Source organism: Eptesicus fuscus, chromosome 14 (genome assembly GCF_027574615.1).
Source record: "Eptesicus fuscus isolate TK198812 chromosome 14, DD_ASM_mEF_20220401, whole genome shotgun sequence".
In the NCBI taxonomy this organism is placed as follows: Eukaryota; Metazoa; Chordata; class Mammalia; order Chiroptera; family Vespertilionidae; genus Eptesicus; species Eptesicus fuscus.
The window spans coordinates 80273316-80561673 of record NC_072486.1 but is presented as its reverse complement, the minus strand read 5'-3'; the positions used below and the strand labels follow the sequence as shown (position 1 = coordinate 80561673).

The window sequence follows — 288358 nt, the reverse complement described above, 5'->3', positions numbered from 1 at the left end:
CCCGGGGAACATGCTTCTATAGAGCAAGGCTCCCAATATTCAGTGGGGATGATGAGATCCCAGGTAACAGGAACAGGGTAACAGTGCTCCACCATCAGGCGCAAAGTAGGACAATTGTTTAATGAGTAGCAAAGTCAAAGTGGCAGCCAGCGTCTCTGACCTGTGGATGTGGTTCGTGAATACAGTATCCCTCAGGTCAAGGTAGATGGTCAGCAACAAAGGTGTCTGTCAACCCAGAAATCAAGGCTAAGTGGCCAGAAGACAGAGGGAAGCTACCCTAACCAAAACCATGATCCATGGCCCAGTTTCTAGACCTGAATCACTTTGCAGCTGAGTCCATGGATGGAGAGACCAGGGGTCCAGGTAAAGGGACCTTGAGCACCTCAGCAACTGTAGATACTGAGTCACTGACTCGGGATTACAGCCATTTACGTAGCCAACACATGGTGGGGCTGAGGGAATGCTCACACATTTGAAAACTGTTGGACAGAGAGTCCTGGGGGTGGGGTGTAAATATCACAATAACCCTCCCCATCTATATATGGTGGTATGTGTGTGTGTTGGGGGAGGAGGGGAGCAGGCAGTAAGTGGAGCTCTGAGGCCAGACTGGTCCTCAGTGCCAGCACTGGGTCCACGGATGCAGCCATGGCGTCTCTGGTCCCTGGATGCACATCGGGAATTAGCGCAGGTGTGGTTGGGTTGGGCAGAACCACCATATTATTGGGGCTTAAACCAGAGAACTTCAACCTATTTCAATGCTTGAATCTTTTAGTTCTAGTTTCAAAGTTCTATATTTTGAATAAAACTCTCTGAACGTGAGCTATTTTAATTCTTCCTCCTATTTTTAAAAATAGGGATGGCATGTGTCCAGTGGAATATAACCAGGCATTTAAGATGAGAACAAAGGATAAAAACACACCTTTGAATTCCTGAGCTGGAGATCAGTTTTAGGGGTTAAACAGCAGCACATTATTCAGATCCCATTAGGGCCCCATCGGGGGTGAGGTAGTGCTTTGATAGAGCCAGAAAATTCGGGTTCAGTTAACCTCATTCAGGAAGGAAAATAGAAATCTCTTTCTTTTTTTTTAATATATATTTTATTGATTTTATTACAGAGAGGAAGAGAGAGGGATAGAGAGTTAGAAACATCGATGAGAGAGAAACATCGACCAGCTGCCTCCTGCACACCCCCCACTGGGGATGTGCTCACAACCAAGGTACATGCCCTTGACCGGAATCGAACCTGGGACCTTTCAGTCCGCAGGCTGACGCTCTATCCACTGAGCCAAACCGGTTTCGGCAATAGTAATCTCTTGAACCATAACCTAGACCAAGGTGATGCCTAATCCAGCCCAAAGAAATAAGGGGGGAAATAGCAAACGAATTTAAAGCAACTATCACTGTAATTTGCAATGTAGAGATTCTCTCACAAACCTCTTGAGTTTTAATCAGTTTTTTCAAAGTGCCTTGTTCAACAAAAGAGCCACTCACCAGGTCTTACCTAGGAAATACACTGGTATCATTGCATTCAACATGAATATTTTTGCTGATATTTGAATTAGTCTGCAAATAATCAAAGATCTACCATTGGATCATTGTGAGAGTTCATGCATGTTTAAAGTGTTTCCACATTGAGTTCTATGTCTTTACATCCTGGACTGCAATGTGGAAATAAGCTTAAAGGGCAGGTGAGCATTCCTAGGAGGAAGGAATAAGGAACCACTAATATTTCTATTGAAATGCCCACCCACTGAACCTATTCTTACCCACCCCAAGTGCTGTCTCCTACAGTTACTATGGCCATCGTTTTCTTGTTTTATCTCATCAATAAGCTATTCATTCTCCAGGGTAGAGGCCAAGTTTAGTTCATCTGTAGAGTTCTCTAGAATCAAGGATTCTTGTCCTTGTGATTTATTGAAGGAGGCCTCTCAGGAAAAGGGAGGCGAGGGGACCACAGGGCAGTGTAAACCAGCTGAGCCAGCTTCCGCGACCTCCCTGGGAACGAGCGTGAGGCAGAAACTGAGCGGAGGGACACTCCCAGGATCTCCTTGCTCTGTAGGGCTTCTGAAGGACACCTGAGCCCCAGGGAAGCCCTGAGCTCGGGGCAGGGACGACAAATGGTCCAAACAGTTCTGTGAGCCATTTATTTGTACCCGATCCAAGGGTCCACTTCCCAGAAGGAGAAGTGAAACGATTGGGAACTGCAGGTAATTCAGAGTCATGGGCGGGTCACATGTGAGGCGAAGACTGAGAGTAGTGAGACCACGTGAGAGAAGACCCAGCAGCCAAAAGCAGCATGGTGTGTCCAGGAAGGGCCACTGGGTCAAGATTGTTAGAAATCCCTGAGCTGAGGACGGAGCTGGAGGCATGAGAGACCAAGACGTGAGGGGCCACGTGGGCCTGGCTAAGAAGCCTGGCTGTTAAGAACCCAGCTCTGCACTCAGCGGGGAGCCACTGAAGGGTTTTGCAAGGGGAGGACACCATGGGTCTCGTGCGTGAAAAATATTCTTCCAGCTGGACAGAGGGAAACTTTTCTAAAATGTGTTTTTATTGATTTTAGAAAGAAAGGAAGAGTGTGTGTGTGGGAGAGAGAGAGAGAGAGAGAGAGAGAGAAGAGAGAAACATTGATCAGCACCACAACCAGGATCGAGCCCACAACCTGGGCATGTGCTCTGACCGGGAATCGAACCAGTGACCTTTGGGTGCATGGGACAATGCCCAGCCAACTGCCACCCCAGCCAGGCCCAGAGGGAACATTTCCGGTAGAGCGTGCAGATGGCGACCAAATGGGAGGCTTTCGTCACAGCTGGGGTTGCGGTTGACGGCGCCTGAAGCAGACCCTTTGGGGGGCAGTGAATGCAATGGGCTCAAGAACTATGTAGCTAAGAGCTGCCGGGACATTTTTGTTTGTTTGTCTGGGATACTTTTATTTGTTTAGCTTTTAAAATTTTTATTTTTCAATTAAAGTTGACATTCAATATTATTTTATATTAGTTTCAGGTGTACAGCACAGTGGTTAGACAATTATATAGTTTACAAAGTGATCTTCCAATAATTCAAGTACCCACCTGGCACCATACGGAGATATTACAATATTATTGATTACATTCCCTATGCTGTACTTTACATCCAATGACTATTTTGTTACTATCAATTTGTACTTTCTAAAAAAATGTATCTTTATTGTTGAGGGTATTACAGGTGTCCTTTTCCCCCCACTGACCCCCTTCACCCTGATTCTGCCCCCTCCCAGGCCTTGACCTCACTATTGTCTGTGCCCACGGGCTATGCATATATGCATGTAAGTTCTTTGTTAATCTCTTCCTCCCCCCGTTTCCCAGCTGGTAGAGGTGGGGGGTGACTCCCGGGTTTGGAGCTGGAGTTGCTGGAGTGGGAGACAACGCTCAGTGAAGAGAACCCGTGGGGAAGGTGGGCTGGTGTGTGTGGGAGAGTCACGTGGCCCACGCCCAGGTTGAGTTGGAAGCCATAGTCTGCGACCCTTGGTCCAGCCGTGTTAGTGGAATGGGCGTGTCCAGGCCACAGGCCTTCCTAATTAAATGAGTGGGAGCCTCCATGGACCCCCAGTGAGACTCAGAGGGGCCCAGCCCACGGTGCTCAAGGAATGCGTGTCCACTCCAATGGGCGACATGGATTTTGTTTAAACTCCAAAGCCCAGTACAAACATGGGCGTGGCTAACACCCGGTTGTCTCAGACTCCCTCCTCTCCCGCCCTGGCTGGATCCATAGGCTGTTCGTTATCTCATTTCCTACCTACAATTCTATTTATTGTGTGGTCTATTCACTGGTACCTTTGGCTTAGACACCTGCAAGTCGCCAATACATGAAATGTGGCATTCGTTAAAATATTTTTTCTAAGTTTGAAACTGCCACAGCATTGCAGTTTATAATAAAAAGCCACCGGGAAAAAATACAGGATCTTGTGCTCCAGAGCCCCCAAATCCTAGGGCCACCTTGGTAGTCTGGGAACATAAGGGTCCAGGACCTGGACTAACCTTACAGACAAGCCTTGGAATATCCCATCCCTGCACCAGCCAGGGAGAAACGTGGTCATTGTCAGCCAAGCTGTTCTCTCCTGGACGCTCCTGGCTTCCTTTTCTTTAGCTGCAGCATGCACTTCGCTTGCGATTTTTTCTTTGACCTCAGCATCGTCAAAGCAAAATTGTCCCACAGTGAGTCGGGTAAGGAAGGTCTTATCCAGCCTATTGCAATAGCAGAGAAGGACCAGAAAGTCTGGACTCGGCTCTGCTGACGCCAAGTGGGACAGGTTTCCGGAGCGGAACAGGGTAGAAATCAGAACATCCGCGCTTGCTAATTGGCCTTCCCCAGAGGCGCAGAGGTGCAGCGAGCTTTCTTGTAACAGGAGGGCTTCCCCGGAGCAAGGTGTCCACCAGCCTGAGGCTCCCACCCCCAAAGAGACCAGAGAGACCATAACATCTTCGAGGATGGCTCAGGCCCTCGAGAAAGGCAGGCCTGGGACCTAAAATGGGCAGGAGACGTTTGAAAACATTTACCTCTCGGTGAGACAGGAAAATTTACAATCGCAAGTTTCCTAAAGAAAACGCTCTAAGGAAAGGGCGGCCAGCCCGGGTCAGGAAGAGGCGGTCCGGAGTCCAGTGCAGCCGAGGGGAACGTCGGGGCGCTTAGTCCCATAATTAATCACACTTATCAGGAGCGAGGCTACCATCGGGGACGCCAAGGAGGAGGAAAGACCCCGGGCAGAAAATCGAAAGGATTGTCTTTGAATTCTGGTACACAATCCGGAGCAAACAACTTTGGCTTTGATATTCAGATCCTACGTCTGTGAAATAGATAAACAGGTGATTAACTGGGGCCATTTATTTTCATCTTGAAGGTATATTAACCCCCAGTCCAGCTGAGAGTTGTGGCAATCGGGCGGGTTCGGGCGGAGATACGGGCCCCTGGAGCTGGCCGGCATCCGGCTTTGCACAGTGGCCCCAGCAGAGGGTCTGGGAAAACCTTCTCTCTCCCTTTGGAGTCGGGGTTCTGTCCCCAGAGAGGTGTAGGGTGTCTGGTCCCCTTCAACCCCATGCATATATGACTGCTCAAGGGCGCCCCCTGGCCTCGCCCTGGGTAACAACTTGCCACGCAGGCGTGGATGGCACAGCCTCACAGCACCTCATCTGAGTGTGGCGATCAGAGAACAAGAAAAAGGAAAGCTACAAGCAACCCACGCCCGCAAAGAGTGTGAGAGCTCACCCCTGCCTGGCTCGGAGGGTCTCCAGCCAGCCACCCCCCGGGGAGAGAAGGGGTCTCCTAGGATGAGCTCTTCTTCCTTGACGCTGTCCTCCCACGATTCCGCCGTCACCATCTACCGCAACCCTAAGCGCCTGGCCGGGCCGGTGAGGCGTCCTCCACCATCCCTAGGTCTTTGAGTCCTGGAGGAAGTGGACAGCGGGGGACCCACTGGGCACAGAGCCGCACCACAGAGGGCTCTCCCAGCCGGGAAGTCCCAAAGGCTCACTGGGCACAGCACTGAAATGTTGGGCCGTCTCTGCCCTGGGCCCTGGGAACATAAGCTCACCCCCTTCGCAGTGGGTGGGCTCCAACTCCCTCAGGGACCGCGCCGAGTCTTTCTGGCCAGCTTTGCTCTCTCCGCGGAGGATGGGGGTCCGCTCAGACACCTGAGGGAACCCTTCCATCTCACACGTGGCCTGTGGGAGGCCTTCAGGGAAGTGCTGTAGGGAGCCCCCAGCCCTGCTGTTATCAGCACCAGCCCCGCCTACCCCTCCCCTTTACACAGGAGTCTCCAAACCTCCTGTCCGTCCCTGAAGACGGAGACTGGTCCCCACCAGGGGGCCCATTGAAGTGTGCATACCTCCGGAGGGGCCCAGAGACCTTTTATCCATGACTCACTTAATGCACATTAAATGTCTACCCTGTGTGACATTGATCTGCATTAACCTCATTTACTACCTCGAGAGGGCTTGGGAAATGAGGGAAGATGGGGAGGACCTGGAAGTCCGCTCGCTGCCCCAGTGAAGGGAGAGCGGGAGCGTGCGGTGCTGGCGCCGTGGCCACAGCGGAAGGCCGGGCGGCCGCGGGGAGTGCCGGGCAGCAGTCCCCTGGTTCAGCTTTCAGGCCTAAGCAGCGGCCGATGGAGTGAAGGCCGTGTGTAAAGCAGCTATGGCACCTGGAGGCAGGGAGCACTAGGTGTTGTCAGTAGCAACTGAGTCGCCAAGACAACGGACATAAACATTAGAAAGTGTCAGAAGGAAGCAAAGCCAGTCTTCCTTTCTACGCAGGACTGGCCGTGGGGACGGGTCCGTCTGTCCCACCGAGGACGCGGCCCCATGCCATTCCCTGAACCCGTTCCTCGCTTCTCTACCCTTGGTCATAAATTCCGGCAACAGAGGGCTAACAGGAGGTCATCCTTTGCTGATTCTTGTGGCTGAAAGAATTTCCGCACCTGCCCCCCTTGCCCGCCCCCCCTTCGTTTAGCAGTCATGACGAGAGCCCTGACTGACAGCCTAAATCTCACTTCATCCCGAGAGGGCTCCTCAGGCCTCCAAACCGCCCTGGGACGTCAGTTCGCAGCGCTAACATGCGCTATGGGAGGGAGAGCCAAGACCCTGCGCCGCTTGCTTCCTGAGCCATCCTGTTTCCCCTCTCTCCTCCTCCCGCCGGCCAGGCCCCACGGCCCTCACTGCCCCAGCAGAGAGCCGGCCTTTCTCCCGGCCCGGGCTGGTCCGCACCATGCTCAGTTCTCTGGGTTCCCAAGGCGTCTTTGAGCCCGAGCCTCGTGCCCCCACTGGGATTTCTGTTTCGAGACAGAATGTGTGCAGTAACCATTGTAAACCCGAGGGGCTTGCAGCCTTCCCAGCTCCAAGCCGTGGCGAGGCATGCAGTAGGCGTGTAATAAACATGTCTGGGGTACACATGAGCTCACTGCCTGTGCTGGCCTTTCTTCTCTGCAAATATTCTGGCTCCACCTGGCCGGTCCACTCACAGAGCGGGCAGCGACCCTTCACTTCCCAGGGCCCCATCTCCTTCCCAGCTTCCACCTTCTCCCCCCACCTCAGGGGGCCCTGGGTCGGCCAACAGCAGCCTGTAAATCTCGGGCTGAAATTCAGCCAATAGGGCACCGAAGGAGCTTGGTGAGGGGCCTCCAGCAGGCGTGTGACAGCGTGCTGAGCCGGTGATTGACCTGAAGCCACCAGCACAGGGAGGGAGGGTGACAGGAAATTGAACCTTTGACAGCAAAAGCATGCGTGGCCCTGGAAACGGTATTCACGCGCATCAGCAGGTGGGAACCGCTGGGCTGCGCCAGAATCAAGTCCATGCGGAGGTGACAGGACCAGCAGAGTTCACTAAAAGCCTGCCACCCGCCCCAGGCGGGGGAGGCACGTCTGCCCAGCGCGTGGGAGAAAAACAGACCTGTGTCCCCGAGCCCAACGCAGAGTGGCGCCGTCAGGAACAGAACGGAGCTCGAGTGGAGAAACGTAGCCGGGAGGTGAGGAAGGTCAAGTTCAGAGAGATGCGCGGGAGGGCTTGGGTGAGATGAGCGGGTGGCGACCAGAACTGCTCTGGCCTGGCCTGGCGCAGAGGAGCAGAGAGCTGCCACCCGCAGAGGCACACAGCAGGCTCCGTGGGCGTGGCTGACGCACCCTGGTCACACTGAGCAGGCTCTTCAGCAGCCTCAGGAAGTTTTCTAAGAAAAGAATGCAGCTTTCCTGACAGCACTGCTAAATCCTGGTCCCAGCAACACATCTCCGTTATTGAAAATGAACAAAACACGTAAGGCGGGCTGAGGGGGCGTCTGCTGTCGCCACCCCGGCCTGAGAGACGCCGGAGGCTGCGAAGGGACTTGTTCAGTTTTGAGAGAAAAGGACGGCGTGGCTCTCCGGGCGCTGGAGCGTGTGGCAGCTGGGACAGCGGCTGCTGATGCACGCGGGAAGGGACAGCGACTAAACAAGGCGTTCCTGCAGAAGGGCCCCCAGAATTGACAGAAGATCTTCTTTCTTTTTAAAATTAAGAGTGTGGGGTGACACGGGTTAACAAGATTACAGGCTTTTAAGTGTGCGTTTCTGTGATGCACAATCCATGTGTTGCCCTGTGTGCCCACCAGACAAATTATTTCCTTAACACAGACTTAGGCAAAGGAGCTCCTAGAGCAAACACAGTCCTGATGCCAAGAGGTGGGAACCTCGGCATAAAATAAGTTCGAGTGAGCCGGAGGAATAGGAAACGGAATAATTTTTTTCTCAAATTCGTATGCAGGAAAGTACAATTATCTGCTTACCTGTCCCTGTAGATAAAGGCAAACCTTTGCAATAAATGGCATTCGATCTATTGTACAAACCTACCAGCCAGCTGCCAGCAATTTCAGAAAATTTCAGAAAAAGCACTGGACAAAACCCAGCACCATTTATGCTCCGCTTCTCTCCGGACCTGTGGCCTCACAGGAGAGTGTCATGATGGTCTCCTGGGCATAAGTATATCAGAAATTACCAACTGTTGCATTCTAAAAGTATCCAGCTCACTGCAGGTAAATTGTACTCCACAAAGCTGTTTTCAAAAGGGCACTTCAAAGACAGAAAAAAGAAAGGAAGAAAGTGCGAGTCAGTGTTAGAAGGTTCTGGAAGGGAGACTGAGCCCAAGGAAACGTCCTGGTGGGACCTGCCACCTTCTTGTGACTCTGGGTGTCTGATCTCAGCTCAACCCCGTCTGAAATGAGAAAAAGGAAGGCTCCGGGGGCTTGATTTGATGTTATGTTTGAATTCCTTGATCTTATAAACTCAAACTCATTTGCTTGAAAAGTTTAGACCGCAATGGAGAGAAAGATTCGATCTGCACAGCGGGAAAGTGAAACGGAAGCATGACCATCACCCGTGTGGTGACAGTGCATCTGGGAGAAACGTCACCGCCCCCCGCACCCCTCCCCCCCAGTGACAGAGACCTGGCCCGGTGGCCCCTGGGAGAGCTGCTGCTCCTACGGCAGATCCTGGGGGATGTTTCCAGAAGGCACGTCACGGTATGGCTTCCGATGAAGTCTGGGCCCTCATGGGTTGGGCATCCACAGTTCTTAGTTTGGGGAAAGGCTCGGTTTCTGAGGGGAAGGAAAGAGGAGATTGTAATCACCTCTCACACTCGAGTTCCTGTCATCTCCTTCGAGCTGGTTTTTGAATCCATGATCTCCTGCTGAGCTCATAACAGCTGTGTCCCCCCCTTGGGAGCGGAGGAGACAGACGGCCTCCCCGTTCCAGCAGGAGACCAGCTGGCTCCAGCTCCCGCCTCCAGCATCCTCTCCACCAGCTTTGGAAAGAAACTTGGTCACTGAAGATGAGGCAATTTCAGAAAAAGCACTGGACAAAACCCAGTGCCATTTATGGTAAAAACGCTCAGCAAAGTGGGAATAGACATACTAAAAGCCGTATATGACAAACCTACAGCCAACATCATACTCAAAGGGCAAAAACTAAAACCATTTCCCCTAAGAACAGGAACAAGACAGGAACGTCCGCTTTCACCACTCTTATTCAACAAAGTACTGGAAGTGCTAGCCACAGCAATCAGACAAGAAAAAGAAATAAGCGGCATCCAAATTGGAAAGGAGGAAGTAAAACTGTCCTTATTTGAAGATGACATGATATTATATATAGAAAACCCTAAAGACTCCAACAAAAACTTCTGCATCTAATAAATGTATTTGGCAAAGTTGCAGGATCCAGAAATCGATGGTTTTTTTATACACCAATAATAAACTCTTGGAAAGAGAAACTAAGAAAACAACCCCATTCACCATTGTGACAAAAAACAATAAGGAGCCTAGGAATAAATTTAACCACGGAGGGAAATGCCTGTATTCAGAGGACCAACTGGCACTGAAGAAAGAAATTAAGGAGGTGGTTTAAATTCAAGGCAGCAGAAGAGGTCACGAGACCGAACTTTCAACGCTTTCTACATTGCCTTTCCCTCCAACCCCCCCACCTGCCGCTCCATCATGCAGCCTGACCTGGGACTCAGCCCCAGCGAGCCTCAGGCCCGCCAGATACCAAGTGCGTGCCCACACCTGGCCCTTCACTTAGGCTGCTCAGAGCACCCCAACACATGCTGCCACTGTCTCCACACTCCTGACCCTCCCCTACTTCAAGAGCAACCTTAGGCCTCACTTCCTGCTGGAGGCTGCTGCCGCGCTGCCCCAAGCGAGCCCTATGCTTGGAATCCCAGAGGCGGCCCTGGTGAGCTCCATGCTGGCTGCTTCGGTGTCTGTGCAAGGATCTGGCACAGGTGTACACGCTGTAATGTGTCCTCGCGTCCTTAAAGCCCTGGGATTCCGCGAGGGGGCCGGGGACGTAGGACAGAACCCACACACAGACAACTTGACAGTTTGAAGAGCATGTGCTTCAGCGCTCCGTGGTGGGAGCCGGTCGTGCCTCTAGAAATCCCCGTGCAGAGGGTGAGCTGAGCCGTGTCCTCGGGTCCTGGACCTCAGGCGCCTGTGCTGGGGAGGCCCAGGCTGGCCCCGGTCCCTGCCTGGCAGCTGCGACGCCACCTCTCCACTGTCCTCTCCTGGGCACTTGGCTCTCAGACACTGCGCTGGGCACTCCCTGGGACTAACCTGGTGGCTGCAGTGCCGGATTCCTACAGCCATCGAGTGCTGGACCTGGAGGCACAGAGAGGCCAGCGATGCAGCTGGACCCAGAGCTGGTCTGCTCATGTGAAATGCTGGCTCGAAGGTCGTGACCCAGTTAGGACTTGGAACAAGAAAAGACTCCTACTTCGTATGCGCACAAGAGAGGACCACCCGCTCTCTCCCCCGAGGCACATCTCCCTCCAGCAGGCCCAGGCTCCCAGCCACGTGCACATGTGTCGCCTGAGTCACGGACACGGCTCCGGAATGATCCCGGCATGTGACCTTTTGCAGCTTGGGTTTCGGAGCGCCTGCTGCGGGCAGCAGGTGTGGTGGCTGCCTGTCTGTGTACAGAGCAACCTCTGTGAGGTTTCTTTCCTGTATCTGTCCTTGGGCCTGACGGGGAGGGGTCCCTCTCTGGAAGGCTGTCTCAGCTGAGCCACAGAGAAGGCGCTCCTGTCCAGTGGGCAGAGAATGCCCAGGACCATGGGTTCTGAACGTTGTGTCTCTGTAAGCTCGTCACAGGTTCTCCTGAAGACCTTTAAATAAATGATCTTTTAAAAATAGCTTTGGCTCTGTGGAAAACAGTATGGAGGTTCCTCAAAAAATTAAAAATGGGACTGCCTTCTGACCCAGCGATTCCACTCCTGGGCATGTATCTGAAGAAACCCAAAACACTAATTCAAAAGAATAGGTGCACCCTACGTTCCTTGCAGCATTATGTACAAAAGCCCAGATATGGAAGCAGCCCACGAGCCCATTTGTGGTACACTTACACAATGGAATGCTACGCGGCTGTTAAAAAAGAAGGAAGTCTTCTTATGGTAAGTGAAATAAGTCAGAGAGGGAAAGACAAATACCGTATAATCTCACTTATATGTGTATCAAAAGAACAGTATAAGTGAACAAACAAAACAGAAACAGACTCATAGATGCAGAGAACAGACTGATGGTTGCCAGAGGGGAGGGGAGTTAGGGCGGGTAAAAAGGTGAAGGGATTGAGAAGGACAGATTGGTAGTTACAGAATAGTCACAGGGATGTAAAGTACTGTAAAGGGAATCCTATGTAATAAAAGCCTAATATGCTAAGTGTCCAGTCGTCCATACAACCAATCAAAGCATAATATGCTAATGATATGCTAAGGCTGCTGAACTGCTCGCTATGCAGTGGACTGACCACTAGGGGGCAGATGCTCCGACCAGTTGGTTATCTTGCTGCTGGGGTCCAGCCAATTGGGACAGAGCAAGATGCACCAGACATACCCTGGAGCCCTCACACAGTCCCTCCCCCCGAGGTCCCTCCCCGGCTGGCCAACCTCTGGTATCCCTCCCTGGCCCCGGTGGTGCACCAGTGGGGGTCCCTTGGCCTGGCCTGCACCCTCTTGCAATCTGGGACCCCTCAGGGGATGTCAGAGAGTCAGTTTCGGCCTAATCCTGCAGGCCAGGCTGAGGGACCCCCGCTGGTGCACAGCACACACACACTGAAAACAGAAAGACTTCTTTTCAATTCATACACGTGACTCAAAGAATTGCCCTTTTTTTTTCAATTAACACGTTATCACATTACTCCTTGATCGCTGTGTCCTGTTCTACAGGGATGCACCGAGATGTGTTAATTCTCGTGCAATGACAGTCGCCCCGCCAGCCTCTCAGCTTTGCCGCCACTATAAGTGACACTTCGATAAACATCTCTGCTCATCTTTTCTCACAAAATGATGGTCTGATTTCAATAGGGTAGATCCCCCAAAGGTGCTTTCCAGTGTCAAAATGCAAATGTATTTTTACTCTAGTAGGTTCTGTCAAGTTCTTTTCTAAAACCATTGAAGCAATTCATACTCTGAACAGCAGCATAAACAGAGCGACCCCCACGTCCCAGCAGCACTGGATGCTATCACTCTCCTGACTCCTAGCTGTGAAGAGTTTAAAAGGAATCGTTACCTGTTTTTAGAAAGGACTGAGAGAAAGACTCATGGAGTGTGCTTTTCTGAGTCCTTGTCTCCAAGCCGATGCAGCCAGTCCCGGCAGGTGGGCCATCGTGACAGTGTGAGGCCAAACACCCAGGTCCCCGAGCCCTGGCCTTTCTGTCTAGCAGCATGGCTTCAAGGACAAGCAGAGTCCTCACGCCCCTCCCTGCTGGCCTTAGGCCACTGTGCCTCCATGGACCGTGGTCCTGTGTCCAGCACACTGACCGGGTCCTGCTTTCAGGAAGCCATTCACTGTCCCAAGGCCAGTGTGTGTCCAGCACAGGACAGGGAAGTGACCAGTTCACAGTAAGTCGGTTGCAACATGAAGTTACCTCACAGCAGGGAGGCCCTTGGAGAGAATAAAAGCAATGACATGCACGTAGGAATTCTCACAACAGCGAAGACGACAGAATGATGCCAGGCACACCACTTCCATCCCACAAGTACCTAATAAATAATTCCCATCAATCATTCAAAAACAGCCCAGCCGGCATGGCTCAGTAGTTGAACGTCGACCTATGAACCAGGTCATGATTTGATTCTCCATCAGGTCCCATGCCTTGGTTGTGGGCTTGATCCCCAGTGGGGGTGCGCAGGGGGCAGCCGATCAACTATTCTCTCTCATTATTGGTGTTTCTATCTCTCCCTCTCTCTTCCTCTCTGAAATAAATAAAAATATATTTTTAAAAATTCAACAGCAGCAAGCAGACAGGAAAGATGTCAATATTTATAACATATACCAGGTAGGAGTCCCTCGTAGGACAGAAAAATTGAGATCATAATGTGGCTGAGGGTAGCCTAGGCCTCGCTCTCATCCTTGCCCTGAGTACCAGCGAGTAAAAGTCAACAAAATCCTGAAAACCTCCCTAATCACTTGCAGTTTGGAGGAGTCCTTTAGCGAGTCCAAGGGGAAAGCTGAAGCCCCATTTTCCTGCTAAAGAGAAGAGGAGGGGCTCCAGAACACACCACTTCACAGACCCCACTGGGCCTCGGAAGACAAGGCTACTCCTCATTATTTTTTACTAGACGCCCAGAGCATGAAATTTGTTCACAGGTAGGGTCCCTAGGACTGGCCTGCAATCAGGGCCATCTTCCCCAGCTGCCCGCAGCCATCCCTGCCCCCCACTGCCACCCACACCCAGTTCCTCATTCACCATCAGGCAATTGGAGCCTGCCGGCCAGGGAAAGAAACCAAGAGGTGGTCAGTGCACCTCATAGTGATTGGTCAAGTGGTTGTTCTGGTTGTTCAGCCGTTAGGGTCAATTTGCATATTACCCTTTTATTATATAGGATATATTGAACATTTATTGACTACTAACACAAGCACCATCTAAAGGTATTGGTTTGGATTATCTCTTCATTTCTCAGTTCAGGAGTGCGCTACACTGCAGCTCAGTGAAATAAAGAAACGTAAGTTAGTATGTTCACTCATTCATACATTCATTCCATGCGTGTGCATTGAGGCAACAGGGAGAGAGACTGGGCTCAGCTCCCAACATTGCAAGGACAGGTGGGTCTTCACAGCCAAGGAGCAGGTGGACTTCTGTGGATGGGAAATTGCTAAGAGGCGACATCAAAGGTGTGTGGGGATTCTTGCCAAATCAACTTAACAGGATTCTTGGTAAAGACAGGCCAGGGATTTAGACACCAAAAGTGGGGATGAAGGAGATGAGGGCCTTGATCAGATGTCAAGGTCGGGGGGATTCTTACTGAACTGATTTAGCAGGATTCTTGCTATAATGTGACTAGGCAGGCCAAAGACAGGGCCCAAGGATGAGTCAAGTCACAAAGAGGGCTCACCCCAACCAGTGTGACTCAGCTGTTTGGACATCGTCCAGTGCACTGAAGGGTTGCCAGTTCGATTCCCTGTCAGGGCACATGCCCAGGTTGCAGGTTGGATCCCTAGTGGGGGCATGCAGGAGGCAACCAATCAATGTTTGGCTCTCACATCGATGTTTCTCTCCCTCTCTCTTCTCCTCTCTCTAAAAATCAGTAAAAAAATCTTTTAAAAAGAGAGTTCAGAGGAGCCTGTGTAAAGTTTGGTGTCAGTACCTGAGGGGGAATTCACCCTGTAGAGCCCATTACAGGGCATGTACTGTAGTTCCTGAAGAACAGCTCCCGGAGCTGGAGTCAGGGACGGTGCGGGAGCGAGGCGGCACCCATGTGTGTGCTCAGGCAAGCTCTTGAGTCATAAGAATGTGGCCCTGGAACTCCAGGACCCACCCCTGTCTCTGGAGAAAGGGGAACAACTTAAAACGGGCCCGACAGTCTTCCTGTGGGTGTTGGCTCCCCGCACTTACTTCTGAGTCCCAATGGGCTGAGGGGGTCCTAGGATGACATCCACTGGGAGGCCCCAGGCAAGGAGCTGAAATCCACAGCAAGACAAAAATAGAGAAGCATGGTCATATTCTAGCTCTTCTTTCTTTTTTTATTGACAGTCCTACAGGTGTCTCCCATTTTCTCCTTTTTGGTCCCTCCCACCCCAGGTCTTCCCCACGCCATTGTCTCTGGCCCTGGGCCATGCCTATAGCATATATGCTCTTTGGTTAATCTCTCCCCATCCCCCTCCCCACTGAGATCTGTTATTCTGTTCCTCCATTCATGCCTCTGGATCTATTTTGTTGATCGGTTTATCATATTCTCTTTATAAAATGATGTAAGGTGGCATCAGGGAGGGGCGAGGCTGGAAAGACCTGGATGGTATTTGATTCTCTCATCTTTTTTAGGTTTTGAATAAACTGAGAGAAACTAGCCTAAGGAGTAAATCAATATTTATCTGAATTCAAACTCCATCTTTTTTCTCTTGATGAAATCAAGGATTATAAATGTAATACTTTCAAAATTAAAAATATGTAGAATCTGAAACTATATGTAAAAATCTCATCTTCCTCCCCATCCTCCCATTTATATATCTGAGGGGGGAAATCTGAAATGATATTCACTAGTGTTTTTGAGGATTCAACGTGATTTATTGCTTTCTTTAAACTTATCTGAATTGCTTGAAGGTTTTATGGTGAGCGTGTGTCATTTTTATAAATGCAATAAAGTCCAGATTCAAATAATAACTCTGGCCCCAGGGTCTGAGATGTCACCATGGTAAGTGAATCTGCTCAATTCCTATCCAATAAGTAAATTCACCTAAATTCATGCAAAGCAGGAAACATTCCCCTGGCACCTGTAATAATATGCAGGGCGGCAGACCATGCTCCAAGCATTGCTCTGCATGCCTCCAATTCTGTGTTGTTTAGCTAATTGCTGTGTTAAAGAGCCAGATAAGGGATTTACAGGTCAAATATCCATTATTCCAATTGTTTAAATGTTCAAACGGTGGTTGGGAATTAGCTCATAGCTTATGAGAATAAAAATATCTCCAGTTTTCCATCTGACCAATATAGTTGAGACATATACTAAATCTGGACAAGATGCACATCGATGTTAGAAGCATGAAAATAAACCCTCTTTGAAACAAAAATGTATCCAAAATATTCACCAACAAATTTCAGAGGCGATCTTCATTTGTATTAGCGAGATATTGTTGCACAATCAACCTAAAACTTAGTGACTTGGGTACCTCATTTGTTATTTCTCAAGAGTCAGCCGTCCACCTGGGGGTTTCTCGCCTGGCCAGCCTCGCATGCAGCTGTGGTCAGCAGGTGAGTTGACTGCTGATTGCTTCAGGCGGTCTTGGCTGGGAGGATGGGGTGCTCCACGAGGTCTCTCACGCCCGGCAGGCTGGCCTGCATGAGGCTGGACAGGTTCCCATGAGCAAAAGCACAAGCGTGCGCATTCTCTTGAGGTCTAGGCTTGGACCTACGACACCCTTACTTTCTCCCATGCTGTTGGTCAAAGCAAGCCACAGGGCCAGCCCAGACGTACGGGTGGGGAAATAGACCCAACTTCTTGGGGAGAAGAGCTGTAAAGATACATTGTACAAGAAAGCGAAGCATTGAGGCCATGTTTGTGTATAATCTACTGCAAAATTAGAAAACTGGAGATTTCTCTAAAATATCGTAAGTGAGCAAACAAGCACTCAATACTTCCATGTGATGGAGCTGAGTTGTTGCAGATGCAGAACGGCGATTTACCCTATTTCGTTAATAACTCCAACAGAAGGTGGGATTTCTTTTTTTTTCCAAAACATAGATGAAGTGACCAGAACGTTCAAATCAAGCCGCCTCCATCATACTTTCTAAGGAGGCAAAGTCCTTGGCGGCTCTCCCTTTCGGTGGCCAGGACTCCTGGGCTTTTGTCTTGCTCCATAACAGGGCAGAATTGCTGCCTCTTCTCCACACTTGTGACCAACGCACTTGACCTTCATCAATTTGACCTTCCTCAATCAGGGTTTATCTCTCTGTTACTCCATTTCTTCAGGACGTGGCTTATGTGTCAAATAGCAATAATTTCATGGAATGATGGTATCACTCCTGTCAGCGCTACAGTAAGTGGTCTGCACTGGCCAAGGAGAGAAGCTGTTGGCCAACATAGGTGATGGGTGACTCTTGCTCCTGTTTGAGAGAAAGAATGTCTTCCCTTGAGGCAACACCACCACACAGAATCAACAGGAACATTCTGGAAGACAGAGTTGTCAAATGGGAGGGAGGAAGAAAGGGCAAAGGGACAGGAGTGTGGAAGGGGAGAGGAGAAGGGTCTGGTGGAATCCTCGAGAGACCCCAAGTACTATTCCCTGTAGTCATCCTACACCTTCTCATACTGGCATAAACAAAATTGGACAATTGCTAGTATTTACCCATTGGAAGAGTCGATTTAGGACTTGGTTTGTTCCTTATTCTTAATTTCATCCTCTTTAATGGCTGGTTTGATGAATGGCAATTTCCAGATATACTATAAAAAAGGATAATTGATTTTATAATGGATTTTTTAGAGCAGTACATTCAAATACAAATTAAGACATGTTGCCCTTGCAGTTCTCACAAAGGAAAAGAGGAAATTAATTTCTTGTTTTTCAAGTGGTTGGCCCAGGCTTCAGCGTCTTCTCAGAGCCCAGCTGCTGTCCCCTGGGCACCAGCATGGTGGAAGGCTCCCCACGCACATGCCTTGGGAGAGCTCCCCACTGAGGGGAACTATGGGAGGGAGGGAATGACCACGTTCTTCCTGCTCATTCCAGCCCCCAACCCCAGGCCACTTGCTATGATTTCAGCAAAAACAAGACAACAAATAAACAAAAGAGGGCATCTCTTTGCTTCATACATGAACAGCCCACAATCTGAATCTGAATGAAAGAATGAGAGCAACATATCAGAATGTCTAATCAACGTATTTTTGTGTAGGACAGAAATACAATTGAAAAAAATTCTTGCATCTCAATCTAGGTGTCAGTCACCTTTTTATGTTATTGTTAATTCTCACCAGAGAATATTTTTCAGATTGTTTTTTTTTTTAGAGAGAGTGGAAAGGAGGGTGAGAGACACAGAGAGAGAAACATCGATGTGAGAGAGACACATTGATTGGTTGCCTTCTGCACGCATTCCAGACTGGGAATCAAGCCTGCAACTGAGGTACGTGCCCTTGACAGGAAATGAATCCAGGACCCTTCAGTCCACGGGCCGATGCTCTGTCCACTGACCAAACTGGCTAGGGCTGGGTATCAGTCACTTTTGACTGACGTTTTAGAACTTGAGAGGACAGCTCTGAGGTGTCAGCAGGTGAGTCAGTGTCACCTAGGTTATGATCTGTTACAAAAGCAATTAAGGAAAAAATCTCTCTGTGGGTTGTGTTCATCCTGAGAGATTGTGCCCAACCAACATGAAAGGCCTGGGTCTGGGTCCGCTCCGTGCCCCTGAACTGAATGTCAGATGGGCCAGTTCAAAGGGGCTCCTTCCCAGCTCCCTCGCTGCTGCCTGTCTTAGTAGGTGTATCTCACTTAGTGTGACTACTTCTCTTAGCTCATAAGCCTCTGGAGGAGTGGGGAAAGGTCCAGTTAAATCTATCTTATTGACTTTAAAGTGTATACATGAACTTTAAAAAATATTAATTTAAGAGTAAATAGTACTAGTGTGCAATACTTTCTAATCTATACTAATAATAGAGCAATATGCAAATTGGTCAGGACGCCATCACATAACAACCAATCAGGACAGGGGCAGGGCCGTGACAGAGAGCTCTCAGCATGCCTGCACCAGGGGTCTGCAGGGCGCAGAGAGGAAGGGAGAGCAGATATGCAGTTAGGGGGATCAGGCCAGCAGGGGAGCACAGATAGGCAGTTAGGGGGATCAGGCCAGGAGGGGAGAGCAGATAGGCAGTTAGGGGGATTAGGCCAGGAGGGGAGCGCATATAGGCAGTTAGGGGGATCAGGCCAGGAGGGGAGCACATATAGGCAATTAGGGGGATCAGGCCAGCAGGGGAGAGCAGTTAGGCAGTTAGGGGGATCAGGCTGGCAGGGGAGAGCAGTTAGGCAGTTAGGGGGATCAGGCCAGCAGGGGAGAGTAGTTAGGGCCATCAGGCAGGCAGGCAGGTGAGCAGTTAGGAGCCAGTGGTTCTGGATTGCAAGAGGGATCCCGGATTGGAGAGGGTGCAGGCCAGGCTGAGGGACCCCCCTCCCCATGCACAAATTTTGTGCACCAGGTCTTTAGTTTAAATAATGTCAAACCTATAGATTGTAAAGGTAGAAGTGTCCCAAGGGGACGGTTTATCAGGCTGTATTTTTACTGCATCGCAAGATAGTCCTGATCAAGACCCATGCTGCGGGAGCTTTGGTTCCATTGAAAGGTTGATGAGTCTGATCTCATTTTAGTGATCACTAAAGTACAGCCACCCCCCCTTATCTGCAGGCCCCCCATGGGAGATGAACAACAATAACTGATAATATCAGAACAGTGATCACCACATCTAGATATATAAAACCCTAATATGCAAATAGACCGAACGGCAGAACAACCAAACAACCAGTCGCTATGACGTGTCTGACCACCAGGGGGCGCACACGGAACATGGTGGGTGTCGGCCACAGCAGGATGGTGGAGCAGGTGAGCAGAGGCGCCAGACCAAGGCGGGGCACTGTTCACTGTCATCGAGGCGAGCCTCTGGTAGTTACTGAAAATTCTTTGCTCCCGCACGCCATGGTCCCGCCCAGCACGCACACCTGCTGCCGGCACCAGAGCGGCTGCTCACAGCCACTGCTGGTGCCCAGCTCCATTCCCTATTGCTCGGCACCATCAGAGGGTGCGAGCAGCAGCTACCGGCCCCCATCACCCCTCAGGGCTTCTCCACCTCCCCTTGCTCCTGAGGGGTGATTGGGGCAGCAGCCGCCGCTTGCACCTGCTGACCGCACTGGTCCCGCTCACACTCACTGCTGGTGCTGCCCCAATCGCTCTGCACAGTCAGCGTGTAAGTGGGCCAGAGCGGAGCTGCCAGCAGACAGGGAACCAGGGGCCACGACAGGAGGGGCCAGGCGGGGGCGTGGAGAATGGGCCGAGACCTGCCCCTGTGCCCCCTGCAACCTCACGGCCCACAGTTCCTCGCTAGGTGCACGAATTTGTGCACTGGGCCCCTAGTACTGTAATAAAAGTTATGTGAACCTGCTCTCTCTCTCTCTCTGATAATTGATGTGGTAACCAGGACTGCTACTAAGTAACAGGCCAGCAGCAGCTACATGGAGACTCTGGACAAAGGGATGGTGGGAGGGATGGAGCTAGACGCTGAGACTATCATGCTCCTCAGAACTTAGGAATTATTTGGTTCTGGAATTTTCCACTTAATATTGGTGGACCTCAGTTGACCTCCTGTGTAACCAAAACTGTAAAGTGAAACTGTTACAGGCACCAGAAAAAACAGAAAAGGGTCATCGGCCAGCCCCCCAGTCAGAGGAAGAGGGCTGGCCCCTCCTCAGTACTTGTCAGTCGAGTTGGAAAGACTTCAAATGAGTGACAGACAGCAGAAGTGCAGTAAATGGAATTTATTAAAGAAGTAAAGCAAGTACTAGTAAAGGTACTAAAGAAGCAAGGCAAACAAAGCTATCCAAACACATCAGCATAAAGCGCAGGTGGGCTCTCTGCTAATCTGAGTCGCGAGCCTGGTAAGGGCTTTTATACTTTTCTGTCTCTAGGTTTTAAAATTCCTCTGCCTGTCCTGGCCAGTGTGCTCAGTGGTTATAGCGTTGGCCCTCAAACCAAAGGGTCGCAGGTTTGATTCCCAGTCAAGGGCACATACCTGGGTTGCAAGTTCAATCCCCAGCCCTGGTCAGGGTGCATGCGGGAGGCGACCAATCGATGTATCTCTCTCACATCAATGTCTCTCTTTCTCTCTCTCCCCTCCTTCCTCTCTTCCACTCTCTCTAAATATCCATGGGGAAAAAATATCCTCAGGTGAAGATTAACAAAAATATAAATAAGTAAAATAAAACTCCTCTGTCGGATATCTTGGCACAGACTAGATCTCAAGGCTCCCCGTTACTTTGTTTATGGCTTTTCCAGACTTAGGAGAAGCTTTTAGTGATTTTATCTTTCTTTCTTTTTTTAAAAAAATATATTTTATTGATTTTTTACAGAGAGGAAGGGAGAAGGAAAGAGAGTTAGAAACATCAATAAGAGAGAAACATCCATCAGCTGCCTCCTGCACACCGCATACTAGGGATGTGCCTACAACCAAGGTCCATGCCCTTGACTGGAATCAAACTTGGGACCCTTGAGTCCACAGGCGTACGCTCAAGCCACTGAGCCAAACCGGTTAGGGCTGGTGATTTTATCTTGACACACCCTGAGGCTGCTGGCTTCTCTGCTTAGGGAGTGAGATAAAGCTCCCCCTTCTCCCCAGCCCCCCACCTCCTGCATTTTCTGGTGAGGGAGGAGAGACATGGAGCAGCTGTGCTTGCTCAGGGAAGGCAAGGGCTTGCTACCAGCTGGCTGCAAGCTGCCGGAACTGCTTGGCCTTGCTTAGTGTTCCGTGTCAGTTTCCCTATTCCACTTGCCCTGGAATGTCCCTAGCCTTTTTCTCTCCTGTTACAAGACCAAGGATCAAGGGAGCTGCTGTATTAAACATCTACTCGCTAGACACAGCTCTAGCCCTTCCCAGGAGCTGCCTCACGTCGCCCTGTGAGCTCATTTTGTAATTTGTAAAACCCGCACAGAGGGGCGGTCCTCTGAACCAGGCCGCACAGAGAATACGTGGTAGAACCAGACATGAACTTGGGCGGCCTTGCAACGAGGATGTTCTGCTTCCCCAGCTGGACCAGTGGCTAAGTCATGCTCAGTGTGAGCGCCCAAAACGTCAGCAGCGCCACGGGGACGACGGCGGGTGTGGCCACAGGACGGCAAGGCTTCAGCAGCAGGACACAGAGAGCAGCCCCAAACACCCCTGTTTTCATAATAAAGTCCCACATAAGCTTTAATGTGAACAGTGCTTCTAGGACTAAAGAAAAGTTTGAAAAAAGTTTGAAAGCGCCAAAGAATTGCATTTTCTCTAACAATTCTCGCTTATGCTGTCTATAGGGATTCCATGTAATTTAAAGTTGTGTTAAATTTAGTCTGTTGATTCATTACCATTTATGTCCCTGAAAATAAACCACAATAATTATGTCAGCATAAATGCCATCTCCCTCATTGCACTGCCCTGTGAGACACGATAATTTCCAGTTAGCACTGAGGCGTCCCCGAGACGCTAGCTCCTATTGTTCCAGATCAAACGCATCTTGGGTGTATGAAACCAGGTGTGTGTGTGTGGCGGGGGGGGGGGGGGGGGGGGGGGGAAGGGGCTGAAGTAGGGGGCCTTCTGGTTAAGGGAATATTTTGGCTGATTCGGTCTCAGGAGGAAGATTTTTGTCTGTGCAGTTTGAATCCACTTGTCTGTCTTGCTACCTCAAAGCCAAAACCTAGTAACTGGAACGCTGGATTCCCGGCCACACACGCCCCTCGCTGCCAGAACCGCGTGGCCCCCGGAAGCTGGAGAGTGTGCGGAAGGAAGGCTAACCCCCGCACGTGGCCTGGAGTGGAATGATGCTAGTTTATGAATTTATAGAAGCGCCTGCTACTCGTTGCTGTATGCAATGCTTCTATTCCAAACACAGAATTTAATTTTGGGGAGAAAATGCCTCTGGCTAACTGACTAGGTCAGCCAAGCTTTCGTGCCTTGACTTCACTTCTGTATTGCTCGTCTGCTCACTGTTCCTGGCCTTGAGCTGACTCACACGTGAGGGTCAGGGAGGGAGAAGCGAAGCTCGAGAGCTGGGACCTAATCCCTGAGCAGCCTCACTGACAGGAGGTCACATGCCTGTTGTATTTCGCACATTAGAACGTAAATGAACCCAGGTGTAAACCTAGCTCCTCAGCAGAAGGCAACTTCAGGAAGCAGGGCTGAGGGAGGAAGCTAGGGCCTACTGGGAGCATCCTGGGCATGCAATAGAGCCAGCCTCCTAATAAGAGAGTGTGTGCATGCATGTGTACACGTATGTGTGCATTTGTGTATGTGTGTGTTTTTTGTGTATGCATGTAGGTGTGTGTATGCACATGTACATGTGTGTAAGAGTGTGCATATGTGTGTCTATGAGTGTATTGTGTGCATGTGTGCACATATATGAATGCACTATTTGCATGTATGCATATATGAGTGTGTTCACAACTGTTCATATGTGTGCACATGTATGTGCAATTTGCATATGTGTGTGCATGTGTATGTGTGTATGTTTGTGCATGTGTGTGTGTGCCTGTGTGTGTTTCAACCTAAGAAGAAAGTGTTTTCTGCCGTAACTGAAAATGGTGGTCTGGGTGGTAGAATTTCTGTAACAAACAGGAGAGGTGTTAGCTGTGGTGGCCCACACCCTCCCTGCCAGGCCCCGCTGTCTCACAGGACAGGCTGGCTCCCGGCAGCGCAAACGGTTCACATTTGGCTCAAAACACACAGGCAGGTCGTGTTAGCCACAAAAGCTCACCCGGGAAGCTTGCCCTGCCCTTCCTCCTGGGCCCGTCCGTGGGCACCGGCAGGCCGTCGGGACTCAGCTGATGATTTTGGTTTCAGGGGCCTGACCACACGGGTTTTCCTTGAATCATCGTCACCCAGTTCAAACATTTACTCCCAGGGAAAGCGCCGGAGAAACGCCCCGGTACTGCCTTTAACAGACTCCTCAGCGCGAGAGGTGCTGCTCATTCAGCGGAACAGGGCGGGTTACGAAGGAAGTCACTTCACTCGCTAGTTTTGCAGGAATATTATTCTTCGTGGTACAGTTTAAGGGAAACAAGAAAATAAAACTAGCGCCTCTTGGGGACACTGTGATGAGACTGTTTTTCAGAGAATTCCAGAAAAAGCTCACTATTTCTCGTGCAGCCGTAGTTATGGGGGAGGCCTGGGGGCTGGTCCCTGGTTCCCGTGTTTTATCACGAGTGGCGCCTCCCGGGGAGCCGTCCAAACGGGCCTGCCCTGCGGGAAGCTTCTCTGATGAGGCTCGGAAACCTGCCTCCTCTCCACGGTGCTATTTGCCCGCAAGCACGGCAAGTGGTCAGGAGACGCCCCGGTGCTGGTGCTGGCGGTCAGCGCACGGGCTCCATCTGAGCCGCGACTTGGCCTGATCGCCTCCAAGGGTGACCCACAGCCCGACGTGCGGTCACCTGTCCTTCCCTCCCGCCACAGCGGGCCGATGTCCGCGCTGGGGCCTGGTGGACTGTGGGCACCGGCTGCGACATGGTGAACAGTTTCCAGCTGGATTATTGGTAGCCCCGACTCTGCATCTCCTTCCTCAGTTTCCCGGTCAGTGTGAGAGTGTGACCTGCACAGACTCTCCCTCCTGGCACCGCAGGTGCAAATAGGATAAAAGATGTTAAGGGGCCGAAACCGGTTTGGCTCAGTGGATAGAGCGTCGGTCTGCGGACTGAAAGGTCCCAGGTTCGATTCCGGTCAAGGGCCTGTACATTGGTTGCGGGCACATCCCCGGTAGGGGGTGTGCAGGAGGCAGCTGGTCGATGTTTCTCTCTCATCGATGTTTCTAGCTCTCTATCCCTCTCCCTTCCTCTCTGTGAAGAATCAATAAAATATATTAAAAAAAAAAAAGATGTTAAGGGGCTTTGACTGCCACGTGCCTTGTGAACATGTATTGCTCTTATAAGTGGCTCTGCTGACCCAGGAGGGTGGCCGGGCTTCTGGGCCTCACTGTGAAGTGCTTCCATCACGTCCTTCCAGGTGGACCAGGGGGTTAGTGCGCCTGCGCGGGTCCGGCTGGGGAGCGCCAGGTGTGCAGGGAGCGGCAGGTGTGCGGGGAGCGACAGGTGTGCGGGGAGCGGCAGGTGTGCGGGGAGCGGCAGGTGTGCGGGGAGCAGCAGGTGTGCGGGGAGCGGCAGGTGTGCAGGGAGTGGCAGGTGTGCAGGGAGCGGCAGGCCAGAACTCAGGGGAGCTTGGCACTGACGTCCCTCTGGATGGTCAGGAAGACGGGGAGAGGGGGGCAAGAGAGTGAGGGCAGGAGGAGTGCGGGAGGGGGGGGACCCAAAATTGACAGAGCAAACTGCTTAGCAGGGGAGGCCATTCGGAGGGACTAGAGGGGGGAATGGAGAGAAAGGGTCCTGCAGAGCTGCGCCCTCCTCCCCCCGCGGCCTCGCCCCTCCATCCTCCTCTAGCTTCTAAATGCCCATTGTTTTCCACCTTTTCAACCCTGATCTGCCCGGAGCACAGCCTTGGGGGTAACAGACAGAGGCTGGTCCCCACTTGGTGGGAGGCCTGTGTCTGATGGCACGTGCCCTGCAGGTCCCTGAGCAGCTGGGACCACACCTGGCTGAGGAGTCCCTGCCAAAGCGGATGCTGCTGTGTGCACGATGCCTCCAGGTGCCGTGCCCACTCTGCTGCCTCTCAGTGCAGTGCCCACCCCGCTGCCTCCAGGCGCCATGCCCACCCCACTGCCTCCAGGCACTGTGCCCACCCCGCTGCCTCCCAGTGCAGTGCCCACCCCGCTGCCTCCAGGCGCTATGTCCACCCCTGGCAAACACTGGGAGGTCATCAGTGCTTTGCCTGGGGGCAGTGACAAGCCCATTTTTAGGTCTTATTTCCCCCAAAAGTCAAGATGTAATCCACCTGTCATAAGAAAGCGCCTTACACAGTACCTGCCGGGCATTTCCCATAATGTTGCTCAAGCTTCAGCTTCATGGACAGTGATGTCCGCCCCGAAGCCCCACCTCCGCACAGGTGAGACCCTCAGCCCCGAAGCCCCGCCCTCCGCACAGGTGAGACCTTCGGACCCCGGAGCCCCGCCCTCCGCACAGGTGAGACCCTCAGCCCCGGAGCCCCGCCCTTCGCACAGGTGAGACCTTCGGACCCCGGAGCCCCGCCCTCCGCACAGGTGAGACCCTCAGCCCCGGAGCCCCGCCCTCCGCACAGGTGAGACACAAGGTCAGCCTCTGGCTGTGGCAGCCGCCCGTGTGGCTGAGGGGCTGACGTGGGGCTGACTCTCCGCTCCTGTGGACTCCTGAGAGCAGGGACCCTGCCGTCACTCAGGTTCTGGACACAGTGGAGACCAATGACATCGTTTTTTACTTGAAATGAATCAAACGGGGTAATAGTTATTAAAAGAATATTTCAAAAACACTAGAAAGTGCATGCTAAAGAATCATACTCAAAATGTTATATAAAATATAAATTAACTATCTAAAATACCAAGCGCCGCAACAAGAGGCAATTACCCGACTTGTAAGGTGATCTCCTGGGGTCTGGAACTACTCTCCTTTGATATTTCACGAATGTGTGGGTTCTGGGTGCCCAGCCCCGAACTGCTAGGAAGCGCACGGACGGATCACAGGACTCACTTTGAAACGTGCAGAGTCGGCTCTGGCGCCTGTGAAACGCCCGGGCAGTGCGGCGGGCAAAGCTGGTTTCCACCCGCCTTGGTCAACGCAAGTGCCCGCTCACTGGCTCGGGAGGAGCGAGGTCAATGCACGAGGCTTGTCAGCTTCAGGCACGGATTTGCTAAAGTGCTCGCTGCCCATCGATCGCCAAGCACTCCACACTCATTAATTCCGTGGTTAATGTGGGTAAAGCAGAACCGGGGGCAGAAGGAGGTCACAGGCAGGCCAGGCTTGGTTTGCCGCAGGGTAGCTGGGGAGGTTGGATTATAAAGAGCCCATTCAACACACGGATAGTTGCCACAGCAAGTAACAGCGATAAATAATTCATCACAGCGCACTTCCACGCTCAGTTCTGTGGTGTACATCGGAGGCGCAGAGCCGAAGAGGGGAGCGTCCAGCAAGGGCTTCCCTGTCCATGTGGAGCTGGGGTGGATGGGGAAGGAGAAGTAGGACATCTATACTAATAAAAGGGTAATACGCTAATGAGATGGGGTCTTCCAGACATCCGACTTATCTTCCTGTGGAAGGTGCCAGTTATGAGCCAAGACCTCAGGAGTTGTATGTGCCTCACCACAAGGCACAGCTAGTTTCCAGCAGCACAACACTGACCACAGCAACAGAGCCGCCCAGGGAGACCGGAGGGGGCCCCGCTCAGCTCACCCTAGCGGCCAGCCCCCTGGACTGTGGGCGAAATAACTGATGGGGCTTCAGAGCACGTTTTGGAGTGGATTGTGAGGCCGCAAAGCTGACGGATACAGACTTCAAGCCAATCTTCGGGTACCTTCTGTTCCCCCAAAGGTGAACTTGTTGCTTTGGGATATTTGGACAAAGGCAAAAGGAAGCAAACCCCAAAATGAAGCCCTCCCTGAAGTAGCATTGAAATCCAAAGAGCCCACCCGGTGTGGCTCAGTGGTTGAGCGAGACCTATGACCCCAGAGGTCATGGTGAGATTCCCGGTCAGGGCACATGCCGGGATTGCAGAGTCCATCTCCAGTGTGGGCGTGTAGGAGGCAGCAGATCAGCGATTCTCTCTCATCATTGATGTTTCCATATCTCTTTGTCCTCCCTTCCTCTCTGAAATAAATACAAACATATTTTTAATCTAGTTATAGAGAAAAAAACTAACACACACCCAATACCTAATGACTCAATTAAGCCATTAGATAATTGTGTGATAAACTATATGCTGGTGAGCCCAGCAAGGCAGAGATAAGTAAATAAAATAAATCAGCTATTTTCTTACCTAGAAGTTATTCCATTTCTGCCAACATGGCTCACCCGGCAGTGAGCTTTCCTCTGGGGAAACGTGGCCGTAATGACATTATGAATACTGGCTAACCCGGCGACATCGTGGTCTGCGATGTGCATCCAGTCTCACTCACATGGGGCTGGCAAGAACAGATCCACTCAGAGCCGCTCGGTGAATAAATATGAATGCAGAGGAGCTTTAATCACTATTTATTTCTCACCATCTGTACAATGCCCTCCCGGGTAAAACTAATAAAAACTTCATAGGATTTGTAGTTCAACAAAATCTCCCAATGCAATACAGGAAAACAGGATAGAAACTACCCCGAGGGAGAGCAGTGGCTGTTTTGTTGGGAGATTTTTTATTATTATTAAAAACAAAACAAAATTAAAAAAAAAACCCTCAAAAGAACTTTCTGAAAATGTGATTAAGACGCACAAGTCTCTGAAGCCCACCCCCTTGCTGGTCCACAGACAGAAGTCCTCAGTCTTTTCCTGTGTGAAGTTTCTTCCTTCTTACTCCCCTCAAACTGATACCGTTGCAATTAGCTAGTCATTAATAACAGGAAAGGAGCAAAGGGAAGGACAGACATTATAGGCGTGTCCCCTGACAAACACTGGGAGAAACAGACTGGACAAAGACAGTAAAGTTGGGGGGACTAGCAAAGGTGCTTGCTGTCAATCACACGTGGGAACAAAGGTCATTGGCCAGAATGGGTGTGGCCACTGCAAGCCCTTGGAAATTTGGGACATGTAATCCCCTGGATGAAGGAACTTGCTCTCTAAGTGTCTCCTGTGCTTTGGGGACCCTTGGGGCTCTTGATGCTCGGGTGAGCTCTCCTGAGTTACCCTCATGGCCCACACCCTGGGGACCCCACACGCAAAGACTGATGGGCTGCAGCCACCTGATGCTGAGCTGGGCCCGGCTCCAACGTGGAAGGCAACTGTGGACACTGGCTTTGCGGCTAGCTCCTCTGAACCCAGCTGCACGGCTTCTAGGACTGGACCCAGGGAAGTGGGACTTGAGAAACACAGAGACTTAATTCCATGCAAATAAAAATCACTCGTTTTCCCATGTGAGTCTCAGAAAATGCTTTTTCTGGAGATATAATAAGGACTCCACCCCCAGCAGCACCCAGTGGGGAAGGGGACCCCCCTTCATCCAACACCACCATGGTGTGCTGAACCTGTAATGCCTGCCACTCCTTCCTAAAGCCCCAAATTCATGGACCATCCCAGGAACATTTCCACGTAATTAGGAAAGAATAGAAGTCCTTAGGAACCGTTAAACCAGGATGTAAGAGTTCATCCATTGGTCATGATGGACCCGTAGGTATTTCGATGTGGATAAACTTGCAGGGATGGTGTGGTCCACGGGCCAGGGCGAGTCTGTGTGGGGAGCATGGGTGGACGCTTGGCAAATGCTTCTGCAGTAACTGAACTCCCACAGCACCACGGTCTCTGCGCCCTGAGACAATATGACTCATTTCCCTCCCGGGCGGCTGGGTGGCATCTGGAATGCCTAAATAGGTGGAGCATTATTTTTAAAAATCATTACTGTCAAAATTATCACATAATTTCCTGTTCAAAATCACTAACCTGCTTCTATTTGGTCCTAGGATCCAAGAATATTTAAGTGTGTGGCAAAGACAGTTTTCTAAGTAATGGGCTAAAAAAGATGGATTATTAATAAATAGCCTTAAAATTGGTTAGCCTGGGTCAGAGAAAAATAAAGCTCAGGCTCCCCCTGTTTCTTGCATGAAAATAAAGCATTTAAAAATCAAATGCAAAATAAATGCACCCTTGGTACAAAAATTGATAATATACTTCTAATCTTGATTACATAACTGAGTCTGAATTATATAATTCAGCTCCCTCTTATTGGGAAAAGTCAGAACACACTAAAAGATTACTGAATTTGAGTATGAAAATGTTTTAAATGTCTGTGCATAAAAACTACAATAAACAAGGCTAAACTCAAATGCCAGCCACAATTAGCCACAATCAGTTCCAATCTCCGGCCAGGCCGAGGGACCCCCACCTGTGCACAAATTTGTGCACTGGACCTCTAGTTAAGAAATAAAAGATGAAGTTGCCAAGTGAAGAGTGAGCAAAAGGCACGATGGGAAATTCATTATAGAATTACAAGTGGTAGATAAACATACAATGATTTTGTAATTGCTGGTAAAGCTGAAAATTGCAATAATAATATTTTGCCTATTAGCATTGCAAATATTTTAAAGTGACAAAATCCAGCATTAAGAAAGATGTAGGAGATAAAGGCATACCTGCACTCATGTGGAAGCATAACCAAAGTCTTTCTAAGTTGTGCAATCGCTATTAACATTCCAAATGGTTATGCAGTGGTTCATACACACACACACACACACACACACACACACACACACACACTGTCTCAATCCTCCAAAGACAAACATTAATGATCAAAGATCCCAAAACAAGGAAAAGAAATACAGTTCTCAATGCCGCCTGACGAGCAGAGAGCTCCTCTCCCAGAGCAGCACAGCTGTCACATCCTGTGAACATGTTGGTGCTCACCTCCATCCCTGATTGTTAATAACTCATGCCCTTGGGTTTAGGTGGAATAAGCAAGTGACCTGTGGCCATCTAGCTCATGTGTTTCCTCTTTTCTTGGTGAGACAAACTACTAGCCCGTTTTGTTTTCATGTTTAACTTTTTATCTGAGTATTATCCTGATATATAAAAACCCTGGGTCCGTCACATCCGCAATGACCAGAGGCTTGACCGTTTGCCAAGCTGCGCACACAGCAGGTGAGTGGGCTAAACTGCTGACCTCTCAGAGAGAGAGAGAGAGAGAGAGAGAGGCAGGGCTGATCAGCAGTGGCAACGGCTGCTGGCGAGGCTGGGAGAAGTAGGGTGATCAGACCCTGATTCTCTATCCCTCGCTAGCAGCCAAGCTTTTCTCTCTCTCCCAGAGGTCAGCAGTTCAGCTGCTCACCTCTATGATCAGGCCCGGAGATAGGCCCAAAGATGCTGACTGGCATAGAAACTGACCAAGCAGAACCAAATCTGGGTGAATTGCGAGGAGCCAATGGCTGCCTAGAAGGTGGAGATTTTGATGCTGATTGGCATAGAAACCGACCAATCAGAACTAAATCTGGATGAACTGCGAAGGCAGAACCTAAGGTGGGGGCTGAGGAGGGGTTTTAAGGAAAACAGCTATTTGGTTAAGGTGTAAGAAAGTGATTCAATTTTTTAATGACCAGTTTGGCAGTATAGTGCATATGGCTGGCTATCAGTCCAGATATATGGATTATGTGTTTTTGTCTGCTGAAAAAGGCTTTTCCCCCACATTTAAGCAATCCTATCCTATATAATCTATATGTACTAATAAAGGGTAATATGCTAATTAGACTGGGTCGACCAGTCATCTTCCAGATGTCCGACTTCCTTCTGGACAAAGCCATGGTGGTGGGAGCCGAGGCAGAGGCAATCAGGCCTGCAGGGGAGGGGAGTTGGGGGCGAGATCAGACCAGCAGGAGAGGGGAGTTAGGGGCGGTCAGGCAGGCAGGCAGAGGCAGTTAGGGGCGATCAGGCAGGCAGGCAGAGAGGTTAGGGGTGATCAGGCAGGCAGGACGCAAGGTAGGGGCAATCAGGCAGGCAGGGGGCAAGGTAGGGGCAATCAGTCTGGCAAGGGGGCAAGATAGGGGCAATCAGGCCAGCAGGGGGGCAAGGTAGGGGCAATCAGGCTGGCAGGGGGGCAAGGTCAGAGCAATCAGGCTGGCAGGGGGTCAAGGTAGGGGCGATCAGGCCAGAAGGCAGATGGGTTAGGGGTGATCAGGCAGGCAGGCAGGCAGGCAGAGGGGTTAGGGGTGATCAGGCAGGCAGGCAGGCAGGCAAGTGGTTAGGAGCCAGTTGTCCCCGATTGGGAGAGGGATGTCTGACTGCCGACAGACATCCCCCAAGGGGTCCCAGATTGGAGAGGGTGTAGGTCAGGCTGAGGAACCCCCCTCCATGCATGAATTTCATGCACCGGGCCTCTAATATAAATATATATATATATATATATATATATATATATATATATATATATATATATATTTGCCTAACAACCAGACGACTAAATGATTGGATGACCAGCCAGTAGCTATGACATGCACTGACCACCAGGGGGCAGATGCTCTGGTGGTTGGTGCTCTCCCACAGACAACCTTCCTTGGTCGGCCAACCTCCCACAGTCCCTGCCCCCGGCTGGATGCCCTGATCAGCCCGATTGCTGGTCAGGCCCAGGGACCCCACCCATGCATGAATTCGTGCACCAGGCCTCTAGTATACATATAAGAAAGTGTAAATATATCGTAAGTGTATTGCTGGATACACTTTTGCAAAATTAGCATTCTTGTAACCAGCACCCAGTGAAGATGCAATGTCACCAACACTACAGAAGCAATGTCACCCCCTCTGCCCTCTCCCAGCCACACTGCCACCTGGGCAACTGCACCCTGCCTCCTCACAGGTGGGTTCATGTCTGTTTTCCTACCTTACACAAAGGCTGTGTCCACCAGCCAAACAGCTTTGTGAAGTGCCTGCTTATGGGTTTTACTATCAGTCTGTATGTTTTCTTATTGATTTGAATGAGTTCACTTTTCAATCAAAATGAGCCCTTGGACAATTCCTCCAAAGACATACAAACAGCTAACAGGTGCGTGAAAAAATGATCAATGTCACTAATCATCAGGGAAACGCAAATCAAAATCACAAAATATCCTTCACACCTGTTGCCATGGCTGGTCTACAGGTAAAGCCGACAGGTGCTGGTGAGGGTGTGTAGGAGAGGGAGCCCTCGTGCACTGTGGGCGGGAATGCAAAACGGTGCAGTCACTATGAGAAACCATGTGGAGGTTCCTCACAACATTGAACTAGAACTACCCTGTGGCCCAGGCCAGCTACTCAAAGGACCCTGTGTGAGCCAGTGAAATGAGGGGGATGAAGCTGGGTGGTTTTCACAATATTCCCTGGATTCCGCGTCTGGAAGACTTTCTCTGAAGGTCACTGGCCTTCAGCTCCAGTAGACACATCGCTTCCAAGGCCAGAACAAAGCTGCCTTCCTCGGATTTCTCAGTAACCTTCGAGTTAGTTTCTCTATTTCTGATGACCCACGCCTTCCTGCGTCTTCATTTTCACATGTCTTGCTGGATTACGAATTCCATAATCTCCCTCAGAAGGTTGTTTTCCCCTCTGTGGCTGAAAATGACTTTACTTGGTCTTAGACATGCTGAGAGCTGTGCTGGCACAGAATCTGGGTTCAGAATAACCTCCCCAGCAAGCTCTGCGAGGCTTCTCCGCGCACTCTGCCATCCTCAGCCATGGCCGCAGGATGCCCGCTGGGGCCACCCATCTCTGGAGGCTACATTTTACCTGTTCCTTCGAAGCTTTGTCGTCTTCCCCTTCACCTGACATCCTCTAACATCCTAAAGGCACAACCAGATGGGGGTTCCTTTCATTCATCACGCTGGATACCGGGCAGCTTCATTCAGTTGGAAGGCTGGGGTCTCCCCTGCCCGGATAACTTTTGGTCTTCCTTATTGGACCATTAGCCCATCTGTTCCCTTGCTGTCTTCTGTAAGGTCTGTGACTACTGGGCCTGCAGAGTAACACTCTGGCCCCTTGTCTGCCTTCATGTGAGCTCTCTGGTTTTGAGCTCCAAATTCCGGGTGATTTGCTCAGACTTTGGACTCCTGGGTGGGAGAATTCTCGGCCCTCCCATAACACGTGGTCCTGCTTTAACTTCCAAGAGCTCTTCCTTGTTCTGTAGTGGGCTCTTTGCATCCGCGTTTGTTGTGTTGTGTTTGTACCCGTTTGTTCCTGCCTTTCCTTACGGGGATGTCCTTTTTCTTTCCTTCCTTCATCGTCGCTGTTGCTGCTGGTGGTTTTCTTTCTTTCTCACGCTACAGCATCTCCCCACATGTCGTTATTCTTTGCTGCCCTTTCCTTTGTGGAATGGGCAGAGGGAGGTGCAAACCAAGGTGAGGCACAGAAGCTGGCAGGTGCAGAGCAGGACGGGGCCTGCGAGCAGAGCTGGTGGAGAGTGGGAAACCGGCCAGGGTCCTGGTGCTGTCACTTTCCTGTCGCTTCGAACGGCAGAGGGAGGAGGAAGGTGAGGTTCATGTTAACACTTGGTTAAGGGAGAATAAAAGGAAGAGGTTGGAGGCGGGAGGCAGGCACCGGTGCTGACGCCTACAGGCAGCAAAGCCCAGAGAACCACAAAGGTGTCCTGGTGACCAGCGGCCCCGGGCACGCAGCCCTGCAGCCAGCCTTGGGGCGTGGCCTCTGCCAGCAGTGGTTAGTAATTGCTGGGGGAGGAAGAACATCGTGTTCTAACGAGGCGTTTGATTCTGATGAACGTAATAAGAATGTGAACCGCAGGCTGTGCAGACGCTGGCAGGACGTCCGCAGGAGCCGCTGATAGAGAGAAGGCGACGAGGCCGTGTCAGGAGCTGGTCCAGCTGCAGCAACAAGCTATAGTGAGAGCAGTTTTTGAAACTTAATTGGTTGGGGTGACATGGGTTACAAACGTACAGGTTTCAAGTGTACAACTTCACAAACATCATCTGTACCCTGCATCGTGCGCCCAGCACCCCAGGCAAAGTCTCTTTCCCTCCCCATTTTCCCTTTGCCCATGGCCACCTACCCTCACCCCCTTTTCCTCTGACTATCACCACACTGTTGTGTGTGTGTGTGTGTGTGTGTGTGTGTGTGTGTGTGTGTGCTAAATCCCTTCAACTTCTTTCATGGAGTCTCTCCTTCGCCCTCCCCTCTGACAGCTGTCCGTCTGTTCCATGTTCCATGCCTCTGGTTCTATTTTGTTCATCAATTTATTTTGTTCATTAGATTCCACATATAAGTGAGATCAGAAGGTATTTACCTTTCTTTGAGTGGCTTACTTCACTCCGTGCTGTTTCAAAGGGTGTCTTACTGCTGCATATTAGTTCCTGGAGTAAATGTACTGAAAGGGGCAGCAATAGAATGTGGGGAACCAGCGAGTATTGTAAGAAACATGAATCCTGCTCTGGGAACCATGGCTGTTTTGTTCTGATTAAAGAAGGCACATTCCACCCTGGCTGGAGCTGACCTGGGGACGCAGCCCTTCCTCCCCACTTGGAGCTGCCCATCGTCATGGAAAGATTAATAACTTTGCTGCAGAAACCAGAGTCGCCAGCCCTTTTTCATACCTGCAGGCCTTGCAGACCTCCAGCCTGCTTACCTGTTAACTGCCCACCTAGCACTCCCTTTGGCTATTTCCCCATGGAACCCCAGCCCTTGCATATCACTCAGCCCTTTGAAGACCCCTAGTCCTTTTCATATCTATAACTGCCCTTTTGCTATATAAGCAGCTGGCTCATGGGAGGTGCAGAGCAGATTTTTGTGGATGACCTGCTGCTCTCCCATACTGCCAGCTGTATTGGAATAAATGCTCATATATGATTCAACCCTGCCTCTGCTCAATTGGCTCGAGTAGTGACAGGCAGCACGGACCCATTGTATGTCCTGTTACAGTACCACAGCTTTTTTACCTACTCATCTACTGATGGGCACTTGGGCTGCGTCCAGATCTTGGCTATCCTATATAATAAAGAGGTAATATGCAAATTGACCCATAAACCCTCGTGTCACAAGATGGCCGCCCCCATGTCATCACAAGATGGCTGCCCCCACGTCATCACAAGATGTCCATCCCCATGACATCAGAAGATGGCCACCCCCATGTTGTCACAAGATGGCTACCCCCATGTTGTCACAAGATGGCCACCCCCACGTCATCACAAGATGGCCAGCAGGGGAGGGCAGTTGGGGGCGACCAGGCCTGCAGGGGGGGCCAATTGGGGTGTGACCAGGTCTGCAGGGGAGGGCAGTTGGGGGTGTTTGGGCCAATAGGGGAACGGTTAGGTGTCAATCAGGCCGGCAAGGGAGTGGTTAGGGGCAATCTGGCAGCCAGGCAGGCAAGTGGTCAGGAGCCAGCAGTCCCGGATTGTGAGAGGGATATCCGACATCCCCCGAGGGGTTCCAGATTGGAGAGGTTGGGCTAAGGGACACCCCCAGTGCACGAATTTCATTGTAAATAACACTGCAAGCAACATAGAGGTGCATATATTCTTTCAAATCAGTATTTCAGGTTTTGTAGAATATATTCCTAGGTGTGGGATCACTGGGTCATAAGGCAGTTCCATTTTTAATTTCTTGAGTAAACGCCACACTGTTGTCCACAGTGGCTGCACCAGGCTTCACTCCACCAGCAGTGCCCTAGTGAGAAGGGAAACTTCTCTTCTAATCACCCTACCCTGACCACATCCTGGGTTCCTGTAATCTCACGTGCATTAGTCAACCGCCCAAACTGGAAAGTTCCCCGAATATCCAGGAGCTTAGTCTGTGTATGCCATATATGGGAGACAAAGGACCTAGGGGTATATAGGCCAGGCCCCACCACGTCCGGCTCTCAGTCTCTGGAGGGGACTCCGCTGAGCCAGCACCAGTGCAAATAAACAGTCCTTTTCTGAACCTCCGAGTGCGTTTGGTTTGTTGTTTTCTGTCAGCCTGGTTTCTGCCTTAACACTAGGGTTCTCTTTCCTCCACATCCTCGCCAGCACTTGTTGTTTGTTGATTTACTGATGGTAGCCATTCTGACAGGTGTGAGGTGATATCTTATTGGGTTTTAATTTGCACTAAAAGATGACTAGTGACACTGAGCATCTTTTCATATGTCTATTGGCATATGTATGTCCTCTTCAAAGAAGTGTCTATTCTGGTCTTTTCACACTTGCAATTTTACTAACTTTTGGAGGTGCAACTTAACCTTGCTGTAACCACTGCAAGTGCACAATCCAACAATATTTGGTAACTATGGAGAATTGAGCCATTACTGCGGCAATTCAGTTTGAGAATTGTTCCTTCACCCCACAAACCTTCCAGAAGCCCCTCTGTCAATCCACCCTCCATCCGCTAACACCACTCTGTGCTCTGGCTCTCTCAGTCTACATTTAACAAGGAGTCTTTGGGGAAATGAAAACACTAACTCAAAAAGATACACGCACCCCTATGTTCACTGCGGCGCTATTTACAACAGCCGGGATATGGAAGCAGCCCAAGTGCCCGCCAACAGGCGAATGAATAAAGAAGCCCCACCACACCTTCTACCAAGCAAACTTTTATTCATTACTGAGATCTCAACCCAAAGGTCATTTCCCTCCTATGTCTTCCCTGACACCCAAGCTAAGCTGAATTTCTTACTGTTCCATAAGTTAGCTCCACTAGAGGGTCCTTCTACTCATCGTTACATTCCCCACGCTCACTGCACTCCGTAGGAGACTGTAAATCGGTTTGGAACAAATGCATCCATAGTTCAGTGGGTCTTGGAACCCGACGATGGGTGTGAGGGAGAGGGCTGCTGGGCGAGGAGAGCGGACTCCGCGTGTGAGCTGAGTCGTCGCTTCTGGAAAGCTTGGGTGAAAGGTGCGCTGTCCCTGTCAAAGGACTATGATAGATCCTCCCTTCCCCCAAGTATGACGTAAACTCCACCTGCAGCCGGACATTCCTGAACACCTTATATGTGCTGAGTGTCCTAAGCCCCGTCCCCTCTTTTCCTCCCCTTAAAAGGCACTCTCTCCCCGGCAAGCTCGCTCTCTCTCTCTCTCTCTCTCTCTCTCTCTCTTTCCCCTCTGGAAGGCGGCTGGCAGGGTGATCTCCAATAAAGCCTGTGTCCTGGTATCCCATGGTCTCTGGCCCTCTGTTTCATCTTTCAGACTATAGTGGGAACAATAACTAATATTTTAAAATTCAAAACCAGTTCAGGTGAAGCTAATCTGCTCAGCCCCAAACATATGGAAATGGCACGGTTAGAGCTGGATTTGCCGTAACACCTGCGAGGACAGGGCAGTGACGATAGTCCCGGTCAACTCACTGCGCTGGCTGCTGAGGAATTTGTCACGTCTCTGTGTGACCCACCAAGATGCAGTTCTATTCCAAGTGAGTCAGGGAAACCAGTAGACACATCGACACGGGGCAGGTAACCCCCTGAGATCTCCTGGGGCACGGGTCTGGTGGTCCGGCTTCTGCGTCCCATCGCGTGGGAAAGACTGTTTTCATCTGAGAAGTGGAGAGCTGTTTCTTTCCCGTCTGCAGCTCCCCCTGCGGCCTGGAGCGCCCCAGAAGTTTAATTTTACAGATCAGAATGGCAGCCGTCCTCACGGTGCCTGGGGTCACGGATAGGAGTCTTCCAGTTCATCAGCCTCAGGGAATGTCTGGACCCTGGGTGTCTGCTGGACAGAGAATTCAATGTGAATGGACAGGGGCCCTGCCTGCTGAGGCCCCCGGGGGACGAAGGGGTGGCAGGGTGTGGGGGGGGAGGGGGGGAGGGGCACCCGGCCCTGGAGGGGCCGGCCAGTGCCCACAGTCTGACGGGTCTCCCTATGCTCTCTCGCTGGGTGAAGCGGGAACAGCAGATTGCAGAGCACGGACTGTCAGAACCCATGAGAAACAGTTTTCCAGCAGCTAAGAGAACCTAGCGTGTGCCTCTTCCACAGAATGCACATAGGCGTGTCTCAAAACCACTTAAATGCATTGTCTGTGATGTTCTCCAGGGTCCTCTCAATCCTGTTTGAATTCAGTCACAGGAAAAAGCTTGACAAACAGATTCCAAAGTTTGTTGCAGCAAGTAGCAGGAATATAAATCAGTACTTTTATCTTTTGCCTTGGTAACAAGGACTCGAAGAAGAAAATCAACTAACAGAACTCAAAAGGTTTTTACTAGGCAACAAGAGAATTACTGTAATTTTTAAATGTTTTGTATTCTCCTTTTTTACTTTTTAAGATATCTCTAAACTGTCATGATGTCCACAGGAGTCACCCGAGAGGTCAGGACTCACCATGTTGCTCCTCTTGGCCTCAGTTTCCCCATCTGCAAAAAGAAGAACATTGTCACCTGCTTACTTCTCTGTTGTTGTGTAACGAATGACCACTCGCTTAGCCGCTAAAGACACGCATTGATTAGCTCCCAGGTCCTCGGAGCAAAGCCAGGCCCGCCCATGGGCTGGGTCTTCCTCGGGGGCGGCCGCCAGTCCCCACGCTCAGAGGGAGCAGCCAGTGGCTGTGACAAAGTCCTGATCCTGGGGGCTTGGGGACTGAGGGCCCCGTTCCCTTGCAGGCTGTCATCCCCCAGAGCCCCTCCCTCTCCACACGGCCCTCCTTGACTTACTATTTCTCAGTGTAGGTTCTAGGAAACACCTTTCCGGGGTTGCTAATTGATAAAACGTAGCTACAGTCAAGAAGTGATTAATACAAAGGCTAAATAGGAATGGGACTAAACACAACAATGGTCTGATCATTCCTGCAGTCTTCAAAAGGGGGACAATGCCAAGAATGAGGAAGCATTCTGAAATCACCATTGTTGACATTTCAATGTTTCTGAAGCTGCCATGCTAAAGTTGATGCACGCAGCATAAGCTGCATCATATGAGTCGCATGTGCATGCTACAGGGCGACTCCATGTGCCCACAGGCTGCTGTTTGTTGACGAGGCGGCTGACAATCAGTGAAGTCACACCTGACGGCCGGAGGCAGCCCAGCAATGGCCAGCACAGGAGCGCGGCCGCCCAGGCTGGAAGCAACGCAGGAGCCGGTGAGGACGCGCCCCCCCTGCTCCCACCTTCCAGGTGTGTGCCTCTTAGGAGCTGGGATCTCCCTGGGAGGCTTGGGGCCTCCAAGCTGGGGCCCCGGAAGGAGGGGAGCCTCAGAGAGGATGGCCGTTGCCATAGATGCTGCCTGAACCGAGAAGGGGGATGTCCCCTCCCATGGCTGACTCAAGTCTGAAGCCAGTTGGTCAAAGAGCCCAGAACGTCTGATTTCCAGAGGACAGGGTCCTAGAGACAGAGCCTGCGCTGAGAGCAAACAGGAAATTCCGGGCAGCTGTGGGGCAAAGCGAGGGACTCTGGGCGCTCCAGGTAGGTTTTCCTCCTGGGAGAACCGGGGTGGGGGGGTGGGGGGGGTGGGGGTGGGGGGGAGAAGGGGGTAGAGCGAGGCGGGAGAGAAGGCTGCCTCTTCCTGGTCCCGTTAGCTCATAGGGGTGGGATGGAGGGGGCTCCCCTCCTGGAGCCATGGCATGGGGCCCAGCAGATGACCAGCACTGCCTCAAGGACAAAGGCGCAGGGAGTTAGAGATCAGGGCCAGGCTGACCCCATTGGGCAGGAGATGGAGCGCTAGGGGTGGGAGCTGGGGGGAGTCGGGACACACCGATGGAGACCCGAACAGCCACACTTGGGCGAGGATGGAGCCAGCAGCTCTTCCCTGCAGGCCTGGCTCACACACGAATCAGGAATCCACCTGGAAGCAGAGCCGGGAGGCTCAGGACAGGGACTGCAGCGGCCAGGCAGCAGGAGGGCCCGGTGGCCGCTGGGCAGTCACATGAGACCGTCCTGTTGGGATTGACCACTTGGTGTCCGGTTTCCAGGAATTAAACCTAAAACTGTAACTGTACAAAAACCTTATTTTCTTTAATCTGGTCTGTCCTTCCTTCCTTCCTTCCTTCCTTCCTTCCTTCCTTCCTTCCTTCCTTCCTTCCTTCCTCTTAAATCCTTACATGAGGACGTGTTTTTATTGATTTGAGAGAGAGAGAAACATCAATGTGAGAAAGGAGCGTGGATTTGTTGTCTCAAGTACACTCCCTGACTGGGAATCGAACCCATAGCCTCAGTATGTGTCCTGACCCGGACTCAAGCCCACATTCCAGCCAGCTGAGCCCCCGGCCAGGGCTGGCTTTTCTTTTGATTTTTTCCCTTTGACTGAAACCGGCCTCACCCAGCCCTGACCACCCCCCCCCCCCCCCCCCACACACACACACCACCACCCTCTCCCTCCCTTAATCATCAGGCCTCAGGACAGTGAGGCTCTGGTCAGCACCTGGTCATCCTAGGAACAAGGCAAGGCCCTGGTCTAAAGACTACAGAGCAGATTTCAATCAAACGAAAAACCGCATCTTGGCCTCGGTTGTGTTTTAGCCCCAGACCCAGGAAAGCGGAAAGATCCCACCAACAAACCCACCCACAGAACGGCTCCATGGCTGATGTTCGGACAGGTGCAATGACCCAGTCCTCCCTTGCGCCGACCAATCAGTGGCGACCAGGACCCTGACTCCTTAGTCACAAGCTTAGTGCTTTTCCCTGTATAACCCGTCTCCCAGCAGCCAGTCTCTGAGCACCAGCTCACCTGTGACTCGGGCATGGCGCCATCTCCTTAACCAATAAACCCTGACTTTCTTGGCTGCAAACTCCCGCTTCCTCTCCCTGGGCTGTGAGGTGCGCAGGCAGACACATCCTGTCAGTTCAGGAACAAAGCCAAGGACCAGAGCAGCAGCAGCAGGTGGGGGGGAGGTGGGGGAGGGGGCTGCTGAGGGGGTGGTATCAGGAAGAGCAGAGGCAGAGCCGAGCTGACTGACGGGGCTGGAGCAGAGCAGGTGAGCCGGCTGCATCCCTCATTGCTGGCTGCTGGCTCTGAGGAGGCCGGGGAGCAGGTGTCTGAGGCTGACGTCTGGGCCCTGGACAGAGCTGGGACACAGGTGAGACTCCTGGGGCAGGACCCGGAAGACACAGGTCCTCCGGCTCACTGAACAGCGGGGTGGGGACCCTTACTCCACCCGCCCCAGGCTGCAGAGGCCCAGTCCAGAGGGACCCGGGGTGGGAGTTAGTTAGATCCCACTGCCAGATGAGAGGGTGCGGACAGGAGCAGCAGGAACCTGGACAGGGCTCAGACCCTGAGCAAGCAATCGTGCAAAAGGAAGGTGCTGGAGACTGTGGACTGTCTGGGAGATTCTTTCTCAGAGAGGTTCAGCTAAGACACGCCTTGCTTTGGAGCAATGTGACCACCTGGAATTACGTGTGCTATTAGTGGCCCATGCCATCTATGAGGAAGCAGATGTCACGTCCCATCGTGCTTCGCAGACTCCCTCCCACGGTTCCAGTTCGGGCTTCAGAAGGTCCCCGGGGCGCGCGCTGCCTCTGGCCTCCTCCTCCCCAGACACGCCACAAATTGGACAGAGGAAATAAGCGACAGGCACTTTCTCTCCATAACTCATTTGCACAATAATTGAATTAAAATCCCATAACATTTAATATTAAAATTTCCTGTGGTGCAGTAAGTATGCATTTCTGATTTTTTTAAAATACATTTTCATAATTTAAATAGCATTTTGGGGGTGCTGGCTCAAAGCACTTGAAGGGATGTTTGATAAATAACAATCAAATTGTCTTTATGTTTTAAGTAAACTCAGTTATTTAATTGAAAGATTAATAAGAAGAAACCTCAGACTGGGAAGGGAATTTAACTTGCAGATGGTTCTTAATTCCACCACGCTGGGACAAAGTTATAGGGGGTTCATATCATCAAAAGATTACTTCTGCAGGGTGTAAGATTCGTGCATTTAATCTTTTTATGACAGTTTCTGGGGAGAGTCTCTGCTTTCAGAGGAAATGAAACCAGAAGCTGCTGTAGATGAACTTGCTATGGAAATACCTGGCTTCTCAGTGTAGAACATCTCACTTGGTTAATGTGAACCCCTATGAAGAAAATAGAACGTGTTGCAACTTGTCCCCCCTACCCAACAGAAGTGTGTGGTTTTCCCTCCTCTGTTCACTTTTAGGTATATCTTAAACAGTTTTATTGAAGTAAAATTAGCATATAATGAACTGCAAATGTTTAAAGTTTGTAATTTGATGGTTTTGACAAGTAACAGCCACAAAAGCATCATTGTGCCCCCTCTGTACCCCCTGCCCATCTACACATATCGGTGCCCTTAATTCTGCCAGCACACATTAATTTATATAACTTAGAATTCTACATGAAGTATATATTTATTTTATATATATAAAATAAATATATTTTATATAAATATATATTTATATACAGTATATATTTATATACAGTATATATTTATTTTATCTAACTTCCCTCAATATGATTATTTTTAAATAATAAATAAATAAGCATGATTATTTTAAGATTCATCCAGGTTGCTGTGTACCAATAGTTTTCTCTTTTAAATGGCTATTAGTTACAGACAGATGGTAGATAGATACCTGGACACATAGATAGATAGGTGTTACTGCAGATATAGGGATATACTACCTCCTCCCCAGGTGATGGACATTGGCTTGTTTCCAGTTTGGAGCTATCTAATCTAATAATAGACAAATATGCAAATTGACCGCACCTTTGCTACACATAAGCCACGCCCACCAGCCAAGCCACGCCCACCGACCAATCAGGACGAGTATGCAAATTACCCCAACAAAGATGGCAGCTAATTTGCATATCAAGACAGCGTCAAAAGAAGCCAAGAGCTTCAGAAGGGAGTAAAGCTTTGAAGAAGCAAGCAAGCCGGGAGGGGGGCGGGGAGGAGAAGGGAGGAGCGAAGTCAGGGCTGGGGCGAAGGGAAAAGCAGGCGGGCTGGCAGAGAAGGCGGGGCGGGCGACAAGGGTGGAGCGGAGGCGGGGTAGAGTGCAGCAGGAAATCCTACTGCAGGATTTTTCCTGCAACGGGAACGCTAGTTATAAATAATGCTGCTATCAACATTCACACCCAAACTTTTGCGTGGGTATATATTTTTCTCTCTCTCAGGTATCTGCATAGTTAGCAATTTAATTGCTGGGCTGTGTGGTAATTATGTCTTTATGAGATGTGTGATGCAAACATTCCGTCTCAGTCTGGGCTTGTCTTTGTGTGTTCTTAATAGTTCCTTTTGAAGGGCAGACGTTTTTAATTTTTATTGGGTCCAACTAGTCCAGTATTCTTAATCATCGCATGCTATATCTTTTTACATTCCTTTATTTAAATTCTTTTATCTTTTTAGTTTGAATTCTCTGTGCTTCCACAGTCTTGTGATGGGTACAGTGCTGCACATTCTGCTTTAATTCAGCAAGACCACCCTGCCTGCTGCCTTTCCCAACTGTGCGGAGAGCCCTGTGAGCTCCCGGGTAGAGCCCTGCCCAACTGCCCTGCCCAGCCCAGAGGAGCAATGACGTGAGCTGCGATTCACATGATGTGTACACGTATAACTGCGACAAGGTACTGAGTCCGTGACGGAAGCAGATGGGACTGGGAGAGACCCGGAACAGGGCTGAGAAGAGGATCATGGGAGGACACACTTGCACAAACAGGCACCACACCCTGACTGAAACTGGCAATGCTCACGGAAGAGATGGCCCAGGAAAGATCATCCCCAAACCACAGACTGGAGACTGAGGTCTCGCTGGTGAAGTACTAGGAGCCAGTTTGTGACTAAACCAAGTTAGCATTCACTTCCCAGCCTCCTAAGCGTGTGTCCCCCGACCAGATCACACACGTTCCATGTGGTTGGCCCCTCCTGACCTTCTCTCCCTCCCAGTGATTCCAGACTCCTGCTGTCCCTGGACCAGTTCCTTGGGGGGCATGAGAGACAGGAAATGCCCCTGCAGTTTGCTCATTCTGCCTGGCAACAGCCGTTAGAGGCGGGGCTCACTTCACAGAGCTTAGTGGGGAAGTCGCCAGGTGGACATGAGGGGTCCTTTGAAGGACAGGTGGCATCTGGGAGATACAGAGGTTTGTCTCTCCCATCATGCATTTGGGGTACCCAGTCTAAATGATGGGACCTAAAGAATTAGCTCGGTGAGTGGTGTCTGCCTGTGACTCAGGCTGTGAAAGCAAAGACGGATGACAGCAGAGAGCCGCAGGCGCCCAGACACCATCGGGAAAGATAGCCCCCAGTGCACGTCCTGGACCTCACCCAAACCAAGACGAGGCGGAAGTCAGAGCGGGCAGGAGCCCAGTGCTAATATTAGTGGGACTTCCGAATGCTCCCAGCTCTCAGCCTGTTGGCCACGGACTTTAGGGAGGCCCAGGGCAGCAGGCCACGTTAACACCTGTCAGCCACAGAAATTATTTTTACCAGATTGATGACTGCACAGAGCTTGGAATTCCACACAGAAGTGACAGGGATGGCCAGGTCAAATCAATGCCAAGAATTCTGCATGGAGCCTGGCCGGATGTTCCATTGGTTGGAGCATCATCCCACACATCAGAGGTTGTGGTTCAATCCCTGGTCAGGATCCTGGATGTGACGCAGCTTCTGTCTGGCTGTGTCTCCTTGGGACACTTGCCCTTGAGCCTCGCTGCTGTGGAACGGACTTCACCAGCAGAGCTGGGCGGTTCTGCTAATGGCTCCAAGCCGGCTCTGTCAGGCTCTCATTTAACCACAGCATCCAGACAAATCCAACGTCTCTGACTCCTGTACCAACCAGCACACTTTCTCTCCCTCATCCTTTCTCCTGTCACATTTCCTATAGTCTCCTTACCATGACTTTGCCGAAGTGCTCAGCCCTGTATGATCCCTGCCATTTACCTGGGTCTATGTCCCTTTAGTTGGCATCACTGACTGACCTTTGCAAAGGCAATACTAACATGCAGAAGAGCACATGCAAAGGAGGACCAAACGGGTGACCCATGCAGGAGACCCATGCAGGAGACCCATACAGGAGACCTGTGCAGGAGACCCATGCAGGATGACTCATGCAGGAGGCCCACGCAGGATGACTCATGCAGGAGGCCCATGCAGGATGACTCATGCAGGAGACCCATGTTGGATGACTCATGCAGGAGACCCATGCAGGAGACCCATGCAGGAGGCCCATGCAGGATGACTCATTCAGGAGACCCATGCAGGATGACTCATGCTGGATACCCATGCAGGATTACCCATGCAGGAGACCCATGCAGGATTACCCATGCAGGAGGACTCATGCTGGAGAGGCCTACAGGAGATTCACTCCACACCCATCAGACAGTGTTGTGAGTGAGAAATGGTATCTTTACCCATCGAAGGGCTGGGACTCCAGGTTATTTGCTGCTGCAGCGCAGCTTATTCTGTTCTAACTAGGGTGCATTGGCGAGCCTGAAGTGCGGTCCACATGGAGAGGTGAGTGAAGAGGGCACTGCACCTGGAGCAAGTTGCAGGTGCTTTGGGCTATGCATGAGTAGGAAACAGCAAGCCGTGGAACACATCTGAGTCTCTCCTATTCGCCCAGAATAGTCCTGCCAACATTCAGTCTTCAATTCCAAGCTGTAAAGCATTTTTGCAAAAACTTAGTCCTAATGACTTTTCAGTCCATTGTGACATATTTCTAGCATCTCCATCAAATGTCAGGCAATGAAATTTCAGATTCCGGGTCACTCTGCACACTTGATAACAATGAAAGGACATCCTCAGCGAAGCCTACCAGCCCGGAAGGAGCACTGAGTTGGGAGTCAGGCTTTTGATTCCAATCCAGGCTCTCGCCCAAGGTCACTAACGCATTGCCATTGGGCCATCACTGTGAACAATCAAGTTGGAAAGGTGACCTGAATGGTGTTCTCCAGTCTTGATATTGTGGATTACCAGGATTCTAACAAGGTTTCGTATCTTATCAGAATGTAAGCTGTGTAGCCTAGCTGGTGTGGCTCAGTGGTTGAGCATCAACCCATGAACCAAGAGGTCCCAGGTTCGATTCTTGGTCATGGCACATGCATGGGTTGTGAGTTCGATCCCCAGTCAGGGATGTGTAGGAGGCAGCTGATCAATGTTTCTCTCTCATCGTTGCTTCTATCTCTCTATTCCTCTCCATTCCTCTCTCTCTAAAATCAATAAAGACATTTAAAAAAAAAAAAGGAATGTAAGCTGTGTAGGTACAAATATTTGAACTTGATTCACTGACATATTCCCAGTGATTAGAACAGTATATGGCATAAAACTATTATAAATATATGTTAATGAATGAATGAGACCCTTTAGCCACAATGTTCAGGAACATAAAAACATAATTTCAACCCTCCCTCCCCCCCACACTGCCGCCCCCGCCCCCTCCGTGTCTGCTGTGTTCTATTCTTGAGGCTGTAGATAGTGAGAGTGCTGTTATCTACCCGGGGGAGAAAAACATAGTCACCTAGAGACTTCCCATCGCTTGAAAAAAACAATGCAAACCACACTGGCGCCTGCCACGTAGCACCTGCTTTGCCTGCACATCTGGCATTCAAGCCCTCCCTTCAGTAAGAACCCTAACAATTCGTAGCACTAAGAAATGTTATCCCCACAGGTTTGCCTGCACATCTGGCATTCAAGCCCTCCCTTCAGTAAGAACCCTAACAATTCGTAGCACTAAGAAATGTTATCCCCACAGGTTTGCCTGCACATCTGGCATTCAAGCCCTCCCTTCAGTAAGAACCCTAACAATTCATAGCACTAAAAAATGTTATCCCCACAGGTTTGCCTGCACATCTGGCATTCAAGCCCTCCCTTCAGTAAGAACCCTAACAATTCGTAGCACTAAGAAATGTTATCCCCACAGGTTTGCCTGCACATCTGGCATTCAAGCCCTCCCTTCAGTAAGAACCCTAACAATTCGTAGCACTAAGAAATGTTATCCCCACAGGTTTGTTCTGGTTTTGGTTTTTCTCCCCAAATCCCACCTGTTGGAAATACTGCCTCCTCTACCAACAACATAGAAGAGCCGGGTGCTCCCCACACGGCCGAAGCTGTCCGGTGCCCGGGACCTGCACACACTCTCTCTCCTGCTGGTGGCTTCTATTTTTAATCACCACCGGGCTGCGCTCAGAAAGAGCAGCGCTGGGAGGAGTGCTTCCAAGAGCAGCTGGCCGCACCCCTGGCTCCTCTGTGTGATGGAGCAGCAGACACCCCGAAGCTGGGATGGCAAGAAACAACTGCATTCAGGTCACCCAGCAGCAACGCAAAACCAAAGCGAATGACCCTCCTCACCCCGGGGCCCGGGAGAAACCTTCCCGGCAGGAGGAGGAGGAAGCAGTCTTACAGCATCGCTACCAAGTGACGGCAAGGCTTTGGTGGGCAAGCATTCAGCGAGCCGGTGACTCAGAGACCACCGCGTGGGTGCCCTGGCTCTCCCTCCGCAGCTGAGATGAGCCGTTGTCCTGCTGGGGCAGGAGAATCTAATTGCCACTTTGGTCCCCCAGCCCCTCCCCAATTGCTCACCCACAGGCTCTGCTTTAATTACACGGCACTTGGAGGGAGGAACACAACGAAGGCCCCAAGCTCGCCTTCAGCCTTGAGTAAAAGGGAAATTGGCCGAAGTTCGGTCACATGCCTAGGGGTCTGGGGACCCTGTGTCCTAGCACCTGGGAAACTTACTACAGCATATTCTCAGGGCTCACCCCACTCTCAATCACACTGAGTGGGCGCTCCGAGAGTCTGGTATTGGGATGAGCTCAGTGGTGCCGATGCATGCTGATGTCTGAACCCTGCCATCCGGAATCAGTCAGCGAGGTAGAATTGTGTGAAAGTGAACGTGAACCACAGGGGTGGGTGACTAAAAGGTCGTGTTCCTTCCCTGTCCACTGAAAAGGGCTCTCTCCTCTGGAACCAGGCATTTTCTGAGCCCCAGCCTGGCCCTGGTCGCCATCTGACAGATCTGTCAACATGGCCCCGGCGGGCAGCCAGCCTGAGACCCCCATTCCCAGACTCCCGATCCGACCAGCACTCTCACCCTTCCCTCAGCCCCTGGGACTGAGGCCATTGCGATTGGATAGAGCCCATCCAGGACAGTATGTGTCTCAGCATCTCAGACGAGAGCTGCACAGAGGCAAGAAGGTGGGGGATGGTAGGAAGAGAAAGGTGATGAGGCCGTGGAGGAGGGACGGAGACTTGCCACCATGCCACAGGCCCAGGAAGACCATGGAGGGAGCCGGTAGTGCTGGTGGTGTCTTCACACCCTGTCTCCCCTCTCACCAACTTCCATTCCTGACCTTCCCAGGTGGGACGCAGGGGAGGGCATCCAGAGAGAAGGTGCCCATGGCATTGGGTGGCAGGTGCAGTGGGGAGGGGGGCGTTGGTGCCCTGGTTGCATAAATGGGTGGGAGCTCCAGTTTCACCCTTTTTCTTCCTGATTTGGCCCCTCACCATCCCCACTGCCCCTGAGCCTGTCCAGACTGCCTCTCTCTCGGGATCCCTGTCTATTGCAGTGGGATTATAAGGGAACCTAGGAGCAAACAAAGGCAGAGTGTCTAAGCTTGTCTGGGACAACCTAGGCGTTCTCAGCAGGGGAGGATGTCTGAGCAGAGTTGGAGGGAGAGACCCGGTCTGGGTGGAGACGAGTGCTATTCTGGGTCTGATACAGCCAGACCCTCCCTTTCTGTGACAGCCCACATTCTTTAGAAGAATGCAAGGGTGGTTCGGGAGCCTGACACACATGGCTGTCAAATCATTTGTAGGGAAAGGCGAGAGAGTGGGGATGGTGGCTGGGTTTGAATAGATGAGTTGGAGAGCTCAGCCCCCAGCATGCAGACACCCTTCACCAACAAAGGAGAATGGAGGACTTTAAGGAAACTAGGGTCATAGGTCACCTTAGAAGAAAGAAGCTGTGGCTACAAAGCCCAGGAATTCCCATGTAATTGAAGCCAATGTCCTACAACTTTCTAAAGATGCCCCAGGGGAGAAAATATTAATGAACTTGAGAGAGAGAAACAGCACACATGGAACATCCTGTGGCCAATGCAAGCCGATCTGGGCCCTGAGAAGGTGGTCACCTCGCCGATCTGGACATTTCCTGGGAGGCCTCTTCCACATTTGCATTCAATACATAGTCCTTGAGCCCTGGCCAGTGTTGATCAACGATTAGAGTGTCCACCACACACCAAAGAGTCTATTGAGGGTTCCAGTCCAGACAAGGGCACATGCCTGGGTTGCAGGTTCCACCCCCCACCCCAGTTGGGGCTGGTGCAGGAGACAACCCATCAATATGTCTCTCACATCGATGTTTCTCTCTCTCTGCCTCTCTCTCTCTTTCTCCCTCTCTCTTCCTTGCTCCTGCCCTTCCTCTCCCTCTAAAAAAATCAATAGAAAAAATACCCTCTGGTGAGGATTAACAGAAAATAAAATAGTTCCTAAGCCCAGAAACACGCTGGGGAGGCAGAGATAGGGCAGTGACCTTGCCCTCTCAAGGCTCACAATCCAGAAGGGAGACCCTCTCCTTTGTTCAGAAAGCCCATATTTTATTCTCCTTTTCTCTCGGCCCAAACCAACATCCAAAATCAAATCCCCTCTGCCCACTCTCCAGCACATCTCAGTTGCAACTAGGAAGAACAATCACTGATTCAATCCATTCATTCTTGAAAGTCCCCATTAAACTCCCATTTTTTAAATATAACTAGAGGCCCAATGCACAAAATTCATGCGGGGGGAGAGAGAGGGAGGGGGGAGAGGAGAGAAGAGAGAGGGAGGGAGGGGGAAGGGGAGGAGGGAGGTCCCTCAGCCCAGCCTGCACCCTCTAGCAATCCAGGACCCCTCGGGGGATGTCCAACTGCCAGTTTAGGCCCGATGGCCTGCCTATCTGCCTGATCATCCCTAACCACCTCTGCCTGCCTTCCTAATCGCCCCTAACCACCTCTGCTTCAGCCCCGCTGCCATAGCTGCATCCAGAAGGATGTCTGGAATGATGCTTGAAAGGTCGTTCGGCTGTCCAGTCTAATTACACTTTTATAATTGTAGATAATGCTCTTGGCCACCATAAATAATGCTGCAATGAACGTAGTGGTGCACATATCTTTATGAATAAATGTTCTCAAATTTTTTCCGGTAGATACCCAGAATAGGGGTTGCTGGGTCATATGGTAGGTCTGTTTTTAATATTTTGAAGAACCTCCAGGGTGGAGAGCACACATACCGATGATGTATTATGATATTGTATACTTGAAACTTATATAATCTTATTAACCAATGTCACGCCAATAAATTTAATTAAACATATATGAAATAAATAATGGTTTTCAGTACTACATGAAATGTGGAAGGGTAGCTTTAGAAGAAGAAGGAGAAGAAGGAGGAGGAGGAGGAGGAGAAGAAGAAGAAGAAGAAGAAATAAAAATATGAACAATAAAATGGCAATAAATACATATCTATCAACAATTGAATCTAAAAAATCAAAATAAATGAATAAGAAATCTAATGAATAGAATAAACTGATGAATAAAGTAGAATCAGAGGCATGGAAACATGGAACAGGCTGAGGAATCTCAGAGGGAGGGGCGGAGAGGGGCTGGAAGAGCTTGACTGAAGATCTTACATGCATATGCGCATTACCCATGGACACAGACAATAGGGTGCTGAAGGCCTGGGGAGGGGTAGGAACCAGATTGAGGGGGGCCATGGGAGGGGGAGAGGAACATATGTAATACTCTCAACAATAAAGATTTAAAATAAAATAAAATAAAATAAAATAAAATAAAATAAAATAAAATAAAATAATGGTTTTATATTGAAGCAAGAATAGATCAGAGGGAGAAAGACATACTCTATGATTTCACTTATACATGGAATCAAGAGAAAATGAGTAAACATTAACAGACCCGTAGATATCTAGAAGAAGGTGGCGGCTGCCAAAGGACAGGGGGTGTGGGAATCCTACCTAATAATAGACAAATATGCAAATTGACCATACCTCCGACACACCCACAAGCGATGCCCACAAGCCACGCCCACCAGCCAATCAGAGCAAGTATGCAAATTAACACAACCAAGATGGCTACAGCCACAGAGAGCAAGGTTTCCCAGGTAACAGAGCAAGCCAAGCTTTCCGAGAGCCGTTGCAGGCCTAAGCCTCCACTCAAGCTACAAAGTTTCAATTATAGAAGGTAAACAAATTCAAACAGAAAGGGCGGCAGAACGGAGCTTGAGAGAGCAAGCCAGGGTTGCCGGCGGCAACAGGGGAAGCAAAGCTTTCCACACACTCTGTCCAGGCCCACCCGCTTAAGGCAACAAAGTTTCAATTATAACCCCAACAGAAATGGCTGCTGATGCAGAGGGAGCCCCAGGCTTGGCTCTGCTCCAGGCTACAAAGTTTCAATTGTAGAAGGAAAATAAATTCCAGATACCAGGGCCTCCGCTTGGGTTGCCAGGGGGCGTGGCTGGCCTGCAAACCACCACAGGCCCCTCGCTCAGGCCGCCCCACACCCCAAGGGAACCCCCACCCTGATCTGGGACACCCTTCAGGGAAAACCAGCTGGCCCCCACCCCTGCACCAGGCCTCTATCCTATCTAATAAAAGAGTAATATGCAGATTGACCATCACTCCAACACACAATATGGCTGCCCTCATGTGGTCAAAGATCCCGCCCCCGTGTGGACACAAGATGGCCACTACAAGATGGCCAGCAGGAGAGGGCAGTTGGGAGGCACCCGGCCTGCAAGGGAGGGCAGTTGAGAGGGACCAGGCTTGCAAGGGAGGGCAGTTGGAGGTGATCAACCCTGCAGGAGAGGACAGTTAGGGGTGACCAGGCCGGCAGAGGAGGGAAGTTGGGGGCAAACAGGCTGGCAGTGGAGTGGTTAGGGGGTGATCAGGCTGGCAGGCAGAAGCGGTTAGGGGCAATCAGGAAGGCAGGCAGGCGAGCAGTTGGGAGCCAGCAGTCCTGGATTGTGAGAGGGATGGCCGACTGCCCTCAAGGGGTCCCAGATTGGAGAGGGTACAGGCTGGGCTGAGGGGCAACCCCCCTCCGTGCACGAATTTCGTGCACCGGGCCTCTAGTGAATTAAATAAAACAACAAAAATATTTAAAAATTTAAAAAAGGAAACACAAATTAATATCATACAGTTTAATGAATTTACACATGCACAAATCCATACATTGAGAAAGGTATTAAAGCGAGTGATGGGCTCTTCCATCTTATAAAGCTATTTTCCTTCCATGAAGAAGTTCCTCCATGCGAGGGTCACGTGCTGGAAGCTGGAACACCTGCGAGGCCTCCTGCTCTCTCTCCTCGCATTTCTTGCCACATCAGTGCTCATCACGCTGTTCTGCACATTCTACCTGCCAAGTGTACGCGGTACAGGCGCGTGTTCTAACTGAGGAAGAGTCCTTTCTTCTTTCAGACTCAGGAACTGCTGTCAGGAGGAGCCACTGGTTCCCTCTGAGGCTGTATGACGCCGGAATTCTGCATTCCGAATTCCAGGATGCCGCAGGCTCGCATCTATGCCAGCAACATCTGTCAGAAACTCCCGGAGGGTGTTATTTGAGGAACACATCACAGCACTGAAGGAAATTCCCTCCGGGCTTTCCTGGAAATTAAAACTGCCTTTGAAAAAACAAACAGGGCCCAGAATTTTGTTTCCTAAGACCTTTGGGGTGTAAGAGCTTGCAGACGTTATCAGAGTTCTCCTTCTCAATAGCGCCCACATATTTCCGCCTTGGCCTAAAATGTTCACCTTTAAAATCACAATCCCCAGATGATTGCATCTCAGGCTTTGTGTATACTTAGTATATACAATTCCTTGAGCTTGAATTCACACCAGGTAAGGTGACACCTGTGCCTCTTGTCTCTGTCGTCTCATCCAAAGCCTAGGAGTCACCTTAGTCTCTCACCACCCCTCACCTTCACGCCCATGACCACCAGGGCTTGTCCTGTCCACACGCGTGGATCTGGATCTACCTGCTGATCTCCATCCTCACCGCCGGCTCCTGGGCAGGTCGCCATGCCCTCTCACCTGAAGAAAAACAGGAGGTCCTAACTGGCATTCCTTGGATTCCATTTGGCAGGTAGCCCCCCCCAGAGTGCTCCCTTAAAGTGTTACTTGCATGTCACTTCCTGTTCAGAACTTACCATGGCTCACGTCACAAGTAGGATCGTCTACAGAGCCCTCCTGGACGTCCAGGCACCGGCGTGATCCGGCCCCAGCTACCCCTTCCCCTGGCTCCTGGGCTCCTCTAGTCACACCAATGTGTGTGTGTGTGTGTGTGTGTGTGTGTGTGTGTGTGTGTGTGATTTACATATAGCCCTCTCCTTCTCGCTCTGAAATCAATTAAAAATACATTAATTTTAAAAAGGAAAGGCTCCAATCAGACACCGTTCAGGAATGACCCAATCCAGGGACCTGCCTCTTGCTGCCACTCCGGATCCAGCTCCAGCTTCTGGCAGGATCCGCTGACTTTCTCTGAAGGGTGGGAGACCTCACTTAAACATGCTGGTTGGTGAGACGTGTTTTGAGTGTCAGGGTCCTGTGCAAGCCTCTGGGTGTCCCTGCAGGACTCAGTGAGAAAAAGGGGGAGCGGGCCTCTCAGGCGGTAACTATGCATGGTCCCTTCTGAGACTTTCTACGTTTGAAACAAGAGGAACGTGCTCGCTCTGGGGCCATCACATGGAAAACGTTACCCCATCATGGACCCAAAGGGAGGCCTGGGTTGGAAGGAATGAGGTAGAGCAAGAACGCTGCAGGCTGCCCCTCGTCAAATAAAATGACGGCGCTGGGCTGAGGCCCCAGCGGTCGAAGTGCAGGCGGGGCCATCATCCGGCCCCCAGTTCCTGCAGGTGAAGCCCTGGGTCGGGTCGAGGCCTCTGTCGCACCAGGGACACCTGGAGGAAGCAGGATGGAGCCTTCCCTTTCCTGGAAGGCAGGAGGCAGAGACCTCAGTGGACAGGTTGACAAATGAGCCCGCACCTTGTGCAGGGCTGACTGGGCTTAGACCCGCAGTGCACACCTGTCCTTTCTTCCTGTCCGTGTGTCCGTATGTGTCTGTGTGTGTGTGTGTGTATGTGTGTGTGTGTGTGTGTGTGTGTTAATCCTCACCTGAGATAGTTTTTCCATTGGTTTTTAGAGAGTGGAAGGGAGGGAGAGAGAAACTTCCATGTGAAAGAGACACATTGACTGGTTGCCTCCCCCATGCTCCCCTGACAACCAGGGCTGGGGATCCAACGTGCAACCAGGTGCCTGCCTTTGACTGGGAATCGAGCCCAAAACCCTTAGGTACAAGGACCGACCCTCTAACCACTGAGCACACCAGCCAGGATATACCTTTCATTTATTAACTCCCTAAACAGACCCATTTCTCTATTTCAAAATGAGCTGCACAGCATGCTGACTGGATGCATTCATATGTTATGATACATTGTCTTTGCAACGCGAGCAAACAACTCCAACGTCACAGAGTTATCATTTCTTTGTGTGGTGAGCATAGTCCAGACCTGGTCTCTTAGCCAGTTTGATGATTATAACACAACTAGAGGCCCACCCAGTGCACGAATTCATGCATGGGTGGGGTCCAGCTGGCCCAGCACCAATAGGAGGATCAGGGCCGGGCCTGTCAGGAGGAGACGGCAGGAGGTTGCCCTACAGGCCTGGTCCGATTGGGGCCCAAGGGCGATTGGCCATCGGGCTTGGCCCCCGAATGGGGTTGGAGGCCAATCTGGGGTGGGACGGCCAGGGGGAGGGGCCATAGGCAGTTGGGCCTGATCTCAGGGTGGGGACGGGGAGGAGGAGGGGCTGCAGGAGGTTGGCTAGCTGGCCCCACCCCTTATTGGGGTAGGGGGGCGCTCAGGGGTGGGGCGCGCCAGGGGGAGGGACTGTAACTTTAAACAACATTTCTCCTCCTACCCCTGCCCCAACCCCTCAGCCCTGGGAAACCAGCATTTTACTCTCTGTTTATGAGTTCGGCTCTTTCTGATTCCATGGAGAAATGAGATTGTGCGGTCTCTCTGAGGGCCAGCACTCACCTCTGTTGGTTGCCTCCGCCTTTTCCCTCCACCTCGCTGCCTCTTTTTTATTTATCTTTGCCACTTGCACCCCTTTTCTCACTCCTTCGGTTCTTGATGGCTGCCGCTTTGGTGTCCCCTCCCACAGGGCCAGCCACGGGGCCACTGTGATCTCGGAGGAGCGGGTCCAGCTAATTTCCTTCTCATGCTGGGCACAAGTGCCATGCTTCCTCCCTCGTTCCCCTTCCGACGAATCCATGCAAAACTGTTCTTGAGCTTCCTGTGGGGCAGGGGATCGCATTCCCCCAGGTGCCAGGGAGCTGGCACCTCCTCCCAAGAACATGGACCCCCCCAGCAAAGGGTCCTGGCGGGCTGGAGGGGGTCTATTCCTTGGGTTGGTGTCGGTGTGGGTGAGCCTGGAAATATCACTCGCTGGCTCTGTGTCTCTATTCAACGTGCCTACCCTCCACAAGCCTAGGTTTCCTCATCCAGAAAGCGGGGGTCTGTGAGAGGACCAGCACTGGAAAGCGCTGAAGGAGGTAGTTTCCACAGAACATGACAGAGTGAGCTGCCGGACACGAACCACCGACATGAGCCGAGATCTTGTCACCTCCCGATGCTGAACCGCCCGGTGACAATGCTAACCACCTGCCCACTGTGGGCGAGGTTTCTGAACCTCCCTGCGTTTAAAGGCCGCCAATCCCCGGGGCTGCAACCACCCACTGCTCCAGCCTCCCTCCCGGCCGCCAGCAAGGTGGCCCAGGACCCAGCCCCTAGTAGGTCTGCCTATTAGAGCCACAGGCCGGGGTGCCCGTTCTCAGCACTGGTTTGGGACTCGAAGCCTGAACGCACTGGGCATCGTCGCCTCGCTGGCTGGCTGTGATTTTTCCTGGTGTTTACGTTCACGGTGGCGTGGACACGCCCTCCCCAGCAGGCGGATGGGGATGATGTTCATGGACACATGTGGTTAGGTCTGAATTACAATTTTCATGAAAATCGTGTGTTTTGGCAGCAAGTGCTTGGGGAGAGCTTGCTCTCTTTTTATTGTTTGCCTGGAAACGGGGGATTCCGCTCCTGGGGGATGCAAAGCAGCCTGCTCTTCCCGCAGAGGCCCCATCTGCTCGGGGCCCACACCACTCCCAGGCCTCTCTGGGCGCGACTTGCGAAATGGACGAGTCGCGGATTCCGGTTGTACCGAGCCAGGCTGATCATTTCAGCTAAGCTTCTAACTTCGCAAAACCTTTTCTTCCCGATTCTTATTTTGTTCCCAAATAAACTGGAGACGGGAGCCCTGGCCTCGGCGCTGTTTCCTCCTCTGTGGTAGCTGGTGGGCACAGATGCCGTCGGCTGGCCTGAGTCGGGGAAATGTTGAACTGGACCGGGACCCCGGTTTCCAGTCATGTGTGTCTGCCCTCCGCACCGCCTTCCCTCACAATGCTTCCCCCACAATGCTCTCTCCCTGTTCTGAGTTACAGGCGAGTCCAAGCCTCCACTGGGACAGTTCTCTCTTTTTTCTTTCCATTTCATTACTAGTCACCAGTTAAGTCTGGGATTTAGTCAGACAGCCAGGACTTTGCAGTGTGGACCCCAAATACCCACGGCACAGGCAGCTAAGAAGGTGCTGTTGTGAATGTAAATAATTTCGTCTCCAGGACACTGAGTTTCTGACAGGTGTAGGGAAAGGGCTGAGAAGCTGGAGGAGGGACACAGTCCCCGCCCCCCCCAGGGGCCCCTCCCGGGGACTCCTTTCAAAGGCACGCAGTGTGGCTTCCGATTTGTGCAGAGCTGTGCTTCAGAAGCAAGTCGGGAATCTCTGTCTAAAACCACTTTTAACGGAATGTTCTTTCCAGGACCTGGTTGCTCTCCCGGGCCGGGCTGTGCTGACACACCCGGGAGCTCCGTCAAAACCCAGCTGGGGGAGCCCTCGCGACGGGCCTGGGTTCCTGCCTTGGGAATGAAGGTGGCGTGTCCTCCTCAGGGCATCACACGGGGGTCACCGTGTGTCTATGCTTCACAGGTGCTCTTGACCTTGACCCCTTGGCTGGAGAGCCCCTCACCCTGGCCATCCTCTCCCGGTCGCGTTCTCCTCTCGCGCTGGACCCGGGCGCCCTGTGCACAGCCCCGGGGCGCCTGCTGCCACATCTGCCGTGGCCGTGTCTCCCCGGAGACGGTGGAGCAACGCTGATCTCCATCATCCCTGGCCCGCATTTCCCCAAGACCCAGGCTTGCGGAGTTTCCTGAGCAAGACCCCTGGTCGAGGCCCTGTCCGGCATCACCTCCCGGTCAGTGTGGTTCCCTGCACGTGCCCTGGCGCCTCTGACTGGCAACCTGAAGAGGAAGGCAGCTCAGTTCCACCTTCCACTAGACCCAACCGTCCTGGAGCCTTCCCGAGCCGAGGGTCCTGGCTGGCCGGAGGGCTCTGGAGTTACTCACTAAATCCTAAGCATTAAGAGCCAACATTTGCAGGCTCCTCCCTGATGCCCGGTGTTACATCAGCACCGTCTCGCCGAGCCCTGGCTGCAGCCTGCGAGTCAGTCATGATTCTCCTTTAGAGACGAAGACCCATGTCATCTCTCCTCCTCCCAGATGTGCTGGTCAGCGCCACACTCAGCACTGGGGGCCACCCACCCTCTCCAGAGGTTTCTGCCCCGCCCTAAAGACGATGTGGAAAGCACCGCCCACTGAGGGAGGGCCTGGAGCTTGGGGGGGGGGCGGGGGGGTGTTTTTTCTGTCCAGGATGCAGCAGGCCATGGGGTCCGAAGCCTGGCTCAGAGGTTAATCTTCAAGATCGTCTCAGGAGGCACTGAGGCTTGGACAGTCGCCAAGGGAGCCCTCATGGTTAGGACCGTTACGCCCTGAACGTCCAGCTTCTTCTAGCTCCGGACACAGCAGCATGGGGAATTCACAGTCACACCAGACATCACCCTGCTGCCCAGAAGCTTAGAACAGATCCAGAAGCAAAGCTCACAGATGACGGTTTCCAAATGCTTACTCGGAAGTGACCGCCAACCTCGATTCACGGGGTCCTCGGGGGAGGGTTCGCACTGGGGAGAGGACTTGAGAGACAGCAAGGATGGGGTTCAGATCAGAGGGGACAGGAGATGGTGAAGTCTCCCCCAGATGAAGAGCAGGAGGAGGTGCGTGAGGCATCGGTTATTGTCCTGGGCGGTTCCACGGGAGGGGCAAGAAGGGCCTCGCTCCTTTGGAGGTGACAAGAGGGAAGCCAGGAGGTGACATGTCCCACCCCAGCAGCCCACTGGCCACCAGGGGGCGCTGAACGTCCATTGCCTTGGAGCCTCCATTTACAAGAGGACTGGGTCCCTGCTTCTCCTGTGGTTATTCCGTGTGACTTACGCTCGGGTGAGATGGTCAGGTGACCAGTCCAGGTCACCCGTGATGCCACCGTGAGGCACAGCTTTAAAGGGAGCAGGGAGCCTCCTGGCTGTGTCCTCGACGTGGCCTCCGCGGCTCTCCTCCCCCATCCCTCCCATTTCATCTGGCTCCTCTCCTGAGTCCCTGCTCCTGAATGTTCCCTCTGTTGTGAGGATAGAGCCTCAGGCCCTCTCAGGTTCTATCCACACCCCCTCCCCCACCCCCAGCTCACCTGGCTCTGCCAGAGCACATGACACGCAGCCCCAGTCCCCACCCACACTGACCGCGGTTGGCTGAGGACACCCGTGACGGAGCGTGAGTGAGCCCCCTGCAGGGGCCGTCACCGTTGTCCAGGCTTCGTCACCCGGGCCTCGCTGAGACCTGGCCCACGCTGACTCCGGGCTCCATGGGGAGGACAACAAGAACTAATGAGGCCAGACCGTCCTCTGTGTCACTTCTCACAACAGCAGGCCTGTCCCTCCCTACCGCCCTCTCAGTACAGGGCAGCCCCCAACCTTCCCTTCCCTCCTCCCACCCCCACCCCCATCCCAGGAAGCACTGCGCAGCCGGGGGAGGGAGCAGCCACTGCCAGGGAGCCGCTTCTTCCCGGGTGTTTAGAAAGGGCCCTGCAGAGGAACTGAGCACAGCTAAGCAGGCCCTCAGGGGCTCTCCCAAGCCCCACGCACCCCAGAGTGCCCTCCTGGGTCCCTATGTCACGAGTCTCTTCCGCCTGGTGACCTGCTCTCTGTGGCCAGAACGTGAGACAGGGCACCAGCATCGGAGCTGAGGCTGTCAGAGTGGGGAGGGTCTGAGCCACTGCTGGCCTGGCGCACGTGAACTTAGAGCAGCTAACACAGGCCCCTGCCCTCAGTCAGCTGCGTGCTCTCAGGGCACTCAGGTCCCTGGGTTCTGGACAGGTGAGCCTGTGTGGTGACCCCCGGGCCACTGAGGGCCCTGAGATTTCTGGGGCTGACCTGTCCCTCGCTGCAGGGCCATCTCTCCCTTGGAGTCGCTGAGTGGCGTGTGTACCAGCAGAAAGCAGATGCTGTCCCTCGGAGGGAAGAGGACCTGAGCCACCACCCCAGAGAGCGCCAGTCCCAGCAGCTCAGCCCTCCCCACTGTAGAGGGAGGGTGGGCGTGTGGCGGACACTGGAGTGTCTCTGATTTGCCCGCCTCCTCTCAGCACTAACCCTGAGCGGCAGGACAGCTGGGGCGCGGGGGGGGGGGGGGGGGGGGGGGGGGGCAGGCATTAACATTCTCTAGCAGAGGCGTTTGCTCGTCAGTAAACACTGAGGATGCAAACACAGCTGGGAAAATCATCTCCCAGATCATCATTAGGCTGAACAGCACCTCCCAGAGACAGAGCGGCACCTCCGGGGACGTGACAAACTAGTCATGTTCATGGACGACGCAGCCTTAGGAGAGTGTGGCCCACGTGAGCGCTGAGACGTGGGAGCAGGGCCGTGCAGAGCGCCCCGGGGGCAGAGACCACAGTCCACGCGGATCTCCCACGGGCCGGCTCAGGCAGGTCCGGCCCAGAGTGGGGGGCCCTCGGGATTTTTCCATTTCAACTTTCAATTAAAAAATTGAGCGCAGCGCTGGCTTTTAGTGGTTATTTTCCAAATACTGACCAGTCCTGAATTCGGAGGTTCCTCGTGGATCCCTAGCGGTGTTTCTGTTCATCCTGCCTCATACGGGGGCTGCGTGCTACGTGCACGTCTGAGGAGCACATGGGTGTGCGTGTGCGTGCATTGACGCCTCAGAACAACACACACTATGACACTCAGGAAGGGTTTATCTCTGTAATTTTTCATTAATGTTTTCAGACTCCGTTGGCCATGGGTAACAAACGTGGAAGGCAAGCCTGCGGTCTGGTGAGACTTGTCCCCTCGTGGTGTCCTTAGTAACAAGCCGCGGTCTCTATCTGCTCATGTGAAGCATGAGAAAACCTCGGCTTAGGCGTGTTCTGTAAAACCCCGCGCCAGCATTCCTCAGAAGTGTCCTGGGCACGGGTCGGGAGACTGGCCTGTCCCAGGGGGAGGAGCCAGCCCGGCCGACTCGGATTCTGGCCCAGGAGGCCGGCGTGGGCCTCTGGGCGACAGAGCTGGGAGGTAACCATCTGTGTCGTAGGCCACAGGCCTCTGCTGACTGGTTGCAGCGATAACAGAAGACGATTACAGAATCTCTCCCCAAAAAGTTACTGAGAAGTGGCAGAGTGTGGAAGTCCCTTGGGGAGCAGGTTGGGAGACGCAGTTGATCACCCACAAGGTGATGTAAAATCGGGGCCCACTGGCCTTGACGTCCGGCCGTAAATCTCACCTGTGGTGCTTCCCCACCCCTTCTGACACTAAGGAGTCGTGGTTCTCCTCTAGCAAATACAGCAGCCATCCTTTATTGTGGGGTAACCCTCAAACATTTGTGTTCATTATTTACTGCTGTATGACCAACACCCCGAAACTCAGACAAAGTGTGTACTAGCTCACAGGTGACAGCGGCCTGCGCACAAGGACCATCGGCGTGGCTGTCCGAGGTCAGCTGGGCTGAATCCTGAAGGCGGGGCTGAGGTCAGCTGACAGATGACCCTCTCCAGGATGGTCCTCACACCGCTGGCCGGAGGGTGCTGGCCGCTGGTGGAGGCCTCAGCTCCTCCCCTGGTGGACCCTCCATGGGACTGTGTGTGTGCAATATCGTGGCTGGTTTCCCCAAAAGCAACGATCCGTGAGAAAGCAAAGGAGAAGCCATGATGCTTGGAAACCCCATGTCATCATTCCCACAATGTTCTCTGGGTTTCGCAGGCCACTCCTGCCAGATGGAGGATGGAAGCCAGGAGATGGGAACCACTGGGATCCCTGAGAAGCCAGGTGCCCCGACTTTAGAAAGAGAAAATCAGGAGAAAGCTAGACTTTAGTGGGTTATAAGATGCCCCACTTTCCCATCTTCATGTTGACTTGTCCGAAGGGTTTCATGATCAGCCCACAGTAAGCCAGTCCCACCAGGACTCCACTCTCCCACCTACACATCCACCAACCCCAACCCTCCTCTTTCACATGGGGCTCAGAGACTACAATCCATTGATTGACAGCTGAGCTTGATTGACAGGTGGGGAGAGGTGATGAATGACAGTGTTAGTGAAGAATCTGAGTCATGGCTAAGTAAAGTTTGCTGCCCTCCAAACTTCTTCAAATACTCAGAGTGATGGGACACCCATCAGACTTTCTGAGAGACAAAAGAATTGTATGGGATTCACACCAGGCCGACCTCAGTGAAAGGCCTCATGCAAATCTGATTTGGTAAATTACTTCATCTCTACTGCTGAGTGCACACCTCTGTTGAACAAGAGTGGACTAGCTCAGTGGTTCTGTTTTTTCTTCTTCTCAATTTTTAAAAATATTTTTTATTGATTTCAGAGAGGAAGGGAGAGGAAGAGAGAGATAGAAACATCAATGATGAGAGAAAATCAATTGGCTGCCTTCTGCACGCCCCTACCAAGAATCAAGCCTGAAACCTAGGCATGGGCCCAGACCAGGAATCGAACTGGGACCTCCTGGTTCATAAGTTGATGCTCAACCACTGAGCCATGCTGGCCGGACAATGGTTCTTGAATTTGAGTTACTATCTTGTTCTTCTGTGTTGAAATCAGACCCCCAAGCCCTCCCCATTCCCATTAGTGAGTATATGGTGAGGTCCCAGAATCTTTACGTATATACTTCATGGGATCACATGACTTAGGGATCATTTCTCGACTGGAGATGGTAGACCCCTGACTCCGGGGAGGAGAAAATAGTGATATTATCTTTTCCTTGAAAAGAGTCTCTGCATTATTGAGAATGGACTAAATGACCTCCAAGATGGACTTCCAACAATACATACCTAAAATGCTATGCTTCCAGGTAGGAAAAGGTTTGTCTACGGTGCTCAAAATCTTACAGTAGATCTGGCCTCGTAGTGACTTGCCTGAAGTTTATAGTTGCTATTACTTTCCTCTAGGGCAGTAGTTCTTGAACTCCAGTGTCTAAAAGAACCACCTAGAACACGTGTTTACAATGTGCGATCCCGGCTCCTTGTCCGGGTATCATGGTTCCTTAGGTGGGGAACATCAGCACTGTGCTCCCCAAGGTGACTGCTGAGAGGGACAACACCCCTTAAAGACAATACACCGCACCCTGGCTGTGGGGCTCAGTGCACCAAAAGATCACCTCAGTTCCATTGCCCTCAGGGCACAGGCCAGGTTTCGGGCTCACTTGCCAGTAGAGGGAGCCTGTCAATGTTTCTCTCTCACATGGATGTTTCTCTCTCTCTGCCCTTTCTCTCTTTCTAAAATCAATAAAAACATATTTTTATGAAAAATACACCTCAAACCGGAAGTCATGGTAACTCACCGTCCCACCTGGGAGCCCCATGGCCTGTTGTCACCTTTCTGAAGGTGACCCTGGAGTCCTCTCCTAACCAGGGCTTCCCGATCCCCCTGAGTGGGAGTCGCCTGAGGGCACCTGTGAACGGCGATGCCGAGAAGCTGGATCTCTTCGAGTTCCACTTTGTTCTGTAAACAGATACCCCAGCCACTTTGGGAAGACTCTGCTCTTAGAGCTGCAGGTGGAGGGAACCTAGAGGTGACCTCCCACCTGTCCTTGCGCACCTGGGCTGGCAGAGGCCACTCCTGGGGAGCTCCGCAGCTGGGTGCCTCCAGCCCACCGCAGTCTTTAACGTTGTTTGAATACTGGGTCTTTAGAAGCAGCGTGGGCTCTGGAGTCACTGGGGACAGATCAGCGCGACAAGAGAATGGGAGTCAGGAAGAGAAAACTAACTAGCAAATTCATCTTACGTCCTGTCAACATTTTTAAAAAAGGGTAAAGGAAAGCCAGCAAAGACTCTTAAACACTGTCACTTAACTGATGCACGCGAGGGCTCCTGAGGTCCAGGCACCACGTCCAGGCTGATTAGGGGAAGACAAATACTCTGCTCACATTGTAAACAGGATGCGGGCGGCTAGCGCCGGCCACTTTCTCCAGGCGATTTCAAGGATGACCAGTCCCAGCAGTAATGGCAGCTATCCCTCAGTGGAGGAGATCCCAATCAGATGGAAATGACGGTGTATTGTGACAATAGAAACAGACACTCACTACATGGCTCCTCCCGGACCAGAACTACAGAACGAGAGGACATTGAAGAGTGTTTGTGATGAGCCACTGAGAAGTTAATCCTTTGATTTCAGAACCTGGTGGGGACCCATCGCCGGGGTTCTGCATGGCTGCGGACACCCAACAGCCTTGTGTAAGGTTCCCAGCAGGTATTTCCAATCTGGAAGCTTCCTCCGCAGGCAAGGAGGGCCCCGCCCCGAAAGTCTGGACAACAGTCCACGCTGGGAGGAGAGCAGGCGAACAGGCTGCCTGTAGTCTCACCCTTGGTTTCGGCTGGAGACCAGGAACGCCGGTCTGCTGCCACGTGAGCCTCTCAGAAGGAGAGATCGGCTCCTCTCCCACGTTCCCACCTTCTCTCCATCCCCTTACTCTCACCTGCCCAGGGAGCAAGGAGCAGCTGCTGTGATTGGCCAGCACTTAAGGTAGGTCGGTGCCTGGGCCCAGAACACCGCCTCATGCCCATCCCCTCCTGTTCCGCTGTCTGCCTTCAGCACCAGGCACCCTCGGCTCTCTCCAGGGCCTCAGGAAGGAGGAATCTCTGCTTCCACAACCCCGGCCCTGTGCCCTGTTCTCTCTCTCTCTCTCTCTCTCTCTCTCTCTCTCTCTCTCTCTCTCTCTCCTCTCTCTTGTTAATCCTCACCGGAAGATATTTTTCCCATTGATTTTTAGGGAAAGTGGAAGGGAGGGAGGGAAGGGGGAAGAGAGAGAGAGATCAATTGGTTGCCTCCAGAATGAGCTCTAACTAGGGCCAGGTATCAAACCTGCAACCCAGGTGTGTGCCTTTGACTGGGAATGGAACCAGCGACGCTTAGCTGCCCGGCTGACGCTCTAACCACTGAGCAACCTTCCAGAGCCCGTTTTCTCTCTCCTCTGCCTATCTTCAAATGAGCCAGAGTCCAACAGCCTGTCCTTGGAGCTGGTTAGAAAATGGACTTGAAGTCTGCTAACCTCGGTTCTCCATGACCAACTATTGGGGCCTCGGTTTGGGTAATTACAAGGGTCTCAGCACTTCCATTCTTGTGTAATCCATAAAGTGTATGTCTGTCCTCCATCTCGAAGAGCCCAGAAGGGCAGAAAGAGCAAGACACATCTCAAGCCCTTAACAAACACCCCACGGGCTGTGGGCTCTGTAGGCAAACTCCCTCGGGTTGGACCTTGACATTGTCTTTACTGGTTGGTTGACCTTGAACACACATTTGCCTCAGTTTCCTCATCTGTATATTAGGGGACAGAATGGTAACTAACTCAAAAGGTGACTGTGAATATTAAATGAGTTCATGGGTATAAATAAGGCGTGATGTTTAATGTACCTGGAACACAGAATAATTGTTGGGTTTTTATACTATTATTACCATTAACATCAAGATAAGAAGTCAGCACTTCAAGAATCAGTGTTGTAGTTGACGACACACCACTGGGATTTTAAAGCATAAAGTGGACACGTGGGATTGGCTGGACGTTACGCTCAATGTTGAGCATCAAGGGCAAAAGCTAATCGGTCCGTAGCTGTATCAGCAGAGGTTCAGCATCCAGGCCCTCTCCTCAGGGAGCGGAGCAGCTAGCCGCTGCCTCTCTGCGACACCACAGATCAGGGAGAATTAGCAGGAGAGCCCACGGCCACAGGGCAGTGAGCAGGATGCTGACCATGGGAAACAAGGCCAATGCAATGGCTCTCGATCCCCCCAGTTTCACACTGGGATGCTGAAGGGGACACCGGATCCCAACCCTCCCAGGTGCCGGCCTCTCTTTCCTCCCTCAGGAGCGTTCCCGCTGCTGAAAGGTAAGCGTCCTCTACGGAGCCAAATGGGGAATGTGGTCAGTGCTCTGCTGGTGGCAACGGAGAACAGAGCTTGGCACAGACACGCAGCGGGCGTGCAGGGCGGTCTTTGCCCCGGAGTTGAAGCCGCGGTGACAGCTGGTATGACCACTGACCTGGTCGCAGGCTGACGACTCTGAACTGGGAGAGTCCACGTGTTGAACAAGGGCCCACAAGACAATGTGGGAGACTTTGTAACCACCACCCTCCCCCCACCCCCATGAACAGACCCTGCATTCTCACAGGACAGGAAACTCCCTTCTGCGAGCATGAGACTCTCGTTCCTCAGAGTCCTTTCGCTGGGAAAGTGGGATGACGTGACGGTATTCTGACTCATTTCTGAGACGCAGCACCGCACTTGCCACAGTCTCTGTCACGGCGTTATTAACGTCATGGGTGTTTCGCGCACACAGCGGCATCTGTGAGAGCAGAGCCAGTTCGCGAATGACTCCAGCGCCATGCAGGGGTGCGAAGTCGCTTGGAGAGCCATCAAGGAGTGGTGGCTAGCCTGCCCTCTTCCCCAGCGGGAAGAATCCAAGAACAGCCAGGTTATCCAGCCTTTCCATGGACTCTTTCCTCCTCCCCTTCTTTGCAGACCCCCAGCCCAGGCCCACGGTCACGGCGCAGTGAGCGAGCAGATGCCTGGATGTGACGTGGAGATTCGTCACTGCTCATGCTCAGTATTTCCACGCACGTTCTCTCTCACCCCTGCCAGCCTCGGTGCAAACAGAAGCTGCCACTTTTACAAACAAGAGCGCCACCGCCCTGCCGTGCCTGGCCGCGGCCAGCAAGTCAAACAGCTGCGTTTCAACAAGGGTCTCTGACTCTGACACGCACGGTCTCTTGCCCGTCGTTTGTTTTCCTGATGCCTCAGTATACATCTCACACTCGGCATAGACGTCCACGAAAAGCTGCAACTCAGGATGAAAGTACCTGCGAGGCACCCCATCATCTCCAGACACACGTAGATAAGACTGCTGTGAAAGCGCTCCTGGCCTGGCCGGTGTGGCTCAATTGGTTGGGCAACGGCCCAGGCACCAAGAGGTCAATTCCTGGTCAGGCCACCTGCCTGAGTTTCTGGCTCGATCCCCAGTAGGGGGCGTGCAGGAGGCAGCCAATCAATGCTTCTCACATTGATGTTTCTGTTTCTCTCTTCCCTTTTCTCTAAAAAGAAAAAGAAATCAATAATAAATTAAAAACAAACATAAAACCTCGCCTTCCCTCTGGGAGGCACGCCCCCAGGGCAGCCCAGTGGGAGGGAGAAAGCAGAAAGCATCTCGGCGTCCTGATGGCATGTCCGCCATCCTGCAGGGCATCTTAATGCTCCGGGCACCGGGCCTTCGCTCATCTGTCTCCGGTGCATTCTGTCCCTTGACTTGTGCCAAGCACACACTCTATTGCTTTGCAGCTACAGGGCTTAATGGACCCTGCCCAGCCCACACATCATCCTTCACCCCTCCCACCCGAGGCGCTGGAACACTGTCCAAATGTCCAAAGAACACCACACAGGCTAGTCTGTCCACTCCCAGTAATGAGGCGCGCGCGCACACACACACACACACACACACACACACACACACACACACACGTCCAAGAATCCTAAAGCCATCGCATCTGCAAGCTGCCCCCAGGGCAGAGTGTTTCCTTCGGAGAGCCCTTCTTTCCCCTGAACATGCTGGCGTTGCAGGTCTCAAACCCCCACCCAGGCAGCTCGCAGGATGCCTGGGTGGAAACTAGCAGAGGGCGTTTTTAAAACTACAGAATTGCAGCCTGGCCAGGCCTCTGCTTCTCTCTGTCATCCCCTTATCAGCTAGCAGAAGAGGCATCGATAGTCATTAATTTTATATCATAGCACGTGTGCTGCAGGATATCAAGGGAGAGGCGTGGACCTCACATCCTCTCAGGGGCGTTAGCGCCTTTGGGTTGCACATGGCACAGCTGTTGACTTTCTCGTCCTCAGTTCGAGGTACAAAGACGTGTGTTGGTGCCAAGCACAGGGGCGGACAGACAGTGATGGTCGCTGATGTCAACATAGCTACACTCCTCGGTTATTCAACCAGACACACGCCCGGGAGCTCCTGCCGGCATTCTGACTGCCTGGTGTTAGCTGGAATCACAACCACCTTCTGCCACTGTAAGAACTTCCTAAAAATATTGTCCAAATTACTTTCACATTCCCCATCACCATAATCCACAGCCTGGAGTTCTCCCCTCAAAGGAGAGGTGAGTGCCCAGGGAGGGGAAATGGGGCCCTCAGAAAGGGCCGAATCCAGACCTAACGCAACACACACACCACAACTGTTCTGTTCCGTCTGCCCACCGGCAACAGCAGCAACACGCCGCTCCTCCTCCCTGAGCCCCTCCTCCAGCTCGCGGTCTCGCCACAGTCACCCTGACATTCGTATGTATGTGTGTGTGTGTGTGTGTGTGTGTGTGTGTATTAGTGGCCCGGTGCACAAAATTCGTGCAGGGTGGGGGTGGGGTTGTCCCTCAGCCCAGCCTGCACCCTCTCCAATCTGGGACCCCTCGAAGGATGTCCTAAACTGGCAGTCGGCCATCCCTCTCACAATCTGGGACTGCTGGCTCCTAACCACTCACCTGTCTGCCTGCCTGATTGCCCCTAACACCCCCAACTGCCCTCCCGCCAGCCTGATCACCCCCAACAGCCCCCACACCAGCCTGATCACCCCCAACTGCCCTCCCCTCTTGGCCTCTAACCACCTCTACCTTGGCCCCGCCACCATGGCTTTGTCCAGAAGAATGTCCGGAAGGTCTCCTGGGAGGTCTCCCAGTCTAATTAGCATATTACCCTTTTATTAGTATAGATAGAGGCCTGGTGCACAGGTGGGGGCCGGCTGGTTTGCCCTCAAGGGTGTCCCGAATCAGGGTGGGGGTTCCCTTGGGGCATGGGGCGGCCTAGGCAAAGGGCCTGTGGTTTGCAGGCTGGCCACGCCCCCATGGGGTGAGGTTCCCCGCTGGGGGGACATGGCCAGCCTGGTTGAGAGGCTGAGGGCTGTTTTCAAGTTGGCCACACCCCCTTCAGGGTGGGGGTTCCCGCTGGGGTGCCTGGCCAGCCTGGGTAAGGGGCTGAGGGCCATTTTCAGGCTGGCCACGCCCCCTGGCGACCCAGGCTCCCAGCCCCTCCTTTTTATTTTTCCAGCCACTCCTTCAGTGGCGGCCAAGGCAGGCTGAAAGCCTGGGTTGTCCCCGGTGACCCAGGCTCCCAGACCCTCTGTGAGCGGATGCCAGGGCGGGCTGGAAGCTTGGCTTCCTCTGTTACCAGGGGCAACCCAAGCCTCCTGCTCGCTCCAGCTCCATGGCTGCTGCCATCTTTGTTGGGTTAATTTGCATATTTCCTCCTGATTGGCTGGTGGGCCTAGCAGAGGGACAGTCAATTTGCATGTTTCTCTTTTATTATGTAGATTAGAAGCCCGGTGCATGAATTCGTGCATGGGTGGGGTCCGGCCAGCCTGGCCAGGGGGAGGGGACATGGGCGGTTGGCCGGCCTGCCTGCTGGTCGAACTCCTGGTCAAGGGGACAATATGCATATTAGCCTTTTATTATATAAGATTTATACACTCAGTGGCCAGATTATTATGCGTTCAGAGATCATAATAATCTGACCACTCAGTTTATGTAAACACCTGGTGAGCTGGGGGATTGCGTGAGAATGCACAGCTGTGGAGCTGGAGTGTGTAGGAAGAGCCTACGGGTCAGAAAGTGGAGTTCAAAGGGAGCCAGCAGCCCTGAGGAGAATGGACTTGAAGACAGGAGAGAGCCCTCCAGGGCCGCCAGGCGGTTCTGCGTGAAGGGAAGATGGTGACCCGGAGATGGAGATCGGGAGGTGACCGCAGGCCACGTAGGAAGGTAATGTTCACATACATACGGGCTCCTGTGAGGGGAGGAAACTCAAAGTTTACGCCAGTGCTCTGCCCCTGAAGAGACAGAGCGGGGACCGCCGCCCCCTGTATGTGTGCCTGAGTTAGACCAGCGATGACCACTGTCCGCACGCACACCGACGCCCCACTGGGGAGGCGGCAGCCCGCGCCCAGCACACGTTGAAATGCACCTCACACTATGCTGTGCCGAGTCGGCCGTGGTGGGGGGCCGACGGGAGCGTCGCCAGCGTATCTTCAAAACCCAGACTTGGAAGTGCTCTTTCACTTAACGCATGTTGTTTTCACACCATCGTAAAGTCAAAAAATCCTCAGTTGAGTCATCCCAAGCCAGGACTGCCTGTCCTCGCACTTGCGGCCACGATGCGTGACGGCGCCTCATTCATCTCCCCACGAAATGAACGAGGGGACTGGGCAGGACATGGAAATAATGATTTTCAGACACTGGACGCCGACAGCCTGCGAGAGGGATTCCTGAAGGAGAAAAGCACACGCTGAGCCAGGGCTGTCCTGCAAGCCAGCCAGAGCGCCAGGCCACGCCTCGGGAGGGGCGACCAGAGCCCGTGACGGCGATGGGGCCACGCCGTCAATGTCACCACAGCGGGAGGGGACTGGTGCTGGCGGGCCCGGGAGGCACTGCGTGTGGGAGGTTGCGTAAGAGGACGGAGAATGTCTCAGATCTGTCCGACGGGGATCCCTCAGAAAAAGACAACACGATCCAGATGGAGGTCACCTAGGAAATGGGGGTTTGAACAAGAATGTTGCTTCAGAGGTTGAGTTAGATTTCCGGAATTTGTGATGGATTCAAGCAGCATTGAATGGAAGGCTGTGTCTCCGTGGGGTCCGGTCGGAGACGAAGGCGCGTGCCCGTCTTCCAGTGGCTCCAAACACATTACCTCCGCTCGGAGCCCAGAATCGCTCCCAGAAAAACTCTGAACAGAAAACCTCAAAGTGGGGGCGGGGGGTCAGCACCCCGCCCCACACCCGGCCCCCAGGTCCTCCTCCCACCGCCTCCTCCCACAGCTGCGGGGATGACTACGTTAACAGCGAGCTCCGGCCGGCTCACTGGAGCACAGACCCTTCAAGACGGAGTCAGGCCCCTGCGAGGCTGGCGGAGGCACCTCTGAGAACATGTACTCACCGGGCATCCGAGGACTGGCTACAGCGCCAGGTCTGAATTTGAAGTGATGGGGCCCCAAAAGCGGCTGTGGCCTGCCCCTCCTGCCCTCCTCGCCTCTCTCTCCCCTTCCTCCCCGCCCCCCTCTCCCGTTCAATGTTCTCCCTCAGGCTGGGCAGCTCTGGGGCCCGCCGGATGGGTGCCCGGAGTGGGAGAAAGTGAGGAGGAGTGAGGGCTCGCACGGGAAACAAGGACGACACTGGCCGCAGGGGACAGGCGGCCAGGAGATAAGACAGCGCGGCCAGGGGAGGGGACGAGCTCGCGGACATGGCTTTCTTGTGGCCTCATAAACTCCCTTCTGCCGCCTGAGCCCAGGCAGCCATCAGACTTCCCTCCGAGATTCAGGCAGAGTCCCGCGGGAGGCCTGCTCTGCGCTGGTGCGATAGGCATTCACATCCGAGGGGGCCGAACTCGACCTGGTGAAGGGCAAAGCACTGAGACAGGCAAGGGCCAGGCCTCCCTTTGTGCACTGTAGGTTTAGAAGGGTGGCCACCTATGGTGCCTGGACCCCGCCCCCGCCCCGGAGTCAGGAAAGTGACAGGAGCTCCCGCAGGTTCGTCTCAGTGCCGGCTGGGCAGTGGACACACCTCCTGGCCGGCCCAGAGCGGCGAGGAGCCCCTGACGCCCCGGGCAGTGGGCACCCCTCCTGGCCGGCCCAGAGCGGAGAGGAGCCCCTGACACTCCGGGCAGTGGACACCCCTCCTGGCCGGCCCAGAGCGGAGAGGAGCTCCTGACACTCCGGGCAGTGGGCACCCCTCCTGGCCGGCCCAGAGCGGAGAGGAGCTCCTGACACTCCGGGCAGTGGGCACCCCTCCCGGCCGGCCCAGAGCGGAGAGGAGCCCCTGACGCCCCGGGCAGTGGACACCCCTCCTGGCCGGCCCAGAGCGGAGAGGAGCTCGACACTCCGGGCAGTGGACACCCCTCCTGGCCGGCCCAGAGCGGAGAGGAGCTCCTGACACTCCGGGCAGTGGACACCCCTCCTGGCCGGCCCAGAGCGGAGAGGAGCCCCTGACACTCCGGGCAGTGGACACCCCTCCCGGCCGGCCCAGAGCGGAGAGGAGCCCCTGACACTCCGGGCAGTGGACACCCCTCCTGGCCGGCCCAGAGCGGAGAGGAGCCCCTGACACTCCGGGCAGTGGGCACCCCTCCTGGCCGGCCCAGAGCGGAGAGGAGCTCCGGGCAGTGGACACCCCTCCTGGCCGGCCCTGAGCGGAGAGGAGCTCCTGACACTCCGGGAGCAGCAGGACCTGGGGAAAGTGCGGGCTGAGTTCAGGTGACCTCTGGGTGACCTTGGCTTTCCTGGTGACCCCTCACCTCCACCCCTGCTCGGATTTCATCAAGCAGTGCTCCGCCAGCATGCGGGCTCTTCCCCAGTCCCAGAGGGTGCAGGCCATCCCAGCAGAAGGATGTTCAGATTCGCCCCCCAAGTCCCATCACACAGGCCAGCTTCTCCGTGAGGCCCCTCCCTCCCCGTCCCCCACCCCCACCCCCTGGCACTTCCTATTCCATCTCCTCAGCTCATGCGGGTTTGGTGACTGGGAGAGAGTGTTTTAGCTCTCTAGGCAGGAAGGGAAAGACTCTAAGGTTTGAGATTTCTCTGCAGCTGAGATGCTCCAATGTCAGATATATCCTGGGGTTGAGGGGGGCGGGTGGCGTTGATCTGAAATGGACAGACTGGGTGACTTTAAAGCGATGCCTTGAAGCTGGGGACACAGGGCAGTGATTTACGAGGCCTAAGGAACAACAGGGTCCTAACTAACACCTTCAGGCCCTTTCCCTTTAAATCAGATTTTCCCCCAAACAGTGACGTTGTACGGCCGACGCTCAGTTACTTAGATAGGTCCCTGCGTGGGAGAGGCCGGCCTGGAACCCGGCAGGTGCAGGGGTCCCAGGGAGAACTCAAAGTGGGGGGTCAGCACTCCACCCCCCACCCGGCACCCGCTGTGGGCGTGGCAGAGCAGGGGAGCAGGCCGCCTGGGGTCGGGCACCAGCACTCGCAGCTCTGCCTGGAGGTTTGCGGTCCCCGAGGCCGAGGCCCAGAGACAGTGCGGGCTGGGGAGAGCCAGGGCCGTGGCAGGGGCGCCCAGCAGAGCTGAACTGTACTGGACGAGCCACCCCTGAACCAGGAACTGAAGCAGGGGAGCAGGAGAAGAAATCACCCCCTCCCCCGCAGCCATGCTGTGTCTGAACCAATTGGTATAGACCCAGGCAGCAAGAAGAGAGATATACACACATGCATACATGCACACACGCATATACATGCAGGCACACACACACATGCATGCACACACAGAGAACACCAAAAAGGCAAAAAACTTGTGGATGAGGCTGGCAGGGATGAAGAATAATCAGCACAATATTCATTAGTTTTTAGGGAAGTATACTTGACGGGCAAGCTGAGTCTGCCTCCTGTTCTGTCTCCATCTGCCTCACTTATCAGAAACCTGAACCAGATTAAAAGCCAAGTCACCATGTTTATTGGAGGTAACACTTGTACCAAAGACAGCCAGCACCGAACGTGGGGGGGAGGGAGGGAGGGAGGGAGGGAGGGAGGGAGGGAGGGAAGGAGAGAAGGAGGGAGGGATGGGAAGGCAGGAAGGGAGCGGGAGGCAGGAAGGGAGGAAGGGGGGAGGGAGGGAGGGAGGGGAAGGGGAGAGGACAGGAAGGGAAAGTACATAACGGCCCAGTAGAGTCTGAGGAACAGAATTCTCACATCTCGTTCTCTTTTTTTCTTTACTGATTAAGGTATTACAGATGTGTCCTTATCCCCCCATTTCCCCCCCCCCCCCATCCTCTTGCTGTGTCTGCTTGGCAAACCCCTGACAGCACCGGGCTGTGGTGTCGCCCCCTCCTGTGAAGAAAAGCGAAGTTGCATTTGGTTAGAGCTCTTTAAATGAGGCAGAGGAACTTTTTCTAATCATCGCTTACTGTACATAAACGCAGCCGCTCTGCCGGCGCCCCTCCAGGATCGCAGTCCGGGAAGGCTGACGCTCCACCCTGCCCTGGAAAGGGAACGCACAGCCCGTTTCACACACGGCCGCGGTCAGCTCCCAGAACATCCTAGACCCGTGGTCGGCAAACCGCGGCTCGCGAGCCACATGCGGCTCTTTGGCCCCTTGAGTGTTCTAACGCCACTTCTTCAAAGTAGACTCACCCAGGCCGAAAAACGACTTCTGCGCATGGGCCACGAAGTTTCAATCGCACTGTAGGTGCGCACCCGCACGTGGTATTTTGTGGAAGAGCCACACTCAAGGGGCCAAAGAGCCGCACGTGGCTCGCGAGCCGCAGTTTGCCGACCACGGACCTAGACAGTCTCCGAGTTCTTGCCCCTCCTCCCCCACTAGACGGTAGCCCCACTGAGGCAGAAAGTCTTGTCTCTTTCCTTCCCACTGTTCTACCTAGAAGAGCGGGACTTCGAAACCGTTCCCTCCGTGAAGGAAGAAACGAACGCTAGGTCCGGGCGGGCTCCGGGTCTGAGTCAGACGTGTTTATGACGTGTGACAGCAGACGTGTCACATCCCGACCCTGCTGCTGACCTCCCAGTGTCCCGTGGTTTAGCGGCTGTCCCGGCAGCCACTGTCTGCACACAAGTCCCACCTTAGCTCTTCCTCAGCCCAGGAAGGCACCCGACGCACCAGCAGAGCCAGGCGGCACCCGTCCCTCTGGACAGACTTCCTGCGCCAGACCACGGACAGCGCGTGCCCCTCCCTAGGTGCCCCTAGCTCAGCTTTAAGGATGGCACTGCGGACGTTGTGGGGCAGGTAGCATTTACTCGACGGGTAAGCCTCTGTGCCCCTGCCGCACGGGCCAGTGCCCTGGGAGACGGCAGGGTGAGTGTGGACATAGCTGACACGGCCGCACCGCGAGGCCATCGGAAGGATCGTCGCAGATGAGCACACGGGCCCGCGGGGCTCGTGTTGGTCTGACGTGTTCACTTCGATGCATCAGCAGGGAAATAACAGGACACACCAGTGTGTTCCTTTGCGAACGTGATTATTAGGCTTCTGCCAAACTCACAAACCCCCGGAGAACGCAGCACTTGTTTCCACACGTTTCTCCTTTCCTGCCTGGAGCAGGCTCACAGGTAAATACTGAGTGTGCAGGGAGCTGCTCCGCTATTCATGCGCTCAGCGTCGGAGGCGCAGCTGGGAAGACAACCTCCTTGAATTTACCTACTTGCCCGAAAGCCACGTGTTCCTCATCGGCAGCGAGTTCTCACGTTCACGGTACCCACCTGTCGGTAGTCTGGCTCCAGGGGAGGCATCTCAACACGCACCTTCAACCACTGAATCCTCCGCAGTGAGTGTCTGTCGTTGTTAAGCCCAAATCCAAAGGGTTCTGCCCCATCACTTATTGGAAAGGGGGGTCAGAGACACACCATATCCGCACCCGGGAGCCGACACCCCTCCATCACTCGCTGCACAGGTCATGGAGGAGGCACAGGAAAAATCGGCGTGGCAGCCAACGCGGGAAACCCTGTTTCTCGCCAAGCACAGTCATGCTTTAGCCACGTGACCTTGGCGATCACTCAACCCCTCGGAGGCTCAGTGTTCTCACTGTACAACTAAACCCTTAGAAAAGTAGCATTTGTCCCGCCCGCCTCACAAGGCGGAGGCTGCATCCGTTAAAATGTGACATGCATTGAAGAGATCACTTACGGAAATGCCGACTTTCCCCAAAGTGGGCATTCCCACGCATTTCCCAGCGAGCAGCTCGGGAAGCAGCCTGGCTAAGGGGGTTGGGTCTTACTGAATCTGCGCCTCAGCTGCGGAGCTGTGGGCCTCCTTTCACCCAATCCCTTCACCAGTGTTTCCGTGAATGCTCTCTGTGGTCAGCACCGTGGAAGACAAAGGTGTCCCGCCTTCCATGAGTGCCCAGAGCACTGGAGGCGCTCGGGACGCAGGAGGAGAGGACGTTGGGAAGGAACATTAAAGCTATGCCCGCGTTCCAGACCACAAAGAGCCAATGAAGAGTGATACCGTCACGGTGTGGAATGGACAGGAGCAGCGTGCGTGGCGCCGAGAGTGCCAGTGCGTCTGGCCGTGTCTCCGGCGTGGGGGGTCTCCGGCGTGGGGGGGACGACGAGATGGACGGTGGCTGACGTAAGAAGTTGCCGAACGAGGAGGAAGAAAGATCCAGACCTAAGATTGCTGTTTGCAGTGCAAAGCCATGGGCCTCACTGAGTCTGGCAAGGTGGCCACGGACACACGCTGCAGAACAAAGATGCAGGTGGACAGGCGATTGCAGAGGAAACGAGCAAGACCTACATCTCCTGGGGAAACACAGTTCCTGCCCCGAGAACCCTGCGGTCCAGCATCCCGTGACCCCAGGGCTCGCGGAGAGATCGGGGAGGTTCAACGGGAAACCGGCCTTGTGTATCCCTGACCTCAGGGCCATGAAGGCGGCTGTCCACGGCATGAACCAGGTGGACAGGCATCCTCAGCCAGGCAACAGCTGACTGGGGTTTGTTTTGTTTTTAAATATGTTTTTTAATTGATTTCAGAGAGAGGAAAGGAGAGGGAGAGAGAGATAGAAACATCAATGATGAAAGAGAATCATTGATCGGCTGCCTTCTGCACGCCTCACACTGGGGATTGAGCCCACAACCTGGGCATGTGCCCTGACCAGGAATGGAACTGTGACCTCCTAGTTCATGGGTCAAGGCTCAACCAGTGAGCCACACTGGCCGGGCAATGACACCTGACTGTTTTAACCCAGCCATGATCTAGGCAAACCCCGGAGCCTTCACCTGTGAGACTTACTTTACCCTGTAAGGTCTAAAATAATGAGAGAAGAAACTTGCATTTCTCACTCAGAACCACCTGTTTCCTTTCAAAAACGCACCTCCATTCCTATGGCTGGCATGTGGCAGAATTGGCGTTTACATAGGTGAGTGATGTGACACACGGGAGCTGAGGCCCAGAGCGGAGTTCTATTTCTCAAGGACACACGGCCGAGGTTGCAGGGAGAGAGGAGAGCCAGGGCCCAGGCCTCCGACGGGGGCGTCTCAGCAGGGTCAGATGCTTTGTTGCGTCATTCCTCGGATGCCCCAGCCGCTGTGGTTTGGCATCGTCCTGTGCACCAAAAGGTTGCCGTTATATTCCTGGTCGGGGCACATGCCCGGTTGCAGGCTTGATCCCCAATAGGGGGCGTGCAGGAGGCAGCCATTCAATGTTACCCTCTCACATTGATGTTTCTCTCTTCTCCCTTCCCCTCTCTCTCTAAAAATCAACAAACTATTCTTTTAAAAAATCATTCCTTGGACAACGTGTTGAAAGCCAGACACCCTATGGAGGCCAAGGGGGACCAAGGGCAGGACCCCCTTCCTCACGGGCTCATTTGACGGAACCGTTGGCCCAGGTGTGCTCTGGCGAACAGCCAACGCCCAGCGTCCGCAGGAGGCCCCACCTGCCTGCCTGCCTGACGGACCGTGTGATCCCTGCTCACACGGCAGAGAGCCTGTTTCCTCCCATCAGGAGGCTTCAGGAAAGCCCTTTTGCCTCGTCTCTCTCTGTCCTCGCCTCCCACACTTCACCCACCTCTGACCTCAGATTCTGGCTCCCGGGCCTCATTCTTCCTCTATTTCAACAACAATCCCTAATCCCCGGCTGGTCCCATGGACCATCTAACCTTGTCTGAGAAGAGGCAACACTGCCTCCTGGTGGTCAATTCTGGGATCTACAGAGGGGCACGCGTCAGAGCCACCCCCTCCCAAGGCAGCAGGAAAAGGAGGCATTTCCCTGGTTCTTTGGTAAATAACGGGGGTGGGGAGGAGGGCACTGAACGCACCTCAGTTTACACCAGAACAACTCTGTCACAGGTGTTCTTAAAACGTTGTACAAACAGGAGGAAAATTAATTAAGGAAGAATTGATTTCAATCTACAGTGGCAACTCTCAAAGTTGTTAAAGGTAATCCAACTTCGAATGCCTAGCAATACTTAAGTCCCTTTGTCACCTCCAACATTCTCCCCGCTCCCTCCCCTTTCATACTATTCCCTGTCGTCACACTCACTCCCCTGGCCAAAGCAAAGGGACCCGCCCTCGCCCTGTGGTTCCCTGGCCCTCTGAGTCCTACCTGCCCACCCTTCCTCCCGCTCAGGTCTTCCGTGTGAACGCAGCCCACCCCTGGCTCCTGTCTGTCTTCTCCCAGCTCCTATCTTGGCCATCTCTCTGCCCCTTCACCTGGGACTTCGAGGACTGGATGCACCTTCCTGGCCCGGGACGCTCTGCTGTGGGGGGAGGGGGGAGCCACCTGGAGCTCAGGCCGTCCAAGGCCAGGGAGAGGCAGAGCTGGGCTAGTCCTCCCTGAGACGCCGGACGGACGGGAGCCACCCCACTGCAGGGTGGCGTCTGCTCTCCGAGGCCTCTCCTGCCTCCTGCGCGTGTCAAGTTACACGGGGAAGAGCTCTGAGCCTCGCACGTGGGCCCCGAAATCCTTACGCAAACACGACTACTGACTGGTCAAAAGGCAAGATCAGGACCCTCTGAAGGTTACAGGTTCGGCTCTGGGCTGAAGCTAATGACGGCTACACTGAAAAGGGGAGTCAGTCAGGCAATCGGTGTTCTGGGCTCCACTGATCGCGGGGAGCCCAGGGGGGCGGTAGATACGCTGTGTTCATTCCCGGGCTGGGAATGTGAGAGCGGGTGCCTCCCAACCGGCAGGACCCCAGCGTGACCCCGCACTCATTCCCAATAGCTCTGGTCAGTGCTGGCAACCCCACAAAGACAGAAAGCCTTGTCTGTTCGGGAAATAAAGAAGTGGGGCCTGAAACAACCCCAGGATTAAAGGGCTGCCACGCAGCAAAGGCCCCGGAAGAGCAAACACGGAGCATGAAATTTACATGGAAGCTGACGGCTGTCCTGGCCGGCTGGGCAGCCTGATGGCCTCCAGGCCCCGGACAGGACGCACCGCTGTGTTTACGCTAATCACTCCCTTTCCCCATCCTCCGCCTCTGACTTCCTCGAGCAGCTGGTGGGGACTCCTATTCCAGTTTGCAGGTGTCCTGACGTCAGGCTTTGATGACAGGGCAGCCCACGGGCTCTGTGGTCCTGTGTGGAGAACACGTTTATTTTTCCTGGAAGACAGTAAGAGAAGGCTCTGAGGGACCAACCAGCGAGCTGCCCGGGACACTGCAGTTAGACACCCAATCCGCGCGCTGCGGGCCGAGCTCGGCGGCCCCTTCGGTTCCCCTGCTTCTGCGGGTTTCCATCAGCGGGAAGTGGCAGGAGGTGCCTTGGGGAGAGACTGGAATCAGGGTGCTGAGCCTGGCTCCTCCAGGCGGCTGTAGGTGGAAGAAGTTTCTCCGAGACCACAGCCCCTGTCAGGGCCTCAGCTACGCAGCCGGGCTCTCTGCACTCCGGCCCACTGGTCCTCTCCTGGTCCCCCGCCCTAAGGCTCCCCCTTGCCACAGGCTCAGGGCTCCAACCGCCCCCTTCATGGTCCTGAAACCCTGCCGACACGTGTCAATAGCCTCTTCATTAAACTCACCTCAGTTTACCCACTTGAGTGCGGCTCTGTTGCCTGCTAGGGTTATACGTGATACACACTCTGATCAGATTCTCAAAGCAGCACTTCAAATAATTTAAAAATGATCAACAAAGGTGGACTTAAAATAATACAGACCCTCTTAAATAACTAATGAGCTAATCAGTTATTCACATAGGAAAACCATGAAATATTCAGAATGAATGACAAGAAGCTTCCATATCGCAGTCATCTGAAGGAGGACCCAGAGGAGCCTGGGTGAGGGGCTGTGCACTAATAAAGAAACTAGAAATAAATGACTAGAGAAGCTAAAAACTTATCTTTTAAAAATAAGGCAGACATAATTGATAATTATTAATAAAATTGGCAGGGGACAAAAGCTTCAACAAAACAGACTTGTTTTCTTAAAGCCTCTAAGAATAAAGATCAAGAGGAGAGAAGAAATGGATGAAAACACTCCTCGCCGGGCATCAGACTTGTTGTGAACTGCAGCAGCCAGCACTCTGCCGTCGGTGCCAAGTAGATAATGGAAAGGAATAAAGATTACAGACAGTTGCCTATTAATACATAGGACATTGATAAATGGCATCACAAACCAGAGAGAAAGTGCTAAGCGAGCCAGTGAATTGTGCTGGGAAAACTGGTTGTGGGATGTGAAAAGGCTGACACCTGTGCCGAACCATAAATAAAAACAACTTCAATGAGTTAAGTATTAACAAGTGAAAATCAAAGCCCCCAAAAAAGGAATTATTAAGCAAGACACAAAAAATCACAACCAGTAGTAAAAAAAGTAAAAAGATGGATATGTTTTTATATATATATATATAGATATAGAGAGAGAGAGAGAGAGAGAGAGAGAGAATTTGCCCAACTGTACATGTACTACATAAGCAACATAAAAATGTACTCTTTCATCAACAAATGGAACAATTATAATTATTCTCCAAACCACTGTGGATCGTACAACAAACAAAACTGACACAATCTCTCCCCTGAACTGTGTATCTGCAGACAAGCAAACAAGTTGAACGATACTGCACTTAACAGCACAATGAAAACATTGCTTATCCTATCAACAACTCCAGCCCGGCCGGTGTGGCTCAGTGGTTGGGTGTCACCCCAGGCACCAGGAGGTCACCAGTTCAATTCCTGGTAAGGGCACATGCCCAGGTTGCAGGCTCAGTCCCCAGTAGGAGGCGTGCAGGAGGCAACCGATCTGTGTTTTCTCTCTCCTCGATGTTTCTATCTCTCCCTCCCTCCCCCTTCCGCTCTCTGAAATCAGTAAAACTGTTTAAAAAATAATATCATAAACTCCGTCAAAAAGGACCTTTATTTCCAGGCAAGCCCTTAATCAATGTGTCTATGTAGTTGTGGTGAAATATGGCAGACCAGGAGGTAGGACTATTTCTCCAGAGGCATTTGCCCTTTAGGCTCAATCATTCAGGAAATATTGACTGACTGACCCTTGAGTGCCAGACCCCGGGATACAAGATGAATAGGAAATCGTTTGTCCTCACAAGCAGGAGCGCTCTGGGACTAAAGACAGAGGCGACACAGGCGGAAAGCCTGGTGCGTGCACGGGATATGACGGTGGGACGTCATGCTGCTGGGGGCCTATTGAAGCACCTCTCTAGTCGCTGGGGTGGGGCGGGGTGGGGCGGGGTGGGGCTGGGTGGGTGCCGAAGCCCATCAGCTCAGGAGAAGAAATGCTGTGTCAGATCCCGGGCGAATGGGGCGTCAGGGTTCAGGCCCGGCGTTGCTGCAGGGTTTCCTGACGTCACGGTAGTGCAGCAGCAACCGCTGTTTCTGGGAAAAGCAAACACTCACGGGCCTGCTCTAAGCCCGGCCAGGTCCCTGTGGGTCAGGCAGGCAGGGTCCCCGTCTCATTCACACCCCACAGCGGCCTGAACTCCCCCCCATGTTAGTGCCAGCCCTGCTTTCAGTGGCTCTCGGTGGCCCGAGTCTCTGGGGGCTGCGGACCCTCCTCCCCCAGCAGAACCCCAGCCTGGCTCACTGACATTGTTCTGCCCCTGGTGAGCTTGCTGCTGGCAGATGGAGGAGGCGGACAGGGCAATTGGTATGTTGGTGGAGGATGCTGGGCGTGAAGGGTGGGGTGGAGATGAGCTTTGGGCTAGAAGTCCTGAGGCCTCGAGGAGAAGATGGGGAGTGGAGGGTCCAGGCCCTGAGGCCATGACTCTCCCACACTAACCAGGGAAAGCTGTCCCTGGGGTCAGGGGAGGGGAGGCCACCGCCTGGGTCTCCACCCAGGCCTGAGTTGGCCGCGCACTAACTGTCTGAAGCCTGGGTGAGCCATTCATCCCTCGAGTTCGTGAGAATGAAGTCAGAGCGTGGCTGTGGGCGGCTCGGGAAGGCAGACCCCGTTACAGGGCGCCGTGCTTTCGGACGCCCGCGAGCATTCTCACTGTTGAAAACGCCGTCCTGTCACCGCCACTTCATTCCGTGCTCACTGCAGGGTGACTTTCACAGTGAGACGCACCTGTCCTGCGCCTGCTCACTGGGTTTGGCAGCTGTATACATCCATGTAGCTACCAAGAAAACGAAAACGTGGAGCCTTCCCACACCCAGAAGAGACCCTCTTTCTAAGCAAACCTCCCGCTGTGTTTGTACCCGTGTTTATGAAGGACGGTCACCTGCTGTTTCCTGTCCCATCACGTCCTGTCAGATTGCTGCTCTGCTGGTTATGCCGGCCTCATACAACTACCGAAGTGTTCCCTCCCCTTCCTGGGAGGAGTGTGCAATGCTGGTAACATTTCTCTTCCCACCTTTGGTGGAATTCACCAGCGAAGTCAACTAGACCTCAACCCGTCTTCGTTGATCAGTCTCTTTAAAATTTCAATGTGTGTGTGTGTTTAGATTTTCTATTTCTCCTCATGTTGATTTTAGTTGAAGAAATTTATCCATTTCACTTGCATTGTTGACTTTATGGACATGTGTTGTTCGTTATATTTCATTTTCATCTTTATATTGTCTATAAGATTTTTATTAGCATTTATTTATTATTAAAGGTCCTGAGGAAGAAGCGAATGTGTTGTGTTCAAGAAATAGAACCAAATTCAGAGACACAGACAACAGTGTGGTGGTTATCGGAGGGAAGGGGGCACAGAAGAGGGTAAAGGGGGTAAATGGTGATGGAGGAGACGTGATTTGGGGTGGTGAACACACAACACAATATACAGGTGATGTGCTGTAGAATTCTACACCTAAAACCTGTATAATTTTATTAACCAATGCCACCCCAATACACTCAATTAAAGAAAAGCAATAGAAGCCATGGAGCTGCCGCCCAGTGAGAGGAGCATGCGGGAGGCAGGGGGGCATGGAGGCAGGCGACAGCAAGGCCACACAACAGGCCCCTGACGAGCTGGCCACGTTCTCCAAGTGGAACGGTGCCTGGGGGACCTAATGAGAGAGGAAGCTTCTCACTGAGTCACGGGGCAATATTCACCAGCCTTGTGTGCTGATGCTCTTGCATCCATCCAATCCTAGCAACAGACTAACCTGCCATTTCAAGAAATCTCAAGATCGAGATCTTTGCCCCTAAAGTGACTTCTTTTACAATGTGCATAAGGCCTTACCTTTTGCCAGCGTTTTCATAAGTACGTTCTTGCTTCTTTTCTGAGCAGGAAGCATGTGCTGGACGAGCCTGAAGCTTCGGGAAGACTGTGCGGGGCTGTGTGGTTTCCAGGGCCAGTCCAAGTTCCGGACACCGTCGGTGTGAGTGACCAGAAGGGGGATGTGATTTCAAGTAAATGGAATCAAGATCAGCCAAGTCCACAGGTCAGGAAGCTTGTTGCTTATTAATAGAAAGGCCTGCCTTAAGTTCAAAAAGCAATTTGCAGGACACACTAGGTCAGTGGCTTGACAACAGCTGGAGTCCGTGAGCACCTCCCACTGCGTGGCAGTGAGTCCAGCGTGGGTGAGGCTGCCTGCGTGCGGGAGCCGTCCTCCGATGCGGCCCGCCTGTCGTTCCCACAGCGAGGAGGGCCACGACCCTCCGGACCACCTCTGGAGTAAAGACTCACTGGAAAACCGAGGCTGGGAATCGTGCCATGGGGGGAATGGCTCTGTTTTGAACTCGGAAAGAGAAGGTGATCAGAAATTGGATTTCTGGCCTCATGTTCACCGAGGGCAGCCACGGCGATTCCGTTTCGTGAGTTGCACTAAGCCAGTCTTGGCACGCTTCCCCCGAGGTGCCCTGGGGTCCTCGGCCTCATCATGTGTCCTGCAACCTTATTTCGGGATAAACGACCAGGAATGTGATTCACGACACTGCTTCTCAAAGGGAGTTTCCAGTGGGGTTTGTATATTGACTTTGTACCCTGCAACTGGACTGGACTTTTTACTGTTTCTAGTAGCGTTTTGATGGAGTCTTTAGGTTTTTCTAATAAAGAATCATGTCATCTGCGGAAAGTGACACTTTTACTTCTTCACTCCCAGTTTGGATGTCTTTTATTTCTTTCTCTCGCCTAATCGCTCTGGTGAGGACTTCCGGGACCGTGCTGAACAGACATGCAGAGAGAGGGCATCCTTGATCCTGACTCAGGGGAAAAGCTTTCAGTGTTTCTCCATTGACTATGATGTTAGTTGAGGGTTTATCATAAATGGCCTTTATTATGTTGAGGTATTTTCCTTCTATATCCATTTTATTGAGTGTTTTAATCCTAAATGGATGTGGTAATGTGTCTGATGTTTTTCCTGCATCTATTGATTTTATCGTATGATTTTTATCCTATTTTCTTAATGTGGTGTATCACATTGACCAATTTGCATATGTTAAATCATCCTTGCACCCCTGGAATGAGCCCCACTTGATGGTGATGTATTATCTTTTTGATGCAATGTTGTGTTCGATTTGCTAGTATTTGTTTGGGGGGTTTGCGTCTGAATTCATCAAAGATATTGGTCTGTAGTTTTCTTGTTCGGTGCCTCTCCCCAAAACCATTTCAGGAATAAACCACTTCCTTGGAGTTGAGGAGTCAGGACCTTCCCTGGGGTTTCCATGGATCGTTTCCCACTACGCAGTCCCGCCCGGCCGCTCTCCCTCCCGGCCTCTCTCCCGCTTCGTTGCTCTGTCTCTCCCAACTCTTCAGCTCCTCTCCCGTCTCCCTCTCTTTCCGCCTTTCTATCTGTGGCTGAGACTTCCAGGTGGGTTATGATGGGACATTTTAAACTTCCACCAAATCCCCCTAAAAATGACTGAGGATGTTTTCCATATGCTGTGCACCTTGAGCCTGTTCCCTCGGATCCGTGAATATTGTTCCCTGTTTGTGGTTACCATGCTCACGGCCAAGTCCAGAGGCATAACCGACTTGCACGCCAACTGCCCGGAGATTGTCGCTGGGCCGCAATGACAGCCCTTTCTGCTCCGGGCTGAGTGGGGCCCAGGGCCGGCCTCCCCACCCAGCCTGCCCCAGCTGCCATGCATTTGACTCCCATATCCACCCTGTGACATCATTGTGTTCATCCAGAGTGAGCCAGCTTTCTAGCATCTAGAATCTGACTGCCCAGGTTCACACAACCGTAAGGGGTGGAATCTGGAACCAATTCCACGTTCAAAAGGCTCACGTGTTCTGCTGGAGTATTGCCTCACCTTTTCATGAATGGTGCCGACCGATCTCTGAGGAGCTGCGGGGCGTCTCACTGATGGGACAGAGTCACGACCAGCAGCAGACGGTGACCCTCGTCTCGGCATCTCCCTCCTTCTCTCACACACAGCTGAGGAGGCCGGACACAGCCCGAGCAGCGACGTCACCCCTGCCCGTCACCCAGGACTCTCAGCGATGAGATCAAGGTCATCTCTAAGAGAATCTTCCTCCTCCGCGTTCTCTATCCAGGGGGAAGAACTCTCCTGGCATGTGCGTGGAAGGCCGCCTCAGTCCGTCCTTCGACAACCCTTTGAATAATTAACGCTCCTTCAGGCCACAAGGAGAACGGAGAAAACTGTGCTGCACACTGATACGCAGTTCAACCTTGACTCGATGTTGATGGCTGAGTGAAGACCCGTCTTTCCAATGGAGATAGTGGATCTCCTTGGGGGTTTGTGATAAGGGCGACACCAAGGCGCCCGCTTACAGTGTGTGTGTGTGGGGGGGTGCTGTGGGAGCCGGGACCCCGCAGTCAGGGTCTGCTGCGTGTAGACTCGCCTGGGCGCACACCAACCTCCGCTTCCCTCCCTGCGGCCTGGGGATGCGAACAGCGCTGGTGGCACTGGCTCTGAGTGGTGTGATGGCGCCCAGCACAGATCCTGGCGCTGCGTGTGCCGTCTAACAAGCTCCGTGAAGACACGGCCGTGTCGCACGCCTGTGGGGAGACGCCGATGAGCTGAGGGGAGCTGTTTCCACCCTGACTTGTGCGGGGACATCGGGTACCTCGTGCTCAGTCACCAGGTCTGGGCCTCACTTTGCCCTTCAGAACATGAGGAACGTGAACGCCAGTCTCCCTGCTCACCGGGCTCAGACCCTGTCGGGCTGCCGGACGGTGCGCAGCGTGAGTGCCAGCGCTGCTGCCGGTAACGCCCCCACACGTTCCGAGAGGATAAAGCCTGGGTCGTGAGTGAGGAGTAATAAAGCGCAAGTGGATGTGTATTTACTGCAGGCAAATTGGGTTCATTAAAGAAAACGAGACTTCTAGGACTTTAAAAACATCACAGGTGGCTACGGAGAAGAAAAGACATAAAATGGTGATGAGTGACTTATTTTTCACGACCTCTTGGAGAAATTCCATGAATAAAGGAAGAAATCGCGTGGCAGAGGGCCTTCGGCTGCTTTATTGAGTCCGGGATGTCTTTGCCATCCATCAAAGGCCGCCGCTCCCGGGGGTGATGGATGGCGGGTTCCCGGCAGCAACGCCTGCTTTGGGGGAAGTGAGAACACCTGCCTTCGTCCCAGTGCTCAGCTCTCAGCTCGAGCTCATTAAGCATGTGTACGGGGTGGGGGGCTGGGAGGCACCACCAGGTCACTCAGAAACCCCACCTGGGAAATAGAGGGGCAGTTAGGTTCTGCACGGAAAGGAAGATAAATGCAAACAGTATTACTAACGTTTTATTTGGCACAGTCTGCGATTCCTAAGCAAAAGCACTTAAAATCCTGCTTTCAGGAGGTGCCACATCCCCAGCCCAGGGGGCGCCACCTTCCCCGCCAGCCTGACCTGCTCCAAGGGGGATGCAGGCTCTGGTTCTTTGTTTTACATCACAAGTTCCCAAACAACTCCAAGCCTCAAGTCCAACCTTCATTAAATCCATTGAAAAGCAAAAGAAAATACACTTTAAAGGTTCCTGTTTGGCTCATAAAATCTAGCACAGCGAACCAGGAACTATTCAATTATCCCTAGGAAGCCATGAAGATTTTGCAGCTCAATCCTATTAAGTCTCTCAAAGGCATGGATGTTTGGCCACATCAACCTCTCCTCCTCTCTCCTCGAATTTGGTCTGTTTGATGTACTTGAAAGATGAGTTTGCTTTTTAATTCACACTCTCTCCCTTCCATCCAGGATTGGGGTGGGAGGTGCTGGGAGGAAGGATGTGCTCTGGGTGGCTGTCAGCATCCAGGATGCCCTGGGCAGGCACAGTAACTGCAAGGAGGGCTTCCAGGGAAAACATAGACGGGGAATTTTAGGATGAGCCACATGGATTCTTGTTTGCCAAAATATTATCTATATAATAAAGAGCTAATATGCTAATGGTCGTGATGCCCTCACGCCGTAACGACCGTTCAGCAGGAGACTGCTTGCGCATGCGCAGCGGGGCGGAGCAGCCGTGTTGCTTCGGAGATGGGGCGGAAGGAGGGAGGTGCCCAGAGGAGGCAGGACCAGCCCGTGGCAGGGAGGGCGGGGGTGAGAGCCCGTAGTGCCCCCTCACCAGTCCTTCGCCACCCACCACTCGCACTCAGCACACCCACTGCTCACCTGCCAGGGGAAGGAGCACCGCCTGCATGCTACCAGGAAGCAGTGCTCAAAACTCTGCAGCCGGCAGGAGGCTTCCAAGCTCTCCTCCAGCAACATGTTGGGGCGGAGCTGCCATGTTGCTCCGGAGACGGGGCGGAAGCGGTGAGACACCTGGAGGAGGCGGGACCAGCCCGAGGTGACCTGTGGGACCGAGGGCGAGGCTTGAAGCAGCCAGAGAAGGCCAGAGTGGTGGGGGGCAGGGGCAGGGCCAGGCACACTTGAGTTCTGGGTGGAGAGGTTAGGGTGTCAACCGGGGCTGCGGGCAGGTGGGCGGGACCGTGTGATTTCACGAGCCGGGTCACTAGTCTTACCTAATAATAGACAAACATGTAAATTGACCATACCGCTGCTATGCCCACAGCCAATCAGAGTGAGTATGCAAATTAGAAGGCCAAAGATGGCGGCCGCCCAGCTGCTCCAGGCACAGAGTGGCCAGGCGGGCAGGACGCCTGCTATGAGACAGGGACTGGGGGATGGGCGTGAAGGGATCTACAGGAGCCAAGTGCCACAGCAAAGACAAGACTGCAGAATCCGGAGTCTGCAGCTAAGATGAAGATGGCAGACTCCAGCCGGAGTCTGCAGCAAAGACGAAGATGGCAGACTCCAACTGGAGTCTGCAGCAAAGACGAAGATGGCAGACTCTGGCCGGAGCGAAGGCCTGGGTCCCGGGTGCCGGAGGAAAACCACTGCTGGAAGCCAAGGGAAGGAAGGCCTATTGCACAAATCTCTTCATGCAATGGGCCTCTTGAAGGTAAAGAATGGGGAAAACCCTCCTACTACAGGCACCTAAAACAACTGGCTAGCCTGGCTGGCATAGCTCAGTGGTTGAGCATTGACCTATGAACCAGGAGGTCACAGTACAATTCCCGGTCCTGAATGGGTTGTGGGTTCAATCCCAGTGTGGGGTGTGCAGGAGGCAGTCGACCCATCATTCTCTCTCATCATTGGTGTTTCTGTCTCTCTCTTCCTCTCCCTTCCTCTCTGAATCAATAAAAATGTATATATTTTAAAAGCTGGCTAACATTTAACAAAGAGGCCACAATGTAGGGCTGAAAGAACAATTTTTAAAAAGGAAAAGCTGAATGCCTAGGGACATAAACCAGAGATGGCAGCAGCAGAGGCCCTGAGCTATGGCTCTAAGGCAGAGGAGGTGTCACCCCCAAGGCAGGAATGGGGGGAGGGTCCACCCAGGGGGGTCAGCAAGGATGTCAGAGCATCAGATCGAGGAGGGTGGTCCCTCGGGCTGAAGGGAGCCGGTGGAGTTGATCCAGGAGGTGAAACACTGAGAGGGGGAGGGATTAGCGTTCTCACTGGTCGGAGGGGAAGAAATCTGGGGAGGGAAAATACTAAAATGAACCCCACGAATATGTCAGAATCAGAGACATTGACATGAACCATGGTTTTAATATACCTACAGAAGGCGTGTGTAAAAGTATGGATGTGTGTGTCTGGGTGCGTGGTCTGTGTGGTGTGTATGATCTGTGTGGTGTGTGTGGTGTGTGGTGTATGGTGTGTTTGTGTAGTGTGCATGTGTGTGGTGTGTAAGGTGTGTGATATGTGCTGTTTGTATGTGGTGGGTGTGTTATATGTGGTATGTGTGTACTGTGCCCACCGAGTGGCTTGAACAATGTCATCTCCTATGAGCAGTGAGCCCAGCTCTTGCCCAGACGGTGGCCTCCAGATATCATTGTGTGAGAAGTCAGGGTTCCTGTGGATATGACACATTTCTGATCTGGGCAGAAAGGACAGAATGACAACTTATTGGGCCAGACACCGGAAGTGAGCAGAGGTGACAGGACATGTCCCAGGAGCGGAAGGGGCATAAAGAGGCACCCGCTGACCGGGTTGGGGACCATGGGAATCTAAGACCATGATGCCCGGGGACTAGGACCCCCTGAGCAGCACAGGCCTGGGGTCTGTCCCGACATGACTCACAAGTTGGAAATTTGATGAGAAGGGAAGATATTTCCGTAGTTTCGAAGTCCCTCAGACAAAGCGTGCATTAATTTTGAAGGGGAAGGAGTGACAAGACCTGGCGTGTAAAGGCCCGGGACCCATGGATCGGAGTGAGCGTGTCTCATAAGGACACGTGGGAGTTACGCGTCACCTGCTGGGACGCGATGAAAAGAACACGTGGATTCTGCGATCGGATGCGACTCGGGAGCTCTCTGAGCAATTAGGAAACGTGGGGCGAACCACGTCCGGGGCACTCGATGGCGTAACTGGCCACAGCGCCAAGGACTTCAGTCTGGGAGCAGATGAAGAATCCCCAGATTACAGTAACATCACCTTCAGTAACACAGGGCTCTGTAGGGGGTCCTTTGGACCTCCAGAAGTTGTTGGAACATTCAGGAAATGAGAGCGAGGTCTTCGCTGGGATGGCAGGAACACAGAACACTGCTTTTCAGATGTCCATGGTTTCTGGCAGTTATGTGGGGGACTGTCCTTGTTGGTAGGGAACCCACATTAAGTAGTAGTGATGTTGTATCAATGTTCTTTGTACTGTATTGCACCTTATCTCAAGTGTGAGATTTCCAATATTTTTAAATTAAAAATTAAGAGGGGAACACTTTGTAAAGTATGTGATTGTCTAACCACCATGCCATACACCTGAAACGAATGCAAAATCATATTGAAAATAAACTGTAATTGAAAAATAAAATAATAAAATCAAAAATTAAGCTTGGCCACTGCAAAGAACAGGAATAAAATATGTAACTTCCAAACCAGCAGAGAGAAAATAGAGGCTATAAAAAACTTGGATGATATTCAAGAAGATAGCAAGGAGGGGGCAGGAATAACAGGGGTCAAGCCGACATAAGGCACGAGGACACAGGGCTGTGGGCTCAGACCCCTGCCCATGAAGGTGCCAGGAAAGTCGTTGGATTAGACTCTGGAGAAGAATATATTGCATTTGGTGTGAAATAAATACCATGTGAAATTGCCAGGAAGGGACATTGTTTAAATTTGAGACTGAAAATAGTGTAAGAGAAAAAAAAATGGGGCAAGTGGTAACCCAGAGAAAGTCACTGTGGCATTGGCGTCAGGCAAAGTGTCCTTGACACAGTACTCAGAACTGCTGAGTCAGAAAAGGGACAGAGAGAGACTGGAACCATCTGGAACTGGCATGAACCGACTATCGTGTCCAACGGAAACGATTAGACATTGAAGGAATAAGGTGGGAACTCTAAAATAATAAGGACCTATACCTCTTTCAGTGCCTGGTCAGCCATGAACAGTTCAGGTGCTGAGGACGCAGGAGGCCTGAGGCACCCTCACAGCTGTTCTACAGGCGCAGAGGGCTTGCGGCGTTGAAAACGCCTTCCCAGGCATCGAATGGCTTCAAAATGGGTCATGTACCGGGACTCCAAGAAGCAAATCTTAGTGAAACCGAAAATCAATACACGGAACCATGAATTTTGCTTTTGCTTTTAAATACATTTTTATTGGTTTCAGAGAGAAAGGGAGAGGGAGGGAGAGAGATAGAAACATCAATGATGAGAGAATCATTGATTGGCTGCCTCCTGCATGGGCCCTGACTGGGAATAGAACCGTGACCTCCTGGTTCATAGGTTGACACTCAACCACTGAGCCACACCTGCCGGGCCAGAACCATGAAGTTTGAACGCAGTGGTAAACAGACCTTCCCTCCGATCCAGGACTAAGAGCAGCAGAGAAGGAGCCTTGAAGCTCAATGAGACCGTCCTCCGAGCTCCACGTAAATCACAGCGAAGGACCCAGGCAGCCGCTCCAGCGTCACTTTCCCTGTCTCGCTGGTGGGATGGCCCCCAGATCATTCCACCAAGCTGTGCCTCGGCCTGAAGTCAGTGGCTTGTTATCCCCGATCAGTCCAAACCATCCAGACCCTGAGAACCCACACCGCCCCGTATCGTGTCCTCCGAGTCCCACAGGCCTGGGTCCTCAGGCCACCTGGGTCCCAGCGGTGCCTCTCCAGCGGGTTTATCGGCCACCGAAGCAGGTAGCTACCCCCTGGAATGGAGGTGCAACCTCACAGGAAGATGCCGGTGGTGGGTCGCGTTCTCCTCCCCCGAGCTGTGTTTTGAGAGAGAAGGAAGTAATTAATGAGTTTGGAACAGAGCAAGAGAGAGCAGGGTGTGTGAGTGTGTGTGTGTGGGAGCGGGGGAGGAGGATGTGTGCATGGGGGTGCAGTGTGAAGCCCACACAATCGTAGCAGCGGGCCCGGGAGGGTGGTGGCTCTCCAGTGAGTGTGAGAGGCACAAAGCTGGCCTTGGAGGCCTGACGCAGACTTCGCTTCCTTCCCATCTCCATGAACACACAGAAAGCGCTCCTCCTGTTTCATCTTTAATGACAAAGCAACCATCTCCTTCCCAAGCCTCCGCGAGGAGCGGCGCGAAGGACCGCCGGCTGCGCTCAGGTGTCCACGGTGCCTGCGGGCAGAGCAGGTGCTCCGGGCGCACTTGTGCCAATGCGGTGAGAGCCCGGCCGGGCCAGGTCACGGCGGAAGCCGTCGCTGGCCGGCTGATGTGGAAGCGAGCCGCTCGCGTCCCTGCATCTTGTCTTCACCCGGACGTTGGGGTCGGACAGAGAATCTGAAGGCGTCCCCCCTCTACCTTCTCTGCCGCAAAACTCTCCTCGGGCCCACAGTTCACACGACAGCAAGTTCCCCAAGACCTTGAAGAGAGGGCAGGTTGAGAGCAAAAGGGAAAGTCCAGGAACACGGGTTTGTACATTTCCGTGAGACCCTTACTGAGAGCCCGCCGGTTCTGGTGGGCCCTGTTCCGCGGCAGAACTGCCATTGTCAACATGTACATCATAAATCCCTGACAGCACAGAGACGGCTGCAAAACCGGGGCCTAAGCAGGTGTGTAGGAGGTGGTGCCAATTTGTTGACACTATTTTTGGAAGAAAAATGCCAGCAGAATGGCTAATTTGGTGCCTGTGCGTACCGGAGAGACACCTGCTGGCGAACGCTGGGCCTGTCCAAGGCCGAGGCTCCCCGAGCAGCCGCTGGGCACAGGAGAGCGACGCCCACGGGACGGAGGTTTGATCACTCTCCCAGCACAGGCGACAGCGTGATTGCATCTGTGCTTCTTTCTTGAGGTAACTTAACAAGCCGCACTCGCGTACTTGGCTCTCCGCTCCGGAGGGTAGATCAGCATGATAAATAAATCGCAGTGAACAGGAATTTATCAGTATCTGACTGAATATTAACAGACTTCTTTGTCTGGTCTTGGCTGGCTCTGTTACTAGAGATCTTGAGCAGGTCACCCCTCTATTGGTGTCTCCCCTGCTGCCAACTGAGAGAACACCTCCCTTTCCTGTTTGGGGGGATCACACGCAAAGTACTCAGGAAGCAAAGTGCTTTCAAAAGTGTGATTAAGGGAAAGTTTATGCAGACCCAGCCGGCCTGGAGGGGAGACAGAGCACCTTCTAGAAGGGCTTACACCTGTCTCGGAAACATCTGGTCCTGGTGGGGAGCGCCCCCGTGCTTGGATTTGAAGGTTCCCACAGAATTCCTCCCCCCTGCCTAGGGATGGTCAAGGCTTTTGTGACTTCTAGTTGGAGGAAGGCACTATATTCTCAGGAGTCGGTAACTTAATTGCTTATTATTTTATACTAGTGGCCTGGTGCACAGATTCGTGCACATTGAAAAGAAATTAATTAGGAGAAATACTTTAATATCGCTATTCGCACTTTCTCTATAATAGAAGTGTCAACCAAATTCACAATCGACAATGACAGATTGAAACACACGAGTGCAATGGGCACCAGCGAGAGCTTTATATGTATCGCACATGTGCAAGTCAACATTTATTTTTAAATTGCCAGTGCACATCATATGTACCAGCCAGTTGGTTGGTCGGATGGTCGGACGGATATATGGTCGGTCACTTAGCCCTTTATATATATAGATGTATTAGTTTTATCCCATTATTATTTAATGGACAGGGACCCTGGAAATGGAATAAAATCGGTGTTTTCAAGGAAGAGGTGGAAAGAGGAAGAGTTCTGAGGTGGGGTGAAGTGGAAGGGTCACCTGGTGAAGAGCCTGGGGCAGTAGGGGTTGAAGGTCTCAGAGCCCTGAGAGGAAGGATGTTGGCTGGGAGAGGAGCCTGAGTTTTGTTAGGGACTGTCCCCGTCAAACAGAACAGACTGCGTTAGGAGCTCTACCTGGGCCAGCCCGTCAAGGTCTAACTCAAGTTTGACATGTTTCAGAAGGTCCTCTCAGACACCTCCCAACCTCCCTCACCTCTGGCCCCATCACCTTGGATGTTACTTGCAAGTTCAAGTGCATCAGTCTCGTCCCCCAATCTCTACTACACACGTGAGAAAACTGAGCCAGTCATGCTTGTTTTCTGGACAGAGCGCTGCTCCCAGCGCCTGGATATGTAGCCAGCCTGGCATGGCCAGGTGTCCTGTGGCCACCGCCCCACAGAGCCCACCACGCCGTCCTCTCCCCAGCAACAATAGTATTAGAGGGTCAAGGCCACTTGGTTAAAGAGCAAGTCGTTTTGTTCTGGCATCTAAAGTCCATTGACATACCCTGGCCAGGTATAGAGCATTGTTCTGATACACCAAGGTTGCAGGTTTGATCCCAGGTCAGGGCACACACAGGAATCAACCAATGAATGCTTCAGTAAGTGGAACAACAAATCAAGGTCTATCTCTCCTTCTCTCTCTTTCTGTCTCTTCCTCTCTCTCAAATCAATCAATAAATAAAATTAAAGTTCATTGGCATATTTTTTATCTTTTCATTTGTTTCCCACAATTGGCCTGAGAGAGAGGGGAGGGGGGAGGTGAGAGAATACACACAGCAACTTCCCATTTTTACAGAGCTCTGCCCGGACAGGTCAGGGGGAGAGCTGATCACTGCTGTATGAAACACGAAACACAGATTGATTTATGCTGATGGTGCTCCTGTCCTATCACTCGCCCAGTGTGTCTGCCTTGCCGAGGTGGCATGCGTCCCGGGAGCAAGAAACCCACGGGTGCATAGCCAAGCACCGGGCACACCTATGTCCATGAACTGAGCATTACTTAACAGTTGCAAGAAAATCACTTTTGTTCCTGTGTGAGCACATGCCCCGGGCACACTCCTGATCTCTCTGTGGCCATCTACGAAGCAGAGGCCTTACAGTTCACTCAATGGCCATGCGTGACTCCTTCAAAAATATGTCCCATTTGCTGGACACAAATTAGGTTTTAAGCAAGAATGGCTCTGGGCTTCAATGAGTCAGTTTGTAACAAGGAATAAATAAGTCAGATGAATGACTAATGATATAAATGAAGGGGTCTTCACCAAAGTATTACTCCACCCTGACTGCCCCAAATTGGCTCCTCTGTGTTACTCCTCAGTTCAAGAGTTTAACAAGGACGTCCTGTACCATCTATGGTCCCCATCAAACCAGAAAGCTAGACTCTGGGACATCCCAGGAGTTTATGTGCGAGAGACTGAGAACAAAGGTGTGGACAGGAAGTCAGACTGATGAACTGGGGTGACCCGGATGAGCAGCAGGGGGAAGTCTCCACCCAACGCCAGCCTGACACGCTGAAGGCGAGGTGAGCAGGCCGGAAGGCAAGGAGCCCTGTAGGCAACCTTGTAGAGATGAGTCGATCCCACCAAGAGGAAGCCAGTGGGAGAGACCCTCCCACTTCTGGTCTCTTTCAAAGGCCTTTCATTCTTAGATGGATCAGCAGGTCACAGGTACGACAGGGAACTGGAAATAGGAGGCCTGTGCCGGGAACCGAGACTGACCAGCGCCCTAGGGCCCCCACACCCCTCTTCCAGGGGCAGCCCGGGAGGAGAGCCCAAGCTGGGACCTCTATGGAATGATCAAAGGTCAACCTCACTCCCAGGCTGCGTCCAGGTCGTGGCTGTTGTCAATAAGGCTGCAGTGAACATAAGGGTGCATATGTCTTCTTAAGGTAGTGTTTCAGGTTTCTTCGGATACTCACCCAGAAGTGGGTTAAGAAGGTGTGGTATATACACATAGGATATCTATGCAATGGAATACAGTCCAACCTCGGTTCTCCAACCTCTCCCGTCTTGAACAATTCAGTTCTCAACCAAGTAACGCTTCATGGACAGGTGAAATATGCTGTTAGGAGATGTTGTCTTTTGTCCCTCTATGAAAAGGGTCCCAAATAATTTCAAAACTAAAGTTACTCTTGCTCATTAAAGACCAGAATGCGTGATCTATACACCTGTCCCAAAACTTGACCTGTTTTACACTACGCCTCCGATTTGATTAATTTCTATTTAACTTTCAAGGTCATAGTAGCTGCACTAAAGCACAAAACAGTGCACAACTCAGTTGCTTACAACTCGCAATTCTGTTTTTTCTTCTTCATGGGCCCCCAGATCACCTGGAGCAGCCCTGCTCTGGGCTGTGAGTCAGCTGAGGTGGCGCCAGGCTTTTGTTTGAGTTCGCTTCTGTTCTGTTTGTCTCCACATTCTCCCTGGACCCCCAGCCGTCCAGGCACATTGTTCTCATGATGGATCATAGGAATGCAGGGGGCAAGCCACACACTCAAGCACATTGAAGGTCTCTTCACACCAGTTTATTCAATTCCATTGGCCAAAGCAAGTGGGAAGCCAGGCAACTATAGACAGAGAAATATACCCTCCCGCCCAGCACCCTGGGAGACTCTGGCTGGAGGGAGGTGGTGAAGAAATGAGAACAAACAGGCAATGGACCACCAGAGATTTTTTTAATTGAGCTTACTGTGGTGACAGCCTATATAATAAAAGGCTAATATGCAATCGACCAAACGGTGGAACAACCAGTTGCTATGATGTGCACTGACCACCAGGGAGCAATGCTCAATGCAGGAGCTGCTCCCTGGTTGTCAGAGAGCTATTTAAAAAGTAAGAGGATGAGTGGGAGGAGTGAAAGAAAGAAAACTCAGACACAACTTGAGCAATACATGAGGCAAAAATAGGCAGGTCAGCCAAGCCCTTGAGTTGTGAAGCCCTTGAACATGGCCATTGGGTTGCCGTCCAAGGCCCTTCTCCTTCGGTTAACATGGCTCTCCAACTCGATCTCTTTTTCTCTATGTTGGCCCCAAAACGGTGTCCAACTAGAATGTAATGCCAAACACAAACACACACACACACACACACACACACACACACACACACACACACACAGTGGGGAAGGCAGAGGGTCTTCTCACGTGGTGGAGGAGCAGGTGAGGAAAACAGATTCTGGTTCCAAGCACATGGAACAGAGAGAGGTTTGCTGTGGGAGCTAAGGTTACATGTGATCTCGACCTCTGACTCTATAACCACCTGTGCCTGGGTCCTGTTCCTCCACCATGCGTGATGCGCTCTAGCTCATAAGGGGTTTGGTCACCGTTTACAACCATCTTTTTGCAACAGCCTTCCCTAGTCCAGCCTTGAACTTGAACTTGACCTGTACCTTGATCCATGCCACCTACAACACCCGATAGGGATCATGTCCCATACTCCAGGGTCCCGATTCTTAGGTGGGGAAGCCAGGCACCCTGCCACCTTGACCTCTGTCTTTGTTTTGTCATTTCTCCAGTCCCAGAAAACACTGCATCCTCATCACAGGCCCTCTACTAGCCAGTTCACTCTTACAAGAGGAAGGGAATGGGTTCTCTCTGCTCCCAAATGCCCCGGATCTGAGGACACATATCTGTAAGACCCACAGTGTTGTTGTAATAATACTAGAGGCCCAGTGAATGAAATTTGTGCATGGGGAGGTCCCCTCAGCCCAGCCTGCACCCTCTCCAATCCAGGACTCCTCAGGGGATGTCCGACTGCCAGTTTAGGCCTGATCCCGGGGATCAGGCCTAAACCGGTAGTCAGACATCCTTCTCAAAATCCTGGACTGCTGGCTCCTAACTGCTCACCTGCCTGCCTGCCTGATCACCCCTAACTGCCCCCCCTGCCAGCCTGGTTGCCCCTAACTGGCCCCCGCTGACCTGGTCTCCACTAACTCTCCCCCCCACTGGCCTGGTCACCCCTTACTTCCTTCCTGCCAGCCTGGTTGCCTCAACTGCCCCCCCCGATGGCCTGGTCACCCCCAACTGCCCCCCCCCCGCCAGCCTGGTCACCTCACACAGCCTGCTGTTCAGTCATTTGGTCATCCCTCACTAACCCCCCTGCCAGCCTTGTCGCCCCACACAGCCTGTGTTCCATCGTCCGTCCGGTTGTTTCGGTCGTGATGGCCCCTGGCTTTTTATATATTAGGATTGCATTTATATGATAACAGCTCCAACCATAGAGGAAGGGCCCAGGAAAGAATCACATCTGCCTGAGGTCCCCAATTCCTGACTCACAGCCGTCTGATTTTCACATCACAGCGGTAATGGCTCTCATCCTGCCTGTCTGGTGTGATAAAGGTGGTCCCAGAGGCCAGTGAGCTCTGTGCTTCGTATCTGAGGTGTGTCATCTCAGTACCACTTCAGGGCACCAGGCAAGGAGAATGACTTTCCATTCAAAGAGACTTCGCCCTGAGATACCATCCCGAACCCCAGGGAGCCCAGAAGGGTCAGTGAGTTTAGAAACTATGTGACTGGCTTGTCCTGTGGCTAAATGCTCACTCCCAGTTCTCTGTACAACTGCTCTGCAGGGGGAAGTTCAATGTGAACGTGCCCCCCCCCACCCACACACACACACACACGCACCTGTGCACACCTGTTGGTGCTATGCTTGGAACTTTCCCAGAGCCCCCCAGTGGCATGGGCACCCCCTCTGCTGCCATTTCTCCTCAGCTTGTTCCCACTGATGCTTCCTGTGCTTCGTTCACCTGCCGGCATCATCCCAGCCTCTTCCCACCACTCAGAACGCCCTGAATCTCCGTCCACCCCTGGAGCTCTCACGGGACTTTCTCTTGCTATTTCTTTTTTTCTATTTCTTTAGAACTGCAAAGTGGTTTGTACAGGGAAGGGAGATGAACATCAGAAGTCGGGTGGCTCTTCTGAATGAGAATCACCAGAATCCTAATATCTTCAAGAATTTCTGACAGTCCATCTGGGCATGTTCCCAGTCAGGGCACATGCCCGGTTGCAGGCTCCATCCCCAGGAGGAGCCGTGCACAAGGCAGCTGATCAATGATTCTCTCTCATCATTGATGTTTCTATCTCTCTCTCCCTCTCCCTTCCTCTCTGAAATCAATAAAAATACAATTTTAAAAAGAATTTCTGACCAAAAAAGTGGAAATATATCTTGGAGTCACAACCACTGGCGCCATCTTAGTCGACACCTTAGCAACCCCTTCTAGGGAGTGGGCATTGCGAGGAGCAAGGCGACAGTGGTGTCTGGAGGAAGAGGAAGCCAAGGGACCCTAAGGCCACGTTCTCTCCAGAAGGGCAGCGAGGGCACCGGTTCGGAACAAGCTTGTTTATTTAAACTGAAACCAAATTCCGTAGAGGCCTGTGTCCCAGCGTCTGGATGAAGAACTCATTCCGTGTATTTGCGTAAAGTGATTGCCTCAGGCTCAATGCATGCCATGAAACAACATTCCCCATGGATTTAAGCTTGCCCACAGACTACCTCACTGTGTGGAGAAAGGTGTACGGGCATGAAGACGATGAGAATGAATCAGCAGCAGCACCACCGAGCCAGCAGCTCAGGCGGTGAGGGGAAGGCCCTGAATTCTGGAAGCTCAAGCACCGTACGAAGCCAGTTGCTTTACATTCACGCAGGGGCCGCTAACACCTAGTCTCCGATGACATTATCTGCTCCTCTCTTCCCAATGCCCGAGCGGATTTTCTATTTGAACAAAACAAATCCTGCAGTCAGAACATCGTGACAACCTGCAGAGCTCAAGACACAATGTTCCACAGACGCTTTTTTTAATGATTCCACAGAATGTACTCAAAGCCAAATATGAAACAATCAAAAGGGACTCGGGTCCCTTAATACAAAGCAGGGAAGCCGCCGTCTCACCGCGCTTCATCTGGAGAGACTGGCTGCGATAGGATTTGAAGAACCGAAGCACGTAATAAGCTGTGGCTCCAGAAAATAAACAAGGAAAGCGTCTCAGGACAGTTAGTGTCTTACATCATCTATTGTTTTTACAAAGTTCCCAGCTTATAGATGTACAGTTGACATAAAATACTACTGCCTGAGCTTACGGTTACACAGCATGTTGACACAATACATTTACATATTGCAAACTGATCGCCACTGTAGATGGCTAACAACTCCATCACGTCACATAACAACCATTTCTTTTTTGTGATGAGAACATTCAAGATTTACTCCTTTTTTTATTTTTTAATACATTTTTTTTTATTTGAGAGAGAGAGAGAGAGAGAGAGAGAGAAACATCGATATAAGAGAGAAACATCAATTGGTTGCCCCCTGCATGCCCCCTACTGGAGATAGAGCCCACAAACCGGGCCCGTGCCCTGACTGACCAAGAATTAAACCAGTGACCTTTGGTTCAATGGGACAAGGTCCAACCGAGCCACACTGGACAGGGTAAGATTTACTGCCTTAGCAACTTTGAAGTATGTAATACAATATGATTAGCTCTAATCACCATGCTATACATGAGATCCCCAGAAGTTGTTAATCTTACAAGTTGGAGTTTATACCCTGTGACCAACATATCTCCATTATCCGCACCCCCAAGCCCTGGTGACCACCATCCCACTCTGCTTCTCAGTTCAGCTTCTCCCGCGTCTAAGTGAGATCATACAATATTTGTCTTTCTCTGTCTGACTTCTCTCATTTAGCATAATGCCCTCTGAGTCAGGGTGATGAAAATATCTTATAAGATTGGTGATTACAAACTGTACATTTGTCAAAATTCATAGGATTGTATACCTAAAAAAGATGAATTTTACTGTATATAAATTATACCTCAGTACATCTGGATTGTAAAAATATGTACTGGTGTTATTGGGATCCACCCCATCCCAGAAACACGTGTGTCCATACATGGAGAATGTGATGTTTGCTGTGAGAATAACATTTCAAGTGTGTGTTTCTGGAGTCACCCAGGTGAATATTTCATAGAATCAGAGAGAAAACAGAAAATATGATGATTGGGGAAAAGAGATCCTAGGTGTGATTTGGTTAGCTTTCCAATGGAGGGCGTGAGAGTATGTTCGTACGTCTGAAGTGACTGTCACTTCCTATGTTACTGATTAACCTGGAGACAGTCACTTAACCACCTTGGGCCATGGTTTCCTCACCTCCAAATGCTGACAACCTGTCCACTCTTTCTTCCTCAGGAAGCTGTTGTGAGGATCAAATTAACTGATTCGTGCAAGGACACCCCATAAAGAGCAAGGAGCCATGCAAATGTAGGCTGGTAGTAATGGGGGGGGGGAGGACCTATAACCTGATAGATAGAGCACCTGAATTAATCTGAAAATAATCATATTATTTTAAATCTTAGAACTCATATACTTATGTACATAGGGGGTTAAGTTTCGTATCCTATATAATAATAACTTAAAATGCAAATCCACTGAACGGTGGAATGACCAGTGAATGACCGGTCACTACGATGTGCACTGACCACCAGGGGGCAGACGCTCAATGCAGGAGCTGCCCCAGTCCGCAGGCCCCAGGCCAGTCAAGGTGGGTGCCAGCGGGGTCCCCAATCACCCTGCCGGTCGCCCCACAGATTGGCCCTGATCGCCGGCCAGGCCTAGGGACCCTACCCATGCACGAATTTCATGCATCAGGCCTCTAGTATGTGAATCTTCACAGTCTGTCAGGCCCACCCTCTCTGCACCCCTTCCTGGCCTCACAGCAGAGCTCCGCAGACTTCGGCAGACGCCCCCGAACCTTCCGCCCTCAGCTTTCAGGGGAGAAACAGTGGGAGGAAGGACAGCCACAAAGGGGAGAGCAGGAGGTGGTGGCTGCAGCGATCACACCCTCCCTGGAGGTCGTCAAAGCCACTCTCCCCCCTGCATGCCACCCGCCCCCCAGCACACGCTCCCGCAGCTGTGCAAGGCCGGGCGATAATGGACCCCGGCTGCCCATCCTTCCTCACCTGGCAGGTCCCCGGCCCGCACCTGTCCTGCCCTTGTCCTATTGTCACTGAGCCGGGAGTCAGGAGCCACCCTCCCTGCTCCTGTCAGCCTGTCTGGTCTCCCGTGTGGACTCAGCAGTCCTGTCTGAGCAGGAACAGATGGGAGCCTGTGACCTGCACCCTCAGTCCCGTTACCAGGAGTCATTGGGGCTTCCTCACCGGTGAGAACCAGCCTGGGCCGGCTGGTGTCTGTCTCCCTGATAAGATTATGAAGCTGCCCAATCAGAGAACAACTCCTCGTCCACCACTAACACCCACCTCAGCCACGTCTGGGTGCGCCCTCCACTGCGATACCCAGGTTCTCCACCCAAGGTGCCTCTCCTCACAGCGCGTGACCCACTCCGGCTCAGACCCGCCCCGTGGCGTGGGGCTGGGGGACTGGCCCGCGGTCAGCTCAGATGGCCAGGGCGTGAGAGCCAGAGCCAACTCCTGGCGGGGATGGGCAGGTGCGTCCTGAGAATGCAAAACCGCACTTGCTTTGATTCATCCCCAAGAAGCACTCTAGGCCCCTCCCACCTGACTGCACCTCCGGGGGGAGGAGCCTCGGGCTGTCACATCCCAGCAACACCCAAGGGCTCCTGGCTGCCTGGTCCCTGCGCAGCGCTCAGCAGGCTTGGGGCTCAGGGCGGGACAATGGTGTTAGATACCGTGGTCCCCGCCGCTCCCCCATTTGCAGCTTAGATCTAAAGGACGCCCAAGAGGCTGAGCACCGCGGCGGGCGAGGGTCCCTCAGCGGAGCTGTTGCCGTTCCAAGGTCCTGGACACGGCTAAACAGCCGTGCTCAGAGCGGAGCTCGGGGCCCCAGGGTCACGTATGACTCATCGTGGCCGGAGCACCCGTGTCCCAGGTCGCCCTGTGTCTACCCAGCAGGTCAACATGGCTGAATCCTCTGGCCTTTTGTCCCGGCCCTGCTCCCTGCGCTTCCCACCACGGCCTGAGTTCAGCCGGGCACGTGTGGTCCGATCAGGGTGATGCCCGGTGGAAGACCTCTCCCAGGGCCCGGGGGCGGCCGTCGCACCTGGTGCTGGTGTCGCAGGTGTCTCTCCCCCCCCCACACCCCCCACAGCTCACGAAGCGTGCTCTCTGAGGTGCTGTCTGGCTTTGTGCCTTCCCACCACCCAAAGGCCCGTGGAGTCCTCACCTGCTCCTCCGCGCCCGGACGGGCGGCTCTGCCCACCGGCTCCTCCCTGGTCCCTCTTAGCATGGACTGCAGTTCACTCTTCCATTTCCTCGCCCACAAGGGAAACTGGAACATTAGGACCCCAGGCACCGTCGAGGCGCTCGGGGCAGGAGGCCTGGCGCTGGCGTCGGGCCTAGCTTGAGAGGAAAGAACTGAGAGAAAAGAAAAATGAAGGCAGGAGACGAAAACGAAGGTGAAGCCAGAAACAAACTTAGCAGATGGGCCTCCCTGTCCCGAGAGCCTGCAGCCAACCTCCGCAGAGCCCTCACAGGTGGCAAGAGGCAGCCCACTGGGCCCGTCGGAGCTGCGACCTCCAGTGAGGCGGGAACGGACGGCCCTGTGTACCTGCTGTCATCAGAGGCGGGAAGGCCCAGGCAGCTGACGGACGCAGGAGGAGAGGGACCGGGCGACACTCAGCGGGTGGGCACTCGGAGCACATCAAAGGCACCTGCCGGCACAAGACGCCCTGCAATCCTGCCCTCAGGCCTGAGGTGCAGAGGCGGCAGAGCGGAGCAGCGGATGTTTAACATCTTACTCAGCGAGCTTCCCAGACCAGCAGCCCAGCGGCCGCAGCCTGCCTACGTGGACAGGAAGTGTCTGTCCCCGGGCTCAGTGTCGCCGAGGTAAAATGCTGTGAGCTGTAAGCCAGACCCGAGTGTAAGCCTAGGAGTGAGGGTGGCTCACGGAGGTAAGTCTCTGAATCGACAGGGTGCAGTAGCCACACGGACCTCAAACCCCTGTGCAACGACTCCGTTGGACGAACACAAAGCGCTGAGTGTGGTGCTGGCACACAGTAGGTGCTCAGTAAACACTGTCTCCCCACTGAGCTCCTCCTGCAGCGATACACACTCGGAACGCGGGCGCTGGGTTACTCGTTCTTGTTTATAACGAAGACGTGGCTGGGCACACAAGGTCAGGAGACCGCTGAGCCTCCTGAAAGCGTTTGCACAGGCCACGGCGATCAGACCCGTCGGACAGGCCCGAGCATCTGAGTCTCTTGTCCTTCAGCAGGGAGACCTGGGGAACGGATTCAGCATGTTAACGAGAGAAATAGTTATTGTGAAGAGGGAATAGTGGAGTGTGCGGTTTCTCCAAACTATACCCCTTTACTCCCTTAGGGCAGAAGTTCTCCATGGGGGTGAGGGTGAGCCCCAGGGGCAGTGAGCAAAGTCTGTAAACCTCTTCGGTTGTCACACCCTGGGAAGAGGAGGGGGTGCCAGTGGTGTCTATTGGGTAGAAGTCAGGGCTGCTGCTGACCTCCCCCGCCCCCCCCCCTTCTCTGCCAGGACCCGGGCGTGCTCTGTCTCCGACCCAGGGGACAGCGTGGTCAGACCCCATGGCTCCTTGTCCTCCGCCTTCTCTTCTTTGGCGGCTGGAACACATGTTCATCCCTCAGGAAGGCTCCCTCCCCCTTTTTCCATCTTGCAAAACAGAACCCCTGTACCCATTCAATACCCTAACTCTCCCTTCCTTCTCCCCCCAGTCCCTGGCAACGAACATTCCAGTTTCTGTCCCTGTGAAGCTGACCACCTCATTAATTACAGAATTTATCCTTCGGGCCTGGCTGATTTCACGTAGCAGCATGTCCTCCGGGGTCCTCATCCATGTTGGAGCATGTGTCAGAATGTCCTTCCTTTTGAATGCTGAGTGCTACCCCACGGCATGTGTCTGTGCTCCATTCTGCTTCTATCCATTCATCTCTCGATGCGCAATCCTCAGTGGCGCTTCCACGCTGAGCTGTTGTGAACAACGCCGCTGTGAACACGGTGCACGCACATCTCCTCAGGACCCTGCTTTCCACTTCTGTGTGTATCTGCCCGGAAGTGGAACTGCTGGACCATTTGATAATTTTATTTAATTTTTTGTTTTTTTTATTTGTTAATCCTCACCAGAGGATATTTTTCCATTGATTTTTAGAGAGAGTGGAAGGGAGGGAGGGGAGAGAGAGAGAAAGATAGAGTGAGAGAGAGAGAGAGAGGCATTGATTGGTTGCCTCCCACACACACCCTGACTGGGAGCTGGGGATCAAACCCACCACTGAGGAATGTGCCCTTGACCGGAAATCGAACCCTTGACCCTTCGATCCAAGGGCTGATGCACCAACCACTGATAAAACCTTGCACAGGGCTGTTAATTTTATTTATTTTATCATCATTATTTTTAAATATATATTTCAAAATTATATTTCAGAGAGGGAGAGAGAGAAACATCAATGATGACAGAATCATTGATCTGCCTCTTGCACGCCCCACACTGGGGATTGAGCCCACAACCTGGGCATGTGCCCTGACCCGGAATCAAACCATGACCTCCTGGTTCCTAGGTCCATGCTCAACCACTGAGCCACACCAGTCAGGCAGGAAATAAACATTATGAAAAATAAAACTACAGATGTACTATAGTTTATTTAACCACTCCTTTATTGTTAGACATTTGTGTTCCAGTTTGGAGCAAGAGATATCTGTGATCACACGGAACTTTCCAAATTCATACTTATTTCCTTAAAATGCTGGACAGCGGTCAGCGCTTGGTCTTGGCGTCTTGTCCAATCTTCCAGATGACCAGGTGTCTGCAGGCACTGGCGTCCTCGCTGGCGCTGTGCACATCCACCCCGCCCTGGATGCTGCACCTGAGGTGGTCAGCCATGAGGTTGTAGGGGAGGCCCAGGCGGGGCGGCAAGAGCACAGGTTTGTCCACCACGGGGCTGTGATGACCTTCAAGGCCAGCAGGGCGCTCTCCAGCAAGAGAAATAAAAGCCTCAAGACAAAGACCCAGCGCACTCCCTCCCAGGAGCACACCCGAGCCTCCGACTCCCCCTTCGCTTCCCCACAGGCACGTGTCTCCTAAACTCTAAGGGACCCCGTGAGGCTTGCCACCAGGGCAGCAACAGGCAGCGGCAGCTCATCCCAGACTTCTCAGTGAGCCCAGCCCAGGCTCATGGCCAGCCCTCCCTGTTCCGTGTCCCCAGCTTTCCCAGACGTCCTCCACAGTTCACCGGACTCAGCGTGTGACATTCTTCCTGCACAAAGTCAGGAACCACACGCTCCGGGTCGGCCCGAGGCAGACCGCTCAGGGCCAGGTCCCCTTTCCCGTGACAGTTTCCACATTAGTATTCCCAGGGGTGGGGGTGGGGAAGGATGGCCGGCAAAGGGTAGCGATTTTCTCAAGGTAACGCATTAAATCCCCGCCTGGGCTCTGCGTGTCCTCAGCCTGGGCTCTGCGTGTCCTCAGCATTGGCTCTGCGTGTCCTCAGCATGGTCTCTGTGTGTCCTCAGCATGGGCTCTGTGTGTCCTCAGCATGGGCTCTGTGTGTCCTCAGCCTGGGCTCTGCATGTCCTCAGCCTGGGCTCTGTGTGTCCTCAGCATGGGCTCTGTGTGTCCTCAGCCTGGGCTCTGCATGTCCTCAGCGTGGGCTCTGTGTGTCCTCAGCATGGGCTCTGTGTGTCCTCAGCCTGGGCTCTGCATGTCCTCAGCATGGGCTCTGTGTGTCCTCAGCGTGGGCTCTGCATGTCCTCAGCCTGGGCTCTGCGTGTCCTCAGCATGGGCTCTGTGTGTCCTCAGCCTGGGCTCTGCATGTCCTCAGCGTGGGCTCTGTGTGTCCTCAGCCTGGGCTCTGTGTGTCCTCAGCCTGGGCTCTGCATGTCCTCAGCGTGAGCTCTGTGTGTCCTCCACGTGGGCTCTGTGTGTCCTCAGCATGGGCTCTGTGTGTCCTCAGCATGGGCCCTGTGTGTCCTCTGCATGGGCTCTGTGTGTCCTCAGCATGGGCTCTGTGTGTCCTCCGCATGGGCTCTGTGTGTCCTCAGCATGGGCTCTGTGTGTCCTCAGCATGGGCTCTGTGTGTCCTCAGCATGGGCTCTGTGTGTCCTCAGCCTGGGCTCTGCGTGTCCTCAGCATGGGCTCTGTGTGTCCTCAGCCTGGGCTCTGCATGTCCTCAGCGTGGGCTCTGTGTGTCCTCAGCATGGGCTCTGTGTGTCCTCAGCCTGGGCTCTGCGTGTCCTCAGCATGGGCTCTGTGTGTCCTCAGCCTGGGCTCTGCATGTCCTCAGCGTGGGCTCTGTGTGTCCTCAGCATGGGCTCTGTGTGTCTTCCGCATGGGCTCTGTGTGTCCTCCACGTGGGCTCTGTGTGTCCTCCACGTGGGCTCTGTGTGTCCTCCACATGGGCTGTGTGTCCTCAGCGTGGGCTCTGCGTGTCCTCCACATGGGCTCTGCGTGTCCTCAGCCTGGGCTCTGCGTGTCCTCAGCATTGGCTCTGCGTGTCCTCAGCATGGTCTCTGTGTGTCCTCAGCATGGGCTCTGTGTGTCCTCAATGTGGGGCTCTGTGATGGCAGGATGCAGAGTTGTGTAGGACATGGTAAATGGCCTCCAAAGCTCAGTGCAGATGCAAGAAGGAAGCAGGGAACCCGGAGTCCAATCACACGGCACACTCTGCACATGGTTGACACTCAGAAAAAGAAGCTCTGACTCCCAAGAGAAGAGGTTGGAGTTGGCTTCAAAAGCTGTGCCGGCTCCCAGCAAAGGCAGGGGAGGTGGGTGAGGGCTCCCAGCAAAGGCAGGGGAGGTGGGTGGGTGTGAAGCATCAGTAAGAAGCGAGGAGACTAGACTGGCCTGCTGAGCAGAGGGAGTGGGAACAACGCCCCCAGGTGGTTGTCCCTTCGCAGCAGTACGGGTGCCTCCCTCCATGGCACCCACCCCATCCGTCCTAGGTCCTGTGATGTTGACAAGCTCCTTGCCTTTGGCAGCAGGGCTGCCTCATTGAAGCGGAAAGGAGGGGGTGTCCACCCCTCTGATGGGGTTCCCTCCTAGGGGAAGGGTTCTCCCTTGCACTTGGCTCCTTCAAAGCCGTTAGTCAATCAGCGAGAAAGGGCTTGGGCCTGGCTGGTGACAAATGAGGGCGTTGATCTCCCCGAGCAGGCACTTTGGTTGGTCGTTTGCCTACCCAGCAGAGACAAATGTGGTGTCAGAGATAACGACTTGAAGATTGCTGTGGCTTTCCCCCCCAATTTATCTTTACTGTTGAAAGTATTGCAGATATTTGTTGTTGAAAGTATTACAGATATCCCATTTCTTCCTACTGACCCCTTCCAGCCCGCCCCCACCCGCCACCCCAAGCCTTCACCACATATTGTCTGTGTCCCTGGGTGATGCATACTGGTATATGCACACAAGTTCTCTGGTTAATCAGTGGCCTTTTAGGAGAGAAAACTTGGGGTGACTAGAAGTGCAAAGACTGTAGACGTTAAAGAATGCGGCTCGGCCATGAAGTATTGCTTCTCTATGAACCCGTACACTGACCGCAGGCCTGGAATGAATCAGTCCTTCCGACTTACTACACTGAGTACGGAGGTCAACCAAAAATCTGTCCTCGGAGTATCATGGTACAGCATTCCCTCCCGCTCCAGGACTCTCCGCGGCTCCCTGTTCCTTCTGGGATACAGGCAGAACATTCCAGATGAGACTCAAGGCTTCTGTCACCACCAACTTCACACCCTGCACTTGCTGTGAGACGCCCAGGCCTTGCTCGGGCCCAGCGGGCCGTGTCGCCGGGTGTGCTGGCCACGGGCATGCTTGGACTGGTCCGTGTATGGAACACTGATGCAGTGAGCGAGAGCAGGAGGAGGTGGCAGCGGCAGTAGCGGCAGCAGCAATGGGGACACAATATTCTTCGTCCTTGTGGAGGCAAGAAATCTTGGAAGTGCGGAAAAGCACAAAGCAATGCTTGTGAATTCCACAGTCCCGTCTGTTCCCAATCACCTGGCCCAGCCTCACGCCACCCAGCTGCAACCCAAAGGATGTCCTTTGCCAGTGAGCTCCCCCAAAAAAACAGGGTTCCACTCTGTTCTGCTGGATTGTGTTCCTCCCAAAAAAGATGTTGGACCTCCCCAGCCCCTTGGAAATGTGGCCTTACTTGGAAGTGGGGTCTTTATAAGAGGTGGTCAAGTTAAAGTGAGGTCATGATGGGGGCCCGGATTGTCCTTACAAAAAGGGGAAATTTGGACACATAACTAGACGTGCACACAGGGAAAGGGTCTCATGAAGGTGACAGCAGGGATGGGGGTGCATGTACATGCCAAGGACCCATAGAGACGGCCAGCATCCACCAGAAGCCCTTGGAGGTGAGGAGAATGGAGTGTCCCTCAGAGCCGCAGCAGGAACCAACCCTGCTGACACCTCGACCTTGGATTCCAGCCTCGGATCCGAGAGACAATGTGTTTCTGTGGTTTTAGCCACCAGTGTGGTCCTTGTTGCAGCAGCCCAGCAAACATCAGCTCCTTCCCTGCTGCGGTCCCAGCCCAGAGGGACTTGCTGCCTGTGAGTCCTCTCTGCCTCTCAGATGATGCATTCTGGGGGGAGCCCCACAGAGAGGCCCTATGAGCGAGCCCGGAAGCAGACCTTCAGCCCCAGTGATGAGGCCGCAGCCCTCCCTGGCCAGCAGCTTGGCTGCAGCCTTGTCCACGCCCGGGGCCAGAACCACCAGCCAAGTCTCGCCTGCCTGTGGTGTCACGCGCTGAGATTTGGAGGCATTTCTTATGCAGCAGTCACACTGCAGGTGGCTTTGAGGATTTCAGAGACTGAGCTGTTTCCACACGTGTCCCTCATCAGCAGCTCACATGGAGGGCAGCACAGGATGAAGCCATTTTCACGGGGAACAGAGCTGTTAGTGATGTAAAAAATTATCGTTTGCACAGTAGAGGAAGAAGAGTTGGTCCTTAACACCAGTGATCACATGGCACGTGCAGCTCCTCCGAAGCGCCCTCTTCAGGATGTGTCTCTGGTCCTTTTATATCTTCCTTTCCCTTATTTTCTTTTTAAAAACCTTTATTGCTGAGAGTATTACAGATGTCCCCTCCTTTCCTCCCCCCATTACCCTCTCCACCCAGATCTCGCACCACCCCAGGCCTTCCCCACCCTAGTGTCTGTGTCCATGAGTTATGAATAGCCTTCCTATATGATAAAAGGCTAATATGGAAATCGACAGAACAGCAGAACAACTGGTTGCTATGACGTGCACTGACCACCAGGGGGCAGACACTCAATGCAGGAGCTGCCTCCTGGTGATCAGTGTGCTCCCACAGGGAGAGCACTGCTCCACCAGAAGCCGGGCAAGCACAGCAGCGGTGGCAGGAGCCTCTCCCGCCTCCACGGCAGCGCCAAGGATGTCCAACTGGCTGCTTAGTCCCACTCCCTACCGGCCTATTGTCTGTGTCTGTGGGGAGCAGGCCTAAGCCATCAGTCGTATATCCCCCAAGGGCTCTCAGACTGCAAAAGAGCACAGGCCTGGACCCCATCCCAAGTGCACAAATCTCATGCACCTGGCCTCTAGTATGCATATAATTCCTTTGGTTAATCTCTTCCCACTCCCTTTCACCTACCCACCCACTTTCCCTCTGAGATTCGTCAGTCTGTTCCATGTTTCCATGCCTCTGGTTTTATTTATTCATCAGTTTATTTTGTTCATTAGATTCCTTGTTTGTTTATTTTGATTTTTAGATTCAGTTGTTGATAGATATATATTTATTGCCATTTTCTTCTTCTACTTCTGCTTCTGCTCCTTCTTCCTCTTCTTTTAATCTTTTTTGTTGAAAGTATTACATATGTCCCCTTTTCCCCCCATTGGCCTCTTCCAGTCCACCCCCACCCCCTACCCCAGGCCTTCACCACCCTATTTCTTCTGTTCCTTCATTTGTAATATGTTTCCTTGTCTTTGCATTTTGGCTGCTTCTCTGTTTGTTTCTATGTATTAGGTAGAGCTGCTATGTCTCCTGGAATTGTAGAATGGCCTGTGTAGTAGGTGTCCTGTAGGGCCTAGTGGCTCAGCCTCCCCATTCACCTGAGCTGGGCACTCTAGGTGTGCCCCTATGTGAGCTGTGTGCACAGTCTTGTAGTTGAGCCTTGATTTATGTTGGCATCACTGGGAGGGATTGACCCCTAGGTCCATTGGCTGTGAGGACCAGCAACGGCTACAGTGGAAGAGCTCCTGTGCAGGAAATGCCCTTATATGGAGCAGGGCTTGCTTCAGTGGGGCTTTGGTGCTTATTAAGTCTGCCCCTTGATGTGTCACTCATGGATGTGGTAGGGTTGTAATCTGGCGTGGTCTGAAGCTGACCACTGAGTGCACTGGCTCTGGGGCCTCCTGGGAGGTGCAAAGTCAGCTACTGCCTGGGGCCACCTGGCATGAGCTACAGAGTAATCTGCAGATGGCTGCTACTTGTGTTGGGCTTGGAGGTGCCCAGGAGATGCCAAACTGTGAACCAAGACTGGCTGCTGCTAGTGCCAGGCCTGGGGCCACTTTTTGAGAGGTCTGGGGCACACTGAGTCCAGCTACTGCTTGTTTGAGAGATTTTAGAAAAGTCTGAAGCCTGACCCAGGACAGGCTATACATATGGAAGACCACTGCAAACAGTGGGGCTTCAAATTGGGTGGGGCAGGGTCTCAGGGAGTCATTAGAGCCAGGTGAACAGTGTGAGCCAGGCTGATGGAAACTCAGATAGAGTGCCTGCCAGTCAGCTCTGTGGCAGGGGAGGACTCAGCAGAGGAACGATGATCTCTGCCAGCACTTCTGTCTGGGAGAAAGCTGTCCCTCCAGTTCTTGCCCTGATTCCAAACAAGTTAGTTCCTCCCCATATGTCCCTGGATCCTTTTAAGCTTCTGCCCCAGCGCTGGAGCTCAGAGGGAGGGAGTCCAAGTAAGTCTGAGTGGCAGCCCTTTAAGAGGAACTGCCTGGGACTCCAGCAACCTTCGCAACACAACTCAGCCACAATTTCTGCTGGTAGTTACAGCCTGAACTTATGGGGACTTCTCTTCCTGGCATTGGAACCCTGAGCTGAGGGGTCTGGTCTGGGGCTCGGATTCCTTGCTCCTCACGTAGACTTCTGCAGCCAAGATATCCCTCCTGATTTAAAAAACACTACTTATGGATATCAGACCAGCCCATTCTGCACCTCCACCCCTCCTACCAGTTTCAGTGTGGCTTTTTCTTTAATTCTCTAGTTGTAGGACTTTCCTTCAGCCAGATTTCAGGTGGTTCTGTGATTTAGTTGTAATTTGGATGTGTCTATCTTATTTCATGTTCTGATAACTTCTTACATTTCTTCAATGCTCCTTATTACATTCCACTGGAGTTGTCATCACTTCTGAGATGGTTTTGTCTTTTTCTTTCATTTCTTTCCTGAGTTCAGTCAACTCTCCTTTTTTTTCTGTTTGTCTGTGCTTTTTTTTTTTAATGCTTGATTTTTGAATCAGAGTTGTTCTTCAAATTATAAATTTCTGTTTAAGATATTTAACTCACCTGGACCACATCTTACAGTTTTGGCTTTTTTTATGTTTGTATTTTGGTGTGTTTGTTTTTCCTTCATGGTTATCTTTATGAAAGAACTTTCAACAAATGAAATTTGTTCATTATCATTTTTTCTATTTTTGTAGTAACTTCACATGGATATATTCGGTTTCACTCAATTCATTTTGTGCCTTTGTGGTGTTTTCAAATTTTTTCCATTATCTGCATCCTCTCCTCAGTTTCTTGGTGAGTGAGTTTCTTCCTGTGTGGAGTGATGGTGTAGTCTGATTTTTATATTGGTTTTTATATCACTTTCTGTCTTCCAGGACCTTCATTTTTACTTTTGCTTCTTTACTTTTTACCACCCAGTCACCGAAGATGCCTACCCCTTCTTTTTAGTTCTTTTTTTCTCTCTGGAAGCTCTATGCTTTATGAAGACTGCTACCTCAAATTATATATATTTTACTTATTTATTTTTCAAATTACATATATTTTAAATCTCTTCCCTGTGCTCAGTGCAGTGGCCTACTAATACAATTTTTCTAGTATTTTCCCAGTTGGGAGAACTTCATTCTGGTGGTGGTCTTAGAATAACTCCAGACTTGCTGCTCACTTGCCTCTCTTCTGCACATTTTTCTTAATTAGACACCTTTGCCTGCAACACGGGTTTGCAAAAGAGTCTGAGAGATCGCTTACTGAGCTTTGATTATTTTTTAACTTACAAGCAACATGGAATTTGTGCATCTGCTAAATTCTCCTTGTGTGGCTGTCCTGGGTTTTCTATAGTTTTACAGGCTCATCTTGTGCACTGTCTTTTGTATTATGGTGAAGTGCAGATTGAAGTAGCAGCTATTATCCCCAAATACCTGTAAGAAAAACAATAAGTATTTTTTGAGAGATATATATTATCTTGACTTAGCACTGAATTTGCAAGTTAATTAAAGCAATGAATTTAAAAGGACAATAAATACCTACATTCCAAAACTAGCCTGACCAAACACTGTATAAGGATTTGCATGAGAGAATGATTTCTATGAGACAATATTCATATAAGGCCGGCTCTGCAGTCGGACAGAGCGAGTTTGGATAGCAACCCTGCACCTCACCAGCCCATGGGCTCATTTCACAGACCAGGAAGTGGAGGTCTAGAGAGTGACTCATATCCCCTCCCTCACGGAAGACTGGCAACCACATGAAATAATACATGAAAAGGCTATAGTCAGAGTCTATGGGGCACAGCAGATGTTCGCCAAGTGTTAGCCATTATTATTAATCAAATAATGGGAGAGATTGGAAAGGTCTCATAGATGGTAAGTGATTAATGCGTACATTAACATTGCAGTGGTAACGATGCAGAGAGAATCCCGGGGGATTATACCGTGAGCAAAGAAGCAGGAATGATCCTTGAGCATGATCGATCGCAAGCACTGGTGACAGGCAGCGTTCTGCCCGTCTGAGCGTATGTGGTAAACTGCAGCAGATGAGACCAGATGGCCTGTAATCCTCATTGTGGAGGCAACGGAATGAGTGTGAGGATTTGGGGTGCACCTCACTCGATGTCTCTGGAGAAACGGGTCCGGATAACATGAATAACAAGCTTTGACAAAAGCTATGTACATTTGGAAAGGTTAGATTAAATAAAGCTAAGTTCATTTCTTTTTTTCTTTTTTTAAATATATTTTTATTGATTTCAGAGAGGAAGGGAGAGGGATAGAGAGACAGAAATGAAAGGGGGCAGAAATAGAATTTGGGGAACCAGCTAGTATTGTAAGAAATATGAATCATGCTCTGTGAACCATGACTGTTTTATTCTGATTAAAGAAGGCACATTCCACCCTGGCTGGAGCTGACCTGGAGACGCAGCCCTTCCTCCCCATTTGGAGCTGCCTATCATCATGGAAAGATTAACAAATATTTGTTACAGAAACCAGAATCGCCAGCCCTTTGAAGATCCCAGCCCTTTTTGCACGCCTGCAGGCTTTTGCAGACCTCCAGCCTGCTCACCTGTTAATTTTGGCACTCCCTTTGGCTATTTCCCCTGAAACCCCAGCCCTTGCATATCACTAAGCCCTTTGAAGACCCCTAGTCCTTTGCATATCTGTAAACTGCCCTTTTGCTATATAAGCAGCTGGTTTATGGGGGGCTGCAGAGCTAACCTACTGCTCTCCCATATTGCCAGCAATCCTATATAATAAAGAGGTAATATACAAATTGACCATCATGCCCTCCCACAAGATGACCACCCCCATGTGGTCACAAGATGGCCGGCAGGGGAGAGCAGTTGGAGGGACCAGGCCTGCAGGGGAGAGCAGTTGGGGGTGATCAGGCCAGCAGGGGAGGGCAGTTGGAGGCAATCGGGCTGACAGGGGAGCAGTTAGGCATTGATCAGGCTGGCAGGGGAGTAATTAGGGGGTGATCAGGCTGGTAGGCAGAAGCGGTTAGGGGCAATTAGGAAGGCATGCAGGCGAGCGGTTGGGAGCCAGCAGTCCTGGATTGTGAGAGGGATGTGTGACTGGTGGATCTGGCCTAAATGGGTTGGACATCCCCTGAGGGGTCCCAGATTGGAGAGGGTGCAGGCTGGGCTGAGGGACACCCCCCCCAGTGCACGAATTTCGTGCACCGGGCCTCTAGTATTGAAATAAATGTTCGTATATGATTCAACCCTATCTCTGCTTAAATTGGCTTGAGTAGTGACAGGCAGCACAGATCCATTACTTGTCCGGTTACATAAACATCAATGATGAGAAAGAATTCTTGATCGGCTGCCTCCTGCACACCCCCTACTGGGGATCGAGCCCACAACCCATCCATGTGCCCTGATTGGGAATTGAACTGACCTCCTGGTTCATAGATTGATACTCAACCACTGAGCCACACCAGCTGGGCTTATCTCATTTCTTTATGTCAGAAACCCACCCTGAGTTTAACGGACTGGTTTGTGGTATGCATCTTTGAAGGGAGTGAGGTATTCAGGACTATTTCTCAGACTTGAGATCTGTTCACAATCTTTCACTAGGCAAGAGGGTTGTCCCAGGGCGGCAGTGAGGAGAATGAGACGATGCGTCCTCCATGCCTGGGGAGGGAGCAAGTTTCCCTTTGCCACCTGTGGCCCCTATGACTGTGGACTCAACGGCACCCAGTTCCTGACAGGCAGCTCCAGCCATGGGGCATCCAAGCACCCTGCTCATAGGTATGCAACGTGGCCAGGAAGAGGGGATGGGAGGAAGGGCCTAAGGTGCATTCCTGGGTGGGTCTCAAGGTGAGAGAGTGGGTCCAACAGCCCCGAATTGTCTTAGTGGGAGAAGAGGCCAGGGCTCTGACCCCGCCCTGCACCCATATCCCTGCCCTGACCCCACCCTATAACCACATCCTGGCCCTGACCCCGCCTTGCACCCACAGCCTGGCCCTGACCCCGCCCTGCACCCACAGCCTGGCCCTGTCCCCCACCCTGTACCCACAGCCTGGCCCTGACCCCTGCCCTGCACCCACAGCCAGGCGCTGTCCCCTGCCCTGCACCCACAGCCTGGCCCTGTCTCCTGCCCTTTACCCACAGCCTGGCCCTGTCTCCTGCCCTGTACCCACAGCCTGGCCCTGACCCCGCCCTGCACCCACAGACAGGCTCTGTCCCCACCTTATACCCACAGCCCACTCTGACCCCCTCCCTGGCCTCAGGCAGGGCACATACCCTGCTATAAACCATCAGGTTCCTCCCCTGTAAACTAGGGATGATATAACAGGTCTTCAACCCAAACCCACAATTCCAAAACCCAAAAACTGAGAAATTTATTTGGTGGGGGTTTTACCCAGAACTTTGGACAGCACTCCTGTGTGAATGAAAATGAACCACTTTACATTCTACACTAGAGGCCCAGTGCATGAAAATTCATGCACTGGAGTGGGGGGTCCCTCAGCCTGGTCTGCCCCCTCTCACAGTCCGGGAGCCCTCAGGGATGGGAGGCGACCTGGTGATCAGAGGAAGGCGACACCCCATCACACCTCTGCTGCTGCCACTGCCGGCAGCGCAAGCCTCAGACAGCCCTGGTTACCTGAGCCTCGGGGGGCCCTGGGTGGCTGGGAAGCTGACATCTGAGGCTTGCCTGCACCTCGGGCGTCAGCTGGGCAGCCACCATCCGAGGCTTGCCTGTGCCTCAGGCCAGCCCTGGGTGGCTGGGGGCTGAAGGGACTGGGGGACTCCGGAAGCAGGGGCACGGAGCGGCAGGGCCCGCTTGGGGGCGGGATCACCTTGACTTGCACATGCCACCCCAGCAAGGCTGAGGAGACTGGGTGCCGCCATCTTGTGGCTGTGGGCGCCGCCATCTTTGAGGGCGGGACAGTCAATTAGCATATTCCCTCTTTATTATATAGGAGGATTGTCCCACTTATGGAAAATATCACATGCTGTGTGGGAGATCAGTAACGTTTCATCACAGGGTGCTGCTGAAGGCTACAGTATGTGTGCCTTCAGCACCACAAACAGCTCATCAGGAAAAGATATTGTATTCCAGATCGCCTGTGGCCCGAGGGCTTGGAGTCGAGGACTGCGAGTCCCTGTCCACTTGTGCTGGGCTCCGTGAGTTTCAGTATCAGTGATGATTCAAGATGCACACTGGCACCATCGCGAGCATCTCTGCAGCTCTCACGGGGAGCAGGCACTGCCGTGAGCTGTGTACGTGTACCATTCATTTATGGCTGCTGACATCTGCTTCTTAAATCATCACCAACATGGAAACTTTCCAGCCACGTCCCTGTGACTTCCAACACAGTGGACAGGAAAAAGCCCGAGAGTTAGAAGCTGTGTGTGTTATTGTGGTGAAAACACATACCAAACTACAGAAATGATCCCTGAAAATATATCACGTGATCTCACCCATATGTGGACTCTAATGAACACAATAAACTAATGAACAAGTAGATCCAGAGGCAGGGAAGCGTGGAACAGACGGGATCTCAGAGGGGAGGGGAGGGGGATGGGAAGAGATTAACCAAAGAATGTACATGCGTACGTGCATTACCTATAGACACAATAGTGCGGTGAGGGCCTGACGAGGGGGAGGGGGAGGGATTCAATGAGGAGAAACAGGGAGACATCTGTAAACTTTCAACAATAAATATTAAAATTGTTTAAAATAAATCCATAAGAAAACATTAAATTTACCATCTTAACCACGTTTCCCTAGTAGTGCATGGTTGAGTGTTGAATATATTCGCTGCATATGCCACGGGTCTCGGGACCTCCTCCCTGCAGTGCTGAGCCTTCATGCAGCTCTCTGCCGCCCAGACCCTTGCTTGCCGCCTGCGCTCTGTCTCTGTGCTGTTGACTCCCTCACACACTGGGACACACGGTGTTTGTGCTGCTGTGTCTGGCACATTCACTCAGCATGATGTCCTTGAGGTTAATCCATGTCGTAGCGTGTGTCGGGGTGCCCTGCTTTTTGAGGCCGCATCACATTTCTTTAGTGTATTTGCCACATTCGCTCTACCCGTGCATCTGCCAGTGGGCATTGGGGCTGCTTCCACCTCTAGGTTATTGTGAACGATGTTGCCATAAAGATGGCACATGGATTACCTCATTGAAGTCCTGATGTCAATCCTTCTGGATAAAACCCAGAAGTGAGATTTCTGGGTCATGGCATTGAGGACCCTCCACACTGTTCTCCACAGCAGCTGCCCTGCGGGCGTTCCCAGGAGCAGGGCGCAAGGGTCTCTGCATCTCCACATCCTGGCGGACACGGACATGGTCTGTTCTTTTGAAAGCGGCCATGCTGACGGGTGGGAGGTGGCATCCCATGGTTTCAATGTGCATTTTCCAAATTTCATGTGCTTATTGGCCATTTTGTCTCTTCTTTGGAGAACTGTCTATTCTAGTCCTTTACCCATGTTCCAGTGCAGCTGTTCGGTTTGGGGTTGAGTTGTAGAAGTTTCTTCTACGTTCTGGGCATCAACCCTGAACCACTATATGCCTTGTGGTTATCCTCTCCCACCCCAGAGCTGACCCTCACTCTGCTGCGTGTCCTGTGACACACAAGTTTGCAGTTTGATGTGGACCCATTGCCTGTGTTGATGATTTTGCTGCCTGTGGTGGGTTAGAAATCAACTCAGGAAGCCAGTGCCAAGTGAGGAATCAGGATGGAAAGCCTTCAACCCCACGCTGAGAGCAAGTCCGAGATCCCCCTTCTCTCCGGAAGGAGCAGCTCAGGGCAGCACGTGGGCTGCAGGAGGCTGCTCCACAGGCCACCGCGCGGGGCTGGCCGAGCCCACTTCCATCCACAGAAACTCCCAGGCACTGAATGGAAAGAGTGAGGAGGGGAAGGAAGCCAGACGGCCACGCCAAGGGAGCCTGTAATTCAGAAAGCAAACGCGTGCTGCCTTTTTTATTGTAAATGATGCCTCTAGGCCCTGTGGGAGCCCAGGACTTGTGATAACAGGCTCACGGAGGAGGCTGGACAGGGAACACACGGGATCAAGACATAGGGACAGGCCACATGGTGTCACCCAGCTCTGAAGGCCCCACGTTGACACGGAGCACCAGGAATTCCCCGAGTTGCTCCTTACAGATATTCCATCTGCAGTTACTGATCTGGAAGGCGCAATGGAAGGACATAAATCCACACACATGGCTCGTGGGTTGAATATCCACCAATTGAGATGATCCGCCCAGATACTGGGATCATGGATAAAGGGGTGATGCAGTCTGAGGGGAGGAATGGACAGCGAAAGAAAGCACCTGCTCAGCTGTGTTTTGTTTGGGCTTGAAGCCTAGATCTCGTCACCATCTTTCAGTGGCATTGAGACTCATGGAAGGGCCTGGTGTGACATTTGGATCCTCTACTGGTTGTCAAAGCGAGAACAAGTGTTTTTCTGGGATATTTGGGGGCACACACATGCTGAGCTGCTCCCACAGGACAGGGAGAAGAGGACACGGTGGCAGTACCAGAGAAACAGCGATGACCAGGTCACGTGATGGTGAAAATGGACGCAGCTGTAAGGGACACTTACTTCATCCTAGTAATGCCAGGAAACAGTTGGGATATCATCTTGTTTTACTGATGCTGACGGCTTTGAGCAGTGAGCCATCACCCACCATGAGGGCTGGCGAAGCTGGGCTGGGGGTCCTGGCTTCCAGCCCGCGGAAAGTAGTCAGCGGTGAACGTGCAACTCATGCGACTTCGTTCCTGCTCAGACATTTACCACTGAGCACTGGCTGGAAGCCCCGGAAATGCAATAAATATAAATAATAAATAAATAATAAATAAATAAATAAATAAATAAGTGTGCGAGTTCAGTTAGGTGAAAAGTCAGCCTCACCTATGGGGCGTGGGGTTCCGCTTTGCGGGGCGCAGTGGACAGCACCCTCGGGAGAAATCGCAGGGCTAGAAGCTGGATCGCTTCCCGCCCCGTCGTACCCTCCGCCCTCCCGGCTTCACTAAAAGGACTTCATGCTGCAGACCTCACCTTTGGCGCCATGGGAACATGCGGAGCACGCACGGGAAAATCAGACACTGCTCTCCGCTTCGTAAATCAAAACACCAGGGACTGAGCACAGCCCCTCTGGCCCTGCGGCTTGAGCGAAGGCTGTAGCGATGGCCGCAGTCTACATGGGACGCGTGGGGAGAAGGCCCTGACGGATCCTGGAATCCGTGTCTGGGTTGTGACCGCTCACAGCAGCCCTTTGAGAGCCTCTGCACATCCTCTGATGCCACAGTAGCACGTGGCAGGCTTTAAGCTTCTCCACGGGCTGCATCGGGCTGCCTCCGTGTAGCTCATGATGCTACATCCTTGGGCTCTGAGGGCAAATGGGAGAGTTAGGGGCAGTCAAGGCTTGGTAATTGTTTTAAGGTAAACGCATACCATTCTTTCATCAGAAACTAAACTAGCAAAACTGATTTGACTTAAATTATTTCTTTTAATTTTATTAAGTTGTATTGGGATGACATTGGTTAATAAAATCATATAGGTTCCAGGTGTACAATTTTATGATACATCATCCGTATATTGCATTGTGTACCCACCACCCCAAGTCAAGACTCCTTCCGTCACCATATATCTGACCCCTTGACCCTTCACTACATCCCCACCCCGCCCCCCTTCGCTCTGGGAACCACCAAACTATTGTCTGTGTCTATTAGTTTTTGTTTGTTCATTTGTTGATTTCTTTTTTATATCCTACATATGAGTGAAATCATGTGGTTCTTGACTTTTTCCATCTGACTTATTTCACTTAGCATGATATTCTCAAGATCCATCCATGTTGTCACAAATGGCGATATTTCGTCTTTTCTGGTGGCTGAGAAGTATTCCATGTAACTATGAAGCAGCAATAATCAAAATAGCATGGTATTGGCAGAAAAACAGGCACACAGACCAATGGAACAGAATAGAGAGCCCAGAAATAAACCCACATGTGTCTGGGCAACTATTTTCTTCCAAGGAGCCGAAAACACAAATGGAGACGGGAAAGCCTGGCCACAAATGGTGCTGGGAACGTGAGGCCACACACAACAGAAGAAGCCAGACTGCTGTCGTCCCCGCACACAAAAATCACTCAAAGGATCAGACGTCCATTGTTCCTTAAGAAAATGTCCACAGTTTTAAAGGGGTGAGCCATTTTTGCCGTGTTCTCAGAAACAGAGCAGCCCCCAAAGTGGACGCTTTGTGACTGGCCTTTATTGGAATGTGTGGTTCTGACGGGCTGTTGGGCCCTGTTACTTCGAAGCCTTCCCCTAGGTCAGGGTGCCGTCCTCCACCCCACGCACCTCCCGGGCTCAGGACCGCCCAGGGTCCTGGGACAGATTCCCCCGGCTCCACTCCCCTGACGGCAAGAAAGAGCGTATGCTTGCCAGTCTCCTCCTCCCATATTCTATTTTTATTTCAACAGAAAAGGAGGGGGGATAAAAAACATTGTCTTTAAAATAACACCCTGTTACTCATTTCCACAAGCCCTCCTCGTTTTAACCAGCCCAGAGTCCCCCAGCTCCATCCAGCCCAGAGCCCCCTAACTCCATCCAGCTGAGTCCCCCAGCTGCATCCAGCCCAGAGCCCCAGCTCCATCCAAGCCAAAGTCCCCCAGCTCCATCCAGCCCAGAGCCCCCCAGCTGCATCCAGCCCAGAGCCCCCAGCTCCATCCAGCTGAGTCCCCCAGCTCCATCCAGCCCAGAGGCCCCCAGCTCCATCCAGCCCAGAGCCCCCCAGCTCCATCCAGCCCAGAGCCCCCCAGCTCCATCCAGCCCAGAGGCCCCCAGCTCCATCCAGCCCAGAGCCCCCCAGCTCCATCCAGCCCAGAGCCCCCCAGCTGCATCAGGGTGAACCACGCTGCCCTGCTCTTCTCGAGTCACCAGCCTAAAGTGTCCAAGCGTCTTGCACTGGCTCGCTCAGTGACAAGCTAAGCATCCAGGTGACCTGAACACCTGGTAGGTAATTCCACCTGCGTCAGCAAGAAAGCTTTTGGTTATAACCGGGCAAGACCTGCTCTAAGTTCCTTTAAGACCGAGCTGTAAAGCAAAGAGTCAGGTGGAATCCCCACCCCCACGTCACACCTGACACCACCTCACCCCTGACGTTTTGGAGAGGTTGTGTTTAAGTCTGAAGAGAGAGGCTGCTGCTAAAGGAGAAATACCTTTTCCTTTAATGCGCTTTGATTTTAGTTCTGCCACGTTTCAGACAACACTGCGTAGAAGTTGCCCCTGCGGGGAGAAGGTAAAGCAGAGCTTCCCTGGCTTGTCTCTTCGCGTTAGGAATAGTCTTCCTTTCTGGTTGTTCATTCCCTCGGCTATGGCCGAGGAGCACACTGAGCACTGGGAACAATCACAGTTACTCCTGGAAGCAACCAAGGCACTATTGCATCATGGCTAACCCAAGGCAATGTGTTAGCTTGAGATGCTTTCCCAAATTCACCAGTGACCAAATTCCACCTCGGCTGAGAATCTGCTTTGACACATCTCACATGTGCGACGGTAAGTGTCTCCTCGCTCCCATCCTCACCATGCACGCAATGGCCCACAGCCCCAGACTACAAGAAACCATCTCAACATCTGCACCCTCTAAGTTCCCAGTGCTTAACCCATGCGGAGTAGGTGCTCAGAAAGCAATGTGCTCCATGAACTTGTGCAAGATCCTGTCCTAGATGCAGCCACAGGGAGGAGGCTGGAGGCGAAGGTGGGGTTGTTGAAGATGAAACGCATAAAATTGGGTGATTGCTCTTAGGGAGCTTGTAGTCTGGTTGGAGAGATGAGGCAACATGCATGTGAAAACTAGTATTTTTGTGTCACATTTTCTCTAGAATCCTTCTCTAGCCCCAGAGAAGGAGAAGTGCCGGGGCTGACCGGCAGACCCTGAGCGACGGATGAATGATTACCCTGACACATGTTTCTGTGAAAGAGAGGCTAAGGGCCTGCTTGGTTTAGGAGCAAACGGCCCTGTTCGTGTGGGACCATTTATTGTTACAACAGCTTGAACTAAAATTAACCTCTAGATACAATCAGCAGGGTAAGTATCCTTGAGAAAGCACCTGCATCTATAGTGTCTTTCAAACAAGGACGATTTGAAGTCTAAGCATAAAGATTCTAGTAAAACACCCGGCGGGGGCGGGGGGAGGGGGCGGTGTCAGACTTGCTTGGAAAAGTCAAGGCAGGGGCTGCCGCCTTGGCAAGGTCCCCCAGAGGCCCCCGACCTTTCAGAGAATCCTCCTTGCAGACCTTCCAACCAAGTCCCGAGCTTCCACATGACGAAGACCGAGCATATTTAAGAACTGGAAAGAACACCCCGAGCCTGGGACAGCGTTGCAGGATCTGAGCATGGGAGACAGGCTGGTGTGGAGCCCCCGGGACCCGGGACGGGCTCCTCACATGTTTTGGGACCAGGTCTGTGTTCACCAGCATCGCCGTGGTTGGCGGCAGCAGGACGATGGGGGAGATCAAAGAGGGCCCGGGAGGCAGGGGTGAGGGCAGTCACTGCATTCCTCAGGCGAGAGGAGCGAAGGGGAGGAAGCATGGAGTGATGATCTGTGTGGAGACAGGACCTGACTGGGGTTTCAGGTAGATTGAGGGGTCAAGGGAAGGGAAAAGGGAAGAAATGTCCCGCTTGAAAACTGGCGCCCTCCCCACTTGAACGCAGACTCCTGCCTCCAGCTTCTCCTGCCCAGGAAACATGGCGCCTCACTGCAGCCATGACCTTCATGTGGACATCCATGTGGAGCTTCTTATTCACCCACGCAGGTGCCAGGGGTGGCCCGACACAGGCGTCCGAACTCAGAGCAGAGACCGTGCAAAACCAGGTGCAGACACACATGTCTGTGGAAGAGCCCGTAGCTTTTATCAAATTCTCGATGAGGCCATGATTTCCCCTCAACACACAAATAAGAATTGTGTTTCACACCACACATTCTGCCCACAGGCCTACGGTCAGAGCCCAGAGCGGCGTCTGCCCCGGGTCCACCGGTCCAGCTTCTGAGTCCGCTCCCATCAGCAGCTCCTGCCGTGGGTGAGACACTCCCCGGTGCGTGGCATCCTGATGGGTCAAAGCCGTTGCCAATGTTTCACGCATGAGGATTGGCCACTGGAAATGCTCAGCAATGATATCCAAGAATATAAAGAATATTCTATGAATATTCTTCTTCCAAGAACATAAAGGAATTTGGGACATTTACGCTCTTGGAAGTTCCAGGCATGAAGACAGAGCGTCTTCGCACACAGCGTGGGACACTCCTCACAGGACACCACGGCTGTGACAGGTCCGCCCCTCAGCTGTCCACCTTTCACACGACAGAGCCAGAACTCAAGGCCAGTGACGAACGCGACATGTAGCCCCGGTGGAAGCGTGGCTGCCCACACTCTACAGCACCTGGCACATGTGGAGACAAGGATGGCAAGAGAGAAAAGGGTTGGATATACCCTACCAGGTAACGTTTGTGGAGAATTCAGGACAATAGTTTTTCTTTGATATTTGTTAGTTGGACAGCTCAGCGGAAACAGCGTCGGCAGCGGCAGCTCTGCTCCAAGGTGTCGCTGTTGAGGGTTCAGGAGTAGACTCCGTGTGTGTCCCGAATCCCGGGAACCGAAGTGGACTGGAAAGAGTTAATCCCACACCAACATCAGCTTAGGCTAGGAAGTCTCTATTTAAGCTAGAATTTAAAGAGCTCTCTGATGGTAAAAGATACCAGTTTAATTTTTTAAATGCTTCTTAACTTTGCAATCTGGCATAATAAACTAAATGAGAAGAAAACCCCCAGAACCTCGGTTGGAATATTTAATTAAGACGAGCTGAATTATTCATGCTAAGGGAGTCAGCTCATGAACCCGATAATGTGTTAGAAGCCACTTCTTGTGAATGGAGCTATAAAATGCTGTACGCTTCTCTGCCGTAACCCCGCACGGAACACGGCCACCTCCTGCTATCATGCCACCCCCCAACCTCAGAAATTAGCCAATTAAGAACCGGCAGATATACAGGAAAGCAGAGGCCCCTTGAGGGTGCAGCATCCAATTTTTACTTAATCATCGTTAAAATGGCTTAATTTTCACTCACAAGTTACGAGCATCACGGAACAAGGCCCATTTATTCTTCACATGACGTGAGTGAGTAGTGGGCAGTGCTCTCTGAACGGGGCTTTGTGGTCCCTGGGAAAGTGTCCAGATAATCCAGTTTGCTGCAAGGGACGCCAATCTCTCTGCAGAGGGTCGGGGGGAGGCGCGGAGGAGAAGGCAAACCCTGTCCTGCCCTGGCCAGTGGAGATGTAAAACGGAGGAAAGGAGAATTGGGAGGGACCAAACGTCGATCAATCGGCTTTGATTGGAATTGAGGCATTTGAGTATCGTTGACAGCCGGGAAGTGTTTCCAGCAGAAAAGGAAGACGCTGAGTCGATCAGGGCCTGAGAGGACGTTGGTTGGATTCAAAAGCACCCACCCCAAGTCTGGAAATGGAGAATGTAACAGCGGGGCTTGAGGGGGGGGGGGGAGCGGCGGGCAGGGCTGTCCTGAGCTGGGCAAGGGGCTGCGATAATTGAGGGTGAAAGGTGAAAGGGGTGCCAGGTCCGGTTCAGCCTTCCTCAGTGAACCCTGAGAGCAGGGGTCCCATCTTGTATAACTAGACACGCTGTGTCCATGTCAGCCTCCCCCAGGCCCATCCGAGGCTCTGTGTTCCTGGTCAGTGAGGACGCAGCCATGGGCCTGAGCGTCCCCTCCTCTGCCCTCCCTCCGCCCTCCTGGGGCTGGGAAGGTGCTCTGGAGACACCTGGCAGTGGCTCCGATTCAGAAACCGCACACCTACAACTCCACAGACAGAGAGAATATGGGTTTTAATAAGAAATAGAATGGAAACCGCTACCAGACCCGTCGATGGAGCTAGAAAATGATTGTCACTGACCCACTGCCCATCCCCTGCCTGGGTAGCCGGGAGGGCGGACCAGGACAAACCGAGTCAGGACCTGCCCGAGGGCGAGGCATTCCTGAGTGTCTCATGGCGACTTCCAGGGCCAACGTTAGGTGCTGTTTTCCGGACACTAACCTCAGGCTGACGGGACACCGCAGCCCGGTAACGTTGGACATGAAGCACGAACCACACCATCAGAATCCGTTCTTCCAACGTTATTGCAAAGACAATCCCGAACGATACGGTGAGGTTATTTAAAACTGTCGCTCAACCAAGAGTTTTCTGGACACTTGTTTCCCAGGACAAGGTGGATGAAGCTACAAACTCTATGGCAGGAGTCAGAGACCAGGGAGACCCTGAGAATGATGGTGCCCCCCAGAAAACAGACACCAGCCACAGCAAACTGCTTCTGGTAAAGTCCCAACTGGTCAATATTCTCTGCATCCACAGATACCCGCACATTCAAACACCTGAGGACCCTTGCCCAGGCCTGGCAACGCAGCCAGCTTCTCTGGAGAGACACTCAGGATTGTCCATGTCATAGGCACGTGTAGTTTAGTATAATGGATGACATATTACGGGAAAAGGAACATTTCTTGAGTCTCTCCCATGTTCTTGGCACTATGAAAGGTTCTTTCTGTATAATAACTCATTGAATCTTTATAACAAGCTTTTGAAACTGACATTGTGACTGTTATAATCTTGTCTTATCATAGGCAATCAGAACTCAAAGATCTGTTACTTAGGCTCACGCAGCTGCAAAGACAAAACAGAACTTGAACCCAAGACCTTCTGAGGTCCAGGCTAGGGTTCTTCCCATTAATTTATTTTTTTAATCTTCATCCAAGGATATGAGTTCTTGATTTTAGAGAGAAAGGAAGGGGGGAAAGAGAGAGAGAGAGAGAGTGTGAGAGAGAGAGAGAAACATCAATGTGAGAGAGCAACATTGATCAGCTGCTTCCCCTACGGCCCTGACCGGGGATCAAACCTGCAGCCTAGATATGTGCCCTCACCGAGAATTGAACCCACAACCATTTGGTGTACATGACAATGCTCCAACCAACTGAGCCACCCGACCAGGGCTCCATTAATTTTTTATTAATTTTTCCCCATAAAATATTTTGGTAAACATTTCATTTACTTCCAAATGAGTTCCATATATTTTTTTAAATTTCTATTTTGAATAAAGATTCAGAGGAAGAATGGACAGGGAGGTCCTATAAACCCTTCATGCAGTTTTCCCCAAAGATAATACCTTGGGTGACTAGACCACAATATCAAAACCAGGAAACAAACGTTGGTACAAGACATGGAGTGCATTCCGATTTCACCCGTGACACATGCACTCACCTGTGTGTGGCTCTGTGACGTTTTGTCAATGTGTGCGTCTCCCCCATGTCTCCCCTTCCTAGCCACGCCTATTCCCTAACACCTAAAGCCACTGATGTATTTTCCATTCCTATAATTATGTTACCCCGATATCCATCATTCACTTTAATGTTCATGACTATATTGCAAATGTTGTACAAAAAGAATCGTGCAGTGGATGTCCTGTGAGGTTGGTTTTCTTCCGCTCAGCAAAATGTCCTGGGAATTTATCCCACTTGTCCATGTTCTGTGTCCGTAGCTCGTCCCTGCTCACTGCTGAGTGGTCCTCTGTGGGGTGGATGCACCACTGAGCATTCAGCCAGGGAAGAGCCCAGTCCCGGGCCAGGACACCTCAGATGCTATGAGCACTTGCTTACAGGTGTCTGTGTGAAAACAAGCTCTCATTGCTGGGATGAATGCACAGGAATGCAATTGCTCAGTTGGGTGGCAAGTCCGATTTTAGTTCTAAGAGGAGCTGCCTAACTGTTCTCAGAGTAACTGTACTAGTTTACATTCCCACCAGCAATGCCCAAGAGGTCCAGTCTCTCTACATTCTTCCCAGCGTTTGGTGTTGTCACTGATTTTTATTTTACCCCTTTTACTATATCGTGGCAATCTCTCGTGAGTTTGAACCGCCCTCCTTGGCTAATGAAGTTGAGTATCTTCTCACGTCCGTATCACGTCCTGACTGGGAGAGCGGAGCTGGCGGCCAGCTGCCCGAGCACTTGTCTTGACTCGGCTGACCAGGATGGAACATGGGCACTCTGTCTGGGTGCAGTCGCTGCCGTGTCCCCAAGCAGACAGGAGGAGCAGCTAAGAAAGCAGGCAGCTTCCACTGGGCTTGGCACCTCCAGGGGAACAGCCCAGGGCCCGATGCCCAGGGCAGAAGAGGAGAGCAGATTGGGAAGGGGAATGCTGCAATGACAGCCGGAGTCCGGCCTCCCCGTTTGCTGACAGCCGGGTCTGGAGGAGAAAGTAGGTTTGAGAGAGGAAATCACACCTCCACCTCTGGTCATCTGCCCGGGGCCCTGAGAAGTAATATCAGGCCGTTTTGCTGTAGTAGAGTTTTGCCAGCTCTGCAAAACTGTCAGGTATGAATTGCATTCTTCGGGATCGTCCCTTCTAAGCCAGTCAAGGCACGCTGCTCAGCAGCGGCAGGACCAAACCACAGTGGTGAAGAGAAGACAGGAGGGCGGACGTGGGTGGCGAGCCTCATTAGTCACCAGCTCACTAGCAAGAGTTTTCTCGATTCCCACCACCACTGGTCTTCCGGCGGCATGAAGAGGCATGAAGGGGGCTCAAAGCCCTGCCAACACATTTGGGACCAAGTAGAGGCATCTATGTTAATGAAATAACTATGAAAACAAGAAGCCTCAATGGTTGAACTCAATAAAACTTTCTCACCCAGGTTAAGTCTAAAATGCATGTGTCAGAGTGACGCTTCTCCGAGTGACCCCTTCCATTCTGTCACTTCCACTTTCCACTGGTGGTTTCCGAGGTCACCTGGGAAGGTGGAGCCTGGAGGATGGCCCACAGACATGTGTAGGGCCTAGATCTAGAAATGGTGCCTATCAACTCACATTCTATTGGCTAGAACTCAATCACATGACCAGACCTAACTGCAAGGGGTGCTGGGAACTGTAGTCCAATTGCCCTGGAAGAGGAGGCAATACACAGAGATCTTTCCACCAGAGCCACATGTCTACCTTGACATGATTTTCCCTAGTATGAGCTTTCTCTGAGATCACATAGATATTTTGGCCTTAAGTGCTGGAAAATGATATAAGTACTTCCATAAAGCCCTTCTGAAGCCCCCTTATGATGCTGTGTGAAATGTTAATCTCACGTTTGTAATCCCAGTGCCTACAACTTCATTCAGACAAGAAATACTAACTGATAGTCCATTGTCCATGCTGAACAGACAGAATGGTGCCTGCATCCTGGAACAGTGGCTTGGAATTACAAGTAAAAAGCACATCAACAATATGCAGGAGACTTTCCATTGCTGATAAGACCCCAAAGAACAGACACCGGCATTGTGAGGGAGTCGGGGGTGTGCCCTGCCATGTCAGACCGCATGGGAAGCCCCAGGATGGGTCAGAAAGCAAGTGCTCAGGCAGGAGCCTTTATTACAGGTTTAGCATGAAGGAATGGACCAGACAAGGCAGACAAGCTGAGCAAGTTTAGGATTGGATGGTGCAAATAACTTCAGTGGTCTCTGGGCTATGGGGTCCCCAGTCCTCTGACACCTGGTGCTGGGGGAACTTGGGGCAAGGGACTGTCAACTTGGTGTGTAAGAGTTAGATAAAGGAAGTGGTTGGGGTATCACTGTGGTTTGCATATGAAAGAGGTGCTCACATCCATTGGTTGCCCTTCCCGCACACCCCCGCAGGGCTGGAGATCTAGACTGCAACCGAAGTATGTATCCTTGACCGGAATCGAACCCACGACCCTTTGGTCTGTGGGCTGACGCTCTAATCACTGAGCAAATTGGCTAAAGCTGTTTACTTTTTCTAGGAATTAGCTGGGGTGCTGGGGGAGGAGGGCATTCTCTCTAAGATGAGCAAGTTCCCAGGATGTTAAGCATCATCAAATACAGAAAATGAACAACATGATGACTCTGATGTGACAATGATGCATAAATTTCTCATGAAGTGTCGGCAAAGTGCTTCATCACAGACCTGAGGAGCTGATCCTGGACAGGAGGTCAGAGTTGCAGGAAGGTGCCAGCCTCACGGAGAAGGCAGCGAGGAGCACCCCGAGGAAGGAAGCACGGAGGTGAGAACAAGATCAGCTGGGGGCGGGGGGACCAAGCGTGTGGCTGGGCAGTGAGGGCCGCCAGGGTGGAGCGGGTGGGCCAGGCAGGCCAGACTCCCGAGGCCATGGCCGTGGGATTTTATTCTAACGGCAACGGAAAACTGTTACAGGGCTGGACGGGAGCAACGTAGTCTGATGAGCATTTTGGAAGGTCGCCCTGACTGCAGCCAGGAGAACAGACCGCACATGGGCCCTTGTGAGGCACAGGGAGGTCAGAGGTCAGGTGAGAGCTGCAGCATCACCTGGGGAGTAAGACGAGCAGCCAGCCCTGCTCTGTCCAACCCTGACACTTGCCATCCCTTCATCACAGACATCATTCAAGGGTCACTTTCCCCAGAAATGTAAATATCCCCAGTTCCCAAAGTGGTCCTCCCACTGTCTCGCCTTCTGCTCCTGCTGTCCCCGAGGCCCCCGGCAAGTGCAATCATTTGGCCAAAGGCTTTCTATGGGTTGTCCGGTATGTGACCTCAAAAGCTTGGTAACTGTGTGAACTATCATTAAATCTACAGGGTAATGGTCCTACTGTGAGGCACTGAAAATCCTACTGCGGGCTCAAGAGAATGAGCATAACTGCGAAGTGAGCAGATGGCCCCTCAGACCGGGCATGGAGGCTGGGACACTCAGGTGGGACCCACAAGGAGGGGCGACAGGGATGAGTTCACCTTTAAGGAACTGGCATTGACTTCCAGGGCCTTGGAGCCCTGAGGAGGGCAAACGTCCCAGAGCCCACTTCCCCCCGTTCACACTGTGCAACAGGGAGAAGAGACACTTCAATGAGAAAGAACTGAAAAGGAACAAAATAGAAAATAAGCTGTTATCAACTTACTAGTAGCCCTGTGCACGAATCCGTGTGCCAGTAGCTCTTTGCCGCCCTCCTATAGCTCTCCGTCGGCTGCCTTGCCCTCCTGTAGCTCCCCCCACTCCCCCTCCCCCCCCCATAATTTGCTGCCCTGCCCGCTCCTGTAACTTTTGGACATCCGCTTGTAGTTCATTGCCCCACCCTCCTGCAGATCTGTGATCTGGTCGGTAAGCCTCAAGGCGCAATGGATAATTAGCATATTCCTCTCTTATTATATAGGACTAGTGACCCGGTGCACATTAAAAGGGAATTAATTAGAGGAAATATTTTAATATTGCAATTTGCCCTTTCTCTATAATAGAAGTGTCAGAGAAGAAAGAAAATTAGTAAAATGTATATGACAATCTTCCTCCTGTCAGAGTCTGGGGTGCACCATGGGAACCAGAGTCAAGTCCCCGCCCACCCTCGTGCACCTCAAAATCACGTGAGACCCAGACCCGGCTGGCCCCACCCCCATTGGGCTAGATCCAGACCTGGCCAACCCCACCCCCGTCAAGCCCTGCTGGGTGGGGGAGCATGGCCTCAGGTCACCTGGCCCAGCGCTGGGGCAGGGGGTGTGGCCTGAGGTCCCCCGTCAAGCTCTGCCTGGCAGGGGATGCGACCTGAGGTCCCCTGTCAAGCCCTGCTGGGTAGGGGGCGTGGCCTGAGGTCCCCCAGCCTGGCACCGGGCCGGGGGGCACAGCCTGAGGTCCTCTGTCAAGCCCCACCAGGCAGAGGGGCGCAGCCTCAGGTTCCCTGCCCCAGCCCAGCGCCACGCAGCCTCAGGTCCCTGCTGACTGCTCGTTAAGGCTAGTTACGGGAATTCCTCCTCCTCTGTGAGCACAGCCATCTTGTGTTTCCGGATCCTCGTCTCTGCTGTGGGCACAGCCATCTTGTGTTACAGAATCCCTGCCTCCGCTGTGGGCACAGCCATCTTGTTATGACATAATGGTCAATTTGCATATTCCCTCTTTATTAGAATAATAAGTACCAATTTGATGAATGGCTTGTGATTTATTTCATAAGATAAAAATGTAAAAATAATATTCCAACACACTCACACCACTTTTCTTCATTCGTTTATCCATCAAAGGACATTTAAAGTATTCCATATTTTGGCTGAAACTCTTTGAACTTGATCTTGAGACAGTTTGACTCAGACCATCTCCCAAACCAACCTCATGCCTGTCCCTCTAGCCAGACCACATCCCTGTCCTGGTTCCAGAAGAGTCTAAGAAGGACACAGACAAAGGAGAACTTTATGAAGTATGACACTTCCCCAAAGTCCATGTGTCAGGAAAAGCGGGTGGAAAGGGAGAAGACCCTGGAGAAGAGGAGGGGGCGGAGTGAGATGAGCCAGGTGACCGCCTGGTCACGGAGGCACTGACTCCCATGTTTATGTAGCGCCGGCCACTGAGATAATCTTCCGTTTGGAAGCAACGAAAATGACGGTGTGGGTACTGTGTCTTTATCTGTGCCAGTGTTTTAAAACAAGGTCTCGTTTGTTCAGATCGGTCTGCTTTGCGTTACAGGTGTCTGAGTAGAGATCACATTTGGAATGTGAAATTGCTTATACTGTTGATTCAAATTCAAAACAGCCCACCATCGGTAGACTCGCCCGTGGGTGTTTTTAAACACGTTTGATCGCGGAATCACTGCAGAGAAGAGAGGCAACAAGAGTAGTGCGCGTTGCTCCCTCGGTGACATTTCCCAAGGGTCTCTCCTCTGCAGAGAGTGGAGGTCGACCAGCAGTTCCGAGCCCCCGAGGAGACCCAGGCTCTGATGCAGAAAAGACGAGCTCTGGAGCTCAAGGCTAAACTGCTGTTTGCTTCAGACGTTTCCAGGACAACAGTTCAAGTGAAAAGGAAATGTATCGATAGCTCGGACACAAGGGAACAGTCTAGGATTCTAAGCTTCACTCCAGTGATGTTTCCAAATCACCGCCCAGAGTCACCATTGGGGGTCAGAATGTCAGCCTCCCTGTATCGCCTACTGCCCTCACCAATGGGCACACGTGTTAAATAAGTTACAGATTGGGTTTCTTACTAGGTTAACACGTCAAGGGAAAATGAAGCAGGTGGTGACTTAGACTCACGAAGAGAGGAGTGGGAGATAAGCCGGGATTCGGGCACTGCAGGCGTCTGTCCCCGGCCCAGAGGTGTAGCAGCAGCAGGTACCATCCTCCTGGCCCCGCGGAACCACCCGACATGGCCACAGAGCAGCGTGGGAGGCGGGGGAATGGGTGGCACAGTCTGGCCAGACTGATGCAACTCAGGGAATGGCTCTCTCTGTACTCGGGGAGGGGGGGTCCCTCAAGTCCCTCCCAGCTCTGCCAGCCCCATAGCTGACCCACCGCCATCTCCCGCAGCAATCCCACCCGGCCTCTGTACCAGCAGGTGACCTGAAGAGGACTTAAAAGCAATTGGATGAATTCGGTTGAAACAAAGCCCATGTGTTTTCTTTTTTAATGTTTTTTTTATTGATTTCAGAGAGAGGAGGGGAGAGGGAGAGACAGAGATAGAAACATCCATGAGAGAGAAACATTGATCGGCTGCCTCCTGCATGTCCCCCACTGGGGATTGGGCCCACAACCTGGGCCCGTGCCCTTCCCCAGGAAGCTAACAGGTGACCCGGCGCATGGCTGATGCTCAGCCTCTGAGCCACGCCGGACGAAGCATGCTCACTTCTGGCCGAATCTAGACCTCAAGAAACCAGGAGAACAAATAGTGTCACCACCACCACGATCCTGGCAGCGCTCATGTTTGCGTTCTCACGTATTTGGATCACTGTCTGAGGTTCTGGGTGTCGGGAGCTCGGGGGAGATGAAATCCTGCTCCCCACAAGGCAAGGCAGGGACTGGCCCTGGCTGGCAGGTTCATTGTCCCTCTCTGAGGTGTCACTTCCATCCCGAGGTGAGTTGGGGGGCTGGGGGGTTCCCCATCTGTCATGTTGTTCAGCCCCAACTCCTGTGTGTTTGTTTCTCTAAAACCATGATTCTCGGCTCGGGTCCTACTGAATCACATGCCTCCCGTATTCGAGTGGCTCGTTTGCTCCGGGGCTTATGCGCTCTGATTGCATCACAGAAGCGCTGGCACCCAGCAGCACGGTGATGGCACGCAGTGACGCAACGCGCGGGCTTGAGCGCTGACCACGGGGCTCAAGTGCAGCACGACCTTGGCTCGCGGCCACACACACCCCCACCTACAGGGGGCGTTTCCGCAGACCTGCAGCCCCGGCCAGCTTCCTGCCTCCAGCCCCCGGGACGCCCCGGGCCATGCTTTCAGGGACATCACTGCCTCCAAATAACCATGTTGCCTGACCCTAGGTTCCTTAAGAAATGGAGTGACTCCCGTAATGGGCGCGGAGGTGCCCCAGACCCCTTCAGGACGGAAGGGTCTGTCCCCAGCTGCTGAGACCCCCTCGGACGGACATCCTGCAGCTATCACCTCTCTGCACATCGCCCTCAAATAAAGCAAGCTCCTCCCCCAGGTCACACCTCGGGGGGCAGGGAAGCCCACCCCTAATGCTGCCCAGCCAGACCGTCATTGCCCGCTTGGCCTCTGCCGACCCTCACAGGCATTGCCGGGAGAGTGGTCCCGCCGAACTCCTGAGCATGCGTGGCTCGTGACCCCTCTTCTATGAAAGTTCTATCAAGGGGAATTTTTCGCCCGCGATAGTCACTGCTGAGCATGTGAAGGTAATCAATAAGGAAAGACTGCTCAGAGGCCTCGCAGAGGTGGGTACAGATGAGAATGGAGCTAACAGGCAAGGATGGAGATAAAGGTGGAAGTACACCAAGTACAGCGATGTTTACAGGGGTGGGCAAGCACAGGTTTACAGTTGTGAGTGTGTGAAACACAGAGTTTATTATTTTTTAATTTTTATGTATTTGTTTCAGAGAGAGGAAATGAGCGAGGAAGAGGAAGCGAGGAAGAGAAACATGGACTCGTTCCACTTACTGATGCGCTCATTGGCTGCTTCTTGTGTGTGCCCTGACCAGAGATGGAACCAGCTCCTTTGGCGGATAGGGACGATGCTCTCAACAACGAGCCCCCGGCCAGGGCTGCAGAGTGTCTTCCTGTGTGATTACTTGTTCACAATGACTGTTACCTGTTACTATCATTAACCCACTTTGCCCATCCCTGTATGTGACTAACTGAGTGTGGCAGCCAGTCTGAGAGGAAGCTGCACCCTGTATCCACATCTCACAGCGTGGTCGGGGCTGCAGACTCATCAGTGACGGTCCCTGGTCCAGCTGTGAGCTCCAGGGAGCGGATGAGAGAAAAGGGAAGATGAGGGGTCAGAGAAGATGGGACATCCCGGAGCAGAGGAGCCCACAACCTCTCCCACGGCAACAGCACTTACTCTACATGCACCGTGCCGCGTCCTACTCACCAAGGGCTGCCCTTGAGACAGCGAGGAGCCCACATTCTGGAAAGACTCCCTTCCGGTGTCTGATCACGGGTTCGCTTTGCTGCGGGGAGGGAGGGAGGGGCTGTTAGAGGCTCATGCACCTGCTGGGTCCTCCACACCACCTCAGAGGGTCAGGTGACTTGGCCCAAATCCAAAGCGCCAGGCAGCACCCCTCCCGACTGCGATGCCACAGCCTTTCTGCCACGTCACATTGTCTTTTTTTTTTTTCTTCATTTTGACTTTATTTGCAAAATCTACTGTGTTTGCAGATAAAGAAAACTGAAGTACAGAAAGATTAAAGTCATAATTGGACATTTTAAAATTCTCAATCTGCAAAACTGTAGTATTTATTTGGCTTAATTTCTTTTTTTTTTTTTATTTCTTTATTGATTAAGGTGTCACATATTTGTCCTCATCCCCCCATTCCCATACCCTCCCCTCCCCACGCATGCCCCAATCCCCTGTTGAACTTAACCGTTGGATAGGCTCATATGCATGCACACAAGTCCTTTGGTTGAACTCTCCCCCTCCCCCCACCCTCCCCTATCCTCCCTCTGAGGCCCGATAGTCCGATCGATGCCTCCTTGCTTCTGGTTCTGTTCTTGTTCCTCAGTCTATGTTGTTCATCATTTCCCCTAGATGAGCGAGATCATATGTCACTAGATATATACTTATGAGAACTGAATGTGAGACGAGCAATAATAGTTATGCTGACAGGCAGATGGATCAGTCTGTAGTGAGTTTCTTTCTGGACCAACAGTTCTTTTGAGACCCAATTTCAATGTCCACCTGTTCCTTATGTGTACATGTCAGCACTGACCCCTCAGCTCTGGATGGTGGACAAATGGTGGTAACGGAGGTCCGACTCCCTCTGGTTTGGTCTCGGCCGGACCCAGGGGCACGGCTTCACCCGGACTAAGGGACACGTGGCCTCACCCAGATCTAGGGACACATGGTCTCACCCGGACCCAGGGACGCTTGGGCTCTCCCAGACCCAGGGGCACGTGGCCTCACCCGGGCCTAGGTGCACGAGGCCCCACCCGGATCCAGGGACACATGGTCTCACCCGGACCCAGGGACGCTTGGGCTCTCCCAGACCCAGGGGCACGTGGCCTCATCCGGGCCTAGGTGTACGAGGCCTCACCCGGATCCAGGGACACATGGTCTCACCCGGACCCAGGGACGCTTGGCCTCTCCCAGACCCAGGGGCACGTGGCCTCACCCGGGCCTGGGTGCACGAGGCCTCACCCTGATCCAGGGACACATGGTCTCGCCCGGACCCAGGGGTGCGTGGCCTCTCTCAGACCCAGGGGCACGTGGTCTCACCTGGACCTAGGTGTACGAGGCCTCACCCGGATCCAGGGACACATGGTCTCACCCGGACCCAGGTGTGCTTGGCCTCCCCCAGACCCAGGGGCACGTGGCCTCACCCGGGCCTAGGTGCACGAGGCCTCACCCGGATCCAGGGACACATGGTCTCACCCGGACCCAGGGACGCTTGGCCTCTCCCAGCCCCAGGGGCACGTGGCCTCACCCGGGCCTAGGTGCACTAGGCCTCACCCAGATCCAGGGACACATGGTCTCACCCGGACCCAGGGACGCTTGGCCTCTCCCAGACCCAGGGGCACGTGGCCTCACCCGGGCCTAGGTGCACGAGGCCTCACCCGGATCCAGGGACTCATGGTCTCGCCCGGACCCAGGGGTGCGTGGTCTCTCCCAGACCCAGGGGCATGTGGCCTCACCTGGACCTAGGTGTACGAGGCCTCACCCGGATCCAGGGACACATGGTCTCACCCGGACCCAGGGGCGCTTGGCCTCTCCCAGACCCAGGGGCACGTGGCCTCTCCCGGGCCTAGGTGCACGAGGCCTCAACCGGATCCAGGGACACATGGTCTCACCCGGACCCAGGGACGCTTGGCCTCTCCCAGACCCATGGGCACGAGGCCTCACCCAGATCCAGGGACACATGGTCTCACCCGGACCCAGGGACGCTTGGCCTCTCCAAGACCCAGGGGCACGTGGCCTCACCCGGGCCTAGGTGTACGAGGCCTCACCCGGATCCAGGGACCCATGGTCTCACCCGGACCCAGGGACGCTTGGCCTCTCCCAGACCCAGGGGCACGTTGCCTCACCCGGGCCTAGGTGCACGAGGCCTCACCCGGATCCAGGGACACATGGTCTCACCCGGATCCAGGGACGCCTGGCCTCTCCCAGACCCAGGGGCATGTGGCCTCACCCGGGCCTAGGCGCACGAGGCCTCACCCGGATCCAGGGACACACGGTCCCACCCGGACCCAGGGACGCCTGGCCTCCCCCAGACCCAGGGGCACGCGGCCCCACCCGGGCCCAGGTGCACGAGGCCCCACCCGGATCCAGGGACACATTGTCTCGCCCGGACCCAGGGGTGCGTGGCCTCTCCCAGGCCCAGGGGCACGTGGCCTCACCTGGACCTAGGTGCACGAGGCCTCCCCCGGATCCAGGGACACATGGTCTCACCCGGACCCAGGGGCGCTTGGCCTCTCCCAGACCCGGGGCGCTTGGCCTCACCCAGGCACGGGACCCAGTGTCATCCGGGTCCAGGGGCACTTGGCCTCACCCGGACCCGGAATCCGGCCTCACCTGGACCCAGGGGCACGCGGCCCCACCCATACCCGGAGGCGCGCGACCACTCCCGAGCCCAGAGGCGCGCAACCCCGCCCGCACCCGGGTCCCAGCGGGGCCCCGTCCTACCGATCCCAATTCCCGTCGGTCAACCTCCCCCCCAGCAACCCCCCCGGCCATCCTGCCAGAGCTCCAGGGCGGCCGCCGCAGAACTCGTCGGGCGGCTGCTCGGCGAAGCTCCGGTGCGCCTGGTGCATGGCGGCGGGCCGGTCCGGCGTCGCCGCGCCGGCCCCTGGGTCCGCAGCGGCGGCTGGTCGCCGAGCATGCGCACCCGGCCGCCCCCGGGGCCCCGAGATTCCTGAAGGACTCGGAGGCCAGCAAGCGCGGAGTCCCCCACCCCACGTCTCACAGGGGCCCGTCTGTCCGTGCTCGGCAGCAAGTGGAGCCGCCCCCTCAGCCGGAGACCGCCGGGGGGACCGCGCCGAGCACGCTCCAGGTCGCCACTGCGTCGCCCGAGCCGCAGTTCCCAAAGTGTGGTCCTTGGGTCATCTGCATCAGCATCATCCCGCATACCCCTCTTATTCTAGCTGCAGAGCATCCACTCAGCCAGCCCTACGGTGGTCTTGGGTGGTGTCTGCTCCGCTCTCCCGTCGCAGCCTCAAAGTTGTTGTGGCAGGCAACATCCAGGCCTCCGCCCTATGCCTCCATCCCGGTCCTCCCTTGTATAGTTAAGTCTTGATTGTTGCTGGTGCCACCGGGAGGGCTCTCTTTGTCTATAAAGGAAGAGTTGCTGTGCAGGAGACACTCCTATGGGCCGGGTCTTGGTGCAGCAAGGCTTTGGCGCTCACTGAATCTGCCTGTTGGATGTGTCCCTTATGTGCGTGGTTGAAGTCTGGTGTCATTTCCCACAGACCACCAGATGCCCTTGTTTCTGGGTCCCCAATGGGGCGTAGATCAGCCACTGCCTTAGGCACTCAGCAGGGATTACAGCAAGAACTGTAGTTTCCTCCTCCTGTCTGAGTGGCTCTGGAGCAGTCCGACTAGAACAGCAGTTCATCTGGTCCGCTGCCAGAGGGCAGGCCACCCACATGCATAAGCCGTTGCTTGGAGCGTAGGTGCGCCTGCAAGACTTGCGGGGCGGGTCTTCAAAACGTGTGGGGTGGGTCCCAGGGCGGGGCGGGTCTCTGGGCGGGACGGGTCCCAGGGCAGGGCGGGGTCTCAGGGCGGGGCGGGGTCTCAGGGCGCCAACAGGCCATGGTGCGGCGAGCCGCAATGGCTGCGAGTCTGCTCCTTCTGCCTTCCAAGTTTCTAAGTCCCCTCGTTCCACGCTCTAGCGCAGCAAACACTGATTGCTGGGCGCACCTCCGCAAGAGTCCCGCCTCTCCCCGCAGGCATCTGGGTCTCCCGCGGGTCCCCAGAAGCTGGATTTCAGGGTGATGGAGAGCTAATCTCCCCTAGGTTTGGAACAAAAGCCCCTTTCCCCCGCCACCGGCCCGACCCACGCGCCTCCGCACCTCGTCCCCTCCGATTTCGCTGGTTTCCTCTTCCCTCTTAGCTGTAAATCTGCCGTTCAGCCATCTCTCCTGTAGTTCTGGGCTGCAGACGCTCTGTCCTCCAGTCGTGCCCCTGAAATTGCTGTGCGCGGCGCCGTTCGCAGTTCCTTTGTTTATCTTAGCCGCCTTCTTGATTCTCCTCCGTCAAAATGGCTAGAGGACTTGAATGTAAGATGAGAACTCCTAAGAATCCTCCAAATCGGTGTTGGCGGCCTCCGGGGCCCCAAGGATCTCAGTGCGCAGCTCGGCCAGGTCGGTGGCGCGGATGAGCCCCTCCTGCACAAAGATGGTCTCTTCCTTCACCGAGAGCCGCTGAGCCGAGTCCGCGGCTGCCGCCACAGCAGCCGCCGCGGCCCCCACAAGCCCATGGCCCCGGCTGCGGTACTGACTGAGAGGAGCAGCTGCCCGGTCTGGGGAGACGCGAGCAGCAGTCGCCACCCTCAGCAGTCCATGTTTCAGTTGTATTTCCGAAACTGCCATGCGAGGCAACAGATCAGCCTTTCACCTCCGCCGCCATCTTTTTCCCATCTTATTTGGCTTAATTCACGTCACATTGTCTTAAATGCCACCAGACCGGCAGCATGTGGCCCTTTCGCTGTGGCAGACGCACCCAAACCCACCGTTTACACTGAAGGACTGAACCGTAATGGTGACATTCCAGGCAACATGCAGAAGCTCAGCTCACATCAGAGTGCAAATCCTTCCGAATCCTTTCTTTCAAATACGCTTCAGACTGACTTGTATTCTAATGAAAAGCCAAGTGCCCCAACCAATGATATAATTCAAAACGCTCATCTGATGACATCGCCTGGAGCATGTCCACTCTCCCATCACTGTCCTGGGCCTGAAGGCCTGAAGCACAGGGCCGGGCTGGCGCAGGAGGGGACTCGGGCGGCACTGGTCCAGCAGGAACGTGACCAGGAATAGCCATTGGGCAACATGACGGCACAGCTAAGCCCTGGCCCACCGAGCAGAGGCCGTTCACACTTACTGAAGGGCTAAAGCATGTCGTCTCCTGTGAAACTGATCGATTGGGCCATTGAACTGGATGAAGAATTCCCGTCTTAAGCTCTGGGGTGTGGCCCGGGCCTCACTGACCGCTGTCACTCGGTGAAAGGAGACGGTCTGGCAGGCAGGCGCAGCGGCAGACTCGGCAGCCTCCCAGTGAACTGCACAGGCCGGCACTCCGCACAGCGCGGTGAGGGGACACGTGAGGCTCGCCGCCAAACACGCAGCATGTCAGGGTTTCCTAAGGCTCTTCGCTGTAAAAACTAGATCCCTGAGCTCACACAGCTGTGCTTCATAGTGAATAGAGCCATCAGGGTCGAGCCAGGCATCTGTGCTTTTTAAAGTAAATATACACTGAGTGGCCAGATTATTGTGATCTCTGAACGCATAATAATCTGGTCACTCAGTGTATATCCTATATATTAAAAGGCTAATATGCAAATTGTCCCCTCGACCAGGAGTTCGACCAGCAGGCAAGCCGACCAACCGCCCATGTCCCCTCCCCCTGGCCAGGCTGGCAGGACCCCACCCATGCACGAATTCATGCACTAGGCCTCTAATACACACACACACACACACACACACACACACACACACACACACACAGAGTGGCCAGATTATTATGCATTCAGAGATCATAATAATCTGGCCATTCAGTGTATGTATATGTAGCCGCCTTTCTGGTAGATGGAAGACACACACGGCTGTCTGTCTCGCCCACTATGAGTACTAGTGAAAAGGCCACAGCTGGCACGTTCCTTTGCATTAGCAAGTGGAGGCGCTGCTGAGTAATCCGCTCCCTGGGTGACTCCGCGCAGAGCCGAGCTCCGGAGCCCCACTGCCCGACAGCACCGGCACTCTGACCTCGGGAAGATCCCTTCTGTTACCTTCACGCGCCTTCCCCGCCTAAGGCTGCGGGCAGCTAACTTCCACATGAAGCCTCCGTGTAGCCGAGGGGAAGCGGTGTTTGCTACAACCACACGCCAATCACAGTGACATCCAAACCCTAAGATCCACCCTCCCGGCATCCAGCCCACAGAGCGCTCTGCCGTGAAGAGCTGAGAGCACGCATGCCCACGAGGAACGCTCAGCTTGAGCGCACCCTGTGGGTGGCGGGTACCTCACTGTACTGAGGGGGGCGGTGGGGAGTGGATTAATCACACTTCAGGTCATTGTAGGAGCTCCCAGCAACAACTCCTATGCCCCTTTGTAAACGTAAAACATTACAAACTAAATCATTCCTTTGTGGATGAAATTTACAAAGTGAAATTCTCAGACTCGTTTACTATTTCAATTATTATAACAACTAGGAGAGCAGTCACTTAAGGAAGGACAGGGAAGCGGCCGCTCTCCAGCTTCGTGCGCAGTCACGTGCTGACCGTGGCTCCGCATGCTCAGGGCTGTGGAATCGGCCTTTGCCACTCGTGGCCGCTCACGAATGACCGTGTAAAATTCTAATCACAAAGAGTTTTATACCATGCGGCTCAGGCTGCACATTCAGTCTGCTCTCTCCAGCCAAATGGGAGCCAAGGAAGCATCCTTGGACGATTTCAAGTCATAGAAATAAGAGACCAAAATAATCCTACTGAATACCGCAAGGTCATAAAAATCATCGGCTCTCTCCAGACTTGGCTGCTGCTAATTGTGTATAAATCCTCAAGAGAAACTCAAACAGAGGCAGCGACAGGTCTCTCTCTCTCTCTCTCTCTCTCTCTCTCTCTCTCTCTCTCTCTCTCACTGTATCTGTTCTTGCTGGCTGGAGGCACCGGTGGAAGGGAGAAAACCTTGCCCTGGCACACAGTGACACCCTCTGGTCGTGGATTCCTAAGAAATGCTAAACCAAAGAGGGAGGCAGGGCTGCCCCTGTGCGTGCTGAGGGCACAGTCCCATGTTCACGGCCAGACGAATGCCAGCCAGAGCTCAGAGCACCCAAGACCTACGCCCTGCCCCCAGAGGCACCCCAAGGCCACGCTTCCTTCTCAACCCTCCCTGCAGGCTGTGCTTCTGACTCAGGTACGAATCTAATCCCCTGGCTTTCTCGCTTCTGTCCTTCAGTCAAAAGGCAGCCTGTCACCCCAAGCTTTCACAAAAGACCCTGGGATGTCATACGCTTTCCTGGTCCAACCCTAGTTTTCTCTCATTCTCTCACCTCAGCTCTGAGAGGGTGCGGCCACGTTGTGGAGTGCGGTGTCGGTTCAGATGACCGTTCTCCGCACTCGGACCCCTGCTGGCGCCTGGTAAACACTGTCAATCAGTATTTTGGACTCTGGTCCCTTGTTTTGACCGTAGTGACCATCTGTACCTGGGCTCATTCTATCCCCTGTCCCTGTCCTGGCCAAGATCACTCACATTAATCACCTGCCTGAGTTACAGTTTCTAGTAATTATTTTAATTCATTATCTTCTCTCTCCCAGGAATAGCTACAGCTCAAATATTACCTTAAAACCCCACCAGACCTGCCCGGCCTGTGTCCTCAGTGGTTAAGCATTGACCCATGAACCAAGACATCGTGGTTCGATTCCCTGTCAGGGCACATGCCTGGGTTTCGGGCTTGATCCCCAGGGGGGCGTGCTGATCGACGATTCTCTCTCATCATTGATGTTTCTGTCTCTCCCTCTCCCTTCCTCTCTCTGAAATCAATAAAAACATATTTTTTAAAAATATCACCCCTAGCTGGTTTGGCTCAGTGGACTGACGGGTCCCAGGTTCGATTCCGGTCAAGGGCACATGCCTGGGTTGCAGGCTCGATCCCCAGTTGCGGGGGACGTGCAGGGGGCAGCCCATCAATGATTTCTCTCATCATTGATTTTTCTGTTTCTCTCTCCCTCTCCTTTCCTCTCTGAAATCAATAAAAATATACATTTTTAAAAATCAGACCTAGCAGCCCCTTGCCTCTTAGCCAGCATGGAGCTGTCTCCTCCTCCCACAGGCACACAGGACACAGGAGCAGCGGTCATAGGTCTGTTTCACATCAAAGCTGGGCAGGCCTCAAGCTTCATCCTACGAGTTCATAATCACGGGGTGGCCCCTGGCTGTTCCAAACCCCATCAGAATGACAGGGCCTTTCCTTCAAATCCAGGGTGTCAGCCTGTCCGTGTGACGGCTTCACAAGAATCAAAGACGCACGTCCTGGGGAGAGAGGCGAGAGAGGGTCTCCGGCTCTGAGCCGCCCACGCACTCTGGCCTGGAAGGCTCAGGGTGTGACATCACCCACCCTGCTGCGCGCTGCCAGGTCCCCACACACCCTTCCTGTGGGGACAAGCACAGACCTGGAGCCACGCAGTGAGATGCCCTTGGAAAGCAGCGTGTGGATAGACCCAGAGACACAGAAGCATCGAACAGACTATCCAGCCTTGGGGGGGGGCGGGGGGGAGCGGGGGAGAGACACCAACCAATGAACTCACATGTGCGTGGCCCAAGGACACAGACAAGAGGGTGCTGAAGGCCTGGGCGGGGGAGGGGCAGGCTGGGAGCGGTCCATGGGGGGAAGGGGGGACATATGTAATACTTTCAACAATAAAAATTTTTAATAAAATTTTAAATAAATAAAAAATAAAGCAGTGTTTGGAAGCATGAAAGGAAGGGCAAGATAATGGCAAATAATGTTTGAGAGAAGAAAGGATACATAGGAGAAGCCGAAAGGAAAAAGGAGAATTAAAAAGATGAAAACACACCAGCTGCTTAGGAACGTCACGCTGGAGCTCGGGGCTCCTTGCGGGCACGCGGGCTGGCATGTCTCTGTACCCCCGACCCCACGCGGATCGCTGCCCATGGCAAGTCTCTCGTGGGCTTTCTGGCTGGGAGAGGAGAGGGGGTGACGAGCTGGTCTCCAGGCGCCTAAAGAGTTAAACTAAAACTCTGTCTGGTAGAGGCTCAGCCCACATGAATCTATTCCTTCCCACTTACTTGGCAATGTGGCTCCACGGACCCTCCGAGGGACCGGCTCATGGAGGAGGGAGACAAGGCCCCAAGAGGGAGCCCTGACAACCTCAGGAACCCCCCTCCAGAGGCAGCGGGGAGGCGCCCGCCCACTCAGCCTCCCAGAGAGCAGAGCCCAGCGAGAAGAGGACACGCGCCTGCCCCGCGTCTGTGGCGCGGGCTCTGCCAGCAACAGTGAGCGCCGGCGCTGGGACCAGTGCGCTCTCCACCAGCAGCAGCCGAGCAGCACGCGGGACTAAGCCTCTGCAGGAGCCTCAGAAGCGAGTGGTCTCCAGTCAGCCCCCACCCAACCTCTCCCCGGGAACAAATGAAAGGAAGGCAGCAGCCCTGGCCGTGTGCTCAGGCGGCCCGTGCACCACGCGGTCCGTGGCTGCGTCCCAGTCAGGCCACTCACATGCCCGGGCTGCGGACTCCGGCCCCAGGAGGGGGCGTGCTTCTCTCTCATCAATATTTCTCTCTCTCTCTCTCTCTCTCTCTCTCTCTGTCTCTCTCTCCTCTCTGAAATCAATAAAGACACTTATTTTTTTAAGTAACACTTTTATCTCTAAGAACAAGTTGAGGATTAGAGCTATGAGGGGGCATCTGGTAACAAAATTCACAGTGTGGGCTGAGCGTTCTGGGGGAGAGCTGTCCCTGTGACGGTCCGTCTCCCTCCTGACCTGCAGGCGTGAACAAACGGCGGCGTTGCACATATGTAGTGGGTAATCCTGGGCACTCGGCCTCAGCACTGCAGGTACAGACCCCAGCGCCAAGCCTTTCCACGGGGTGCATATGGGGTTTGAGCCCCCGTGCCACTGCCGACGAGTGAAAAAAGACGTTTTATTCTACGGAGTTGCCTTCAGAGGCGGAATTCAAAAAGGCAGCTTAAGGAGCCCAGTGACCCCTCTCACCACCCAATGAAGGGAAATAATTTTTTGAACAGTCAGCTAAACCATCTGGAGATTCAGCAAAGGAAAAACATTTGCTCAAGAAAAGTGACTAAGTCTCAGTAAGGACAGGGAATCTGTGGGATTAGATCCACCCGACCCCCACCCAGGCCTGTGTGTGTAACACAGGTGCTCTGCCTCCCCCGCCAGGTGCAGCCGAGAGGACAGGGCCCCTCTCCATCCAGGTCCCAGGTCCAGTGTGATGGGGGGTCACTGGCACTTGTCCTGCACCCAGCATCCAGGCCAGCGTGGCTGAAAGGCCTGCTCCTCCCCCTCCTAGCCCTGCCTGCAGGGCAGAGTATCTACCCCAGGCCCCGCCTGACCTGTCCCAGCTCATTCTCATGGTTCCACATCAGGACAGGCCCGACAGGCCAGGACATCCACCCGCCCAGTGCTGCCTACTCAGTGGGGCATCTCCCTCAACGGGGCATCTCCCTCAGAGAGCATCTCCCTCAGCGGGCATCTCCCTCAGCGATCATCTCCCTCAGCAGGCATCTCCCTCAGCGGGCATCTCCCTCAGCGGGCATCTCCCTCAGGGATCATCTCCCTCAGCGGTCATTTCCCTCAACGGGCATCTCCCTCAGCGATCATCTCCCTCAGCGGGCATCTCCCTCAGTGGGCATCTCCCTCAGAGGACATCTCTCTCAGTGGGCATCTCCCTCAGCAGGGCATCTCCCTCAGGGGGCATCTCCCTCAGCGATCATCTCCCTCAGAGGGCATCTCCCTCAGCGGGCATTTCCCTCAGGGAGCATCTCCCTCAGCAATCATCTCCCTCAGTGGGGCATCTCCCTCAGCGGGGCATCTCCCTCAGCAGGGCATCTCCCTCAGGGGGCATCTCCCTCAGGGGGCACCTCCCTCAGCGATCATCTCCCTCAGAGGGCATCTCCCTCACCGGGCATCTTCCTCAGCGGGCATCTCCCTCAGCGGGCATCTCCCTCAGCGATCATCTCCCTCAGCGGGCATCTCCCTCAGCGGGCATCTCCCTCAGCGGGCATCTCCCTCAGCGGGGCATCTCCCTCAGCGATCATCTCCCTCAGGGGGCATCTCCCTTAGAGGGCATCTCCCTCAGCGGGCATCTCCCTCAGCGATCATCTCCCTCAGCGATCATCTCCCTCAGCGATCATCTCCCTCAGCGGGCATCTCCCTCAGCTGGCATCTCCCTCAGCGATCATCTCCCTCAGTGGGCATCTCCCTCAGCGATCATCTCCCTCAGTGGGCATCTCCCTCAGTGGGCATCTCCCTCAGTGATCATCTCCCTCAGCGATCATCTCCCTCAGCGGACATCTCCCTCAGCGGGGCATCTCCCTCAGCGGGCATCTCCCTCAGCGATCATCTCCCTCAGCGGGCATCTCCCTCAGCGGATCATCTCCCGCAGCGGGCATCTCCCGCAGCGGGCATCTCCCTCAGCGGGGCATCTCCCTCAGCGATCATCTCCCTCAGCGGGGCATCTCCCTCAGCGATCATCTCCCTCAGCGGGCATCTCCCTCAGTGGGCATCTCCCTCAGCGGGCATCTCCCTCAGCGGGCATCTCCCTCAGCGATCATCTCCCTCAGCGATCATCTCCCTCAGCGATCATCTCCCTCAGCGGGCATCTCCCTCAGCGGGCATCTCCCTCAGCGATCATCTCCCTCAGCGATCATCTCCCTCAGTGGGCATCTCCCTCAGCGGGCATCTCTCTCTGCGGGCATCTCCCTCGGCGGGCATCTCCCTCAGCGGGCATCTCCCTCAGCGGGCATCTCCGGGAGAGCAGACTGGAAGGATAAGGGCCTGCACAGTCCAATCCAAAGACAGAGCTTGTCAGACTGGGCCTTAAATAATTAATTCATTAAGACAGACCGGATGGTACGCTGTCTACGAGAGGGCGCTGCCGAGGCAGAGCTGCGCAGGGTGGAAGAAAGGATGGGAAACAGCATGCGGGCAGCATCCACGCGAGAGGTGGAGTCCACATTAACACCAGAGGAAGTGGACTGTAAATTAAACATTTCACTAAAATTAAAGAAGGCTATTTTATTCTTTTCATGTATTTTCATTGATTTCAGAGAGGAAGGGAGAGGGATGGAGAGATAGAAACATCAGTGATGAGAGAGAATCATTGATTGGCTGCCTCCTGCACACCCCCTACTGGGGATCGAGCCCGAAACCTCCTGGTTCATAGGTTGAGCTCATCCACTAAGCCACAGGGGCCGGGCGAAAGGCCATTTTATAGTGATGGGAGGGTCTATCCACCAGGAAATCATCCTATCTAATAATAGACAAATATGCAAATTGACCATACCTCCAACACACCCACAAGCCATGCCCACAAGCCACGCCCACCATCCAATCAGAGCGAGCATGCAAATTAACCCAAACCAAGATGGCTACAGCCACAGAGAGCAAGGTTTCCTAGGTAACAGAGGAAGCTAAGCTTTCTGCCAGCCGTTGCAGGCCTAAGCCTCCACTCAAGCTACAAAGTTTCAATTATAGAAGGTAAACAAATTCAAACAAATGGCGTCAGAATGGAGCTTGAGAGAGCAGGCCAGGGTTGCTGCCGGCAACAGGGGAAGCAAAGCTTTCCGCACATCCTGGCCGGGCCCACCCGCTTAAGGCAACAAAGTTTCAATTATAACCCCAACACAAATGGCTGCGGGCCTCAGAGGGAGCCCAAGCTTGGCTCCGCTCCAGGCTACAAAGTTTCAACTGTAGAAGGAAAATAAATTCCAGATACCAGAGCCTCCACTTGGGTTGCCAGGGGTTGTGGCCCGCCTGCAAACCACCACAGGCCCCTCGCTCAGGCCGCCCCACGCCCCAAGGGAACCCCCACCTGATCCGGGACGCCCTTCAGGGCAAACCACCTGACCCCCACCCCTGTACCAGGCCTCTATCCTATCTAATAAAAGAGTACTATGCAGATTGATTATCACTGCAACACACAATATAGCTGCCCCCATGTGGTCAAAGATCCTGCCCCCATATGGACACAAGATGGCCACTACAAGATGGCCAGCAGGAGAGGGCAGTTGGGAGGCACCCGGCCTCCAAGGGAGGACAGTTGAGAAGGACCAGGCCTGCAAGGGAGGGCAGTTGGAGGTGATCAACCCTGAAGGAGAGGGCAGTTAGGGGTGACCAGGCCGGTAGAGGAGGGAAGTTGGGGGCAAATAAGCTGTCAGCAGAGTGGTTAGGGGGTGATCAGGCTGGCAGGCAGAAGCGGTTAGGGGCAATCAGGAAGGCAGGCAGGCAAGCAGTTGGGAGCCAGCAGTCCTGGATTGTGAGAGGGATGTCCGACTGCCCGTTTAGGCCTAAATGGGCAGTCAGACATCCCTCGAGGAGTCCCAGATTGGAGAGGGTACAGGCTGGGCTGAGGGACACCCCCCCTCCGTGCACAAATTTCGTGCACCGGGCCTCTAGTAACCATTATAAACATATAGGCCCTAACAAAAACGCGGAAAAATACATAAAGCGGAAACTGACAGAACTGAAAGGAGAAGCAGACCATTCGCCTGCAGTGAAAGACGTCAGTGCGGCTTCTAAGAATCGGTAGAACGTGCATGCTGTTTGCTGGATTCGCTCTAGGCTCACTGTGTGTGTGGCTTAGGTGCTGTGCGAGCCCTTAGGCTCCTCAGAGGAGGGGGGGCTGCAGAGAAGGCAGAGGGAGAGATGGGGTGAGGGATGGAGGACAAGGTGAAGAGGTCAGCTGCTTTAAGGTAACAACTGCTCTTTCTCACTCACATGAAGCAAACACACATCACACGTGTCCTCGGCAGTGTCAGCACTGTGGGAAAGAACACAGTTTCTCCGAGTGTGGGGAAGCCAACAAAACGCAGGCTGCCCAGCAGTTAGCTTTCGGTTCGGAATAAACAATGAATAGCCAGTTAGCATAGGATATCCAAAGTATAGTATGGGACATACTTAAACTAAAAACTTGTTTGTAGCCCTGGCCGGGTGGCTCAATTGGTTAGCAGGGGTCCTCAAACTTTTTAAACAGGGGGCCAGTTCACTGTCCCTCAGACCGCTGGAGGGCCGGACTATAGTTTAAAAAAAACTATGAACGAATTCCTATGCACACTGCACATATCTTATTTTGAAGTAAAAAAACAAAACGGCAAAAATACCCGCATGTGGCCCGCGGGCCGTAGTTTGAGGACGCCTGCGTTAGAGTATCATCCCGATACACCAGGGCTGCGAGTTAGATCCCCAGTGAGGACACATGCAAGAAGTAGCTAATGAATGCATAAGTAAGTGGAACAACAAATCTCTCTCTCTCTCTCTCTCAAATCAATCAATGAAAAAAGAACTTATTTGTTATTTATGTGAAATTCACATGTAACGAGGTGTCTGGACTTTTGCTAAATCTGGCAACCCTATCTGAGGGTCTATTCTATACAAGGGACAGCACTCAGCGTCGGAGGTGGATGGAGCCTGGGTGAGCCGGGGCGCGGCAAAGGGCTCTGACACGGCCCAGCGGTGACCGCAAATTTATGTGAAGGGAAAACCAAGGACTCGGGATGCAGTTGGCCCCTTGACCTTGTGAACCAAGTGTTGGGTGTCGGGAAAAAGGAGGTTATTGACTGCTCAGCAGAACTTGCAAAAGGAGCAGCTCGCTCAAAAGGCCGGCATAACAGCGTTTTCTAAGCACCAGGGGAGGTAGGGAGGGTGGGGAGGCGGGCACGCCTTGAGGAGAAGGTGCCCCTGAAGACCGGAGCAGGAAGACAGTTGCCTGTGAAAGATGGACATCGTGCAGCATATTACACGAGTGAGTGCCCAGATAAAGTCAAGGAAGGCTTCTTGGAGGAGGAGCTGGTGCCAGAGGTCAGAGATGACAGAGGAAGAGTTGCATTCACACGCAGGCTGTGAAAGGCACCGCGGTATCGCATTCCCACACTTTCAACACTTCTGACTCTGAGCAGCTCTCTCACGCGAGGCTCAGCCTGTCCCCGTGCGGTCAGTGCACCTGCTCAGGCGGCAGGGCTGCGGGGACCGCGGTGAGGTGTCGCGTGGCACATGCGGCGGTCACCGTTCACGTCCCGGTGCACCGTCTGCAGCCACAGGGGCTCAGCGGGCCCAGGGGAGGGCTGACGTCGCAGTGGATGGCCAGGAGAAGGTTAGCACTGGGGCTAGAAAGCGTGGAACCTTCCGGAAGAGAAGTTAGCCATTCCTCCGCTCCAGGAACTTCTGGAATGAAGATGGCAGCTGTGCTGGGCAGGTCCATTGGCCCTGAGGCCCACTCGTCCTCTGCTCTCCGCAGGCAGAGGGCGTGTGACCATCCAGGCCACCGAGCGGCTCCCTCGCCCTCTGGCCTCCAGCTGGGCTCAGCCGCAGGGGCCCGGCGAGAGTCCAGAGGGGACATGGGTGAGGACAGGCTGCTGGCCCCGGCCCCATCCCTGCAGGTGCTGCAATGCCACTGGGTCCTCCCACCAAAGGGCGCCGATTTCCTGACAGCGCCCTGCCCTGAGGGACTGTCGGCCGGCCCAGTTCTAGCCCTTCCCTCACTGTGTCTCTCGGACCTTTCGGGGTCGTGGCACACCCCTCACAGCCTCATAAACAGCCCCGTTACTAAGCCATCCTCAGGTCACCCTGGAGCCGGATTCCCACTTTCTTGTTGGAACCTGCCTGAGACAGCGCCCTCACCTGGACGCCTGGAGCTTTCCAGGAGCCTGGTGGGCGCTGCCCCCTCCCTGAGGCCCACCCATCTCTTCGTCCGGGAGCCCGCCCCCACCTGCAGCCCGGCCATGGGACAGCAGTCCTCTGGTGGTGGGATTGATTCGAAGCCATTAATCCGGTTTTGTTTAGAGAATTCCAATAACACAATATACTGCATTACTTTTAATTAACAAAAGCAATTAGCACTCACTTAAAAGCTCTCCCATTTGTCAGAGAGCCGTTTTGCCTCAATCGCTAGGTGTGTTAACTAGGCAATTAACAGCTACTTAACGTGAAGGCCATGCCGCAGAGAGGGCCTGGAGTAAGGCTGCCCAGAGCAGACAGTGCTCCTGCCTCCCGCTGAATAAGACGGCGTCCTAGAGGCATCCTGGGAGTCGGGTTAAGAGTATAAAGCAGGCAAACCTGAACTTGGTGCAGAAAGGATCCTTTCTGCACGTTTATACACTGCACCTGTGGGTACTGACTCTGCCTCCTGGCCGAGTCTACTGTGGAGCCAGGACACCCTCGTGCCCCCCGTTGCTTAGAGCGATGCCCTTCTAAGCCACTGTGTCCCTGCTCAGGTGGATGGCAAAGGCGGTCCCTGTGGGAGGACGCCCAGTAAAAGTCATTCCAGGGCGTCATAGCCAGACAGGGCTAATGGGAGAGGCAGAATTCCCGTCAGCCCTGGGCACAGGACTAGAGAATACCTGGAATGAGAAGAGAGAAGCGAGGTTATTCTAGGCATCAGGAATAATATAAACAACGCCTCGGAAACTGGAACTGAAGCCACGTGGCCTTCCCACACCTCCGGCACGTGGGGATGCTGTGAGGTGGGGATCTAAGTGTGTCCTTGGCAGTGAGCTGTCCCCACAGAACGGCTTCCATGGGGAAGCTCTACCTTCATCCCCTCGGGCTGCTCCCGGGGCCCGGCAGGAGGCTGCGTGGAGCAGCAGTGAGAAGCAAAGTCTCCAGCCTCCAGGAAGCGCTGATGGCCACGCATGACCTTCTGGAAGGCACCTCAGCACAGAGCCATGTCCAGGGAGTGGGAGAGCGATGGCACGTTGGCAGACATGAAGGTGTGGACTACCCTGTCCTTTGCGTGCCTGGCACATGGTCTCCATTGCTGAGCTGCTGCACCCCCGACGAGGCAAACTGTAGGGGCTTTAAGGGCAGTTGCAGCGGCGGTTTTAGGGAAAGTGAGAACTTGCAGACGTCAGTACTTGGAAAGCACTCACTCTCCGAAGGGTCTTGAGTTGCTTTTGCTGATGAAAAATGTCTACCCAAGGGACTTCTACCCTTTCAGGGCCATGGCAATAAAAGGCTGATGTTTACTCTGGGGGAACTCACCAATAAGAAGTAAAATGAGAGGTGTTTTAAGATTTAAAGTCCAGAATTCAACAATTTCCTATCTGAAATGGCGGAACAAAGTCAACGCATTTCCATACCACTTACAATCCAAGGCACTTCAGTGACCCAGGAACATTTCACAGATAAAAGGGTAGGGGAGGAGGGAGTCACAGCCACATCTCAACCTGTAAAGAGCTGACCTCACACCCCAGCTCATGCTCAGCTCTTCGGCTGACCACAGGGGAGGGTACCTACACCGAGGGGCCATCAGGAAATCTTCGGGAATGTTGGGAACGGAATTGTGGGGCAAACGAGACATTAGTGTGAGGACACCATGGATGTTAAACATTCTGAAATATACAGGACACACCAATCCAATGAGCGCTGCCCTTCCCCCCGCCCCCCGCCCGACCCCGGCAAACTGCCAACGGCATCCCATTGAGAAACCAGGGTAGCAAATCGCACTCAACTAGGCTGTCATCTTGTGACCAGACCCTCTTCCTGCTGTTCGCTTCTACCTCAATAAAGTCAAAAGCTTTATCCCTAAAGGAGAAGAGGTAGAGGAAGCCGCCCGGCACAAAGGTCTTGCTCCAGGCCTCACTGTGGGATTCTTCTCGTCACCAAGGTCCACGGATCATAGCGGACTTTGGTGACCCCTGCTAACCTAAGCCCCATCCTCCAATGGAATTCAGGTCAGAGTTAGGCCAAATCAGCTTTTCCTAAACGTTCTAGATTATAAGGGTCTGGGGTGTGCAGGATAAAGAACATGGAGCTTCTTTCTGAGGGGATGAAAATAACCTAAAATCAACTGTGTGAGAATTGCACAGATTTGAGAATCTCCTAAAAACCACCCAACTGGACAGCTTGGATGGGTGAATTGTATGGTGTGTGTATTACAGCTCAATAACGCCGCTTTAAAAATGCAGAAGTTAAGACATTCTCAGGAAAACCCAGACTAACAGAGGTGGTTGCTATGAGACCTGCCCCACGAGGAAGAGTACAAAGACGGTCAGACTGAAACAAAAGAGCACGCACCTGGCCCACGGCTGTACTTACAGGTACAGTGTACTGCGGCCCAGCCCGCAGCCCTGCGGCTGACGCAGGGGCCCATGCCCCCGTCCCTCATGCCCACGCCCAGCACCCAGCACAGGCTCCAAGCCTGAGACTCTATTTAATGTAACAAGCATGAGGCATGCAGACCAGCATGACTGCCCTGGATAACACAAGCACCTGACTCGACATACCCACAAGGAATTGGCAATCCGGCGGGTGAGTGAGAAAGCTGTTTATTAAACGGTATATTTGGGGCCAAAGTTCCCATAAATCGTAGGAACAGCCACAGCTCTGATCACACCCATGGCCAGACCTAGACTGCATGTGACATTGGCAGCCCTATCCCATCACTTGGAAGTGCCAAAGACATTTCCCACCTAAAGTCACCTAGAAGGCCAGGCGAGCGGCTCTCGAGGCCGGGGGAACCTGGGGCTCCCCCAGCAGTTGCAATACAGGGTTTCCACTCACTGGTTGGGTCTTGTCAGGCAGCATCAGGCTGTGATGCGTCTGAGTCCAAAATGCAAGACCTACCCCTTGGTGGCTTTGAATGTCAGCACACGCAGCTCCTCCGATTCCCCGGCCTCCCTCACCCCATCCAAGCCGCTTCTCTGCTTCAGCTGTGGCCTCGGCAAGGGACTCCCGGCACAAACGTCTTCCGGGACTCACTATGGGCTTGGCACGCCTAGGCCTGCGCCCCTTCCTATGCTCCTCAGAGGGGCCCAGGATGCTCGGGTCCCTGACTCTCCCACGTCCACACCTGGCGAACACACCAGAGGATCCCCTCTCCCTGTGACAGCTGAGGGGCAGGTGTCGGCCTGGAGGACAAGGCAGAAGTCCCCAGGACAGGCTGACCGGGCAGGAAACCTCCTCTCCCCTCCCCTCAATTCCCTGACGGCCGTCCAAGGGCATCCGGTGGCGAGCTACGACACAGCTGGTGACTAAGTGTCCCCTCGAGCTCCGGCACAGCAGGGCCAGTGCAGTCCCCGGTGACCTCCCTCTCTCCCTTCCCCTTCCGCCCATTTCCGTCTCTCTGCCCTGCTAGCACCTCCCACAGCCCACCTGATTACTCCTTGCCTCAGTCCCCTGGTTTCCATTCTCCTGCCCTGAAATCCAGCACATCCTCAGGGCACCTCAGGCAGGGCACCTGCCCAGGTAACCAAAGGAACAGAGCTCAGCTCAGAGGCTGCCCCTGCGGCGCCCCCTGCTGGACAGCCACACACACACACACACACACACACACACACACACACACACACACGTCTCAACCTCCCAGCTCTCAGGGGGAACCTGGCCCAGGCTCTGGCTCCTTTTCATGCACCAGTTCCTCCCACACAGCCGACAGCAGTTTGTCTGAAGTCCTTGGCTCGGACCCGGGGAAGCGGACGGCACTGACGTTCCCTTCCGGTCTCTGCAGCGAGAGGGAGGCAGCTCAGGACCCAGGCCTCCTGACACGCCCAGACCTGACGGTGCCCGCTCCCTCCGGGGCTGCCGCCTGGAAGGGCCCAGGTGGGCAGAGTCACAGCAAGCGGCGTGGGCCTTGGGAAAGCGGGGTCCTGCCAGGCAGCGGTGGGCAGGACTGCGGAGGAAAAGAGGGGTTTACGACTTGTATTCCCACCCTTCGTCTCACCCCACGCACGTCCACTCGCAGGTCGCAGGGGAAAGAGGCGTCACGCAGGTTGTTGCGTTTCCCCCAGCCCGAGAATACCTCCCACAGTCAAATAAAAGCTACTCTGTGCAAGAGGAACAGATGGGGGAAGGTTGTAAACCAAGCAAGACAAGAATCGCATTCTTCAAGGTCTTTGAAAGGACGCTGTGCCAGGCACAGGGGCCCCGGCATCAGCAGGCACCAGGGCACCGTGGTGGCCGACACTGCGCTGAGGCCTCTGGGCCAGCCCCTGTCCCCGGGGATCCTGTGCGCAGAGGCCTGGAGGCCAGATGGAGGTGGGAAAGAAGAGGCCTGGGGTGCAGTGGGCGGGGTGATCTGGGTCCCTCTCACTGGGAAACGGAGACAGCGACATGAAGAAGTGTCACGGCCTGGGGAGGCAGCGCCTTCGCCCTGGCTAACCTCCACGGCAGGACACTGCCCAGTACGCTTGGCTGAGGTTAAAAGCAAACCTCACTGCACAGCGGATTCCTTTCCGGAAACCACCACCCTGCGTGTCGGTAGGAGTCGACCTACCTCCCAGGCATTGCGCTTACTGGTCCCGGGTCATGACTGTGGGGTTCTGACACCTGGAAGAGGTAGGCGGTACCGAGCAGCCCTGAACCCCACTCCGCTCTCCCACGCTGGCAGCCCCTCAGCACCCAGGCTCACGCAGGTTCAATAAATTAGGGTCCATGTTGCATGAAAATAGAAATGGAAAAAAAAGCTGGGGTAGCAACACTTATAGCAGATGAAATAGACTTTAAAACAAAGGCTATAACAAGAGACAATGAAGAACTTAGCAATTCTTTTATCTAAGGAAACTCAATATACTAATTCGAAAAAAGATATGCACCCTATGTTCATTGCAGCATTATTACAACAGCCCAGATATGGAGGAACCTCGTGTCCAGAGATGAATGGATAATGAAGAGATGGTACATCTATATGGTGGAATATGACTCCGCCATAGAAAAGAATGAAATCTTACATCTTCAGCAACATCGATGAACCTGAGTGAAATAAATCAGACAAAGACAAATACCATATGATGTCACTTATGTGGAATCTAAAAAGCAAAATAAATGAACAAAAATCAACAACACAGAATCAGATACAAAGAACATTTTGACAGTTGCGGGGGCGGGGAGGTTGGAAGACTGGGTGAAAAAGGTGAAGGGATTAAGAAGTACAGATTGCCCTGGCTGGTGCTGCTCAGTGGTTAGAGTGTTGACCTGCACACTGGAGGGTCTCAGGTTTGAGTCCCAGTCAAGGGCATGTACCTGAGTTGCCAGTTTGATCCCTGGCCCTGGTCAGGGCACGTGCAGGAGGCAATGAGTCGATTTTTCTCTCTCACATCAATGTCTCTCTCTCTCTCTCCCCCTCTCCCACTCCCTTTCCCTCCCTTCCTTCTACTCTGTCGGAAAAGCAATAGAAAAAAAAATATCCTCAGGTGAGGGTTAACAAACAAAAAAAGAAGCACATATTGGTAATTACAGAAAGTCCCAGAGACATACAGCACATCATACTGAATATCCTATATAATAAAAGCCTAATGTGCAAATTGTCCCCTCGACTGGGAGTTCAACCAGGAGTTTGACCAGGGGGTGGGGCCAGCGGCGGTGGCAGCAGGGAGGGAGGCACCCCCGGCCGGCCGGCAGCCACCAGGGACCCTACCCGTGCACAAATCCGTGCACTGGGCCTCTAGTAGTCAACAACACTAACAACTATGTTGTTGGCAGATGGGCATGAGTTTATCGGGGGACCACTGTGTAAGCTACATGATGTCTAATCACTGGGCTGCACCCCTGAAGCTAATATGCTATTGCACGTCAACTGTAATAAACAGTAAAAAATTATTTCTAAATGCAGGTTCCCACCAAGCACTTGACACTGGGCAGGTGCTTCCCACTCTCCTGGGGCCTCCACGTATCCCTGGGGGTCAGGACCCCCCACTTCACTATGAAGAGATGGAGATTCTGGGACTTTAAATCCCCTAGAGCAAGCTTCTAAGGGGCGCCCCGAGGTTCCAGAGCCAGCAGCTCCCCCAAAGTCTCACCGGGCAGCTTTGTGTCCAAAGAGCAAAGTGATGGAGACAGAGCCAAACCACAGGAGGGCGGGGCCTGCCCCTAATTGCTTCACATTATTGATCAAATACTCAGCAAGAAATACAACCTTAAAAGCTCCCAACCACAGGCAATAACTCAAACCATGAACATTGTTGCCAAGTGCAAGGCTGGGGAGCGGCTGCTTTAAGGAGAATGGTTATAATTAGCAAACTGACGGAGTCCAGAGCTGCTGCTTGAAAGCAGATTTTCTCCTGCGAGACGAGCGGACCCAGGCCTGTGACCGCGACCAATTCCCCACGACTCAGGACGCCTTCCCAACCTGCAGCCCACCCGGGGCGCGGGGGCACTGGAGAGGGTGTCTGCCGGGACCGTGTCTGCCGGGACCATCTCTCCTTTCCTGGGAGGCAGCCCGGGAACTTCCGTGGGCACCGTTTCCCCACAGTTGGGGGGCCGTCTCCACCTCGGCTGCAGGAGCGCCGAGTGACCCAGGCCTGGCCAAACCCAACACCGAGTGCCTGAGTAGGATGACACAGAGCCCACCCCAGGTCCAATTTCGGGACATAACGTTGGAGTCCTCAGCCACGAGATTCTTCTGTGGGGTTGTTAGCAAAGGGCCCCAGCCATCAGCGGGACCCGCCCACTGCAGGTAGGACAGGAAAGCCCAGCCAAATCTAAACAACAAGTCTTCCAAGGAAGTAGACACCTTGAATGGATTTATTACGTGCGTTCCTGGATCCAGCCTGAATCTATCTCTGGAAGCTTCCGTGAAGTCGCCCCACGAATTACCTCTTTAGTTAAGGCGGTAGAAGTGGAGTCCTGGGAGAAGCCCCGCCATGCTGCGCCTTGCTTTATGGAGAGTCCCAGTGAGCCAGGTGCAAATGCAGCTCCCAGTCCGGCTCTCACAGACCGGAACCAACGCACTCTCAGGGCTGCACCGACTGCCTGACTCCACTCCTTCCCGCAGAGGCACAGTCCTCGGACCTTGCAGCAGGTGCAGCCAAGACCAGCGCGATGCCCGCAGGGACTTCCTGCCCAGGGCCCCGCCGCCAGTCTCTCTCCGGTGGAGAAGCACGGGTGCCAGGCTGACCACCAGCAGTGGCTTCACGCAGACAGAGAGGGGCGTGACAGAGGACAGCCAGTGTCTGCTCCGTGCCCGAGAAGTCGCTCTGAACCTTTGGACGTACGTCCTGCCTCGTGGAGGCCTCATGGACACGGGTCGCAGCATCCGCTCTAGGACTCGCCCTGTGTTCGCCTCCAGAGTCATCTCTGCTGGGGTGTGTGTGACGGGACCAAGGCAAGAGCTCCCGCTGGACAGAGGCCTGCACACGCCCCCTGGGGGCCCGGAGCCCCTGGTCCTGGAATTGGCCTCAGTGCTGATGCCATCGGCTGACGCACAGGCATGGGGCCGAGGGCAGGACCACGCAGCTCTGTACCGAGTGCCCCCCCCGGGGCCCGGGGGGCTGTTGCTCATGGAGGTGGCTCTTCCCTGCAGGCGGCCTGCCTTGCTCCAGGGCCTGCGTGATCTGGAGAAGGCGCCTGGCGGGAAGGAAGGAGCCAGGTATGAGCTGGGCGGCTATTTCCCGGCCCCTTCGTGTCCCCGGGCACCGTGCTGGCCAGGCCTCCCGGGGCACCTGCTGAGGTGGAGTTCGTGCCAGAGGGGAGGGAGGGCGGGAGGCTGCTTGTGAACCGGACAGGAAGAGAGGCCGAGTATCCTCCCAAATGGCGACGCAGGCCCAGTGAGGTCTCCGCCAAGCCGGCGGGTGGCCTCGGAGCTAAGCTTGCCGCCGAGAGGGCTGAGCAGAAGTGGCCAAGGCCGGACACCTCCCCGAGCTCAGCGCGCGCCTGGCTCCTCGGGACAGCCAGCCTCACTTGGAAAGTGAGGTGGACCCTAAGGTGCTGACACCTGGACACCGTGAGCCGCCTACACACGTTGCAGCTGAACAAGATCTTTCTGGAAGGGAGACGTGTGCGAGCAGCGCACTTCCCTGGGGCTGAGGCGCACGGGGCTTCCTGTGGGGGCGAGACTGCGTCCTGTCCCTGCGCTGTGCCCTGGGCCCTGGGCTTATGACTGGGCCATCTCCCTCCTCCTGCAGGACCCTGGGCCACCACCTCCCCTGGTCTCGGTGGCTCACCTGGTACTGTGGTTTCATTGTGTCACCCCCAAAGATGTGAGGTTCCTACTCCAGGAGCTGAGGATGCGTAGAAACAGGGTCTTTGCAGATGACACTGCACATAATGTGTGGTCACTAGATGTCCCTCGGCCAAGCATTCCACCTCGACCACGGCCAGTGACCCGGCAGGGAGGCTGTCGGAGGGTCCCAGCATCTCGGGTGTGGCTGGTACAGGGCTCCCTCCGGAGCCCAGGGGATGCTGTGACCCGGAGGAGAGAGACGAGGCAGATGCGGGTCCCTGCGGGCTGGCACTGGGCCGGATCTGGGCCTCGGCTCCGGAGCCTGAGCCCTGAACTCCTGCGCACTGGGAGCAGGTGGCTTGCTCAGGGCCAGCGGGACCTGCCAGCGCTCAGGAAGGAAGAGATGCGCCCAAGAGGAAGGTTCTCATGGGGTCCCGGGGCACGGCACCATTTTCAGGACCCACCCTGGGCTGCAGGCTTAAAGGTGAGCTGGGTTAATGTAATTCTTCCTTCCTAGGACCTGGGCGTGTGTATGGGAGGCAGAGCGGTCTAGTCCGATCCTGTGCCCTGTGCCCTTTGCCCCCTCCCCCCTTGTCACTGCTGAGCCGGCGGTTGGTCCCATGTCCCTGAGGATGAGAAAGGATGCTGCTCCCATGGCCCCGCCCACAGCCTGCAGAAGGTGGTCACAGTCACCTCCCAGCAAAGCCTACAGATGAGCTCCACCTGGGACCACGTCTAAACCCGGAAACTGTCATGGGCCCCAAAATCTCCTCTCTCTAAAGGCACAACTGCTAGTGATCCGTTCCCATCCGGCGTCATTCACCTCCTTTTCTTTCTAGTAAAGTCTGTTCCTCCCGCAAATGCTGGAGCGGTGTGACAGGTCCTTTTCTTGTCTCGGAGGTGAGTGTGTTCGTTCAGGCCGTGCTTACCTTGAAATAAGCACATTAGTCTGGCTTGAGGGCTCAGTGGTTGAGTGTCATCCTGTGCACCGAGAGGCTGCCGGTTCCATTCCCGGCCAGGGCACCTGCCTGGGGAGTGGGTTTGATGCCCGGCCAGGGCACGTGCCTGGGGAGTGGGTTTGATGCCCGGCCAGGGCACGTGCCTGGGGAGTGGGTTTGATGCCCGGCCAGGGCACGTGCCTGGGGAGTGGGTTTGATGCCCGGCCAGGGCATGTACAAAAGGCAACCATTGATTTTCTCTTTCTTTCTTCCTCTCTCTAAAACAAAAAATTTAATAAGCATATTAGAAGTACTCCCTGACTTGTTCAAGGCTGTTTTCTTTGGGGGGAACAAAACCATGCAAAATCTAAAAAAAATAAAAAAACTTCCTTGCTTCCTCTGGCGATTCTTCAGCAGCGCTGCCACTCCCGAGACCACCTGCTCTGCGTGAGGACTTAGAGGACCGTGGCTGAAGGAGACGGGGCGGGAGGCAGGGAGGCCCTTCTGCGCTCACTTCTGAAGGGAGAGAACAAATGGATTTCCTCCTCAGAAACATTTCAAAAGTGATTTTCACAGGTGATGCCTCTGTTTCTCTTTTTTAAATTTTATTTTTGTTGATTTCAGAGAGGGAGAGGGAGAGAAACATCAATGATGAGAGAGAATTGTTGATTGGCTGCCTCCTACACTATCCACTGGGGATCAAACCCACAGCCCAGGCACATGCCCTGACCTGGAATCAAACTGCGACCTCCTGGTTCATAGGTCAACGCTCAACCACTGAGCCACACTGGCTGGGCTGATGTCTCTGTTTCCAACTCCTCTGTCCACTGCAGGAGTTTCCGAAAGCCTGGGCACCGGGACTCAATTACAGATGCTCATTTGTTTTAAGATTAAGTGGCATTGCATTGCAACACTTAGCTGGGCGGCACATGGAGCTCCACCGAGAAGTCTCGGGCACGGCAGTTGATTGATTGGTTTCAGTAGCCACTCAGGGTCATTGATCACGTTCAATGTTCCTCAAAGTGTGGCCTAAGTGTGACCTCTGTCAGAACCACTTGAATCACTTGTTAAAAAAAAACAAAACGAATTATTGGGTGCTTCCTCCAGACCCAGGGAATCAGAGCCTCTGAGGTGGGGACTGCAAATGTGCATGTTTTCAGCAGGTTTCCGGGGTCGCTCACACACAAACACAGCAAAGCACGGCCTCCACCCCTCTGCGCAGCCCTGACCCCGCAGCAAGGCTCTGGTCCCAGCAGTCCTTCCAGGCCACCCGCCTTGGAGAGTGAAGAACAGGGGCTTAGATGGAGCAGATATGAAGTTAGAATATGCAGATGAAGGGCTGGCTCTGCCTTGAATGTGCCATTTAATGTCTTACTTATTGATATTTTTCTTAGGGAGAGAGAGAGAGAGAGAGAGAGAGAGAGAGAGAGAGAGAGAGAGAGATTGGTTTGCTATTTCACTTATTTATGCACTCACTAGAGGACTGGTGCACAAAATTTGTGCACGGCACAGGGGGTGTCCCTCAGCCCAGCCTGGACCCTCTCCAATCTGGGACATCCCTCTCACAATCCAGGACTGCTGGCTCCCAACAGCTCACCTGCCTGCCTGCCTGCCTGATTGCCCCTAACTGCTTCTGCCTGCCAGCCTGATCACCCCCTAACCACTCCCCTGCCAGCCTGATCGATGCCTAACTGCTCCCCTGCCAACCCAATTGCCCCTAACTGCTCTCCCCTGATGGCCTGGTCACCCCTAACTCCCCTCCCCTGAAGGCCTGGTCACCCCTAACTACCCTCTGCTACAGGCCTAGTCACCCCCAAGTGTCCCCCCCCGCTGCAGGCCTGGTCACCCCTAACTGCCTTCTCCTGCCGACCTGGTCACCCCTAACTGCCCTCTGCTGCAGGCCTAGTCACCCCCAAGTATCCCCCCCGCTGCAGGCCTGGTTCCCCCCCCCCCCCAACTTCCCTCCCCTGCAGGCCTGGTTGCCCCTAACTGCCTTCTCCTGCCGACCTGTTTGGCCCTAACTGCCCTCCTCTGCTGGCCTGGTTGCCCCTAACTGCTCTCCCCTGCTGGCCTGGTTGCCCCCAACTGCCCTCCCCTGCCGGCCATATTTGACCACATGGGGGTGGCCACCTTGTGTGTTGGAGTGATGGTCAATTTGCATCTTACCTCTTTATTATATAGGATTGTTGATTTTCATATGTGCCTTGACCAGGGGTTGAACCCACAATCTTGGCATATCAAGACCACACTCTGAGCTACCCAGTCAGGTGCCACTTACCTTCTTCCCGGATCCTCTCTCTTGATGTAAGAACCAGCAATGATAACATCACCTTTTTTTTTAAATATATATATTTTTTATTTCAGACAGAAAGGGGGAGAGAGAGAGATAGAGACAGAAACATCAATGATGAGGGAGAATCATTGATCAGCTGCCTCCTGAATGCCCCACACTGGGGAACCACAACCCGGGCATGTGCCCTGACTCGGAATCGAACCATGACCTCCTGGTTCATAGATCAATGCTCAACCACTGAGCCATGACAGCCGGCCAGTAGCATCACCTTCTAAAGGGTGGTTGCAGTCCTAGCCAGTATGGCTCAGTAGATAAAGCATCAGCCCGTGGACTAAGGGGTCTTGGGTTAAATTCCAGTCAAAGGTATGTACCTCGGTTGCAGGCTCAATCCCTGGTCCCAGTCAGGGCGTGTGGCAACCAAATTGGAGTGTCCCTTACAATCTCTCTAAAAATCAATGGGAAAATATCTTTGGGGGAGAATTAACAAAAAGTAAAAATAAAATAAAAGGGTGGTTGTAATGATTCAAAGACAGTGAATGTAAAAGCATTATTATATACCTATTTCTGTTTTTTAAATAATCCAACCTTTACAAAGTTTGCAATATTACACAACCTTTTCTCTGAGCCATGTGAGCGAGTCATCGTGCTGTGCATGTCATTAGCGGGTACCCCTTACAAACCCAGACGCTATCCTACAAAAGGATAACACAACCACCAAAATCAGGTCATAACACGGATATAGTCCCAATCATCTAATTCTTTGCCTCCACTCACGTTTTCCCAGTTGTCCCAATAATGTCTTTAGAGCTAAGGTCCTGTTGGAATCCGCGTGCTGCCTTCAGTTGTCACTGATCCTCGAGTATCTTGAATCTTCTCTGATCGCAACAGGTCTTCAGACTTCCCTTACCCCTCAGGGCCTCGACCCTTTCGAGAGCACGGGTGAGTTGTCCCGGCGAATGCCCTTCAGCCTGCAGCTGCGGGCCTTCCCTGTGACCGCACCCCAGCCCAGGCCTTCGGCAGGAAGGTCCCGGGCGTGGCTTGCGTTCTCGCTGTGTTGTCAGGTGACGACAAGGCTGATCTCCCTGCTGGAGATGTTGACTCTGATTAGGGTTAAGGTACTGCCTTTCCTTCTGTGTAATTAATAAGTATTTGGTGAGGAAGGAGACTTTGAAACCATGTAAATATCTCACTCCTCATTAGGCTTCCAATCTATTTAGGTACCGGGTCATATTGGTTTGGACTTAGGATTTTGTTTTACCCAATGGCTTCAAACCCCTTACTCACACCATGTGCTTTGACCCTCAAATTGTCTCTGATTTGGCCCCGGGGAGGTCCTGCCAGCGGCTCTGTGTCCCTTTGACATTTCCCCATCACCCTTCAAGCCCCTTCCTGTTTGCTGGCCTCACAGGTGCTCTGGGCTCGCCTTTACCCACCTTTCTTCAGTCTGGAACCAGCCATAGCTCCTGATGTGGGAATGGTATTTAGAAGACCCATGGGACCTTTGAAGTTTGGGGATATTAAAAGGAGACTGGAACTCCTTTACAAAGTTTTCCATCTGATGAAATCGGTTTGGAGGCAGCATAATCATAGTTATTTTGAAGTCTTTAACTGCTAACTTCAAAGTGTGTATTCTGAGTCTGTTTATATTCATGATTTTGCTTCCAGATTATTGATCACATTTTTCTTATTCCCATGACTAGATATTTATTATTATATTATTATTAATTATTTATTGGCTCTCTTAAATTTCTTTATATTATATTTATGCTGAAGTTACTAGTATATTACCTATAGCTCTAAATCATTCTGCAGTTTCCAAAGCTTAGGACTTTACTACCTATCCTTATTAAACATAAAGGTGTGTTTTATCTCTGCGCTTATTGGATACTTTTCCAGCAAAGAGTTTTAATTAGTCTTAGTCACATATAAATCAATGTTATTTTTTATTTTTTTAATCATCACCCAAGGATATATTTATTGATTTTAGAGAGAGAAAGGGAGAAAGAGAGAGAGAGAGGTGAAGAAAGAGAAACATTGATGTGAGGGAGAAACATCAATTGGTTGCCTCTAAAACACACCCCAACTGGGGACTGAACCTGAAACCTTGGTATGTGCTCTGACTGGGAATTCTACCCACAACCTTTTGGTTTCTGCGATAATGCTCCAGCCAACTGAGCCTCATCAACCAGGGATCAATGTTATTTTATTTAGTCTCATCTGGTAATATAACCAGAAATAATTCTATGATATATTTTCATCAAATTTAAATTTTATTTTATTTTCACTCATCACCAGTATGATAGTGGGAACAAGATTTTAGCCCAGTACAAGGCAAAACAATGTTTTCATCATGCATCTTCTTTGTTTATTTTATTATATTTTTAATCCTCACCTGAGGATATATTTTGTTGAATTGAGTGAGAGAGGAAGGGGAAGGGAGAGAGAGAAACAGAGAGAGACAGAGAGAAATATTGATGTGAGAGAGAAACATGGAACCGTTTCTCTGTTCCCTGACTGGGAATTGAACCTGCCACCACTTACTGTATAGAACAATGCTCCAACTAACTGAGCCACACTGGCCAGAACATTCTCTTTATTTATTGGAACTTGTCACATCCTTTTCGTGTAGATGGTAACTTTTTTTTTTTAAAGTCATCTAAAACCATAGTCATTCAAGGAAATCTCTTTATATGCTACTATAATCTTCTGAATTCTGCCATCAATCAAATCTATCTCTTAAGTTATCGTGAATAATCATAGCAACTACCTATTAAATATCTATTGTTTGTCAGGAACTATACATGGTTCTTTATATTAAACTAGCTTTCCCGTTGCAGGAAAAAATCCTGCAATAGGATTTCCTGCTGCACTCTACCCTGCCTCCGTTCCTCCCTTGTTCGCCCGCCTCACCTTCTCCTCCAGCCCGCCCGCGTTTCCCTTCTCCCCCGGCCCCACCTCCGCTCCGCCCGCCCCGCCTTCTCTTCCAGCCCGTCCTTGTTTCCCTTCACCCCCGGCCCCGCCTCCGCCCTGCCCTTGTCACCCGCCCTGCCTTTTCCTCCAGCCCGCCAGCGTTTCCCTTCGCCCCTGGCCCCGCCTCCACTCCACCTTTATCACCCGCCTCGCCTTCTCCTCCAGCCCGCCCGCGTTTCCCTTCGCCCCCGGCCCCACCTCCGCTCCGCCCGCCCCGCCTTCTCTTCCAGCCCTCCCTTGTTTTCCTTCACCCCTGGCCCCGCCTCCGCCCCGCCCTTGTCACCCGCCCTGCCTTCTCCTCCAGCCCGCCCGTGTTTCCCTTTTCCCCCGCCCCGCCTCCACCCTGCCCTTGTCACCCGCCCCGCCTTCTCCTCCAGCCCACCCGCGTTTCTCTTCGCCCCCGGCCCCGCCTCCGCCCCGCCCTTCTCCTTCCCCCGGCCCCGCCTCCGCCCCGCCCTTCTCCTTCCCCCCGCCCCCCCCCCTTGCTTGCTTCTTCGAAGCTTTACTCCCTTCTGCAGCTGTTGACTTCTTTGGACGCTGTCTTGATATGCAAATTAGCCGCCATCTTTGTTGGGGCAATTTGCATACTCATCCTGATTGGTTGGTGGGCGTGGCTTGGCTGGTGGGCGTGGCTTAGGTGTAGCGAAGATGCGGTCAATTTGCATATTTGTCTATTATTATATTAAATAGCACTAATTTTTATAAACCAAGAGGGCATATGTTAGTACAACTATTTTATAGATTAGAAAGCTTAGCTTCAAAAGTAAAGTAACATATTGATAAACAGTAGCTATAAACATTACTAATGGAGGCAGACTCTTTTATCTTTCCCATTTTCCTATTCTGAATTGTATCCCGGCAGGGGCATTCTTGAGGGGAAATAATGCATATGACCAAGACTGGACATTTTAATTAAATGTTGCAGCTTTTAGTGTTTTTTTTATATAATGTCCTACTGACGTAACAATCTGAGTAGCTTTCTTCTCTCAACTTCATTGAATTTTATCAACTGATCTTCATAAAGAATAGTAGAGCTTTCTGATTCTACTATTAAATATAAATTCTAAATAAAAAATAGCCTGACATTGAGGTCAGCTCCCTATAAAAGTAGAGAATCCTTTAAAGAATAAATACAAAAACCTTCAGTGTGTGTAATTGTATGCTTTTTGTATGTGTGTGTGTGCATGTGTAACTATACATGGTATTAGTATAGAGTAAAATTTGAGGTGAAGAATGGGAAAAGATTAGACAGGTATGATCAGGCCACAAGAGCCATAGTTTGAATTATATATGGGAAACCAAGGGACCACTTCATGCAAGAGTTGCACTTTTGATAACATAATCTGCCTGTGTTATACAGAGGGTTGGAATATCAATTGGGGACATTACAATAGTCAAGGTGAAAAAGGATAGGAATGTGTAATGTACCAGATATGTTTAAACATGGTTACAGTGGAGTGGGGTCTGTACCCTAAAAAGCATGCATTTTAACATATATTTGGAAGAGAAAATAGTAATTTAATGTTCAGTTCTTATTTAAATGGAAACATAAAAATTGTCCTCGGGTATCTTGAATTCCAGTTGCTCTGCTCTGAAATTTGACAGTTTGGGGGCGGGGCCAAGTCTGTAAATAAGGAAGGCTATGGATCAGAGGAAACTTCTATGTGATTTAAAAAAATGTGGTAGTTTGCCAGTTACCTCCCAGGAGATGCTTAGATAGTAAAATCAATCCTTGAGATGCATAGATAGTGAAATCAATGCAGCACTTACCTGGCATATGTAGTGCCTGCCCAGGGAAGTAGACAGTTGCACATTTACAGCTACATTTTCATAGACAGCACTTTCTCTCTTGACACCACTCAGTATCTATTATACTATAGAGAGCACCAACATGTACTTTTAAACACAAAAATGCAACATTCTATTTAAGGCTTACAATGATTTCTTACTTTTTGAGATACTTTAACACACTATTATTTCAGTGCCTTTTGTATTTAGGAGAGAATCCTATCTAATAAAAGAGTAATATGCAGATTGACCATCACTCCAACATACAAGATGGCTGCCCCCATGTGGTCAAAGATCCTGCCCCCATGTGGACACAAGATGGTCAGCACAAGATGGCCAGCAGGGGAGGGCAGTTGGGAGGGACCAGGCCAGCAGAGGAGGGAAGTTGGGGGTGACTGGGTCTGCAGGGAAGGGAAGTTGGGTGGGAACCAGGCCTGCAGGGGAGGGCAGATAGGGGTGACCAGGCCTAAAGGGGAGGGCAGTTAGGGGCAAACACGCTGGCAGGGGAGCAGTTAGGCATCAATCAGGCTGGCAGGGGAGTGGTTAGGGGGTGATCAGGCTGGCAGGAAGAAGCGGTTAGGGGCAATCAGGAAGGCAGTCAGGTGAGTAGTTGGGAGCCAGCAGTCCTGGATTGTGAGAGGGATGTCCGACTGCCCGTTTAGGCTCAATCTTACCGGGATCGGGCCTAAACGGGCCGTCGGACATCCCTCGAGGGGTCCCAGATTGGAGAGGGTGCAGGCTGGCCTGAGGGACACCCCCCACCCCCCACCCCGTACATGAATTTCGTGCACCGGGCCTCTAGTCTAGACATAAAACTCTGACGAATAATCACAGACTTTTAAATAGATACATTTTATTTCCTCAAAAGAAAAATTTAAAGTATTAATAAAATCATTGCTTCTGAATGAAAGACAAATACCACATCTATCTCGGTAAATGGATTTCTTTGGTAAAATGTCTCATGTACTAAAATATTCTGATACTATAACATTTTTATTAGAAATAAAAAGACAAGCAAAATAGAGGTGGAGGTTGAGAGAAGGGGAAAAATGGAGGGGCTTATATTTTCTATAATTAAATTATAGTTTATCTGAATTGATTTGACTATTGGTTATACTCCACTATCTTTCTCTTAACACAAGTCAATTACCGTTGGTAGACTAAGAGGAAATTTGAGGCTTGAAATGTCTGTGTGGGAGTCTAGAAATGAAAATCTCATATACTATCAAACAAATTAATGTTTTTTATTCTCTTTTATGGTTCTTAGTTTAAAAGTTATAATTTTCCATATAAATCTGTAGCTCATGCTTAATAATCTGATTCTTTAAAAGCTTTATCAATTTTCTACTAATATTAGCCATAGGTAACATGTGTTTTGACTTACATATATTTATGTGAGTTTTTCTTACTCTGGAATATTTCCAGATAAATCTAATGCAAAAATTACTAATGGAGCTTGCTTAATGGTAATACATTTTCTTGTTAAAGCATTGTTTTGTTTGGCTTCTATTTGAATATGTAATTTATCTGATTCCATTATTCTTTGAAACCTCTGGTAAAAGGGTTTGGCGGTATTCTTCAAGGTTAAGTTTTTGATCATAGACTTGATTAAAACAAAATATACTGATCTAATTTTGGAAAATGAGTCATATATTGTAATGGAAGACAGAATCAGATTTTCAGTCTACCTTAGCAAGTAAAATAATGATTAAAAATGAAATGGTGAAATTTAAGATGAGTAAGTATGAAGTGTTAAAAATAAAATTCAGGAGTTGGAATAAATTTGATACAAAAATGTGAAAAAACCCTTAGAAGTTTCAGTTCATTGCAAGCTAGAAGTGTCATCTGAATTCCTGTTGGGATCTTGAGGACATATTTTCTGTCTATTTCATCTATATATCAACCACAGCCCTTTTAAGCGGCCTTGCAAATAGCAGGAAGAGGTAAATATAAGCATTAAAAAGACAGGAGCCCTGGCCAGGTGGCTCTGTTACTTGGTTTGTTATCCCATATACCAAAAGGTTGCAGTTAGATTCCCAGTTTGGGCGCATTCGGGAGGCAACCAATCAATGTTTCTCTCTCACATCAACATTCTTTCTCTCTCAAGTAAATAAATACGTATCCTTGGGTAAGGATTAAAAAAGAGGAAGAGAGAGAGGAAAAATATCGGTGTTCTTTTTAGAGCTGAGTGTTGCAACTTCTGGCTCTAAAAGGTACATGCTTTGTAGTTTCACATTTCTGGGTTTCAGTATCTTCCTTTATCAGAGGAGCTGGTCTTATTGATTAATAAGATTTCCATTACTGACTATGAACTTATATAACACGTTTACAAAGAAGCCTGGTTTGTCAAAAGAATGCAACTAAACCCTAGCTGGTTTGGCTCAGGGGATAGAGCGCTGGCCTGAGGACCAAAGGGTCCCAGGTTGGATTCTGGTCAAGGGCATGTACCTTGGTTGCAGGTTCCTCCCTGGCCCCGGACCCTGGTCCGGGCTCATGCAGGAGGCAACCAATTGATGTGTTTCTTTTACATTGATGTTTCTCTCCATCTTTCCCTTTGTCTTCTACTTTCCCTAAAAATCAATGGGAAAAAATATCCTTGGGCAAGGATTAACAAAACAAACAAAACAAAACAAAATAAAGGCAACTAAGCTAATGTTGGGATTTTGTCTTTCATAAACCAATTGATGGACTTCCACCAGTAAAGACAATAGCTCCATCTCAGAAGCCAAAACGTGAATCAATGGATGAATGTTATAATCAAAAGATTGTGTTTTACTAAAACAAAGAAATGTCACCTATAATATTTAAACAGTCTGACCATCTGTCAGAGAAATTTTAGAGAAAATGTGTACAGTCAGTGTGAGATAGAAATAAATCTAGGTTTATTTTTAAATATAACTTGGGTATTTGAATTGTGTGCAATACAAACATTTTGTAGGTAGCAGTAGAGTCACTTGAAATAGTTTGAAAATATTTGAAATAAGTACTTTTCCCATAATTTAAGAATGCTATACTAAAATACTTCAAACAATAGAAAAATATCTTGGTGATAATGTTTTTCACACAAGAAGGGTTATACTCATGGACATGCTAGGAAAATTATGGTCTATTCATAATTCATTTGACCACTATCTCCTTCACAATCCATTGTCTTTAATTGGTCTTCATGTCCTATCAATTTCAGCCTCTGCTAGTGTTAGAATTCATTATTCTGATCCCCTGAAAATCCATCTAAAGATTCTATTTGTTTTCTATTTTCCTCTTCTGTAAGTTATCTTATATAATGCCATAAGAAAAATCAAATATAGTGGGAAAAACTAATGTTGTGGAGAAAGAAAGAGTCCTGGATTATCATCCTTGAGTAGTCAAGAGTGAGTAGGATCTAGTGTTCCCAGGAATCCTTGGCCCAGACCTTTAAATGCCTAAGAAATGCTCAGTATATTTCAGAAATGTGAGTTGAAAAAAGATCTATAAAAATATAAACACTATACTTTTTTACCAGAGTGGGATCTGAATTAATTGATAATGATAATTTCCTTCCTTTAATTTAAATTATAATTGCCAAAGTTAGCATTTATTCAGGTTCATTTTTATAATCTTCAAAACATATCTACAGTGCATATAATTATTTTCTCAATTTTAAGGAAAAGGAACCTGAGGCTCAGAAATGCTAAGTGTTGCAACTAAATCAATAACCAGAAAGTACTGGAAGTGAAATGCAAATAATGAATTTTGGGCTTACGGCCTAGGCCTTTTGAATATACTTTGCTAAGTTTAATTTAAAGACCCTCTTTACTACCTTCATCCACTCTAGAGAACCTAGAAGTTCAATATTACAGAATATTCAATCTGGAAGAGTCCTTAGATTCCTATTCAAACAAAATGACATTAATATCAATACAGCTAATTGATGGCAAGGTCCTGTTGTCTTGCCAAAGCTACATGACTATTAAATGGTCAAGATAATTAAAAAATGAAAAGAATATGTTTGTCACATGTCTTGAATTCTTCCAACTCTTCATCATCCTAATACATTGGAAGGTTGCTAATCTCTTTGTAGTCTGTACAAGTAGGTTATCAGTTACCAATGCAGAATCATGAAATTTTATTAATCAATCAGACCAGCTCTTATAGAGGAAGACACTGAAACCAAGAAATATGAAACTACAAATCATGAAATTAATACAACCATATTTAAAAATAAGTTACTTTAATCTATTATCTGTAGATAGTTACCTCTTGTTTAAATATGTGATCTTTTAAAGGAAATTATATTTATTTATTATCACTACATCTTTCCTTTTTTAATTTTTTATTATTGACACTATTCCAGATGGTCACCATTCCCTCTGCCTTTGCCCAGCTCCATCCAGGCCGAGGGACCCACCAGTGCATGAATCCGCACCAGTCCTCTAGTGTGTGTGTGTGTGTGTGTGTGTGTGTGTGTGTGTGAGTGTGTGTGTATATAAATATATATATGAAAGGGGAATTTAAGAGGAGCTATTATAAACAAAAAGTATAATGGAGGAAAGTGGGAGTTCAAAGTGTAATCAATTTTTTAAATTGATTTCAGAGAGGAAGGGAGAGAAACATCAATGATGAGAGAGAATCTCTATTTGGCTTCCTCCAGCATGTCCCCTACTAGGGATCAAGCCTACAACCTGGGCTTGTGCCCTGATCAGGAATTGAACCATGACCTCCCGGTTCATAGGTTAACACTCAACCACTGAGCAACACTGGCCTGGCATCAAAGTATGATAGCTTTTTATTGTGACAGTGTATCATTGACTGAGCTGTTGTCACAGGAGGAGCAGATCTTCTCTGTTCCTGCTGGGGTAGTAGAGTAGAAAACATCCCCTTGGAGATGCAAAGCATGTCTCTTCCTGTTTGGGACAAAAGACAATAAATGGATGGCTATGAGAGCTCCCCCTAACTACAGGTCCTCCTAACTACCGTCTTGATTGAGGTCTCCTTTACTAATTGTCACTGGCAACAAGAAAAACAATAGTATAGCTAGATGATTGGTAATAGGAATGCTTTTTGGAGAGAGAATAATGGACTTGTGCTTTGGATTTTAATTCCCAAGTGTCTGGAAATTCTCAGATCATCCATGGGTGAGAAGTAGTGGCAATAGGCTGCATAAAAATATGCTGGATTCCCTGCTAATCTGGCTAGTCCATTTTAATTTATTTTAGAAAAATAAAGAATGTGACTTTTCATTCTGTGTGTTTTGTAGCTTTTCATTAACATGTTATTCTGGGGGTCAGGGGAGCAAACCTTTACATATAAGAAGTCAACAAAGTTTATAGAAATTCAGGAATCAGGAAGGTAAAAGACTTTATTTTAGGGAGAAGACACAAAAATTAAGTGCCGGGCCCAATCTTTCCATGTGTAAATTATAGCACCATGTTAACTGCAAAAGACCATATTTATAATTACTTACTAGTATATGTAGGGCATAAAATTAATAATCCTATCTAATAAAAGAGTAATATGCAAATTGACCATCACTCCAACACACAAGATGGCTGCCCCCATGTGGACACAAGATGGCCGCCACAAGATGGCCAGCAGGGGAGGACAGTTGGGAGGGACCAGGCCTGCAAGGGAGGGCAGTTGGGGGCAATCAAGCCTGCAGGGGAGGGCAGTTAGGGGTGACCAGGCCGGCAGAGGTGGGAAATTGGGGGTGAGCAGGCCTGCAGGGAAGGGCAGTTGGGGGGAACCCAGGCCTGCAGAGGAGAGCAGTTGGGAGGGAACCAGGCCTGCAGGGGAGGGCATTTGGGGATGATCAGGCTGGCAGGGCAGGGCACTTGCGGGTAATCTGGCCAGCAGGGGAGGGTAGTTGGGGGCGATCCAGCCAGCAGGGGAGGGCAGTTGGGGGTGATCAGCCAGCAGGGGAGGGCAGTTGAGGGCAGCAGGGGAGCAGTTAGGCATCAATCAGACCGGCAGGGGAGTGATTAGCGGGCAATCAGGCTGGCAGGCAGAAGCCGTTAGGGGCAATCAGTCGGGCCAGCAGTTAGGAGCCAGCAGTCCCAAATTGTGAGTCAGACATCCCCCCAGGGGTCCCAGATTGGAGAGGGTGCAGGCTGGGCTGAGGGACACCCTCCCCCTGCCTGTGCATGAATTTCATGCACCAGGTCTCTAGTATTTAATGAAGAAAATTGGAGGTAGGGAGTTACTACTGAGAGTGTACTATGAAACCAAGCACTTTTCCTAAGTTTTCTTAAATATGATAATATTTTTTGTCGCACTATATTCCTATTTTACATTATCTTTAAAGATCTCAATTGATTTATTGCCCTCACACATTTATAGTTGGCCAATTACTGAAATTGATCATTGGAAGAGGCAATTTTTTATAGGAACAAATCAGTCATTTGTGATTTTTTTTTTTCTAAAAACCCCTTGTGATGTAAAATCAAAATCACTGGGTAGTTTTTGTTATTTTGTTATTGTTGCTTTTTTTCTTTTTCTTTTGGATTTGGTTCTAGCTTTAGGGGAACACTACTTGCTATCTCAAAAATATTCTTTTCAGATTTAAAAACATTTTCATGTAGTATTGTATAATTTTTATTTTCATTACTGCTCTGTGGTTCCATCTATGTTTTTATCATCATAATTTTCCTGATTTGTAGAAACTTGTAATAATCAAGTGTCTTGGCATCCATCTAATTGCAATTCAAAGTTATGCTTTTGGCTGTTATGCAAGTTTTGATCTTTTCCATTAAGGCAGAAGCTTCCTGTAAGTATGAGCACCACCATTGCTCTTAAACCTGAAGATCCTCAATCACTCAAACCTGTGATTGGCTTCTTTACAAAGAAAGGGCGATGTCATCCTAAATTCATAAGAGTTGTGTACTTCTCAATGCCTTGTCGACCCGCCTCTCTTTCTCTCCCCGCTTGTCCAAGTCCATCCTCTCACCAGCGAGGGAGCAGATGGCTATTCCATTTGTAGTAATTTAAACATTGTCTTCCCCTTCCCACTCCCAGTCACTTGTGTACATTATGCCTGCATCTCATCTTTTTAATTTCTCTAGAAAATAAACGTCTGATTTTTCTTGTGCTTAAGAGTGAAAAGCAACAGATCTAGCCTTCTGGTTTAGAACAGGGACCCATAGGTGTGACTACATGGGTTCAAATCCCTATTGTCATTCTTGATCTGGGGAACTTGGGCAAGTTTGTGAACCTCCTTATGTTTCCTCATCTGGGGATAAAATTACCACCTAAGTCATTTGTTTGTTTTGAGAATCAAATCGATTCACTCATATGATGATCTAGAAGAAGTTAATGCTCAATGAATATTACTCTAACAGTGGTTAGCTCTGGGTTTTAGGCCTGGGAAGAGGGAGCATCTTTTCTGTGAATAGTTGTTCTGACTATTCAGAACAGCTCCTGGCCTCGCCCCCTCTTTCTAACCTGTACACTTCACAGTGGTTAGTGACATCACTCCGGAACCTCTCCTCCACATGAAACAATCCTGTGGCATTGAATTGCTGATTCCTCCAGCGAGCTAAGTCAGTAACACTTCTCCAACAGCTCTTTATCTTGCCAAAATATGTTTTAATTTTTCTCACTAATGGTCCCTCTCTTTTTGTTGATTATAATAGTTTTGTACATTTTTATTTTTTTAATAACTTTAGAAAACATTAGTGGGAATAGGGGAAAAGCATGCATGTTCAATCTAATGTAATGAATGCTGAAAGGCCAAGCACTTGCCATTGTTATTTTGAACTTTTTACAAGTGTGTTTTAAGGTATATCACATTGTTTTAATTTGCACGTTTAAGATTACTAGAAAGTGAATATTTACTACATATATATGTATATATGAAGAAGAATATATATGTATATTCTTGTATGAGTTTTCTATTCATATGCATTGTCAGATTACTTAAAAAGTAATAGCGTTTTAACAGCATCATAAACCTGAATATATGGATGTTTATTTTATTTCAATTCTTCTCCCAATATCTTTTTCCTGAGTATGCTATTCAAATTTGCAGAAAGAATTGAAGATGGCCATCTAAATATAGTCTGCTATGCCTACATAAACAATATCAATGAGTAAAATTTCTTTTTTTCCTAATCTGCCTGTATTACCAGAATTTCCGTGTTAATATTATACAACATGTCAAGGATCCTGCTAGATTTACACTTCTGTTTAGTGGTATTTCATATGTTTCCCCTCTACATATCCTTTAATAAAATGTTACTATTACATTAATTCAGAATGGTTGTAATACTTTTTACATCAATTAATTTACAATAACATGTTCATTATGGTAATGTGTCTATTTTTATTTGAACATTAACGACATTAACATTTAAGCCAAAGGGGTGACTAATGCTGGGAGAAGGGGTTACAGCCTCTCTCTTTCATTCGGCTAAAACCACAGATCCTGGATTCAGATTGCCTCAGACACTAATTACTTGCTTGACATTGGGTGAATTATATTTCTTCTCTGTGCTTCAGCTTCTTTATCTCTAAAATAAAGTAAAAATAGTACCAACTTCATAGGGTAGTTATTGATATTAAAATGAACAAATGTTTATAAATACCTTTGAAGAGTTTCCAGTGGAGAATAAACACAATACAAGTAATAACTGTTACTAATTTTACTATTGCCTATTGATTTTTTAAAACTTTAAGCCTTTCTAATTCAAAATATTTCTAACTAAAATTAGAGCTGTAGGTCTCAGTATTTGTACATTCAGATGCCAAATAACTTCCAGTGTAGCTTGTCTTTGGTTTTCTTGTTTCTCTTCCAAGTGGTACTGAGCAGATGATTGGAGATGGTGAAAATGTGTATTAAGCTATTGGAAACTAGAGAAAAGCATGGAAAGACGCCAACTAATTGCACTGAATGGCCAGAGCTATTTGTTTTTTCCTGTTAAAAAGGCTTTTTCAGTAAATATGAGATCTCAATAACAGCCCCATCAGTGATGATTTATGGCAAATGAATTTTAGCCTAACCACCAATGCCAGAGTTTTTATTTCCAAAAAAGCAGATAAAGGCAATGATGAAATGCTAAGCAACATCTACTCTACTCTAGAATAGAGCAGCCATGGAACAAACCACCATTTTCTCATTCATTCTTACAGGTAATGAGAACTGATTCTTTTTATGTTCATTCAGCATTGATATATTGATATAGAAGATAGACATTTTTCTTTCTTGCAGCTTATATTTTAGAAGACAGAGAAACATTGTAACCACATAAATGAATTATAAAAATCAGATAGAATTAAGTTACATACAGGAATTTTTAAAAATAGGGTAATATGATATAGAGTGACTGGACAAATTCTTTATAGTAGGATGTAAAAATAAAAAAACCTCTCTCCTAAGAGATGTCATTTAAAGTGATGTCTGAAATACAATAGAGTCATATACACCAGATTCTCTAATAACATCATCTTGTTCAACATCATTTCATTATAACATTAATGAGGGGAAAAATTGATTCCGAGCAGGGCCGTTGTCTGTGTGGAGCTTAGAGGCTCTCCCCATGTCTGCATGGATTTTCTCTGGGTGCTCCGGCTTCCTCCCATAGCCCAGAGAACTGCAGGTTAGGTTACTGGTGTGTGTAAATTGTCCCAGTCTGAGTGAGGGTATATTGCGTGTGAGTTTGCCACGTGGTGGAAGGGTGTGCGCTTCAGGATTGGGTCCCTCCTTGTGCCATGAGCTGGCTGGAGAGGTTCCCGTCACCTAGGACTCTGATCTGGAATAAGTGGATTGGAAAAGAATGATCTTACTTGATTTTATTCATTTTTCTTAAATGTATGCACTTGGCTCACATTTATTTCAATGCTTATATTAGAATTGTTGTGAGTCTTCATTAAAAAGTTTGATGATGTTTTTATGACCAGAAATATGCATAGGAAGTGAACTATTTTTTATATGACTTAGCCTATGGTAACATTGATTTCATTATAGGTCCTTTCCTTTGGTTTAAAGTTGCAGTTCCAAGAATCTATGAAGGATGTTGTGAGAATTTACTGTACAAGATTTAAAAGGATTGTTTTCTATGAATCAGTTAGGGAGAAATCGAATACTTTTTCTCTGTAAATCCCTTTGTTTTCTCTTATGGAAAAAAAATCACAGGTGTTGGAGCAATTGCATTTTGTAGCAAGAATATTTAGTAAAGAAAAATAGGAGTAGAGCTTACTGAGAGTGTACTTTGATCCAGATCCTCTCTCTGCCAAGAACTTTTCATAAATTTTATTAAATATGCTAATATTTTGTGTAGCACAGTATTCTTATTTTACATTATCTTTAAAGATCTCAAATGATTTATTGTACTCACACATTTATTGTTGGCCGATTACTAAAGCTGATCATTAGAAGAGGCAATTTTTTATAGGAACAAATCAGTCATTTGTGATTTTTTTTTCCTAAAAATCCCTTGTGATGTAAAATCAAAATCACTGGGTAGTTTTGTTTATTTTGTTATTGTTGCTGTTTTTTATATCTGGATTTGTTCACTAGCCTTAGGGGAACATTGCTATCTCAAAAATATTCTATTCAGATTTAAAAATATTTTTCTTGAAGTATTTCTATAATTTTTATTTCATTACTGCTCTGTGGTTCCATCTATATTTTTATCATCATAATTTTCCTTATTCGTAGAAACTTTCAATAATCAAGTGTCTCTGCATCTATTAAATTGCAATTCAAAGATATGCTTTTGGATGTGATGTCAGGTGTGTTTTTTAAATATATTTTTATTGATTTCAGAGAGGAAGGGAGAAGGAGAGAGAGAGGGAGAAAGAGAGAGAGAGAGAGAGAGAGAGAGAGAGAGAGAGAAACATCGATGACAAGAGAGAATCATTGATCGGCTAATTTGTCACTTGGTGAATTATCTGTCTTTTCTATCTGATAGCACTTAACATTTTCTCTCTACAGTTAGTACTGCAGTTTAGTTTCACATTGTCTAAGTTTTTATTTCTTTTTATTGACTCATTTGATATTTATCTGGATTACCAAACTAAGGCTGGGTATTTTTCAGCAATTCTAAGCATATTTCAGGCATTATTATCCTAAATATTCCTCTTTTACAGTCCTTTTATTGGCCCTTCTGAAAAATCTGATTAGACATATATTGGAAAGTTGCATGCTCTCCCTCAGATCTATTACCCTCTCTTAATAAGTTTCATTTTTTTGTGTGCCTCTATCTGGATAATTTCTTCAGATTTGTCAACCAATTCATGAGTATTCTAAGTTGTCTTTCCTTGGCTAGTTTCATAGGATTTCTGATTTAATTATTACATACTAGAGGCCCGGTGCATGAAATTCATGCACGAAGGGGGGTTCCTCAGCCCGGCCTGCACCCTCTCCAATCTGGGACCCCTTGTGGGGGTCCCTGTCCACAGGGATCGTGCCTAAACCGGCAATCAACATCCGTCTCGCAATCTGGGATGACTGGCTCCTAACCACTCGCCTGCCTGCCTGCCTGAACACCCCTAACCCCTCTGCCTGCCAGCCTGATCGCCCCTACCTTGCCCCCCTGCTGACCTGATCGCCCCTACCTTGCCCCCCCCCACCCCCGCCTGCCTGGTCGCCCATAATCTCTCTGGCTGCCTGCCTGCCTGATCACCCCTAACTGCCCTGCCCTACCCCGCCGGCCTGATCTTATCTATTCTGGGGAACTTACACTGTGGCAATTATTTCAGAATTTAGGGTTTATTGCTCCAAATATGATTTGCATCCCTGCCAACTACCAAAGAACACTACCAACATTGACCCATTGAAATAGGTCCATCCTTCTGTTTTTGCTTTTGTGGTTCTGCTTTGGCTTGTTTTTAATACAAGTAGAGTGAATTCTAGCCCCTAACAGGAGGGAGTAAATTTGAGGTTAGGTTTTTTTAGACAAAGCATTTTGTTTTTCTTGGTTGTGTTCTACTAGAGCTAAGTCAGAGACAAGTAAATTTGTCCATTAACTGTGAATTAGGTTTTCCTTTCAGTTGTTGAAATAGTCACCACTGTAGATTCGTGCTGCATGGTAATTTCCTTGGCCTGACAAGTTTTGAGGTGCACCACGGTTCATCTCCTGGCTCCTGCGAAGTTTTAATCCTAGGCTCCCTGAGAGAAGTGCCGGCTCCACGGCTTCCTTGGAACTCCTACTTCCTCATGGCTTCAGCACTCAATGACTTCTCTTAGCTGCCCTCAACTCAATCACGCCATGAAAAATGTTTTTCATGTTTTATCCAGGCTAATAGTTATTGTATTCTGAGGGTATACCTCAAAAATATCTAATACACACTGTTTATGGAAAAGAAGTCCTTCATATTGTCTTTACTGAGGACAATATGAAGTTTTGCAAGGAAGTTAGAGAAGAGCATTGTGCAAGAATGAAAATAAACTGTCTTCTTAGGTATTTATTTTGCTCCCAAATCCCTCTGTGCTCTACAATTCCCTGCACCAGATTCTCAGTCTGAGAATGTGGGTAAAACGAACAGACATTGCCCAAAGATGAGGCCAGGAGGTGATAAAATGAATACGCAGGAGGCAGAGTGCATAAACTCTCCCATATGTTAATTTCCTTTATCCTTACAAATACAAATTTTTCTTTTTTAAACAGTCTTTACTGCATAAACAAAGAAGTGGTGTCTCTTATAAATGGATAGTGTTATAGTTTCTAAATGTTGCCGATATTCTTTGTGACCAGTAAATTCGAATCAAATAAAAAATAAGAGTCTCAGATAACTATGTGGGTAGAATTAACTGAATTGGCTAAAGATGAGGCTGAAAGTGGTAATATGAATATGTAAAATGATTTTTTTGCAGACACACGCCTTTTATAAAAACAAATAAACACAACAAACCTTATGTTTCTTATTAATTCAGAGACAAAAGTGGACCTTTTACAAAGCACAAAAGATGGTGTTATTAATTATGTCAGAGAACTGGCTTCACTGCTTTGATATGGGTCCCTTGAATGTAGCAGATTTGAAAATATCATTCACAACACATGGGCCATATTTTATTAAATGTACGGAGAATCTGAAAAACAACAATCTTTTGTTTCTTTTTTTTTTTTACCCCATGATTCTATAGCATGGGTATTAAGACTTGCAGGTTAACACAAAAGACAACGTTTCATGCCCTAACTGGTTTGGCTCAGTGGATAGAGCGTCGGCCTGTGGACTCAAGGGTCCCGGGTTCGATTCCGGTCAAGGGCATGTACCTTGGTTGCAGGCACATCCCCAGTATGGAGTGTGCAGGAGGCAGCTGATCAATGTTTCTCTCTCATCGATGTTTCTGGCTCTCTATCTCTCCCTTCCTCTCTGTAAAAAATCAATAAAATATATTTTTAAAAACACACACAAAAACAACAAAGACAATGTTTCGGTACACACTGAACACAGAGTACTATTTTAAATGAGAAATATAGTAACAAAGCTGTAAAATGATTACATGAACATTACAATTGATGTCATATATTAACAGAAAAGGTATATTCTGGAATTTATTTGAGTTCTGTCTTTGCAACAAAAACACTAGTTCCTGGGAGTCCTTCATACTTTTCCAAAGATGCTTTCCAGGTGTCTAAGGTCTCCTACTGACAGAATAAATTTAGCCCTATAGTCACTGCAAAGCAGCCCTGGAGGCCTCGTAAAGCTGAAGATTACTGAGTTCCTTTGGCATTAGGGAAATAACAGGTGGTGATGCCTGACAGACTGAGTGGCAGCCGCTCAGTCTTTTACTCCAGCTGTTACTGAGAGTGGCTGGGAGTTGGTAACTCTGCCTCTGCGGGATGGGACCCCTCTTCTTATGCTGACAGGACCTGGCTTGCTGCTGTAGGTAAACGATAAGCCAGTAAGCCCGGTGTCCTGCCTCCCGTTCATGGGACTCCTTAAACACTTTGCCTCCGCACCTGATTTGGTGTTGCTCTGTCCTTCTGGTTCTCTGAATGGGTCTGGATAGAAGGATGGGTGCCTGAAATGCTCAGGATTTTTGCTAGGACATCTGACAGAATGCGGCGGTATCATCTCACCTCTGGAATCAATCAGAAGGATGCATGCCTGGCTATAGATGGGCCCTAAGGATTTTGTTCATCTTCAGAGCCATCAGAAAAACACTAATTATAATAACACTATATATATATATTTTTTCTTATTAATGACTAGAGGCCCGGTACACGAAATTCGTGCACGGGGGCGGGGGGGTGTCCCTCAGCCCAGCCTGCACCCTCTCCAATCTGGGACATCCCTCTCACAATCCAGGACTGCTGGCTCCCAACTGCTCGCCTGCCTGCCAGCCTGATCACCCCCTAACCACTCCCATGCCAGCCTGATTGATGTCTAACTGCTCCCCTCCCAGCCTGTTTGCCCCCAACTTCCCTCCTCTGCCGGCCTGGTCACCCCTAACTGCCCTCCCCTGCAGGGTTGATTGCCTCCAACTGCCCTCCCCTGCTGGCCATCTTGTGGTGGCCATCTTGTGTCCACATGGGGGCAGGATCTTTGACCACATGAGGGCAGTCATCTTGTGTGTTGGAGTGATGGTCAATCTGCATATTACTCTTTTATTAGATAGAATAGAGGCCTGGTGCATGGGTGGGGACCAGCTGGTGTGCCATGAAGGGTGTCCCGGATCAGGGTGGGGGTTCTCTTGGGGCGTGGGGCGGCCTGAGCAAGGGGCCTGTGGTGGTTTGCAGGCCAGCCCTGCCCCCTGGTGACCCAAGTGGAGGCCCTGGTATCTGGAATTTATTTATCTTCTACAATTGAAACTTTGTATCCTGGAGTGGAGCCAAGCCTCCTGCTCGCTCCATGGCCAGCAGCCATTTCTGTTTGGATTTGTTTACCTTCTATAATTGAAACTTTGTAACCTTGAGTGGAGGCTTAGGCCAGCCAGGGCAGGGGAAAGCTTGGCTTCTTCTATCGCCTTGGAAACCCAAGCCTCCCTCCTACTTTCTCCATGGCTGTAGCCATCTTGGTTGGGTTAATTTGCATACTCACTCTGATTGGCTGGTGGGCATGGCTGGTGGGCGTGGCTGGTGGGTGTAGCAGAGTTACGGTCAATTTGCATATTACTCTTTTATTAGGTAGGAGTATCCCTAAAACTGAAGTGCAACTCAATATAGTCTTATTGCAAATGAAATTGCTTCTTGCCTCACAATTTTAGACAGGATTTAGCTAATTTAATTTGATTTTGGTTAGAATAACAATTTTAAATAAATCTAATGTAGGCAATTCTTTTTCTTTAAATTACAATATCTGATAGACTAGGTTATAGTATAATCTTTAATTTTAGTTATATAGGTGTTTTTAATTTTAGTTATATAGGTATTATAATACAAATAGAGACCCAGTGCACAAAATCTGTGCACTTGGGGGGGTTCCCCTCAGCCAGGCCTGTGCCCTTTTGCAATCTGGGAGCCCTCGGGGGATGTATGACTGGTGGCTTAGGCCCACTCCCAATGCAGGGAGTGGGCCTAAGCCAGCAGTCAGACATCCTTAGCATTGCCATGGAGGCAGGAAAAGCTCCCGCCACAACTGCTGAGCTCGCCATCCATGAGCCTGGCTCAGGGCTTCTGGCTGAGTGGTGCTCATCTGCCCCCAGGTGGTCAGTGTGCATCATAGTGACCTATCCTTCTGCCATTTGGTCGATTTGCATATTAGCCTTTTATTATATAGGATTAACTCATGCATTCAGGTAAACTGAATGAAAAGGTAATCTAATTTAGGTAAGTATTTTAAAAGTTATATAAAGAAGAGGTGCTAGGTTAAAGTATACTAACAATGACCCCATTTAGTATCATTTTATAAATTTTAAAACTCAAAAATTAATATGGACTCTAATTAGGAAGCCAACTATTGACTTGAATACTTGTACAAATTTGCTTAAAAGTGAAGAAATTTTAATGCATAGTGAAAATGAACAAGGTGTTCAATCACTGACAGAAGATTCATACTTTTCTGTCAGGCTGTCAGGAATTCTGTTGCCTTAACCCACTCTTGCTTCATTGTTCTTTGGATTTTCCTAAAATAGGTGTCAGGTGGCACTGCCTGGGTCTTCCCTGCACAGGTCATGCTTGTTCCCATCTCTGTATTGTGGCCACGTTTGTGTCCATAGAGTGGTGTAATGCCAATATCATGCATTGCCTTGACATCTGGTGAAACAGGGGGGACTCAAATGGCCTATCTGCAAGCTCAACTCTCCGTTATGCTCCCAGAGATAAAGGCCCTTAGTCAAATCACCTCCTTATCAAAGAGACTTGTCACAATCTCTCCTTATTCCCAAGTAATAGGGTTCAGTTTTCTGCCAACCCACAAAATGATTCAAACCAACCAATCATATCCTCCCATAGGAACCAGGGTGACTCCAACCTTCCGATGCTGCAAAGCCTGCCTCCCACATCCCTTGCTTATTTACTCTGTTCCCAAATGTAACTCCCATTTGGCCGTGTCCTTCTCCCCTGCTGGTCTCATCTGTCCAAGTTGGATGTTGTGTGTTTGGTCATCCCATCGCCCTAGGTGAGTTTTCGCCCCTCACCAACAGTAGGAACAGGAAGTCAATAAAGACTCCTGCATTCTTTGGCTACACGTCCATTATGCCCAGTTGTACTTCCTCACTTTAAATAAATCTTCTTCCTACAGAGTAAGACACAATCATCTGTCTTCTCAAATCCCCATTTAAGTTCCACGCCCCTAATTTCAGCTCTTGTAATATAATATGTCTCATTATAGGACCGACATGACATTGTGTCTCCTTATTGCATTGAGCTTGTAATATCTTTGAGACTAGTTACTGGGTCAGTTGCTTCTTTGTCCTGCACAGTCCTTTAAATTGAACATTTAGTTAGCAATTGTAGAACCAAATTGATTTGGGGATAATAAAGCCAGATAGTTTATTTCTTACTCTGGACCTCACCTTCACTTCTAATGTGGGTCATAAAAAAATAAATAGACCTTGCTTCTGGATCATGAGTGAAAATGATTATATATTCCCCATGACTCCTAGAATTTAAAAAATGCCTGAAAGTATATGTTTCATTGATAGTGAGTCAATTGCATTATTTTTGAATTTTAAGGACAGAATAGTTTAATGTTTTATATTCATAAGAGTTTCATTATTCTTTACAACTTTATCTCTACACACCTTTTATTTCTCTTGCAGGCTCCAAGTCTCATTCCTTAATTATGTGCAAACACTAAGCTGAGTCCTTGAATTAGAGCTTCTCTTTTTCTACACACATTACCTCAGCTCTTACTTTATAGTGAAGAGTCCCAACCTCTTACCTGAAATTGTAGCTCTATATCTATGCTGTGCATAGATTTATGTAGACATATGACAGAGTTGGTTGAACATCTTTATTTAGAAATTTAACTCATATTTTCTTTCATACAGCTTATCATTTTCTATATTTTACTTTATTTTTTAAATTTATCTTGATTGTTAAAAGTATTACAGATGTTCCCTTTCTTTCACTAGATTAACCCCTCCACCCTGTTTCCTCTCCCTCCCCAGGTCTTCCCTGCACTATTGTCTGTCCATGGGCTATGAATATATGCATATATGCATGTAAGTTCTTCAATGTCTCTGGATCTATTTTGTATAGGTTTTAGCACAAAAGTCTTAGAATCAGTTTTTATTCTTTCTTTCCCTTTCATTTGTATAATCACTAGTAAGACTTATTGGAGTAAATACAAAGACTGGACAACAACATTCTATAGGGAAGAGATGATTTTTCAGTGGCTTCACAAATAGTTATTGGGAGGTAGCATATATATTTATATCAATGTTTTTATTAATCCACACTTTTTTGTTTCTTTAATTTTTATTAATTATCTTAATCCTCACATGAGGATATTTTTCCATTGATTTTTCAGAGAGTGGAAAAGAGGTGGGAAAGAAGAGAAAGAGGAGAGAAACATTGATGTGAGAGACACATCGACTGGTGGCCTCCCACACCCACCCGTGGGAATGAACCTGCAACCCAGGTAGGTGCCCTTAATTGGGAATTGAACCCTCGACCCTTCCATGTGAGGGCCAATGCTCTAACCACTTAGCAAAGCTAGCCAGGGCTCATTCACCCATTTGAATGGCTATTGTGCAATAAAAAAGGACAAATGATCAGTTTTTTGTATTACTTCAGTTTTTTCTCAAGTAAGCTTACTCAACTTGATATTGTTTACAGAGTATTTTTAATAAAATATAACAAGTATTTACATTTATAAACTCCCATCTGCCTAAAATTAATTATGCTTATTTGAAGAATAGTGATTACTATAAATAAATTATGTTTATTAATAAAACAAAAATAAGCAAGAATTTGGTTTATTAGAATTACTTTGAAATGATGGGGAAAAATTGTCAAGCAATCATTTTTGACATCTTTTTTGTCTTTTTTATTGGTGATCAGGGAACTAGCTGTCAACTAAAAAGCAAAGATAAAATATGGACAAATTTAAAATGGAACAATACAAAATCTGTGAAACACAATTTAAAGTATGAAATTATTTCACCAGCTTGTTTTCTCAGAACCAAACACAAAAGTAGATACACAAATATGCCAATGTATAGACTTACTTTATGAGACTATGGCAAATCTCATAAAGTAATTCACAGATATATCTCAAAGCAAGCTAGTGATTTTAGCATGATATGATTACAATATATTTGCAGCAGCGTTTCCATATATCAGATTTGAATTGTTATCTCTTGAAATACTGAAAAGTGCAACATGCAAAGTATGTTACAGACTTTGCCTTGATCTGAGATTAAACATACATTTGAATGCAAGAAGTTAAATTGGTAAATGTTAAAGGGACATGTAAAATGTGGCTTTCTGCAAGTAAGAATCACGATGGTTACATATTTTCCATAATTACTTAGAAATAATCAGTAATTAGAGTAAGATATTTGTTGTTCAGCGTTAACTTTATTCATGACTTTATAGTTAAATCACGATTTTCATTTTGTTTTCTTGAAAACATATTACCAGAACTATTTAAAAGAAATGTCTACAGAAAATTTTAGGAATATTAATAATAATAAAGATAAAAACAAGAAAATTGAATCAATTTTAATCTTAAATCTTTTTAAAATTTACTATAGATTACGGATGTTAAAATTAACCTTCTTTTATGAAATTAAGCAAAACTTGAGGTTATTTCTTGTAAATGCCTCTGAAAATCATAAAAGGTACTTAAGTCATCTTCCTAAAAATGATATGAGATAATCACTTTTTAAAACCAACCCCTTGCTATGCATAAACCCTCATTATAATAACCAACCATCCTATATAATAGAGGTAATATGCAAATTGACCATCATGCCCTCACAAGATGGCTGCCTATGACCAGGCCAGCAGGGGGGTTAGTGAAAGATGACCAAATGACTGAACAAGCAGGCTGTGTGGGGTGACCAGGCTGGCAGGGGGATTAGTGAGGGACAACCAAAGGACTGAATAAGCAGGCTGCATGGGGCGACCAGGCCAGCAGGGTGTCAGTTGGGGGCAACCAGGCTGGCAGAGGGGGCAGTTAGGGGGACCAGGCCAGCAGAGGGGGGCAGTTTGGGGTGACCAGGCTGGTAAGGGGGGGAAGTAAGAGGCAACCAGGCCGGTGAAGGGGGAGAGTTAGGGGTGACTAGGCTGGTGGGGGAGGGGTGCAGTTGGGAGCAACCAGGCCGGCAGGGGGTCAGTTGGGAGAAATTAGGTTGGCAGTTGCAGCAGTGAGGGGCGAACAGGCCAGTTGGGGGGGAGGGGGGGTCAGTTACGAGTGACCAGGCCAGAAGTGGGGGGGCAGTTGGGGGCAACCTGGCTGGCAGCAGGGGGCAGTTAGGGGTGACCAGGCAGGAAGGCAGGTGAGTGATTAGGAGTCAGCAATCCAGGATTGTGAGAGAAATGTCTGACTAAACTGGCAGTCAGACATCCCCCGAGGGGTCCCGGATTGGAGAGGGTGCAGGCTGGGCTGAGGGACCCCTCCTCCCCCATGCATGAATTTTGTGCACCGGGCCTCTAGTTATAAAGATAAGCAACTTCATCTTCACTTTATAAGCATCCTATAATGCCGTGCCCCTGAGTGAGCCTAATATTACTTTACTAGAGGCCCGGTGCACGAAATTCGTGCACGGAGGGGGGTTGTCCCTCAGCCCAGCCTGTACCCTCTCCAATATGGGACCCCTCGAGGGATGTCCGACTGCCCGTTTAGGCTCGATCCCGGTGGGCAGTTGGATCCCTAAACGGGCAGTCGGACATCCCTCTCACAATCCAGGACTGCTGGCTCCCAACTGCTTGCCTGCCTGCCTTCCTGATTGCCCCTAACTGCTTCTGCCTGCCAAACTGATCACCCCCTAACCACTCCCCTGCCAGCCTTATTGATGCCTAACTGCTCCGCTGCCAGCCTGTTTGCCCCTAACTGCCCTCCTCTGCCGGCCTGGTCACCCCTAACTGCCCTCTCCTGCAGGGTTGATTACCTCCAACTGCCCTCCCTTGGAGGCTTGGTCCTTCTCAACTGCCCTCCCTTGCAGGCCAGGTGCCTCCCAACTGCCCTCTCCTGCTGGCCATCTTGTGGTGGCCATCTTGTGTCCACATGGGGGAAGGAACTTTGACCACATGGGGGCAGTGATATTGTGTGTTGCAGTGATGATAAATCTGCATATTACTCTTTTATTAGATAGGATAGAGGCCTGGTACAGGGGTCAGGGCCAGCTGGTTTGCCCTGAAGGGCGTCCTGGATCAGGTGGGGGGTCCCTTGTGGTGTGGGGTGGCCTGAGTGAGGGGCCTATGGTGGTTTGCAGGCCGGCCATGGCCCCTGGCAACCCAAGCAGAGGCCCTGGTATCTGGAATTTATTTTCCTTCTACAATTGAAACTGTAGCCTGGAGCAGAGCCAAGCCTGGGGCTCCCTCGGAGGCTGGCAGCCATTTGTGTTGGGGTTATAATTGAAACTTTGTTGCCTTAAGCGGGTGGGCACGGCCAGGGTGTGCAGAAAGCTTTGCTTCCCCTGTTGCCGGCGGCAACCCTGGCCTACTCTCTCAAGCTCCATTCTGCCGCCATTTGTTTGAATTTGTTTACCTTCTATAATTGAAACTTTGTAGCTTGAGTGGAGGCTTAGGCCTGGCAAGGGCAGGCAGAAATCTTGGCTTCCTCTGTTACCTAGGAAACCTTGCTCTCTGTGGCTGTAGCCATCTTGGTTTGGGTTAATTTGCATACTTACTCTGATTGGATGGTTGGTGTGGCTTGTGGGCGTGGCTTGTGGGTGTGTCGGAGGTATGGTCAATTTGCATATTTGTCTACTATTAGATAGGATATTTTTGAAGGCTCCCAGTTCATACACTGCTCTTATATGTACAACAAACTCTTCCTAAATACTATTTATTATTTTTATTTTGATATTTATTAATTTGGGAATTTAAATTTTATTATTTCTGAATTTTTGACAGTTTCTGGTATCAGAAGTGGGATCCAAAGGAGACCCTGCAATGAACCCGAGCATGGTGAGCATCCGGACGTTGGTGGTGGACACAGAGCCCGTTGAGATCACTTCTTTCTCACTGGACCATAGAGTTCATGGGTAAGTCTCTTGGACCTCAGCTCCACTTGCTTTGTATTTTATGCTCTCTGGCTTTATTGCACAGACTAGAGGCCCGATGCACAAAATTCATGCAAGCGTAGGCCTTCGCAGCCCCATCTGCCTTGGCTGCCGCCCCAATCCCTGCCCACTGGTCATTCAGGAAGGTTGTTCTGGAAGGTCATTCTGCCATCCAGTCTAATTAGCATATGAGCTATTTATTAATAGGATATGTATTTTGTTTGTTGAAGTATCTTGGTAAGTCACTGTTGGGTGCAAGCCCCTCAGCCAGTGACTGAACCCTTCTGGGTGCAGGGAATTGAAAAAACACGCGGGTAACAGCAGGCAAGTGGGACATGCTTTATTATGTATAAAGCAGCTAACAACTGTTCAGTGGCAACTTATATACAAGCTCAGACAAAAGAGACCTCGTGCCTATTAGTGATGCTCCTGCTACATTAACATAAAGAGGTTGCATAAGGATGTGCTTGTGCAGTATGTATAGTGCTATTGCTGAGTCATTGCCCGGGTGCATGCATAGGCAGAAGAGGCCTTTCACCTAGTCATACCGCTGTGTCCTCGCCTGCACACACGTGCATGGCGAAGAGGCCACAGTCGCCCTATTTTGGGCAGGTGTGATTACTTGTGTTTTGAAACAGTTAAGAAACAAGACCCCTCATAGTTAAACATCTTGGGGAATCTAAAGGCAAAGGAGAGTTCTGCCTGGTCTAAAACTCCTTCTCCATCTACTCAAAAACCTCTGCTCCCCATATGGATACAAAGCTTGGACCAGGATCTTCTGCCTTGGGAAATGGGTGAACTTTTGGATTATTTGGAATTGTAGTGGCGACTTTGGGGAAACATATCTATTTATGTGTATATTTTGGGTACATGCGATATTTTTGAGTTCTGTTTAATGGGCTAAAAGAAAACTAAGTGCTCGTGTAAATTATTTCTAAAACTCTCAGAAACATAGAAACTAACCCAAATGTTTCTCAAATTCACATAATCTTGGATAATCTTTGATAATGAAAAGCTAATTTAAGTATGTTGGTTTAATAAAAATAGGCAGAGGCCACGCGCCCCTGGGTCCGGGTGAGGCCATGTGTCCCTGGATCCGGGTGAGGCCTCGCGCGCCTAGGCACGGGTGAGGTCACGTGCCCCTGGGTCTGGGAGAGGCCACGCTCCCCTGGGTCCGGGTGAGGCCACGTGCCCCTGGGTCTGGGAGAGGCCACGTGCCCTTGGGTCCGGGTGAGACCATGTGTCCCCGGATCTGGGTGAGGCCTCGTGCACCTAGGCCCGGGTGAGGCCACGTGCCCCTGGGTCTGGGAGAGGCCACGCGCCCCTGGGTCCGGGTGAGACCATGTGTCCCTGGATCCGGGTGAGTCCTCGCGCACCTAGGCCCGGGTGAGGCCACGTGCCCCTGGGTCTGGGAGAGGCCAAGCGCCCCTGGGTCCGGGTGAGACCATGTGTCCCTGGATCCGGGTGAGGCCTCGCGCACTTAGGCCTGGGTGAGGCCACGTGCCCCTGGGTCTGGGAGAGGCCACGCGCCCTTGGGTCCGGGTGAGGCCACGCGTCCCTGGATCCGGGTGAGGCTGGGTCCTGGGTCCGGGTGAGGCCATGCGCCCCTGGGTCTGGGAGAGGCCACGCGCCCCTGGGTCCGGGTGAGGCCATGTGTCCCTGGATCCGGGTGAAGCCTCGCGCACCTAGGTCCGGGTGAGGCCACGTGCCCCTGGGTCTGGGAGAGGCCACGCGCCCCTGGGTCCGGGTGAGGCCATGTGTCCCTGGATCCGGGTGAGGCCTCGCGCGCCTAGGCCCCGGTGAGGCCACGTGCCCCTGGGTCTGGGAGAGGCCACGCGCCCCTGGGTCCGGGTGAGGCCACGCGTCCCTGGGTCCGGGTGAGGCCTCGCGCCCCTGGGTCTGGGAGGGGCCACGCGCCCCTGGACCCGGGTGTGGCTGGGTCCCTGGGCCCGGGTGAGGCCACGCGCCCCCAGGTCCGGGTGAGGCCTTGTGCCCCTGGGTACGGGTGAAGCCGGATCCTGGGTCTGGGTGAGGCCGTGTGCCCCTGGATCCATCCGGGTGAGGCTGGGTCCCGGTCCCGGGTGAGGCCACGCGCCCCTTGGGTCTGGTTGAGGCCACGTGCCCCTTAGTCCGGGTGAAGCCGTGCCCCTGGGTCCGGCCGAGACCAAACCAGAGGGAGTCGGACCTCCGTTACCACCATTTGTCCACCATCCAGAGCTGAGGGGTCAGTGCTGACATGTACACATAAGGAACTGGTGGACATTGAAATTGGGTCTCAAAAGAACTGTTGGTCCAGAAAGAAACTTACTACAGACTGATTCATTTGCCTGTCAGCATAACTATTATTGCTCGTCTCACATTCAGTTCTTATAAGTATATATCTAGTGACATATGATTTCGCTCATCTAGGGGAAATGATGAACAACATAGACTGATGAACAAGAACAGAACCAGAAACAAGGAGGCATCGATCGGACTATCGGGCCTCACAGGGAGGTTAGGGAAGGGTGGGGGAGGGGGGAGAGATCAACCAAAGGACTTGTGTGCATGTATATGAGCCTATCCAACGGTTAAGTTCAACAGGGGGTTGGGGCATCCATGGGGAGGGGTGTGGGATGGGAATGGGGGGATGAGGACAAATATGTGACACCTTAATCAATAAAGAAATTTAAAAAATAAATAAATAAATAAAATAAAAATAAAAATAGGCATGTCTTCAGAATTGTTAGTGTTAGCTGTAATACAAACATATATATTTTTTTCTACTGGGTTTTACTCATCAAATAAGCTCATGCTAACTCCATATTACAAAATTTGTCAACAAGAAAAATAATTTAAGATGATGGTTAGCAGTTTGACATTTAAACATATTTGTTAAACACAAAAGTAATTTAAATAAATATAACTAAGATAAAAGTTTATACTAAGTTAAACTAAATGATGGATATTTATTAAATATCTAAATCATTTTCAAATGAGATAATATAGTGAGATATTGATTGCTTGACATCAGTTTAAATTTATGTACTTTTGGCTTCCTAATTTTTTTACAGAGAAAAAAGATACTTAGGTCTATTAATAAATGACTTTTGCCATAAAAATTGTATTATAAAAGGCACATATCTAAAATGTATGTTTTTATAATTATGTATTTATAATAATACAAGATACATTTGCAGATATTGGATTGACTGAGTAAAATGTTGAGAGAATACAGAGAAATGCTCAAACATTTTTGGTGAAAATAGAAATTGGCACAAAGTTATGCTGGGTAACTATGTCTTTCAAATTTTAAAAGGCACACACTTTTTTAAAACAAAAATTTATATGCAGCAATAAATATAAATATACTGGAGCACAGTGGTGGAGAAAATTGAAATTTATTGAATCAGAAAAGCAGTGAAAATGAAAAGTATGAGCTGTTTATTAGAAAATAACAACAAATAAACAGAAATAGATATAAAAAGAAAAAGTTGAAAATGATGCTTATAACAAAATTAATGTTAAAATCAATAAACATATATTGTTTGTAGAAGCAAATACATTGTACTCATATTTGTAAATTTGTTGTTTTCATTTTATTTAGAATGACCAGGGAATGCTGTTTTACTGACAATATTCCTAGGATATGTAGTACACATAAAGTTTTAACATAAATATTGAAAATTCAGTAGTGGAAAATGTCAATCATTTTAGAAGCTGCAAGTTCAGAAGTGCATGATTAGTACCTGACAGTAGTTCTGACTTTGAGTCAGAAGAAAATTGTCTGCATTTTAGTTTATGAAGAGAGAAATAATCCTGCAAATTTGCAACTCACAAATCTAACAAACTCTGAATTACATATGAGTACAATGTGCAGGAGAAAGCAGTTTCTCTCCTTTTGTCCCATTTAAAATGAATGGAGGTATTCAGTCTGCACATATGTATATCAGTTCCGGCACTATCAGAGGCTCACCGGAGGAAGCTCACACTCCCAACTTAAACTGGCAAACTCCAAGGGTGAGTCTCAATCTGAACAGTATCTTCATGTAACCCAGATGGTCAGATATTAGACAAATAGCTTGGCAGGAACACTGAAAACAGATGAAACGGATCCATCTGGGCTTAGCAGATGGACCCAGCAACTGTAATATAGTTTCCCAAGGTTGCAATGGTCTGGGTCAGGTTGAGCAAAGTAAAGGATAATAGGAATAACCAATAGTAGATGCATGGTTTTCTTTGAATTATTTGTTGGGTTGAGATTTGATTGTTTGGTTCTAATAATTGTAAAGAACTCTTATACCCAATTAATTTAGAGAGCTGTTTTTTATTTTTGTTTTTAGTGAGAGAAGGTCCCAGGTCTATAAGTGATTTTTTTATTCTTGATGCACTTGATAAGGTTTACGGGGCACATTCTGTCAGTAACCTGAGGCAGGAGAAGGGCTGTCATAAGAGGCTGAGCAGGAGGAGGAATACTAGAGCCAGTCTGGAGTCCTGACGTTAGTGTAACCACATTTGTTCTGGCTCACCCTGGGCCCAGTGGGTGAGCTGTGTACGGAAGGAGCAGGGCTGCCGAGAATCAGGCAATACTCCCCGATGAAATATCTGAAGGTATTTCTGGAACAGTGTGATTTAGTTTAGTTACCTGGAGAAATATAATTGCGGGTTATTAAAACTAATCTATCAAGATGAATTCCTTGCTACTCTGAAGACCGCCAGCAATGCCATTGACTGAGAGCCTGTTGCAAAGGCAGAATCTCAGGTCCAACCCCAGACCTGAGGAGACGGGGAAACGTTGGTCCAGCTCTCCGTGCCTTTCAGGAAGAGCCGGTGGAGCTCTTCATCTCAGCAATTTTTTGCACCGAAGGCTATGCCCTCCTCGTCCCCTTCCCAACACACACACACACACACACACACACACACACACACACGGATTTACTTTTTCAGTTCTAAATTGGAGAGCATATGTCAGATGCTGTCAGACAAAACAAAGTACCTATGGCCCCAATTCTGCTTCAAGCGGTTCACAGTCTTTCTCGTGATTTTAGGAGATAGAAAATAGCTAAAAATACAAGGTAACAATTCATAAGGCATTCAATGAGAAACCAAGAAACTAAGATGGGCAGAGGGATCAGTTTATAGAGACTTCATAGAGAAATTGGGTCCTAAGAATTACAAGTCAGTTGCTTTAACTTAAACATTCTTTGATTCAAAGAAGTAATAACATCGAAATTTAGTATTGTATCTTTGCTCTTTAGAATTTTTGTGCCAGGTGAACTGCTATTTGTTTCTTTACTATTTTATTCTGTTGTGTTCATGTCCTACATCATCTGTCATCTGCATTCCATGATAAATCAATTTTAAGTATATTTTGTCAGGCTATATTTTAAATATATTTTCAAAAAGCATTCTAACAACTATGTGCAATTAAAATAAATAAGTTAATTAATTAATAATAAAGAAGGCCCACTCTCACATCATTTGCATTTCTTAATAAATAACATCAAAATGTAAGATGTAAGTACAAAATATCTTGCTTAATGTCACATGGTATAAAGCAAGTTTAGGACATGAGGAAAAAAAATGGATGCAATTGTTAGAGGCACCTCAGACAGCCAGCCCCCTGAGTCAATGGGAGAGGGCTGTTCCCAACCTCAATCCTTGTCTCCTCATATAAATAAGTTTATATGAGAGGCCTTGACTGCAATGTGAAAAGCCAATTTATTAAAGCAATTAAAGCGTGCACCTTTATTGAAAAAGCAAAGCAAGCAAACCTATATGCTAGTCCATCTGCTATGTAGTGCAGACAGACTCTCAGCTAATCTGAAGAGCAGGTTGGGTGGGGTCCAAGGCATTATATACCCTCCTCTCTATAAGTTTCAAAATGTCTTTGCTGACTATTTTGGTGCAGATTAATTCTCAAGGTCCCTGTCTACTTCCTGTGGCCCTCCCAGAACTCATGAGAAGCCTCTGGCAACTTGATCTTGCCAAGCCTTAGAGTGCTGGCTTCTCTGCTTGGGGAGTAAAACTGCCCTTTTCCTCTTCCCCTCCCCCTCCCCCTCCCCCTTTCATGTCCTAAACTTGCTATATACCATGTGACATTAAACAAGATATTCTGTACTTACATCTTACATGTTGATGTTATTTATTAAGAAATGCAAATGATGTGAGAGTGGGCCTTCTTTATTATTATTACTTAATTAATTTATTTATTCTTTCCTTAGGGAGGTGTTTTGTTTTTTTTAACCATTTGCTCTCAAGTGTTCTTGGCTGAGGAAGATAATGGCTTGTTAGTTACAAGTTGGCTGCAAATTGACCACACTTTTGGGCCTTTTTAAAGCATTCCTGCCGAAACCGGTTTGGCTCAGTGGACAGAGCGTCGGCCTGCGGACTCAAGGGTCCCAGGTTCGATTCCGGTCAAGGGCATGTACCTTGGTTGCGGGCACATCCCCAGTAGGGGGTGTGCAAGAGGCAGCTGATCGATGTTTCTAACTCTCTAGCCCTCTCTCTTCCTCTCTGTGAAAAATCAATAAAATATATTAATAAAAATAATAAAAATAAAGCGTTCCTGTCTCAGTTTCCCTATTCCTCTTGCCCTGGAATCCTGTAACACAATGAAGATGTGATCTGATTGGAGACGGGGTCAGTGTGGTAAAGTGGAATCTAAAAATCTGGATGTAGACATAATCTAGTGGGTTGGGGATAGATTTCCTAGTCATATGGTATTTAGTAACCTATGTCCCAAAATGACAATCCAAACAATGTGGCCTGCCCCTAACCAATTCTATTTTTGCTTTCATTGAGTGAGACATCCAGGCTTCAATCAAGATCAATATTTACTTTAATCATTATCTAAGGTTCATAAGCTGCTCTTCAGAATGGGCCAAATGAAGTTAATTGCCTTTTTGGACATTTACACTTACATCATAATTTTCACATAATTTTTCAATATTCTCTGGAGTAGTTGATTTTCAGACTTTCCTCCAAAATTGCATAGATTTATATTACCTAATGAATTACTGAATGCATGTGTGGCTATACAAATACAAACATTTTAAGCTCTACATAATTTGTTGTATAATTTTAATCCAAGTGCTATTTTCAAAATGTTCCAGGTTTTATTTTAAAAACACAAGCTGTCTTTTGAGATATTTATCTACATTTTAAACTAAAAATCACAAACTGGTAGGCTGTTTTCTTTGACCTGCATGGCACTTTAATTTTTAAAATGCTTTTAAAGTTATTTGATACCTTTTTAAAATAGGCATATTTCTAGATGTGTATATGATCAGACATGCTAGGGCTTTATTGCCAGATGGCACCAGTCATCCTGAGGTAAATTGTGCCTACACGCTTTCCACTGAAGCCCAGACAGTCTACTAAGTTATTTATTTCATCACCTTGCTGGCCCTTGTAGGTCTCTCTTCTTGTGACTCATTCCCCACTCCAATGATCACAAATCTTAACATGGCAGATAAATTTTGAATATTTGATTTCTGTGAATGGTTATTGGCTTTAAAAATGACAATACTGATAGTTCTATCATGAGAAAGTGTGTGATTGCCAAACCAAAGGTGATCTGAATACTGTGTCATAATTTCATCAGGCTTGTGTGTGAGTACTGATGAGTAATGGCACCCATGTTCTGAAGACTTTTGCTTCTCTTTCTTTGTTTCCTTATTCCTCACTCGAGGATATGGTTAGAGAGAGGAGGGAAGGAGGGAAGGAAGAAGAGAGAGAGAGAGAGAGAGGAGAGAGAGAGAGAATAAAATATCGATATGATACATCATTTAGTTGCCTCCTGGATGCTCCCTGACCAGGCATTGAACCTGCAACCTAGGTATGTATCTGGATCGAACCTGCAACCTTTTGTTGTACAACACTTCAACCAGCTGAGCCACCCAGCCAAGGCTCTTTCTCTTCTTCTTTTCTCTCTCGTATTGAATTTTTTGGCGTGACACTGGTTAACAAAATTATATAGGATTCAGGTGCACTATTCTACATCGCATCATCTGTACACTGTATGGTGCTTCTCTCTGAATTTGTCTGCAGGATGTGTAGTTTTCAGTCTTAGCATAATGTACTTAGCTCACCAAGTTGTCTCAGAAATCTCTTTTCAGCCTTCTAATGACTGGCTCTCCTTCTTTAGCCTTCTCCCTCAGAATTAACATCTACCAAATGAGAGTGAAGCTCAACAGTTTACAGGTGGCCTGTGACCATGAATCTTTTTACCTTTTGGTAGTCATTTCAGAAAGCATCATGGAAAATGTATCTAGAGTCCTCAGAAAGAATGCACAGCTATTGCAGGAATTGAGGTTAGAGAGCTTAGACTGATGAACCTGGTGGTCAGATCATTAGGCAGATGGTAAATAAGGTCCTGATGGCACTTGACGTTACTGATATCCTATGTACACATTCAGGACAAATGTCACTTTAAACCAGTGCATGACATACAATATTGCAAAAATTAAAGCTAGAAATTTTCAAAATCTTATTGCTGTTTAAAATGAAGTCCGGAGTAATGCTTCAAAATCACGCCATAATGACCCGTATGCGCCAAAAATCAGGCTTCCACATTCTCACAGGCAGTCAAAAAGGGAGAAACCTGTACAGGCTTAAAGTCCACAGTGTCTGTAAGATATACACAAAGTGGTTGTTCAAAAATTATTTTATTTTTTAAAATATTTTTATTTATTTCAGTGAGGAAGGGAGAGGGGGAGATAGAAACATCAATGATGAGAGAGAATCATTGACTGGCTGCCTCCTGCAAGGCTCCCACTGGGGATCAAGCCCACAACCCGGGCATGTGCCCTGATTGGGAATCAAACTGTGACCTCCTGGTTCATAGGCTGATGCTCAGCCACTGAGCCACTGCGGCCAGGCTCAAAAATATTCTTATTTGTTGTGGCAACTGGAGGGAATTTATCCTAGTGGTCTACATAAACAAAATGTGTTGCAAGTAAGGAAATCAAATACGAGATGTGGAAGATGGCGCCTGTATTAAGCAGCAGGAGAGGAGTGATGGTCACCAGCAAGGGAAGGGCATGCACTGTCCCAGGCCTCAAGCCAGGCAGCACCCCCTGGTTGTCACCTCCTGCCCCAGCAAGTCCCAGAGAAGAGCTGGCACCCGGCACCTCCTCCCCTTGTATCCCATCTAGTGCCATGTCTTGTGCAGGTAGAGTTACTGACTGCCTCCCCATGCACCCTCCCTGTTGGCATTGCCAAGGCCAAAGGGCAAACATAGGGGTACCCCCACATGCTGACTCCACTCCCAGACAATCCCAGGCTTTGGGTTTTTCCGTAAGCTTGGAGAGGGGGGCAATAAGGAGGGAACCCTTAAAAAAGAGATAGATTTTCACCTCCCCCCAAAAATCTATATAACATATTTAAGTATTAATATAATGAGAACATTTATTTTTATTATCATTTTTATGATTTTTAGAGAGAGGAAAGGAGAGGGAGAGAGAAATATTGATGTGAAAGCATAACATCGATTGGTTACCTCCTGCATGCCCCTCCTGGGGACCAAGCCCACAACCTGGGCATGTGTCCTGACCTGGAATCGAACAGGCAACCTTTCAGTACTTGAGATAATGTCAAATTATCTGAGCCACACTGGGAAAAGCTCTTATTCTGACCTCCAGTCTGAGCTAGTGCTATAACATCAAAGTGAAGTTAATGTAAGTAGTGCTGGAGAGAATGCCCATCTTACCCTTGTGCTGATCTGAAAAAGTAAAAGGTAAAATGTTTTTAAGACGTTCACTTTAAAGGCAGTTTCTCTTGACTGAGTCTTGAATAAGATGTGATGACTGACTGGAGTTGTTCATGAAAGCTGGAGGCGAGCAAGGCTTGTGCTGAATAGAAGACCATGCCTAGGCAGAGGTAAAAAGGATAGGGTTAGTTTTCCCCTTAAGTAATATGCTAGCGTCTGCTTAAATGCACACGTGAATTTATGATAAAAGTTATAAAGTTCTATGTCATATAACACATGAACAGGAGTACTTTCAATCGGGACAAAAAACATGGAGGTTGTTATAGCCATACATCTACCTCAATTAACCTCCCAAAGAGGCCTATGGAACTTCCAGTCCTAACAGATAAATTGTATGCAAAGTCCACACCATGATAAGAGCACCATCAAAATTAAATTAATATTAATACTTAATATTAGGAGGAATCTATTAGAAATAATTTAATTTTGGAATAGTTTTTGGTTCTTTCTTTATGAAATAATTATCTGGTAGAACTGTCAATCTTGTTTAAGAAAATAACACCCTATTATCTCCTAATAGATAAATGTTTATATTATTTTCTTTTGATAATGGGGTGGACAATTTATACCCAGATTATCTAAAATGGTCTATTAAATTATGGAGAGACAAGATAAAATGTATGCAGACACATTAATGAGATTTAGAAGCATTGAAAGCCACTCAAAATCCTTTTTACAAGCTCATTTAATGCAAATATAGTTACTACTTTCTATAAAAGGAATAGATGAACACTGTACCTTGCTGAAAAGTGCTTATTAGACATCAGGATTCAGTACCATAACTATTTGGTTCCTTTGAAGGGCATAAAAGTCTTAGTGGAACCTATTTTTCATTTAAAGTGTTGTTGGTTTAGTCAGCTTTCTCAATTCAGAGTTCATAGACCTAACGATCTTGAATGCTTTTTGACTCAATCCAACTAATCTTTATCAAGTTTCCAGATTCAGAGTTCTGTGACAGGTGCTGAATAAGATGAGCAAGTCATTATCTTAAGTGCGTTTTCCTTCTTAGCAAACAAAATAAATCCATAGAGCTTGGTGGCTCAGTAAAGCCCTTCGTCAGTCAGACTGCCTGGTTTTCACCTCTGACCTCTCTCATTTAGCTGTTTGACTTTGGCAAATTAGTTTATGTCTTTTTGGTTTCAATGTCCTCATCAGAAGGAAAAATGAGAATAAAACAAATAATAAGACTCTCCTCATAAGACTGTCAGGGGATTGAAATGATCATGTGCTACTAGAAATACACTTATAAGAACCGAAAATGAAACAAGCAATAATGGTTATGCTGAAAGGCAAATGAATCAGTCTGTAGTGAGTTTCTTTTTGGGCCAACAGTTCTTTTGAGACCCAATTTCAATGTCAAACAGTTCCTTATGTGCACATGTCAGCAATGATATTTCAGTTCTGGATGGTGGACAAATGGTGGTAATGCAGGTCCGGCCCTCTCTGATTTGGTCCTGGGCAACCTGCAGTGACGCACAGCTGCTGACTGCTAGTATGGCAAGGTGATGTCAGCGTCTTCCATCTCTGGACTGCTTCTTTTCTGTCTTCATGGCTGGAGTAGTCCTGTCTATTCCTCTCTGTTGCTGGAATCCACATGGTCTCAGAGTTGTTTTCTGAAAATATACAAACATATTCTCGACCAAAAGTTAATAAAGGAATATTTCCTATAAATTTGACTTGGGATCCTTTTTCATTTTTTGACCAAATGATTTTCCTCTGGCTTGTTTTGACACCATGTGTGTTTTTCATGGGTGTCTTGCTTTTAGCATTACAATTAATTTTCTAAAGTACACATTTTCTAGATGTAATTTACTTACAGGATATTTTTCCTTACATGATATTCTTCTACTATCCCCCCTTTTTTTGATTTAAATATTAGGAGGCTTTTGAAAAATTTTTAATGTAGTCTTGATAGCTTTTAAATTTTAATTTTTGCACTATAATATGACTGCTTTAAGTTCATTACATGTTATGCAATTTTATCATAAGATGAACTACCAATAAAAATTTTAGTTAACACTTTAGGAGCTGCTTTTTGTCCAGTACTATTAATTTTTCTAGAATATTTGCTTGTTTCAATTAGCCAATTTAAATTAGCCTGAAAACTTGACTACTGTTTTACTGTCAAATTTATTACTCTAACAACAATCTTATTTTACCCTGTAAATATTAGTGGAAAGGATTATTTGCCTTCTTGAGTAGGCCCTGAGCATTCCTGGTGGTAGGCTGGATTTAGATATCAAAAACCCACTTCCCCACACCATGGGTTCAAGACAACTCAAACAATTCTTGTTGCAGTGAGAGGGCAGCTGCTGTCGGCCAAGTCTCTGTCTGTTACCCGGGTCCCGATTTAAGCTGGGCATGGGACGTTAAGCAGCCATGGGGCCAGGAGACTTCCTTCAGAAGGGGCGAGTGTTCAAGCCCCTGCAATGTTGCGGGGGTGAGGGTCTGTCTATTCCCCACCTCTGTTGACCCCCAAGTTCTCTCCTGATGGCCCCTCTGCGACTGTGCCTGTCTTAGGTTTTTCCTTCCCTGAGGAATCTTACCCGTCTCTGGCTAACCAGCCATCCTCCGGGGCCAAGCAGGGTGATGTGAGGTGAGGTTCTGTCTCCTTGGTAGCCTATGTCCCCGTGGCCTCCATGCCCAGCACCTGCCTTGGGATCCCCTCACCTGCTGACGGGGCCCCAGCACTGATCACATATCTTGGGGAACCCGGGTTTCTTCTCCAGGGAGGGCCCAGCTTGCCCCACTGGGTGAGAGACAGATCCATGGTACCAGTCATCACGAGGCTTCAACCTCAACATGAACAGAAAACTCAGGCAACAGCTGTGTGCAATTGGATTGTGAGAAGAGGGTCCCCTCTTGGCCGAAAGGGCAACAGGGACCAATATAGAATGCTCAGGTGCCTTCCCAGGAGGCCCTCTACACAATGGAAGGGATTAAATCCTTACATGTCCTTTTTAAATTGCTGCCAGACATTCAAAGTATTAGTTTGTAAGTTTGCTTGGGATAATTATGTATTATGCTGTTGTAATTCTAAAATATCAAAAGATATGATACTTTGTCTCCAAGCACCATAAAGATGACTTTTTTATTGATCCCCAAGGGTGCAAGGTACTATTATAGGTAATGGGGGTAACACAAATCTGGGAAAAATTTTAATGACATTGTAGAATAATACCATGTAAGGATATTCTTTGTTCTAGGCCATGGCAATTCCCTTTCAAACTGGCTGTCCATTTCTTTTTGTATTGACAAGGTCTTAGTTACATTTTCTGCACCTCTCGAGGGGGCAAGTATTTATAGTAGTGACACCCTTTCTTTGTTGTCCACACAAGCCAGAAACCTCTCTTTAATTTTACACACAAAGGGGCAGTGTTTAGATTTTGTGTCATACAAAAGGGAAGCTGGGTGGAGACCCCTGTGTAATTATACTTGCTTGCCCCACCCGTGGACCTCCTGGATGACCAAGGTGTTTGGTATTATTGGTGACTACATTAGTCAGGGGATCAGCCCACGTAAGGGGTCTTACCCATGAAGGGTCAGGAGCATAAGTCCAAAATAATTCCCCATTTTCCCCAGGTAATATTACCGTACATCCGATGATTGCTAGCATGGTTAGAAAGGCGTTCTCAGGCATTATTGGGTTTCTGGTTACCTCACAATTTCTTCCCTGAGGTTTGACGTTCTGATTGATGTTTCTCTGTCTCTGGATCTATTTTTGTTCATCAGTTTATGTTGTTCACTATATTCCACAAATGAGTGAGATCATGTGATATTTAGCTTTCTCTGCCTGGCTTATTTCACTAAACATAATGTTCTCCATCTCCATCCATGTTGTTGCAAATGGTAAGAGCGCCTTCTTTTTTACTGTAGCGTAGTATTCCATTGGGTAGATGTACCACAGTTTTTTAATCCACTCATCTGCTGATGGGCACTTAGGCTGTTTCTAAATCTTAGCTATGGTGAATTATGCTGCTATGAACATAGGAGTGCATATATCCTTTCTGATTGATGTTTCTAGTTTCTTGGGATATATTCCTAGAAGTGGGATCACTGGGTCAAATGGGAGTTCCATTTTTAGTTTTTTAAGGAAACTCCATACTGTTCCCCACAGTGGCTGCACCAGTCTGCATTCCCACCAACAGTGCACAAGGGTTCCTTTTTCTCCGCATCCTCGCCAGCACTTGTCATTTGTTGACTTGTTGATAATAGCCATTCTGACAGGTGTGAGATGGTACCGCATTGTTGTTTTGATTTGCATCTCTCTGATGATTAATGACTTTGAGCATGTTTTCATATGTCTCTTGGCCTTCATTCTGTCTTCTTTCGAAAAGTGTCTATTTAGATCAGTTGCCCATTTTTTGATTGGGTTGTTTATCTTCTTTTTGTTAAGCTGCATGAGTTCCCTGTAAATGTTGGAGATTAAACCCTTATCGTTGATATCATTGGCAAATATGTTCTCCCATGCAGTGGGCTTTCTTGTTGTTTTATTGATGGTTTCCTTTGCTGAACAAAAGCTTTTTATTTTGATGTAGTCCCATTTGTTTATTTTCTCTTTAGCTTCCATTGCCATAGGAGCAGTTTCAGTGAAGAAGTTCTTTTGACATGTGTGAGAGATTTTTCTGCCTATAGATTCCTCTAGTATTTTTATGGTTTCCTGTCTTATGTTTAAGTCCTTGATCCATTTTGAGTTTATTTTTGTGTATGGTGTAAGTTGGTGGTCTAGTTTCATTTTTTGCATGTATCTGTCCAATTTTCCCAACACCATTTATTGAAGATACTGTCTTGACTCCATTGTATGTTCATGCCTCCTTTGTCAAATATTAAATGAGCATAGCGATTTGCATTGATTTCTGTGTTCTCTATTCTATTCCATTGATCTATATGTCTGTTCTTGTGCCAATACAAGGCAGTTTTGAGAACAGTGGCTTTGTACTATAGCTTGATATCTGGTATTGAGATCCCTCCTACTTTGTTCTTCTTTCTCAGGATTGCTGTAGCTATTCGGGATCTTTTTTATTCCAGATGAATTTTTGGAAAGTTCGTTCTATGTCTGTGAAAAATGCCATTGGTATTTTAATGGGAAGTGCATTGAATTTATAGATTGTTTTGGGTAGTATGGACATTTTAATGATGTTGAATCTACCAATCCATGAACATGGTATGTTCTTCCATCTGTTTATGTCTTCCTCTATCTCTTTTTTCAGTGTTGTGTAGTTTTCTGTGTATAGGTCTTTTACCTCCTTAGTTTATTCCTAGGTATCTTAATTTTTTTGGTGTGATGGTAAATGGGATTGCTTTTATAGTCTCTCTTTCTGTAAGTTCATTATTGATGTATAGAAATGCCATAGATTTCTTGGCATTAATTTTGTATCCTGCTACTCTGCCGAATTCATTTATTAAGTCTAATAATTTTTTGATGGAGTCTTTTGGGTTTTCTATGTACAGTATCATGTCATCTGCAAATAAGGACAGTTTTACTTCTTCTTTTCCAATTTGGATGCCTTTTATTTCTTCTTCTTGTCTGATTGCAATGGCTAGTATTTCCAGCACTATGTTGAACAGGAGTAATGAGAGTGGGCATCCCTGTCTTGTTCCTGTTCTTAGGGGAAATGGTTTTAGTTTTTGCCTGTTGAGTATGATGTTGGCTGTGGGTTTGTCATATATGGCTTTTATTATGTTGAGGTATGATCCTTCTATTCCCACCTTGCTGAGAGTTTTTATCAAAAAAGGGTGTTGGATTTTGTCAAATGCTTTTTCTGCATCAATTGATAAGACTATGTGATTTTTATCTCTCAATTTGTTTATGTGATGTATCACGTTTATTGATTTGAAAATATTGTACCATCCTTGCATCCCTGTGATAAATCCTACTTGGTCATGGTGTATGATCTTTCTGATGTACTGCTGGATCCGATTTTCTAGAATTTTGTTGAGGATTTTGGCATCTATGTTCATGAGGGATATTGGCCTGTAATTCTCCTTCATTGTGTTATCTTTATCTGGTTTTGGTATTAGGGTGATGCTGGCTTCATAGAAGGAGCTTGGAAGTGTTCCTTCCTCTTAAATTTTCTGGAATAGTCTGAGGAGGATGGGTTTTAGTTCTTCCTTAAATGTTTGGTAAAACTCCCCTGTGAAGCCATCTGGCCCCAGGCTTTTGTTTGCTGGAAGCTTTTTGATGACTGCTTCAGTTTCTTCCATAGTTATCAGCCTATTGAGATTTTTAGTCTCTTCCTGAGTAAGTTTTGGAAGGTTGTATTTTTCTAGGAATCTGTCCATTTCCTCCAGGTTGTCTAGTTTGTTAGAATAGAGTTATTCATAGTATTTTTTAACAATCCTTTGTATTTCTGTGGGGTCTGTTGTTATTTCTCATCTTTCATTTCTGATTTTATTTATTTGGGTCCTCTCTCTTTGCTTTTTGGTGAGCCTGGCTAGAGGTTCATCAATCTTGTTTATCCTTTCAAAGAACCAGCTCTTGGTTTTATTGATCTTTTGTATTGTTTTTTTTGTATCTATGTCATTCATTTCTGCTCTGATCTTTATTATTTCCTTCCTTCTGCTCACTGTGGGCTTTTCTTGTTGCTCTCTTTCTAATTCTTTGAGTTGTTGAGTTAGATGATTTATTATCATTTTTTCTTGTTTTTTGAGGTAGGCCTGTAGAGCTATAAATTTTCTTCTCAGGACTGCTTTCATTGTGTCCCATAGTATTTGCATTGTTGTGTTTTTATTGTCATTAGTCTCCAGGATGTTTTTAATTTCTTCTTTGATCTCATTGTTAACCCAATCATTGTTTAATAGCATACTATTCAGTTTCCAAGTGTTTGAATTTTTTGGAATGTTTTTATTGTAGTTTATTTCTAATATTATGCCATGTGGTCTGAGAAAATGCTTGATATGATTTCAATCTTTTTTAATTTGGGGAGACTTTGTTTGTGACCCAATATGTGGTCTATTTTTTAAAATGTCCCATGTGCACTTGAGAAGAATGTATATTCCGTGGTTTTAGGGTGAAATGCTCTGAAGATGTCAATTAGGTCCAGCTGATCTAGTGAGTCATTTAGAATTGCTGTTTCTTTGCTGATTTTTTGTCTAGAGGATTTATCCAGTGATGTCAGTGGTGTATTAAAGTCTCCTACTATGATTGTATTGTTGTCGATCTCTCCCTTGATATCTTCCAGGAGTTTTTTTATGTATTTGGGTGCTCCTGCATTGGGTGCATATATGTTTATCAGGGTTATATCCTCTTGTTGTATCGATCCCTTTATTATTATGAAATGGCCTTCCTTATCTTTTGTTATGGCCTTTACTTTGAGGTCTATTTTGTCAGAAATAAGTACTGCTACACCAGCTTTTTTTTCATTTCCATTTGCCTGAAAGATGTTTTTCCATCCCTTAACTTTCAATCTGTATGAGTCCTTTTTTCTGAGGTGGGTCTCTTGTAAACAGCAAATATATGGGTCGTGTTTTTTTATCCAATCAGCCACTCGATGTCTTTTGATTGGAGCATTTATTCTGTTTACGTTTAAAGTTATTATTGAAAGGTACTTATTTGTAGCCATTTTTATTTTTTGAGACTATGTTCCTTCTTACCTTTTTCTCTCTTCTTTTTATACCAGTCCATTTAGCATTTCTTGCATTGCTGGCTTGGTAATGATAAACTCCCTTAGCATTTTTTTGTCTGTGAAGCTCCTTATTTTCCCTTAAATTTTGAATGATAACCTTGCTGGATAGAGTATTCTTGGATTCAGTCCCTTGGTTTGCATCACTTTGTAGATTTCCTTCTATTCTTGTCTGGCTTGATGTGTTTCTGTTGAGAAATCATTTGATAATCTAACGGGAGTTCCCTTGTATGTAACTTTCTGTCTCGCTCTTGCAGCCTTTAAGATTCTCTCTTTGTCCTGAATATTTGCCATTGTAATTATGATGTGTCTTGGTGTGGGTCTTTTCGGGTTCATCCTGTTTGGGACTCTCTGAGCTTGTGTGACTTTTTTCTTCACTACATCAGGGAAGTTTTCTGATATTATTTCTTCAAATAGTTCTTCTAACCTTTGTTCTTCCTGTTGTTCTGGCACCCCTATTATTCGTATGTTGTTTCGTTTTATGTTGTCCCATAGCTCCCTTAGGCTCTCCTCCTGTCTTTTAATTTTTTCTCCAATTGCAATTCAGTTTGGCTGTGTTTTGCTTCCCTGTCTTCTAGTTCACTAATTCGGTCCTCCGCTTCTCCTAGTCTATTGTTGAAACTTTCCATGGTGTTTTTTATTGCAGCTGTATCACTCTTCATTTCTTCTTGATTCTTACATAAGTTGTTGATTTTTTTCATCCATTTCTTCTTGACTCTTGCATAAGGTGTTAATTTCTTCTTCCATCCTATTTATGAACTCTATGACCCTTATTCTGAATTCTTTTTCTGATATATTGCATTCCTCTGTTTCACTTACTGTTTTTTGGTGTTTCCTCCTTTTCTTTCCTTTGGGGGTATCTTTGTTTACCCATTTTTGGTCTCACCGACTGATTTAGATGTCGAGCTGTCCAGGGGCTCCTTCTTGGGTGGCAGTAGCTTCTCTGGCTGCAGTTGCTCCTTGGGCGGTTATGGTAGCAGCTGCTTCTCAGTTGGCAGTGGTTCCTCTGGTGGGTGCTGTTCGCAGCAGTGGTGCCTCCTCTGGATGGTGGGGGAGGCTGCTCATATAGCTGCTGTTCCTTGGGTGAGGGTGGGCTGATTATGAGGTTGCTGTGGAACTGGCTGCTCCCACAGCTGCTGCTCCTTGGACAGGGGCAGGCCACGTGAAGCTGCTGCTCTTAGGCCTGTGGCGGATTGTTTGCGGGTCTGCTGCTCCTTGGACAGGAGCAGGCTGCTCGCGTGTCTGCTGTTCACGTGGTTGCAGTGCCCTGAGCTAAAGCGTTGGGCTGGTCAGAGGGGAACCTGCTTTCGAACTCACAGGAGCCTGCGCCCTGGGCAGCTGGAGCCTCGTTGACTGTGGGATCACAGCCTAGGTAGCGTGTCCCTGTCAGGGGTGGCTGTAGAGTCCCAGGTGTTATCTGAGGGCACTCTGGTTGGAGTTGAGGTTGGGAACCCAGTTACAGCAGCTCTCCCCTTCAAAAAGGTTAGGCCCCCTTAGGACAAGCTGGCCTTCCCGTACTGTTTGCAATGGTAGCAGAAGCTGCCTAGTTAGGTGAGCCTGATTAGCCTGCCCCTGAAGGTCCTGTGGGATCTAACTGTGCCTCACTCACACACACACACACACACACACACACACACACACACACCACCTGACCACACGCTCCTCTTTTACTCCCTCACTCACTCTTGCTCTTTCCCTCACTGCCGCATTCTTCCTGCCTCTGTAGTTGGGTCTGGGGTGTTGTTGAGCCTTTTGTGGATGGAGTTTCTCTCCAGGTGACTGGTTATGTGACTGTTCTCAAGCCCCTTGGCCTGACCAGATAAAATTCACCTCAACAAGACACAACACTGAGGGAACTAAGCACAAATGTACTCACAACACCAATAACCCCAATATAAGTGACCACCTGAGAAAAGAGAGATAGGGCAGAGAAAAGAGAGCACAAATGCTATGGAGGAGAGTGAAAAAGATATGGGATAGAAAACAAAGGAATAAGGATTGGGGCAAAATCTGTAGAGGCTGAGCTTGTATAGTGAAAATAAGATTAAGAATTGGATGAATATGGGGAGGACCTCAATTTAGTATTGAGGAAGTAGAAAGGGAATAAGTGGATGAGGTGAAAGCAAATGAGAAGAAAAAATAATAAATTTTTAAAATAAATAAAAAATGGTTTCAAAAATGGTATAAAAAATTAAAAATAGCAAATAAAAAATAGTGATGAAAAATAATGTGAACAGAAATAAAATTTAAAAAGCAACAAACCAAAACAGGAGAAGAAAGAAGAAAAGAAGGAAAGAAAGAGAGAGAGAAAGAAAGAAAGAAAGAAAGAAAGAAAGAAAGAAAGAAAGAAAGAAAAGAAAGAAAAGAAAAGAAGAGAAAAGAAGAGAAGAGAAAAGAAAAGAAAGAAAAGAAAAGAAAAGAAAAGAAAAGAAAAGAAAAGAAAAGAAAAGAAAAGAAAAGAAAAGAAAAGAAAAGAAAAGAAAAGAAAAGAAAAGAAAAGAAAAGAAAAGAAAAAAGGGATAATAAAGTAAAAGAGAAAGAAAGTGGGGTGTGTTCCTCTGGCTGGCTTGTGACTCCATTTGCCCGTTCTGTTCTGTTGGTCAGCTTCCGGTTGCTGGGGTAAAGGTTGCCCTTCAGGCCGCCCTTGTCCTCAGGGGGATCGGATTCCTGGCATTCCCAAGGTGGGTCTGGGTGCGGCTGTGTCGGTGGCCTGCAGACTGGAGGGCGGGGCTGTCTCTCAGGAGAAAATGGCGTGGGGTCTCGGTGACTCAGCACTACATCCACCACCGCCTCCCCCGGACGCCGCCTCCTCTCCCCAGACTCCACAAGCCCACACCCTCCCCCGCCCCTCAGCCTCAGTGTCTGTATCCGAACGGTCCCACGAACCGGGTCGGTGGGAGAAGGCACAGGCCCCGCGTGAGGAGGGACCGCGTCCCCTCCTGCCGGCACTGCACCATCCGGCCAGCCCTTCGGAGCTGCCTCAGCTCAGGTCCAAACTCCAGACTCCACGGTCCCAAATCCCCACCTCCCGCGGTCCCGCGGTCCCCCTTCCCGCCCCCCCCTTTTTTTCCACAGACTGACGCTTTTCCTGTCCTCAGGGACAGGGCCCGGCTCCCTGCAGCCTCCCCGGCCCTCCGGCCACAGAGGCTCGGCGGAGTCTCCAGCCCAGACCTTGACTTACCTTCCAGAGGCCTCTGCCCTCGGTGCACTCTCTCACCAGCTGCGTCTCCGCCAAATTCGGGCTGAATTCCACCGGTTTCAGCGGCTCCCTCCACCCGCTCCGGGACAAGTCGCAGGACACGTCCGTCTATTCCGCCTTCTTCCTCACTTCCCTCAATGTGTTTTTAATATAACTTTTTTCAACTTGGTTTGTAATCCTATTGTAAGTCAGAAAGCACCTGTGTGCGTGTGTTCATATTTTTAAGAGAGTTAGGTTTCTGTACATATGTTTTCTTTTCAAACTGTTTTGTTTGATTTTTCTGGATGCTAAATATATAGTCCATTTATATAATGAATAACAAGGAACGATGGTTGAGTTCTGGGTAAAGCCTTGGGCACAGCCTGTGGGCAAGTGGGACTCTTTCTTAGAGAGAAGCCGAGTTCACCAGGCTGGTGTGCTCAGTGGTAGAGCATCTACCCATGAGCTAGAATGTCACGGTGTGATTCCTGATCAGGCCACATGCCTGGGTGAGGGCTTCATCCCTAGTGTGGGATGTGCAGGAGGCAGCCGATGGAAGGTTCTCTCTCATCATTGATGTCTCTGTCTCTCTCTACTCCTCTCTTCCTCTCTCTGAAGTCAATAAAATAAAGAGAAAGAGAAGCCAAGTCATTCTAGAATATCAAAATTTAGTTGGTAAAGAAATGAGAAAGATAGTTTTTTAAAAGCATTTCATGAAGGAGATAATAGTGTGAAAAAAATACATGGTATGCCATAAAGCAGTGGAACAAATAAAGAATGTTTTATAATAGATGGTACATTAAATCAAAAGTGAAAATTTGAATGATATATAGGAAAATCTGTGTGATGGATAGTTCTTAAGAAGTCACTTTCAGTTACTATTCATTCAGAAACTTAAGAGTCTTTGCAATTAGAAAACCAATTATGTGGTTTTGAAAATCTTGTATCTTCACTATTTATTTGTCAGGTCATAACACAGCAAAATGTATTATTCACTTTTCTCCCTGCTCATTGCACAAGCATTTCATAGAGATTGCTGGGTGCAGAGGTGCTCTCAGGGAGCACAGAACCACAACCGGCAAACACCCAGAATAATGCAGCAAGTGCAGATCTCTGTACGTATTGTTCTGGAAGCACAGATGGAGGCTGCAAGGAAAAAAGATCCCAGAAATCTTCACTGAGGAGGGAACATTTGAGTTGTCTTTTAGGATGAAAATAAGTTTGTCTGGCAGGCCATGGGGATAGGGGGAGTAGTATCTGCTTTAATCACACTTGACTCAGTTTGTTCTGCCGCTAGGAAATATATCATATAGAGCAATAATGAGACAAATGAAAGGGATCAGTTCATAATTTGTGTTAAACCCTTCCAATATGCTACAGAATGTATTTCATAAACCAAGTTATGAGTCAAATTGTAACTTCTCAGTATATCAATATAGTATTTGTTCTCAGTTTGTGAAATTCAGTTGTTCACTTCACATTGTTCCTATAGATGTAAGCTCTTTATAATATTCATTGAAAAAGATTTGAATTATAGATCTATATGTTTTAAACAAGAAAATAAGTTTTAAGTTGTAGACTTCTCTGCATGAGTATTATAAAATATTCTACCACGTTCTGAAATGGTTTATTCTTTGGGAAAATGTTGCAGTTTAATATTTTTGATCTCCATAAGTCTTTTTTATAAAAAGAATTGCATAGCAAAATGTGAGACATTTTAATAATTGTTTTTTTATTACTTGCCAGCATTGTTCTTAATGAACCATGGAGATGTTAGAAATCTTCTCACTCATGTTGTTAAAAAAATAATTCTCACTTTGGAGACAACTTGATGGTTTCTCACAAAACTAAACATACTCTTACCAATAATCATACTCCGTGGTATTTACCAAAGGAGTTGAAAACTTACTTTCACATAAAAACCCTGCACATGGATGTTTATACCAGCTTTATTTATAACTAGGGGCCCGGTGCACGATATTCGTGCACTGGGGTTGGGGGGTCCCTCAGCCCAACCTGCCCCCTCTCACATACTGGGTGCCCTCAGGGGATGTCCTACTGATGGCTTAGGCCCGCTCCCCACTCTCCTTTGTGGGAGGCAACCGGGCTGATCAGGGGAAGGCACCAGCCCCATCACCCCACTGCTGCAGCCACTACCAGTCACCACAGCCACAAAGGTGTTTTCATCAACACGGACTCCAGTCCCTTCACCAAGAAACAATGACAACTTTCTTTAGGGAGGGAGAGACAGAGAGAAACATCAATGTGAGAGGGACACTTTGATTGGTTGCCTCCTGTATGAGCCCTGACCATGGGCGCCAGGCTGGGGGGCATGCAGGGACCCCTGGGCCGCATGCAGTGGTGGCCCCCAAGGGTCTCCACACACCCCAGAGGCCAGCAGCCAGCCCCCCATCATGTGCGCCAGGCTGGGGGCGTGGAACCAAACTGCCTCTTGGTGCTGGAGCATTCCCAAGCGGCTGGGGGCACTATGGTGACAGGGGATGTTTCCACCCCGCCCCGCCCCCAGCCCCTTGGCTCCTGCACCTATAGGCTCAAAGTGGCCAGGGGGCGTTCTGGGAACCCTGCCACTCAGGACCTAAGCAAGGGGCCTACAGGCTCGGACTGGCCTGGGTCCTGAGGATGTTTGCGGGACCCAGCCCCTTGGCGCCTGCACCCTTAGGCTCCAAGTGGCCAGGGGGCATTCTGGGACCCTGCCCCTCAGGACCTAAGTGCAGGCCTACAGGTTCTGATCGGCCTGGGTCCCGAGGATGTTTATGGGACCCAGGCTGCTCAGGACCTAAGCGCAGGCCTACAGGATCTGAGAGGCTTGGGTCTGAAGGATGTTTCCCAGACCCCAGACTGCTGCACGTGTTTGGGGGCGGGAACATAGTGACACGGGAATGTTCCCGCCCCACCAAGGCTCCCAGTGGCCAGGGGGCCGTTCTGGGGCCCCTGCCACTCAGGACCTAAGCGCCAGCCTACAGGCTCTGAGCAGCTTTAGGTCCCAGACCCCAGACTGCTGCAAGTGTTTGGGGGCGGGAATGTTCCCGCCCACCAAGGCTCCCAGTGGCCAGGAGGCGTTCTGGGGCCCCCGCCGCTCAGGACCTAAGCGATCCGCCCGAGTCCGGAGGATGTTTATGGGACCCAGGCTGCTCAGGACCTAAGTGCAGGCCTACACGATCTGAGAGGCTTGGGTCTGAAGGATGTTTCCCAGACCCCAGACTGCTGCAAGTGTTTGGGGGCGGGAACATTCCCGTGTCGCTATGGCGACACGGGAATGTTCCCGCCCACCAAGGCTCCCAGTGGCCAGGAGGCGTTCTGGGGCCCCTGCCACTCAGGACCTAAGCGCGGGCCTACAGGCTCTGAGTGACTTAGGTCCCAGACCCCAGACTGCTGCAAGTGTTTGGGGGCGGGAACATTCCCGCGTCGCTATGGCGACGCGGGAATGTTCCCACCCACCAAGGCTCCCAGTGGCCAGGGGGAGTTCTGGGGTCCCCGCGGCTCAGGACCTAAGCGATCCCGCCTGGGTCCGGAGGATGTTTATGGGACCCAGGCCGCTCAGGACCTAAGCGCAGGCCTACAGGCTCTGAGCAGCCTGGGTCCAGAGGACGTTTACAGGACTCAGGCTGCTCAGCACCCGCATATGCAAATTAACCGCCATCTTGTTCGCTCTGATTGGCTGTGGGCATAGCGAAGGTGCGGTCAATTTGCATGTTTGGGTATTATTAGGTTAGATTGCCAAAACTTGGAAGCAAACAAGATGTCCTTCAGTTGGTGAATGGCCAGATAATCTCTAGTACATTGAGACATTGAAATATTATTCAGCACTAAAAAGAAATGAGCTATTAAGTTATGAAAAGACACGGAGAAAACAAATGCCTATATCTAAGTGAAATAAGTCCATCTGAAAAGGCTACACCCTGTTTAATTTCAAATATATGACATTCTGGAAAAGGCAAAGTATGGCAACAGTAAAAATATCAATGATTTCCAGGGGATAGAGGAGGGGAGGGATGAATAAGCAGCGCACAGAGGGCTTTAGAACAGTAAAACTACTGCATACGACACTATCATGTTGGATACATGTCATATATTTGTCCAGACCCATGACTTACACAATATCAAGACTGAACCCAAGGTTAAACTGTGGACTCTGGATGACGAAGATGCATCAGTGCGCAGTCATCAGTTGTAAGACATGTACTCCTCTGATGGAGGACGTTGGTCATGGTGGAGACTATGCACGTGTGGAGACGGGATATATGAGAAATCTCTGTGCCTTCCATTTAATTTTGCTGTAAACCTGAAACTACTCTAAAACATAAAGCCTATTAAATCGTGTGTTTTTTTAATAAAGAGTTCTAATTGGATTGCACAAACGACCTTTATCTTTGAGCACAGATAGCCAGAATTTTTATTATATGTTATCATTAATTCACCTAATCTGAATACATATTTCATAGTATTCTCTTTTGCCCATCAAGTGATAAAATTAATGTCAAATGTTTAACATTTTATTCAGCATTATCATATTAATTTAGAGTTTTTTATTTCATTTCAATTTCACAGTTCTTTTATATAAATTCTTTACATTGATCGAGACACAGAAGTTTTTGTCAAATTGAATTACATATATTAGCCTTTAAGTGTTCCTTATTCAAAGACAGCACTAAAAAATAATAATATTAAGAATACTATTATCCTGATCTGTTATGTTTATGTGTTCTTTTCTATCTTATTTAAGTTTAAAGATTTATATATGTGATATATTGGACATTATCATTTCATTCATTTTCTCTTCTACATATAGTATTTTTAATTCAATTCTCACAAACCTCAGTTTAGAACACATTCCTTATACTTTTGATATTTCATTAGTTTTCATAATTACAATTTACCCGTTACATGGGAACTTAGTTGAAGGCTGCTTAAGAACAATTATTCTGGTCTACTGCGGTACTTCACAATTGGTTCTCTTTGTCTTTTCCTCTACCAGCTTATGTCATTTCAGGAAGGTGCTCCTGCCTGTTTCACAGAAACATACTCTCCTTTTGGTTTGATTTTAAGGTCATTCATAAACTACACTTTTATTAAAACTGCCACTAGTGACATCATGGGTGGGCTTTGAGAATATCATGCTTAAGCAAAGTAAGTCAGACAGAAAAAGTGAAGAGCCACATGATTTTACACATATGTGGGATATAAAACTTAAAACAACAAATAAGCAAATAAGAAAAACAAAAACTCACAGATACAAACAAAAGTACGGTGCTTACCAGAGGGAAGGGAAGTGGGGGAGGGGTAGAAAAGGGTAAAGGGGGTCAAGTATATGGTGACAGAAGATTATTTCAGTTTGGGTGGTGGGCATACAATGATCATGTATTACAGAAATGTACACTTGAAACCTCTATGATCTTTTTAACCAATGCCACCCCAATATATTTCAAAATAATAAAATCTTACCTAACAGCCATCTCATTTTGTTATGTATAGGTGCATATCTTTTTTATTTTTAATGCTCACCTGATTATATTTTTTCCATTGCTTTTTACAGAAAGTGGAAGGAAAGGAGGGAACCCACAACCCAGACACATGCTCTTGACTGGTAATCCAACCGATTACCCTTGGGTGGGTGTGCCGATACTCTAATCCTGTGGTCAGCAAACTGCAGCTCGAGAGCCACATGTGTCTCTTTGGCTCCTTGAGTGTGGCTCTTCCACAAAATACCACATGCGGCATGCACGTACAGTACAATTGAAACTTCGTGGCCCATGCGCAGAAGTCAGTTTTCGGCTCTCAAAAGAAATTTCAATCGTTGTACTGTTGATATTTGGCTCTGTTGATTAATGAGTTTGCCAATCACTGCTCTAATCACTGAACACACCAGCCAAGGCTGTTGGGTGCATATCTTAATCTTTGTGGCTGGCAGAGAAATCCCCTTTTCTTACCAAAGGCCAAGGTTTCCCAGACTTCTGGGTTTTAAATTTAAAATAGATGTATCATTTTTATCTCCCTCAATTTCTTTAGTATATTATAATTTTCCAAATACAGGTCTTTTACTTCTTTAGTTAAATTTATTCCTAGGTACATTATTATTATTTGCAATTGTAAATGGGATTGTTCTTAATTTCTCTTTCTGATAGTTCATTACTGGTGTATAAAAATGCCAAAATTTCTGAATATTAATTTTGTAGCCTGCTACTTTATTGAATTCATTTATCACTTCTAGTAGTTTTTTGGTGGTGTCTATAGTATCACTAGATACTATAGTATCAGAATATAGTATCACTAGAGGCCCGGTGCATGAAATTCGTGCACGTGTGTGTGTGTGTGTGTGTGTGTGTGTGTGTGTGTGTGTATGTCTCAGCCCAACCTGCACCCTCTCCAATCTGGGACCCCTTGGGGGATGTCCGACTGCCTATGGATCGGGCCTAAACAGGCAGTCAGACATCCCTTTCACAATCTAGGACTACTGGCTCCCAACTACTCGCCTGCCTGCCTTTCTGATTGCCCCTAACCGCTCTGCCTGCCAGCCTGATCACCCCCTAACCACTTCCCTGCCAGCCCCTGATACCCTGGTCACCCCCAAATGCCCTCCCTTGCATATTCCCTCTTTATTAGATAGGGGTTTTTTTCTTTAGCATATTGGACAGTCCTAACTGTTTTGGCTCAGCGGATGGATGGAGCATTGGTCTGCAGAATCAAGGGTCCCAGGTTCGATTCTGGTCAAGGGCATGTACCTTGGTTGGGGGCACATACCCAGTGGGGAGTGTGCAGGAGGCAGCTGATCGATGTTTCTCTCTCATAGATGTTTCTAGCTCTCTATCCCTTTCCCTTCCTCTCTGTAAAAATTCAATAAAATATATATTATAAAAAAAGAAATATTTAAGATTCCTCCATATCTGCCTGGCTGGTGTGACTCAATGGTTGAGACCCCAGGCTGCCACCACTGGCAGGGGATGGGGCCCTGGCCAGGCTGAGACCCCAGCCCAAGTGGCTCGGCTTGGGGGCGAGGTCCTGGTGGCCTGAGACCTCCAGCCCAAACCGGCATGGCTTGCCAGGGATTACAAAAAAATAACTCATTTCTGCCTGGCATGTGTGGCTTAGTCTTTGAGTGTTGACCTATGAACAGGAGGTCACTGTTCCATTCCTGGTCAGGGCACATGATCCGGTTGCAGGCTCCATCCCCAGGGAGGGAAGAAGGTGCAGCAGGCAGCTGATCTAGGATTCTCTGATCTTTAACGTTTCTATCTCTTCCTCACCCTTCCTCTCTGAAATCAATAAAAATATATTTTTTAAAAATAATAAAAAATAGCAAACTCCAAGTCACTCTATCTTCATCTATCTCTCCCTCTCCCTTCTTCTCTGACATCAATCCTATATAATAAAGAGGTAATATGTAAATTGACCCTCATGCCCTCGCATCATAAGATGGGCTCCCCATGTCATCACAAGGTGGCCACCCCATGTCGTTACAAGATGGCTGTCCCCATGTCATCACAAGATGGCCGCCCCACGTCATCACAAGATGGCAGCCCCCACATTGTCACAATATGGCCGGCAGGGGAGGGCAGTTGGGTGTGACAAGGCCTGCAAGGGAGGGAAGTTGGGGGCGATCAGGCCAGCAGGGAAGCAGTTAGGTGTCAATCATGCTGACAGGGGAGTGGTTAGGTGTCAATCAGGCCAGCAGGGGAGCAGTTAGGGGGCTATCAGACTGGCAGGCAGAGTGGTTAGGGGCAATCAGGAAGCCAAGCAGGCAAGTGGTTAGGAGCCAGCAGTCCCAGATTGTGAGAGGGATTGGGCCTAAACCAGCAGTCAGACATCCTCCAAGGAGTCCCAAATTGGAGAGGGTGCAGGCTGGGCTGAGGGACACCCCCCAGTGCATGAATTTCTTGCACTGAGCCTCTAGTAAAAATATAATTTTAAAAAATTAATAAAAATAGTAAACTCTAAGTCACTCTATCTTCAAGAGAAAACTTTCAAAACATTACTTTGCTATGAATAAATAAAAATTATACAATATAAAATTGCTATGAATTTAAAACAAAGGCACAACTCAATAATAAGGGAAAAATTTTTTTCAGTGTCCTCAATTTTTAACTTGTAGAAAATTAAAAGCTATCCTTATTATACAAAACATAATTTTAGATACTGGAATCATTCTTGGGTAGACACTGTAGAAAGTACTAGACTTTTAAAGACATATTTTATAGTGTACTTAGTATTAGGTATACTGCAATGAGGCAGAAAATGATGAAAAGCATAGAGAGGATTTTGAATCTCAACAGGATATATACATGCTTTTTTTTAGAAAATGGGGAAAATAACTTAGTGTAACATATACAGATAATAGACTTATTAGCCATCATATAGAAAATAAGGACAAATAGTGAATGCCAAAAATGGAATTGGTAGCATATAAATTTTATTTGTTTACTCATTAAACAAAATTGCATATGGAACAGATCAATAGATCTTACTTTGCAAATACATGCTAGGCTCCAGTACATGCTATCCTAACAAAATACTTTCATAGAAATATGAGGGCTGAGTAGAGGGGAGGGATATTACAATCTGTATTATTAAATTTCTAAGGTGCTTACAGTCTTTTGCATCAAGCGTGTACTCATGGGTGGATATGTAGGGGGTATAATAAAGTTGGATAGAGGGTAGGACCGTATCTGGGATGTGTGGTCTGCCTTCTTCCTCAGGAAAGTGCTAGATGGTATTAAGAGGGGCCGTCTGCTCATATTGCTGCGATGGTTGTAGAGATGGTGGTGGTAGATGTGCATAAAAATGTTGGCTACTATGCTAAATGCACTTTCCTAATTAATCAAGGACAGACTATATGTACTGGCTACCAGTATATCCCTTAGTGTTTCAATATGAAGTCAGAGGAATATAATGTGTTCCTCCTTTCTAGGTTATGTCATTTCAGCTATTCAAATGGAAGAAATTATTATGTTGAAGCTAATTAATTAAAGAACATGTTACAAACAACAGGCAATGGCTTAGGCTAATTGAGGAAAAAAACCAAGATCTTATTGAAGAGTTAGTGCTGAGGCTTAATGACTTAAAGTCACAGTTTAAACAGCCCGATCTTTCAAAAGAGAGGAATTGAAGAGTGGAAAAACTTTCAGTTGCAAATAAAGGATAACTCACCACCACCACTACCACCACCCCAATCCCTCTCTCTCTCCTGTTTTACCTTCCAAGTTATCGGTACAGATTGGTCAGGGATAGATGTTTACTCGGGGTAACTGGGTCGGATAATGACAGGAAGGCAGAGAAGTAATGACCTCACTTGACTAGTCTGACGTGCCCACATATTTGGCAGAAAACAGAGCCTCTTTTCAAAGGAAGAAGTAAAAAATACTCAGATGCAAACAACAGCAACTGTAATCCATCTCTTAGCGTCTATGTACTTGTGGACACACGGGTGCATATATAGTTTTTATACATGTGTTTTTATGGGGAAGGATGCAGCACAAAATGAAAAGTTACAAGACAATGTAATATGAATACATAAAGGTATCCAAAATATCATAGTACAGGTTTAAGCTTTAATAATTTCAAAAGGGTAAAAGCTAAAAATTATAAAGATCATTTAAAAGTGGATCTATTTTAATTTCCATTCTCCCTTATAGTTTTTGGAATTAGAAATAATACTTTTTGAATTTTCATTTTTTCTTACCCTCTGAAGATGGGAGAGAAAAATTAACATTGACAGTTAAAAAGGTACAAAGTCAAGTATAAATGACATACATGTAAATAAAAATGGAAATAGTGTTTTCAAGTTGATAGCTCTCACCCTTCTAAAGTTATTAACCTTAAATATGCACTATGACATTTTAGAAACCTGCATATATACACATATGTTAATATAAATATTAGAGTATCTGGTAATTGTTCATTGTGTGCTCCATCCTTCCCCATGGATATGTATGTATAAGAAGTGTATATGTACCTGTGTTTCCACAAGTTCATAGACGGTTAGAGGTGGATTATAGTTGCTTTTGCTTTCATCCATGCAGTACCTTTTTATACCTCCATAATGTCTGTCTTCCAGCCAAATAATTGTGAGGGTCAATACATCAGAGGGAGATATTGGAAAAAGGTATATCTTCATTTAAAGAAAGGGATATAGAAAAATATGTAAATTTTTTTAACAAAGACCAATTTCATGGAAAAGTGGAGGTGAGTACAGGGGATGGGAATTATAATCTGTACTATCAAAATTTTATAGTGTTTACAGAATTTTGCATCAAACATGCATCAAGGATGGTATATAATAAACTTGGATAGAGGAAAGGCAGTATCTGGGATGGTGTGGTCTGCCTTCTTGTCCCTCAGGAAAGTGGTGGATGGTATTACAAGGGGCTGTCTGCTGAGACAGGTGGTAGGGGTGTAGAGATGGTGGTGGTAGATGTGAGTAAAAAGGTTGGATACTATGTCTGCTCGAAGGGAATGTAGCCTCCTCAGTGGAGTCTAACCTTCACTTCCTCTCTTTTAGGGGCTGAAAAACAGTCTGTTTAGTTGTACAAGTTTGTCTTCATGCCAAATGTTTTTCCTTCTAGAATCTAAACGTTGCCTTCTTTTTTTTCTCCTTCTTCTTCCTCATACGCTCTTTGTACTTGAGATGAGCCATGGCCCTATGGAAAACATGGCAGCTGAAGCCCTCCCTGACCCCGCACTCCACATGCTCCTGGAGGACTCCTAGGCTGGGGAACACCCGGCAGCAGGCCATGCACCTGAACCCACTGTCCAGGGCCACCAGCCACTCGGGCGTCTTAGCGCTGGGATACCCGCCTACAGCTGGGGGCTGTGCTGGCCTGTCAGCCTCCCCCCTTTTCTCCTGGGCTCTGCTGTCTAACATCGGCTCACGGGCAATTAGGTGTTTCTTCTCAGACATGTGAGAGAAAGGGACATCTTTATGGACCTTTCCAAGATAGGTCATTTCTTCCATTTTGATCTTTTTTGAGGGAGGCACCAACCCTTCCTTTGTATGGAATAAGACGGCCACACCCCTTTCCAATTGTACACGCATATAGTACATTTTCATGGGCCTCACATCTGTCCCATGTACTGGGGACTGAAAGGGCTCGTTCTTATTAAGTGCATGGGACGGAATGTAGGTCTGTAAATAGTCAGAGGAGTCCTCCGTTTGCTCCGAGTGCTGGGATACAGGCAGCTCCTTGATCTCTAGGAAAGAAAATTTGAAACATAAAAAGATTAGAAAATATATGTAATGACTGTAGGAGTGAAGGTACAAATGCAATATGTGACCATGTGAAGTGAAAATAGATATATATGTGATACTTCAGAATTCTATGTGTGCTGTGCTATATTTGAGGTATTTACATGGTATAACTGTAAGAATGGGGATGATTAGCATGTTCATGTAGAGTTGTATGTTTCTTCTTGGACATATCTGGGAAGTGTTCCATGTTGCTAAAAGAGGATGGCAAATGGGTGAGTGCATGCTTGTTATGTGGTGTGACAGCGCATGTGAACAGTGCAGGAGTGGTACATGTTTTACTGTGAGACAGTGAGATAGAGAGTGTTAGGGGAGGTGTGTCTGTGCTCTCAGAGTGGTCAGCTCCATGAAGGTCTCAGGCCTGGTGGATGAAGTGATATGGTCAGTTAGGGGCACAAGAGATGAGAGTTCCTATCCTTTAGGGTATGTGAGTTTGACCTAAAGAGGTTATCTATGTGAGTTTGACCTAAAGAGATTGAGTTCTGAAGGGATTAAGATAAAATATGGGAACTAAGGCCTAGCAGTCTAACTCCTAAGCATTCACCAAATAGAAATGTGTCCATAGTGAAAAATACATGCAATAGAATGCCCACAACATCACTTTTTCAAGCAGTTCAGACTGAAAGCAACCCTAATGATCAGATAATTATAGTCAATGAAAATATAATATTCATGCAATGATACACATGTACCAAAAAGGAATAAAATTAACATCATACACAACATGAATAAATTCCACAAATATAGTGGATGTAGATTTATGGAATCAGTGTGTAAATGGGTGAATATGAAAGTAATTGTGTGAAGGAATGAAGGTAAGAGTGCACCTGGTAATGCTGCCAGAGAATGGGAAAGACAGATGAGGAGGGAAGGCCTGTGTATACGAGAGAACAAGGGAAAAGCAGCAGAAATGGGGCCTTACCTGCTATGAAGGAGGACAGATGTGAGAGAGAGTGTGAAGATCTGTGTTTGTGCTCATCTGAGGGGAAGGTTCTGAGTAACCTCCCATGCACATGTCAGCACTGTGCTCTACCTCAGCCATAGCTGTCCCAGTGTGCATGGGGATTTGTGCTGAAGGACTGAGCCCAGCTCTGGAAGGCACACTCCCTACTTGTCCCTCTGCAGAAGCCTTAGTACTGGTCCTTCTGCCCTAAAGCCCCTTTCCTGTTTTTGAGGGGAAAGTGAACTAATAGAGAGTAGACTGAGGAACTGAGCTACATCTCTTGACCAAACTCAGATCCCACCTGTGTATTCCTTACCATCCTCATCAAGACGGGGACGCTTGGATGGGGTGGAGACACCAATAAGATGTTCTGAGAAGGCAGCCTTTTCTCCTGCTGCCTGACTACAGGCTGCGGCCTCCACGGGCAACTCAGGCTGAGGCACGTTGTCTTGGCTGACGCAGCGTCCTGGGCAATGGAATAAAGTAGAACATTGAGATGAGGCATCTGCCGAGGTCTGTGTCAATTCAAAAATTACATGTTGAGTGGACATGACATGTGAGACATCATTACTACACATGACACCTCTTCGCATAGAAATTAATACGAGCTTTCCATTTCAAATTCCATTAACTCCAAACTATAAGCAAACTTGCTAAACGGTGTGTTTTGTGAATATCAGTGGAATTAGGTTTCAAAGTGTTATTTGAATGTAATGTGCTTGCTGTTTAAATGCATAATGTGTTGGTTAAAACTGGGTTAAGGTTTAATGTAAGGTTGATTTGGTATTTGCTAATGTGAAGTGGGATGAACTTTGTGTGATTGAAAAGGTTAAAGTTGTGTGTGCTTTATGTCTGTTAGTTCAGCACACATTTATGTATGTAGATTGCATTATCAATAGTGATATATTTATGTGCTTTATATATTATGTTGTTTAGATAAGGAATGTTGTTACTGAGAATATACTCTTTGAGACTAAGAGTAGTTAGTATATTTGCAAAATGTGAGGGAATAATTAAAGGGGATGTGAAAATGAAGGCATATAAAAGAAATAATACCTGTGCTTTGAAAAAATGGCATAAAGTTCAGAGAAGGATGTGTAACATTAGGTGTGTGGTAACACGTGATTGCATTAGAAATTAAAAGTATGAAAGATTGAGTTCTGAAAGGATTAAGATAAAATATGGGAACTAAGGCCTAGCAGTCTAACTCTTAAGCATTTCACTATGTGTCCATAGTAAAAAATACATGCAATAGAATACCCACAACATCACTTTTTCAAGCAGATCAGACTGAAAGCAACCCTAATGATGAGATAATTATAGTCAATGAAAACATAATATTCGTGCAATGATATACATGTACCAAAAAGGAACAAAATTAACGTCATACACAACATGGATAAATTCCACAAATATAGTAATTAGTGATAGGAGCTAGACACAAAGTATATATTGTGCCCTTCTATTTCCATAAAATGTAAAAACAAGGATACTAATCTAGGGTCTTAGGAGTCAGAGAAATTAGACCTGTTTGCATAGTATGGACAAAAATCCAGCATGGAAAATTTAGATGCATGTGGAAGATTGTAGGGAAATGAATGATGGGACAGTGACAGCAAAGGGGTCTTACATGGGATGAATGTGAATGGGAAACACTGGCTATGAAAAGATGTGGATGTGATGGTGTCTTTGCCTGGGTATCTCTGCACTCTACGTCAAGTTCAGTTCTTGAGGATCCTACCACATTGGGCCTTTGATAAGTTAGTGCTTCTCGGGTTCCTGGTAATATGACATGCCCTTGACCAGCTCACAGGAACATGTTCTTCCATGTTTCTCTGATCAAACTCTTATCCCCTTAGGCCCTCTTCCTTTATTTCCTCAAATAGAACACTGTTCTCCACTGATCTCCTTGGCTCACTCCAGCTGTTTTCAATGTTTTTCCTTGGAAAGTATTGCTTCTATGCTGATCCCACTGAGAAGATGCAGAATCATTGAAGTATCGGTTTGTACTGGGCAGCCTATTGTTGATTAATGGGCAGGAACGCTCAGCTCCACTCCGGGTTCTGTCTAGATCCCACCTACCTTTGCTTCCTACTCCATAGTCCCTGCTTACCAGCATCATTTCCCTTGTCTTGAGAAGAGATGCTTTGTGAAGAAGAGGCCTTCCCTGCTTTCTGGTGTTGAGTTAGGACCACTGCATCTTCTCGTGAATTCAGCTTTGCTGAGAAATTAAATAAAAATAATAGCTATGCAGTCCATGATTGTTATTTGTGTATTCATCTGTCAATTAATCAAGGAGTCTACTATGTACCACGTTCATTGGAGTGAAAGTCCATGCACAGATTATATTTCAGAATTCAGTGTGTGGGATACTTTGAGGTGTTTACATGGTATAACAATGTGGGAATGCGGATGTAGTTTTGTATGCAAGTATTTTTGGAATTGTATGTATGTATTAGAATATTTATGGTGAGTGTTTTCCATGTTGGTAAGGAGGATGGAAAATGAATGTGTGCATGTTTGCAATGCGGTCTGACAACACATGTGAATGGTGCAGGACTGGTACTTGTTCTTACTCTAAGACCGTGATACTGAAAGTATTAGGGGGTGTGTGTTTAAGATCTCAGAATGTTGAGTTCAGTGAAGATCTGAAGGCCTGGTATCTGAAGTGCCATATAGATTAGAAAGGCAACAGATGAAAGTAAATTTTCTTCAGGGCATATAACTTTATTAGACTTTGACCTAAAAAGGTTATCTTTGTGAGGGGATGTGGATTATTTATGGAATTCGGGTGTGCATGGGTGAATCTGATAATGATTATGTGATGAAATGAAGGTAAGCGTATACTCCGTAATGCTGCTAGAGACTGGGAAAGGCAGATAAAGAGTGAAAGCCTGTGTATATGAGAGGACAAGGGAAAAGCAGGACATGCAGAGCCCTACCTGGTATGAAGGACAGATGTGTGAGTGAGTGTGTGAGGATCTCAGTTTGTGCTTCTCTGAAGGTAAGGTCTAAGTAAAATATCACACACACACACACACACACACACACACACACACACACATGTCAGCACTGTCTATTGCCTCAGTTCAAGCTGTCCCTGGCCTGCTATTTTGGAAATTTGTGCTGAGCGACCTTGCCCTGTCCTTGAGGGCACACTGCCTACTTGTCCCTCTGCAGGAGCCTTAGCCCTAGTCCTTCCCTGAAGCCTTTTCTGTTTTTGAGGGGAAAATGAACTAAGTAGAGAGTAGGCTGAGCATTGAGCTACATCTCTTGATTAAGCTCAGACCCCACCTTTGTTTATTCCTTACCATCCTCATGAAGACGGGGACGCTTAGATGGTGAGAAAACACAGACGAAAGGTTCAGAGAACGCAGACTTTTCTCTTGCTCCTTGACCACAGGATGGGGTCTCCTCAGGTGACTTTGGTTGAGGTGCATCGTCTTTGGTGTTGTATCGTCCTGGGAAATGGAATAAAAAAGAACACTTAGATGAGGCATTTTCTGGGGTCTTTGTCAATTCAAAAACTACATGTTGAGTGGACATTACATATCAGGCATGATCATTTCACTTGACACTTGTTCTCACAGAAATTAAGGTGACTTTCCTATTTAAAATTATATTTACTCCAAATGATAAGTAAACTCTTATTAAATGGTGTGTTTGGTGGATGTCAGTGTGATTGGGTATCTTGCATGTGATATTTCTGGAGATCTATCTATATAGATTACCAACAACTTTGAATCATGCCTGAAAGACAGTATGCAAGGATTAAAAGGTGGATATCAACTCAATTTCTTCATGAAAAATTGTGCATTTAGGAGATATATAGTGTGACTTTCATTAAGTTCTTAATGAATATCCATATATTTACATTGCTATCTATACTGATATAGATATACAGACAGAGCTGTAAAAGGATAAATTTTTATTTTTAAAGAAATTATTCACTCTTATGTCACTGTCTGTTTCAATCTTAGCCAAGCTCACTGCTCCTTAATTCACTGTTTAATATTATCATCATGTCCCATGATTGTGTGTGCTATAGTATTATTCAAATTTTTAACAAAATGCATGGTAAATGTAATGTACTTGGTGTTTAAGTTTATAATGTGTTGGTTAAAACCGGGTTGAGGTATATTGTGTTATTAATTTGTTGTTGCAAATGTAAATGCGGAATGAGCTTTGTGTGACTGAGGAGGGTATGTGTGCTTTTTGTGTCTGTGTGAGTTCAGCACATATTTATGTGTGTAGATTGTATTATTATACTAATTATGTGCTTTATATATTATGTTGTTTAGATAAGGAATGTTATTACTAAGAATATTCTCTTTGAGAATAGAGCAGTTAGTGTATTTCCAAAATGTGAGAGAATAATTATAGAATGTGGGGATGTGCAAATGAAGGTGTATAGGAAAGAATACCTGTGCTTTGAAAATAATGGCAGAGAATATTCTGTAATACTAGTGGCCCAGTACATGAAATGTGTGCACATTAAAAGGGAATTAATTAGAGGAAATACTTTAATATTGCTATTTGCCCTTTCTCTATAATATAAGTGTCAGAGATTAAAGAAAATGAGTAAAATGTATATGAAAATCTCCCTCCTGTCAGAGTCTGGGGCATGCCTCGGGACTCAGAGTCAAGTCCCCGTGCACCGGTTCACACCTCGAAATTGCACGAGACCCAAACCCGGCTGGCCCCACCCCTGTCAAGACCCGCATGGTGGGGGGTGCAGCCTCAGGTCCCCTGGCCAGGCACCGGGTGGGGGGCGCAGCCTCAGGTCCCCTGGCCCGGCACTGGGTGGGGGGCGCAGCCTCAGTACCCCATCAAGTCCTGCCAGGCTGGGGGGTGAGGCCTCAGTGCCCCGACCCAGCCTCAGGTCCCCCGACCCTGGCACAAGGCATGAGGGCATGATGATAATTTGCATATTAGCTTAATTAATCTTTATTATGTAGGATTAAGTATGCCGTAACAAGAAATTACATTAGACAGTAAAATGTGAAAGACTGACTTTTGAGGAGGTTAAAATAGAATATGGTCCCTATGGCCTAGTAGTCTAATTGTAGCATTCACCACATAGAATTGTGTCCATATTGAAAAATTTGGAATTGTATGTATGAACATCACATTTTCAAGTAGTTCCAAGTCAAAGCAACCTGAATGATCAGAAAAGTATAATCAATGAAGAAATAATATTCATGAATGATATACATATCCCAAAAAGGAACAAAATTAACATCAGGTATAACATGGATAAATTACACAAATATAGTAATGAGTGAAAGTAACTAGACAAAAAGTATTATTGTGCCTCTCTATTTCCATAAAATTCAAAAACATGGATACTAATCTAGGGTCTTAGGAGTCAGATAAATTATAACTCTCTGCATGGTACAGAATTTCAATCCTTGTGGAATATTATAAGGAAACTAAGGGCCTGGTGCACGAAATTCATGCACTGGGGGTAGGGGATCCCTCAGCCCAACCTGCCCCCTCTCACATACTGGGAGCCCTCAGGGGATGTCCTACTGATGGCTTAGTCCCGCTCCCCCGGGGAGCGGGCCTAAGCCGCAGTCTGGCCTCCCTTTGTGGGAGGCAACTGGGTTGATCAGGGGAAGGCACCAGCCCCATCACCCTGCTGCTGCAGCCACTGCCAGTCACCGCAGCCACCAAGGTGTTTTCCCTTGGAATGTATTGTTTCCACTGTTGAACCTATTGAAGACGATGCAGAAGCATTCCTGGTTTTGCCCTTGGCATCCTTGTGTTGACTAATAGGCAGAACTATTCAGCTCAACCCTGGATTCTGTCTAGATCCCAACCTCCCTTTGCATCCTATTCGATAGTCCCTCCTTAGCAGCACCATTTAGCTCATCTTTAGAAGAGATGCAGGATAAACTGTCTGAAGAAGAGGCCTTGCATGCTTTCTGACCTTGAGTTAGGGTCACTACCTTGTTCTGTGTGTGCTGTGAAGCATCTTCTCATATGTATGTTCAGCTTTGCTGAGAAATTAAATAAAAATAATAGAGATGTAGTCGATGTTTGTTATTTGTGTATTTATCTGTCCATTTAACAAACAAGGAGAGTCTACTATGTGCCATGTTCAGTGAGCACACATGGCCTTCATCTTCATTGATAGTGTAATATGATTCCTATGAAAATATTAAATGCACAGATATATTTATTGTGTCAATATATGTCATGGGAGACTGGGTTTGCACAAAGAGTTTTTAAAAATGGACAGAGACTGCTGTCCCCTTTCAACCTGGACATACTACTATGTTGTATTTATGAGCTTCCCTTGCAGGTAGTCCTGACCATGAGGTTACATTCTGCAATAGGAAATGAAGGGAAATGACAGGTTCCACTTCCAGGCATCACCATATAATCCTCCTTTGTGCTCCTCCGGGCTCCTCTGCTTCCTTGCTGACTGGGATACAGGCATGTTAAAGGTTCCAGGACAGGCAACATTTTCATGTGATTGTTGGAATGCTCAGAAAGAAATGTTCAAACATAAGAAAACTAGAAGATGTGTGTGAAGGTGGTAGGAGTTAAGATGGCCATGACCTATGTGAGCATGTGGAGTGAAAGTTCATGTACATATTTTATTTCAGAATCCCGTGTGTGGGTTACTTTGTTTGATGTGATTACATGGTATAACAATGTGCGAATGAGAATGTAGTTTGTGTGCAAGCTTTTGCCGAGTGGTATGCATATTCTGGGACTTATCTGTGAGTGTTTTCCATGTCTGTAAAAGGGGATGGTGACTGAGGGTGTGCATCTTTGCTATGTAGTATGACAGCACATGTGAACATGTGGAGGAGTGGTACCTGTTCTTACTTGAGATTTTGAGAGGGAGCATGTTAGAGGACATGTGTGTGCACTCTCGGAATGTTCAGCTCTATGAAGGACTGAAGGCCTGGTCACTGAAGAGCCATATGGTTAGAGACACAACAGATGAAATTTCATTTCCTTCAGGGCATGTTAGGTTACCTGTGTGGATTATTTATGGAATTAATGGGTAAATGGGTGAGTCTGAAAATGATTGTTTGAAGGAATGAAGACAAGAGTGTATCTAGGTAATTCTGCTAGAGAGTGGGAAAGATAGATGAGTAGTGAAGGCCTGTGTATATGAGAGAACTAGGGAAAAGAAGGAGCATGGAGCCTAACTAGGTATGAAAGAGGACAGAAGTGTGAGTTTGTGAGAATCTTTGTTTGTACTCATTTGATTCTTAGGTTCTAATTAAACTTTCTTATACCTCTTGGCATGGTCCTCTACCTCAGCCACAGCTGTCCCAGAGCTGTTTGGTGGGGATTTATGCTGAAGGACTTTGCCCAGTTCTGGAAGGCACACTCCCTACTTGTCCCTCTGCAGAGGAATTAGTACTGGTCCTTCTGCCCTGAAGCCCTTTCCTGATTTTGAGGGGAAAGTGAACTAAGTAGAGAATAGCCTGAAGAATTGAGCTACATCTCATGACCAAGCTCAGATCCCATCTTTGTGTATTCCTTACCATCCTTATCAAGACGGGGACGCTTCAATGGGGAGAAGACACCGATGAAACCTTTAGAGAAGTCAGGCCTTTCTCCTGCTGCCTGACGACAGGCTGCGGCCTCCACAGGTGACTGACGCTGAGGCGTGTCCTCTTGGGTGTTGCATGGTCCTGGGCAATGGAATAAAGAAGAACATTGACATGAGGCATTTTCTGAGGTCTGTGTCAATTCAACAACTACATGTTGAGTGGTTATTACATGTCAGGCATGCTCACTTCAAATGACACTTGCTCTCACAGAAATTAAAGTGACTATCACACTTAAAATTCCATTTACTCCAAACTATTAGTAAATAGTTATTATATGGTATCTTTGGTAGATGTCAATTGGATTGGGTATTTTGCATGTGATATTTCTGGAGATCTATATGGATTATCAACAACTTAATATCATGTCTGAAAGACAGTGTGCAGGAACTAAATGTTGAGTATCAACCCAATTTCCTCATGAAAAAGTGTACAATTTGGAAGTATGTGGTGTGAGTTTCATGAAGCATTCTGCATGTATCCATATATTTACAATATATTGCTACCTATAGTGATGTTCCTATACAGAGATACAAAAAGATGAATTTTTATTTTTGAAGAAATTATTTTACATTATTACATCACTGTCCTAGTTTCAATATCAACCAACCCCAATTCTCATTATTATCACCATGTTTCATGAATGTGTATACTATGTGTATTATTCATATTTGTAGCAAAATGCTATGGTGAAGGTAATGTGTGTGGTGTTTAAGTTTATAATGTGTTGGTTAACACTGGGTTAAGGTTTAATGTGTGATTGATTTGGCGTTTGCAAATCTGAATATGGGTTGGGCTTTGTGTGACTAAGGAGGGTATATGTGCTCCTTGTGTGTTAGTTGAGCACATATTTATGTGTGTATATTGCATTTCCTATAATGAAGGATTTGTGTGTTTTTCATATCATGTGGTTTAGATATGGAATTTTATTACTGAGAATATTCTCTTTGAAACTAGTGGAATTGCAAAATGTGAGGGCATAATTAAAGAATGTGAAGATGTGAAAATGAAGGTGTATAAGAGAAAGAATACCTTTGCTTTAAAAAAGATGGCTAAGAGTATAAAACAGAGTGTGTAAATTAGGAGGCCAGTAACATGTGATTGCCTTAGAAGTTGAAAGGATTAAGGACTGAGTTCTGAAGGATGAAGATAGAATATGGCACCTTAGGCCCAGTGGTCCCGCTCTTCAGCACTCACCAAGTAGAAATGTGTCCAAACTGAAAAATACTTGCAATCGAATGCCCAGAACATCACCTTTTCATGTAATTCAGACACAAAGCAACCAAAATGCTCAGGAAAGTACAATTAATGAAGAAATTATATTCATGCAATGCTATACAGATACCAAGAATGAAAAAACTAAAGTCAAATGCTGCATGGATGAATATCACAAATATAACGAAGAGGGAAAGGAACTAGACACAAAGTATATATTGTGCACTTCTGTTTACCTAAAATTGAAAAACAGGGATACCAATCTAGTGTGTTAGGAGTCAGATAAATTACAACTCTTTGTATGGTAGAGAGCGTGGAGAATTCAGATGCATGTGGATGGTTTCAATGAAATGAATGATGGGACAGTGAGTGCAAAGGGGTCTGAATGTGAAAGCATGGGCTATGAAAATATATGGATGTGATGGGGTCTTCAACTGGATATCCCTGCTCCATCCAAAATTCAGTTTGGGGGGATCCTGCCATTTTTGGTGTGTGTAAGTTGTTGGCGCTTTCACATGTTCCCGGTGACATGCCATGCCCTTGTCTGGCTCATAGGGACACGTTCTTCTATGTTTCTCTAGTTAAAACTCTCTTCACTTAGCCCCTCTCCCATTGTACCCTCAAACAGAACACTGTTCTCCAGTGATCTCCTTGGACTTGTCCCATTCCTGTTCAGTGTTTTTCCCTTGGAATATATTCCTTCCCCTGATGATTACATTAAAGAAGATGCAGAAGCGTCTGAGGTTTGTACTGTGCAGCCTGTGTCCACTGAGGGGTAGAACCATTTAGCTCAGCTCGGAGTTCTGTCTAGATCCCACCCTCCCTTTGTATCCTATTCAGTAGTCCCCCTTACAGCACCATTTAGCTTGTCCTTAGATGGGATGCAGGATAAGTCATCAGAGGAAGAAGAAGGCGCCCATGCTTTCTGGCCCTCAGTTAGAGCCACTGCCTTATTTCTATGCTGCAAAGCATCTTCTAGTAAATTCAGCTTTGCTGAAAAATTTAAAATTATAGAGGTGTGGTCCATGTTTGTTTATTTATCTGCCCATTAACCAAACACAAAGGTTCTGCATAGCAAAAGAAACCATCAGCAAAATGAAGAGAACCCACTCTATTGGAGAATGTATCTGTCAAAGATACATCATAAAAGGTTTAGTTTCCAAAACATATAAAGAAGTTATAAAACTCAACACCAGGAGAAGAACCACCCAATTTAAAAAAAGCAAAATTCCTGAATATACACTTTTCTAAAGAGGACATACAGATGGCCAATAGACATATAAAAAAATGCTCAACATCACTAATCATCAGAGAAATGCACAGAGTCACCACAATGAGCCCTGGCTGGTGTGACTCAGTTGTTTGGATTTGATTCCCGGTTAGGACACATACCCATGTTGGGGGGTTTCATGCTGGTTTGGGGCTCAAGCAGCAGGCAGTTTATCAATGTTTCTTTTCTCTCTCTCTCTCTCTCTCTCTCTCTCTCTCTCTCTCTCTCTCTCTTTCTGTTTGTCTAAAAATCAATTTTAAAAAAATCACAATGAGGTATCATCTCATACCTGCCATAATGACAACCATTAATAAATCAACAAACAACCAGTACGGGTGAGGATGTGTAGAAAAGGGCACCCTAACACATTATTGTTCACTGCAGCATTATTTACAACTAGAGGCCCGGTGCACAAAATTCGTGCACGGAGAGGGGGCTGTCCCTCAGCCCAACCTGCACCCTCTCCAATATGGGACCCCTCAAGGGATGTCCGACTGCTTGTTTAGGCCCAAACAAGCAGTCGGACATCCCTCTCACAATCCACGACTGCTGGCTCTCAACTGCTCGCCTGCCTGCCTTCCTAATTGCCCCTAACCATTTCTGCCTATAGCCTGATCACCCCCTAACCACTCCCCTGCCAGCCTGATTGATGCCTAACTGCTCCCCTGCCAGCCTGTTTGCCCCCAACTTTCCTCCTCTGCTGGCCTGGTCACCCCTAACTGCCCTCCCCTGCAGGCTTGATCACCTCCAACTGCCCTCCCTTGCAGGCCTGGTCCCTCCCAACTTCCCTCCCCTGCTGGCCATCTTGTGGTGGCCATCTTGTGTCCACATGGGGGCAGGATCTTTGAGCACATGGGGGCAGCCATATTGTGTATTGGAGTGATGGTCAATCCGCATATTACTCTTTTATTAGATAGGAGAGAGGCCTGGTGCATGGGGGGGGGGGGTGTCAGCTGGTTTTCTGTGAAGCGTGTTCCGGATCAGGGTGGGGGCTCCCTTGGGGTGTGGGGTGGCCTGGGTGAAGGGCCTGTGGTGGTTTGAAGGCCATCCACGCCCCCCGGCAACCCAAGCAGAGACCCTGGTATCTGGGATTTATGTATCTTCTACAATTGAAACTTTGTAGCCTGGAGCAGAGGCCTAGGCCAGCCAGGGCTGCAGAAGCTTTGCTTCCTCCATTGCCGGGGGCAACCCTTGCCTCCTGCTCTTTCCAGCTCAGTAGCTGCCTCCATTTCTGTTTGGATTTGTTTACCTTCTATAATTGAAACTTTGTAGCCCTGAGTGGAGGATTAGGTCGGTAAGGGCAGGCAGAAAGCTTAGCTTCCTCTGTTGCTGGGGAAACCCAAGCCTCCCTCCTGCTCTCTCTGGCTGTAGCCATCTTGGTAGGGTTTATTTGCATATTTGCTCCTGATTGGCTGGTGGGCGTGGCTTGTGGGTGTAGCAGAGTTAGGGTCAATTTGCATATTACTCTCTTATTAGGTAGGATAGCCAAGATCTGGAAACATCCCAAGTTCACATCAGCAGATGAATTAAAAAAAATATGTGGTACATTTGCACAATACAATATATGCGGCTATTAAAAAGAAGGAAATCCTACCTTTAATGACAGTATAGATGGACCTGGAGATTAATGTGCTAAATGACATAAGCCATTTAAGGAAAGACAAATACCATACTATCTCATTTATATGTGGTATCTAATGAACAAAATAAACTGACAAACAAATAAGAAACTGAGGCATGGACTCATAGAATAGACTGACACTTCTCAGAAAAGAGGAGGGGAGAGATTGGATGAGAGAAGGTAAAGGGATTAGCCAAAGAGCACAAATGCATAGTCTATAGACACAGAAAACCGTGTTCTGATGGCCACAGGAAAGAGGGAGTGGGTATGGGGGGAGGTGGACAAGACTTAAGGGAATTGGGCAATGACAACATCTGTAATAGTACAAATGATAAAGTTAAGTTAAAATATGTAAAGCAATAAAAATTAATAATAATAATGATAAAAGTGTCTACTATGTGCCAAGTTCAGTGACCACACACTGCCTCCACCTTCACAAATATTGTAATACAATTCTTATGAAAATATTAAATGCACAGCAATATTTATTGTGTCAATATTTATTTTGTATCATGGGAGCCCTAATTGGTTTGGCTCAGTGGATAGAGGGTTGGCCTGTGGACTGAAAGGTCCCAGGTTCAATTCCAGTCAAGGGCATGTACATGGGTTGTGGGCACAACCCCAGTAGGAGGTGTGCAAGAGGCAGCTGATCAATGTTTCTTTTTCATCGATGTTTCTAACTATCCCTCTCCCTTCCTCTCTGTAAAAAATCAATAAAATATATATTTTTAAAAATAAGTATCATGGGTGACTGGGATTGCACAAAGAAGGTTATTTTTAAATGGAACAGAGGCTGCTATCTCCTTCCTACCTGTACATACAACTATGTTATATTTACCAGCTTCCCTTGAAGGTAGTTCTGAGCATGTGATTACGTTTGGGCAATAGAAAATGAATGGAAATGACAAGTGCCAATTCCAGGCATCACCATACAAACCTCCCATGTGCCCCTCTCTGCCTCGCCCTTTCCTAGATACTTGGATGTTGATATCCTGGGCCTATTTGAAAGCTGCATGTTAATAATAATGTTTACATCAGCTCAGGTCCATGAATTACCCCATGGAAGAGACTTGCCCTAGTAGCCTGCACCTATATGCTGATTTGACATATAAGCAAGAGATAGATTCATTTGTGTCTTAGTCACTAAAGCCTAATCTACTCCAAATAGAGATATAAGGTGTTTTTGAGAGGCAAAAACTGGGCCTGGTACATAATTAGTGGGCAATTATGTTACATTAATATATATTTTTCCCTGGCTTATTTATATTCTATGTGTGTGTGTGTGTATATGTGAAAAGGTGTGAATGTACATTTGCTTGTCTCATAGTTTATGCTCAATAACATCTCTAAATATGTTCAATTATTTTTTGAAAGTGAAATGAAGTTAGCCTTTTCCAAAGGTCCCCTAGAGGATGCAGAAATCCCAAACAAGTTGGAAATACCAGTTCTCTTGAGGAATGTGAGCTGCCATTGGAACTTTGGGGCTGGCTCCAATCCGTCTCCCTCCCACCCCTGACCAACGGTTCTTCCATATACTGGTTACTTGTTTACTTGTAATCTCCATAGTAACCAAAATATTCCAGTTTTCCATTTTTCAGAAAGAGCCAAACTTTCTCCTTAATTTAACCATCATTGTTAATGGTTGTTTTATTTGTGTGTGTGTGTGTGTGTGTGTGTGTGTGTGTGCGTGCGCGCGCGCGCGCGCGCTGCATGTGTATATTCCATGTTTGCTTACATTTCACATAAGAGGCCCACATTTACATCTTCATAATCTAAAACAAATAAATTTTTCCCCTGCATAAATAATTTCTATCTGACATTAAACTCTCATCCCTACACAATGAGTTTAAGTGTTCAAAGTCCCCCCTTCCCTCAATTTATTCCTCACCTCTAAGAGCCAGACTTCTTGATTAACAGGAGAATATACTATTAGAAAACTAGTAACAAAATTCACTTTACCAATGCCTTTAGGTAGAAATCAAATACAGGAAAATACATTTTCTAAGAAATATCATACTAATCAACCACTATGTCTCTAACAGAGTAACCCAGAGGGACACGGTACAGGTAGCACACGTCCTAAATCACGTGACAATGACCCAGGCATCTGAGTTTACTCTCAAACTCCCTGGGCCCTCAACATGCACACATCCCTCTCCTCTCTCATTGTCTGTCTTTCTCCCTCCCTCCCTCCCACCACCCACTCTCTCTTCCCCTCCTCTCTCTTCTTTCTCCCCTTCTCTTCATTCTCTCTCTTCTTCTCTCTCCTACCCACCCCTCGCTCCTCTTCCTCTCTCTATCCATCCTCCCTCTTCCTTCCTCACTCGCTCACTCTCTCCCTCCATCATCAAAACTAGGAATTCTCTCTCTCTCTCTCTCTTTAGAAAACATTACCTGGTTACCCTATGCCCTGAGAATGTGTGTAACACATACCTCTTGACATCCTTGCAGTTTTGATGAAATACTTGCCTTCCAGATGTTTCTGCTTTTTTTTGTGCTTCATGGTTCAACTCTTTAAAGAGTCACTTAAATCAGATACCTTTCTCCCCCAAACTCTGCTCTCAGTGTGTCAGTTGATGATGACAAAGAATCAAATTAACAAATACAATCAATATAAACAAATTACTATCAACAATAAGACACTTGAGAGACCTCTCCTCTCACAGTCACTGTTCTGACCAGTAATAGGACACCACCAGGGCAGTTATGATGCTAGTCATCGCCATGGTTTCAGTGGTGTTCTATGACCTGTGCATGACATCACTGCACCCCAGGCACCCAGCTAGTATTCACAGGACTGCAGGGCCACCACACACACTGGCCAGAGTGATCCCTTTATCCAATGGAAACACTACCATTAACTTGAATTTTTTAAATTGTTTACTTGATATCTAAACTAGAGGACAGGTGACTTGAATGAAAAAAGGCAATTATTTTATGTGTAGGATAAGCACATTCCTAATTCTCTCCAGTGGTGAGGCTAAGCAATACCTGAGAAAATTAGGCTTAGAACCATGCTTACATTTCACATAAGAGGCCCACATTTACATCTTACAGAAAGGGTATTGTTATATATATATATATGTTATTGGCAGTTCTATTTAACTGATGTATAAACATGAGTTATATTTGAGGTACATATTGGTGTATATATGTGGATTTGAAAATTACACACAACTCTATCATTTGAGTACCCCCCACTATGGGGAATAGTCTCCTGCATTTTTACAACAAGCCATTTTCTCTTTGGCTACACTTTTCCTTATCATGGCCCCAGAGGCTTGGGAATAGAGGGAGCCTCTGGCTCTTGTCATGAATTGTGTTCTTGTCACTCCAGAAGGTCTCATTTCCAGGCTTGTTGTAGGCCCCCAGCTATATCTTCTGGAAACAGCTGGGCTCTAAACAGGATTTGAACTCCATAGACTTTTTCCATTCTACCTCCCACCCACCACAGACTATGCCTCCTCCCTTAAGAGCAGTATGTATTTACTTCCAAACCTTAGCAGTTACCTCAGAACCTGGCCATGACTTAGCCTTCTCAGTCTTCCTTATGCCCAGTAGGCCCTGCCTCTGGGTCTTTCCTCATGTAACCATGGGCAGCATTTTCCAATGCTCTCACTATTTCTACAAATAGTTGTGGAAAGAGACTGCACTTCAGGTGGTGAACACAATAGAGCTGATGTATTACAGAATTGTACCCTTAAAACTTATGTTTTGTAACCAATATGACTCCAGTAATCTCAATACAAATAAAAGAAACTATAAAGCAATAGATGTCCTTAAAAATTACATTTTCCAAGTATTTTGTTACTTCCAGGCTCTTCTACTTTGCTCAATGTTATTCATTTATAACTTAGCACTGGGCTCTGCACGTGTCTCTTCAGTTGTACCTTGGCACTAGGTTTCTCTGAGAAGGCATTTTTACCTTCATGTTTGAATAGCTTTCTATCACTTGAATTATTATTTTTTTTTGTGCTTTTTGCTTCCCATTTGTCTTTTTCTTCAAAGTTTCTAGACTTATATTATAAATGTAGAGTTTATAATCCTAGAGAATTAAGTGATGTACTTAATAAATAAAGAAGAAGTGAGCAGGGTCAACGAGTGTAAACCCTGGTCATCTAGTGTATGGTTACAATATTTTGTCTTTCCTCATGATACCTGAGATTTCCATAATAACTTAATTGCTGTAGTCATCCCTATATGTAATATAAGATATACCTTTGGATCATCTTTTACTACTAACTATATGGCTAAGATAGACACCCTCACTAAAACACCCATTATTAGGTTTCCTTAAGGAGGACATAAGAATTAATAGGGTAAGATAGTAACACTATACAAAATATAATAATTAAAGCGTAATGTGCTAATTAGATCAGACGTCCTTCCAGATGACCTTCTGGACAAAGCTGGGGCTTCGAGGGAAGCCCGGGTCCCGGGTGCGTGCTCATGGCCAGAAGGAAGCCCAGGTCCCCGGTAGTAGAGGGAAGCTGGTGCCAGCATCCGGAGGAAGGAAGGCCTACACTTGCACGAATTTCGTGCATCAGGCCTCTAGTACTATCTAAAACATTTTTAAGCTAGAGGGTTAGCCCTTGCTGAGAAACAAATGATCCAAAGGACCTGGTATAGCCTGGGTTATGTAGCTTCCATTCTCATTATTATATTGTTCTTGTGAAGTTGGTGGTGGTATTTACTTTCATCATTTTTTGGCTCTACCATCCAATCATTTTATCTGAGGCTCCTTGGTGCCTTTTAACCAATCCATTCCTTTCCTCTCTACTCCTCGTCAGTGTGTACATGTATGTGACCATCCACTCTTGTGCTGTTGGACTGAATTATCTCGACCTAAATCCTTACTTCTTGTAGGAGAAAGTGTTGCCAAAGCAGAGTGGCCAAGCTGGGAACTATTCAGGGCATTGTGATAGCTCCTATATTTGAGAGATAGAGAATGCAATTCTGAAATGGAATGGGAACAATAACCAGGTTAATTAAGGAGAGTTCTGTTAAAGAAGAGAGAAATGATTCTCAAGGCTACTCTTCAGGAATAATAGCATATTACATCCTCAAATATTTGTGAGAACACTGTATTTACACTGCATATCCTACCTAATAATAGACAAATATGCAAATTGACTGTACCTTCTCTATGCCCATGATTGGCCAGGAGGCGCGGAGGGGTGGGACTCGGGGTGGCCGATTGGGCTGGCGGGATGCTGAGCTCGCGTCGCCAGCGGCGGCGCGAGCTCAGTGTCTGAGCCATGGCTGTGCTGCGGCACAGAAGGGGCCTCTGGGGCAGCGAGCCCACGTCCGGCCACAGACCATCAAAAGCGGGGGAGCTGGGTGCCTGTCCGCTCCGGCACCAGGCCTTTCAGAAGCCTCCGTCGCACCAGAGGCTTCTGAAAGGCCTGGTGCACCAGTGGACAGGCACCCAGCTCCCCCGTGATCGAAAGCGAAAGCATGGGAGCTGGGTGCCTGTCTGCTGGAGCACCAGGCTTTTCAGAAGCCTCCACTGCACCGGAGGCTTCTGAAAGGCCTGGTGCACCAGCAGACAGACACCCAGCTCCCCCGCAATCGAAAGCGGGGAGCTGTGTGTCCGCTCCGGCACCAGCGGACCCCCTGCCATCAAAAGCGGGGAGCAGGCTGCTAGCAGTGTCCGCGGAGAGTGCTAGGCTTTGCGGGGCAGTGGATATGGCCTGGATGGCAGGTTAGGCCTAGGGGACCCTACACGTGCATGATTTCATCATGCACTGGGCCTCTAGTAAATATATACTCTCCCACCAGAAATGTTGCTTTCAATTTCACTTTGAGGAAGCACTGTATTTTGCTACTCCTTCAAAATTACTGTTTTTATAACTTTCAAACCAATTTCTTACATTTAAAAATATATATAACATCACATGTGATAATAGCATTAATTAATTTATTTAGTGGAAAGGTCTCTACAGAGTGCCAGGCACTCACTAGGATTTGAAGATTTTCTTGAAATGATACAACCTCTACTTTCAAGGAGTTTATTTTGATGAAGAAGACAAACAAGTAAAGAAGTTATTACAATATAGACTGTTAAGTGCTCTGACAATATTCTGCACAGTTTTGTGATTCATTTTATTTTAGTTTGTTATGCCCTCTATTCAGTTTCCACATAGTAGCAATAGACTTACCTGAATATTAAGGACATATGGATCAATATATATTGTTGATTAGAGACCTTCTAATTATAACAAACCATTATTGGAGAGGCTGGAACTTGCCCCATTGGATGCCACTAGGGACATTTGATTGTGCCTATAATGCTGTCTTAATGTTTCTACTAGAAAGTAAAAGTAAAATCAGAGTGTACAGAAATATTGATGCAAGATGGGTAAAGCACAGTATAATCAAGATGCTTTTCAAAGTCTCACCATGTTAACATTAATCCTTGAAATAAAATAGAAAAGATTGATAAAGCTGGAGTTTGCATTCTTTATTAGTTTATTACCAGAAAAAAAAAAAGAGTAAAAGGACAAATTACAAATTGTGGAGAATATTTACAATTTTCACAACCAAAAGGAATAGCATCAAGCATATTTTAAAAATAGGTACAAATTGGTAAGAAAAAGAAAACTACTTAAACAAAAAAAGGCAAAGTATATGAATAGGAATTTTGCTGAAGAAGAAATATAAGAAGCAAAATTATTAGAAATCAGGGAAATTTAAATCAATATCATAATGAGATGCCCTCATACATTATCCAATTGATAAAAACTATGTGACAATATGAAATGTTAGAGTATATATGGCCAAACAGAATCTCTTATTCAGATGCAAATATATTCAAGATAATTTAGCATTATCTCCTAAGGCTGAACACTGCATATATTATAAGGAAATAGTTCTACTCCTAAATTTATACAGAAGAAACTCTTGTCTGTGTACAATAGAAGCCATGTGCAACAATGTTCATAGCAATTTTGTTCACAATAGAAAAAAAAAATGGGAAACACTCCAAGTGTTCATAATGAGAACACAAATGAACTATGGTGTATTCACACAATGGCTTATCATAAAGTGGTAAAAAAAATTAACTATGGTAACAATCCCAATATGGATGAAGCTCAACAGAATAATATTTAATGAACCCCCCCCCCCACAGCTCCAATACGATGCTTTTAATAAAGTGAACATAACTAAAATTGGAAGAAAAATCAGTTGCATTTTATGCAACAATAACTATATACTTCTTGGGAAATATTCAAATATATAAAACAGTATAAACAGGAAAGCTGAATGATGAACACTGACTTTAGAAGGATAAGAATATATCAAGTAAGAGAAAACAAGGTAATGGGAAAGATAGACAAGAACATACGTTTAGATGTAGATTAAAATGTCTGGTGGATTCACTTGTACTTGTTGCATGCACGAAAATACTACACTAAATATATACAATATATATAAGGACATCGTGTTGAACCAGCAAAGAGTATGAACTGCCGTCTATTAGTAATGCAATTCTATTCTTATGGGAGAATTCCAAGAAATTTTAATTAGTGATCATAGGTGGGGGAAAATGCAAGTCACCCTTCCATGGCTTGACTAGAAAATGACTAGCTAAATTGACAAAGAAGGCAAAATCCAACTTTCACAATCTCCTCTGTCATACTTCTCAGAAAATTGCTTGGCTGTTTCTGATAACATTTTACATCATACGAGCAATTAGGGAGATAGGATGATCCTCCAAGTTTCCCTCTCCTGACCATGACTGCTGCCAAAGATTGTATGGAGAAGCCATGCAATCTCCTTCCAGAGACCCAACTGGGATGGAATATACAAGGTCTACTCTCTGCTTTAATTCCACTCCCTTGTCTATACAAGTTCTCCTTTTAAGCTAAAGGCAAATGAAGAGAAATCAGGTTGTGAACTTATAACATTCAACACATCACCTCTCTCTCACATTGTTCCTGCAATTTTTCCTTGAGTCACATGAGCAAGCCTCCTGGCTTTCTTTCTTCTTTTTTTTTTGTTTTGGTTATTTCTTACATACAACTGTGTGGTCTAGCTTTTCTGGCCTTGCTGTTGATAAAACAGAGGAATTTAGAAATTCATTCTCAATGCAACACTATTAATTGCAAGCCGACTTCTATTTATATCTCTTCTCTAACACTCTAATTTCTCTCTCCCCTAAGGCAGATATCTATTCCAAGTCAAACAATTTTGTGGTCATAAACTCAAAAATGTATGGGACATATTCATTTTCAAAAGGAGTACTCACACTAACCAAGATTTAAATAGAAAACGTGACACTACCCAAGATTTAAATAGAAAAGGCCATTACAAATTATGGAATTTTTGGACACAGGTTCTTCCTCACCTGGCAAAGCAAATATGGAAACTGTAACATGTTCTCTATATAGATCTTTATGAATAAGGGTGTCCAGAATTCAAGGCAATTACAAAGATCAATTACATATCAAATTACTTCTTTAATTCAGTTTTTTATACATGCCAAACATGAACACATTTTTCACAAGAATTTACTTTTAACAAAAATTAGTTAGCTTCTTATAAAGAAATTTTCAAAGGAGACCAAGCTTCATAAAGGAAGACTATGGACAATTATAAATATTTTTATTTGAAAAGTTTATTTTGCACCCTACTAAACACCATACATACAAAAAGTCAATTCTAGCAACATTGTAGAACTAGAGATGTAAGATATAAAAATACAACTGGAGCCTGGCCAGCTTGGCTCCGTGGTTGAGGATAGACCTATGAACCTGAGTCTTGGTTCAATTCCCGGTCAGGGCACATGCCTGGGTTGCAGGCTTGATCTCCAGTATGGGGTGTGCAGGAGGTAGCCAATCAATTATTCTCTCTCATCATTGATGTTTCTACTCTCTCCCTCTTACTTCCTCTCTGAAATCAATAAAAATACATTTAAAAAAATAAAAGTTCTGGAGCTAAAAGTGTTTTCAAATAACCATTTAAAATAGAAAAAAACTTAACCCTTGGAGTCTCTTTTATCAAGATTTAAATAGTCTACAATTGCCCAGCCAGTGTGTCTCAGTGGTTGAGCATTGACCTATGACCCAGGAGGTCATGGTTCAATTCCCAATCAGGACACATGCCCGGGTTGCTGGTTTAATCTCCAGTGCAGGGTATGCAGAAGGCAGCCAATCAATGATTTTCTCTCATAATTGGTATTTCTATTTCTCTCTCCTTCTCCCGTCCTCTCTGAAATAAACAAAAATTGATTAAAAATAATAAAAATACAAATATAAAGAGAAGCAAACATAAGGCAAAACACTAATAAATAATATTATATCAAAATTAGGAATATCGTTAAGGGAGTAAAAAAATTTACTGCAAAGAAGATATTTAAATATGTAACTGAAAGTCAACTTTTAGCCAAATAGCTCACATATCCTTAGTACTCAGTCAGTAAAGAAGTCAGAAGGCATGTCATAAAGTAGAATATCCAAATGCTAACGTTAGTGAACAAGGAAATACAAACTAACATCAGTCATTATATGTCTTTACTAGAGTTGCTACAACAAAGGACCACGAACTGACGGGCTTAAAACCACATAAATTTATTCTGAGATTTCAGAGGCTAAATCAAGTTATCAGCAATGTTTACTTCTTCCAAGGTCTGTGAGGGAGCATTTGTTCCATGTTTCTCTTGTAGTTTCAACTAGTTTGTTGGTCATCTTTGACATTCCTTGGTTTGTGGCAGCAAAACTCCAATGTTCACATGGCATTCTCCCTTGTGTCTGTATCCAAATTATACCCTCATCCCTCTTAAATTAAGAACAAAAGTTATTTTGGATTAGGAGTCACCCTTACTCTATAGTATGACCTTATTTTAACTAATTACATTTGCAATGACCCTGTAATGACTCCAAATAAGGTAGTATTCTGAGTACTAGGGCTTATAATTTCAGCATATGAATTTTGAGAACACAAGACAAATCAGCCGAAACCGGTTTGGCTCAGTGGATAGAGCGTCGGCCTGTGGACTCAAGGGTCCCAGGTTTGATTCCGGTCAAGGGCATGTACCTTAGTTGCCGGCATATCCCCAGTAGGGGGTGTGCAAGAGGCAGCTGATCAATGTTTCTCTCTCATCGATGTTTCTAACTCTCTATCCCTCTCTCTTCCTCTCTGTAAAAAAATCAATAAAATATATTTAAAAAAAAAAAAAAAAAACAAGACAAATCATAGCAGTGTTTAGGGAAATGCAAATAAAAAACACAGTAAATCCCTGTACATATTGGGAAAGATACCAACAACAAGTGATGTTAAAATACAAAATAAACTATGCTTTCCTACCTGGTTTGGCACAATCTCTTTGAAAGAATGTGTTGGCAATAAGTATTAAAATTAAATGTACATATACAAAAATTCTATTCTAAGGTATATGCTCAAATAAAGTGTGCTTTCACCAAAATGTACGTTAAATAACGTAAATAACAGCATGTTTATAATAGCTCTAAAGTGGAAGCAACACATAAATGTCCATCAACAAGAGAATGGATAAATACATTGCAGATGAATCAGAACACTGAATACTATACAGCAGTAAAAATGAACCAATTGTTTTATAAGCCGTAGTATGAATAGATCATTCTAATATAATGTTTAATAAAATAAACCACATGCAGCGGGCACCAGCAGGCAGCAGCGCAGGCGGCAGAGTGTCACGTGGGCAGCAGAGCGCATGCGTGGTCCAGCCACCCTGCCCCCTTGGCCGCTGCCAATTATTCCAATCATATTTATTGAACATTTTAGTATATTTCTGGTCTCAGTTCTAGATATACAAAAAAAATGATCATTTACTGCCTTTCCTCCAGGCAGTTTATTTTGGGGATGTGGGTCTCAAAGATAGTTTGGAATTGGGGAGAGAAAAAAAAAAGACTTAAAAGTAATTTTTCCAAAATCAGTTGATGGAAGCTTAGAAGAATCAGTATAAATTGCCGTATGCCCAGATTGTGAGAGAAAAGCAGGCCGGGAAACACCGGAAGTGCCCACTCCAGACCAACACCAAGATCGTCCCAGGCTAGAGCTCTGGAATGATCTTTAAGGCACGTAACAACCTAACAACTGCTATTTTATGAGCACCAGCCAATCAGAACAGATGTCAGACAGAGACAATGATGCCCCTCCTGGTATATGCAGCGCAGATGGAACTAAAGCATACCACCTGCTCATCCCGAGGGCTGGGAAATATCCATTTCAACGTACATCTTCTTTTATGCGGATAACATCTCTCACCGTCTTCTTATGCTCAGGCAGGTTCAACTGCCTTTATGCTAGTTGGTAATACACTGTGTTAAGGTGCCAACTACTCATAATTTGTTCTCAGCCTGTACAATCTAATTTTCATTTTCTCTTCTTAGCCTTCAAACTTATCAATCCAGAGGTCTTTTCTTATCTGTATGTCAGGAATGATAGGATTGAAGAAGTGGTTAAGAGCCAGGAGGTAAAATTTTACTGTGCAAAGTTTTATCTCTAAGATCAAAAAGGATTAAAATCGGACAAATACTTTTTTATAATCTAGTACTAAAAGTAAGATGTATATTTCACTGCTAACTGCTGCTTTTGAGCACAAGCCTTTACAAAAAGCTGGAACTGACCGTCTCTTTGGCTTTAAAACATTTTTTACTTAGAAAATTAGTTTATAGTCTCATAAAAATACCTGTAATATTTTCTAAAGACTCCACCATTTTGTGAGATGATCTAACCATTCCATGTTTGGAAGGTTCATTTTCTGAACTTTTCAAGATTAAAGTAGGCTGTAAATAGTATGAACTCTGAGATTACCCAGCCAACTAGTACAGTACTAGTAATTTGTCTCTACATGCAAGTGATGGTAACAATTCTAACTCAATTCACCTGGGGGAAGAGAAACAAAGAAACGCTTCCCAGCTGGAAAGAACACAGGAGTACCTCCCTTGTATTTGCTTCATTGATTGTGTTTTACAGGTGTTGTATTTTTTATGAATCAAGGCAGGAACCTCTACCAGCTAAAAGTGTATGACTCGCTTTATTGCGAGACTAACTTTATTATGGCAGTCTGGAACGAACCTGCAATATCTCTGAGGTACACCTGCTCACAGACCCGAAGGAGGAAAACCCAGCCTGGATTACACGTGTGCCCTGAAAGGTGGTGAATGCAATTGCAGAGGTTGATGGTGCTCCAGGAATGCATGGAATAGAGATGGGTTTTCAGTGTTAGTCCCAAAAAAAGGGATGTTAAAAAACTATCCTTGGCACTTGCAAGTACAGGCACACATAAATACATCACACACGTAAGGAGCATTTACCCTGATTTAATTTACTCCTGACACCCTTTATATAAAGAAGTATTTCCCGTGGGGAACTGACTGTGACAGATACATGTGGCATCGTCCAGTACCAAGCTGAGCAGTAAGGAACTGGGGAGGCAGCCATGTGGCAACAGTTTCTGGAAAAAGGTCTTTTGTTTTTTTTTTGCAGAATGGTAGCAGAAGTGAAAAGTCTCAACTCCTGGTGAGGCAGAGGTTGTTCAGTGGGTAAAATCAGCAGAAATACATGAGTAGATTTTGTACCAGTGATTGCATACCAGGAATGTATGTTTGAGTCCATGAGGGTGTGTTTTTGTATTGGAATCGTTTATTTATTCAGCTGTGTTTTGGCATTGTATGCTCTATAGGTGGGAGGTATATCCAGTAAAAACATAAATTTTGCCATCTCCCTAAAAAAAGCAGATATTCCCCTTCAATTTAATTCCACATGTATGTAGTAGTAGGTAGGTACACATTATTGTAGGGGGAGCAAAATGAACTCTCTATCCCATAGAGACTCATTATCTGTGTGGCAGCCCTCCCACCCCACCTGTAAACAAATGCAAAGGATACTGGAGTGACAGGAGGCAGCACTGAAATGTTTTCAAAGATTGGCAGAGGTATTGTGGGGGCTATCTGGGAGAACTTTTAAAAGAAAAAGAAATAAGGGAGATTTGAGGTATATTCTAAGTAATTTTGCTACATTTCTGAATACTTTCCCCTCTCTATCTTGTTTGGTAAACTTCTTCTTAACAAACCTTGAGGATGAGATTGGCGATAAAACCTTTATTGAAGAGAAGTGTGGGAAAGCTAAGTCAAAAGCTGTGTGAGGAACTGAAATATTATTATAGGCCCACACCCATCTTAACATGTTCGCCCAAAGTGAAGCCAACAGAAACAACAACTAAAATCTGAAGTCAAGAGCCAGGAATCTGCAATTGAGGAAAATGAGCAGGAAGAGGGCGGGGCTGGCGCAGGCCCAGAAGAGCATCAGGTGAGAAGCTTCGGGCCTGTCGGGCCTGTCGTTCTTTGATCAGCAGCCAGTGAGGTAGCCAGACCTCGGCCTCCAGTCCCCAGCTCCCACGGCTCTGCACAGGTAAGAATACAGGCTTGCCATTTACTACCTCAGTTTACCGCGGGGTAGCTTGCAATTCTAAGTGAAAATCACGGTGCACTGTAGACTTCAAAGCAGAGTTTCATAATAACTGAGGTTGATAATGTACAAAGCAGATACACTTAATTTAGACTAACATATCACATAATTCTTGTGGCAGCGGATTCAGATTCAGTGTTTTATGAGAAACCCCTCCCCCAAATAATGAAATGTGCTCTTCAGATTTTAAAGGGATATTGATGTTCAGCAATGTAGTTGATGCTATTCTAAGAACAAAGAATAAAACCGTTAATAAGCAAATAAACTGAAATCACTGGTTTCACAGAATTTTCATTGTTATGAGTGGAGATGACTGATAAATAAATGAAGATTGACATAGGTCTAATGGCAATAATAATAGGAATAAATAAAAGAACCATGGCAAATTATGCAGATCCTTCTGTGTGTTTTTTTAAAGCTCATTTCTTAAAGTAGTATTTCATCCTTCCAGTCTTACAACCTAGTATAGTAACCTTAGAGTTTTTTCTCTCACATCAAATTCTGAAAAAAAAGAGTGAGCATTAAAAAGGGAATGCAGAATTATTCAGTAGGGCATTTTCTTTTAAATAGAGAAACGGGTGAAACCTTCTTGAATGAGGTTCTGGGATACCTAAGGAGGTGTGGGAGCAGTCAGATTGAGGACCAGCAATGCAGACATGTGAACATCAGAGTAAAGGCTCTGAGGCGGGAGCATGAACACTGTGTTCCCAGAAGGAAGCGCTCTCTCTGACTAGAAAACTCAAAGCAATAGAGCAGTGAGGAGCAAGAAGAAAGGGTGAGAGAATTATGGCTGGGGGCAGGCTTATGTGGGACCTTCTAAATCATGTGACAGATTTTTACTCTGTTCTGACTGAGATGTACATTCTAATGATTTGGTTTTCCATCCAGGCTGCAGTAGTTTCAAAAATTAACAATGTCCCTGTTTAGTTCAGTGGTATAGAGAGCTAGAAAGAGTGTTACTTCTACCCTAATAACAAAGAAAGAACTGGGGAAACTGAAAATAAATGACATTTCTTTAACTCATAAGAGAATGGAAGGCATAAGGCTAACAATCTGAAATATGGGCAGAGAAAGGAGCCCGTAGGAAAAAATAGAACCAAGCATTTGTGTAATAGGGGAAGTTGCTGCTGGATGAATATAAGCTGTGAAGAAGATTCAGCTGAAAAAAACTAAGCATATTGCTAGAGGCTGAGTGTGGCTCACATGCCAGTGCGAAGTCCTGAAGGCCAAGGACACAAGGGAGCTGCACAGTCTTTTCAGACTTGTCCGCCACTAACCCACCTGGCACAGGCAGGGAAGACGGGGAAGAATTCTGAAAATCTTCCTTTGTGGTTCTGCCTGGGAGGGGAACAGCAGCCTTGTCAAAATTCCATCCAGCCCCAACCCCCCCTTCTCCCCTAAGAGAGAAAAAAGAAGCATTCTTCTGCAGGGAAAAAGCAATGAAAGGAGTTGTTTGAGTCACCAATGGATGCTCATTGTGGCTGGAAGATGGGAACAAGAAAAAAAAATCGACCCCAAGAGCAGAGCAGGAAAGCTTACTGGACCCATCATTGTAGCTGGATAAGGAAGTTACACTCAAGACCCAGATTAACAGTGTCTAATACTGAGATTCAATCAGAATTTCAGAGGATGTCCTTTTTATTCCACTCCCCCCAACACACTAACTTCTTGAAGAAAACAGTAGCATAGCTGAGAGACCTGTAGGAGATATATTTTCCTGTGGTGAACAGTGCATGGAGAAAATGCAAGTCAAAAAGAAGTAAATACTAAGAGGAGCCATGTGAAAAACAAGATGACACTAAAGAACTTGATATTTGTGTAGTACAGAGTGTCACCATAACAACCAACGGCAATTCTCCACCACCTCCTGACTAGAATAATGCATTTATAGCAAGGATTTAGCAGAGGAAAAGATGTGCTCACATTCAGACATTAAAAAATATTTCCCTCTGTATCCACTGACCTATACAATTTTTTCAAATTTCAATAAATAACTGGAATAAGACACAATAAGAGAAAACACAGCCTAGAGAGAGCAATCATCAGAACCAGACTCAGACATGACACAGGTGTCGCAGCTCTCTGAATGGGAATCTAACATGATTATGACTACTGTGTTAAATGTCCTAGGGAAAAAGGTGGACGGCATACCGAATCAGATAGGTCGCATCGGCAGAGATGGAAAGTGCAGGAAACAATCAAATGGGCTGGAAACAAAAAGCAGGAACAGAAGTAAAAAGTACCTCCTGTTAACGAAAAAAAACCATTGAAACCTGTAAAGAATTTTGTGAGTTTATTTGAGCCAAATTGTCGACATATACCGGGAAGCAGAACCTCAATGAATTGAGATAATGCATTAACCCTCCGGAGAATGCAGGGTTACATCTATATTTATACATTGAAATCAAAGGAAAGGGACGTAGGTGAGTTACATGAAATCCTTTGGTGACAGATTAGGGAGGTGGGACAAAGCAAAGCGGGGGAAACCTCTGGGATTGGGTGAAAAGTGAAATGATGGACATGTGCTTCTCTTACAGAGATAGATACAGGATACTTTAACGTAATTAACAGTTGACAATTAACTTGATAACAATAACAATGAGGGAATGTCCCGGTGCCATTTGTTGTGCCCTGAGGGGTCCAGGGTAAAAAGGAAGTTACCGGTTACCCAGACATCTCACAGATATGTTATCTTAGAGGCAAAAAGGCAAATGGGCTCAGTAAAGAAGATCTAAGTTGATCTTTGTCAGGGAAGATATCGGACTAGGACATGACTACCCACTATAACCTGTTTGTAGTTAAATATTTAATTTTCAAACCATCCTTTGTGGTTATTTCAGGTCTCTGAGTTTGCAAGACGGCCACACAGGCCTCCCCTGAGCTTGTCAGGTTAGCATGTGGCTCCTTTCGTTCACACTCCCATGGGCTCAGCGGTGGGCTAGACTCAGCCAAAGGAAAAACAAGTGCACTCAACCACAGGTCACTAGAAACCACACCAACTGAAATGCAAATGATGCAAAGTGTGAAGAACGAACAAGCAAGCAGACAAATCAGGCAGTGAACAGAGCATCCAAAACTTGTGGGGCATTCTTAGCTAATTCACCATATGCTCAATGGGATCCCATTGGGAAAGAGAAAGGAAATGGGAAAGAAGCAACATTTGAGATATAAGGGCTAAAAAGTTTACAAAGTTAATTTCTAAAGTTAATAAAAACATCAAACCCCAAAGTCAAGAAGCCCAGGGAACTTCATGCAGGAGAATGTAAAATGTAGGAATATTACATTCAAAATGTGGAAAATTAGTTAAGTCTTGGAAGCAACCAGAGAGGATAACATTTAGGACAAAAATGTGTGTGGCTCTGTGTTGGATGATGAGTTAAGTCCTGCACGAGGGAATGTTTAGGACAATGAAACTATTCCGTATGGCACTGGCATGGTAGACACATGACTGAATTTATCAAAACCCATAGAAAGGTATGTCACTAAGATAAACTTTTAATGTTTATCTGTTTAAAACTATATCCCCAAAGATAGTGGTGAACTCCAGGATGGAGTGTAGAGTGCAGCAGATGAATCAATTTGTATTACAAACATATGGTAGAATCTTCCTGAAGACATAGAAATGAAAGGAACCAAGCTAAATAGCTCTGAAAGAGTATGCTATCTAGTCTTGTAAGGCTAAATATAAAAACAACTATCCATATACATTGTACTCCAGTTGGTAAGTTTGTTTTCTTCACAGGGAGGTTGTTTAACAATCTGGAAACAACTTTACATGCATACTAGGATTGAACAAAGAGGCATATGGGAGCCAGGTTTCCTACCATTGGAGTTACAGCTATAACTGTGAGCTTATATTTATTTTATTATACTTATAAACAGACTTATCAGAGAAGTAGATACAGAAATAGTTATAGCCATATGCACATGCACGGGTTAATATACATACATCTATTTTCTTTGAGGACCTGGAAACGGTGATATCCCAGTAATTATAAGCTCACCTCTCTCTTGGTTTCTAAAGGAAACTGGGCCCGTAAAAAAATGTCTGAGTCAAAGTTTGGGGTAAAAAGAAAAAGTAAAATAAATCTGGAACCTCTCATAGTGAGACAAAGTAAGAAAGTACAAAAACAAACAAATAAAAATGATGGGGAATTTCAAAAGGACACAACAGACGAGCTGAAAGGGTCCTCAATGGCTAAAGATGAAACAGTTTGAGCCAAAAAAAAGAGAGAGAGGGAGAGATTAAAACCAAATAGTGACATAAATATCCATGAACCCATACTGATATAAATAAGTGATTGAAGATTGAATAAATAAATGGAAAGAGGAATTCTACATGAAGCATGTAATCGGAGTAGGGCAATAGCAAAGCACTGTTAGAAGACCACTGTGAAAATTGCTGATGAGCCCTAGCTGGTTTGCCTCAGAGGACAGAGCATTGGCCTGTGGACTGAAGGATCCCAGGTTTGATTCTGATTAAGGGCACATGCCTGGATTGCGGGCTTGATCCCCAGTAGGGATATGCAGAAGGCAGCTGATCAATGATTCTCATCATTGATGTTTCTATCTCTCTCTTCCTATCCCTTTCTGAAATCAATAGAAATACATTTTAAAAAATTATTGATGATTGCTAAAATTAGTTTCTAAAGTTAGTGGGTGAAACTTTAAGTATAAATAGGATATTTGCAGTTTCAAAAAACCTCCCCCAAGATATTTATTATATAACTAGTGGCCCAGTGCACGAAATTCATGCACATTAAAAGGGAATTAATTAGAAGAAATATTTTAATATTGCTATTTGCCCTTTCTCTATAATAGAAGTGTCAGAGATGAAAGAAAATTAGTAAAATGTATATAAAATCTCCCTCCTGTCAGAGTCTGGGGTATGCCGTGGGACCTAGAGTCAAGTCCCTGCCCACCACCCGCAATGTATTTCAAAAACGCAGGAGACCCAGACCTGGCTGGTCCCACCCGAATTGGGTGAGACCCAGAACCAGCCTGCCCCACCCCCGTCAAGCCCCTCAGGGTGAGGGCATAGCCTCAGGTCCCCCGACCTGGTGCCGGATGGGGGAGTGCAGTCTCAGGTCCCCTGTAAAACCCTGCCAGGCAGGGGACACAACCTGAGGTCTCCTGGCCCGGCGCTGGGGCAGGGGGTGCAGCCTGAGGTACCCCATAAACCCCACTGGGTGTGGGGCACGGCCTGAGGTCCCCTGTCAAGCCTAGCCTCCCCCCCCCCCCCGCCCACAGCGTCACCATCAGTGCTAAACGGGACGCACTCAGGCAGTGTCCCTCAGTGCTGGGTGGGGATGAATGCAGGCAGAGTGACATTAGCACTGGTCATGACTGGGACACCATAATGGACAAATCTGCATATTACCTCTTTATATGTATAGATTCGTTTTAGTTTATGTCCACAATTTCTTAAATATTCTTCCCTTTTAGAGGTAGATCTTAATTTCCTGTTTTTTAATATTGACAGTATATAGTTAATTATTGCTAATTAATACAGTTTGGAAAGGGAAAAAGAGTAACTTTACAGGAGAGGAATTTGGCTGGCATTACCTTAAACAAATAAAGTTAACATCACTAACAATAAGTCATGTTGGTATCACACAACCCGTGAAATGGTAAAATGAGAGGAGTACATAGCTTCTGTGATATTTCTTCCACAAATTTATAATTACAATAAAATTAAAACAGACAAATCCAAATTGATGGATCTTCTACAGATAGATGTGCATTTTAACCAGAAGTCTTCAAAAAAGTGTCTAGGTACTAAAAAACAAAAGACTGAGGTACACATCACAGATTAGAGGAGGCTAAGGAAAGAAGAGGACTAAAGGCAATTGGATCCTGGAACCAAAAAAGGGCATTAATGAAAAACTGGTGCAATCCAAATTAAGTGTCTAATTTAATTAATAATATTGAATAATTTTTAATTTGTGGTTTCCATATATGTAGCATACTTATATAAGACTTTATACAAAACTCTGTCTTATCTTTGCAACTCTAAATCTAAAATAATTTCAAAATAAAACCACGATATTTAAAAAATATATCAATTCCTGTCTTTACTACCAGATATTTTAAATTTAATTGGTTTAAGCTGGAGTCTAAGAAGGAGTGCTCTAATTTTTTTAAAGTTGATATTTTAAAAAATGAATACAAACCAAGTTTTAATTAATAGTAGTCATTACCCTAAATAAAATAAATATCATTAAATATTTTTGGCGAGAAGTATTTTATTCACAATCCAGTTTTATATCTTGTGTCTCTCTCCAGTATGCTGCTCTTAAAAAAAAACTATATTCATTCCTAGCTGCATAATAGCATATTTAATTTTCTTGGATAGTTTAAAAATATACTATCACTGTGTCTTATTTTAACTTTTAATAATCAACTTCAATCTCTTGGATAAATTACATAAAATGCAAACATTTAACATGTACTGTTGAATGAATTTTGACAAATATATTCATCCATTAACCACCATCTCCATCAAGATATTGAATATCCATAGCCCCTTGTTTATTAAATTCACAAACCGATATCCTCCCCTCCCACACCCAGGGACCTGTGATATACTTTTAGTCATCATTGATTCACTTTTCCTAATCTAGAATTTTACATATATGAAATAAAACAAGATGCAACATTTTGTGTCTGGCTTCTTTCACTCAGCATACGTATGTTTTTGGATAAACTAATGTTAAATTGGTTTCAAAAATTAGAATATTAAACTCATGCCTTTTTATAGACTTTTGAGTTGTGTCCAATTTGGGAGCATTATGAGTAAAGTTGCTATAAATGGGTGGCCTGAATCTCTGTCTGGTCATATATTTTCATTGCCCTCTGATACATTATGGAGTTAATTTATTGGGCCATATGATAAATATATATTAAACATTACACTGAGTGGCCAGGTTATTATGATCTCTGAACACATAATAATCTGGCCACTCAGTGTATATCCTATATAATAAAAGGCTAATATGAAAATTGTCCCCTCGACCCGGAATTCGACCAGCAGGCAGGCTGGCCAACCGCCCATGTCCCCTCCCCCTGGCCAGGCTGGCCAGACCCCACCCATGCACAAATTCATGCACCGGGCCTCATACATACACTGAGTGGCCATATTATTATGCATTCAGAGATCATAATAATCTGGCCAGTCAGTGTATACTGCCTAGTACTTTTTGAAAATTGTTATAAAAGTTTACACTCCCACTAGTAATTCATGAGAGTTGTCACTCTACATCTTTGCCAACACTTTTAACATCATTTTCCCAAGGCATGTGTAGAAGGCATCATTGTAGTTTCAATTTGCATTTTTCATATGGTTAGTTATGTTGTGAACTTATTCATGTGCTTACTTTTCATGTATCTTCTTTTATAAGTCTCTGCTTAAATCTTTTCACAAATTTAATGGGCTATTTATATTATTGAATTACCAGCATTTTGCATATTTTCTGTATGTAAATATTTTGTTACAAAAATGTATTTGAAATATTACCTGTTACCTGCCTTTTCATTTTTAAACATATTTTTCAAAAAGCACGTTTTTAATTTTGCTGAAGTGTAATTTATCATTTTTTCCCTAAAGTTTGAAAATACTTTTTCTATGTTTTCTCCCACACATTTTGTGTTTGAAACAACATTTTGTGAAATTAAAACTATTTTCCCTGTGGTATACCTACCTGATTAGAAGCACTGGCTTGTTTAAAACTCCACCCTCTTGGGACTAGTTAAATGTAAATTAAGACTGCCTGTACCTGGTCCACTCCCTCAGAAGTTACACAAATAACAGGCACTATAAGCTTTGCTGTAAAGAATGGCTCAGAATCATCTGTGGACCTGTGAAGCTGGGTCCTCAGTTTATTCATAAGCCAGCCAATCGTGTTAAGAAAATACACAGCTATTCAATCCTATCTAATAATAGACAAATATGCAAATTGACCATACCTCCAACACACCCACAAGCCACGCCCACCATCCCATCAGAGCGAGCATGCAAATTAACCCAAACCAAGATGGCTACAGCCACAGAGAGCAAGGTTTCCTAGGTAACAGAGGAAGCCAAGCTTTCCATCTGCCCTGGCCAGGCCTAAGCCTCCACTCAAGCTACAAAGTTTCAATTATAGAAGGTAAGCAAATTCAAACAAATGGCAGCAGAATGGAGCTTGAGAGAGCAGGCCAGGGTTGCCGCCAGCAACAGGGGAAGCAAAGCTTTCCACACACCCTGGCCGGTCCCACCCGCTTAAGGCAACAAAGTTTCGATTATAACCCCAACACAAATGGCCTCAGAGGGAGCCCCAGGCTTGGCTCTGCTCCAGGCTACAAAGTTTCAATTGTAGAAGGAAAATAAATTCCAGATACCAGGGCCTCTGCTTGAGTTGCCAGGGGGCGTGGCCGGCCTGCAAACCACCACAGGCCCCTCGCTCAGGCCACCCCACACCCCAAGGGAACCCCCACCTAATCCCAGACGCCCTTCAGGGCAAACCAGCTCGCCCCCACCCCTGTACCAGGCCTCTATTCTATCTAATAAAAGAGTAATATACAGATTGACCATCACTGCAACACACAATATAGCTGCCCCCATGTGGTCAAAGATCCTGCCCCCATGTGGACACAAGATGGCCAGCGGGAGAGGGCAGTTGGGAGGCACCCGGCCTGCAAGGGAGGGCAGTTGAGAGGGACCAAGCCTGCAAGGGAGGGCAGTTGGAGGTGATCAACCCTGCAGGAGAGGGCAGTTAGGGGTGACCAGGCCGGCAGAGGAGGGCAGTTGGGGGCAAACAGGCTGGCAGCAGAGTGGTTAGGGGGTGATCAGGCTGGCAGGCAGAAGCGGTTAGGGGCAATCAGGAAGGCAGGCAGGCAAGCAGTTGGGAGCCAGCAGTCCTGGATTGTGAGAGGGATGTCCGACTGCCCGTTCAGGCCTGATCCCGGTTGGGCCTAAACGGGCAGTCAGACATCCCTTGAGGGGTCCCATATTGGCGAGGGTACAGGCTGGGCTGAGGGACAACTCCCCTCCGTGCACGAATTTCATGCACCGGGCCTCTAGTGTTCTTATATGTTTCCTTAAATGATTGAATTATAATGTTTTTTTAAGCATGTGGCATAATTGAATTTGTTTATAGCTCATGGTGTCTGATTAGCATGCAACAAAGTCAATCTTCCATTACACCTAAGGGCTTTATTTTATTAAACTAGAGGCCCAGTGCACGAAATTCGTGCACGAGGAGGGTTGTCCCTCAGCCCAGCCTGTACCCTATCCAATCTGGGACCCCTGGAGGGATGTCCGACTGCCCGTTTAGGCCCGATCCCACTGACAGTCGGACATCCCTCTCACAATCCAGGACTGCTGGCTCCCAACTGCTTGCCTGCCTGCCTTCCTTATTGCCCCTAACCGCTTCTGCCTGCCAGCCTGATCACCCCATAACCACTCTGCTGCCAGCCTGTTTGCCCCCAACTTCCCTCCTCTGCCGGCCTGGTCACCCCTAACTGCCCTCTCCTGCAGGGTTGATCACCTCCAACTGCCCTCCCTTGCAGGCCTGGTCCCTCTCAACTGCCCTCCCTTGCAGGCAGGGTGCCTCCCAACTGCCCTCTCCTGTGGTGGCCATCTTGTGTCCACATGGGGGCAGCTATATTGTGTGTTGCAGTGATGATCAATCTGCATATTACTCTTTCATTGGATAGGATAGAGGCCTGGTACAGGGGTCAGGGCCAGCTGGTTTGCCCTGAAGGGTGTCCCTGATCAGGGTGGGGTTCCCTTGGGGCATGGGGCGGCCTGAGCGAGGGGCCTGTGGTGGTTTGCAGGCCAGCCACGCCCCCTGGCAACCCAAGAGGAGGCCCTGGTATCTAGAATTTATTTACTTTCTACAATTGAAATTTTGTAGCCTGGAGCGGAGCCAAGCCTGGGGCTCCCTCCGCTGCCACTGAGGGGGGCTACCCTGCTGTTGAGAGGCGCAGGGGGCGGGACTCCTGCCCCCTGCGCCTCTCAACGGCCAGATCTGCGGCCGCTGAGGGGGCCTGCCGCGGACACCCAGCTGTGCCTCTCAACGGCAGGGTAGCCAGGTGTCTGCAGCAGCCCCCCTCAGTGGCCATTGAGAGGCGCAGGGGGCAGGAGCCCCGCCCCCTGCGCCTCTCAACAGCAGGGTAGCCCCTCTCAGCGGCCGTGGACCATCAAAAGTGGGGGAGCTGGGTGCCTGTCTGCTCCGGCACCAGCAGACAGGCACCCAGCTCCACCGCGAAAAGCGAAAGCGTGTAGGGGACCCTACCCGTGCATGATTCAATCATGCACTGGGCCTCTAGTCTAATATAAATCCAGTTTTAAAGTTTGCCAAATAAAGTAACTTATTTTTATGCTATGCTCAAGGACTGAATGCTAGCTTTTCTTTATGGTTTATAGCTTATACTTTAATTTATATATCTTCAAAATACACACTCATATACATACCTATATATACATACATATATATGTATTTTTTAAATTGGAGTTCTTTTTCTAATTAGAATGGTGAATCTAGACAGGAAACAAAGCTGACAGGGTTTTTATGATGCTCCCTTTCTCTGTAAACCTATATCACATATACTCTCCATTATAAACTTGAGCATTTATGCAGTCCAAGTATTTACTTGTTGGACTTTTAGATTAACTATCTTCCCAAATGCACTCTGTACTTTAATGTATGATGAGATCTGATTGTGACCACTTGACACTCTTGCCTTAGCCATCAATCCTGTGTCTCTTTGCCTTTCTCTCTCTGTATAAGAAGGAATGTTTTAGTTAAGATTGCTTATTGTGATAGCTAACCCTCCACCCCCTTCACCTAATTGGTTTCATCTCTGTTTCTCTAAGTCTGTTTTTATTTCTTTTGTTTGTGCATTTGGTTGTTGTTTTTTTCAGATTCCACAAATAAGTGAGACCATAAGGTATTTGTCTTTATATGACTTACTTCATTTTGTGTGTAACCTTCAGGTCCATCCATGTTGTCCCAAATGGCAAGATTTCATTTTTATTACTAATACTAGTGGCCCAGTGCATGAAATTCATGCACGGGGGTGGAGGGTCCCTCAGCCTGACCTGCACCCTCTCCAATCTAGGATCCCTCTCACAATCCAGAACCACTGGCTTCTAAGCGCTCACCTGCCTGCCTGATGGCCCTAACTGCTCTCCCCTCCTTGTCTGATCCCCCTAACTGCCTATCTGGCTCCCCTCCTGGCCTGATCCCCCTAACTGCCTAACTGCTCTCCCCTCTTTGTCTGATCCCCCTAACTGCCTATCTGCTCTCCCCTCCTGGCCTGATCCCCCTAACTGCCTATCTGGCTCCCCTCCTGGCCTGATCCCCCTAACTGCCTATCTGGCTCCCCTCCTGGCCTGATCCCCCTAATTGCCTATCTGCTCTCCCCTCCTTGCCTAACCCCCCTAACTGCCTATGTGCTCTCCCTTCCTCTCTGCACCTTCAGACTGCAAAGCTCTCCGCTGAGGCCCCGCACCCGTCCTGATGCCCCCCTCTGGGCCTGGCGGTGCAGCAGGCCTGCGCGCTCTTTCGCCAGGGGTGCCACTGTGGCCCGTCCTGATACCCCCCTCTGGGCCGGGCAGTGCTGTGGGCCTGCGTGCACCTCTGCCAGGGGGCCGCCCCCTGCGGCAGCCTTATGTCCTGGTGGCACAAGTCCCCGCCCCTGTCCCCGCCCACCAGCTCCTGTTCGATCGATCGCAGGGGGTTCGCTCATTCACCAGGCCGAAAGTCTCCGGCGGAGGCTTTTGGCCTGATGCTGGAGCGGACACCCATCTCCCTGCTATAGATCTCAGGGGCAGACACCCAGCTCCCTGCTATAGATCGCAGGGGGCTGCTCTGGCATCAGGCCAAAAGCCTCCAATGGAGGTTTTCGGCCTGCGGCAGGAGCAGACACCCAGCTCCCTGCAATCAATACCAGGGGGTCTGCTCTTACACCAGGCCGAAAGCCTCTGGCAGAGGCTTTCGGCCTGGTGCAGGAGTGGACACCCAGCTCCCTGCAATCCATCACAGGGAGTCCACTCCTGCACCAGGCCAAAGCAACCCCCAGCTCCCTGCGATCAATCGGAGGGGGTCCACTCCTGCACCAGGCCGAAACAACCCCCAGATCCCTGCTATCAATTGTAGAGGGTCTGGTGCTGAAGCAGACACCCAGCTTCCTGCGATCAATCCCAGGGGGTCCACTCCGGCTCCAGGCCAACAGCCGGCGGAGGCTTTCGGCCTGGTGCCCGAGCAGAACCCAGCTCCCTGCGATCCGTCGCAGGGGGTCCACTCAGGGCGTCTATGTATGCAAATTAACCACCATCTTGGTTGGGTTAATTTGCATACTTGCCCTGATTGGCTGGTGGGCGTGGCTTGGGCGTAGCAAAGGCGCGGTCAATTTGCATATTACTCTTTTATTAGGTAGGATTATATGTGTACATATCTTACCATTGCCCCCCCTACCCCACTCCCATACATGCCCTCACCCCCCAGTGTTTTGCATCCATTGTTTATGCTTATATGCATGCATACAAGTCCTTCAGGTGATCTCTTATCTCCCCCACCTCTCCCTAACCTTCCCACTGTAATTTGAGAATCTATTTGATGCTTTACTGTCTCTGTGTCTATCTTTTTGTTCATCCGTTTATAATGTTCTTTATTATCCACAAATGAGTGAGAGATCATGTGGTATTTTTCTTTCATTGACTGGCTTATTTCACTTAGCATAATGTTCTCCAGTTCCATCCAGGTTGTTGCAAATGATGAGAATTCCTTCTTTTTTATGGCAGCATAGTATTCCATTGTGTAGATGTACCACAGTTTTCTGATCCAGTCATCTGATGACGGGCACCTAGGCTGTTTCCAAATCTTAGCTATGGTAAATTGTGCTGCTATGAACATAGGGGTGCATATATCCTTTCTGATTGTTGTTTCTAGTTTCTTCGGATATATTCCCAGGAGTGGGATTACTGGGTCAAATGGGAGTTCCATTTTCAGTTTTTTGAGGAAACTCCATACTGTTCTCCACAGTGGCTGCACCAGTCTGCATTCCCACCAGCAGTGCACGAGGGTTCCTTTTTCTCCACATCCTCGACAAAACTTATCGTTTGTTGATGATAGCCATTCTGACAGGTGTGAGATGGTATCACATTGTCGTTTTGATTTGCATCTCTCGGATAATTAGTGACTTTGAGCATGTTTTCATGTGTCTCTTGGCCTTCCTTCTGTCTTCTTTTAAAAAGATTCTATTTAGGTCCGTTGCCCATTTTTTTATTGGATCATTTATCTTCCTTTTATTAAGTTGTGTAAGCTGCTTGTAGATGTTGGAGATTAAACCTTTATCATTTGCCAATATGTTCTCCCATGCAGGGGGCTTTCTTGTTGTTTTGTTGATGGTTTCTTTTGCTGTAAAAAAGCTTTTTATTGTGATGTAGTCCCATTTGTTTATTTTCTCTTTAGCTTCCATTGACCAAGGGGCAGTATCAGTGAAGAAGTTCTTTCGGCATATGTCTGAGATTTTGCTGCCTGTGGATTCCTCTAGTATTTCTATGGTTTCCCATCTTATGTTTAAGTCCTGTATCAATTTTGAGTATATTTTTGTGTATGGTGTAAGTTGGCGATCTAGTTTCATTTTTTTGCATGTATCTGTCCAATTTTCCCAACACCATTTATTGAAGAGACTGTCTTGACTCCATTGTATGTTCATGCCTCCTTTGTAAAATATTAATTGAGCATAGTGGTTTGGGTCGATATCTGGATTCTCCATTCTATTCCATTGATCTATATGTCTGTTCTTGTGCCAGTACCATGCTGTTTTGAGAACCGTGGCTTTGTAATACAGCTTGAAATCTGGAATTGAGATCCCTCCTACTTTATTCTTCTTTCTCAGGATTGCTGTGGATATTCGGGGTCCTTTTTTATTTCAGATGAATTTTTGGAGAGTTCTTTCTAGGTCTGTGAAATATGCCATTGGTATTTTAATGGGGAGTGCATTGAATCTATAGATTGCTTTGGGTAGTATGGACATTTTAATGATGTTGATTCTACCAATCCATGAACACGGTATGTCCTTCCATCTGTTTATGTCTTCCTCTATCTCTTTTTTCAGTGTCCTGTAGTTTTCCACGTATAGGTCTTTTACCTCCTTAGTTAAGTTTATTACTAGGTATCTTAATTTTTTTGGTGTGATGGTAAATGGGATTGCTTTTTTAGTCTCTCTTTCTGTAAGTTCACTATTGTTGTATAGAAAGGCCATAGATTTCTTGGCATTAATTTTGTATCCTGCTACATTGCCAAATTCATTTATTAAGTCTATTAGTTTTTTGATGGAGTCTTTTGGATTTTTTATGTACAATATCATATCATCTGCAAATAAGGACAGCTTTACTTCTTCTTTTCCAATTTAGATGCCTTTTATTTCTTCTTGTTGTCTAATTGCAAAGGCTAATACTTCCAGTACTATGTCAAACAGGAGTGGTGAGAGTGGGCATCCCTGTCTTGTTCCTGTTCTTAGGGGAAATGGTTTTAGTTTTCACCCATTGAGTATGATGTTTGCTGTGGGTTTATCATATATAGCTTTTATTATGTTGAGGTATGATCCTTCTATTCCCACCTTGTTGAGAGTTTTTATCAAGAAAGGGTGTTGGGTTTTGTCAAATGCTTTTTCTGCATTAATTGATATGACTATGTGATTTTTATCTCTCAATTTGTTTATGTGATGTATCACATTTATTGATTTGCAGATATTGTACCATCCTTGCATTCCTGGGATAAATCATACTTGGTCATGCTGTATGATCTTTCTGATGTACTGCTGGATCCAATGTGCTAGAATTTTGTTGAGGATTTTGGCATCTATATTCATGAGGGATATTGGTCTGTAATTCTCTTTCATTGTGTTGTCATTATCTGTTTTTTGTATTAGGGTGATTCTGGCTTCATAGAAGGAGCTTGGAAGTGTTCCTTCCTCCTGAATTTTTTGGAATAGTCTGAGGAGGATAGGTTTTATTTCTTCCTTGAATGTTTGGTAAAACTCTCCTGTGAAGCTCTCTGGCCCCAGGCTTTTGTTTGCTGGAAGCTTTTTGATGACTGCTTCAATTTCTTCCATAGTTACTGGCCTGTTGAGCTGTTTAGATTCTTCCTGGTTTAGTTTTGGAAGGTTATATTTTTCTAGGAATATGTCCATTTCCTCCAGGTTGTCCAGTTTGTTGGAATAGAGTTATTCGTAGTATTTTGTAACAATCCTTTGTATATCGTCGGGGTCTGTTGTTATTTCACCTCCTTCATTTCTGATTTTGTTTATTTGGGTCCTCTCTCTCTGCTTCTTGGTGAGCCTGGCTAGAGGTTCATCAATCTTGTTTATCCTTTCAAAGAACCAGCTTTTGGTTTTGTTGCTCTTTCATATTGTTTCTTTGGTCTCTATGTCATTTATCTCCGCTCTGATCTTTATTATTTCCTTCCTTCTGCTTACACAGGGCTTTTCTTGTTGCTCTCTCTTCTAACTCTTTGAGTTGTAGGGTTAGGTAATTTATTACCATTGTTTTTTGTTTTTTGCAGTAGGCTTGTAGAGCTATGAACTTCCTTCTCAAGACTGCTTTTGCTGTGTCCCATTGATTTTGGATTGTTGTGTTTTCATTGTCATTTGTTGCCATGATGTTTTTTATTTCTTCCTTGATCTCTCTGATAAGCCAGTCATTGTTTAATATCATGATGTTTAGTCTCCATGTGTTTGATTTCTTTGGATTGTTTTTATTGTAGTTGATTTCCAGTTTTATGCTACTGTGATTTGAGAAGATGCTTGATATGATTTCTATCTTCTTGAATTTGAAGAGACTTTGCCTATGTCCCAACATATGGTCTATCTTTTAAAATGACCCATGTGCACTTGAGAAGAATGTATATTCTGTGGCTTTGGGGTGAAATGTTCTGAAGATGTCAATGAATTCCATCTGGTCTAGTGAGTCATTTAGGATTAATGTTTCTTTGCTGATTTTTTGTTCAGAGGATTTGTCCAATGGTGATAGTGGGGTAGTAAAGTCTCCTACTATGATTGTATTGCTGTTAATCTCTCCCTTGATATCCTTCAGGAGTTTTTGTATGTATTTGGGTGCTCCTGTATTGGGTGCATATATGTTTACCAGAGTTATTTCTTCTTGTTGGATTGCTCCCTTTAGTATTATGAAGTGGCCTTCCCTATCTCTTGTTATGTCCTTCACTTTGAGATCTAATTTTTCAGATATAAGTATTGCTACCCCAGCTTTCTTTTCATTTCCATTCGCTTGACAAACCTTTTTCCATCCCTTCACCCTCAGTCTGTGTGCATCTTTTTTTCTGAGGTGGGTTTCTTGTAGACAGCAGATGTATGGGTCTTGTTTTCTTATCCAATCTGTTACCCTATGTCTTTTGATTGGGGCATTTAATCCATTTACATTTAAAGTTATTATTGATAGGTACTTACTTGTCACCATTTTTATTCTTTATCCCTGTGTTCCTTCTTCGCTTCCTATTTCTATTTTTTTACAGCAGACCCTTTAGCATTTCTTGCATTGTTGGTTTGGTGGTGATAAATTCCCTTAGTCCTTTTTTGTCTGTGAAGCTCCTGATTTCACCTTCAATTTTGATTGATAGCATTGCTGGGTACAGTATTCTTGGATTCAGACCCTTCCTTTGCATGACTTTGTATATTTCATTCCATTCCCTTCTGGCCTGATGAGTTTCTGTTGAGAAATCAGTTGCTAGTTTGATGGGGGTTCCTTTGTATGTAACTTTCTGTCTCTCTCTGGCCACTTTTAAGATTCTTACTTTGTCGTTGGTGTTTGCCAATTTAATTATAATGTGCCTTGGTGTCGGTCTTTTGGGTTCATTTTCCTTGGGACTCTGTGAGCTTCTTGGATATGTGTGGGTTTTTTCTTCCCTATATCAAGGAAATTTTCTGTCATTATTTCTTCAAACAGGTTTTCTATTCCTTGCTCAGTTTCCTTTCCTTCTGGAACCCCTATTATGCGGATGTTGTTTTGTTTCGTGTTGTCCCAAAGTTCCCTTAGGCTCTCCTCCTGCCTTTTAATTTTTTTTTCTAGAAGCTGCTCTACTTGGGTATTTTTTCCCATTTTGTCTTCTAGCTCACTGATGTGGTCCTCTGCTTCTTCTAGTCTACTCTTGAGTTCTTTATAGCAATGATGTCATTTTTCATTTCTTCTTTGTTCTTCTTCATTTCCTCTTGGTTCTTACTCATATTGTTGAATTTGTCTTCCATTCTTTTCAGCCACCTTATGACCATTTCTCTGAATTCTTTCTCTGATAGGTTGCTTGCCTCTATTTCGTTTACTTCCTTTTCTGGTGATGCCTGCTTTTCTTTCATATGTGGGCTGTTTCTTTGTCTCCCCATGGTCTCTCTTCTCCAGATGTCTGGTTATGTAGTTCTCTCTTTCCTTATCCCAGGCGAAATCTGACCTTTCCGTGGTGGAGTGAAGAGTTCCTTTGCATCCGTGTGTTTGCGCCAATTGGGGACCGGTGTTCTGGGGCTCCCCGCTGTTCAGTGGTTGCTGCAGTTGTCTATCTCAGTCTTAAATGTCACTGTCTCTAGGACCTGACCACCCTCAATACACCCTCACCATCTTTCCCTGTCCCCTCAAATGGCTGCCTTTGGTGTCATTACTACAAATCCAGAGGATCTGTATTCACTACTAGCAACTGCAAGCAGGTTTCCATGCTCCAGGGAGAAAGCCCTGTCACCTGTTCTCAGGGGAAACCTGGGTGCAGGGATGAGCAGGGTGCTCCCATGGCACCCTGGCTTCATGTAAAATCTGTTTCTGCACCTGACACAGGGGTGGCCCCTACCGCACTTCATCCTGGGAGGCCCACATCCCTGGTTAATAGATCACCTTCTGCCTTGTTTCATTTCCCCAGCATGTGTGACAAGGAGGGACTTCCGGTGACGCCCACTGGCATGGAGTGTCCTCGGTCTGGTTGGGTTTGGGATTAAAACACACTTTGGGGTTTAAGATGAAGCCGTCCTTCCCAATGCAGAGGGTTTCTGGTGTGCCAATGCAGGTAAAGTGCACCCACTTGGGACACAGCTGCTGTGTGTGTCATGTGCAACAAGAAATCAAAGGCGAACAGAGCATGGAGCTCCTCTGCATGTTCTTTGGACAGAGCTCACATCCAGGGGGTCTTCCAGTTCAGGATTTGCTCGGGGTCTGAAGCAGGAGTGAGTGAGGGGAGCCACGCACAGGCCAGAGACACGTGGGGATGGCATGCATTTGGCTTGACCTCCCTGTGCTAATGGGGAGCTACCACCACCACCACCCGCGTCCTCCTCCCCCCCTCCCCCTCACCACAGGCTGTGTTAGCTTCTGGACATGGTGCTGCCTCTCTGCTCACAGAAGGCACATCCCCCGGCCCGAGTCTGCCCCACACAGAGCTCTGTGGCTGAAACTATCCCTGAGTCGATCCATCCCAGTGTCTACCCAGGTGATCAGAGGGTCAGCACCTGCCACAGCAACAAACTGCAACAGGCATCCCAAGCAGCCTTGCCCCCACTGCTCTCTTAGTTCCACCCCGTCCCCCAGCACCTGCTCTCTTACGTGTGCACCTGGGCTTCCGAAGCATTGCAAACACACAGTCACGCTGCTCAGGGCATCTTCGGGACCTGAACACCCTCAACAAACTCACTGGCGCAGCTCCCTGCTCTGGACTCCATGGTGGGAAAATGAAATGCAACACCATCTCCCACTTTTAAGGGGCAGTACTAGTAAGAAGAAAGCCTAATTCATCTTTACAAAGACACGCCTGGCTGCCACGGTGACAGGAACAGCCTTGGGACTGGAAGGAACGGCCACGGGCCGGTGCCCAGCTTTCACTCCTGCTCCTCAGCCTGTAAAGGCGTATTCAACTGGGAAGACTATAGGAAGACAAAGAGCCTTATCTTCATAATGAGTCAGGCGATTGGCGAGTTTGCAATAGTTGTTAGACATTCCCAAACTGTGATGGTTTGAATACACCCTGATTTCAATGGCATTAATTTTTTGAAGTGACACCTACATCTATGAACCTTGACTACTGCTGACACAATAAAAGACACGATGCGTGTGCAGTTCTTAATCACGGCAGCTTTTCTTCTCTTTCAGCGTGCTACCCTCCCTCCAGGCTGGCCGAGGCCGGTGGTGACGCACAGGGCCCTGTGCTGGAGGAGGAGCGCGGGCTCGCTGAGCTCTGCGCAGTGAGCAATCAATGGAGTCGGGACTCAAATCCAGGCCTTGGGACTTGGGAGTACATTGGGGTTTTTTCATGTTATATAGCGCTTTATCCCCTCATCTGTGAATCCATAAACCGCTCCTTACTGCATCTTTCTGTGTCTCCCTCTATAAATCAGGAGGAAGGAAACCACGAGGCCCTGAATCATTCCAAATGCTTTCCACCCACCGCCTGCCTGTTCCTTCCATTACACGCAACAGGCCAACCGTGTCGTCTCCCGCCACCAGGACCCTCTGTGTGACAGCAGTGCCGCCTGGTTTGGGGGGAGTTGCGCTTCCGTTCTCATTTTAAATGTTTATAAAGGGGGAAGGGTTGTGATTGTTGAACATAAAAAATGACCTTTTAGTTAAAATCTGAAGTTGTATCTGGTGCTTGTTTTTTCCCTCTAGTCCTACTACGACTTCCTGTCCACTCCCCCCCCCCCCGCCTCCCCTCTCACCCCCCTCCCAGTCCTTTGGGTAGGATATTTTTTCAAGGAAAAACATCTAAGCATGAAATTGTCTTTCATGTGGTCAGGGGCTCAGCCTTGCTCCCACCTGGCAGGGAGGCGGAGGACATGGGTGAGTCACAGATGAGCAGCGAACGCCCAGCCAGGATCTGTGTTGTTCCTGCTCACGGGGAGACTTGGGGACATGCATGCATCGTTGTAGAGCAAAATCAAAACTTCACATTCAAAAACTCCGTGCGGCTACGGGAAGAAAGCACGTGATGGGCAAGCATCCAGCTCTCTGTGTAGGAACCTCTATGTTTAATGATGTGCTTTCTGAGTTTACCGCGTCAGCCATCTTTGTCACCATGGCAACCTTCTGAGGAAGGAATGGCTGTGGTTTAAGGCCTGAAATTAAGACTCACTATATATGCTGACTTGACATCCGGTAAAATTGGAGGCCTCATGGCCTCGCTCCTCAGGTAAACTCCCCCAGTCAAACAGCCTTCCCACCAGGGGACGAGGCACAGAGTCTGCTTAGCCATGAGTAGGGCTTGGGTTCCCCACCAGCCTGTGGAATCATTCAAACAAACAACCTCACCCTCCCGTGGGGACCCCAGGTACCCACCCCCTTGCTACTCCAAAGCCTGCCTCCCACGGCCCCTGCATGTGCACTCTGCCCCCAAGTGCCCGCCTTCCCCGCCTCCACCCTGCCTGGTGTGTGGCATCCTCCCACAGCTGTGAGTACACGTGACTCATATATTGCTGTCAGTCCCACCCAGTGATCATTATCCAGTATCTCATTGATGTTCCCGTCTGTATCACCATCCCTCATTGAGCATCAATCATTCATCGCCTGCCCCGCCTTTTCTTCCTTTCACCCTGACTTTGCCTCTCGCTTCGCAGTCTATGGCTCCTTTCCCTGCGCAGAGAGAATTACACTGAATTTGCAAACCACCATGCTGAGGTCTTTACAGCCCACACACGTACATCACATCACGTGTCTTCAGGGGCCATGGCAGAAGGTGCCTGCACGGCTCCTCACTGGTTTCCTTCCCCCGGCCGGGAGGCGGGAAGGAGGTCTGCTACCAGGAACTGGGTTCCGCTCTGGCGCCTGACTGCTATCATGTCATCGTGGCCAAGTTATTTAACCCCATGGGTCCTGGTCTTCTCACATACAAATAAGGACAGTGATGCCAGCCATATAGGACTACGTGCATTTTAGAAGATCACGCACTAAGAGCTTAGCCCAGGACGTGGCACAGCGTCCACCGCATGCTTGCTGCCAGAACACTCGGACTGGCCAACCTGTTGCCAATGGCTTCAAGCTCCCTTCCCCCGGCACAGGGTCCCATCCCCACTGACCAAACCCGGGAGCCTGCTCACCACGCAGATGTGGCTCTTCCCACCCAGTTCCCTTCCCTCCCGATTAAGAGAAGATCACATCCGTGGCTTTAACACCTGCCGGGCTTGCAGGATACACAGACGCTAGACGGCCACCCCTGATTCTCAGACGCTCAGCCCTGAGAGGGGGGTTGTGCAGCAGGACGAAGCAGCTCTGGACCGGCCCACGTCCATTTCACCTCTGACTTCCCCCGGTCCTGGGTCCTAGACTCACTCTGTTCCTCTGACCGAGTCATTTCACACTCCGTGATGTGAAGGCCACGGCCACGCACATAAACATGATCCCATCCTGCCCGGTAAACTTGTATATCATTCTCAACAAATACTCCCTGGACGAGAAATCAAACTGTGACTGGAAAGAGTGGGTCTGAAACTCAGCCGCAGGGGACGAGAAACAGGAGTTGCGAAATCGATCCCAGATTTCCACACCCCTCCCCCGGCCCCCAAGAGGAAACTGGGAGAAGCAAGTGCTCGTTTATTAAAAGGCGTCGTGACCGCTGCACATCTGCCTCCTGCAGAAAGAAGCTGCAGGACCAACCAAGGTGTTTGTGGCCCGTTGTGTGGGGGGTGAATCGAGGGCCCCATAAATCTCCCGGACGAGAGCAGACAGCGTCAATAAACGTGAGTGATGGCCCAGCATGGCATGATTAAGAACTAATCCCACAGACTACGATGATAGGTTGTCCACCAGAGCCTCGTCAGCCCTTCAAATACTTCACAACCGACAAAGATTGGACATTTGGGAAGACAAATGGATGTCGCGGGACACAATCGACAATATCTGCTGAGATGCAAAAGGGCCAGTCCGTCAGGAAAGCGCCTCACGGACAGAGCCGACGAGGAAATGAGCGGTGGCCCTTCTGTGTGACAGCTGCCGCGAGTGGCCCGGGGGCCGGGGGCAGTTTGCAAACTGTCCCGGGTCACCAGGAGACCCTGTTTGTGCAGCCTAAGTCGCCCCCATGGCTGAGGCGTGTGGAGTCTGGCTGCATTTCTCTGGGCGAGGCTTTCTGGTGAGAGCAGTGCCTTGCTCTGCGTTGTGATGCAGGCCCTGCACCCATCAAGGACAGGGACGATCGCCACGGCGCGCTGAGATGCAGCCGTCGACAGTCGCCTTGGGCTCGGTGACCTCGCTCCCAGCGGCAGACGCCATGGCGCGCTGCGTCACCCGGTCTCCACTTTCATGGTCGCATAGCGTGCTTCCCATCATCCTCCTCTCTGCACTTCTGTGTCCCCCTTTCTTAAGGACAGCAGTTGAGCCATGATGTGCTGCCTCAATGGCCTCACTTAATTGATGACATCTGCAAAGACTCTATTTCCAAACAAGGTCGCCTCCTGGGGGCCTGGGCTCAGTACTTCAACATACTTTTGGGCGACACCCACTTCAACCAATGACAGAAGTGACCCAGAGTTAAAGGTCTGGAGACAAAGACTGAGCGGCACTGACCTGGGAATTAATGCCAAAGGAGCTATTTATAGGCGGGAAAATTCTGGAAGTTTAGGTGACACAGAAAGCATTTTGGGGTCTGACTGCTGGTAGGGGGTCCCCAGACCAGCAGCGTGGGCCTCGCTAGGAGCTTATTAGAAATGCAGAAACTCAGGTCCCACCCCACACCCTACCTGTCCTCCTCACCCCACGGCGGGGAAGGAAGCAGGCGGCCACGATGCACTGGCCTCCACCCTGTCATCCGCTGACCATTCGGGGCAGAGGGAGCTCTGGAAAGAAAGCTGGGCCCCTCATGGCATGCTGCACCTGCAAACCCGGAGACCGCCTTCCTCTGAGCTCCAGCGGACGGGAGAATAAACTCCCTTGTTGGTAAGCCAGCTGGAATTGGGGACTTGCTTTGTCACTTGCCATCAAGGCTACTTCAGCTGATGGAGTTCCCTCTCCAAGACAGCTTCTAGGCCTGCAAGACAGCAACGCTACTCTCTCAGGTAAAAGCCGGTGCCCGTCCGCCGTGGGGAGCCCAGCGCTGGGAGGCGGCCTGTGCCGTGGCGATCGCCCCGGCTGCCCCTATTTCTCCATCACCGCCCGAAGCACTGCCTTCTCCATCCAGAGACTGACGATCGGAGCAGCTCCCCACAGCCCTGCATTTTCATTGCCATCTCGTGTTTTAATGTAAAGCTTCATGAATAATGTACACGCTCCTCCGTGATCATTCAGATGAAAGGGTGTCTTTTCCCAGCCTCTGAGGAAGTCCGCTCCCCTGAGAAGTGGCCGCGGAGCTGCTGCAGCCTGCGTCACGGGCCAGGAGCGCAGCTGGAGGGTCACCCACCGAGCAGAGCTCATGACGGGTTCATTTCACAGGCCAGCACTTGTGGGTCACCTCTGCTCCGTACCCCAGCTACAGGGTCAGGAAGAAGCTCAACCACTGTTTCTAAGTGTTAGAATCTGCACAGGGTGGACAAAGGTAGGTTTATAGTTGTGAGTACATGAAACAGCGTTTATTCTTGTATTATTTATTAATTATTGTATTATTTTCCATAGGAACAAACTGTAAACCTACTTTTGGCCCACCCTGTATAATGCTTCATACTCTATATTATGCTATTAAAATATTATTTACTTTATTTTCACCATCAAGCATAACTGTTTTCCCATTTCACAGAAAGGAATCTGAGGCCTGCCCAGCTGCCTGGCCCCAGAGTTAGGGTCGAGATGCAAACCCAGTTTCTTACTTCAGAACCTGTGGTGTTGTTTTCACCAGATCATGCTGCCTGTCGACACTTTTGGAGGATGAGGGGCTACGAATAGGCATGATCCCCAAATACGGAACTGAGGCTCGGAGAGTGTAAGTGCTTTCGTTTGTCCAAGGCTTCAGGCTGGTCCATAGGAACTGGGTTTTCCCGCCCAGCTCTGCCTCGATGAAAGCACTGAGGATCCCAGGTCTCATCACAACACACAAGCAGGTGAGGCAGGCCAGGCACCACTCCAAGCCCTCTGTGTATTGTTGATTCCATGACGTATTACCATCACATCCCCATTTTACAGAAGGGCAACTGAGACATAGAAAGATTGAGTCACTTGCCCAGGGTACCATGCCTAGAAATGTCAGTGCTGAACTACACACCCACTGCTCAGCTCCACGGTCAGGGCTGTTAGTCACCCATGAACCACTTCCATGTAAACAAAGAAGTGGTGGAACAGAGAGAACATCTGTGTCTTTATTTTCAGTTCAAGGTAGACATGTTTATCCTGTTAATCTTGGTATCTCCAGGACTTAGAACAGGCTTTTGGATGGATGGATGGATGGATGGATGGATGGATGGATGGATGGATGGATGAGTGGATGGATGGATGGATGGATGGATGGATGGATGGATGAGTGGATGGATGGATGGATGGATGGATGGATGGATGGATGGATGGATAAGTGGATGGATGGATAAGTGGATGGATGGATGGATGGATGGATGGATGGATGGATGGATGGATGGATAAGTGGATGGATGGATAAGTGGATGGATGGATAAGTGGATGGATGGATGGATGGATGGATGGATGGATGGATGGATGGATGAGTGGATGGATGGATGGATGGATGGATGGATGGATGGATGGATGGATGGATGGATGGATAAGTGGATGGATGGATAAGTGGATGGATGGATGGATGGATGGATGGATGGATGGATGGATGGATGGATGGATAAGTGGATGGATGGATAAATGGATGGATGGATGGATGGATGGATGGATGGATGGATGGATGGATGGATAAGTGGATGGATGGATGGATGGATGGATGGATGGATGGATGGATGGATGGGTGGATGGATGAGTGGATGGATGAGTGGGTGGGTGGATGGATGGATGGATGGATGGATGGATGGATGGATGGATGAGTGGATGGAGGGATGAGGAGGTGGGTAGATGGGTGGATGGATGGATGAGTGGATGGATAGATGGGGAGAAGGGTGAATGAGTGAGTGGATGGGGATGGATGGATGGATGGATGGATGGATGGATGAGTGGATAAGTGATGGAGGGGAGTAAGACTCATAGAGATGTACTGTGTGTGCTTTAAGTGGAGTAGCATATATAGAGGCAGTAGGCACCTATATCTGGGAACAAAGACACATGTGGTCATTAAATTTTGATACATAAATAAACCCATACAACAATAATCCCATGAAATGAGTACTTTTATGCTCACTTTCTAGGTGCAGAAACTGAGGCTCATATAAACTAAATAACATGCTGAAAAGCCACAACCAGTGAGGGTTAGAGTCTAGATTCAAATCCAAAGCAGGCTGAGACGGAGCCCGTGTGTGCTGCTTCCCTCTGCAGACAATGCGGGATGGCCATGTTGCACCCGCCTTCGCTCCTGGTCGGGCTGATGCAAACTCACCTCTCCAGGGCGGCTCCAGGGGGGCATGTGTGAGGGAGGAGCCCAGGCTGGTGGGGTGGGGGAGAAGACACCCCTGACTGAGATTCACTGACCTTGCGGAGAAAGGAATCCATTTCAAGGAGTCTTTTCCTCTTGCCCATGAAGTCGTGGAGAAACAAAGCTTACTCGTGCATTTGTCCGCTTCCATCCTGGGGCTCTTCAGTCATGAGACAGTAATTCTCTGGCTCCGGGCTGTTGAGAACACTTTACGGCCACATTCCCAGTCACAGCATGCATCACCAGGACCATCATAAATCTCATTGGTCACTCTTCCATGACAGGATGAGGCTCAATATATTTAAAGTGCAGTCATGCCCAGGGGAGACTGCCTTCCACTGAGGGCGTCACTTCTGGATCGATGCATGCCTTCTACATCAGACCAGATGCCACGCGATTCCGTGGGAGAAACCAGAGAACCAGCTGTGGGCTGCAGGGAGCTCGGAGGGTTCTAGGAGCTGGAAAACACCTGGGAGATCCTTGGGCTTCATGTTGTACATAAATCCTGGCCGGTGTGGCCCCTGGGTTGGGTGTCATCCTGCACCAAAGGTTGCTGGTTTGATTCCTGGTCAGGGCACGGGCTTTGGGCTCCATCCCTGGTAGGGGGAGGCAACTGATCAATGTTTCACTCTCACATCGATGTTTCTCTCTCTCAAAAAAACAATACAAATTTTTTTTAAAAAAAGAATCCAGGCAGTTAAGTTAGGTGTGTGAGCCACTCTCTAGTTCCCTGGTAAAGAGCACTGCAGACGTGAGCCAGTGAGGAGCCGCACACACAGGCACAGCGGGGGTCTAGGTCCTAAGACACCCACTCCATTCACCTCCCAACAGGGGGCCCCCCGCCACCCTCCTGACACACTGACCTCAGAGATCCCGACCTGGCGTGGCAGTGGGTCTCTCGGCTCCTCTCTCGATCAACTCCACCTTCATCAGAACTGAGAATGACAAGGAGATGAATTCTTCGGGCCGTTGCCTCTCAGAGGGTGAGGAAATGGGAATCAGGTGGGAGACCAGCCAGCACCGGGCCTTGCAGAGCAGGTCTGAAGAGAGACACGTCGCCTGGGTAAGTGGCAGGCAGGTGGGTCCACCATTGTGGGTTGGCTGCCCACCCCGTAAGCAGCACCGGGCAGAGAGCAGAGGGAGGGTTGCTGTCCACAGGCACAGGGAGCTGATCTGGGAGCTGGGGATGTGAATTCCAGGAGCACAGCCCCGTCAGGAGACGGGAAGCATGTGGACAGCTCACACTGACCTCCCAGGCCACCTGCATGGACCAGTGTCTCCTGGGCCACCTCCGCGAGCGTGAGACTCGTTAGGGACAACACCTGGCCTGCTTCTAGCACTGAGGACAGCCCCCAGGTCCCACCGCGGCCAGGAGCGGCCACTCCATTCAGGCAGCCAGAGGCCGTGCTGGCATTCTCTCTCCTTCTTCCTGGCCCTGCGGGCAGCACAGGTGACTTGTGAGCCGTGGACACACCCAACAGGAGCTGAAGTTCTTGGGGTGTTTACAGAGACACCCGCCTCCCCAGACACCGCCCTGGCCTCTGAGGGTGAAAAATAAGACAAGCGCAAGTTATCAATGATTGGTCAGACAAACGTTCCTGTAACGAACTGAAATACACAGAGGAACAAGGAACTGGCGAATGCCACGCTTGTGAGGTTGATTCTTACCAACTGGACAGGCAGGAGATGTCAGGGCCTCCTGGGGATGCTGGGTGGGGGGAAGGGTGTGGCCCGTCGTGGGACACGGATGTGTCGCCTCCACAAGAACAAGAATGGATGCTCAATGGCCAAAGGCCCTGCCGACCTGGGCTCCAGGAGGCAGGCAGCGTGGACCATCCTGTGGTTTCTGGTTTGATGTGGGCAGTGGGAATGGCTGGCAGGTCAGAGAAGCGGAGAGAGGACAGTGATGGGGGTGCAGGGGGGGACCTTGGCTTCCTCTCTGCGTCGCTGTGGATTTGTCACCCAAGGCCCCTGGGTCCTGCTGCCCACACTCTCCCCACCTCGAAGGCCTCTGACTGGCAGGGGCTCCCCCCACTGCCCACCCAGGGTCCTGCTCTCCCCTCAGCTCTCCAAGCTCCACATCCTCTCTGGTCAGTTCTCCTCCGTCCCCAGTGGAATGCGCACCTGAATGCCACAACCAGACCAAGACGCCTCCGCCTTTATGCTTTCATGTCATTTGTCTGCAAACAGTTTCAATGCCAACGGTTCATTCCACCTCACAGTAGAGAGGGACGTGATGCTGAGAAACATCTTAATGTCTTCTCTGCCCGGCCCCGGGTCAGGTGCCGGACCAGCCCCTCGGACGTAAAAATGAACAAAGATCACGTGTTCCTGAGAGGAGACAGGAACGAACTGAAGTCCGGCGCCGGTGGGCGGAGACAGTCTCACCAACGGGACCCGCGTCCGTGAGGGATGGCCCAGAGCCCCCTGCAGAGCGGCAGGGGCAGGTCATTCCAGCAGGTGAAAAGCTGAGCTTTAGAGAGTGGGGGAGGCGCGAGGGGACGAGCAAGAGACCTGAGCATCTCAGACCCCTGACCACCACAGGAAGGAGGAGGGAGAAGTGGGGGCCACGTGGGGAGCAGGGCTCCTTCCGGAGACCCTATCACTCAGGTCCGGCCAGGGCCGGTGAGCGCCATTCCGGAGTGCACGCCTGTGGGGATTTCTGCCAACCAGAAAGAAGTGATGACCAGAAGTGTCAGCCAAATGACCCCTGTGACAGCTCTCCCCGATGCCACCCACAGCAGGGAATCGCCCCCACTGTCCCTTTTACGGCTCAATAGTCAACGTCTTGTACTTTTCAAGCCTTTCTTTGCCGGAAACTTTCCTTCTCGTGGCTTTTCAAACGAACCCAAAACACGAGGAACGTGTCTCTGCTGTCTTCAGCGGCGCTCTCAGTGGGTTTTCCTGGGAGGTCACTCTGTCCCCAGCCCGGGGAAGTGGCCCGGGACAGACGGTCAGGAAGGCAGGCATTCTCAGGGCGCCTCACCAAGCCGCCTCCAGGGCGGCAGGGCAAGTGTGCCAGAGGGCGATCGTTCCCCGGTGTCACGGCTCTCGGTGGACAGCAGGCGTGGAGACCAGCAGACATAGGGGACGTCCGACAGGCAGGGCCATTGGGCTGGCGTGTCCCGCTGTGGCCGCTGGGGCCTGGGCTTGGTGGAGAGTCCTGTGAAGGGGCTGTCGGTCCACATGTGAGCACTAGCATATGAGTCAGTCCCACGGCTCCTGCCTGCAGCAGGTGGAGAGCGGGCCCTGTTGCGCCATCTCACATGGTCCACAATTACGTTGTCCATCAAGGGGAGCTGGGCTACGAGTAAACGGACCTAACAAAGGACAAGCCCCACATTTCACTAGCCCCACACAGATACGTGTTTGCGCCCCCCCCTCCCCCCCCCCCCGCCACGTAAACCCTCTGCAATGTGGGTGCCAGGCCAGGCCCCCGGCATCCGCTTCCGTCTTGTTCCACCAACTCAGCATGAGACCCGTGGTCCCGGGGCGGGATGACAGGAAAGCTCCAGGGCCCGGGTGTCCCCCGGGAAACAGCTCTCGCTCACAGCTCATTGGCTAAAAGTGGTCACGTGCCCACCTGCAGGGGCCTGAAGGCTGGTGTTCAGGAGGAGCCGGGCCGCGGGGAGCAGCAGTACTGGCTGCGATAGCCATGCTGCCCACCCAGCCCACCACCCATGGAAGAGCCACTAAGGCCTGCCGGGTGTGTCGGAGCCCGGTTTGCTGCCACCACAACACTGAGCAAAGCGCAGCCTCCCCAGAGCCCGGGCCTGTTCCCAGGAGGCACGTAGGCCCTGATGGACCTGCCCTCCACTACCTCCCCCTCAGGCCCAGGTTTTCTCCCCCAGAGGAGTGTGGCTCGGGCCTCCTCCTGCAGCTGGAGTCTCCCCAGAACTGACGTGCAGATCAGCTCTGACTTCAAAGTCCTTCAACTCGCCCGGCCTGGGTGGCTCAGCAGTTGAGGGTCAATCCAGGAACCAAGAGGTCACCAGGTTTGATTCCCAGTCAGGACACATGCCCAGGGTTGTGGGCTCAATCCCCAGTATGGAGGATGCAGGAGGCAGCCAATAGATGTTTCTCATCATTGGCATTTCTCTCTCTCTCTCTCTCCCTTCCTCTCTCTCTAAAAATCAATCCTATATCATAAAAGCCTAATATGCAAATCGACCGAATGGCAGAACCACCGGTCAGTGGGGGGCAGGGCTGGTGAGCAGGCGGCGCCAGGCCAGCCAAGGTGGGTGCCAGCGGGCAGAGGGAGGGGATGGCAATCAGGGGGTGGCAGCGACCGGCGGTGGCAGAGGGGCAATTGGGGGGACAGGCAGCTGCTTGCCAGCCAGCACTGTCCCCTGATCAGCCCGCCAGTCGCCTCCCACAGAGGGAGGCCAGACTGCAGCTTAGGCCTAAGCCATCAGTTGGACATCCCCCGAGGGCTCCTGGTCTGCAAGAGGGCGCAGACCGGGCTGAGGGACCCCTCCCCCCCTCTTCCCCGGAGTGCACCCGGCCTCTAGTAAAAACATATAAAAATAGGTACTTCGACTCCCAGTCTTCTAGGCACCAGTGGAGGACCCTACAGCACTGCGTCAGGCAGTCGACCTCAATACCAGCCTCAAGCTAAAGCAGCGCTTAGATGAGTGAATAAATGCAACACCCCACGGACCGGAGAGCCCTGCCTTCCTGCTCCGGGAGTGTGTGTCTGACCTTTCAAGGCCTGGAGAGGCTGGCCAAGCCAGTGGTCACCACAGGGACAGCTGGTGGTGATTGGCAGGGACCTGGTCCCAGCAGGCTGAGGACACAGTGGCTGACTCCCTCACTCACGGTCTGGGCTGAGCTCATCGGCACGGGGGCCCATGGCAATGAGGCAAGAGTGAGCCTGTAGACCAAGCATGTCAAACTCACGGTCCGCAGGCCACATGCCCATTTGGCCGTGTTAGCCTTTGAGTTTGACAGGCTTGCGGTACACTGTCAAGAGAGGAGACCCAACGTGCATGCCTACTTTGTTGTTGTTTTTGTCTTATTTTTGAGAACAATTGAGGCAGAGACATACTGAGTACATTTACCAGGAAGCCTCCAGGATCCATGGGACGAATCCCTCCAAAGAGCATTGGTCACGTCTGACCCTCCTCTGCTGCTCTGAAAGGAGGTGCCGTCAGCCCAGACCCGGCTCTTTCTCTTTTTCTTTGTCTTTGTCTTTTCTCATTAACCCTCACCTGAGACTATGTTTCCATTGATTTCTAGAGAGAAGGAGGGAGGGAGGGAGGGAAGGAGGAAGGGAGGGAGGGAGGGAGGGAGAAAAACATCAATGTGAGAGAAACACATCAATTGGTTGCTGCCCAAATACACCCTGACGGGGGCTGGGGATCAAACCTGCAACCAGGTACATGCTCTTGACCGGGAATCGAACCCGAGACGCTTCAGTCTGGGGGCCGACGCTCTAAACACTGAGCCACACAAGCCAGGTGGGACCCTGCTATTTTCATGCCCGCACCTCCCTTCTCCGCTCCCGAGAGAGGGGACGCTCCGAGCTGGGACACGCGGTGTGACACTGGGACAGGCCGGAGTTACAGGCTGCCGTTATGAGCCCATCCCGAAGGGCCCGGGAACCCCACAAACGTGTGAAACCCACTGTGGAACAGATTTCATTTTAAAGACGCTTAGAAGACAAATTAATGACTTACCATCCTTACTCCTCATCGCAGGTCTTCGGGAATATTAATACAATGACTACCACAATCACTCCCACCCAGGGGATGCTTCCGGAAATTCAATCTGATCTGAGGGCGTGTCACTGGCCGATTAAAACAAAGTGCGGAATGCAGGGCGGGGACAGGGGGCAACATGGGATGGTTTTAGCGGAAGAGCCACCCTGTTCGCTGTGACTCCTCCTTTCTCGCACCGCCCCCCCCCCCCCCCCCACCCCGCCCCCGGCTCTGGCTGTGCCGGCTTCACGGGTGGATCCCACGGTCTGAGCCACGGCAGGGCGGCAGACATCCGTGGAAATGTGCCTGCTCTTGGATCTTGTAGACTCAGGACGGACCAGACCTCCTGTGTAATCCGCAGACCCCAATCGGACCGGTCTTCACCTCCAGCCCCAGCGCCGACCCTCCTCCGGGGCAGACCGAGCCGGTGTCCAGGGGCGGAAACCGGGGCCCAGGGCCGGTGAGGCTGGAGCACGGGTGGCCAGGACTCCTTTCCCCGTCACGTTTCCCGCACCCTCGTCCCTTCTCTCCGGCTTCACAGTCCGCACGGTCCTGGGCACACCACGCCCCGGGTCACTCCGGGGAAACGTCAGCGCCCCCGTGTGGCAGAGGCAGAGCAGAGAGCGGTGCAGTGAGGGGTGGGGAGCCCGCCGGGCACGGGGCACGGGCAGGACGCTTCCTCTCACCGCGGCCCCTGTGCGGTCCCTGTGCGGCCCCTGTGCGGCCCCTGCGCGGCCCCTGTGGGCCCCTGTGCGGCCCCTGTGGGTCCCTGTGCGGCCCCTGTGGGTCCCAGTGCGGCCCCTGTGGGTCCCAGTGCGGCCCCTGTGGGTCCCTGTGGGTCCCTGTGGGTCCCTGTGCGGCCCCTGTGCGGCCCCTGTGGGTCCCTGTGCGGCCCCTGTGCGGCCCCTGTGCGGCCCCTGTGGGTCCCTGCGCGGCCCCTGTGCGGCCCCTGTGGGTCCCTGCGCGGCCCCTGTGGGTCCCTGTGCGGCCCCTGTGCGGCCCCTGCGCGGCCCCTGTGGGTCCCTGTGGGTCCCTGCGCGGCCCCTGTGGGTCCCTGTGCGGCCCCTGTGGGTCCCTGTGCGGCCCCTGCGCGTCCCTGTGGGTCCCTGTGCGGTCCCTGTGCGGTCCCTGTGCGGCCCCTGTGCGGCCCCTGTGGGTCCCTGCGCGGCCCCTGTGCGGCCCCTGTGGGTCCCTGTGCGGTCCCTGTGCGGTCCCTGTGGGTCCCTGTGGGTCCCTGTGCGGCCCCTGCGCGGCCCCTGTGGGTCCCTGTGGGTCCCTGTGCGGCCCCTGCGCGGCCCCTGTGGGTCCCTGTGGGTCCCTGTGCGGCCCCTGTGGGTCCCTGTGCGGCCCCTGTGGGTCCCTGTGCGGCCCCTGTGGGTCCCTGTGCGGCCCCTGTGGGTCCCTGTGCGGCCCCTGCGCGGCCCCTGTGGGTCCCTGTGCGGCCCCTGTGGGTCCCTGTGCGGTCCCTGCGCGGCCCCTGTGCGGCCCCTGCGCGGCCCCTGTGGGTCCCTGTGCGGCCCCTGTGGGTCCCTGTGCGGTCCCTGTGGGTCCCTGTGCGGCCCCTGCGCGGCCCCTGTGGGTCCCTGTGGGTCCCTGCGCGGCCCCTGTGGGTCCCTGCGGGTCCCTGTGCGGCCCCTGTGGGTCCCTGTGCGGCCCCTGTGGGTCCCTGTGGGTCCCTGTGCGGCCCCTGTGGGTCCCTGTGGGTCCCTGTGGGTCCCTGTGCGGCCCCTGTGGGTCCCTGTGGGTCCCTGTGCGGCCCCTGTGGGTCCCTGTGCGGCCCCTGCGCGGTCCCTGTGGATCCCTGTGCGGCCCCTGTGGGTCCCTGTGCGGCCCCTGTGCGGCCCCTGTGCGGCCCCTGTGGGTCCCTGTGGGTCCCTGTGCGGCCCCTGCGGGTCCCTGTGGGTCCCTGTGGGTCCCTGTGGGTCCCTGTGCGGCCCCTGTGGGTCCCTGTGGGTCCCTGTGCGGCCCCTGTGCGGTCCCTGTGGGCCCCTGTGGGTCCCTGTGGGTCCCTGTGCGGCCCCTGCGCGGCCCCTGTGGGTCCCTGTGCGGCCCCTGTGGGTCCCTGTGGGTCCCTGTGGGTCCCTGTGCGGCCCCTGTGGGTCCCTGTGCGGCCCCTGTGGGTCCCTGTGGGTCCCTGTGCGGCCCCTGTGCGGTCCCTGTGCGGCCCCTGTGGGTCCCTGTGGGTCCCTGCGCGGCCCCTGTGGGTCCCTGTGGGTCCCTGCGCGGCCCCTGTGGGTCCCTGTGCGGCCCCTGCGGGTCCCTGTGGGTCCCTGTGCGGCCCCTGTGCGGTCCCTGTGCGGCCCCTGTGGGTCCCTGTGGGTCCCTGTGGGTCCCTGTGCGGCCCCTGTGGGTCCCTGTGGGTCCCTGTGCGGCCCCTGTGGGTCCCTGTGCGGCCCCTGTGGGTCCCTGTGGGTCCCTGTGGGTCCCTGCGCGGCCCCCGTGGGTCCCTGTGCGGCCCCTGTGGGTCCCTGTGGGTCCCTGTGGGCCCCTGTGCGGCCCCACTCCCTCTCTGGAGCCGGAGGAGAGAAAGCGGCGCCACCTCAGCAGCCAAGGCTCATTGGAACGTGCTGTGTGGCCGCAAGCCGGGCGGCTACCCTCTCTGGCTCTCACATGGACACAGTCGGGGCTGCGATTCTCCCTAACCTCCCAGCTCCTACAGCCGGTGTCTGCGAGGCAAAGCCGCCGAAGGCTTAAGCCCTAGACGGACCCGGGCGGACACACGACGCGGCCAGCAGCCCTGCTGCGAGCAGTGGGGCCCGGGCGGGAACGCGCCCCTCGGCTGAACCCCGTCTCCACCAGCCAGGCCGAGCGTCCTTCCGTCACGTCCAGTGAGCGCGGCTCCGCTCCGGAGGTGGCTGCGAGCGGCCTGGGGTCCCCGTGCAGGTTCATCCGCAGCCTCCTTGGTGGAGACAGACAGGCGGGAGAAGAGTGGGTGCGCACGGACCGGGTGTGGGCGACAGAGCGCCTTCAGCACGGGGCTGCCCTCGCCTGTCGGAGGCGCACGCATCACTGGGACCAGAGGACCCACCGCCACGGGCGAGGCCGGGACTCCAGGGCTCGGGACAGAGATGGGCGGCTGAGGCCGGAGTGGGGACACGCGCAGGCATCCAGGCGCCGGCAAAGGCGCCCTCAGACCCAGGAGCGCAGGACCAAGGCTGGCAGGTGTGTGCCCCACCCTCCATCTCAGTCAGCGCCTCCCTCCCCTCCACGCCTGCGCTGAGTGCCCCCCACCCCTCCCTCTCCCCTCCCCTCCCCGCAGCGTCAGGAGTCACCACTCACATCTACCCCTCTCCGCGCCCCTCAGGGCCAAGCTTGGCCCCAGGTCACCTTCTGCGGCTGCATCACGTCCCGGCAGAAACAAACCGCAAAGACTCACGGGCTGTTAACACGCACACTCACACACTCACACACATACACACACACATGTACTCACACACACACACACACTCACACACACATACACATACACACACACACACACACACTCACACACACACACTCACACACTCACACTCACACACAACACACACACACACACATTCACACACTCACACACACACACTCACATACACTCACACACTCATATACTCACACACACACACTAACACTCACACTCACACACACACACTCATATACACTCACACACACACTCATATACTCACACACTCACACACTCACACACACACTCACACTAACACACACACTCATATACTCACACACACACACACTAAGACACACACTCATATACTCACATACACACACACACTCACATTCATATACTTACATACACACACTCTCACATACTCACACACACACTCACACTTATATACTCACATACACTCACACACATACACACTCACACACACACAATCACACACACACACACACTCACATATTCACACACACTCACACATACACACCCTCACACACCCTCACACACACTCACATGCACACTCACACGCACACACACACTCACACACTCACACACACACATACACACACTCACACACACTCACACACACACACTCACACACACTCACACACTCATATACTCACACACACACATATACACACACACTCACACACTCACACATACACACACACTCACACACACATACTCACACACACACTCATATACTCACACTCACACACTCACACACACACTCACACATACTCATATACTCACACACACACACACTCACACACACACACACACACACACTCACACACACACACACACACACACTCTTACACACACACACATACACACACACTCACAATCACATACACCTTTGCTCAGCCAAGGATGCAGGTGAGCAGCGTGGTGGCCCACAGAGAGGCTGTCCTTGGCCCTGGCTTCCCTCTGGGACACGAAGCTCCCGTGATGGTCTGTGAGCAGGAAGGAGGCTTAAAGCGGAATCCAGAAGGAGCCACTGACACTCCCAGCACCATCAGGACTGGGCAGCCTCGCTGTGGGCGGTACGTGCCTGAGGCTCCGGGTCTCCGCTTCAGAAAGACCAGCCAAGAGCATCCAGCAGGGTCACCAAAGGCGACCTGCGTCTTCTCTGCCTCTGCACCCCCTCCGCCCCCGCGCGACCGTGAAGTCCACCCCAGCCTCATGGCGGCCTCTCACATCCAGTCCTACCTCCCCCCACCCCCCATGTGGTCTCTCTAGGGCACAGTGCATGCAGCGCGGTGGACACGTCTGGCCGGAGTCACGCTGCTGGGCGTGATGAAGGGCAGTTGGAGAGACTTGGTGCCGGATCCCTCGGTCTGTCCTGTGGGGAGGGCAGTGCCCAGAGGCAATAACAGTTCCCCTCCTACCCCCTGGGGGTCCCCCATCCCACACAAGTGGGCGAGTTGCTGGGGAAGAGACCGCCTCTCTAAACAGGCAGAACCAGAGATATTCACGCCCCTGTGATGCTCACCACAGGGCGACCAGAGCAGAGAAGGACTTTAACGTACAAGTGACAGTGACTTGTTGAGTCAATGCCAGTCAGCCTCTCTCCCCAGGCCCCCCCGTCTCTGTCCAGTGGGCTCGTGAACAAAGGGGCCACATTGGCAGGGACGGGGGTGATGCACGGGCTCAGCAACAGGGACTTCCCCGCATCAAGGCTGACCGAGCTGCACACCCTGAGCGCCCAGTGTGTCTGCAGGGAGGCCACCCCCGAGCGCCCAGTGTGTCTGCAGGGAGCCCACCCCCGAGCGCCCAGTGTGCCTGCAGGGAGCCCACCCCCGAGCGCCCAGTGTGCCTGCAGGGGGGCCACCCCCGAGCGCCCAGTGTGTCTGCAGGGAGCCCACCCCCGAGCGCCCAGTGTGCCTGCAGGGAGCCCACCCCCGAGCGCCCAGTGTGCCTGCAGGGAGCCCACCCCCGAGCGCCCAGTGTGTCTGCAGGGGGGCCACCCCCGAGCGCCCAGTGTGCCTGCAGGGTGGCCACCCCCGAGCGCCCAGTGTGCCTGCAGGGAGCCCACCCCCGAGCGTCCAGTGTGCCTGCAGGGAGCCCACCCCCGAGCGTCCAGTGTGTCTGCAGGGAGCCCACCCCCGAGCGCCCAGTATGCCTGCAGGGAGCCCACCCCCGAGCGCCCAGTATGCCTGCAGGGAGCCCACCCCCGAGCGTCCAGTGTGTCTGCAGGGAGCCCACCCCCGAGCGCCCAGTATGCCTGCAGGGAGCCCACCCCCGAGCGCCCAGTGTGCCTGCAGGGGGACCACCCCCGAGCGCCCAGTGTGCCTGCAGGGAGCCCACCCCCGAGCGCCCAGTGTGCCTGCAGGGAGCCCACCCCCGAGCACCCAGTGTGCCTGCAGGGGGACCACCCCTGAGCGCCCAGTGTGCCTGCAGGGAGCCCACCCCCGAGCGTCCAGTGTGTCTGCAGGGAGCCCACCCCCGAGCGCCCAGTGTGCCTGCAGGGAGCCCACCCCCGAGCGCCCAGTGTGCCTGCAGGGAGCCCACCCCCGAGCGCCCAGTGTGCCTGCAGGGGGGCCACCCCCGAGCGCCCAGTGTGCCTGCAGGGGGGCCACCCCCGAGCGCCCAGTGTGCCTGCAGGGGGGCCACCCCCGAGCGCCCAGTGTGCCTGCAGGGGGGCCACCCCCGAGCGCCCAGTGTGCCTGCAGGGAGCCCACCCCCGAGCGCCCAGTGTGTCTGCAGGGAGCCCACCCCCGAGCGCCCAGTGTGCCTGCAGGGAGCCCACCCCCGAGCGCCCAGTGTGCCTGCAGGGGGGCCACCCCCGAGCGCCCAGTGTGCCTGCAGGGGGGCCACCCCCGAGCGCCCAGTGTGCCTGCAGGGAGACCACCCCCGAGCGCCCAGTGTGCCTGCAGGGAGCCCACCCCCGAGCGCCCAGTGTGCCTGCAGGGGGGCCACCCCCGAGTGCCCAGTGTGCCTGCAGGGAGACCACCCCTGAGCGCCCAGTGTGCCTGCAGGGAGCCCACCCCCGAGCGCCCAGTGTGCCTGCAGGGGGGCCACCCCCGAGCGCCCAGTGTGCCTGTAGGGAGACCACCCCTGAGTCCCTCGTATGGCCCCATCCCTGGGTGAGCGCCGCTGCCTGGGCAGTTGGCTGCACTCCCACACGCGGCCCGGTGGAGGAGGTGCCCTGACTAGAACAGACACTCTAACTCTACGGACGTGCCTTCCCAGCATGCAGCACTTCTGCCAAAACCACCACCCATGGGCGCACAGGGTGCCTGCTCCCAGCCTGACCCCGTTTCTCTGGAGAACCCCGGATAATATGAGCCCCACGTTTAAGTCGCTATAGCTTTCTACTTCTGAACTTTGCTCTGTCGTGAACTGTGCATACCAAGGCTGAGGGTGCCTGGGATTTTCAGGGTTGATACAAACATTGAGTCCTGTTCTTTCAGATCAGGTGAGCGAGCCCAGGCCCACAAACTGTGTGGACGCCTCCTGATGCCCTCATTGAGCCAGGGAGCTGGCGGGAGCCATGATCTACGTGCTCTTTACATGAATGTTCTCACTCCTTGCTTCTATTGCCCCTCTGTCAAGGGCTCTGTGCTCGGGGCAAGGTCAAGTGTAACTATGACTGTCCCGGTTTCTTGGCACATCCCTGTGTTTTAGAAATGAGTCCATTCAGAGTTATTAGGGCCCCAGAGCCCCAGGAATGGCAGCCTGAACTTGGGCTCAAGTTCCCACGAGCCTCACACGACCACGTGCTGGAGCCGAGCGGCGAAGGCCGGCACCTGCCCTCCCTCCTGAGGCCGGGCGATCGGGAACAGATTCACAGGCGGCGAGGGCGCTCGTGCAATCACGTGTCATGAAAATGAGGTTAGAACTTCAGCGCCTGCTATGCTTCCTGAGCTACAGCGGCGGAGAGCTGCTCCTTGGGCATTTCCAATGACAGGCAGCTCTGTCATTTGCCGACGGCAAACGACCGGCTCACAGGTGCCTTGGAAAAGCACTCTGCTCACCCCCAAACGGCTCGCACTCTGGGGGAAATACCCTCCGTCACAATGGCCCCGGGAGGCGCCCACACACCAGAGGCACCGTTCTCACCCTGACCCTCCCGGTAAAGGACCGGCATTCTCCACGGAGCCCTGTGACAGCAGCCTGGTCTGTGGCTCCCGGCCGCAGACCACCCTCTTGGCCCTGTGCTCCCCAAAGCACCAGCCTGGCCTCTCGTGTGGCAGAACCACACGGCACCACCGTGGCACCGGGCACGAGGCGGCACCGGTCCTGACCGAGGGCTGCTCAGAATACTGTCAGGGATGCACTCCGTGGCCATGCCCAGAAATGCGTGGGAGAGACTCCACAGGTAATCACGCGTGTCTGCCAAAAGGTCTCGAGTGGGAATCATTGACATACGGCCCGCATTTGCCATCCCTGCTGTAGACCTTGGGAATTCAACTTCCCCAGTTCCAACTGTCACAGGTAGCGCTGGATGCCCGAGCCCCTGGGGGGGGGGGGGGGAGAAGCTGTGCGGAGCCTCGGTCGTCAGCAGGAAGGTGGCCAAGCCCCAGTCCCCGAAGCCCAGCCGCACACTCCACAGCTCCTTCCTCACGTGCTCTCTGCCGCGGTGTCTGCAGCTCTTTTCCTCAAACATTGTTACCGCGTTTTGTTCCACTTTGGGGGGGAATGACACACCTGATCGTGAGGCCTAGAGCCGGCTTGTGGGGGAATCACTCCTAAACGCCGCGGGTTTATTGCCGAAGCCTTCCCACGGGGCCAGTGTTTAAAGCATGAGTGGAAAGTGGTCCATAGAAATGCTTTGGAGGCACAAAGCCATTCACTGTGATGCACCATTAATATTAATAATAATGTGTCCTTCTTCACTTCAGAGTTGGTATCTAAACACATTGCAGAAGATGGACCTTCAGCCAAACAATTCGCCGGGACACCAAGAAGCATTAATGGCTGCAGGAACCCATAAGCGTGGGTGAGAGGAACCAACAGTTAGTTCCTAGGAAGTGCGCCCTCCACTCTCCTCACCTCGGACCTTATTTCTCTTTTTTCTAACTCACTTCCCCCCCTAAATTTCTAAAATACTGTGAGGGTTAAGAATAAAGAAACAGTCCTTTTAAATCTATATTTTATTGATTTCAGAGAGGAAGGGAGGGGGAGAGGGAGATAGAAACATCAATGATGAGAAAGAATCATGGATTGGCTGCCTCCTGCACGCCCCACACTGGGAATCAAGCCTGCAACCCAGGCATGTGCCCTGAATGGGAATCGAACCGTGACCTCCTGGTTCATAGGTCAATGTTCAACCACACCAGCTGGGCAAGAAATAGTCTTAATACAGAGATGACCACACACTGTTAAGTTGTTCCTCAGAGTGACAAGTGGAGCTGTTGACCCTGGCAGTTCTAGAAGAAACTTGCCGATGAACCTCGACCCAGAAGCCTCTCCTGAGGCAACAGGCGAGGTTGGCAGAGAACCGGGAGTTCGATCCAAGGTAGGAAAATGAGATTTGGCGCCTGCAGTTCCTCTTTTCCTAAGGATAAGCCATAATGTAAACTTCTTGGTTTGGGCTGATTTAACTCACTGCTGGCCTGAATATAAAGGACAGAAAATCATTAACTCCAAAGCTGCCTCTTACAAGTATTAGCCAGGTAGCCCCAGAGAAGAAACCGAGCCAAGAGGAGATACAGCTTCGAGCTAGTGAGCGGGGGTGAGGGCGGGGGGGGGAGAGAGAGAGGAGAGAGAGAGAGAGAGTCCTTAAGTCATCAGCTCTGTGGGTGTGGGGTTGGACACGACTGAAATCTGTGGGGCCAGATGCCAGGCAGGAGCTGATACTGTTACGGAGGTGAATTCCTTCTCGAGGAAAGCCGTTTTCACTCTGTTGGGAACTGTGTGTGTGTCCCTGGGATTCGGATGTTGAAGCCCTAACCCACAATGCGATGGTGTTTGAAGATGAAGCCTTTGGGAGATAACTAGGGTTACGTGAGGTAGGAAGGGTGGGGCCTTCATGATGGGGTTAGTGCCCTTATTAAGAGAGACTCCAGAGAGCTTGCTTCTCTGCCATGTGAGGTCACGGTAAGAAAGCAGCCACCTGCGAGCCTAGAGGACAGCCCTCCCTGGGACAGAATCGGCTGCACCTTGGTCTTGGGCTTCCCGGCCTCCAGAGCCATAGAACTGGTGTCTGTGGTATTTGCGTGGTGCTCTGAGCAGAGTAAGGCTCAGCCTTAAGGCTATCAGGGAGGCCCACCCACATTATGGGGCTTATAATGTAAAGTAAAATCTACGTAAAGCCAGCTGATCCTAGATGTTAACCACATTGAAAAACACCTCACGCAGCGACATTGTTTGATTAGATCGCTGGGTGCCACAGCCTGGCATGTTGGCACCTATCACTAACCCTGAGGGTGTCCCCGAGGGTGCGTGGGGACAGCACTGGTCTGTGGCAGGCAGATAGGTCGTCTGTGATCCCCGCTAGGAAGGTCTTTGCTGTGATCCCCGCTTCTGACTTCCTGTGGGACCGCAGGCAAGTCTAACTTCCTGCTTCCTCCTCTATAAATTTCCCAAGCTGCCACGTATGCACGGTGGTGAGAAGGAAAGAATTTCAACAAATGGCATAAAGATGACCGTGCAGCAACATACGCGTCCTTCCTGCAAAGACGCTGTTCTGAGCACCTCCACGCGGGACGCTCACAGCTACCTGTGGGGAAGACACTATTATGTGCATTTCGCTGATTTAAGGAGCAATAATAACAAGGGGTAAGAATTTGTCTGGCCAGGGAGCTAGTGCAGGAGGCTGAGAAGTCTGAGCCCAGCTGGCTGGCTGTCCCCACCAGCCCTTTGCTCAATTTTGTTCCCTCTCAGAATGTCTCCCTTCTTAGTCGGCTTGGGCTGCTGCTCTAACAAACACCACAGACTGGGGGCTTAGACAACAGGCATTTATTTCTCAGTCTGGAGGCTGAGAAGTTCAATATCACGGTGCTGGCCAATTTCATTTCGGCTGAGAGCTGCTCTCTCTCTGTCCTCATGCAGAGGGGTGGGGTGGGTGCGGGAGAGAGAGAGAGATCTGTTCTCTTCCTCCTCTTCTAAGACCACCAATCCCATCCTGAGAATCTCACCCTCGTGACCTCATCATGACCTCCTCTAACCCTAACCACCTCCCCAAAGGCTTCTTCCAGGAAGGAATGCCTCCTGCTGACACCTGGCTGCAGCCTGGTCATGAGCCTGGACTTGACCTTCTGACCCCCAGAGACTGGAAGAGAACGTGCCTGCGCTGCTCAGAGCTGCAAGGGCGGCATTTGCTCTGCCCTGAGAGAGACCGCAGGCAGTCCGGGCTCCGCAGGGGTTTGTCGCTGGAGCCCCGGCATCACTGGCAGCTTTTAGCTGCCCTCTCTCTGGCCTCTGAGAGTCCCATTAGGGGTGTCTGCCTTGTCCCAGCTTAGCTCCTCCCCAGGGCTCTGTTCCTTGACAGCTGGGGGCCTGCTCCGCACCCCAGGCCCTCAGGGCGATGGCTCTGAACAGCCCCTGGGATGTCATGGTCCCCACCCCCTCCCACCCTGGGTCGTGACAACCCAGTGAAGGCGTCTCCCTGACGCTTCTAGTCACAGAGAGCCTCTTGGGGGCGGTTAGCTGTGACCTGGGAAAGTCAGGGGGGGCGCGCACAGGAAGTGGCCCGGCAAGGGCGCGAGGCAGGGGCGGGACTGGACGGTGACGCAGCCGCCTCCCTGGGGCAGCAGGGAGCTGGGAGCCGCCCCCCTCCCCTCGGGCAGCAGGGAGCTGGGAGCCGCCCCCCCTCCCCTCGGGCAGCAGGGAGCTGGGAGCCGCCCCCCCCCTCCCCTCGGGCAGCAGGGAGCTGGGAGCCGCCCCCCCTCGGGCAGCAGGGAGCTGGGAGCCGCCCCCCCTCCCCTCGGGCAGCAGGGGGCTGGGAGCCGCCCCCCCTCCCCTCGGGCAGCAGGGGGCTGGGAGCCGCCCCCCTCCCCTCGGGCAGCAGGGAGCTGGGAGCCGCCCCCCCTCCCCTCGGGCAGCAGGGGGCTGGGAGCCGCCCCCCCTCCCCTCGGGCAGCAGGGGGCTGGGACTCGGGAAGCTCGAGGTGCACTGAGCACGCGGCGGGCACCCACGGGCACACACAGAGGAAGAGGGCGGTGTGGCCGCGGGCGGGGCTGCCCTGAGATTAGGACAGAGCCTTGGAGGGGAAGCAGGTCAGAGGGGAGCTGGGGCTGTGCTGGGAGCAGAGGCGGGCAGGCAGCGCAGGAAGGCGGCAGGAAGCGGGGGCCT

The 288358-nt window shown here is 49.5% G+C and overlaps 1 protein-coding gene and 1 long non-coding RNA gene across 2 annotated transcripts; both read right to left on the bottom strand.

The window, feature by feature from the left end:
* Nucleotides 1-104665: 104665 nt before the first annotated feature.
* LOC114228041 (uncharacterized) lies at nt 104666-222717 on the bottom strand. The gene is made up of 5 exons (XM_054726066.1): nt 222693-222717; nt 222495-222602; nt 220698-220847; nt 219207-219383; nt 104666-104859 (listed from the first exon to the last, which is right to left on the bottom strand). The coding sequence occupies exons 1-5, from the start codon at nt 222715-222717 to the stop codon at nt 104666-104668; spliced, it is 654 nt and encodes a 217-aa protein (XP_054582041.1).
* A 1003-nt stretch (nt 222718-223720) lies between these two features.
* Nucleotides 223721-234724, bottom strand: LOC129151468 (uncharacterized). Its single transcript, XR_008558158.1, has 3 exons — nt 234498-234724; nt 227893-228042; nt 223721-223842 (listed from the first exon to the last, which is right to left on the bottom strand). It is a non-coding gene; the product is annotated as an uncharacterized LOC129151468 (long non-coding RNA).
* Between the last annotated feature and the right edge of the window lie 53634 nt (nt 234725-288358).

Coding starts and splice junctions, on each gene's coding strand:
- LOC114228041 (XM_054726066.1), bottom strand. CDS start 222,717: ATGGACTTTCACTCCAATGAACGTG. Junction 222,603..222,692: donor CTTTCACTCCAATGAACGTG/GTACATAGTAGA, acceptor TTAATTTCTCAG/CAAAGCTGAATTCACGAGAA. Junction 220,848..222,494: donor AGACAAGGGAAATGATGCTG/GTAAGCAGGGAC, acceptor TCCATTGCCCAG/GACGCTGCGTCAGCCAAGAC.